The 288,358-nt window shown below is 35.2% G+C and overlaps 12 protein-coding genes, 2 long non-coding RNA genes, 1 other non-coding gene and 5 pseudogenes across 19 annotated transcripts; 7 read left to right on the top strand and 13 right to left on the bottom strand.

The window, feature by feature from the left end:
• Nucleotides 1–6,400: 6,400 nt before the first annotated feature.
• On the bottom strand, nucleotides 6,401–12,687 carry LOC140018023 (receptor-like protein 9DC3; annotated as a pseudogene).
• A 5,850-nt stretch (nucleotides 12,688–18,537) lies between these two features.
• LOC140018007 (receptor-like protein Cf-9) lies at nucleotides 18,538–22,756 on the bottom strand (annotated as a pseudogene).
• A 1,741-nt stretch (nucleotides 22,757–24,497) lies between these two features.
• On the top strand, nucleotides 24,498–27,433 carry LOC140010127 (alcohol dehydrogenase-like 7). The gene is made up of 10 exons (XM_072056476.1): nucleotides 24,498–24,658; nucleotides 25,097–25,233; nucleotides 25,327–25,373; nucleotides 25,473–25,795; nucleotides 25,962–26,044; nucleotides 26,151–26,226; nucleotides 26,344–26,408; nucleotides 26,546–26,644; nucleotides 26,746–26,910; nucleotides 27,044–27,433. The coding sequence occupies exons 1-10, from the start codon at nucleotides 24,604–24,606 to the stop codon at nucleotides 27,197–27,199; spliced, it is 1,206 nt and encodes a 401-aa protein (XP_071912577.1). The 5' UTR covers nucleotides 24,498–24,603; the 3' UTR covers nucleotides 27,200–27,433.
• Nucleotides 27,434–42,357: 14,924 nt separating this feature from the next.
• On the bottom strand, nucleotides 42,358–46,039 carry LOC140010122 (receptor-like protein Cf-9 homolog). Its single transcript, XM_072056473.1, has 2 exons — nucleotides 43,205–46,039; nucleotides 42,358–43,010 (listed from the first exon to the last, which is right to left on the bottom strand). Exon 1 carries the CDS (start codon nucleotides 45,910–45,912, stop codon nucleotides 43,234–43,236), a length of 2,679 nt encoding a protein of 892 aa, XP_071912574.1. The 5' UTR covers nucleotides 45,913–46,039; the 3' UTR covers nucleotides 42,358–43,010; nucleotides 43,205–43,233.
• Nucleotides 46,040–70,065: 24,026 nt separating this feature from the next.
• On the bottom strand, nucleotides 70,066–74,789 carry LOC140017992 (receptor-like protein 6; annotated as a pseudogene).
• Nucleotides 74,790–81,474: 6,685 nt separating this feature from the next.
• Nucleotides 81,475–87,340, top strand: LOC113704429 (uncharacterized). Its single transcript, XM_072071501.1, has 2 exons — nucleotides 81,475–83,184; nucleotides 83,453–87,340. The coding sequence occupies exons 1-2, from the start codon at nucleotides 81,475–81,477 to the stop codon at nucleotides 87,338–87,340; spliced, it is 5,598 nt and encodes a 1,865-aa protein (XP_071927602.1).
• Nucleotides 87,341–87,802: 462 nt separating this feature from the next.
• Nucleotides 87,803–90,776, top strand: LOC140021497 (uncharacterized). The gene is made up of 3 exons (XR_011825320.1): nucleotides 87,803–87,991; nucleotides 89,782–89,861; nucleotides 90,603–90,776. It is a non-coding gene; the product is annotated as an uncharacterized lncRNA (long non-coding RNA).
• Nucleotides 90,777–108,062: 17,286 nt separating this feature from the next.
• On the top strand, nucleotides 108,063–123,749 carry LOC140010119 (structural maintenance of chromosomes protein 3-like). Its single transcript, XM_072056470.1, has 30 exons — nucleotides 108,063–108,366; nucleotides 108,482–108,541; nucleotides 108,653–108,728; nucleotides 108,817–108,855; nucleotides 108,974–109,041; nucleotides 109,159–109,230; nucleotides 110,276–110,355; nucleotides 110,495–110,573; nucleotides 110,677–110,794; nucleotides 110,867–111,042; nucleotides 111,711–111,956; nucleotides 112,041–112,162; nucleotides 112,586–112,730; nucleotides 113,710–113,882; nucleotides 113,965–114,064; nucleotides 114,657–114,793; nucleotides 114,908–115,109; nucleotides 117,612–117,699; nucleotides 117,783–117,933; nucleotides 118,339–118,489; nucleotides 118,584–118,775; nucleotides 118,865–119,048; nucleotides 119,125–119,195; nucleotides 119,268–119,419; nucleotides 119,978–120,146; nucleotides 120,242–120,388; nucleotides 121,108–121,203; nucleotides 121,503–121,677; nucleotides 123,098–123,289; nucleotides 123,539–123,749. The coding sequence occupies exons 2-29, from the start codon at nucleotides 108,527–108,529 to the stop codon at nucleotides 123,286–123,288; spliced, it is 3,615 nt and encodes a 1,204-aa protein (XP_071912571.1). The 5' UTR covers nucleotides 108,063–108,366; nucleotides 108,482–108,526; the 3' UTR covers nucleotide 123,289; nucleotides 123,539–123,749.
• Nucleotides 123,750–128,246: 4,497 nt separating this feature from the next.
• Nucleotides 128,247–133,005, top strand: LOC140010117 (uncharacterized). Its single transcript, XM_072056465.1, has 9 exons — nucleotides 128,247–128,266; nucleotides 128,830–129,282; nucleotides 130,043–130,133; nucleotides 130,278–130,423; nucleotides 130,910–131,153; nucleotides 131,259–131,363; nucleotides 131,454–131,636; nucleotides 131,751–131,955; nucleotides 132,321–133,005. Exons 2-9 carry the CDS (start codon nucleotides 128,852–128,854, stop codon nucleotides 132,806–132,808), a joined length of 1,893 nt encoding a protein of 630 aa, XP_071912566.1. The 5' UTR covers nucleotides 128,247–128,266; nucleotides 128,830–128,851; the 3' UTR covers nucleotides 132,809–133,005.
• Nucleotides 133,006–134,094: 1,089 nt separating this feature from the next.
• On the bottom strand, nucleotides 134,095–137,175 carry LOC140021493 (uncharacterized). Of its 3 annotated transcripts, XM_072072479.1 has the most exons (9): nucleotides 136,705–137,175; nucleotides 136,311–136,401; nucleotides 136,006–136,151; nucleotides 135,667–135,910; nucleotides 135,463–135,567; nucleotides 135,177–135,359; nucleotides 134,860–135,064; nucleotides 134,624–134,758; nucleotides 134,095–134,509 (listed from the first exon to the last, which is right to left on the bottom strand). In XM_072072479.1, exons 1-9 carry the CDS (start codon nucleotides 137,145–137,147, stop codon nucleotides 134,265–134,267), a joined length of 1,797 nt encoding a protein of 598 aa, XP_071928580.1. In that variant the 5' UTR covers nucleotides 137,148–137,175; the 3' UTR covers nucleotides 134,095–134,264. The 3 variants fall into 3 exon arrangements, with proteins under 3 accessions (XP_071928580.1, XP_071928574.1, XP_071928571.1); XM_072072473.1 differs by having other exon boundaries at nucleotides 134,095–134,758; XM_072072470.1 differs by having other exon boundaries at nucleotides 134,095–134,793; nucleotides 134,850–135,064; nucleotides 135,667–135,908; nucleotides 136,028–136,151.
• Nucleotides 137,176–139,140: 1,965 nt separating this feature from the next.
• LOC140010109 (uncharacterized) lies at nucleotides 139,141–144,098 on the bottom strand. Its single transcript, XM_072056459.1, has 10 exons — nucleotides 143,888–144,098; nucleotides 143,500–143,770; nucleotides 142,976–143,180; nucleotides 142,083–142,173; nucleotides 141,863–142,008; nucleotides 141,033–141,276; nucleotides 140,843–140,947; nucleotides 140,445–140,627; nucleotides 140,137–140,338; nucleotides 139,141–140,026 (listed from the first exon to the last, which is right to left on the bottom strand). Exons 2-10 carry the CDS (start codon nucleotides 143,741–143,743, stop codon nucleotides 139,539–139,541), a joined length of 1,908 nt encoding a protein of 635 aa, XP_071912560.1. The 5' UTR covers nucleotides 143,744–143,770; nucleotides 143,888–144,098; the 3' UTR covers nucleotides 139,141–139,538.
• A 310-nt stretch (nucleotides 144,099–144,408) lies between these two features.
• LOC140021492 (uncharacterized) lies at nucleotides 144,409–146,130 on the top strand. Its single transcript, XR_011825318.1, has 2 exons — nucleotides 144,409–144,684; nucleotides 145,861–146,130. It is a non-coding gene; the product is annotated as an uncharacterized lncRNA (long non-coding RNA).
• A 2,694-nt stretch (nucleotides 146,131–148,824) lies between these two features.
• LOC140010107 (uncharacterized) lies at nucleotides 148,825–155,460 on the bottom strand (annotated as a pseudogene).
• Nucleotides 155,461–158,757: 3,297 nt separating this feature from the next.
• On the bottom strand, nucleotides 158,758–164,241 carry LOC113741255 (uncharacterized). The gene is made up of 10 exons (XM_072056445.1): nucleotides 164,113–164,241; nucleotides 163,328–163,548; nucleotides 161,968–162,172; nucleotides 161,412–161,502; nucleotides 161,189–161,334; nucleotides 160,605–160,848; nucleotides 160,394–160,498; nucleotides 160,087–160,269; nucleotides 159,789–159,990; nucleotides 158,758–159,453 (listed from the first exon to the last, which is right to left on the bottom strand). Exons 2-10 carry the CDS (start codon nucleotides 163,545–163,547, stop codon nucleotides 158,957–158,959), a joined length of 1,893 nt encoding a protein of 630 aa, XP_071912546.1. The 5' UTR covers nucleotide 163,548; nucleotides 164,113–164,241; the 3' UTR covers nucleotides 158,758–158,956.
• Nucleotides 164,242–167,614: 3,373 nt separating this feature from the next.
• Nucleotides 167,615–178,221, bottom strand: LOC113725345 (abscisic-aldehyde oxidase-like). 2 transcript variants are annotated; one of them, XM_027248473.2, is made up of 10 exons: nucleotides 177,615–178,221; nucleotides 174,675–176,360; nucleotides 173,557–173,816; nucleotides 173,235–173,444; nucleotides 172,866–173,084; nucleotides 170,887–171,852; nucleotides 170,270–170,365; nucleotides 170,016–170,114; nucleotides 169,173–169,362; nucleotides 167,615–167,964 (listed from the first exon to the last, which is right to left on the bottom strand). In XM_027248473.2, exons 1-10 carry the CDS (start codon nucleotides 177,772–177,774, stop codon nucleotides 167,750–167,752), a joined length of 4,101 nt encoding a protein of 1,366 aa, XP_027104274.2. In that variant the 5' UTR covers nucleotides 177,775–178,221; the 3' UTR covers nucleotides 167,615–167,749. The 2 variants fall into 2 exon arrangements, with proteins under 2 accessions (XP_027104274.2, XP_027104292.2); XM_027248491.2 differs by lacking the exon at nucleotides 170,887–171,852 and having other exon boundaries at nucleotides 177,615–177,908.
• Nucleotides 178,222–181,623: 3,402 nt separating this feature from the next.
• LOC113725583 (indole-3-acetaldehyde oxidase-like) lies at nucleotides 181,624–189,972 on the bottom strand. 2 transcript variants are annotated; one of them, XM_027248848.2, is made up of 10 exons: nucleotides 189,581–189,972; nucleotides 186,796–188,487; nucleotides 186,130–186,389; nucleotides 185,809–186,018; nucleotides 185,466–185,684; nucleotides 184,110–185,075; nucleotides 183,412–183,507; nucleotides 183,106–183,204; nucleotides 182,731–182,920; nucleotides 181,624–182,073 (listed from the first exon to the last, which is right to left on the bottom strand). In XM_027248848.2, the coding sequence occupies exons 1-10, from the start codon at nucleotides 189,750–189,752 to the stop codon at nucleotides 181,838–181,840; spliced, it is 4,140 nt and encodes a 1,379-aa protein (XP_027104649.1). In that variant the 5' UTR covers nucleotides 189,753–189,972; the 3' UTR covers nucleotides 181,624–181,837. The 2 variants fall into 2 exon arrangements, with proteins under 2 accessions (XP_027104649.1, XP_071912533.1); XM_072056432.1 differs by lacking the exon at nucleotides 181,624–182,073 and having other exon boundaries at nucleotides 182,839–182,976; nucleotides 189,581–189,895.
• Nucleotides 189,973–198,870: 8,898 nt separating this feature from the next.
• Nucleotides 198,871–214,362, bottom strand: LOC113741486 (indole-3-acetaldehyde oxidase-like; annotated as a pseudogene).
• Nucleotides 214,363–229,542: 15,180 nt separating this feature from the next.
• On the bottom strand, nucleotides 229,543–238,166 carry LOC113725576 (indole-3-acetaldehyde oxidase-like). The gene is made up of 10 exons (XM_027248829.2): nucleotides 237,790–238,166; nucleotides 235,395–237,089; nucleotides 234,556–234,815; nucleotides 234,232–234,441; nucleotides 233,894–234,112; nucleotides 232,158–233,123; nucleotides 231,320–231,415; nucleotides 231,030–231,128; nucleotides 230,670–230,859; nucleotides 229,543–230,015 (listed from the first exon to the last, which is right to left on the bottom strand). The coding sequence occupies exons 1-10, from the start codon at nucleotides 237,959–237,961 to the stop codon at nucleotides 229,804–229,806; spliced, it is 4,119 nt and encodes a 1,372-aa protein (XP_027104630.1). The 5' UTR covers nucleotides 237,962–238,166; the 3' UTR covers nucleotides 229,543–229,803.
• Nucleotides 238,167–272,737: 34,571 nt separating this feature from the next.
• On the top strand, nucleotides 272,738–272,844 carry LOC113743962 (small nucleolar RNA R71). Its single transcript, XR_003461246.2, has one exon. It is a non-coding gene; the product is annotated as a small nucleolar RNA R71 (small nucleolar RNA).
• A 321-nt stretch (nucleotides 272,845–273,165) lies between these two features.
• LOC113694523 (abscisic-aldehyde oxidase-like) lies at nucleotides 273,166–278,259 on the bottom strand. Its single transcript, XM_072071500.1, has 8 exons — nucleotides 278,109–278,259; nucleotides 277,600–277,796; nucleotides 276,777–276,872; nucleotides 276,233–276,299; nucleotides 276,110–276,144; nucleotides 275,926–275,994; nucleotides 274,998–275,235; nucleotides 273,166–273,335 (listed from the first exon to the last, which is right to left on the bottom strand). Exons 1-8 carry the CDS (start codon nucleotides 278,257–278,259, stop codon nucleotides 273,166–273,168), a joined length of 1,023 nt encoding a protein of 340 aa, XP_071927601.1.
• Between the last annotated feature and the right edge of the window lie 10,099 nt (nucleotides 278,260–288,358).

The raw sequence follows: 288,358 nt of genomic DNA, 5'->3' as shown, positions 1-288,358 counted from the left end.
AAATTTGATATATCTTTGTGCATCATTGTGAATTTGTTTGTACTCATTGGGTTGCACCGGGCTCTTACAGCGTGTAAAGAGAAGATTGGAGCAAGCAACTACAAAGTTTTCTTACTCTTTTCTTATCTTTCTAGCAACTCTTTGAATTCATGGTTTTAATTTCCAAATCATGTTGAACTAAATTGTTTCTAGGGTTAGGGATTTTATGAAGGAATTTGATTAATTTTTTAGTTTAATTTCTTGTTTTTTGTTGTGATTTATCTATCTTGATTTTAATTATGTGTTTATGCTTGGCCACCATAGACATGCTCTTAAAAATTGTATTGAACTAACAAGGGAGATACAACTGTGCACTAGATAGATAAATATTTTAGATTAATCACGAGAGTAGGTTAGGATTTGTATGATACACTTATATCACCGAAGTTTTTAAAGAGTTTAATTAAATACTTGCAATTTTGAAAGAGACGTAGGATTTAATTAGACACATTTTAGATGTATCGAGAGATAATTTAAAATATAATTGTACGATGCATTCATGGTTCGTTAAAAAATTAACTAGATAATTGATTCAAATTCTGAATTAAAACTTAAAACCCTAGACTCGTGTCATTTGTTTTCTCACTATTACTCTATTTGATTGATTATTCTTTTATTGCATATTTTGAAAGTACAAATTTTTGAATTTAAATTTTGTTATTTTATTGAAATAATTAAAATAGAAAATTAACTCGTCCTTGTGGATTCGACCCTAAAATATACCAGGTAAATTATTACTACGATCGATCCTGTGTGCTTGCAGGAATTCGTCGATGACCAAGTTCCTTCAAGACTTCCATGACACAATTGATGAAGACTTTCTACGAATATTCTTGTTGCTCTTGTCCATATCAGGACCATAATAAAGTAGCAATTGAGAAACGCAACTTAAAAGCTGAAAAGATTTATATGTTATGCATAGTGCCAAACCATTCTTTCATTTGTCTCCTAATTTCTGGAGACCTTTTCAAAGAACTACGGACATAAAAGCTTCTGAAATTGTACAAGAGCAGTGTGATGCTTAAATTGATTTTCACAGAAATTTTCATGGATCTATGAAATTTCTTAATCCAAAAATATACACGTAATTAATACAACATAGCAATTGTTTGAAATATTCTTAAATGGTACTCTAATTTTATATGCAAAATGTTAGATAGTTGCTAAAAAAGTTTGTAGCTAAGGATTTATTGGCATGATTGAGCAATAAAGGGGTTCATAAGAGGAAAAAATGAAGCAAACTAGATATTAAAATTTAGTATTGCGTATAACTCAAGAAGTAGTAAAATATCTAGTACAAAATCAATTAGATAACAAACATATAGTAGATTAAGCATAATTTTCATTGATGGCAAAGGATCCTACTTTTTTCCCCAACAATCTCTAATCCAAGTGAATGTAATTCATTAATAGTTAAATTCAGCTAGGGATACAGAGTAAAATTTTGGTTCAAAAGACCTTAAAGACGACATATCCTCTTTAGGCCGAAAAGACTTAAGTTCTTTCTTTCACCTTTATAATAAGTTAGTGTAGAAAATGATAGATCCTATTACATTTTTGTATACATGCAATTCCGTGCAAGACCTATCAGTCCAACTTCTAATCGACATTGTTAAATTTTTTTCAAGATTTGGCACATTAGCGAGTCTAAATTGGAATGCTTTGCATACAAAAAATTTGTGATATTCTCTATGATAAAGTAGTGTGTTGAAGAATTATTGGGAAATATAACCTCTAAAAATTAGGCCCGCAAGATGATCTGTGACAGAATTCTAAGCATCAAAGTGATGTAATTACAATATTACATTCAAATTGATATTGGCCTGGCCCGATTACGGCTTTTAAGCTGTTGAGAAGTAATGTAGGGACGATATCAATGAACTCATTGCTAGGGAGATCCATAAATCTTTCAAACGTAAGTTGATTCTTGAAAGTGCCAATAGGGTCCGAAAAACCCTTACTTTTCAGGACTTTAGAGACTTGGAACCTGAAAGATTTTCGAGTTAGCCATGTTGGAAATATATCTCCTCGGTAAGCATGTTCGGGACTTCCAATTTTCTTCAGAGTTGGCCAATCATTGTGTTAAGTAGTGAACCTTTCAAGAAATTGCAATTCAAATCAAGACTTCTCAATAGACCATTATTTTTCAAGTTCGGCGCCCAAAGTTGAGAACTTAAGTTACCAAAGCATTGTGGAATTGCAATTTCCATGGTCGATTTATTTTTAGACAAGTCAAGCATTGTCGGTCCTTCTCAATTGCACACAGAAATAGGCAATGGATGCTGGAGCTGTGATTAAATCCAAATTTTGTAACAACTAGTAGATTTTTTCTAATTAGTGAACTGAAAGAAGAAAATTAAGAAATTATCAAAAGATTTTTTTATCTGCATCTTCAGTTGAAAATTTTTATTTAAATTTGCATCAACATAGTACGGATTACTAGTTACGTGTTTGCAGGTAAACAACAGGACTTGTCATGGTGATGTCTTCACTCTTAAAAAAAAAAAAATTGAGTTAAGTCATAGAAAAAAAAAAGTGGTCCAAATCAATTTATCCTTACTTTTCTGAATTGTGAAAAATCACAATGACTTGAATCCTTCCACAAAGTCTTTGGGCCATCGTTCTTCCCAGACTTCCTTGATATAATTGACGAAGTCTTTCTAGGAACATTCTTGCTCCTCTTGTCCATTTTAGAGTAATTGGGAAACACTCTATTTAACGGCTGAAAAGATTTACTACATATTCATATAGTAGCCAAGCCGTTCTTTCATTTGTCTCCTGATTTCTGGGAAACTCTTCAAAGAATTATGTTGATAAATGCTTCGAAATTAAATAAAAATAGTGTAATGCTTGAATTGATTGTCATAAACACATTCAAGGAACAGTGAAAATATTTTCTTGTATAGAAATACATATATGCAATTAATACAAAGTAGCAATTGTTCGAAATGTTCCTTGAGTGGCCCTTTATTATGACTTGTAAATGTATTAGAAAAAACTATTAAAAGTTTTGTAAATAAAGTGTTATTGGCATAATTGAGCAATAAAAGGGTCCAAATTAATTGTTGTAAGTACGTTGACCTTGTGCCTAACTCATGACATAGCAAGATATCTAATACAGAAAACAACCATATGCATATATTAGATTATGAATAAATTTCTTTGATAGTAAATCAAAGGCTCTGTTGTTAAAATTGAAATGAAGCATCTTACTTTTCCTTCCTAACAATCTCCAATAGAAGTGAATGTTTACTACAATATCCACCCGAATTACTTTAAAGTGATCATTTCCTTTGAAGAACAACTTTGTGTTAACCTTTTTTTTTTTCATCTTTTCCAATTAGTTAGTCTAGAGGAAAAAGGTTAGTCTAGAAAGGATAGCTCCCAGATCTAGCTAGCATCATTTTCCTCTAAATGAAATAACCAAATTGATTCCATGGAAATTAGATTGCTCTTAACTAGGTCGTTTATCCACTGACTTCTTAAGTGTTTCTAATCTAATTGGGTGCGTGTGTTTCTATCTCTTGACAGAAACAAATTTATTCCATGGAAGACCTATGAATCCAACTTCAGCTCCACATTGTTAAAATTCTTGCAAGGCTTAACATAAGGCCCAACTAACAATTGTGTGATCGTTTGAACTGGAATCTGGTAGATAGCATTTATGAAAGGCCCAAGTCTTAAGGCCCGCCCAACTGGCATCAGAAAAAAAAAAACCATTTTCTAAGGAAAATGGTTTCTACATCCGTATAATATTAGTTAGGTAGAGAATGGCAATGTATTTTCTTTATCATGTACTCTTTGAAATTTTTTAATAAATAGCTCAGAGTTTAGGTCTAACCCCCTGTCACTTTTCAGTTATTTTTAAATTAAAGAAAAAAAAATGTAGAATGAGGGAGAAAACACAAACCATAGAAGATGATCGAATAATGGAAAATAAATAAATCATGAAATGAGCAGAATTTACATACCTAAAATCATTCAGAAGATAAACCAGTCCATAACCTACAAGCGAATAAAACCCGGGAAAGCTTAACTCTCGAAATGGTGTTAACTTTGATAGATATTAATATATCAGTCCTTTGATTATCTCACGTTTGGATTGCTATTTTTTTTTTTTGAGTTTTTTGTAGAAAAAATTACTATAGTAATTTGATATATGTGAAGTAAAAAGATATGATTGAAAAATGTGATCACAGAAAACGTACCAATTTTTTGAGGAAAAGCAGCAACCCAAACTTGGTGGATCGATAAAGAAAACATGTGTGTGTGTGACGCCAGGGGAGAAAAACTGATTATTCAACGTATAGAGAGTGATTGAATAGATGTAAACTGAAAATTAAAATATATATATATATATACACACACACAATCAGATAGACATTTGTGACTTACTAAGATCAAATGCTTCTTTGTAAAACTGTGAACTCTTATCTAATTAGGCATTTTGTAAAACATTCTTCCTTTCTTTACTTTTCTTTTTTGTGATTAAAAAGGCTGTAAGGATTTTTTTCCCCCTTTTTGGGTCAGAGGGAGGCTAAAGGCAGCAAGAGTTTGTGCAAAATGGAATAGTCATCTAAGGTCTGGCCGCATGGGCTACATATAGTGAACAATTTCTTGAATTGCATCAATTTCTTGAAAATAAATCATTGCAAGAATCTCGTTACAAAATACAAAGTAGTTGAGATCAACATTCTACTTACAAGGTGAACTTAATTTTAATGCTTAAATGGGGAAAGCGAACAATAAATTGTCCCAATAAATTTTACAATTTTTTTTTCTTACTTTTCATACCACATATGCACAACTTTTCCGGGTGGGGCAAAAGAAAGGGAACTTTCATCAGAAACTTTTGCCGCTGCACATTGCTTACGGTATCTGAAAAGCCAAACACTACGTCATTAATGAAGAATTTCTTTTTTTAGAGATGAACTTTATGTGGTCTAATAATGGTATTCAATTGTCAGTAGTACTTCATATTTGTTAAGGAACTTGGTTTTGGCTTACTTTGCCATTCTCATCTGTATAAGAGCTTGAAATATGTATTGCTTTACAAATATTATACTCTAGAAATAGAACAAATCCATTCAAAAGCATACAACACATGGGTTAAGGCGGATAATGAAAAAAGAAAAAGGATGGGCAACATTTTAAGACACAAATAATGAAGAAAGAAATGATATACAACTATTGATGACTAATTAAACATAATAATGTATCTTCGCGAAAATAAGCATTTGCTTCATGTCTCTCAAATTTACTCGAGATGTTGGTATGTCAGTCATAAGTAATTGTGATCACACGTTGAAGTCCAGTATTTTCTATGTCATTTTTCTTGAATTCAAAACTCCCGACTTATAATTCCTTTCACCTTATCACTCAACCCAACCCTCCATTGTCACACAATAAATACCTCCTTCCCAGTCCAAACTAGTGTTTGTTTTCGGATCAGTGTAAATATATATATCAACTTAGATAAGTTTGAATGCATGATCAACTTTAATTTACACGTGGAAAGGAAGTGGCGCATTCATGGCAATTAAAATTTTAAAATATCAAATAACTTAACTGACTTTAAGCTTGTAATAAAATTGTTGATGTAAAAATTGAGTAAACCAAGTTTATCAAGTCTCGTGCCATAGATGCACAACTTTTAGGGCAAAAATTCTCACGTCATAGTTAAAATCACGTAAGTATTAGTACTTAACGACAAGTATTAGTATATTTGATGATGTAATTTTTGTCATTGGTGCATATTTTAATGAAATTATGATATTTTATCTAAAAAATATATATATGTATATATATATATATATACACACGCGCACACACATAAAATATGCTTTATAGTAAGCAAAACACTCGCTACCTAACTTCGGAGAACCGTATTTAAACGCTCCGTTTGGCAAGAAATTGATTGCATGTTCAAAAGAAAGTGATCGAATATGTGTAGGTTACCGCTTTTAGTAATAATTAATTCGCTATGCTTCTTGGACAAACTTTTTGCCAAAGCATTTTTCAGATGTGGAATTATTGTACAATGAATTAGTTAAAACACCAGTATGATTTAATGTTTATTAGTGAATGCTGGTTCAGTATGGCTTGTGCATTGAAAGTTGTCCGGTGCAAATTAATAGTAATTATCCATTGAAATGTCTTCTTGCTTACAATTATAAACCTACAGATTCAGCCGCAAGGACCCACAAGGCTCTGAGACTTGAAAACCACGAGAAATGAACCAGCCTAAAATACACAGTATAAAATACACAGCCTGAGACTTGAAAACAAGGCTCTGAGACTTGTATTTTAGGAACCAGCCTAAAATAGACCTGGGCACGTACGACTGGAAATGAACCAAATCTTTTCCTTATTTCCACTCCATTGATAGACCTGGACATTACAAGTCAAGCTTTAATCCAACGAAAAACTTATCATCCAACGAAGTTCAGTAATCAGTTAATTTAATAGAATCACAATAGTTTAAAAGGTTTTTTTTTTGTCCAAACGATAAGATTTAAAAGCTATTATGATTGAGGAAAAAATAAATTATGCAAAGGAATAACATTAATTATTTCATAATAATAGGGGTAGAACAAGAATGCTTTGCTTACCAGTTATGTAAATTATTGCATTGCCCTTCTTAAGTTCGTATGTGGATCCATTTCATCGGTCGCCTTCGCGGTTTGAACCACTCTTCGACAATCAGTACAATCCATCTTGGTTTTCCAGTTGAGAAAATGAGACCTCCCATGACTAATCCGAGCACTAATCCACAGCCATATCCCAGGAGAACAGCTTTCCAAGTGAACCCATCAAAGAATTCAGAATCATCATATTGTTGTTCAGCTTCCCATGGCGTGGCTGGTGGTGGTGCCTCTGTATCTCCACAATGTTTGGCCAGCCGAAAACCACACAAGTCCAAATTCCCTCTGTATGAATCATCTCCAAATGTATCGATCTGGATTCCTCGTGGAATGGGTCCGCCTAGACGATTTTCCGAAAGGTTTAAGAAATCAAGAAAACCCAGATTCACTAGCTCCCTAGGAATGGTTCCTTCAAGTTGGTTCCACGAGAGGTCCAGAGATTCAAGCATACTCAAATTCCCTAATGCCTTAGGAATTGGGCCACTGAAGTTGTTATGAGAGAGATTGAGTGTTTGAAGAGAATGAAGGGATCCGATAATCTCGGGAATTTGTCCTTCGAATCTGTTGCTTGAGAAGTCAATCACTGTTCGAGTTGTTAGGACTCTTTCAAGACTAGTCTCCACCCCTTTGATAACCAAACTCACAGAATGGATGTAATAAGGAAGTCCAGAGGTATCTCCTACCATATACTGGTCAAAATCCTTTCGCTGATGCTTTGAACTTTTCATAGCGTTGAAATTGGTGAGAATGTCTTTAGTTAGAGCACCGGTGAGCTCGTTGTGGGATGCATCAATAATTCTCAGCTGAGGAAATGGACTTTTAGTTTGACAATTGCCAATTGCTCCGTGAAATCGATTAGATCTCAATATTAGGACCTCCAGATTAGAAAGAACTTCCAACCAAATTGGAAATTTATCTTCCATCTTATTGCTCCCTAAATCAAGGAGTTCCAGACCTTCACAATTGGCTAAAGATCGTGGCACTGGCCCTTGCAATTGATTGTCATTCAGCATAAGAAACCGCAGAGAGTTGCCTTTTGAAAATGTTGTGGGAATGGTTCCAAAAAGGCTATTATTTCCCAAATCCATAGCTTCTAGATTCCGGCTGAAGTTTCCCAAACATTGAGGAATTGGGCCGGACAAATTGTTATTTGACAAATCAAGAATACTAAGAATATTTGCGTTACAGATAGAAGAAGGCATTGGGCCCTGAAGTGAGTTGGAACTCACATCTAGATACTCCAAATTAAGATGGAGAAATAGGAAGTTGGTCTATGGTACCAATCAAAAAGTTATGCGAAAGGTTCAAGGAGCGCCACTTATCGAAAGGCTTAGACATCAACCAGCTTGGAATTTTGCCGTGAATCATGTTATTTGAGAGCTCCAAAAAATTTAAACTCTCTAAATTTCTAAGAAACTCTGGAAATTCCTTTATCTGGCAAGAAGACAATCCCAAGTACCAGAAATCTGGATAGGAAATGCTCATATTGTTTGTAGCGTTCCATGGGGCTTCATTGTCCACAAACACGTCTTGCCCAACCCCAGCAAAATGGTTTGAAGAAAGGTCAAGATAAGATAGAGTCGAAATAGTAAAAATTGATGGAGGAATTGAACCGCTCAGTTGATTACCATAGAGACTTAAAAGGTCAATGTGCGTAAGGCTGAGAAGTGAGTTTGGAATTTTACCTCGAAGATGGTTATCGTCCAGATACAATTTAGTAAGCCGTGAAAGGTTGCCAATTGATTCAGGAATGACACCAGAAATTTGACAAGAACCTAGATTCAAATAATCTAAGGACCCTATGCACCCAATTAAATCTGGCAACACAGCGGAGAAATTTGTACCCTGTAGGCTCAACTGCCTCAAAGAATTTGAAATGCTGCAGTTCAACTTCGGTAAACTAACAATAAGATTCTCATTGTTATCCAACCAGAGAACTCGCATATTCGGCAGATGAAAAGCATTACCTGGTAGGTTACCTCTTATTCCAGTATATCTGAGGTCTAGATACGTCAAAGATGAAGAAAAATTCACCCTCAACTCGGATGAGATGTTCACCAAGTAAAGCGACAGCTCTCTTAAATGGGTTAAGTTTCGAAGCATCGCTTCAAAATTGCTAGGTTCATATCTTAGAAGCCCATTGACGGAGAGATCAAGTGAAATTAGATTGGACAGGTGTGATATTTCTTAAGCAACTTCACCTTTGAAATCTGATTGTGAGAGATTGAGGTGGGTCAAACTTTTTAGCGACGCAAACCGGTGTGAAATTTGCGAACCGGTGAAATTGTTAGAAGCAAGGTTGAGGCGGCGGAGATGGGAGAGATGGAAAAGAGTAGAGTTCGGATGGATCTGTGAGGCCCCAGTTCGTACTACGTTGATATATTCATTAATTTGGCGGTAACGTTTGGTTTTGGGAGTATTTCGAAAACCCTAAGTAGGAATTACGATTTAAACCCTAAGTTCCGGTTAAGATTGAAAACCCGTTTTTTTCTATATTTTCTTTATTAGAAAATTCCCCAGATAATTTTTATGAGTAAATATAGTTTTTAGATGATTTTTCTAGTATTAGTTAGTTTTTGAGAAATTAAGAACGTATATCGGACGTGGGACCCACTAGTGCGAAAAGTTCGGAAAAATTCGGCCAATTAGGTTAAATTCCGGATACTGTGTAAAATTTATCGGGTGTTAAGAGATAAGTAGAGAGTGAGATATGATTGATGTGAGAGAGAAAAGAAAGGATAGGAATGCATTAATGGTGGTGACAAGTGTCACCATTTCATTGGAGAAGACTTAAGAATTACTATTCACTTTCTTGACTTTTTTTGACCAAAAGATTAAATATCCAAAAATTGCTCAAAAATCACCATTTTCTTCCTTGTGTTGGCCGGCCCTTTCTCTCTCAAAGAAGAAGGAAATTCTTCAACTTTCAAGCTTCCAATTGGACCAAAATCCACCAAATCAAGAGTTTAAGTTAGTTTTACTCCATACAATCTTTCCTTTTGGTGATATTGGTTGGTTTATTGAAGCTTTTTGGAAGAGCTAAGGTGTCCATCATCTTCCTCTCTCTTGTTATTAGGTGAGTGATGCTTCAACCTTTCCCCTACACCTAATGATGGTTATATTATGCTTAGAAGTGGCTTGAGTGTTGGAAAATGTGATTTATTTCTTGATTTGAAGAGTTTTGGTGAAGTTTTCCATTTTATGATGAATTTTCTGGTTTCATATGATTTTTATGTTTTGGACTAGTATGATGGTTGGTAATAAGGGGCTTTGGCTCTAGTAGGTGTGGATTGTTGTTAAATGCAACCAATTTTGGAATTGGAATGAAATGTGAAAAGTTAGGGTTCTTGAACCCCTATTCTGTCCGAAATTTTAGGTCATAGCTAGAGGCCGAATTGGACTTTGCTCAAAACATGAAAGTTGTAGGTATTGATGAGTTTAGTGTGCCTGCAAAATTTCAGGGCAATTGGACTAGTGTAGAGTGAGTTATGCCATTTTTACTGTTGCTGTTTTTGGTGCACAGAATGTCCGAACTGCGATAGTAATTGCCTGTTTTGACTGAAATTGGTTTGGATTTTGAAGTTGGTATCTTCTGAGGAAATGTAGCTGGATGTCTTAGCTAACTTATGCCTTTGGAATTTCGGCATTTGGACCTGTGTAGGCTGAGATTGACGTATTACAGTTTTGTGTGTTTTGCAAACCTGTTTTGGTAATTCTGGTTTCGTATTTTGCATATTTGACCTAGTTGTGCTAGGATTTGGACTGAGTGGCCTTCTACATTGTTGTAGCCCTGTTTCATAGCTTCGAAACGGTGGGTCTTACACCCCCATCCGATAACCGTAGTGAATTTGGTGCCATTACCGCATATTGAGGTCAAATACGGTTTGTGATTCTGGTACGTTTTTGGAAAGTTTATGGCTGGAACTGTGGCTTCACATTTGACTGAGTTACAAGCTGTTTGGGCTTCCGACCAAAACACCAAACTTATAGCCCTATATCAGAGCTTTCTAACGCCCTTGGAATTTCATGAATCGGATTTATAAAACTTGAGATATAGCCGAGCAAACAAGGCCTGCCTGTGAAAATGACCAGAAATCTGTTTTGGTCCTGATGACCAATTTCCGTTCCGAATTTGGATTGCCGACCTTCATGAAAGTTGTTCCATTTGGAATGAACTATCTAACTGCCAATTTTCAGCTCTTTTGACCATGTGTAGCATAGAAAACAGTTTGCACTCAAAACTGACCATTTGTGCATTGGCCAGATTTCGTAAGTGATTGTGTTTGGTTCATTTGGGACTAAAGCCTCCAGTTTCAGTTCTGGATGTCTTCATAACAGTTGTTGTTCATCCTTTAAGCTTCGATATGGCGTCTCATACGCCTTAATCCGATATTCGTAGCTCAACTTATGAGTAAACTAGAAACGAGTGTCAAATCTGCCGTTTCCGCTAACGGCCGTCTCCGTTTCCGTTCGTCATATTTACGTGCGCGCGTGCCGTTTTTTCCGTTTTGCTTGTTTTAGGCACGATAGTAGTCGTTTGCGATATTATGTGACACAATCTTCTATTTCAGACGGTGGTGAGCTGGGCGGAACTGGTGGGGCCCACTACTAGCTGTTCATTTCGATCCGACTTCGTACTTTTGCTATTTCAGTTTCTGGGTAAGTATTCAGGCCAGTTTGGTGTGTTTTCTTTGCTATGTGTTTGAGATATGTGAAAAGGGCACTTAGGCGAGGGTGTACTTTATCGCACTCGACCTAAACCCTAATTTGAATGTATAATTATACTTGGCATATGTATATGAACCTTTTGGAACCAAAACCCTTGAGCTTGTGGCTCGGGGCGACTTTCGAATAAAGTTTGTAAAGTTTGCAAAGTTTGTGATTTTGAATAATTTTGTGAAGTTTGTGAGTTTGGGGCGAACTCTTGACCTGGTTGGACTATTCGAGCCGGTAAGGGCTTGGTCGAAGGCAGTCCAACTTAGTCTGAGGTCACCAAGTTTGTAGGTTCATGTTATGAACCAATTTTGTGAATCCGGTTCACCGAGAAGGTGACCAAGTTTGTGATCCGAGCTTGTGACTCAAGCTCAAGTTTGTGATTTCGTTCGCCCGGGCAAGTTTGTGAGGTGACTGGCCAGTGAGGGTGATAAGGTGTCGGTGGGTGTACAAGTGAAGTTCTACGGACTATTATTTGCAGTCGACGGAGTGTCGGCAGGAGATCACGCATGGCATATGAGTTGGCTTTGGAGCCACCTGTATCCTTATTATGTGATGTTACTTTTCTGCTTTTGCTTTACTCTTATTGTGTAACTGTTATGTGAAATTTATGCTTTCGCCCCTGTTTACTTACTAAGCATATAGCTTACCCCATTCCTTTTGTTTTCCTTAGCAGGGGCCGACGCGGGGACTTTTGGCTCGTATACTAGTATAGTTAGATTGGCTTGTAATAGTTGAACAGTTAGGATGTTTGTTTTTGTTTTGGTGGTTTGACTCGATACTTTTGGAGAATGTAATTATAACTCTTTTGGGATTGTATATATTGTATTTAGTGCTCTTTCGAACTTTAGGTTTTGAGTCCTGGCGCGAGCTAGGCAGGCGGCCCGCCGATACCCTTGGGTTCGCCCTTGGGAGAAGTGGGGTCGTCACAGGATCACTCCCTGAAGCTGGCCGCAACTCAGATCCAGCCCAATCACACGACCGGTGAGGTTGTGGCATGTGACGCCGTCCCAATTGCAACAATCCGTATCTGCTTTCCAATGTGTTGTCTTTGGATATGGATGCTGACCCTCAAAATCACAAATTGAAGAAGCATAAACTGATACGCTAAACATTTCTTTGAATTGAAGCAGTGCAACAGCGTCATCATGACGGCACAAATGATCTCCCAAGAAAGTGTAACTGATCGCTTCTTGAGGATGCAATAGAAAGAAGAAAAGGAAAGCACTAAAAAATGTTATTTGTCTCTTCATTGTTGCTTGATAAATTTATGATCAGCATAACGGTTGTTTATATAAAGGTGCGGAGGAGGTCTTATTCAAAGAAAGTTGTAAGAGGTTTTTCTTATAGGTAGAGGCAGGTGACAGTTGAAGTATGTGAAAAAAGAATCCAAAGCTTGAAAAGTAAATATTTAATATTTAATTTTAATTCTACTGTCTATTATTACGCGTAGAACAACGTATGCAAATGATGAGCAACAAATTGCATCACATTTTAAACCCAATTAGTTAATGAGATGCTGCAATTATCTAATCAAATTGGACACAAATTAGGGGTGGAAATAATGTTAGAATCTTAAAGTGGGGCTTACTCCCTCTTTTTAGGTGTGCTTATGAACTTGTGTGAGATTTTAATGTTCTTTAGTCTCGTTCCACTGTCTTCAACTATTAAAAGATGAGTTTCATGCTTTTTGCTTAACAACCATTATTTTGTCCGCATCCTAAAAACAAGGTATGTAGTACATACCTAGACATGGAGTTTAAATGGATATTTTATATATTCCACATTTCGTACTCTTTTTGTTTTTTGAATTTATGAAAAGACTTCAAACCTTCTAAGAAGAGGGGCAAAAAACAAAAAGGAAAAAAAGACTTGAGAGTTAAACTAAAAGTCTCACGATCAAATGGTTACTATCCCTACAAACTAGAGTGTTGAGGATCATATTTTATACCTCACACGTACTTATGAAAATTTTCTACGTAAATATGTGTTTTGAATCTATTATTTTCAAGTGGATGTTATTGAATAATAAGGGGATAGTGTGATAAAATGCGACAACAATAGGGGGTTAAAATAGTAATTTAATTTTTTTTCTTTTATTGGTTAAACAAAATTTTTGTATCATGGTTACTATGTATTGGAAGGAATATCCATCGGAAAAAGAAGAATTTAGGAATTGAAATTCAGAGTTTGCCTCCACACCAGAGGAAGACTACAATTCGTCAAAGGCAATTCTTTTTCGTGCCCACGACTATGACTACGCGTCCAGTTCATCAAAGACCTGACACTTCACGTTTTCTCCAGTCAGAAAACAAGTAATCTTTCCGGGACGTAGTAATTTGTAGCCCTCTACCCGATCAAGATTAGAGCAGTGCATGAATCAGAGCTGTATAAGTTTGAATAACCTTACTAAGGAAAATCTTCTTGTTTGAAGATTTTAGTGTGAATTCTCAAAAGGGCCTCTCTTCTTTAACCTTCGACTCCAAGATTCTAATTACAAGACTCCACAGAACAGAGCTCTAGTGTGAATAACTATAAGGCTGTTGACTTCAACGCACGTTTAAAAAAATATGAAGTGGAATATGCAAGTAACTATTACAATGAAGTGGAATAAACTAATTATTTAAGCTTTACAATTAACATCAGTGCTACAATAAGCAGTTGATATGGTGTCTGATAGACCTCAAGCATGAGCCATTTCTGAGATAATTTCTAAATTACCTTTTTGCCTCAAATATGTCATTAGCATAAAACTTATTATAGTAATAAAATTTTCCAAAAAGTAAAATTGCAACGAAATCTGTATGTTCCTCTTTTACAGACTAGTAATGGAGTACGTGAATGTGATGCTTTTAGATTTTGTTCCTTTAAAATTTTTAGAAAATCAATTATTTTGAAGGAATAAATGTAATTGAGACAAAAAAATATATGATATATGATATTTATATTATTTTATATTTTTTCTGAACTTAGTTTGCCCCAACCAATACAAATGCGCAAGCAATAAACCATTCTTTGTTCTAAGAGCACTTTTATTTTGTAACAATATCAATATTTTTGTCTTTTGATTAAATTTAGATGACCTAAATTTTTTTATGCCATTTGAGTTTGAATAATTTGTTGCTCCCCTTTAAATCATTCTATGAATTGTTTATTAGTTTTAGTGAGATTTTCTAATTATTTTTTTTTTTTTGCTAAAGGTGGATTGTAAAATGATATATAGTGCTATTATAACAGTATCTAAATATATTGAAATTCCATTGTTCAAATTTAAATAGCTTAACTTTGAAGAGAAATATTTTGATTTGGTGAAACTTGTTTGTATTTCTTATTAATGATATGTTTTATGATTATAGAGTTTATATGATTAAAAATTGCAAGATGTTAAGATTATTTATTATGTAATAGTCAAACTCAACTTGGACATATTTTTATTCACCTTTCAAGTACTCATTGAAATTGATATTTTATATTTAAAAAATATTTCTTTGCTTAATTCACCATAACTCAAAGGGATGTTTCAACTTTTTAATTATTATTATGATTGGCATTGATGAATATAATATTCATTAATTGTAGCTTAATAATAATATTAGCTGTTATAAGAATATGATTGATAAAGTTCATTAAATTTAATCTTTATTGCAATCTAACTAAATAAATTCCCAACATAAAACTCTTTGCCTACCTTGGTACTCCATTTCCAATTACATTTTGTATTAAAGTTTTTTTTACTCAATACTAATATATGCATATTAGAAAGGTACTCTAAAGGTTTAATTCACTTGTATCCAAAAAATAAAAGATTCGTGGTACTTTTTAAGAGATTCATCGTACCAATTTGTTATGCTTTGTTTCATGGTTGAAGTACTTTTTAACTTGGATTTTGTAAATAAAATTTGTTCTTCTTTCTTTTGGTAAATAAAAAAGTAAGGAATCTGTCATTTTGTAACTGCTAGCATGTTTGATATTATTTATTAATGATAAAATGAAAGCAATTTGTCCATTTATTAGAGAGGAGTGTAATTTTGGCATCGCAAAAACTAATATCATTATTTGCTTACACTATTAACCACTAAGATTCACCATACTTTTTATAATTTATAAATCAAATTTGTTCTTCTTTTTTCGATTTAATTCACTATAACTCAAGGGAATGTTTTTCATTCTTGTAATTGTTGGCATAATTGATATTAATTATTCATGAAATGCAATGAATTGGTTATTCTTCTTCTGGTTTAATTCACCAAAATCACCATAATACAAGGAATGTTTATTTGTAACCATTAGCATAATTCTTATTAATTATTATTAAGGAAATGCAACGTAATCCATCCATTCATTTGTGTAAAGGAGAATATAGGTATCATAAAAACTATGATTAGTATTTACTTACACTCGTATTAAAGACTTATCGTGCTTTTTTATATGGTAATAATCAAATTCTGCAAACACAGCTAGTGCTCTCTCGTCTTCAAGAAAAAGACTGCTTTCACTTTCTACGAAGCTTGGTGAAGACCGGACCTTCAGATTATGAAGATTCCGCTTGAGTCATCCGACGTGTTCTTTTACAAAAGTATTGGCATGATTCATGAAAAGTCACTCCACTAATTTCTGTTCACAGCCATCAGCCATTCATTTTGGGATAAAAAGATCGAAGTGTGAACATTCATTTGTGGGTGGATCTCAAGAGCCAAAAAGTAGATAGGGATTTACAAACATTTACAAACATTTTAATTTTTTTTAAATAAGATTTCAAATTTCAAATATTATTGATTAAAAAGCTTAAAATTGGTAACATGAAATGGAGAAAATACTACTGTTCATTGTAATGTTTTCTTTTTTTAAAAAGATCCAATATGATATTGTTTGAAGGCGTGAATCTTGCAATAGCATAAATCTCAACCTTCAATTGTGAGGCATTTGAAGGCGCAACTAGTTTTCACTATTAAACATTTCCATAAGCTGGGGCAGTGCAAGAGCCTCATCACGAATGATGGGACAAATGAACTTCCGAGAAAGAGAGACAAGGCAGCGACGTCCTCCGCTAAAGTTTCTGGATTCAATTTTTTTTTTTTTTTTACTACTTTACACTATTCCTTAATAACCTCAGTCTCTATCAAATATAGAAAAAAGAGAAAGCAAGTTATTTTTTCTCCCCCATTTTCAAGCTCAAGTTCTTGCGATATCTCCTATTATGTAGGAAATTTCTGTACAAGTTTTTTTTTTTTTTTTTAAATCCTGGTCATTAGTTACTAAACTTATTTTTGTTCACCTGTAGGGATTGTATTGCAAGAAAACTTAAAAAGATCTCTTTCTGTTTCTATGTACAAGGGATACAATTATTTCTTTGTGCAGAGGGTTATCTTACTTTCTAAACTTCCTTTCTTACACTTTCACTAGAAAAGGTACAACAATACCACTGTACCACCCTACTATTAATTTTTTTTTAAAAAAAATTATGCTTTTTTTTTATTTGGGTAAGCAAAATCTATGATCATTTGTACCTACAACTGGCTCATTCTTAGATTTTTTTTTTCTCTTTATATTAGTATGTGCCAATATTTTTATGTTCCTGCCACTACTGTTAGTTGTTGTAAAATTTAATTGATTTCTAAAAAACAGCCAACACTGAAGATAACATCCATAACCGAGCGTACTTATGAATATGATCTTAAAATTTCAAATCAATGAAATTTGTAAAGCTTAAAATTGGTAACAAGAAAATTTTTTTTTTTAAAAAGAACTGTTTGATTGCAATCATATTTTCTCATTGCTGTAATGTCATAATTTGATTTTTTCTGCTTTTCAAAATTCAACATGATTTTTGTTTTCTTGAAGGCTCTACAGATCCTTGCAAAATTGAATGTCAACCTTCACTCGTGAAGGGAGGCATTTGAAGACGCAATGAGTTTGTAGCCTTTTGATGGATCATTCTCGTGACGTACATTGGACAAATTTCAATACACAAGCTACAGATAAAGTCGCAAGGAACCACAATCACTTGAGACTCTTCAGACTTGAAAACCACGAGAAACAAGCAACTATTACAGCCTGAAATACACAGCACTCCATGGAATGACCTGGGCATTACAAGTCAAGCTTTTCAGATTAGCCATACGAAAAGTTTATCATCCAACGAAGTTCAGGAATCAGTTAATTTAATAGAATCACACTAGATTAAAAGCTATTATGATTGAGGAAAAAATAAAGAAGGAGGATACTATTATAATTGGTAATTATGCATAGGCAATAACATTATTTGACAATGGGGGTAGAAAAAGAATACACTGCTTACCAGGTATGTAAATTATTGCATTGCCCTTGTTAAGTTCGCATGTGGATCCATTTCCTCGGTCGCCTTCGCGGTTTAAACTATAGGTGGCAAACCAACCCACTTAACTAAATTTACTCATACCCGTCCATGAATAGATGGGTATGGGTATCTTAAATTTTTGTATATGGGTATAAATGGGTTACCCAATAATACCCATTTAATAAATGGGTATTATTGGGTAACCCATCAAACCCAATTAACCCATTTAGAATTCTCTTCCCCACCCATTTTTTTTTTCAAAATTTTATTTTGTCATGATGTTAACTACTTTTGTTTCATCATTATTATTATTTGTTGGTTTTATCTTATTATTTTATTTTATTTTAGTTTGTTAACTTGCTCATTTTTCAGCATTACCAATTTATGATAAATTTTAGGCTCTTTTCTTATCTTTCTAAAATGAAATTTTAAATTTATATATGAAAATAATGTTAAGGATTCAAAATTTTTGGTTTAAGTTTTATATTAACTTTTATAGTACTTAGTTCAAATTTTTATATTCTTATTATTCAATTATTAAATAATATGTAATTTTACTTCATAAAGTATAAATGGAAAAAAATTGGTAATTAGGCTTATTGAGCATTACAAGTAAATATTTAAAACTAATGATGGATACAAAGAGCGGTATAAATTGATAACTTAGTTTGCAAAAATGAATTTAAATGAGTTTACAAAAAATTAAAATAAATGGGTTATAAATGGGTAATTGGGCTACCCAATTCATTTTTTGACTTACCCATTTATACCCATCTAATTAGATGAGTATAAATGGATTGACTCACTTATACCCATTATCCATTTTATCCAACCCAACCCCGTTCAAGTCACCCATTTTGACACCTCTAGTTTGAACGACTCTTCGACAATCAGTACAAACCATCTTGGTTTTCCAGTCAAGAAAATGAGACCTCCTATTACTAATCCGAGCACTAATCCACAGCCATATCCCAGGAGAACAGCTTTCCAAGTGAATCCATCAAAGAATTCAAAATCATCATATTGTTGTTCAGCTTCCCATGACGTGGCTGGTGGTGGTGCCTCTGCATCTCCACAATCTTTAGCCAGCGGAAATCCACACAAGTCCAAATTCCCTCTGTATGAATCATCTCCAAATGTATCAAAGTGCCTTCCTCGTGGAATGGGTCCAACTAGAAGATTTTCAGAAAACTTTAAGAATCCAAGAGAATCCAGATTCACTAGCTCCCTAGGAATGGTTCCTTCAAGTCGGTTCCAAGAGAGGTCCAGAGATTCAAGCATACTCAAATTCCCTAATGCCTTAGGAATTGGACCACTGAAGTTATTATGAGAGAGAGTGAGTAACTGAAAAGAATGAAGGGATCCAATAATCTCGGGAATTTGTCCTTCAAATCTGTTGCTTGAGAAGTCAATGGCTGTTTGAGCTATTAGGACTCTTTCAAGACTATACTCTCCCCCTTTGATAATTAATTCCACAGAATGGATGTAATAATAAACTCTAATGGCAAGTCTTCTCATATACCTGGCTTCCTTTAGGCGAGGCTTTGAACTTTTCATGGCTTTGAAATTGCTGAGAATGTCTTTAGGTAGTGCACCAGTGAGCTCGTTGTGGGATGCTTTGTTGGTTTTTTGGGACATAAACTAAGAAACAGCACTTTAGTGTTGCAAAAAAAACTTATAAGAGACTTGTATTGAAGGTAGAAAATGAGCTTATATTCTACATTCATTAACTCACTATTTATAGTGATTACATGAAACAAACTAGCAAAATATTCAACTAACAATTATTCTAAAAATCTCAACAAGATATAATCTTCTACTACTAGCAAATCTTATCTAAAATATTTGTTAACAAACCAACATGATCTTTGGTTAACAAATATCCTTATTTTCTAAAAACTAAATTATTTTGATATCAAACATAATCTAGCAAAATATGTAGAAAAAGTTGCATATCCCAACACTCCTCCTTGCCACTTTTGCTGCAGATTTTGAATTGTCTTCTCAAATCTTTGAATCTTGTTTAGGACGAGACTTTTGTAAGAAATTCTGCAATTGATGATTAGCTTTGCAATGAACTTCTTCCTTTGGATTTTTATGCAAGCTAAATATTAGTCTTGCAACAAACCACTTCTTTTGTCTTCTCATGCCAAACTCCACATAAAAGATGATTTTTTTTTAATGTTTCCAAATAACCTTCTCATAGGTTTAAAGTGGAACATTCTTTGATAATATTTGAACCTATACAGAAAATATGAAATTCTGCATGGTTTTTCATTTTGTCATCACCATCAAAATTTGTAGACTCAAAAACAGAAATGTTATAATCTTGATAAATATCAGGAATCAATTTGATACTTCCTGACTTATCAATGATCTCCTCCTGAATTTTTTCAGGATCTGAATTCTTGATTTCATCATCATGTTCCACTGTAGAATTGTCAAAATCTAACCAATTCATAGTGAAACTTCTCCTTTTTATTTTAATTGAGAATAATTTATTCTCAATCAAATCATTAGCCATTATCCTTGTGAAAACGGCATCAAAAAATGATATGTGAATGCTGGCCTTGGATCTTTGTCTAACTGCAACTTTGTGGTCTCTAATTTGTATATCCATCAGCTCTTCAAATGCTGGTGAAACAAAATTCGTCTCCACCATATCCTGTAGATCATTGACTACCAAATAAGTCCAAAATTTTATAGCCCAAATTTGGTAAGTTTCACCACCAAAAGTTGAAACATTTGACAAAAAGTTCTTTCCTGTCATGGCTTTGAACTTATAAAGGATCCTCACCAATGCATTCATTCTCAAAGAAACAGACCCTTAAGATTTAGGCTCTTGATACCACTTTGTTGGTTTTTTTGGACATAAACTAAGAAACAACACCTTAGTGTTGCAAAAAAAACTTATAAGAGACTTGTATTGAAGGTAGAAAATGAGTTTATGTTCTACATTCATTAACTCATTATTTATAGTGATTACATGAAACAAACTAGCAAAATATCCAACTAACAATTATCCTAAAAATCTCAACAAGATATAATCTTCTACTACTAGCAAATCTTATCTAAAATATTTGTTAACAAACCAACATGATCTTTGGTTAACAAATATCCTTATTTTCTAATAACTAAATTATTTTGATATCAAACATAATCTAGCAAAATATGTAGAAAAAGTTGCATATCCCAACATGCATCAATAATTCTCAGCTGAGGAAATGGACTTTTAGTTTGACAATTGCCAATTGCTCCGTGAAATTGATTAGATCTCAATATTAGGACCTCCAAATTAGAAAGAATTTCCAACCAAACTGGAAATTTATCATCTATCTCATTGTTGCCTAAATCAAGCAGTTCCAGATATTCACAATGAGCTAAAGATCGTGGCACTGGCCCTTGCAATTGATTGTCATTCAGCTTAAGAAACCGCAGAGAGAGTTGCCTTTTGAAAATGTTGTGGGAAAGGTGCCAGAAAGATACTGGCTGAAGTTTCCCAAGCATTGAGGAATTGGGCCGGACAAATTGTTAGTCGACAAATCAAGAATCTTAAGAAGACTTGCCTTACAGATAGAAGAAGGTATTGGGCCTTGAAGTGAGTTGGAACTCACATCTAGATATTCCAAAGATGGAGTAATAGGGAGTTGGTCTATGGTACCGGTCAAAAAGTTGTGTGAAAGGTTCAGGTAAGACAAATAATCTGGATACGAAATGTTCACGTTGTTTGAAGTGTTTCATGGTGCTTCATTTAGAAGAGGGCTCTTTTGAAATTGATTGAAGTCCACAAACAAGTCTTGCCCAACCCCAGTAAAATAATTTGATGAAAGGTCAAGGCTAGATAGGGTTGGAATAGTAAAAATTGATGGAGGAATTGAACCGTTTAGTTGATTATTTGCCAACCGAACTCGAAATAGTAACCTACTTTTGAAATCTCCTATTTCCCCCCGTCATTTGATTACTAGAGAGGTCTAAAAAGCTAAGATGTGTAAGGTTGAGAAGTGAGTTTGGACAATAAATTGTAACCAAGTAACAGCCTACTTATCTTTTGTGAATTGAAAAATTTATCTGGAATTTTCCCTAAAAGATAGTTACCATCCAGTTGCAATTCAGTAAGCTGTGTAAGGTTGCCAATTGATTCAGGAATGACACCAGAAATTTGACAAAATCCTAGATCCAAAGAATTTAAGGACCCTATGCACCCAATTAAATCCGGCAACGCAGCAGAGAAATTTGTATGCGAAAGGTTCAACTGCCTCAAAGAATCAGAAATACTGCAGTTCAATTTTGATAAACTAATAGTAAGCTTGTCATTGCCACCTAACCGGAGAACTCACATATTCGTTAGATGAAAAACATTACTCGGTAGATTACCTCTTATTTTAGTATATGAGAGATCTAGATACGTCAAAGATGAAGAAAAATTCACCCTCAACTCGGATGAGATGTTCACCAACCAAAGCGACAGCTCTCTTAAATGGGTTAAGTTTTGAAGCATCGCATCAAAATTGCTAGGTTCATATCTTAGAAGCTCATTGTCAGAGAGATCAAGTGAAATTAGGTTGGATAGGTGTGATATTTCTGAAACAACTTCACCTTCAAAATTTGAACATGAGAGATTGAGGTGGGTCAAACTTTTTAGCGAGCCAAACCGATGTGAAATCCGCAAACCGGTGAAATTGTTAAAAGTAAGGTTGAGGCAGCGTAAATGGGAGAGATGGAAAAGGCTAGAGTTTGGATGGATGACTCCCTGAAGTTGGCCGCAACTCAGATGCAGCCCAATTACACGACCGGTGAGGTTGCGGCATGTGACGCCGTCCCAATTGCAACAATCTGTATCTGCTTTCCAATGTGTTGTCTTTGGATATGAATGATCACAGGAAGCATAAGCGGATATGCTAAAAATTTCTTTGAATTGAAGCAGTGCAACAGCGTCATCATGACGGCACAAATGATCTCCCAAGAAAGTGAAACTGATCACTTCTTCAGGTTGCAATAGAAAGGAGAAAAGTAGAGCACTGAAAAATGTTATTTGTCTCTTCATTCTTGCTTGATAAAATTTATGATCAGCATAACGGTTTCTATAAAGGTTTTTCTTATAGGTAGAGCCAGGTGATAGTTGAAGTACGTGAAAAAAGAATCCAAAGCTTGAAAAGTAAACATTTAACATTTAACTTTAATTCTACTGTCTATTATTACGTGTGCAACGACGTATGCAAATGATGAGCAACAAATTGCATCACCTTTTAAACCCAATTAGTATTACAGAAAAAGTAATTGTTTCATGGGTATAAGTTCAATAATTAGTTAATGTTGTTGATACTTAGTAGCTTTACAACAAGATCCATGATTGATGGATTCTACAAACCTACAGCAGATTAAAAGTTAGTACAAAGCGAAAAAAATAAAGAACAACGATGGTTGTATATGTAGTTTGCAAATAATTCAAAGAAAGTTGTATGTTTTGCCTACGAATTTTGTATAAACTTGTCTACTCAAGAGTAAATTCTATCCAAGTTGCTTACAAGAGTTTCGCTGTCAAGTTTCAACATCCTTGGATTATGAGGATACCTCCAAGTTAGTTATCTAACGCTCATTCCACAGACCTCAGAAAGTCTTGGCATGCTCAAGAAAAATTATGCGTTCTAACGTGCAAATTGGCATGAAATGTTCAACCCCCAAACCCCACCCCACCACAAAAAAATAAAAGAGAGAAGTGACAAATTAGATGTGCTTCAAAAGGGATTGATGTTCTTTTTATATTTCCATGCTCAATGCGTCAGACTTTATATTTTCTTTTGCCAAGATAAGTTACTATTAACTATTCTAGTTTTCATTTTCATAGGGTAGCATAGTGAATATTCTTTCCAAATAGCAAATAATTTTGTTATGCTATTTATTAGAAGTTGTAAGTTGAAGGATGAAAACTCATTCTTTTACAATATAGCCTGTCGTATTAGTTAATAGCACAATTCTGCTATCTGTTAGTACATATAGTCATTTCCTCTAACTAAGAAAAAAATTAGCATGAATTATGTTAATTTTTAATACAATTAGTTAGTAAAGAAAGTTTAATTACAAAAAAAATTTCCTATTTTAGTAATAAAATTTGATATTGGGTTTGACCAAACATCAAATTACAAATTTAACAATCCATTTTGAAAACTAAATTAATTTTTCCATAATTACTTTTATATTTAGACTAGTGAAAATATTACAAATTTCTAATTAAGATAATAAATTTAGCTATTTCATGTCTTATGTGGGGAAACATAAGATATAATATTTTCAATGTAAATAATATCTTAGAATAGGACGAAATTTTCTATTATCAAATCTTAGTGTCATTTTTCTTTTAGAATTATTGGAGTTGAAAGAAAGAAAGAAAAAGGCCTAGGTGTTTCCATAGAAAAATTTTTAAAGAAAGACAAAAAAAAAAGTTTTTTTTTTTTGAAAGAACAACCAAGGTTGAGCAACATGGTTAAAAAAAAGCTAAAGTCAATTATTGAAATTAACTTTATAAATGTGTCTGTTATCCAAAGATATATTTATGAAAATTTGAGAGAAAGGACAATGGAGAGGAGGCTATGGCTACTCCTTTAGAATTAGAATGCTATCCAAATGCTATGCCAAACGGGTATAAGAAGGACGTTACTTTCAAGTTTCAACCTCATTTCCTTGTTTGAGACACAGGATAAAATATCTTCTGATGGCTTGCCCAGCCTCATTTCCCTATTCCCCGACCCCGGCCGCCGACCCCTATAAATACCTTAAGCTACACTGGCTTTCCTTCCATCGTACTTCGTCAAGTTCTCTTGCATTTGTATTACAGTTGTAATAGTCTTTTAGTTTTCTATTCGGTTTTCGTTGAGAGAATCTGTGTTCATTGCAATGGCACAGAACCAAGGAGTAAGCAACACTGTTGGGAAGCCCATCCATTGCAGAGGTAAATAATACAAAGATGCAATATGCCACTATGTTGGTAGAAGAATACTCTCCATTACTTAGTCGTTGTTGTTGAGTTATCTTCCTTGTTATTATTTACATGCTTGAATAAAATACTATTTTCATCCATTCCATGGCAACCTCGTACCTCATTTTCGTGCCCTCTTTGACAGTCATGGCAGTGAAGTATAATAATCTTGCCCTGTTTTTTGAGTTTCTTTAATAGCCCTCTTGCCATCAAGTAATTGCTGGTTTTTATGTTGAATTTCTCTGCTCAATCCATCTCCAATTCGGGAAATATAGTAATGTGGAGCGTGTGGAAATTATTATGATAATTATCCACAATCCTCTGTTACACGGATTCTATGCTGATTGCACATATGTACTTGTTCTTGAAATCTGCCAGAAGATGTGTAATTACTTTGTTTGTTGGATGCAGCTGCCGTTGCCAGGAAAGCAGGGGAGCCATTAGTGATAGAGGAAATCATAGTTGCCCCTCCAAAAGCCCGTGAGCTTCGCGTTCGAGTCTTATGCTCTGCCCTCTGTTTCAGTGACATCCATTTCTGGAGGCTCAAAGTATGCCCTTTAATCACACACAGATCAACATCACTTTGCTAATGAATCTGTACTTAGCTCATATTCTGACAAACTCTTTTGTTCTGTTTGAAGGAACCTCATGGATATTATCCAAGAATTTTTGGTCATGAAACTGTTGGGTGAGTTTTTCCAATCTCGCTGAGTACTAACAAGGTCATGACTTTGCTCAAAGCATTTGGTCGATTTCTGATCTTGCTTGATTTTTTTTTTCAACTCAGGGTTGTGGAGAGCGTTGGAGAGGGAGTCGAGGATGTAAAGGTGGGAGACACAGTCATTCCATCATTCTTGGCTTACTGCGGAGAATGTCCTGATTGCACATCCATCAAAAGCAACCAATGCTCCAAATTGAGATTCGAATTGTCTCCTTATATTAGAGATGGGACTAGCCGATTTTCTGATACCAAAGGAGAGACAATTTACCACTTTGGCTACACATCAGGTTTTAGTGAGTACACTGTGGTAGACATCACTCATGTTACAAAAGTAGATCCTGCACTTCCAGCCAGTAGAGCATGCTTGCTTGGCTGTGGAGTATCAACTGGTAATGCCATTCGCTTCGATTCTTCCTGGCACAATTCGATTCATTTTGAACTTGTTCGTAGGACCTATTTCACATTTTCTGTTGCAGATGAGCACAATATAGCTCACTGGCACATTTTTTTGTACGCCATGACTTACCATTTTGAAAACCTGAACTCTTCTTTCAGGTGTAGGTGCGGCATGGAAAACAGCCGATGTTGAAGAAGGCACAACTGTAGCTATTTTTGGATTGGGAGTAATTGGATTAGCGGTAAAGTCTTGCAGCATTCCTATTAGTATCAAGTTTCTTGATTCATACTGCATTAGATTTGTTATAGGCCATCAAAGTATTGATTCAGAAGTGGAAAATTTTATAGGTTGCTGAAGGAGCAAGACTTCGTGGAGCTAAGACAATTATCGGTGTGGATCTGAACCCGGACAAAGCTGAAATAGGTAAACAATGCATATTTGAGAAGTTTTCAGAGTTCCATAAAGCATAGGCCTCAAGTTCAGGCTGCAATCCCCCATATGATCTCTTTCTCAACTAGCAGGATTTTTGCTTTTCTTCAGGTAAAAAGTTTGGCATCACCCATTTTATCAACCCAAGGGAACTTGGCAGCAAACTTGCGAGCGAGGTATATACCTAATATTTCATACTGCAATGCAGTTTTACTTTGGAAAACAGTGTGTACTGTATTGAAGTTAAGCTTTTCACCGTTGGTATGTTGATAGTCCTAATTTTCAACTCCTGTTCTTTTTCTTGACAAATTAGGTGATTCTTGAGATGACTGATGGCCTTGGTGCTGATTACTGCTTTGAATGCGTGGGCTTGCCATCCCTATCACAAGAAGCATTTACTTCCTGCAGAAAGGTTCGTCTCTGAAATGGCACATCATTTTGATCTGTCCTAGAGCATTTGTTTTGCTGTGTTCAGCTACTAAATGTGATTTTATGCACAATCTGTAACTTCAGGGATGGGGAAAGACCATCATATTAGGAGTGGACAAGCCAGACTCGCAGTTTATCCTCAACTCCCTAGTGAATAATCATAGTGGGAAGACCATCACAGGAGTCCAATATGGTGGTCTCAAGCCTAATCTTGATATTGCCATTCTAGCAAAACGTTACTTGGAAAAGGTAACTGTTCCTTCACTACGCTTTCAATGGCAATTTTACCACACAATTGTTCTTCACCTGTTGCAAAATGAAGAAAAATGAATCAAATGCTACATCTCTTTCTGATCGTTTAAATCTTTGAACGCAAATGCAGGAGCTTCAGCTGGACTTGTTTGTGACGCATGAGATCAAACTTGAAGACATCAACAAGGCTTTCAAGTTGCTCATTGAGGGCAAGTGCCTCCGGACTGTCATTTGGTTCGATCAGGGGAGGGCAAGAGCCGATGGTGTGTCCTTTAATGAAATATAAAGGAGATTAGACTAACAAATACTAGACAAGTTCTGTTGTAATTTCCCGTTGAAGTGTGTTAAAATGGTCTCATTCAATTGAGAACCATCTCTCTAAATTTGCTCAAGTTTTGTATTCCACAAGTTAATGAGAGCCAAGCATGTTATTCTGTTTCCTTTGATGTGCCCAAGTGGCTTGAAATTTGATAAATCCGCCCTTCAATGGGTTGCCAAATCATATGAGCTCTTTCTTCAATTTGCTTTCTTGTGGATATTGCTTCTTGAATTCTTGGATATATAAGCTGACAATAAGAAAACCCTGATGATTCAACTATGTCTATCGTTGTGGTACTGGAAAATACCCATGGGCTATACTTGGCCTAAATTGAGGAGAAGAATGTGCATTGGAAGAAAACTGTCATTCAACATAGGCCTAAAAATTCTCATTCAACATGAAAACTCTCATTAAATAGGCTTTCACAACATGAAAACTCTCATTCAACAAGGCCTCAAAATTTATGTTTCAACTCAAGAAGATTTTTGTTTCAATACCAATGGACGGCCGAACTACAAATGGGCTATAGTTGGCAGGAATGGAGGAGAAGCACGTGGATTGGTACAGCATTGCCCAGCAACACACTCAATTCACATTTGAAGTAGGCTCAACGACTTGAGTTACACATATATATGGCCATAACTATACTGACCAAAAGATGATGGTGATGATGATGATGATCCAAAAATGAAAGTATAATCTCCATAACAGAATTCAAGCATTTGCTATGTCACAATTTTGTTTGAACAATTTGGCATTCTGTTTTTGAGGTTTTTAATTTGGGGATAAGTTAGCTCTATTCTCACATGGGATTGATACTTCATTTATCACAGAAAAGCCAAAATATAGGCATAAGATAAAAAAGGTATTGGCCAATTTTAGCTTTATTTTGTTTATGAACTTTTATTGTGTAATGGTAATTTAGACACAAATGATAACTTCGAGTGAGTGACATTTTCAAGAGATGGTTTTTATATTACGTTTAGGATTAATTTTTTATATACTGTGTATCGTTAGAGTTTTAGATGAACGATAATTATACATACGATTAGTGCTCGTTCTAGAATTGGTAACAGGATCCAAGTTTCATTTTCCTATTCACACTCAGGCATCGATTATGAGATGAAGATATAATGCACTTTTTGGCACCTTTGGCCGGTGCCCAAGAAAGGGTAAACAACCTTCAAAACCTCCAAAAAAAATTTTGCAGTAGCAAGAGATTGACTAAATTTCATCTATTTGTAACCGAAACTAAAAATTGAGCATCGAGAAGTCAATATTTTACTTTTCGTAATGCACAATGGCACATGTGCAACATGTAGTAATAAAATTTGATATTGGGTTTGACCAAACATCAAATTACGAATTTAACAATCCATTTTGAAAACTAAATTAATTTCGACACAATTACTTTTATATTTAGACTAGTGAAACTATTACAAATCTCTAATTAAGATAATAAATTTAACTATTTCATGTCTTATGTGGAAAGGAAAATCGTTCAAAATTTCCCTTACATTTTGCAAAATAACTTTTTCCATCTCCCACTTTTAAAAATGTAATTTTACGCCTCTTACAAATTCACATTGGTCAAGTTTGGCCCTACCTAGGTTTTCGACTAGTTTTTTTTTATCAAAATCCACCACGTGCCTTCCACGTAATCATTTTTGAAGGGCAAAAATCCACCATAGTGAAAATTTTATTTTGTGAAATGTGAGGGCATTTTGTAAAATGTAAGAGATTGTGGATCGGATTATGTAAATTTTAATTTGATAATTTTGCCTCTCAAAAATAATTACATGTTAAGCATGTGGTGAATTCAGATAAAAAAACTAGTCGGAAACCTAGTTAAGGATAAAATTTGACCAATGTAAATTTGTAAAATTACAAATTTTACACTTTTCAAAGTGTAAAAAACTAGTTACGCATAAAATTATACTTTTCAAAGTGAGAGACAAAAAAAGTTATTTTCTAAAATGTGAGGGATGTTTTGAACGATTTTCCCTATGTGAAAACATAAGATATAATATTTTCAATGTAAATAATATCTTAGAATAGGATGAAGTTTTCTATTATCAAATCTTAGTGTCATTTTTCTTTTAGAATTATTGAAGTTGAAAGAAAGAAAGAAAAAACCTAGGTGTTTCCATAGAAAAATTTGTAAAGAAAGACAAAAAAAGTTTTTTTTTTTAAAGAAAAACCAAGGTTGAGCAACATGGTTAAAAAAAGCTAAAGTCAATTATTGAAAATTACTTTATAAATGCGTCTGTTATCCAAAGATATATTTAGGAAAATTTGGGAGAATGGATAATGGTGAGGAGGCTACTCCTTTAGAATTAGAATGCTATCCAAATGCTGTGCCAAAAGGGCGTAAGAAGGATGCTACCTTCAAGTTTTAACCATGCAGGTTAGGGAGTTATAACCCATTAAACACGTCAACGCCAATAACACGCCGAAGACAATACAAATCGTATAGCCTTTTCTCCTTCTTCTTTTTTCTGGAAAATTGTATTGGTGAAGAAATTTCTATGTGTTTGGGGCTCAAAGACGTTGATTCAGTCTCAACTCACCTTTTTAACTCAAATGTTGGCCACAAAATGTGAAGTCACACTATGATATGGGATTTTATAAGTAGTCGTATTTTAGTTGGTAAAATTTTAGTTGGTAAAATTCAGTGTCAATTCACTATATTAGGACAACTTATAATTGTTTGATACTGTCCCATTTGCAACAATCCGTATTAATTTTCCAAGATATCATCTTCGCAAATTAATACAGGCCCGAAGATCATGAAATTTGGAAAGACCAATTGCTGCTTTTGTCCTAAAAATTTCTTTAAATTGAAACAAAAATGCTCTTCTAGGAAAGAAAAACTGAGGAGTTCGTGAGCCTCCAATAGAAGGAAGAAAAGTTAGATATTATCAAGAGATTTTTGTATGCATCTTTAGTTGATAAAATTTGTTCAAAGTTGTATCAACACGGTACCGAATACTAGTTGTCATACGTGAATAATTAGATTTGTCACGATGCTGTCTTGACTCAGTCTATGACAAAAAATATGGTCGAATTCAACTTATCCATACTTTTCTAGATAGTGAAAAAATAACAATGACTTGAATACTTTTGCAGAGCCTTTGGGCCATGCTCCTTCAAGACTTCCATGCCATAGTTGACGAAGACTTTCTACCAATATTCTTGTTCATCTTGTCCATATCAGGACCATATTTAAGCAGCAATTGAGAAACACAACTTAAAAGCTGAAAATATTTATATGTTATGCATAGTGCCAAATCATTCTTTTATTTGTCTCCAGATTTCTGGAGAACTTTCAAAGAATTACGGTGATAAAAGTTTCTGAAATTATACAAGAGCAATGTGATGCTTAAATTGATTTTCATAGAAACTTTCATGGGTCTATGACATTTCTTAATCTGGAAATATACACGTAATTAATACAAGATAGAATTGTTTGAAATATTTCTTGAATGGTACTCTAATTTTACATGCAAAGTGTTAGAAATTTAGTTGCTAAAAAAAGTTTGTAACTAAGGATTTATTGGCATGATTGAGCAATAGAAGGGTTCATAAGAGAAAAAAATGAAGCAAAATAGATATCAAAATATAGTGTGCATAACTTATGAAGTAGTAAGATATCTAGTACAAAATCAGTTAGATAACAAATATACAGAAGATTATGTGTAATTTTCTTTGATGGTATAGGATCCAACTTTTGTTTCCCAATAATTTCTAATCCAAGTGAATGTAATTCATTAACAGTTAAATTCAGTTAGGGATATAGATTACAATCTGGGTTCAAAAGTGTTTGAAGACGACATATTCTCTTTGAGTCGAAAAGACTTTAAGTTCTGACTTTTAACTTTTCTTTCACCTTTTACAATAAGTTAGTTTTGAAAAGTATAAATTGTACTACATTTTTGTCTACATGCAATTCCGTAGAAGACCCGTCAGTTCAACGTCTAATCAACATCGTTCAGTTTTCTATCAGATTCAACACATTAGCGTGTCTTAATTGGAATGCTTAGCATAGAAAAATATTGTGTGACAATATGTAATAGTCTCTATAGTAAGGTGATGTGTTGAAGAATTATTGGATAATATGTTGAATTGATGACCTCTAAAAATTAGTCCCACAAGATGATCTGTGATAGAATTCTAAGCAGGAAAGTCATGTAATTACAAAATTACATTCAAATTTATATTGGCCCGGCCTGATTAGAGATTTTAAACTGTTGAGAAGTGAAAACAGGTATTTTGGGAGGAAAACATCTAATCACCGTATTATGAGTAACCAACTAGTATTTATAGGAGTACAAACCTAACAAATTATTTACAAAAATACCCTTACTAATTTATTATCTACAAGAATACTTATGTTCTCTTAATACTCTCCCTCAAATTGGAGTATATATATCATAAGCACCCAACTTGTAACAAATGTATTTCACCCTAGAGCCTCCTAAACTCTTGGTAAACAAATCAGTCAATTGATCTACAGACGGTACATGAGATGTCTTGATGATTCCGTCAAGCAATTTCTCTCGAATGAAATGACAATCAACTTCAATATATATTATCCTTTCATGAAACACTGGATTAGATGCAATATGAACAGCCGCCTGATTATCACACACCAAATTCATAGGCTATTTATGTTCAAATCTAATTTCAAATAATATGCTCTTCAACCAAACCAACTCACACACAGTGTGAGCCATAGTACGGTATTCAGATTCTGCACTTGATTTGGAGACAACTGTTTGCTTCTTATTCTTCCACGACACTAAATTACCACTAACAAACATACAATATCCTGTGGTCGATCTTCGATTTGAGACAGAACCAACCCAATCTGCATCACTATATCCTTCAACATCAGTGCGTCTATGATTTTGATACAACAACCCTTTTCCAGGAGCACTCTTAAAATACCTGAGAATCCGTATAACAGCATCCCAATGACTAGTACGAGGAATATCAAGAAATTGACTCACAACACTCACTGCAAACGAAATATCAGGTCTCGTTACAGTGAGATAATTTAATTTACTCACAAGTTTTCGATATTGTTTAGAATCATCTAGTAATACACCTTGATTTCCTACTAATTTCACATTAGGATCCATAGGATTATCTACAGGTCGGCAACCTAACATCCCAACTTCACTCAGCATATCAAGTACATATTTTCTTTGACATAAATAAATCCCATATTTAGACCGAACTATCTCAATACCCAGAAAATACTGTAGATGACCTAAATCTTTTGTCTGAAAGTTTGCCTGCTGATTGGATTTAAGTTTCTGGATCCCCACAACATCATTACCTGTAATCACAATATCATTCACATAAACAACTAATAAAATTTTACCAGCATTAGAATGCCGATAAAATACAGAGTGATTTACTCCACATCTTGTCAGACCGAACTCCATGACAACACTACTAAACCGGTCGAACCAAGCCCTCGGAGACTGTTTCAATCCATATAAGGATTTTTTCAAACGACATACCAACCGCGAATTCTCCCCCTGAACAACAAAATCAGGAGATTGTTCCATATATATCTCTTCTTCCAAATCTCCATGCAGAAATGCATTTTTCACATCCAACTGATGCAATGGCCAATTATAAGTTGCTGCCAAAGAGATAAGATGATGAACCGAGGTAATCTTTGCAACATGATAAAATGTTTCTAAATAGTCTATTTCATACACCCGAGTAAATCCTCTAACTACCAGACGAGTCTTCAATCTATTAATAAAATCATTAGGCTGCACTTTTATAGTGTACACCCATTTACAACCAACAACAGGCTTACCAGAAGGAAGAGGGACAAGATCTCAAGTACCATTTTGTTCCAAAGCAGACATCTCTTCTTGCACAGCTAATCTCCAACCAGGATGATTAAGAGCATGAGTAATAGACTTAAGAATGGAGACAGAATCAAGGGAAGCAACAAAAGAAGAATATGACATAGAGAGACGAGAATAAAAAATAAAATTAGAAATAGGATGAGAAGTATACTGCCCATTACCTTTGCGTAAAGCAATAGGAAGATCTAATTCAGAAGAGGTCGTCATACCTGGATTTGAAGATTGAGAGTTAACTGGTGAAGTGCGTGGCATATCAGGAACTTTCTCAACCATGGAACGATGAGAATAAACTTGAAAATTAGGATGAGATAATCGAGCTATGGAATCTGATGAACTAGATGATTTAGGTAATAAAGAGGAAGGGACTGATAAAATAGGAGAGAAAAAAGAGGAATACTGGTCTAACTTACAAGGCAAACCGTGTTTCATAAAATATGAAATGGATTCAAAGAAAATAACATCAGCACAAGTAAAAAATCGATTTAAAACTAGACTGTAACATCTATACCTTTTTTGCGCTCGGGCGTATCCTAAGAAAATACATTTAAGAGCACGATGATCTAATTTATCCACTTCGGGAGCAAGCTGACGAACAAAACACACACATCCAAAAATGCGATGAGGTAATTTAAACACAGATTCATGAGAAAAAAGAATGGAGTGAGATAATTGACCTCCAAAAATACAAGATGACATGCGATTAATTAAATAACATGTAGTTAGAACTACATCACTCCAAAAGTGTTTGAGCACATTTATGTGCAACAAAAGTGTTCGAGAAATTTCGATTAAATGTCCAATTTTTCTTTCAGCAATTCCATTTTGTTGTGGAGTGTGAGGGCAAGAGAACTGATGAAGAATACCGGATTCAGTCATAAAGGTATCAAAAGGAGTGGAAAAATATTCTTTCGCATTATCACTGCGAAATATACGCACAGGCACATCAAATTAATTATTTATTTCTGTAACAAATACACAAAAAAATTGAATATAGTTCTGAACGATCTTTCATTAAATAAAATCATGTAACTCTTGAAAAATCATCAACAAAGATTACAAAATATTTAAAACCTAATTTTGAAGTGACTTGACTAGAACCCCAAACATCATAATGAACTAACAAAAAGGGTTCTGAAACCCGTTTATTGACTCTAGGGGCAAAAGAAACACGATGATGCTTTTCTAATTAACAAGACTCACATTCTAATGAAGACAACTGACTCAAGATAGGAACTAACTTCTTCAAATTTTGTAGAGACGGATGACCTAAACGACAGTGAATTTCAAGAGAAAAACAGTAGTAGGGCACGCAACCGGACCGTTAGAATTGAGAAAATAAAGACCATTATGCTCATGCTCTCCACCAATCATCATCTTTGTCTTCAAATCCTGAATGACAACAAAATCAGGATAAAAAGTAACTGAACACTGTAGAAATTTAGTACGCTTACTAACGGACATTAGATTAAAAGGAAAATTGGGTACGTAAAGAACAGAAGACAGCGGAAGAGATTGGTTAATTTTTACAGTGTCTAGTCCTTTAATTTTAGTTGTAGATCCATCAGCTAAAGTAACAGGAGGGAAGGAAGTAAACTCTTGAAAATTAAAAAAATTTCTAGAGGTACCTGACATATGATCAGTAATTCCGAAATCAATATCCATGAGTCAAAATTAGAGGATGTGGAGAGACAAGCCATAGCATTATCTTTTTGTGCTAAAAAAGCAGAGAGAAGAGATGCGTGATTTGTAGTTTGGTACTGCAAAAATTTGACATAATCTTTTTCGGATATAATAAAAGTCTTCTGGGACCCTTGTGCTGAAAAACTTGATTGAACTTAGTCAGTGGTAACCGCATTAACAAACCGAGATGATTTTTCATTTAAATCCCAACAAGTATCACGAGTGTGATTCTTCAAACCGCAATGAGTGCACTCACGGGTGCCTCGACCTCCACGACCCCTACGACCTCCCCTATTTCTTCCTCCACGAGAGCCACGCCCAAAATTAAGTAGCTCTATCCGATTGTTGTTAGCAACTAAAGCAGATTTGTCATTAGTTAGAGCACTATCACCCTGTGCATTGTTCTTGATGCAGAACGTAAGACCCGAGCATACGCCCTTCCAAAGGATGGTAATTGTTCACCTGCTAAAATTTGAGATTTGATTGGTTCAAATTCTGGCTTGAGACCAGCCAAGAATTTGAGCACAAGCATTTGTTCTCTTTGCCTCTGCATAACTGTAATATCACTTGAGAGAGGCATTACAGCATTTAATTCTTCTGAAACTCGCTTAAAATCAGCAAAGTATTCAGTTATTGTCTTGTTATCTTCTTGCAACTAAAAATACTCCAAAGAAATATCATACATCCGTGAAAGATTACTGCAGTATAATAACCTGACATAATCCCAAACTTCTTTTGTTGTCTCACAATGAGAACCCATATAAGCAATTCATGACTCCATAAAATTCCATATTGCTCCAAAAATTTGGGCATCCTCTTGAATCCACATTAGTCTCTTATTGTCTTCCATAGGAGAGTTATCTGTGAGATATCGCTGCTTTCCTAAACCTATCAGATAAATCTTAACAGCTTTTGACCATTGTTGATAATTAGTGTCATTCAACTTTCAATTTGTGATTTGAGACATCACCATTGGCATAATATCAGTTGACGTCACAATACCTTTTGATAAACTTTCAACCATAGCGAATAGCACTTCAAATCAAAGAAAGAGTCAAAACTCGAGATGAACAGTGCCTCGTGGATAGCGTCCGTGAACAGTATCGCGTGAACAGTGCGCGATGACCAGTATCGTGTGAACAAGACTTTTGCTAGATGTTTAACCCTAATTCTAAGACTTTTGCTCTGATACCATGAAAACAGATATTTTGGGAGAAAAACATCTAGTCACCGTATTATGAGTGACCAACTAGTATTTATAAGAGTACAAACCTAACAAACTATTTACAAGAATACCCTTACTAATTTATTATCTATAAGAATACTTATATTCTCTTAACAAGAAGTAATGTAGGGATGACATGAATGAATTCATTGTTGGAGATATCTATAAATCTTTGAACATAAGTTTTTTTTTAACGAAGTTGATTCTAGAAAGTGCTAATGGGTCCAAAAAACCATTAGCTTTCAGAACTTTAAAGTCTTGGAATCTTGAAGACTTTCGAGTTAGCCATATTGGAAACATGTCACTTTTATATACACATTCGGGACGTCAAGGACTTCCAATTTCCTTCAAAGTTGGCTAATTATCGTGTTAAGCAGTGAACGTTTCAAGAAATTGCAATTCAAACCAAGACTTCTCAATATACATTTTCAAGTTCAGTGCCCAAAATTCAGAACTTAAGTTTCCCAAGCATGGTGGAATTGCAATTTGTATGGTGGATTTGTTTTTAGACAAGTCAAGGACTGTCAGTCCTGCTCATTTGCACATAGAAAGTGGCAATGGACACTAGACCTGTGATTAAATCTGAATTTTAAAACAACAATTTTTTTCTAATTAGTGAACCGAAAGAAGAAAATTAAGACATTATCAAGAAAATTTTTGTTTAAATTTGTATCAGCATAGTACGGATTACTAGTTACGTGTTTGTAGATGAACAACAGGACTTGTCATAGTGAGATTGGCCTTATATACATGACCCAAACCATTATTCTTTTCTATTTATTTTACTAAATGAAATGGCCGAACTAAATCAAATAAAATAAGTAAAATAAGGTAATAAAAGAAATAAATCTCTTCTTATGAATCATTAAATCCTATAAAAGATTGTTCTGATGGATCATGGAATTTTTTAAAAAGGAAAGAATCAAAAAAATTTCTGTGATGAAACAAAATATCTCTCATTTCCCCCTCGAATAGATTCTTTTTTTTGGTTTCCAAGAGAGCCTTGTTATGTTGTTTTGAAGATTTCACTAATCCTTTGAATCCGGTCCTAACAGGTATCATTCCCCCCAAAACTACGTTCTTTTTCAGACCCTTCAACCAATCAATACGCCCACGAAGAGCGGCTTTTGCTAAAACCCGAGTAGTTTCTTGAAAAATCGCTTCAGATATGGAACTTTGAGTATTGATAAATGCTCTTGTTATTCCCAATAAGACGGCTTGGTAACAGATCGCTTCTTCTAAAGTGCGCCCCATTCGCTCTGCTCGCAACAATCCAATCAGTTCGCCGGGTGAAAAAACGTTAGACATTCCGTCTTTTGAAATCAACACTTTTGATGTTGTTTGACGTACAATGTCTCCGTTCTTGGAAAAAAAAATTCTAAATTGTGGAAAAAAATATTAAATCGAGTCAAGTTTTTGGAAAAAAAAATTGTGGTCCAAATCAACCTATCCTTACTTTTCTAAATTGTGAAATAATCACAATGACCTGAATCCTTCGACAGATTATTTGGGCCATCGTTCTTCCTTAACACAATTGACGAAGACTTTCTGGGAACATTCTTGTTCCTATTGTCCATTTTAGAGCAATTGAGAAACACAATTTAAAAATTGCCAAGACTTATTACATATTCATATAGTAGCCAAAACCATTTTTTCATTTGTCTCCTAATTTCTGGGAAATTTTCAAAGAATTATGTAGATAAATGCTTCTAAAGTATATGAAAATAGTGTAATGCTTGAATTGAGTGTCATAAAAACTTTCACGGAACTGTGAAATATTTTCTTGTATATGTATATATATACATACATACATACATACATACATACGTGCATGCATAATACAAAATAGCAATTATTTGAAATGTTCCTTGAATAGTCCCTTATTATGACTTGTAAATCTATTAGAAAAAGCTGTAAACGTTTTGTAAATAAAGATTTATTGGCATAATTGAGCAATAAATTAAGGGTTTCACAAGAGAGAAATGTTAAGTAATATCGACATCCAAATTAATCATTATGAGTTGACCTTGTGCCTAGCTCATGCCGTAGTAAGATATTTAATACAAAAGGCAATCATAAATATATATATTAGATTATGAATAATTTTCTTTGATAGCAAATAAAAGGCTCTGTTGTTAAAATTGAAAATGAAGCATCCTACTTTTCCTTCTTAACAATCTCCAATTGAAGGGAACGTAGATTTACAATTTTTGTCCGAATTACATTAAAGTGATCACTCTTTTTTTTTTTTTTTCCAAAAGTGGCAAAGGTTAAAGTGATCACTCTTTTGAAGGGCAACTTTGTGCTAACCATTTTTTTTCCACCTGTTACAATTAGTTAGTCTAGGAAAACAAGGATTAGTCTAGAAAGGGTATCCCCCGGATCCAGTATCATTTTCCTCCCAGTGTAATAACCGAAGGCATTCCATGGAAGACCCATGAGTCCAAGTTCACCTCAACGTTGTCGAAATTCCTGCATAAGGCCCAAGTGACAAAAGTATGATTTTGTAAATGAGAATATATAGGCAGCATTTGTGAAAGGCCCAAGTCTTAAGGCCCAACTGACACTCGTAATATTGCTTTGCATAGAAAATTTTCCTTAGGAAATGGTTCTACGTCCGTATAATATTGGTTAGGCAGAAAATGGAAATGTAATTTTGTATTTATTCAACATATTAGTTTCTACATATTATTCTAACATATGTTGATTTCGCAATCGATAGGAATTCACCCCATAGGATGATCTGTGATAGATTTCTGAGAATGCAACTGAAAGTGATGATATTAGCAAAGCAGTGGCGGAGCCAGAAAAAATTCTTAGTGGGGGCAAAAGTAACACTAAAATTTTTTACCTACTATTTTTCTAGTTTTTTAAGCAAAAAATATAATCACCAACAAGTGCAAATGATGCATATATTCCATGAAAAATATAAAAAGATAAATTCAAAATTATTAATGTAATAATAATTTTATTTCAAAAACAAACTAAACTATTTACAATTGTTCACTCCGAATTTTTATATTTTGATAACTAACTTAGTTGTGGAAGTAAGAATGACTCTCAGTTGTGGAGGGAAAATGGGGGACCAGTGGAGGGAAGGAAAATTGAGAAGTGGGGACAAAGGAAGTGAATGATATGATTGGATGAATTGATCAAGAGAAAGAGTAGCTAGCTGCTTGGTTGTGGAAGGTAGTGGCTCTCGGTTGTGGGGGAAAAATGGGGGACCAGAGGAGGGAAGGGAAATTGGGGAGTGGTGTCCAAAGAAAGTAAATGATATGATTGGTACTTGCTAATTGAAATGAAAACGGCTTTGTTTTTTATATTATTTCAAATGAAATTTGTGCCCCATATATCTGTTTAGAATTTTAGTTTATGAACTAACTTAAAAAATTACTTAATTCTTTCACATCTTTTTCTAAGAAAACTCTGGAGACACACTTAAAATTATATCAAAATTGTATAAGTGTTATAGGAATTTAAGGGAGACAATGGGGGCCCGTGCCCCTAGTGCCCCCACCTTAAATCCGCCCCTGTAGCAAAGCAAATTACCCTAAAATACTTCCCTCAATTTAATTGTGGAAGATACTTGACGATTCAATGAATTTAAATTCTACAATGTTAACAATTTGTTCAATTAAGCTTAAGCTCTTCTCTCCTCCTCCTCTCTATTTCTCTTTAGAAAAATCTCTTTAACTAAAACTCCCTTCAACCCTTCTATGGGAGAGAGATCAGATTTTTCTGATTTTTTCTCATGGGAGAAGCCCTCTCTATAGTTTCTTTTTATTTGTGTGAATAAAATCTCTTATAGGATTCTCTAGTGAGAGTTTCTTCTCAACATAAGATTGTCTAGTGAGAGTTTTCTTCTTTCCTAAATTTTTTTAGTGAGAGTTTTATTCTATCCTAGAGATTTCTGGTGAAAGTTTTTGATAATTTTTTTATTTTTCTTTTTTTAGATTTTGTTTATCAAATCTGAAATTTCTTGGATTTATTCGGCAAATCTCACTATAATATCTGGATTTGAAACAGTTAATTAGCAAATCTGACGATTGGAATCATGCACGGATGTTCGTGGATTTACAATTATTTTCTCATTTTTTAAATTTGGAGTTTTACAATGTAATTTTTATTGTTCTTCAGATTTGAAGTATCCTTTCTCCAAATCTGTTCTTTAATATCTGTATATATTTGATGATGTAATTTCTGGCATTAGTGCAGATTTAAATGAAATTATGATATTTTATCAAAAACATTCCACAATGTAAGGGAATAGAGACGAGAGAATCTGTTGAAATCAGTTTTCAACCCCAATACTAAACTCATAAAGTACTGATCATAATTGTTAGCCCGCACAAACATTAATTTCTGATTCATATTTGCCTAACCTAATCACAGTTCTGTAACTGTTGGAAACTATTGTAGGGACAACACTGCTGAATTCATTGTTGGAGAAAACAACAATGCACAATATTGTAAATCTAATTTGACTCTTGAACAATGAACATGCCAATGGCTCCTGAAATCCATTAGCTTTCAGACTTAAAGACTTAGAATGTTAAAGATGTTCTAGCCATGTTGGAACTTATATTTTTGTTCCTGACATCAAGGATTTCCAATTTTTCACGTTGGCCAGTGATCGTGATAGTGTAATATACCCAAAAAATAATAATAATAATTGTCCTTACTTTTTTGAGTAATTATGGTGGCCCCCCAAGTCGTTACTTTCACACTCCATAATGTAGGATTGAAGTGGAATATGTTCCAAATTTAATTGATTTCTAAATAATAGCCAACACCGAAGATAACATCCAGTTTCAAGCTTTACAAATTTCATTAATTTGAAATTTTAAGATAGTAATTCACAAGTACAACGCACGAGCCATACTGACATACTAACCCAACGAATAGTAACTAGCCATTGAAATGACTTTTGCTTTCAATTATAAAGCTACAAATAAAATGGCAAGGAACCACAATTACTTGAGACTCTTCAGACTTGAAAACTAGGGGCGTAAACGAGTCGAATCGAGTTTTAGCCTTATTAAACCGAGTCTCCAGTTAATTTCATGAAACTCGAACTCGAGTTCGAATTCGACGAGATCAAAAGGCTCGAGCTTAAAAAAATTTTTAAAAAATTATTTTATTTTTAAAAATGAATAAAATAATAATTTTTTTAACACATAAAAATATTAGGAATATATATGTAATTTTGCTATTAAAATAAAAAAAAAATATATATATATATATAATAGAGCTCGCGAGCCGCTCGCGAACCAACGAGCTTAATGTTTTCGAGTTCGAGCTCATATTCGATTGCGAGCGACTCGATTCGTGAACAGCCCTATTGAAAACCACGATAAACAAGTAACTACTACAGCCTAAAATACACAGCACGTACAACTGGAAATGAGCCGAATCTTTTCCTTATTTCCACTCCATGGATAGACCTGGGTATTACAAGTCAAGCTTTTCAGATTAGCCATACGAAAAGCTTGTCATCCAACGAAGTTCAGGAATCAGTTAATTTAATAGAATCACAATAGTTTAAAAGCTATTATGATTGAGGAAGAAATAAAGTAGAAGCATGACAGGTTGTCGAAGCCTGTGCAATAATAAAACCTGCTCAAACTAAAAGTAATTTCTGTAGATAGTGATAAGCAGGGTCGAATCCACAGAGACTAGGAGTAATTGTTTCTTTTCAAATTCACAATGACAAGGGGATGTTTTTATATCAGAGGTGACAATTTAAGCAATTCAACTAAAAGTAAAATAATAAAAATAAAAATAAAATAGCCAACTAGAAATTAAATAACAAATTACTAAAATCTAATGAGTGATAATTAAGGATCTAGCCAAGGAATAACTTCAGCAATGGTTCACCTAGTTGATCATCGATAAGCAAAGGCAATTCCAATTATTTACTAATAAATAGGTTATAACTGCCAAACAAGCGATGACAGTCAACCCCTCCTTACTGTGTCGATGATTAAGGTATGCCCGTTAATCACTGCTCTAATTGAGAAATAATCCTAGGTACGCCCATAGAATTTAATTCCCCAATTGCCTTACGTATTAGAGGAGCCCTATTCTAATCAAATAACGCACTACCAGGGTTATTTTAGATTAGCCCGCGTATTCCCCTGACACAAACCTAATCATGCCAGTTGCCACTATTTTGAGACAATTAAACAATTACGGATTTAATGTCCCAATTGACAATAGATTATCAAATTAACTAATTATCCGGATCCAAGACAATCAATTAATCAAACAATCATAAGCACTGCAACCAAGGAATATGCGAATACCAATAAATAAAAGAAAAGATAAAATTAAATCGATCTCATAATTTTTAGGCGATCCAAAGCATCCGTTGCTCCTTAACTAGAAAAAGGGAATTAGTTCATTTTGGTGAACAAATCCCACGCAAAATTGAAGAGGAAGCTGCAGCCATCAATTGGAAAATGCACAAATTCGATCCGATGGAATACTGACTGAAAAGAAAAGCTACCGGAAGTACTCCATTGTTTTTGCTTCTCCTAACATACGGAGAAAAGAAAACTACTCAAGGCTAAAAGCAAAAGTCAAAGCTAAAGCTACCAAAATTACTCAAGGCTAAAAGGAAAAGTCAAAGCTAAAGCTACCAAAATGCTTCCTGACATGCCAGGGAGACCAAAAGCTAAGCTAAGTTGTCTTTTGCTCCTGCCATGCCCGCAGGAGGTTTTTTCAAGCCAAAGGCCCCCCCAAGGGAAAAGTCCAGCCTCTCTCTTTTAAGCTACAGACGAGAGACTCAAGATAAAGCCAGCCGTCAGATGTGCGGCGGCTCTTAGGAGAAAGAAACCCTTCGTCCGTCATTCCTCTGCAGAAATTATCGAAATGGGCGTGACATCTTCTTTTCCAAAAATGTCCCTGGGGCAAGCTCTATCACTTGGGCTCCTTTTCTGCCAAATTGGTACTTATTACCATATTTTTGTTCTACTTCCTGAAATAAATGGCAAATACTAAAAGTGAGTAGAATCTAATAATTAATTCACATTGGGTTAAGTAATAGGGGAAATTAATTATAAAATAAATGATAAAATTACAACCTATCAAAGCATAATATTATAATTGGTAATTATGCAAACGCAATACCATTATTTGACAATAGGGCTAGAATAAGAATACACTGCTTACCAGGTATGCAAATTATTGCATTGCCCTGCTTAAGTTCGTATGTGGATCCATTTCCTCGATTGCCTTCGCGGTTTGAATGACTCTTCGACAATCAGTACAAACCATCTTGGTTTTCCAGTTAAGAATATGAGACCTCCCATAATTAATCCGAGCACTAATCCACAACCATATCCCAAGAGAACAGCTTTCCAAGTGAACCCATCAAAGAATTCAGAATCATCATATTGTTGTTCGGCTTCCCATGGCGTGGCTGGTGGTGTTGCCTCTATATCTCCACAATCTTTAGTCAGCGGAAATCCACACAAGTCCAAGTTCCCTCTGTATGAATCATCTCCAAATGTATCAAAATGCCTTCCTCGTGGAATGGGTCCAACTAGACGATTTTCAGAAAGGTTTAAGAATTCAAGAAAATCTAGATTCAATAGCTCCCTAGGAATGGTTCCTTCAAGTTGGTTCCACGAGAGGTCGAGAGATTCAAGCATATTCAAATTCCCTAATGCCTTAGGAATTGGACCACTGAAGTTATTACGAGAGAGAGTAAGTAATTGAAGAGAATGAAGGGATCCGATAATCTCTGGAATTTGTCCTTCGAATCTGTTGCTTGAGAAGTCAATGGCTATTCGAGTTATTAGAACTCTTTCAAGACTGTACTCTGTCCCTTTGATAAATAAACCCACAGAATGGATGTAATAATCATTAATGAAAGTTAACTTCATATACTGGAATTCCTTTTGTTGATGCTTTGAACTTTTCATAGCTTTGAAGTTGCTGAGAATTTCTTCAGGTAGAGCACCAGTGAGCTCATTGTGGGATGCATCAATAATTCTTAGCCGAGGAAATGGACTTTTCGTCTGACAATTGCCAATTGCTCCGTGAAATCGATTAGATGTCAATATTAGGACCTTCAGATAAGAAAGAGTTTCCAACCAAACTGGAAATTTATCATCTATCTTGTTGTTGCCTAAATCAAGGAGTTCCAGACCTTCACAATGAGCTAAAGATCGTGGCAATGGCCCTTGCAATTGATTGTCATTCAGCATAAGAAACCCCAGAGAGTTGCCTTTTGAAAATGTTGTGGGAATGGTGCCAAAAAGCCTATTATTTCCCAAATCCATAATTTCTAGAGATTGGCTGGAGTTTCCCAAGCATTGAGGAATTGGGCCAGACAAATTGTTATTTGATAAATCAAGAATAGTAAGAATACTTAATTCACAGAGAGAAGAAGGCATTCGGCCCTGAAGTGAGTTGGAACTCACATCTAGAAACTCCAAATGTGGAGTAACAGGTAGTGGGTCTATGGTACCAATCAAAAAGTTATGCGAAAGGTTCAAGTAGATCAACTTATCAAAAGTCTTAGACATGAACCAGCTTGGGATTTCGCCATGAATCATGTTATTTGAGAGGTCCAGAAAATCTAATCTCTCTGAATTTCTAAGAAACTCTGGAAATTCCTTTATCTGGCAAGAAGACAGTCCCAAGTGCACGAAATTTGAATAGGAAATGCTTACATTGATTGTAGTGTTCCATGGTGCTTCATTCTGAAGTGGGTTCTCTTGAAACTGATTAAAGTTCACAAATAAGTCTTGCCCAACCCCGGTAAAATGGTTTGATGAAAGCTCAAGGACAGATAGGGTCGGAATAGTAAAAATTGATGGAGGAATTGAACCACTTAATTGATTACTTTCCAACTGAATCTCTGATAGTAACCTACTTTTGAAATCTTCGATTTCCCCCGTCAGTTGATTACTAGAGAGATCTAAATGGTAAAGATGCGTAAGGTTGTGAAGTGAGTTTGGAAATTTCCCAGTCAAAAAATTGTGACCAAGTGACAGCCAACTTATTTTTTGTGAAATGGAAAATTTATCTGGAATTTTCCCTCGAAGATAGTTAGAATCCAGAGATAATTCAATAAGCTGGGTAAGGTTGCCAATTGATTCAGGAATGACACCAGAAATTTGACAATTACTTAGATCCAAAGAATTTAAGGACCCTATGCACCCAATCAAATCTGGCAACGCAGCAGAGAAATTTGTACTAAATAGGTCCAACTGCCTCAGAGAATTAGAAATGTTGCAGTTCAATTTCAATTTCGATAAACTAATAGCAAGATTCTCATTGCCACCTAACGAGACAACTTGCATATTCGGCAGATGAAAAATATTACTTGGTAAATTACCTCTTATTCCAGTATCCATGAGATCTAGATATGTCAAAGATGAAGAAAAATTCACCCTCAACTCGGATGAGATGTCTACTGTTGAAAGTGACAGCTCTCTTAAATGGGTTAAGTTTTGAAGCATCGCTTCAAAATTGCTAAGTTCATATCTTAGAAGCTCATTGGCAGATAGATCAAGTGAAATTAGGTTGGATAGGTGTGATATTTCTGAAGCAATTTCACCTTGGAAATTTGAATATGAGAGATTGAGGTGGGTTAAACTTTTCAGTGAGCCAAATCGGTGTGAAATCCGTGAATCGATGAAATGATTAAAACCAAGGTTGAGATGGCGGAGATGAGAAAGACGGAAAAGAGTGGAGTTTGGATGGATGACTCCCTGAAGCTGGGCGCAACTCAAATCCAGCCCAATTACACGACCAGTGAGGTTGTGGCATGTGACGCCGTCCCAACTACAACAGTCTGTATGTGCTGTCCAATGTGTTGTCTTTGGATATGAATGATCACAGGAAGCATAAGTTGAAATGCTAAACATTTCTTTGAATTGAAGCAGTGCAACAGCGTCATCATGACGGCACAAATGATCTCCCAAGAAAGTGAAACTGATCACTTCTTGAGGTTGCAATAGAAAGAAGAAAAGTAAAGCACTAAAAAATGTTATTTGTCTCTTCATTCTTGCTTGATAAATTTATGATCAGCATAACGGTTTATATAAAGGGGCCGGGTGTAATAGTGGAAGTATGTGAAAAAAAAAAACTTGACTTTTAGTGTTAATTCTAATCTTTATTATGTACGTATGAGAGCAAAAAGTTGAAAGTCGCATGTGGAATTAATCATTAGCCAACACTGTAATTTTAATGGACTATTCTTGAGAAAATAATTTTAATGTTCAGAACTCATAAAACTAGTTAACTTTTGTCATTAAAAAAAAAAATCTATTTTCGTAACCATAAATTGAGACAACTTGAAGACATTTTATAAGAAGCCATTTTAGACACTTTGCACTTTTAACTTTTCAAAAGTTTTCTCCCCAAATATTGTTTTTTATATCTTGTTTGTATTCTTAAATATCACTTCTTTGGTTCGCCCCGCCCCGGGGGGAGGGAATGAAGTGGATCACTGCCATAACTGCCATTTTTATAACTTTCAATAGCCAAACCAAACTCGGATACTTACCCTATTTCACATTTTCTGAACAATGTATTTTACAAATCTCTAATTAAGATAATAAATTTAGCTATTTTATGTCTTATGCGGTAACATAAGGTATAATATTTTCAATGTAAATATATCTTAGAATAGTACGAAATTTTCTATTATCAAATCTTAGTGTCATTTTTCTTCTAGTATTCTCAACTGGTAGAATTATTGGAGTTGAAAGAAAGAAAGACAAAAACCTGGGTGTTTCCATAGAAAAATTTTTAAAGAAAGACAAATAAAGATTTTTTTTTTTGAAAGCAAAACCAAGGTTACCCAACATGGTTAAAAATGCTAAAGTCAATTGTTGATCATTACTTTATAAATGTGTCTGTTATCCAAAGATGTATTTAGGAAAATTGGAGAGAAATGGTAATGGAGAGCAGGCTACGCCTTTAGAATTAGAATCCTATCGAAATGCTGTACCAAACGGGTGTAAGAAGGATGTCACTTTCAAATTTCAACCATGCAGGTTAGGGACTTATAACCCATTAAACAAGCCAACAACAATATAAACACGCCAACGACAATATAAATCGTATTGATCATGCCTTTCTCCTCCTTTTTTATTTTCCGAAAATTGTATTGGTGAGGAAATTTCTATGTTTTTGGGGCTTAGAGATGTTGATTCAAGTTCTAACTCGAATGTTGGCCATAAAATGTGAAGTCATACTATGAAATGGGATTTTATTAGTCGTCATATTGAATACTTTGTAAAATTCAGGGTCAATTCACTATATATTAAGACAACTTATAGTTGTTTGATATACGGGGCCTAGATGGGTGAGTAGGCACCCGCTGACAATATTTCTAGAAAAGCCTGGATTTAAAATATAGATAAGGGGATTTGATTCCTTGATCTACATCTAAATAAAGATTTAAAACTCTTTATGACCAACTGCTTTGTGAATAATTGGTTTGTCAGACTTGATAGCATTTAGTCACAGAAAAAGACAGCCCAGCAGACCTGGACACAAGTCCTTGAAGTTGGCTGCAACTCGGATTCCAGTTACGTGATCAGTATGCCAGTCAGTCCCATTTGCAATAATCTGTACTAATTTTCCAAGATATCATCTTCACAAAATAATACAAACCCGGAGATCGCAAAATTAGGAAAGACCAATTGCTGCCTTTATCTTAAAAATTTCTTTAAATTGAAGCAAACATGTTCTCCCAAGAAAGAAAAACTGAGGAGTTCATAAGCTTCCAACAGAAAGAAGAAGATGTAATCAAAAGATTTTTGTGTTTGTGTCTTTAGTTGCGTGATTGTAGCTGAATAACTGGATTTTTCATAGTGCTATTTTGACTCTTCAAAAAATGTAGTCAAGTCTCTAAGAAAAAATGTGTTCGAATTCAACCTATTACTTTTCTGAACAGTGAAAAAACAATGACTTGTATGCTTTTGTAGAGCCTTTGGGCCATGTTCCTTCAAGATTTCCATGACCCCGTTTGGATAGTCATTTTTTGCAGAAAAATTGTGTCATTTTTCGTGATCACATTTCTTTATTACTTTTTTTCCTCACATACATCAAATCGCTACAGTAATTTTTCTATAAAAAATTCAAGAAAATACAATCCAAACAGACGATCTCTTTCTATGAATACTCTTGTTCCTCTTGTCCATATTAGGACTATATTAAAGTAGCAATTGACAAACACAACTTAAAAGCTGAAAAGATTTATTGTCATGCATGGTGCCAAACCATTCTTTAGTTTGTCTCCAAAATTTCTGGAGAACTTTTCAAAGAATTATGGAGATAAAAGCTTTTGAAATTATACAAGAGCAGTATGATGCTTAAATCGATTGATTTTCATGGAGAATTTCATGGATCTATGAAATTTCTTATTCCTAAAATATACATGTAATTAATACAAGATAACAATTGTTTGAAATATTTCTCCGATGGTACTCTAATTTTACATGCAAAGTGTTAGAAATTTAGTTGCTAAAGAAGTTTGTAACTAAGGATTTATTGGCATGATTGAGCAATAAAAGGGTTCATAGGAGAAAAAAGTGAAGCACAATTGATATTAAAAGGGTAAAAAATCTCAGCGGCAATTAAACTATTGGTCAGACCATATTTTGGCCATCAAACTATTTTTCGTCAATAATTGGCCAACTCGTGACCATTTAGTCGATAATTGCTCTTAATCTGTAAAATTAGCAGTTAATCTGTGAAATAGGATTGCGTAATTATTGGACAAAATTACCCCGCACTTTGTCACGTGTACTGCTAATTTCACAAATTAATAGCAATTATCGACTAAATGGTCATGGATTTACTGATTAAGTTGTTTAGCGGCCAATAACTGACGAAAAATAATTTGATGGCCAAAACATGATCTTACCAATAGTTTAGTGGCCGCTGCGATTTTTTGCCCATATTAAAATTTAGTATTGTGCATAACTCATGAAGTAGTAAGATATCTAGTACAAAACAGTTAGATAACAAATATATAGTAGATTATGTATAATTTTCTTTGATGGCAAAGGATCCTACTTTTCTTTTCCCAATAATCTCTAATTCGAGTGAATGTAATTCATTAACAGTTAAATTTAGTTAGGGATATAGAGTAGAATTTGGGTTTAAAAGACCTTGAAGACGACCTATCCTCTTTGGGCTGGAAAAACTTTAAGTCATGATTTGTAACTTTTCTTTTACCTTTTACAATAAGTTAATCTAAAAAAGGATAGATTCTACCGCATTTTTGTCTGCATACAAATCCGTAGAAGACACATCAGTCAAACTTCTAATTGACATCGTTAAATTTTCTTCAAGACTTGACACATAAGCGTGGCTTTGTTTGGATTGCATTTTTCTGAATTTTTTGTAGAAAATTCTATAGCAATTTGATATATATAAAGTAAAAAGGTGATTGAAAAATATGTCTACAGAAAACATAGCAATTTTTCTTGAAAAATTGCAATCCAAATATACCTTTAGCATAGAAAAACATGACAATATGTAATATTCTTTTGTAGTAAAGTGATGTGTTGAAGAATTATTGGGGAATGTGTTGAATTGATGCCCTCTAGAAATTAGCCCCACAAGATGATCTGCGATAGAATTCTAAGCAAGAAAGTGATGTAATTACAATATTACATTCAAATTGATATTGGTCCGGCGTGATTGCAGCTTTTAAGCTATTAAGAAGTAATGTAGGGAATTCACTGCTGAAGAGATCTATAAATCTTCTCAACATAAGTTGATTCTTGAAAGTGCTGATGGATCCAAAAAAACCATTAGCTTTCAGGACTTTAGAGTCTTGGAATTTGGAAGGCTTTTGAGTTAGCCATGTTGGAAATACGTTACCTTTTATATGCGTGTTCAGGACGCCAAGGACTTTCAATTTTCTTCAGAATTAGCTAATTATCGTGTTAAGGAGTGAACCTTTCAAGAAATTGCAATTCAACCAAGACTTCTCAATAAACATTTTGTTCGTTTATTGTAAGACCATTATTTTTCTAGTTGAGTGCCCAAAATCGAGAACTTAAGTTTCCCAAGCATGGTGGAATTGCAATTTGCATGGTGGATTTGTTTTTAGACAAGTCAAGGACTGTCAGTCCTGCTCAATTGCGCATAGAAAGTGGCAATGGACGCTAGAACTGTGATTAAATTTGAACTTTATAACAACTAGATTTTTTTCTAATTAGTGAACCGAAAGAAGAAAATTAAGAGATTATCAAAAGATTTTTGCATCCGCATCTACAGTTGATAGTACGGATTACTAGTTATGTGTTTTGCAGTTAAACAACAAGACTTGTCATAGTGATGTTTTCACTCTTCAAAAAAAAAAAAAAATGGAGTCAAGTCTTTTAAAAAAAAAAATGCGGTCCAAATCAACCTATCCTTACTTTTTAAATTGTGAAAAAATCCCAATGACCTTAATCCTTCTAGAGATTCTTTGGGCCATCGTTCTTTCTAGACTTCCTTGACATAATTGACGAAGACTTTCTGGGAACATCCTTGTTCCTATTGTCCATTTTAGAGCAATTGAGAAACAAAATTTAAAAACTGAGAAGATTTACTACATATTCATACGGTTGCAAATTGTTCTTTCATTTGTCTCCTAATTTCTGGGAAATTTTAAAAAAATTAGGGCAAATTAGATTTTACCCCGCGTGGTTTAGCCTTTTTTTTTTTTACATAACTCCCCTGACTAAAAGAAATTTTTTAGAAAGATGCTTTTTCTTATCCGGTAAAATTGTTCATCCTAGTTCCTTATGTGGTAGTTTGTTCAAAGGCCATTCTCTTGAAATAATTCTCCCTACCCTTTTTCTCAAAATTGTCGTACCGTTTGGGGAGGAATATCTGAAGCCAATTGCTTACAAGAGTTTCACTTTCAAGTTTCAACATCATTAGATTATTTAGTTATCTAACACTTATTGCACGGGCCTCAGAAAGTCTTGGCATGCTTAAGAAAAATTATGCAAATTGGTTTGAAATGTTCAATCCCCAAACCCACCCACCCAAAATATATATATAGAAAAGAAAAAAGAGGTTTAAACTTTGAAGTATTGTTTATATCTTTGTCGTTCTGCATATTACCACATGATCCTCTAATGTTTCAAAATATCTATATAAGCCCCTTACAGTATTATGTAAAATAAAAAAACTAGATGTGCTTCAAAAAGATATATAAAAAAGACAGAAAAATATAAAGGGAATGTTGTTCTTTTACTATTTTCATGGTCAGTGCCTCACACTTATATTTTCTTTTGCCAAGTTAAACTAGTTTTCATTTTCATAGGGTGGCATAGTGTATATTCTTTCCAAATAGCAAATAGTTTTGTTATGCCATTTACTAAAAGTTGTAAGTTGAAAGATGAAAACTCATTCTTTTGCTATCTGTTATATTAACCCATTCTATGATAACCCATTGTATTATATTAATAGCACAATTTTGCTATCTGTTAGTACATATATTCATTTCCTCTTACTAAGAAAAAATTAGAATGAATTATGTTAATGTTTTAATACAATTTGTTAGTAAAGAAAGCTTAATTACAAAAAAATTCCTATTTTATGTTAACAACTATAAGCTTTCCTTATTTGGCTCATAATTTTTAGTTGAAGATTATTCTAATTTCAATTTAAATGCAGTTGATTAAAAAAAAATTTTTGCAGTAGCTAAAGATTGACTAAATTTCATGTATTTATAATAAAACTAAAAATTGAGCCTCAGGAAGTCAATATTTTACTTTTCAAGGTTGTATCAACACGGTACCGAATACTAGTTGTCATATATGAATAACCAGACTTGTCATAGTGCTTTCTTGACTCAGTCTATGAGAAAAAATATGGTCGAATTCAACTTATCCTTACTTTTGTGGATAGTGAAAAAATAACAATGACTTGAATAATGTTGCAGAGCCTTTGGGCCATGCTCCTTCAAGACTTCCATGACATAGATGACGAAGTCTTTCTACCAGTATTCTTGTTCCTCTTGTCTATATCAGGACCGTATTAAAGCGGCAATTGAGAAACACAACTTAAAAGCTGAAAAGATTTATATGTTATGCATAGCGCCAAACCATTCTTTCATTTGTCTCCAAATTTCTGGAGAACTTTTCAAAGAATTATGGAGATAAAAGCTTCTGAAATTATACAAGAGCAGTGTGATGCTTAATTTGATTTTCATAGAAACTTTCGTGGATCTATGAAATTTCTTAATCCGGAAATATACACGTAATTGATACAAGATAGCAATTGTTTGATATATTTCTTGAATGGTACTCTAATTTTACATGCAAAGTGTTAGAAATTTAGTTGCTAAAAAAGTTTTACAACTAAGGATTTATTAGCGTGGTTAAGCAATAAAAGGGTTCATAAGAGAAAAAAAGTGCAGCAAAAGAAATATTAAAATTTAGTATTTTGCATAACTCATGAAGTAGTAAGATATCCGGTACAAAATCAGTTAGATAGCAAATATATAGTAGATTATGTGTAATTTTCTTTGATGGCAAAGGATCCTACTTTTGTTTCCCAATAATCTCTAATCCAAGCGAATGCAATTCATTAACAGTTAAATTTAGTTAGGGATATAGAATACAATCTGGGTTCAGAAGACCTTGAATATAACCTATTCTCTTTGGGTCGGCAAGACTTTAAGTTCTAACTTTTTGACTTTTTTTCAACTTTTACAATAAGTGAGTCTAAAAAAGGATAGATCCTACTACATTTTTGTCTATATGCAATTTCGTAGAAGACCTGTCGGTCCAACTTCTAATCGACATTGTTAAATTTTCTACAAGACTTGGCACAGTAGTGTGTCTTAATTGGAATGCTTAGTATAGAAAACATTGTGACAATATGTAATATTCTTTTGTAGTAAAGTGATGTGTTGAGGAATTATTGGGAAATGTGTTGAACTGATGCCCTCTAGAAATTAGCCCCACAAGATGATGCGCGATAGAATTGAGAATTCTAAGCAAGGAAGTGATGTAATTCAATATTACATTCAAATTGATATTGGCCCGGCCGGCCTGATTGCAGCTTTTAAGCTATTGAGAAGTAATGTAGGGAATTCATTGCTGAAGAGATCTATAAATCTTCTCAACATAAGTTGATTCTTGAAAGTGCTAATGGATCCAAAAAAAACCATTAGCTTTCAGGACTTTAGGGTCTTGGAATTTGGAAGACTTTTGAGTTAGCCATGTTGGAAATACGTCACCTTTATATGCGTGTTCAGGACGTCGAGGACTTCCAATTTTCTTCAGAGTTGGTTAATTATCGTGTTAATGAGTGAACCTTTCAAGAAATTGCAATTCAACCAAGACTTCTCAATAAACATTTTGTTAGTTTATTGTAAGACCATTGTTTTTCTAGTTCAGTGCCCAAAATTGAGAACTTAAAGTTTCCCAAGCATGGTGGAATCGCAATTTGCATGGTGGATTTGTTTTTAGACAAGTCAAGGACGCTTGAACTGTGATTAAATTTGAACTTTGTAACAACTAGATTTTTTTCCAATTAGTGAACCGAAAGAAGAAAATTAAGAGATTATCAAAAGATTTTTGCATCTGCATCTACAGTTGATTGTACGGATTATTAGTTATGTGTTTTGCAGTTAAACAACAAGTCTTGTCATAGTGATGTTTTCACTCTTCAAAAAAAATGGAGTCAAGTCTTTGAAAAAATAATATGGTCCAAATCAACCTATCCTTACTTTTTAAATTGTGAAAAAATCCCAATGACCTGAATCCTTCTAGAGATTCTTTGGGCCATCTTTCTTTCTAGAATTCCTTGACATGATTGACGAAGACTTTCTGTGAACATCCTTGTTCCTATTGTCCATTTTTGAGCAATTGAGAAACAAAATTTAAAAACTGAGAAGACTTGCTACATATTCATACGGTAGCAAACTGTTCTTTCATTTGTCTCCTAATTTCTGGGAAATTTTCAAAAAATTATGTAGATAAATGCTTCTAAGTTATGTGAAAATAGTGTAATGCTTGAATTGAGTGTCACAAAAACTTTCATGGAACTGTGAAATATTTTCTTGTACACACACACACACACACACACATATATATATATATAATACAAAGTAGCAATTGTTTGAAATGTTCCTTAAATATTCCTTTATAATGACATGAAGCATCCTACTTTTCCTTCCTAACAATCTCCGGTTGAAGTGAATGTATACTACAATTTTTGTCTGAAATTACCTTAAAGTGATCGCTCCTTTGAAGGACAACTCTAGAAAAAAAAAAAGGCCCGAGTCCTAAGGCCCACCTGACATTTGTAATTTTGCTTTGCATAAAAAAACCATTCTCTACATCCGTATGATATTGGTTAGGCTGAGAATGGCAATGTATTTTTGCATTTATTCAACATATTATTCTAACATATGTTCAATTCGCGATCTATAGGAATTTGTCCCGTAGGATGATCTGTGACAGATTTCTAAGAATGCAACTGTATTGTTCCTGACATCAAGGATTTCCAATTTTTCACATTGTCCATTGAACGTGGTAGTGAGTACAAACCCTTCCAAAAAATTGCCATTCAAATCGAGGTTTGTAAATGTCTTGGTAATGCTTGCGAACTTAAGCTTACAAAACATCATGGAATCACACCATTGAATTTGTTGATAGACAAGTCGAGTATTGTAAGTCCTTATAAATTGCAAACAAAAAGTGGCAATGGACCCTAGACTGGAGATGATTGAATCAGAAATCTACAACAGGTAGAGTTTTCCAGTTCTTGGAAGTTAACCAGCTGGCAACAGGGATTAAAGAATATCATTATGTGAGAGAGATACAGAATCTAAATGGTTCGAGTGTCTAACAAAATCTGGCAATTCCTTCATCCCACAAGAGGATGATCTTAAATCTACAAGGTTGGGGAAGAGTACCATTGTTAAAGTTGTTCCCGGCTGTCCATAGTGACCTATGCTTGGGAAGTTTAAGGAATACAAGTTTTGTCAAATTGGAACACATATTATTTAATAAATTTCCTATGGATTCCTCTATTTGAAATCCTAGGATATGATTATGTTCTAGAACTAAGTGCAGTAAGTTCACATGATGCACAGAAATCAGAATCAATAGGAAGGAAGTGTGCCATTAAGTTCTTTGATAAAGGAAAAAGGTTGAGTTTTTGGAGCCCATTCATGTTAGATGGAAGCAGGCTTGCTATTAAATTTCACTGATATCTAATAGGTACAACCGGACCATTTATGTTCTAGCATTGCTGCTCATTGTAAAATTTGATTGAAATCAAGATTTTATTGTTACAACTATACAAAATTTGAAAAGCGTAAAACTGGTAACATGAAATCTAGAATGGGCTCTTGATTGTAGTTTTTATCTTTTTGGATTTCATAATTGTAATCTTATTTTGAGTGCGACAATTTGATTGTTTCTCTTGACAAGAATTGAGTATCATGTTGTTTGAAGGAGTGATCCTCGCCTAGCTCCAAATCTCGACCCTATTTTGTACCTTTAAAAGGTAAGGAGAACCTTGGAACAGAATAATAGGTACAACTAAAATTGAACCAAATTGAAGCCAATTTTATTGCTAATCTTTCCTTATTGCCACTTCATTCGGGAGGCCTGAGTTAGAGGTCCAATTTTCTATTCATTAGCCATACATAAAAAAGGTAATCCTATGAATAAGTATCATTCACTAATCAATTTTATAATGGGGAAGAAGCAAAGAACAAGATAGTTATATGAAAATGGTGATCATGCAAGCATAGAGGTAGAACAAAAGAAGAAAGGAAAAAAAAAAGGCAAATTGCATATAATCTTCTTGCGGTTTTCTCTATTGCCACGTGAGCTCTCTAACATTTTAAAATATCCACTTCACTCCCTTACGGTATTATGTATAGTGCAAACTTGATGAAAAATAGCATATATAACATTCTTAATCGAAATACTAATAGTGCCCTTACTTAAATGTTAAATCAATCGAAGGCTTAATTACCTTATATAAAAGTATAAAAGATTACGTAGATAACTACACAAATCATATGGGGTAAAGTGGATATGTTTACAAACTATAAGGGGGTTACATAGAGATTAAGATTTTATCCCACATGCTTTTAGAGAGCATTTGATATAAACACCAAAACTAATTGTATATTTCAACCATTTTTCACTTTACATAAAACTATAGGAGGATTATGTGACTATTTTGAAGCCTTAAGGGGGTTATCTGACATTATATAAAACTACAGGGGATTGTAAGTAATTTACCCCAAAAAAAGGCAAATTGCTTGCCAATTCTGTAAGCTGCCACTTCTCAAGTTCCTACGTGGATCCGTTTTCTTGATCTTTTCTGCAGTTTATATGACTCTTCAACAATCTGTATGAACAATCTTGGTTTTCTATTTGAGAATATGAGACTTCCTATTGCTTATCCGAGCACTAATCCGAAGCAATATCTCATAAGAACAGCTTTCCAAGTAATCCATCAAAGAACTCAGAATTATATTGTTGATGAAAAATCCCAATGATGATGGTGGTGGTTTTGCCCATGTATCTCCACAATCTTTGGTCATCGGTAATCCACCTAAGGCCAAGTTCCCTCCATATAAATCATTTCCAAATGCATCAAATTGCCTTCTTCGAGGAATGGGTCCAGCTAGCTAGATGATTTCTGAGAGGTTAAGAACTCAAGAAATGACAGATTCAGAAGCTCCACAGAAATGATTCCTTCAAGTTGATTGCAAGAGTGGTCTAGAGATTCAAGCATAGTCAGATTCCCAAATACCTGAGGAATCCTACCATTGAGGTTGTTATGAGAGAGATCGAGCTGTCAAAAAAAAATCCAGCCCTCCATGTTAAATGCTACTTCCATAATCCAATTATTCCAAAAAACAAAATCGGTCTTAATTTGATTTTTTAACAACTGAGCCATATTACAGGTTTAAATTTACGGGTCCCATGTCAATTGGATTCATGTTCAATTTTGACATCGTCATCCTCTTTTCACTCCCTCCTGAGTCTCATATTTGTAAAGCTCTGCTTAATAACATTTACTTGTATTTTTATAAGTAAATAGTAGTATGATTTTTATAGTTAAATCTATGGTATCTCCGTCCTTGACAGATGTCTTGAACTACGAACAACTTTTTTGAAATTGTCAATATATTGGAATGATACGTATGATTGGATTTTTTTTTTCCTTTTCTAGCTTTAAATAATTCTGTGATCTAAAACAATTTTTACTACTTAATTAAAAACTTGCATCCATCCAGAAGAACGAAAAAACCCAAGATGGACGAAACTTCTAGGGTTAGTTCTGCTTTGTGATTATATTTGCATTCTCACTTTGGTTTCAAAACTTCCAAACTGTTGTACTTCAGTCCCTCATTACAAGAGAAGTGACTATTTACTACGAAATTTTCAATTACAAGCCTTTTTTCGTAGCCTATAATGATGAATAGGCTACAAAGCAAGTTTCATAGCCAATAGTATAGTTTTTCACTACAAAGCCTTCAAATCGTCGCAATTTTTGTAACAAAATACTTCATTTACACAATTTAGATTGCAATTTTTTAGAGTTTTTTGTAGAAAAATATATTATAATGATTTGATATATGTAAGGTAAAAAAGTAATTGAACAATGTGTTTATGGAAAATATAACCATTTTTTGTTGGAAAATTGCTTTACAAACAAGGCTTTTTTCTACTTTTCCCAACGAGATAGAAATCTTGGCCATTCTTCTTGGGAATGGCTAGAAGATTTAATCTTTTATCTATGAAACAAATTTGTAGCCAATGCAAGTACTCATTTGGCTACGAATTAGTTTTTGTGGCCAATGCAATTAATCTTTTGCCTACGAAGTTTGTTCCTAGCCATTGCTAATAGTCATTTGGCCATTAATAAGTTATGTAGCCAACGCAGTTAGCCTTGGCGACGAAATGCTTCTTTTCGTGGCCTATTACAATTTGAGACAAGGATTCAGCTACGAAATTGGCGAAAATATTTTATTGTCGAAAATGGTTTTTGGCTATGCATTTATGAGTTTTTGCCATGACATTTTTCCTAGCTAAATGTCAATTTTCTTGCAGTAAAATTTGTCCTAGTTATATAGTATATGTCTAATTTATTTCTAAATTATAAGATTTTTTCCTCTTTATGGACTAAAGTATAAAATATTTCATATTTTGGAGAATAAAATGGGACAAATTTTACTTAAATGGAACATATTTTATACCTTACAAAAATTTTCCATTTTGAAATTTAGAGACCAAAGTGATTTTTTTTTTTTTTCAATTTGGTAGGAGGTCTTTAGGCTCATTACATGGAAACAAGTCGAGGCATGGTAACGCCCATCACATCATAAGCTAACAATCCTAGTAGCTGCTCTGGTGAGCTAACAAACTTTAATTTACAGAGCTTAACAGAAGTTTCTACAATGATAACAAAAATGTAAACATGAAATTAAAAAAAAAAAAAAAACTGAAGCTGGAAATCCATTGCAGTGAATTTTTTTTTCTTTCTGAGGACAGAATTGAGTTACCTTCCTATTAAGATGTATTACTTAAGTATCAGCAAAAGAAAATTATGTTAATTATTTTGATCATTTGATGTATAGTCTTCTGCCATCCATATCCAGTCTCAATGCTTTTTCCAAACTGCTATCGATCCATCAACAATATTATTATCACAAGGTGGTTGGAATGCATTCTCCGCACCACAACCATTATTGGAGTCGCATTCGTCCACAATGTTTTTGTTGTTATCCTGGTACTGCCCAACTCCGCCTTCACTGAAGCCACTTAGGGTAAGTATGGCCGATGTGGATCCCTTCACTCGAGGAGAGCAAATGTATTTTTGTTTAGTTTGCGCCAAACATCCCAGATGGTTGGCATCTCGGAAAAGAGGAGTACTTGGAAGTTGAGGTACAAATCTGGGTTCCAGTAAATATCTTCAACAAAGTCATAATCTGTCAACTTTTGTGGCCATATATTAATTTGTGTTTGATTATTTACTTTGACAGAGGTATATTTCAACTTTTGCAGCCATATGTTTCAAGGGCAAAGTGCCTAATTATGAGTGGAAATTCAGAATGTGATTTTTGTTGCAGCCAGTGAACAGAAATCAACCAGAGAATCTGTGTTTACTAAGTTGTATATAAGTTATCTTTTGAAGGTGAATGTCATGGATTTCACCGTGAAAATTGTTAGATGAAAAATCTAAGGAATTAACCTAGCTCAAGATTTGAAATTGTTGATGGAAAAATGCCAGTAAATTGGTGAAAGGCAAGTCCGTTTGAGAATCTGGTTGATTCAAGGACTTTGCATAACCAATCTAATCAGAATGGTCATCTAAGTAATTGTGTAAGAGAGATCCAAGTTCCCAAGGAACTAGAGCTGCTCCAAGTAGACATTGATGAAGTATCAAGGAGTTCCACGTTGTTTTCAACTATGGGTTTTCTAAATTTAGGTAAGGAAAGAATATAACTTGGAAACTTACCAATGAAATCAGTAATTTGAAGATCAAGGTTAAGTAAAGAAGTCAAGAAATTGAAATTCTTGGCTGACAATGATGTATAGCCTAGTTGGTAAGATGTTTCACTTATAATTGAAATATTACAATTCAACTTATTAAGGGTTGTAAGTGAAGAACCACTGATGAAGTAATAAAAGAACTCTTGAATTTTATTATGATAAACGAGAAAAAAAAAACCTCTGACATGATTTGACCAACAGGTTGAGAAATGTCAAGCTTGTTAACTCAGAAACATCATGAAAATTGATTTTTCCTGCAAGATGATTGTTACCAAAATTGAGTTTCTCTAGATGAGAATTTATTGAATACAACTAAATTCATTGCATGTAAAAATTATGTCATTTCAAGACATAATTTTGGGTGATGAAAAAATTTCAACCTTACATCACAGAAAGCCACATTTATGATTATTGAACATTCACAAAAGCTGACATATAGTTTCTTCTCTACTCATTTTTGTTTTCTTATAAATTCCTAAAACAAAAATTTCAACAATCCCAAATGTTACTATAATTAAAGCATAACTAAGCTTGTCATTTCAAACTTCTCAGTGCCAATTTGTAGTTTGTTCTTGGTTGTTTAATTACAAAGCTCTTTTGGTTTATGAGTTCAATCAATTTCTCAAGACAAAAACTTGAAAAAAGGAGAGTCTGGTGTTGGTCAAAGTTGAGGGGGAAAAAGTATGAAAAAGATAAAATTAGGGGAGAAACTGATAGTAGCACTAAACATTAGAGGGTAAAGTGATAATTACCCTAAATACTTGATATTAGGCTATTAGTCAGCCTAAACCAAAACATATAATTATAAACCGCGGTCTAATTTTCAGCTAATTAATTATTACTAATTTTACTTTGGAAAATGAAAAAGAAACTTATCATATAAGCTTTTAATACTTCGCTCCCAAATATTTATTCCCTCCAATTTCCCCCTTCTTCCTCACTCTCTCTTCTCTCAAATTCTGCCATTTTTTTGACTTCTCTCCAGCAGAAAAATGGCACCTCCTTAATTTAGTCTTCATTTTCTCAAATTCCTTCCAACTTCTTCTTCGTCTTCTTCAAATTCCTCCACTTCCCAAAAAACAAAAAAGAAAATAATAACAAAAATTTGCACTCAGTCTCACAGTAGTGTTAGGGTTCTACTTCGAAGTCAGTAAAGGTAATAATTCTTCCTTTCATTTTTTCCCTCTTTTTTTGTTAATTTTTTTTTGTCTTTCAAGCTATATATCAAAGTTCTACTGGTTGAATATTTCTGCAAAAGAAATTTCTAGTTGTGGACTCTTGTGAGAAAGAGTCATTATCATGTATATAAAGCAGGTAATTAAGTTCTTTTGAACTTTTTTGGGCGGTTTGTTAGTTTGATATGGGAAATGGATATGGTTAATTAGTGATTTGGTGAATTAATTGGACTAATTTTGTCATATTTAGGTTGTAATCGAAGGGTTTAAGAGTTACCGTGAGCAAATTGCTACCGAGCCCTTCAGTTCGAAAGTTAACTGCGTTGGTAATTTATTTTGTTATAGCATTCATTTGAGCGGATATTGGGCCGGTCTTCATTGAAAAAATGGGTGAAAACATAATTTTTCAACTCCAATAACGCATATTTCTACTCTGTTTAGGATATATTTTCAAGAAACTATAAATAGGGATTCTTTGGGTCGCTTTTAAGGGTGGAAAACATTAGTTTAGTCTAATTTTATATCTTTTTATAGTTTATTCTTGAGAGATCAAGACCAAACGGAGACGAATCAAGGAGCACGCAAGGAGAAGATTGGAGCAAGCAACTACAAAGTTTTCTTACTCTTTTTCTTATCTTTTTAGCAACTCTTTGAACTCATGGTTTTAATTTCCAAATCATGTTGAACTAAATTGTTTCAAGGGTTAGGGATTTTTAGCAACTCTTTGAACTCATGGTTTTAATTTCCAAATCATGTTGAACTAAATTGTTTCTAGGGTTAGGGATTTTATGAAGGAATTTGATTAATTTTTTTAGTTTAATCTTTTTTTTGTTATGATTTATCTATCTTGATTTTAATTACTGTTTATGCTTGGCCACCATAGACATGCTCTTCAAAATTGTATTGAACTAAAAAGAGAAGTACAATTGTGCACTAGATAGATATGTATTTTTAGATTAATCAAGAGAATATATTAGGATTTGTATGATACACTTATATCACCGAAGTTTTTAAAGAGTTTAATTGAATACTTGTAATCTTGAAAGAGACGTAGGATTTAATTAGACACATTTTAGATGTATCGAGAGATAATCTAAAATATAAATGTACGATGCATTCATGGTTCTTTAAAAAATTAACTAGATAATTGACTCAAATTCTGAATTAAAACTTAAACCCTAGACTCATGTCATTTGTTTTCTCACCACTACTCTATTTGAATTGATTATTCTTTTATTGCTTATTTTGAAAATACAAATTTTTGAATTTAAATTTTGTTATTTTATTGAAATAATTAAAATAGAAAATTAACTCGTCCTTGTGGATTCGACCTTGAAATACACTAGGCAAATTATTACTACGATCCATCCTGTGTGCTAGCAGGAATTCGTCGATGACCAAGTTCCTTCAAGACTTCCATGACACAATTGATGAAGACTTTCTACGAATATTCTTGTTGCTCTTGTCCATTTCAGGACCATAATAAAGTAGCAATTGAGAAACGCAACTTAAAAGCGGAAAAGATTTATATGTTATGCATAATGCCAAACCATTCTTTCATTTGTCTCCTAATTGTTAATGCGCAAATTAGGCAGTTTATTTATTAATATTTTCCCCTTTATTTTGACCAAATGTTGTGATTTCTAGGAACTTCAAGTCAATTGAGGCAGAAAAGGAGAAATTGAAGCCTAATTGAGGAAATTCCATTAAGAAAATCTTGATACAAGTTTCTTAGTTGATACTTGAAAACCGCTACATCAGGGATGATGGGGTGTTGATGATTGTTACTGCATCAAGTTAGCAAGCGTTTTGGACTTTTGCTTTTGGTTAGTTTACAGCAAAGAACAGTACAACTGATGCAGTAGAAAGCCCGCATCCCATTGAGCTTCAATTGCACACGAGGCCCATTTTTGAAAAAAAAGAAAGAAATGCTAAAGAAACCCTGGGGGGACGCTAGGTAAAACGAGACCTCTGGTTCAACTGAAGAGGATTAGAAAAAAGAAAAAGGAGAAAACGGCAGGGGAGAAGACTCTGAAAATCAACGCAGGCCATTTTGTTCCGTTCCGTTTTTCCTTCCTTTTCCCAATTTATTTTCCTTTTTCAATTAAGAACTCGAGTAGTACTTTTGGCTGCAATTCAACTATGAGGAGTGGGTAATTTCTTCATCTAGTCAGAGGTTAAATCGAAGCTTTGGTTCGACAAAACTGTGAGATCGAATTGATTTGCCTACGTTCTTTAATTTGCAAGTATTTATATATTTCCTGTTCACTTATGCATATGATTATTTCTTGCAATTAAATACTTGATCACTGTTTAATTGTGTGAGTAATTAACAGCCATCTAAGAGTGCTCAATCCGTAATTGTTGGGTAATTTTAGTGCATGTGGCAAGTGACATGATTCAATTGTAGTAGAAATTTTTGAATTGTTGTTGCGGAAATATATGATATAACCTAAATAAACCCAGCGTGTGTGTTTGTTGGTTATAATTGGTGGCCAGTCTAATGATTAATGCTGTCAATAGGTTAAATCCTAAGAGCGTGTTTAGAACTGCTTAATTGGCTAGGGCAATAACCACAGAGCTTGTTGTGGTTATCGAATCAGGAAGGTTAGGCAGGTTGTCAGAGCTTGTTGACAACCATAACCAGTTTATTTGTAAATGAAAGATTTTATCTCTGCATCTGTGATCAATGATTCGAACCATTAGTGGAGATTATACCTTTGACTAGAGATTTTCCTTCCGTTAATTTACTTTATATTTATTGTTATTTATTTTATCTGCGATTGTCTTATTTTTAATTTGAGCAATTAAATTAGGTAGTTTCATATCAATCCCCCCATTTTTATTTAATGTTATATTCATTCAAAATAAATTCCCAAATCCCTGTGGATTCGACCCTGCTCACTGCTATATTCGAATTTTATCTTTCACGTAATTAAGATACTTTGGTATATCGAATCAAGCAAACTCTGGCACCAGGGTGAAGCTAGTAACCCATTGCACAACCTAAGTCCCTGCTCCAGTACCATAGTGGACTTAATTCGTGACTTAAGAGTAGGAATTTTATTTTTGCTGGTTTGACACCCACCACTAATTTCTGGAGACCTTTTCAAAGAACTACGGACATAAAAGCTTCTGAAATTGTACAAGAGCAGTGTGATGCTTAAATTGATTTTCACAGAAATTTTCATGGATCTATGAAATTTCTTAATCCGAAAATATACACGTAATTAATACAACATAGCAATTGTTTGAAATATTCTTGAATGGTACTCTAATTTTATATGCAAAATGTTAGATAGTTGCTAAAAAAGTTTGTAACTAAGGATTTATTGGCATGATTGAGCAATAAAGGGGTTCATAAGAGAAAAAATGAAGCAAACTAGAAAATTTAGTATTGCGTATAACTCATGAAGTAGTAAAATATCTAGTACAAAATCAATTAGATAGCAAACATATAGTAGATTAAGCATAATTTTCGTTGATGGCAAAGGATCCTAATTTTTTTTCCCAACAATCTCTAATCCAAGTGAATGCAATTCATTAACAGTTAAATTCAGCTTGGGATACAGAGTAAAATTTTGGTTCAAAAGATCTTAAAGACAACATATCCTCTTTGGGCCAAAAAGACTGAAGTTCTGACCTCTAACTTTTCTTTCACCTTTTATAATAAGTTAGTGTAGAAAATGATAGATCCTATTACATTTTTGTCTACATGCAATTCCGTGCAAGGCCTGTCAGTCCAACTTCTAATCGACATTGTTAAATTTTCTGCAAGATTTGGCACATTGGCGAGTCTAAATTGAAATGCTTTGCATACAAAAACTTTGTGATATTCTCTGCGATAAAGTAGTGTGTTGAAGAATCATTGGGAAATATGACCTCTAAAAATTAGGCCCGCAAGATGATCTATGACAGAATTCTAAGCATCAAAGTGATGTAATTACAATATTACATTCAAATTGATATTGGCCTGGCCTGATTACTGCTTTTAAGCTATTGAGAAGTAATGTAGGGACGATGTCAATGAACTCATTGCTAGGGAGATCCATAAATCTTTCAAACGTAAGTTGATTCTTGAAAGTGCCAATAGGTCCGAAAAACCCTTACCTTTCAGGACTTTAGAGACTTGAAACCTGAAAGATTTTCGAGTTAGCCATGTTGGAAATATATCTCCTCGGTAAGCATGTTCGGAACGCCAGGGACTTCCAATTTTCTTCAAAGTTGGCCAATCATTGTGTTAAGCAGCAAACCTTTCAAGAAATTGCAATTCAAATCAAGCCTTCTCAATAGATATTTTATTTGTTTGTTATAAGACCATTATTTTTCAAGTTTAGCGCCAATGTTGAGAACTTAAGTTTCCAAAGCATTGTGGAATTGCAATTTCCATGGTCGATTTATTTTTAGACAAGTCAAGCATTGTCGGTCCTTCTCAATTGCACACAGAAATTGGCAATGGATGATGGAGCTGTGATTAAATCCAAATTTTGTAACAACTAGTAGATTTTTTCTAATTAGTGAACTGAAAGAAGAAAATTAAGAAATCATCAAAAGATTTTTTTATCTGCATCTTCAGTTGAAAAAATTTATTTAAATTTGCATCAACATAGTATGGATTACTAGTTACGTGTTTGCAGGTAAACAACAGGACTTGTCATAATGGTGTTTTCACTCTTAAAAAAACGGAGTCAAGTCTTTGGAAAAAAAAATAATGGTCCAAATCAACCTATCCTTACTTTTCTAAATTGTGAAATAATCACAATGACCTGAATCCTTCTAAAGATTCTTTGGGCCATCGTTCTTCCCAGACTTCCTTGACATAATTGACGAAGACTTTCGTGGAACTTTCTTGTTCCTCTTGTCCATTTTAGAGCAATTGAGAAACACAATTTAAAAACTGAAAAGACTTACTACATATTCATATAGTAGCCAAGCCGTTCTTTCATTTGTCTCCTTATTTCTGGGAAACTCTTCAAAGAATTATGTTGATAAATGCTTCTAAATTAGATGAAAATAGTGAATTGAGTGTCATAAACACATTCAAGGAACAGTGAAAATATTTTCTTGTATAGAAATACATATATGCAATTAATACAAAGTAGCAATTGTTCGAAATGTTCCTTGAGTGGCCATTTATTATGACTTGTCAATGTATTAGAAAAAATTATTAAAAGTTTTGTAAATAAAGTGTTATTGGCATAATTGAGCAATAAAAGGGTTCACAAGAGAAAAAGGATAAGTAATATCAACATCCAAATTAATTATTGTAAGTTGACCTTGTGTCTAACTCATGACATGGTAAGATATCTAATACAGAAAACAACCATATGTATATATTAGATTATGAATAAATTTCTTTGATAGCAAATCAAAGGCTCTGTTGTTAAAATTGAAAATGAAGCATCTTACTTTTCCTTCCTAACAATCTCCAATTGAAGGGAATGTATACTACAATTTCCACCCGAATTACTTTAAAGTGATCATTTCCTTTGAAGAACAACTTTGTGTTAACTTTTTTTTTTTCCATCTTTTCCAATTAGTTAGTCTAGAGGAAAAAGGTTGGTCTAGAAAGGATAGCTCCCAGATATTTTTTAAAATATTATTATGTATTTACCCTTTATCATGTACTCTTTGAAATTTTTTAATAAATAGCTCAGAGTTTAGGTCTAACCCCCTATCACTTTTCAGTTATGTTTAAATTAAAGCAAAAAAAAGTAGACAAGATACATAATCATTAGCACAGATTATGGAAAGCAAAAGATTAAAAAAATGTAGAATGAGGGAGAAAACATAAACCATAGAAGATGATCAAATAATGGAAAATAAATAAATCATGAAATGAGCAGAATTTACAAACCTAAAATCATTCAGAAGATAAACCAGTCCATAACCTACAAGCGAATAAAACCCGGGAAAGCTTAACTCTCGAAATGGTGTCAACTTTGATAGATATTAATATATTAATATATTACTCCTTTGATTATCTTGCGTTTGGATTGCTATTTTTTTGAGTTTTTTGTAGAAAAATTACTGTAGTGATTTGATGTATGTAAAGTAAAAATGTGATTGAAAAATATAGTTATAGAAAACGTACCAATTTTTTAGGGGAAAACAGCATTCCAAACTTGGTGGATCAATAAAGAAAACATGTACGTGTGTGTGTGTGTGACGCTAGTAGGGGGGAACTGATTATTCAACGTATAGAGAGAGATTGAATAGATATAGACTGAAAATATATATATACAATCAGATAGACATTTGTGACTTCCTAAGATCAAATGCTTCTTTGTTAAACTGTGAACTCTTTTCTAATTAGGCATTTTGTAAAACATTCTTCCTTTCTTTTCTTTTCTTTCTTGTGATTAAAAAGGCTGTAAGGATTTTGACAGGGTGTCGAGCCTGTGCAATAATAAATACCTGCTCAAATAAAATACAAATTCTGTATATAGCGGTAAGTATGGTCGAATCTACAGGGACTGGGGATAATTTAATTTCTTCTCAAGTTCCAGATATGGGGGGTTTTTGAAAATGAGAGTAACTAAATTACTTGGAATAAATTAAAATAAAATAAAATAACTACAATTCAAATAACTAATTATCACAATAAAAATAATAATGGACGAACTCTAGCCAAGAGACAACTTCGGAGATGGTTCACTTAATTCGATCACAGATGCAAGGATTATCCCAGTTACTATCTGATAAATTAGTTATAGTTGTCATACACGCGATAAACAACCAACTCTTCCTCAATTTGTCGATAGCCAAGGTACGACCGTTGACTATTTCCCTAATCAGGAAACAACCCTAGATACGACCATAGAAGTTCAATTCCCTAATTGCATGAATAATTAGAAGAGCCTAATTCTAACCAATCAACACGCTACGAGGGTCTCTTTAAGTTAGTCTGTCTATCTCCCTGACACAAACCCAATCATGCCAGTTGCCACCAGTTTAGAATATTGGCATCAGGTTATTGAATTAATCTAGAATCCGGGCCCTGGATAATCGAATAATAAAACAACCATATGAACATAAAGCAGAAGATAGACGAATACCAGAAAATAATAGGAAAGCTAAAATCGATTAGATCTCACAATTTAAGTCGAACCAAATCCTTCGTTGTTCTTGACTAGAAAAAGGGATTTAGTTCATCCCTATTGAGGAGAACCCATGCAAGATTGTCACCATGCTTCTGGCGTACATACGAACCAAAGAAGACGCATGAATAATCAAAAGAAAGAAAACTAAATTGTCTCTAAAAACTAAGCTCTCCACCCTTTGTACGTTTCTCCCTTTTTAAAGCCAAAAGAAAGTCTAATGCCTCTCTCCTTTTTCCGTGGTCCCCGCTGCATAAGTCAACAAAGGGTACCAAAAGGGCCAGGCCCTACTCAATGTTTCCAACTTTCCGTATGCAATTCTTGGTAGAACTCTTAGTACTAATCAATTCTTCATCAGCAAAGAAACGAAAAATTCGTTTCTTCCTTCCTTGTGGGCCAAGTCTGTTGAGCTTTTAGGAGTCTCAATCTTCTTCAAAAAGTCCCTCCTTTTTTGTACTTTTCTGTTCCACTCCCTGAAATTAAGTCCAGATACCAAATATAGGTAAATATTAATAATTTAAAACCACATTTGGCAAGAAAAAAGGGGAAATTAATAATAAAATAACCAACAATTAACACTCTATCAGATTTTTCCCCCCCTTTTTGGGTCAGAGGGAGGCTAAAGGTAGCAAGAGGTTTGTGCAAAATGGAATAGTCATCTAAGGTCTGGCCGCATGGGCTACGGATAGTGAACAATTTCTTGAATTTCATCAATTTCTTGAAAATAAATCATTACAAGAATCTCATTACAAAATACAAAGTAGTTGAGATCAACATTCGACTTACAAGGTGAACTTAATTTTAATGGTTAAATGGCGAAAGCGAACAATAAATTGTCCCAATTATGACCATTCTAAAGTTTACAATTATTTTTCTTACTTTTCATGCCACATATGCACAACTTTTCCGGGCGGGGCTAAAGAAAGGGAACTTTCATCAGAAACTTTTGCCGCTGCACATTGGTTACGATATCTGAAAGCCAAACATTACGCCATTAATGAAGAATTTCTTTTTTTTTTTTTAGAGATGAACTTTATGTGGTCTAATAATTGTATTCAATTGTCATTAGTACTTCATATTTGTTAAGGAACTTGGTTTTGGCTTACTTTATCATTCTCATTTGTATAAGAGCTTGGAATATGTATTGCTCTACAAATATTATATTCTAGGAATAGAACAAATCCATTCAAAATCATACAACACATGGGTTAAGGCGGATAATGAAAAAAGAAAAAGGATGGGCAACATTTTAAGACGCAAATAATGAAAAAATAAATGATATACAAGTTGTTTGAATTTAATATCATGTCACACAATAAATACCCCCTTCCCACTCCAAACTAGTGTCTGTTTTCGGATCAGTGTAAAATATATCAACTTAGCTAAGTTTGAATGCATGTCATATATGTAAAAAAAAAATGATCAACTTTAATTTACACGTGGAAAGGAAGTGGCACATTCATGGCAATTTAAAATTTAAAATATCAAATAACTTAACCGACTTTAAGCTTATAATAAAATTGTTGATGTAAAAATTGAGTAAACCAAGTTTATCAAGTCTCGTGCCATAGATGCACAACTTTCAGGGCAAAAATTCTCACGTCACAGTTAAAATCACGCAAGTATTATTACTTACGACAATGTAGGTGTGAATCATGAATGCCTGACTTCAAGAAAAAAAAAAAAACGGTTGAATGGAAGGTTGATGTAGCCCGGCAGCGGCCTTCCCATCCCAAATCGTGGTCCGGATGAGTAACAACCGCGTGCCCCCCACCACCAAGCGCCTTGTAATTTACAAACATTTCTCAGAACTTATTTCCACGTTTGTGTGTGTGTATATATATATAGATGTTCGTGGAGTTACAATTGTTTTGTTTCATTTTTTAAACATGAAATTTTATAATGTAATTTTTATTGTTCTTCACATCTGGATTATTCTTTTTTTAGATTTTTTTAGATTATATATATTTGATGATGTAATTTTTGTCATTAGTACATATTTTAATGAAATTATGATATTTTATCCAAAATATATATATATGTATATATATACACGCGCGCACACACATAAAATATGCTTTATAGTAAGCAAAACACTCGCTATCTAACTTCGGAGAACCGTACTTGGAAGCGACTGGAAGCGCACTACTGTGTGAGTGTGTGACCACTTTGGTTACCCAGAATGGATCAGTCGATTTAAACGCTCCGTTTGGCAAGAAATTGATGTGTGAAAGATAACTGGCAGGGAGTAGGACGAACTTTTAGGTATAAGAAAATTATGTCCCGTTGAGCTACATTGAAATGTCTTCTTGCTTACAATTATAAACCTACAGATTCAGCCGCAAGCAACCACAGTCACTTACAGCATAAAATACACAGCACGCACAACTGGAAATGAACCAAATCTTTCCTTATTTCCACTCCATGGGTAGACCTGGGCATGACAAGTCATGTTTTTCGAATTGGCCATACCAAAAACTTGTCATTCAAAAAGCTATTGTGATTGAGGAAAAAATAAAGAAGAAGGATAATAGGGGTAGAAAAAGAATGCTTTGCTTACCAGTTACTGTAAATTGTTGCATTGCCCTTCTTAAGTTCGTATGTGGATCCATTTCCTCGGTTGCCTTCGCGGTTTGAACGACTCTTCGACAATCAGTACAAACCATCTTGGTTTTCCAGTTGAGAAAATGAGACCTCCCATACCTAATCCGAGCACCAATCCACAGCCATATCCCAGCATAACAAGTTTCCAAGTGAACCCGTCAAAGAATTCAGAATCATCATATTGTTGTTTAGCTTCCCATGGCGTGGCTGGTGGTGGTGCCTCTGTCTCTCCACAATCTTTGGCCAGTGGAAATCCACACAAGTCCAAGTTCCCTCTGTATGAATCATCTCCAAATGTATCAAACTGCCTTCCTCGTGGAATGGGTCCAACTAGACGATTTTCAGAAAGGTTTAAGAATCCAAGAAAACCCAGATTCACTAGCTCCATAGGAATGGTTCCTTCAAGTCGGTTCCACGAGAGGTCCAGAGATTCAAGCATACTCAAATTCCCTAATGCCTTAGGAATTGGGCCACTGAAGTTGTTATGAGAGAGAGTGAGTGTTTGAAGAGAATGAAGGGATCCGATAGTCTCTGGAATTTGTCCTTCGAATCTGTTGCTTGAGAAGTCAATCATTGTTCGAGTTATTATGACTCTTTCAAGATTATACTCCACCCCTTTGATAACCAAACTCACAGAATGGGCGTAATAAGGTCCTCCTTCAGCAGCAAATGCGTGCCCTGTCATATACTCAACTTCCTTTTGGTCATGCTCTGAACTTTTCATAGCTGTGAAGTTGTTGAGGATTTCCTTAGGTAGAGCACCAGTGAGCTCGTTGTGGGATGCATCAATTATTCTCAACAGAGGAAATGGACTTTTCGTCTGACAATTGCCAATTGCTCCGTGGAATTGTTGGTTTTTTGGGGCATAAACTAAGAAACAACACCTTAGTGTTGCAAAAAAAGCTTATAAGAGACTTCTATTGAAGGTGGAAAACGAGCTTTTGTTCTACATTCATCAACTCACTATTTATAGTGATTACATGAAACAAACTAGCAAAATATCCCACTAACAATTATCCTAAAAATCTCAATAAAATATAATCTCCTTCTACTAGCAAATCTTATCTAAAATATCTGTTAACAAACCAACATGATCTTTGGTTAACAAATATCCTTATTTTTCTAATAACTAAATTATTTTGATATCAAACATAATCTAGCAAAATATGTAGAAAAAGTTGCATATCCCAACACTCCTCCTTGCCACTTTTGCTGCAGATTTTGAATTGTCTTCTCAAATCTTTGAATCTTGTTTTGGAGAGACTTTTGTAAGAAATTCTGCAATTGATGATTCACCTTGCAATGAACTTCTTCCTTTGGATTTTTTATGCAAGCTAAATATTAGCCTTGCAACCAGCCACTTCTTCTGTCTTCTCATGCCAAACTCCACATAAAAGATGATTTTTTTTTTTTATGTTTCCAAATAACCTTCTCATAGGTTTAAAATGGAACATCTTTTGACGATATTTGAACCTATACAGAAAATATGAAATTCTGCATGGTTCTTCATTTTGTCATCACCATCAAAATCTGTAGACTCAAAAACGGAAATGTTATAATCTTGATAAATATCAGGAATCAATTTGATATCTCCTGACTTATCAATGATCTCCTCCTGAATTTTTTTCAGGATCTGAATTCTTGATTTCATCATCATGTTCCACTTTAGAATTGTCAAAATCCGACAAATTCATAGTGAAACTTCTCCTTTTTATTTTAATTGAGAATAATTTATTCTCAATCAAATCATTAGCCATTATCTTTGTGAAAACGGCATCAAAAACTGATATGTGAATGCTGGCCTTGGATCTCTGTCTGACTGCAACTCTGTGGTCTCTAATTTGTGTGTCCATCAGCTCTTCAAATGCTGATAAAACAAAATTCGTCTCCACCATATCCCGTAGATCATTGACTACCAAATAAGTCCAAAATTTTATGGCCCAAATTTGGTAAGTTTCACCACTAAAAGTTGAAATATTTGACAAAAAGTTCTTTCCTGTCATGGCTTTGAACTTATAAAGGATCCTCACCAATGCATCACTCTAAAAAAAAAAGACTTAGGCCCTTAAGATATAGGCTCTGATACCACTTTGTTGGTTTTTTGGGGCATAAACTAAGAAACAACACCTTAGTGTTGCAAAAAAAGCTTATAAGAGACTTCTATTGAAGGTGGAAAACGAGCTTTTGTTCTACATTCATCAACTCACTATTTATAGTGATTACATGAAACAAACTAGCAAAATATCCCACTAACAATTATCCTAAAAATCTCAATAAAATATAATCTCCTTCTACTAGCAAATCTTATCTAAAATATCTGTTAACAAACCAACATGATCTTTGGTTAACAAATATCCTTATTTTTCTAATAACTAAATTATTTTGATATCAAACATAATCTAGCAAAATATGTAGAAAAAGTTGCATATCCCAACAGGAATCGATTAGATCTCAATATTAGGACCTCCAGATTAGAAAGAGTTTCCAACCAACTTGGAAATTTATCATCTATCTCGTTGTTCCCTAAATCAAGGAGTTCCAGACGTTCACAATTGGCTAAAGATCGTGGCAATGGCCCTTGCAATTGATTGTCATTCAGCACAAGGAACTGCAGAGAGTTTCCTTTTGAAAATGTTGTGGGAATGGTGCCAAAAAGCCTGTTATTTCCCAAATCCATAATTTCTAGATACCGGCTGGAGTTTCCCAAGCATTGAGGAATTGGGCCGGACAAATTGCTATTTGACAAATCAAGAATCCAAAGAAAACTTGCGTTACAGATAGAAGAAGGTATTGGGCCCTGAAGTGAGTTGGAACTCACATCTAGATACCCCAGATTTAGAGTAAAGGGTAGTTGGTCTATGGTACCAGTCAAAAAGTTATGTGAAAGGTTCAAGTAGAAAACTTATCGAAAGTCTTAGACATGAACCGGCTTGGGATTTCGCCATGAATCATGTTATTTGAGAGGTCCAGAAAATCTAAACTCTCTGAATTTCTAAGAAACTCTGGAAACTCCTTTATCTGGCAAGAAGACAATCCCAAGTGCATGAAATTTGAATAGGAAATGCTCACATTGTTTGTAGTGTTCCATGTTGCTTCACTGTTAAAAGCGTTGTTTTGAAACTTATTGGAGTCCACATACAAGTCTTGCCTTACCCCCGTAAAAAGGTTAGATGAAAGGTCAAGGTGAGATAGGGTCGGAATGGTAAAAATTGATGGAGGAATTGAACCGCTTAGTTGATTACTAGAGAGATCTAAAAGGCCAAGATGCGTAAGGTTGAGAAGTGAGATCGGAATGTTTCCGGACAATAAATTGCCACCAAGTGACAAACTACTTATCTTTTGTGAAATGAAAAATTTATCTGGAATTTTACCTCGAAGATGGTTATCGTCCAGATACAATTCAGTAAGCTGTGTAAGGTTGCCAATTGATTCAGGAATGACACCGAAAATTTGACAATAAATTAGATCCAAAGAATCTAAGGACCCTATGCACCCAATTAAATCTGGCAATGCAGCGGAGAAATTTGTTAATGATAGGTCCAACTGCCTCAGAGAATTTGAAATGCTGCAGTTCAACTTCGGTAAACTAACAATAAGATTCTCATTGACACCCAACGAGAGAACTTGCATATTCGGTAGATGAAAAACATTACTCGGCAGGTTGCCTCTTATTCCAGTATCGCTGAGGTCTAGATACGTCAAAGATGAAGAAAAATTCACCCTCAACTCAGATGAAATGTTCACATACAAAAGCGACAGCTCTCTTAAATGGGTTAAGTTTCGAAGCATCCCTTCAAAATTGCTAGGTTTATATCTTAGAAACATATTTCTAGAGAGATCAAGTGAAATTAGATTGGGCAGGTGTGATATTTCTGAAGCAACTTCACCTTCGAAATTTGAATACGAGAGATTGAGGTGGGTCAAACTTTTTAGCAAGCCAAATTGGTGTGAAATCCGTGAACCGATGAAATTATTGAAAGCAAGGTTGAGACGGCGGAGATGGGAGAGATGGAAAAGGGTAGAGTTTGGATGGATGACTCCCTGAAGCTGGCCGCAACTCAGATCCAGCCCAATTACACGACCAGTGAGGTTGTGGCATGTGACGCCGTCCCAACTGCAACAGTCCGTATCTGCTTTCCAATGTGTTGTCTTTGGATATGAATAATGACCCAATTCATCACAATATTGAGAGAAATAAGTTGATATGCTAAACATTTCTTTGAATTGAAGCAGTGCAACAGCGTCATCATGACGGCACAAATGATCTCCCAAGAAAGTGAAACAGATCGCTTCTTGAGGATGCAATAGAAAGAAGAAAAGTAAAGCACTAAAAAATGTTATTTGTCTCTTCATTCTTGCTTGATAAATTTATGATCAGCATAACGGTTTATATAAAGGTGTGGAGGAGGTCTTATTCAAAGAAAGTTGTAAGAGGTTTTTCTTATAGGTAGAGCCAGGTGATAGTTGAAGTACGTGAAAAAAGAATCCAAAGCTTGAAAAGTAAAAATTTAGCATTTAATTTTAATTCTACTGTCTATTATTACGTGTGCAACGACGTATGCAAATGATGAGCAACAAATTGCATCACTTTTTAAACCCAATTAGTATTACAGAAAAAGTTATTGTTACATGGGTATAAGTTCAATAATTAGTTAATGTTGTTGATACTTCGTAGCTTTACAACAAGATCCATGATTGATGGATTCTACAAACCTACAGCAGATTGAAAGTTAGTACAAAGCGAAAAAAAATAAAGAACAACGATGGTTGTATATGTAGTTTGCAAATAATTCAAAGAAAGTTGTATGTTTTGCCTACGAATTTTGTATATCCAAGTTGCTTACAATAGTTTCGCTGTCAAGTTTCAACATCCTTGGATTATGAGGATACCTCCAAGTCAGTTGTCTAAAGCTCATTCCACAGACCTCAGAAAGTCTTGGCATGCTCAAGAAAAATTATGCGCTCTAACGTGCAAATTGGCATGAAATGTTCAACCCCCAAACCCCAACCCACCACATAAAAATAAAAGAGAAAAGCAAAAAGAGGTTTAAATTATTAGTTATCTCTAGCTCTGTGGTTCCGCATATTACCACATAATCCTCTAGTATTTCAAAATATATACATAAGCCCCTTACAGTATTATGTAAAGTGACAAATTAGATGTGCTTCAAAAGGGATTGATGTTCTTTTTATATTTCCATGCCCAATGCGTCAGACTTTATATTTTCTTTTGCCAAGATAAGTTAGTATTAACTATTCTAGCTTTCATTTTCATAGGGCAGCATAGTGAATATTCTTTCCAAATAGCAAATAATTTTGTTATGCTATTTATTAGAAGTTGTAAGTTGAAGGATGAAAACTCATTCTTTTACAATATAGCCTGTCGTATTAGTTAATAGCACAATTCTGCTATCTGTTAGTACATATAGTCATTTCCTCTTACTAAGAAAAAAATTAGCATGAATTATGTTAATTTTTAGGGATAATTTCACAAACCTCCCCTGAGGTTTCTGACACTTGCACTGAGACCCCTCTAGGTTTTAAAAATTTCACCTAGCTCCCTTGCTTTTCAAATTTGGTAACAATTCAGTCCAATTAGGATTAAAATATTACTATCATGATAGAGATGACATTTATATTCCATGAATACCCTCTTCCTCCCTATATTAGTACAAGATTGCTTGTTAATAAAAATCTACTAGTTTCCCTTTCGAAATAATATTAGTGTAACACTTTTTGAATTTCACTTATAAACATTTATGTATTTAATATAAATTAAATGATTCAAAGTAAAATACTCATAAATAACTAGTACTTTATTCATATAATGGAAGAAACTCGTAAAGAACTGGTATGTTATGGACAATTTTTTTTTCAAATACTTCAATTATATTAAATACAAAACATACTAGTTTTCCTTTCGTAAAAATATTTGTGTAACTGGCTTTTGAATTTTATTTGCAAATATTTATGCATTTAACATAAATTAAATGATTCAGAATAAAATGCCCATAAAAATCTGGTACTTTGTTCATATAATAGACAAAGGCCATAAAGAGTTGGTACTTTATGGGATATTTCTTTTTGCTCAAAAATAGCTATTACTTTCTTCGTATAATAGAGGAAACCCATAAAGAGCTGATATGTTATGGGCAATTTCTTTTTCTTTTTTTACTTTTACATATTTAATTTATGTTAATACAAAACCTACTAGTTTTCTTTTCGTAAAAATATTAGTATATCACTTTTTAAATTTTACTTACAAACATTTATATATTTAACATAAATTATATGATTCAGAATAAAATGCCTATAAATAGCTAGTATTTTATTCATCTAATAGAAGAAACCCGTAAAGAGCTGGTAAAAAGTGGGTAATTTCTTTTTTTACTTTCACGTATTTAATTTTTGTTAAATACAAAACCTACTATTTTCCCTTTCGTAATAATATTAGTGTAACACTTTTTGAATTTCACTTATAAACATTTATATATTTAATATAAATTAAATGATTCAAAGTAAAATACTCATAAATAGCTAGTACTTTATTCATATAATGGAAGAAACTGGTAAAGAACTGGTATGTTATGGACATTTTTTTTTTTACTTTCAAATACTTCATTTATATTAAATACAAAATATGCTAGTTTTCCTTTCGTAAAAATATTTGTGTAACGGCTTTTGAATTTTATTTGCAAATATTTATGTATTTAACATAAATTAAATGATTCAGAATAAAATACCCATAATCATCTCTACCTTTTTATTAACAAGCAATCTAGTACTAATATAGGGAGGAAGAGGGTATTCATGGAATATAAATATCATCTCTATCATGATAGTAATATTTTAATCCTAATTGGACTGAATTGTTACCAAATTTGAAAAGCAAGGGAGCTAGGTAAAATTTTTAAAACCTGGAGAGGTCTCATTGCAAGTGTCAGAAACCTCAGGGGAGGTTTGTGAAATTATCCCTAATTTTTAATACAATTAGTTAGTAAAGAAAGTTTAATTACAAAAAAATTCCTATTTTAGGTTAAAAACTATAAGCTTTCCTTATTTGGCTCATAATTTTTAGTTGAAGATTATTCCAATTTCAATTTAAATGCAGTTGATCAATAAAAAAAATTTTTGCTGTAGCAAAAGATTGACTAAATTTCATGTATTTGTAACAGAAACTAAAAATTGAGCATCAGGAAGTCAATATTTTACTTTTCGTAATGCATGACGGCACATGTGCAACATGTGGTAATAAAATTTGATATTGGGTTTGACCAAACATCAAATTACAAATTTAACAATCCATTTTGAAAACTAAATTAATTTTGCCATAATTACTTTTATATTTAGACTAGTGAAAATATTACAAAATTTCTAATTAAGATAATAAATTTAGCTATTTCATGTCTTATGTGGAAACATAAGATATAATATTTTCAATGTACATAATATCTTAGAATAGGACGAAATTTTCTATTATCAAATCTTAGTGTCATTTTTCTTTTAGAATTATTGGAGTTGAAAGAAAGAAAGAAAAAGGCCTAGGTGTTTCCATAGAAAAATTTTTAAAGAAAGACAAAACAAAAAGTTTTTTTTTTGAAAGAAAAACCAAGGTTGAGCAACATGGTTAAAAAAAGCTAAAGTCAATTATTGAAAATAACTTTATAAATGTGTCTGTTATCCAAAGATATATTTATGAAAATTTGAGAGAAAGGACAATGGAGAGGAGGCTATGGCTACTCTTTTAGAATTAGAATGCTATCCAAATGCTATGCCAAACGGGTATAAGAAGGATGTTACTTTCAAGTTTCAACCATGCAGGTTAGGGACTTATAACCCATTAAACACGCCAACAACAATATAAACACGCTAACAACCCATTCAGCACGTCAACGCCAAAAACACACCAATGACAATACAAATCGTATTGATCAAGCCTTTTCTCCTCCTCCTTTTTTTTTTTCTAAAAAATTGTATTGGTGAAGAAATTTCTATGTTTTTGGGGCTCAGAGACGGCGATTCACGTCTCAACTCACCTATTTAACTCAAATATTGGCCACAAAATGTGAAGCCACACTATGATATAGGATTTTATAAGTAGTCATATTGAAAATTTTAGTTGGTAAAATTCAGGGCCAATTCACTATATTAGGACAACTTATAATTGTTTGATACTGTCCCATTTGCAACAATCTGTATTAATTTTCCAAGATATCATCTTCGCAAATTAATACAGGCCCGAAGATCATGAAATTTGGAAAGACCAATTGCTGCTTTTGTCCTAAAAATTTCTTTAAATTGAAACAAAAATGTTCTTCTAGGAAAGAAAAACTGAGGAGTTCGTGAGCCTCCAATAGAAGGAAGAAAAGTTAGATATTTTCAAACGATTTGTGTATGTATCTTTAATTGATAACATTTGTTCAAAGTTGTATCAACACGGTTCCGAATACTAGTTGTCATACGTGGATAATTAGATTTGTCACGATGCTGTCTTGACTCAGTCTATGATAAAAATATGGTCGAATTCAACTTATCCATACTTTTCTAAATAGTGAAAAAATAACAATGACTTGAATACTTTTGCAGAGCCTTTGGGCCATGCTCCTTCAAGACTTCCATGCCATAGTTGACGAAGACTTTCTACCAATATTCTTGTTCATCTTGTCCATATCAGGACCATATTAAAGCAGCAATTGAGAGACACAACTTAAAAGCTGAAAATATTTAGATGTTATGCATAGTGCCAAATCATTCTTTTATTTGTCTCCAGATTTCTGGAGAACTTTCAAAGAATTATGGTGATAAAAGTTTCTGAAATTATACAAGAGCAATGTGATGCTTAAATTGATTTTCATAGAAACTTTCATGGATCTATGAAATTTCTTAATCTGGGAATATACACGTAATTAATACAAGATAGAATTGTTTGAAATATTTCTTGAATGGTACTCTAATTTTACATGCAAAGTGTTAGAAATTTAGTTGCTAAAAAAAGTTTGTAACTAAGGATTTATTGGCATGATTGAGCAATAGAAGGGTTCATAAGAGAAAAAAATGAAACAAAATAGATATCAAAATATAGTGTGCATAACTTATGAAGAATTAAGATATCTAGTACAAAATCAGTTAGATAACAAATATATAGTAGATTATATGTAATTTTCTTTGATGGTATAGGATCCAACTGTTGTTTCCCAATAATTTCTAATCCAAGTAAATGTAATTCATTAACAGTTAAATTCAGCTAGGGATATAGAGTACAATCTAGGTTCAGAAGTGTTTGAAGACGACCTATTCTCTTTGGGTGGAAAGACTTTAAGTTCTGACTTTTAACTTTTCTTTCACCTTTTACAATAAGTTAGTTTAGAAAAGGATAGATCATACTACATTTTTGTCTACATGCAATTCCGTAGAAAACCCGTCAGTTCAACTTCTAATCAACATCATTAAATTTTCTGCCAGATTCGACACATTAGCGTGTCTTAATTGGAATGCTTAGCATAGAAAAACATTGTGTGACAATATGTAATATTCTCTATAGTAAGGTGATGTGTTGAAGAATTATTGGGAAATATGTTGAATTGATGACCTCTAAAAATTAGCCCCACAAGATGATCTGTGACAGAATTCTAAGCAAGAAAGTGATGTAATTACAAAATTACATTCAAATTGATATTGGCCTAGCTGATTACAGCTTTTAAACTGTTGAGAAGTAATGCAAGGACGACATCAGTGAATTTATTGCTAGAGATATCTATAAATCTTCTGAAAGTAATTTTTTTTTTTTAACGTAAGTTGATTCTTGAAAGTGCTAATGAGTCCAAAAAATCATTAGCTTTCAGGACTTTAAAGTCTTGGAATCTTGAAGACTTTCGAGTTAGCCATGTTGGAAACATGTCACTTTCTCATTTTTAGGTCTACTCAGGAGTAAATTCTATCCAAGTTGCTTACATGAGTTTCACTGTCAAGTTTCAACATCCTTAGATTAAGAAGATACCTCTTACTTAGTTATCTAACACTTATTCCACGGACCTCAGAAAAGTCTTGGCATGCTTAAGAAAAATTATGCATTCCAACGTGCAAATTGGTATGAAATGTTCAATCCCCAAACCCCACCCCACCCCAAAAAAAAAAATAGAAAAGAAAAAAGAGGTTTAAACTTTAAAGTATTGTTTATATCTTTGTCGTTCTGCATATTACCACATAATCCTCTAATGTTTGAAAATATCTATATAAGCCCCTTACAGTATTATGTAAAATAAAAAAAAAAACTAGATGTGCTTCAAAAAGATATATAAAAAAGACAAAAAAATATAAAGGGATTGTTGCTCTTTTTCTATTTTCATGGTCAGTGCCTCACACTTATATTTTCTTTTGCCAAGATAAATTAATATTAACTATTCTAGTTTTCATTTTCATAGGGTAGCATAGTGTATATTCTTTCCAAATAGCAAATAGTTTTGTTATGCCATTTATTAAAAGTTGAAAGTTGAAAGTTGTATTATTTGTGAGGACCCGAAAATTCTCTTATTTTTATCGTATTTTACTCGTTTATTTAATTATTTATTCACCTGTTTTCTCCAAATAATTTATTTCAACCATTTCAAGTCTATTTGTATGGAACAATGTCTCTCTTATGTTTTTAAAACGTTTCGTTAGAAAAATTTAATTTTTCGAAGGCTCGTTTAGTAAGGAATAACGAGTACATGCTTTTCAAGGCAAAATTCGATTCGAGAGTACAATAATTTTGGAGAATTAAGAATGATCAATAGTAGACTAAGAAAAGTTAATTGAGAGATTAGATATGAGTGAGTAAAAAATTAATCTTATACCGTGCGCGCGTCGAAAGTTTCCCAAAAGTCGCGTCGGTACAAACTAATTGGGAATTTGAGGAATTAATACTAGACTTGTGTGAGGACTTGTATTTTTATTTTAATTATGTATTTATAGGTTTACTCTGGTGGCAAATTTATGCGGTATTAGGGTTTTGAAAAACGCTCTCTAGGGTTTTGCCGCTCTGCTTCCCTTTGCTTGTGCCGGCGAGGGCTGTTTCCATGGCAGCCCTCCAGCCCCCCGCTGGGGGGCCTCCTTCTTCCTCGCCCCTAACCTTTTCTCGGAAATCGTTTGCGGACCTCTTCTCTAATAACTCTTCCACGCCGCAGCTTTCTATCCAAACATCTTTTACCACTCACAAGGGAGAACCAGCCGTTCTTTTTTCGCAGGATTCCCTGGAGAGACTTGCTGTCCCATATCGCTTTGCGTTGGTGGGGAAATTCTCACGCGGCAGGCCTAAGTTGGAGGAGATTCGGAGGTTCATCCTCAAGCTTGATTTGCGTGAGGCTGTTCCGGTGGGATTGCTTGATAGCCGCCATGTAATTTTTCAATTTCAGAATGAAGCAGATTTTCACAGATTTTGGTCCAGGGGGTTGTGGTACGTCCAGAGCTTCCCCATGAGAGTATTCAAATGGTCGCCAGCTTTTCATGTTGATCGTGAGCCTTCGGTGGTTCCGGTGTGGTTCCAATTGCCCAAGTTGCCTCTTCATTTTTTCCATAAGGAAGCTTTGTTCCAAATCGCAGGCTTGATGGGCGTTCCTTTGCTGGTCGACGCCGCTACCATGGCTGTCTCGCGACCGAATGTGGCTAGGGTCTGCGTGGAGGTGGACCTGCTGAAGCCTTTACCTCCTCGGGTTTGGATTGGGAATGGTGGTCATGAAGGGTTTTGGCAAGAGCTGCGGCCAGAAAATTTGCCTAGCTATTGTCTACACTGCTATCGACAGGGTCATCGGGTGGATGCATGTCACGTTTTACAGCCAGCCTTGAGGCCTGCAAAGAGGGTGCGGGATGCTCCTTCGGTCCAGGCTTTTGGGGAAGCAGAGGATAAGGCAGCAACGCAGGAGGCTCCTGGTGGGGGGAAGCTAGATCCTGGTGCGGCTGGGCTAACGGCAGGGTCTCCTGTCGCAAAGGGAACGTCCCTTGTCCTGCTGGGTGGGGCGTCTTCATCGTATGCTGAGGTTGGGCAGGGTGATGCCCAGGTCAAGTCTCCTCCTGGGGGGGGTCCCCGCGACAAGAGTTTTACGGCTGCGGCAGAGGAGGTTGTCGAGCCGACAAGACAGCAGGAACCCATGTCTCTCCAGGACGCTGCGCGGCTTGTGTCTTCCCCATTGCCTCTTGCTGCGCTTAGCCAGCAACGAGGTGAGGGAGCAGGGATGGCAGGTCTCCAAGGAGAGCTGGAGTCGCTAGTCGACGGTGCAATGCAGACCGCGGTTGCAGCAGAGCTGGAGCGAATTGCAGAGCTGGTGGTTACCGAACAAAGCAGTGAGGAGGGGGGCGATGGGCTTCGGACTGAAGTGGTGATTGTGGAGGGGGAGGGGGATGATGCTGTAGGCCGAGTTGTGCAGGATGGGGGTGATGTTGTGGATAACCAGGAGGTGGTGCCTGTTGCTGATAACCAGGAGGTGGTGCCTGTTGCTGGTCTCTCGGCTCAGCTAAATGGGACGTTAGAGGTTGTGCTGGAGGTGGAGCAGGGGCTGGTGCGTGGTGAGGAAGTGCAGGAAGGGTATGTGTCTGACGAACCTGATGTTCAGGGCTGCACGGCAGCAGGGAATTTGTCTCCAAGAGGAATAGGAGTGGCAGCTGAACGGCTTCACGTGGCCCAGCTAGTGGAGCACCCCTGTCAAGTAGTTGATGATAATTTTCAGACGGCCAAGACTAGAGCTAAAGGGCTGCGGGCCAAATTTCCTTCGGATAGGGAGCTTCGCTCTACGGTAAGATCTCATGAGCTGTGTCCATCCCGTTCTGATGATTAATACATTATTTTGGAATGTAAGGGGTCTTGCTAAGGCCTCTCATTTTAGGAGATTAAAATATTTGGTAGTCACAAATAAGCTCCAATTACTTGTGGTATGTGAGTCTCATGTGAATGTGTCTCGTGCTGAGGAGTTTCGTATTAGATTAGGTTTTGATTGTGTTCGAACTCATTCGTCGGGGTTGTTGTGGGTGTTTTTTAATTTACCTTTTGTGGGTTTTGTGAAGACTGAGGGGGATCAATTTTTATCACTGCAAATTAGTCATCCTCAATTGTCAGCTCCACTTACTGTTACTGTTGTTCATGCTGCATCTACGGGAGAGGAAAGGAGGGTTCTTTGGGACGGGGTGTTGCATTGTCAGCCGCATCAGAGGCCTTGGATTGTTGTTGGAGATTTCAATGTGGTCGTTGAACCGTGGGAAAAAAGAGGTGGGCGGCCTTTTAGGGTGGCGGAGGCTAGAGATTTTGTTGATTTTATGGCCTCTGCGGGTTTGTTTGATGGGGGTTTCTCAGGGTCGAACTTTACTTGGTGCAATAACCGTCACGGTAGAGCGCGAATTTGGAAGCGGTTGGATCGTGTCTTACTGAATGAGGCATGCATGGATTTACATGTTTCTGTCACAGTTGATCATTTGGCGCGGCACCCTTCGGATCATGCCCCGTTGCTCATGGCGGTATCTACTCGGTTGGATAGCAAACCTCGGTGTTTTAGGTTCATTAACGCCTGGGCTGCCCATAAGGAGTTCTTGGGGGTGGTGAAGCAGTCTTGGGAGCAGGAGTGTGAGGGACCTCCGTTGCACGTCCTGTGTTCAAAGTTACAACGTGTAAAGAGGAGTATTCAAGCGTGGAATAGGGACAAAGTTGGGAATTTTTCTGACAATGTTAGGAAGGCAGAGGCGGAAGTGGCTCGATTGGACCAATGTATGGTAGGCGGGGGTTCTGAGAACGATCAACTGCAGTTACACCAGGCCCAGGCTCGGCTTAGTCGTGCGCTGGCCATGGAGGAGGCCCTATGGAAGCAGAGGTCTAGAGTCAAATGGTTGCAGTTGGGGGATAGGAACACCAGCTTTTTCCATGCGGTGGTGAAGCAACGGCGCATGCAAGCAGTGATTCATGGGGTCCAGGATGCCAATCAAGAGTGGGTGACTGAGGACGTGCGTATCGGGGCTGAAGCAATTAAGTACTTCTCGTCTCTTTTTTCGATGGAAGAGGCTCCAGCAAGTTCAGAGGCACTTGGGGTCATCCCAAAGTTGTTGTCGGAGGATGACAATGAGCAGTTGCAGAATATGCCATCCTTTGAGGAAGTGCGGGACGTGGTTTTTGCGATGGACGGGGATAGTGCCGCCGGGCCGGATGGGTTCACTGGGAAATTCTTTACCTCTTCCTGGGATATTATTGGCAGAGATGTGTATAGGGCGGTGCTAAGCTTTTTCTGTGGTGAGGAGCTTCCACGACGGGTTACTGCTACCTCCATAATTCTTTTGGCCAAGGTAGCACGGCCGAAGAGTTTTTCTGAGTTTCGACCGATCAGTTTGTGTAACTTTGTGAACAAGATTTTGTCGAAGATTCTAGCAGCTCGACTTGCGCCTATCCTTCCCAAGATCATTTCTACGAATCAAAGTGGTTTCGTTCGGGGACGGTTAATTTCGGATAATTATCTGCTAGCTCAGGAACTATTGTCTAATATGGGTAGCAAGGTACGGGGAGGGAATGTGGCATTGAAGTTAGACATGATGAAAGCTTATGACCGGGTAGTATGGCCTTTTTTGATCAATGTGCTTAGGGCTTTTGGGTTTGGAGAGCAGTGGATTGATATGGTTTGGCGGCTCATTTCGAATGTCTGGTTTTCAGTGGTTGTCAATGGGGCGCTGTTTGGCTTCTTTAAGTCAGCTCGGGGGTTACGTCAAGGAGATCCGCTTTCCCCTGCTTTGTTTATCATTGGAGCCGAGGTGTTGTCGAGGTCGCTGAATAGTTTGCCGTGTTTCCGAGGGTTTCATTGGTTTTCCGTTCCAAGGGGGTGCCCTCTAGTGACTCACTTAGGATATGCGGATGATGTGCTGGTTTTCTCCAGTGCGTCTGCGGGATCTTTAAAGTTAGTAAAGCGGGTGTTGACAAACTATGAGGCTGTGTCTGGGCAACGGATTAATGCAGGGAAAAGTTGTTTCTTGGTGCACCCAAAGGTAGGCCTATCCAGGAGGATGGCCATTCAGAGGTTAACTGGTTTCATGTATAAGCCTTTCCCGATTAAATATCTAGGGTTCCCCCTCTATTGCGGGCGCCGGAAGAAAGAGTTTTTTGGGGGTTTGTGTCAAGCAGTCCTTCTTCGTATTCAGTCCTGGCAGAACAGGGTGTTGTCTCAGGGAGGGAAGATAGTGTTGTTGAAGCATGTCCTTTCATCTATGCCGATTCATCTGTTAATGGCGGCTTCTCCTCCCAAAGCTATTTTCCAAGAGCTTGAGGGCATGTTTACTAATTTCCTTTGGGGAGCTTCAGAGGGGGGTCCCAAGTATCATTGGATTCGCTGGCAGGACCTGTGTGTGCCACAAGACGCAGGGGGGGTTGGTCTGCGCCAATTGGAGGATGTCTACAAAGCTTTCTCAATCAAGTTGTGGTGGAATTTTCGGGCAAAAACATCCTTGTGGGCTCAGTTCATGCAAGCTAAGTTTTGTCGGGCGGTGCACCCTAATCTGGTGTTTGATGGCAAAGGGTCAGAGGTGTGGTCACGGATGGTGAAAGTGCGGAATATCGCTGAGAGGCATATCGGATGGATTGTTCGTTCCGGGAGTTCTAATTTTTGGTTTGACAATTGGCTTGGTTCAGGAGGTTTGTCAGACCGGCTGGAGAGCGTTTCCGACAATAAGATTGTGGATTTTGTGAAACAGGCTACCTGGGATGTCAGAAGTATTGCACAATGGGTGCCTTCGGAGATAGTTGCTGAGATTGTTCTAGTTGACCCACCTGCCGGCCACTTGCCTGACCTCATGGTTTGGAGACCAGAGCATTCGGGATGTTTCACAATAAAGTCAGCTTTCAACTTGGTCCGACGTCAGTCCTCCCCCTCGCCATTATTCAAACGTATTTGGCATCAAGGTGTGCCATTGAGAATTTCATTCTTCCTGTTACGCCTCCTGCGGGATCGTCTTCCCTTAGATGGTACCTTATGGAAGTTGGGGATTCATGGACCGTCGCGATGCGTGTGTTGTGCTTCACCTGAGGTCGAAACTACGGAGCATGTGTTTGCTACTGGGGATATGGCGCGACAAGTGTGGCACTTCTTTGGGGATTCGGTTGGAGTTGCCTGGACTGGGCTGGCCTTTCGAGTCTGTATGGCGGCCTGGTGGCAGGGGAAGCGCGGAAATAAGTTTCTGAAATTTATTCATCTTGTTACTCCCTTGTTGATTTGCTGGCACATATGGAAGGCTAGGAATGGCATGAAATATGATGGTCAGAAGATCGAGGGGGTTCGGATATGTCATGGTATTGTTGTCGAGCTTTTACAGTTGTTTAGGGTACAGTTTCCGGAGTGCAGGGTCTCGGCATTATCTTGGGTAGATTTTTATCTGGAGGTTTCTAGTTGGAATGCAGCCAGGTCTTACATGCTAGTTAGTTGGGTAAGGCCTTCTCATGGGGGCCTCAAGCTCAACACAGACGGGTGCTCCAAGGGTAACCCGGGGGAGAGTGGGGGTGGGGGTGTGCTTCGGGAGGCTAGTGGTAGGCTGATCCTGGCATTTTCGTGTAATTTTGGGTTGGCTTCGAGTGTGCAGGCTGAGGCCCGGGCTCTTCTTTTTGGGGTCAGGTTATGCCTCCAGCGGGGTTTTGTTTCATTTGAGGTTGAGCTGGATTCCTTGGTGCTAGTGCAGGTTTTAAATCGGACATCTCGGTGCCCTTGGAGTATTTATAAGGAGGTTTATCAGTTGTTTGGGCTGTTGCATCACGTTCCACGAGTTCGTCACTGTTATCGCCAGGCTAACCAGGTGGCAGATACATTGGCCAGTGAAGGGTGTCGGCTGGGCCGGGAGGAGATATACTTGGCAGCTTCAGCCTTACCCCAAATTGCGAGAGGAGCTTTCCACTTAGATAGGTTAGGAGTTGCGGCTCTTCGCCGGATGGAATGATATGATGTATTTGGTTAAAAAAAAAAAAAAAAAAAAAAAAGGTACTTTAACCTTCAAAAAAAAAAAAAAAAAAAATAGGTTTACTCTAAAATAGTTATTTTTATGATTAATTACCCAAGTATTAGATAATTATACTATCGTTACAAGAATCTCTTAGAAATTTCGCTTTATCGCGCGCGAGTCGTAAGTTCGCGTTTTCACGCACGCGACTAATTGAAGGACTTTAGAAAATTATTGTTAGACTATTAAGAGTGAATAATTATAGTGTTAAAGGAAGTGCATTAGAGGTTTAGTGCACAAGTGAAACGAACTCGAGAGGAAAACGGACACGAACCGCGCACGTATGCGTACTATTCAAAATTGACTTTTGTGCAAAATTTGAACCACAACTACCAAGCTTCTCCAAGAAGCTTCACTCATCAGATTTTTCCACTCTCTTCTCTCACCCCTTGCTGGCCGAAACTCCAAAGGAAGAAGAAGAGCAAAACTCTTCATCATCTCACCTTATTTCTTGCACAAATTTCTTCAACAAAACACCATCCAACTCCTAGCAACTTGGGGATTCATCTTGGCTTGGAGGAGGAGGTCTTCTAGCCGAGTTTCTTGGAGCTCTAAGTGACCAAAAATTTCTGGTTTCTCATCATCTAAGAGGTAGTAATCATCCAACCCTTGAAACTTGGTTTTAGTGAATTAAATTTGACCTTGAAGCTTGTAGCTTCATGTGGGTGTCTTTATTTGGTTGAAAATGAGTAGAGTGGGCTCTATGAAATCCCACAATGGACATGTTGGATTGATATGATGTTTATGGCTGTTATTTATGTTGATTAAGTGTTAAACAAGTGTATATAAGTTGGAAAAGTGGAAGGAAAACCAAAGGGAAGTAGCATGGGAAGAGGCCGAATTCTGCCCTGTTTTTGCTGAGCCCTTGGTTCAATTTTTTTATGATCAAATGACCTTGAATTTGATGTAGATATGTTGTATAAGATGTGTGGAAAGTTTCCATCCAAAATCACTTGATTTGGTTGGGTAAAAGTTGGAATTTCAAAAATCTTCAAATCTGAAAAACGGGTAACAGGGGCTCTCTGGCAGTAAACTTTGAACGACCATAATGCTTTGCTCAGACATCGAAATCAAGTGCCATTTGTGGCATTTGAAACTAGACATCTGTAGTTTTCTAATGGTATAAAATGAATCCCTTGATTCAAACTGAGTGAGCTGTAGTAGTTCTTCAAAGTTACCTGTTCTGCTTTACCGCTTTGCTCGAGGGCCAGTGATTTGTTGGGACTTGTTGCTCGAATTTGAACTAGTTATGAACTGGATTTCAAAATGATTTCTTCTGATGCAATATAGCCTTATAAATGCAGTTTCCACCGCCACAAACCATGCTCAATTTCAAGTTGAATTGAGTGAGATGTGGTTAAATTACCGAACTGCACCAGTGATAGAAAAACCCTAATTTTGGCTAGCCGAATGGCCTAGCTCGAATTGGGACTTGTTATTTTGAAAATTTTGGTGTCAATCACCTACCAAATGTATATTATATGTTTCTAAGACTTTTGTTTCATAAATGAGCCAGATTTGAATCGTTTTCATTGGGGCAAAATGTTCAAAAAGGAAGAAGAAAGCAAAAGACAGATTGGTCATGGGATTTTCTTGAAATTTGGTAGTTTTGTTCACTACCTTCCTGTGTGAATTTTCAAATGAAATTTGGTAGAGAAGTAGTCTTCATATGGAAGTTGAGTTGTACCAATTTTGGTGTCAATCCAAGACCATTTAGGTACATAAATGATGGACCAAAGTCGTTTTTCAAATCTGGAAAATGTGCAAACAATATCAACTTTTGGCCGACTTTGGACTGCTGTATCTTGATGCTCGAAACTCCGATTTTTGTTCCTCTTGTTGTGTTTTAAACCTTGATTGGAATCCTAATTGAGGTACAAATTTCTGATGCTAGTTCACTTTCTATGAATTTTGCCGAATTTTCAAACTTTACCGAAAACTAAGGCTGAAACTGTCTTGGAAGTCCAAGTTAGCCCTTTTAAGCCGAAATTTGAGTATCTTCCATTTAGAATCTTAGAAAAGCGTCTTCTATACTTTAGAACTAGTTTCCAACGGTACAAAATTTTCAATTTTGGACCTACAGAGTGTAATATATGATTTTTCAAAGATTGCTCCTTAAATCTGAAATTTTTGAACTTGAAGGGAATTGAGTTTTAGAAACTCTTCACTACCCTTCGATATTGAATGACTGTTTTAGACTTGATTTCTTGAGGGAAAACAGTTTTTCCTTGTAATATTAAACCCCACTTTAGAGTCTCGATTTACGAGTAATTAGGGCTCTTTTCACTATATTTTCTTATTTATTGTACAAGGGTACAATCTTCTCCAATGGCTAGGGGTTTTTAAGTGGTAGCGTGTAATAGCTAACTATTTTTGCTCAGGCACTCAAGGGGACCTTCAAGAGGACCTCACAACGGACGCTTAAACACTTGATTGTGCACCACTCTTTCATTTTAATTAGGTGAGTGTCAAGTGCATGTTTTGTTGCAATTATGTGAATTGCTCCCTATGAACTGAAAATTGATAACTGCTGAGTCGAGTGTGTACTTTATCGCACTCGTTCTCATTTAAATGAATTGAAACTAAATTGCCTGAATTTAATTGAATTACCTGAACTGAATTGAACTGAATTATATGCTACGGCTGCATATGTCGTTGGAGTGAATCTCCTCGACCTATAACTGAACTGTATACATATCATTGGAGTGAATCTCCTTGATACACAACTAAACTGGGGGATACCCAAACTCATCGGCCGACCTTGCGACTCGAGCCGGCAAGGGCTTGGTCGGGAAGTTTGGTGAGCCATGAGAAAAACTGTAAACTTGATCTATTGGAGAGATCTCGCTTGGCCTACTCGAGTAGTAACGCCTTTTATAGATGTTCAGGCCCGATTCGGTGTATGGTGGATGGAACTGTGAAGTAAGTGGAGATCTACGGATTTAAAATACCGACCCGATTGATGGAGAGTCATCGCGGGAAGGTATTCGATCGAGGTTGGCAAAGCAAGTGGAAATTAGCTCCTGAGAGCTACCATATTCTTGAATTGTTTCTGTTTACTTTTACCTGCTTGAAATGTTAATTACTTGAACGTTATGGTTTTACTTACCGATTATTACTGTTACTTGGACTATGTGCCTGCATGTGTATTTCTTGACCTCACTGAGTATTGGCTCACCCCATTAGTTGTTTTCCTTAACAGGGATCGGAATGGAAGTAATAAGGAACCGCCGACTTGAGGCATTTTTGTATTAGGGTTTCGATTGTAATCGACTAGACATCTTTTGGGGCAGTTGTATATTTTGGGTAATCAATGTATTTTGAATTTGTGGTGTAAGATCGGATATTTATATATGGAAGCGACTTCACTTTCTTACTTTGTCTTGTCACATTAGTTATTATCGTATTAAGCTATAACGGGAATTGTACCGAGTTCTTGCGAGAGTTGGGCAGGCGTCCCGTCGATTCCCTTTGGTTCGCCTTAGGGAGAAGTGAGGGCGTCACAATATTAATAGCACAATTTTCCTATCTGTTAGTACATATATTCATTTCCTCTTACTAAGAAAAAATTAGAATGAATTATGTTAATTTTTTAATACAATTTATTAGTGAAGAAAGCTTAATTACAAAAAAATTCCTATTTTATGATAACAACTATAACCTTTCCTTATTTGGCTCATAATTTTTAGTTGAAGATTATTCTAATTTCAATTTAAATGCAGTTGATCAATAAAAAAAATGTTTTGCAATAGCAAAAGATTGACTAAATTTCATGTATTTGTAACAGAAACTAAAAATTGAGTGTCAAGAAGTCAATATTTTACTTTTCGTAATGGACAATGGCACATGTGCAACATGTAGTAATAAAATTTGATATTGGGTTTAACCAAACATCAAATTACAAATTTAACAATCCATTTTGAAAACTAAATTAATTTTGACACATTTACTTTTATATTTATACCGGTGAAAATATTACAAATCTCCAATTAAGATAATAAATTTAGCTATTTCATGTCTTATGTGGAAACATAAGATATAATATTTTCAATGTAAATAATATCTTAGAATAGGATGAAATTTTCTATTATCAAATCTTAGTGTCACTTTTCTTTTAGAATTATTGGAGTTGAAAGAAAGAAAGAGAAATACCTAGGCGTTTCCATAGAAAATTTTTTAAAGAAAGACAAAAAAAAAGATTTTTTTGAAAGAAAAACCAAGGTTAAGCAACATGGTTAAAAAAGCTAAAGTCAATTGTTGAAAATTACTTTATAAATATGTCTGTTATCCAAAGATATATTTAGGAAAATTTGAGAGAAGGGATAATGGAGAGGACGCTACTCCTTTAGAATTAGAATGCTATCCAAATGCTGTGCCAAATGGGTGCAAGAAGGATGCTACTTTCAAGTTTCAAGTTTCAAGCTAAAGTTAAGGACTTATAACCCATTAAGAACTCTTCAAATACGCCAACAAGCCATTAAACACGCCAACGCCAATGACAGCACTATTGACTTATATCCCATTAAACGCGCCAATGACAACATAGATCGTATTGATCAAGCCTTTTCTCCTTCTTCTTTTTCTTCTAGAAAATTGTATTGGTCAAGAAATTTTTACTTCCTGTGTCCCATTTTGATAGTTCTAGTTTTTTTCACATAGTTTAAGAAAAAGTAATTAACTTTGTTGAAAAAATAAATTTAGATTACTATTTTCCTAAAATACCCTTACATTAAATAAAGTTGACTTTTCATATATCAATATGTTTTGGAAAATCTAAATGCATTAAATGGGTAGGTTATATTCAATACTCATAATCTATATTAAATAAATAAGGTAGTTTATAGTAATAACAACTTATATTGAATAAGAGTATTTTAGAAAAAATAAAAGACAACCACATTTTTCAATTGAAAAATGGACTACAATTTGGGACAGATGAAAAAGGAAAACAGATCTATCAAAACAGGACTATCAATTCAGGGTCAATTCACTATATTAAGACAACTTATAATTGTTTGATACTGTCCCATTTGCAACGATCTGTACTAATTTTCCAAGATATCATATTCGCAAATTAATACAGACCCGGAGATCACGAAATTAGGAAAGACCAATAGCTGCTTTTGCATTAAAAATTTCTTTAAATTGAAGCAAAAATGTTCTTCCAGGAAAGAAAAGCTGAGGAGTTCGTGAGCCTCCAATAGAAGGAAGAAAAGTTAGATACTATCAAAAGATTTTTGCATCTACATCTTTAGTTGATAAAATTTGTTCAAAGTTGTATTAACAGAATACCGAATGCTAGTTGCATGTTTATACGTGAATAACTGGACTTGTCATAGTGCTGTCTTGACTCAGTCTTTGAGAAAAAATATGGTCGAATTCCACTTATCCTTACTTTTATGGATAGTGAAAAAATAACAATGAGTTGAATACTTTTGCAGAGCCTTTGGGCCATGCTCCTTCAAGACTTCCATGGCATAGATGACGAAGACTTTCTACCAATATTCTTGTTCCTCTTGTCTATATCAGGACTATGTTAAAGCAGCAATTGAGAAACACAATTTAAAAGCTGAAAAGATTTATATGTTATGCATAGTGCCAAACCATTCTTTCATTTGTCTCCAATTTTCAGGAGAAATTTTCAAAGAATTATGGAGATAAAAGCTTCTGAAATTATACAACAGTAGCGTGATGCTTAATTTGATTTTCATAGAAACTTTCGTGGATCTATGAAATTTCTTAATCCGGAAACATACACGTAATTAATACAAGATAGCAATTGTTTGAAATATTTCTTGAATGGTGCTCTAATTTTACATGCAAAGTGCTAGAAATTTAGTTGCTAAAAAGGATTTATTGGTGTGATTGAGCAATGAAAGAGTTCATAAGAGAAAAAAAGTGAAGCAAGATAGCTATTAAAATTTAGTATTCTGCATAATTCATGAAGCAGTAAGACATCCAGTACAAAATCAGATAGATAACAAATATATAGTAGATTATGTGTATTTTTCTTTGATGGTATAGGATCCAACTTTTGTTTCCCAATAATTTCTAATCCAAGTGAATGTAATTCGTTAACAGTTAAATTAAGCTAGGGAAATAGAGTACAATCCGGGTTTAGAAGTGCTTGAAGACGATCTTTCTCTTTGGGCTGGAAAGACTTTAAGTTCTGACTTTTAACTTTTCTTCCACCTTTTACAATAAGTTAGTTTAGAAAAGGATAGATCGTACTACATTTTTGTCTACATTCAATTCCGTAGAAGACCCGTCGGTTCAACTTCTAATCAACATCGTTAAATTTTCTGCCAGATTCGACACATTAGCATGTCTTAATTGGAATGCTCAGCATAGAAAAAATATTGTGTGACAATATGTAATAGTCTCTATAGTAAAGTGATGTGTTGAAGAATTATTGGGAAATATGTTGAATTGATGGAGTCAAGTCTTTGGAAAAAAAAAATGGTCCAAATCAACCTATCTTTACTTTTCTAAATTGTGAAATAATCACAATGACCTGAATCCTTCTAAAGATTCTTTGGGCCATCCTTGACATAAACACAATTTTAGAGCAATTGAGAAACACGATTTAAAAACTGAAAAGACTTACTACATATTCATATAGTAGCCAAACCGTTCTTTCATTTGTCTCCTAATTTCTGGGAAATTTTCAAAGAATTATGTAGATAAATGCTCCTAAAGTATATGAAAATAGTGTAATGCTTGAATTGAGTGTCATAAAAACTTTCACAGAACTGTGAAATATTTTTTTGTATATGTATATATACATGCATACATACATACATACATACATACGTGCATACGTGCATGCATAATACAAAGTAGCAATTATTCGAAATGTTCCTTGAATAGTCCTTTATTATAACATGTAAATGTCTTAGAAAAAGCAGTAAAAGTTTTGTAAATAAAGATTTATTGGCATAATTGAGCAATAAATTAAGGGGTCACAAGAAAGAAATGTTAAGTAATATCGACATCCAAATTAATCATTATAAGCTGACCTTGTGCCTAGCTCATAATATATAAGATTGTAAATAATTTTCTCTGATAGCAAATCAAAGGCTTTGTTGTTAAAATTGAAAATGAAGCAGCATCCTACATTTCCGAAAGAAAGTGAATGTATATTACAATTTTGTCCGAATTACCTTAAAGTGATCACTCTTTTGAAGGGCAACTATGTGTTAACCACTTTTTTTTTTTTCTTCACCTAGTACAATTAGTTAGTCTAGGAAAAAAGAGATTAGTCTAGAAAGGGTAGCTCCCGGATCCAGTATCACTTTCCTCCTAAGGCATTCCATGGAAGAGCCGTGAGTTCAACTTCTACTATACATTGTTAAAATTCCTGCAAACCTTATCTTAAGGCCCAACTGACAAAAGTATGATTTTCTAAATTAGACTATGTTAGGCAGCATTTGTGAAAGGCCCGATTCTTAAGGCCCAACAGACATTCGTAATGCTGCTTTGCATAAAAAAACCATTTTCCTTGAAATATAAAATTTGAATTTGAAATTTAATTTTTACATACATGTCATGAATCAAACAGTGATGATATATATACTGTCAGTGTATATAAGATTTACTTTTCTACATTCGTATAACATTGGTTAGGCAGAGAATGACAATGCATTTTTGCATTTATTCAACATATTATTTTCTACATATTATTCTAACATATGTTGAATTCGCGATCTATAGGAATTTGCCCCATAGGATGATTTGTGACAGATTTCTAAGAATGCAACTAAAAGTGATGTAATTAGCAATGTAAATTACTCTAGGATATCTTCCTCAATTTGATTGCAAGAGATGCTTGACGATTCAATGAATTTAAATTCCCCCAATGTTGATAAACATTGGTTCTATCTAATTGATGTTTGCCTAATCATAGTTCTGAAGCTGTTGGAAAGTATTGTAGGGAAAACACCCCTGAATTCATTGTTGGAGAAATCAACAATGCACAACCTCTAAGTCTAATTTGATTCTTGAATGTGCCAAAGGATCCAAAAACCCATTAGCTTTCAGGCTTAAAGACTTGGAATGTGGAAGATTTTCTAGCCATGTTGGAAAAACGTCACTTATATTATTGTTCCTGACATCAAGGATTTCCAGTTTTTTTCACATTGGCCAGTGATCGTGATAGTGAGTACTGACCCTTCCAAAAAATTGCCATTCAAATCGAGGTTTGTAAATGTCCTGGCAACGCTTGAGAGCTTAAGCTTACAAAAAATTGTGGAATCCCACCATTGAATTTGTTTATAGACAAGTCGAGTATTGTAAGTCCTCATAAATTGCAGACCGAAAGTGGCAATGGACCCTGGACTGGAGATGATTGAATCCAACAGCTAGAGTTTTCCAGTTCTCGGAAGTTAACCAGCTGGCAACAGGGATTAAGGAATGTCATTACGTGAGAGTTATACAGAATCTAAATGGTTCGAGTGTCTAACTAAATCTGGCAATTCCTTCATCGGAGAAGAGGTTGGGGGAGAGTACCATTGTTAAAGTTGTTCCCGGCTGTCTATAGTGACCGACGCTTGGGAAGTTTAAGGAATACAAGTTTTGTCAAATTGGAACACGTATTATTTAATAAATTTCCTATGAATTCCTCTATTTGAAATCCTAGGATATGATTATGTTCTGGAACTAAGTGCAGTAAGTTCAGAAATCGGAATAACTAGGACGGAAGTGTACCATTGAATAGAGATGGCAATTGGGGCGGATGCCTGCGGGGCTAATAGGATGGGTGCGCAGGATATGATTATGTTCTAGCAAATAATATTTATTTTAATTAGTTACAAATTTATACTAATAATATTATTAGTTATAAGTATTATATAATGTATATTAGTTAATGTAATATAATTGATATTATCAATTATACTAATAATTATACATGTCTATAAATAGAAATTATTAATTATTTATATTAAATTTACTAATATATTCACACTTAATACAATAACACTTTTTTTCTCAAAAAAAATACAATAATGAATTAGTGATTGTATTTATTACAAAAGTGAAAATTTGATTACTTTAGTTATATTTGTTTCATCATGTTGGATTGTATTCAAATAGTTTTTGTTTGATTGTTTTTATGGGTTTCAATTGTGAAATTACAATGGATAATGATTTGGTTATATATTGATATTTTAGTATTTAATTATTTGCTAAATTTTGACTACAGTAAAATTATATGATAAATTTTTATTAATCCTCCCCCACCCCAAATCTGCCCCCGTTGCCATTCCTACCATTGAGTAAGTTCTTTGATAAAGGAAAAGGGTTGAGTTTTTGGAGCCCATTCATGTTAGATGGAAGCAGGCTTGCTAGTAAATTTTCACTGATATCTAATAGGTACAACTAGACCATTTATGTTCTAGCATTGCTGCTCATTGTAAAATTTGATTGAAATCAAGATTTTACCAAGAATAGGCTCTTGATTGTAGTTGTTATCTTTTTATATTTCATAATTGCAATCTTATTTTCAGTGAACCAATTTGATTGTTTCTCTTGACAAGAATTGAGCATCAAGTTGTTTGAAGGAGTGATCCTTGCCTAGCTCCAAATCTCGACTTTCAGTTGTGAGGCATTTGAAGGCGCAACTATTTTGTACCATTAAAAAGTCACGTCTTGGTTGGCGGGAGAACGATGTAAAGTATCCTTCTCGTAATTTTCTTCTGAAAACACAAACTAATCAGGGATATTTGTCCTATTTTCTTATTTTATATGGAACTGTCTTCTTGCTTTGAGCCTTGGAACAACAGATAAAGTGGCAGGGAACCAATATCACGATATAGATTTGATAACCGTATAAAAACTAAAAATCAAGAATAAGAGAACCAAAATGAAGCCAATTTTATTGCTAATCTTGCCTTATTGCCACTTCATTCCGGAGGCCTGGAGCTTGAGGTCCAATTTTCTATTGATTATCCATACATAAAAAAGGTAATCCTATGAATAAGCATCATTCACTAATCAATTTTATCATGGGGAAGAAGCAAAGAACAAGATAGTTATATGCAAATGGTTATCATGCAAGGACAGAGGTAGAACAAAAGAAGAAAGGAAAAAAAAAGGGTAAATTACATATAACCTTCTTGTGTTTTATCTATTGCCACATGACCTCCCTAACATTTCAAAATATCCACTTCATCTTCATCCTCCTATGGTATTATGTAAAGTGGAAACTTGATGGAAAATAACCTATGTAATGTTCTGAATTGAAATACCAATAATGTCCTTATTTAAATCCTAAATCAATCGGAGGCTTAACTACCCTGTATAAAAGTATAAGAGATTACGTGAATAACTACAAAAATCATATGGAATAAAGTGAATATTTATACAAACTATAAGAATGTTACATAGAGATTAAAATTTTATAGCACGTGCTTTTAGAGAGTGTTTGATATAAACACAGATAACTAATTGTATATTTCGACCATTTTTTACTTTACATAAAACCACAGAAGGATTATGTTACTATTTTGAAACCGTAGGGAGATTATTTGACGTTATATAAAACTATAGGGGGTTATAAGTAATTTACGCAAAAAAAAGCGCATATTGCTTGCCAATTTTGTAAGTTGCCACTTCTCTTTTCCACCGCTTATACGACTCTTCAACAATCCGTATGAACAGTCTTGGTTTTCTATTTGAGAATATGAGACTTCCTTTTGCTTATCCGAGCACTAATCTGAAGCAATATCTCAAAAGAACAGCTTTCCAAGTAATCCATCAAAGTACTCAGAATCATACCGTTGATGAAAAATCCCAATGATGATGGTGGTGGTTTTGCCCATGTATCTCCACAATCTTTGGTCATCGGTAATCCACCTAACACCAAGTTCCCTCCACACAAATCATTTCCAAATGTAACAAAATGCCTTCTTCGAGGAAAGGGTCAAACTAGATGATTTTCTGAAAGGTTACGAACTCAAGAAATGACAGATGCAGAAACTCCACAGAAATGATCAATCCTTCAAGTTGATTGCAAGAAAGGTCTAGGGATTCAAGCATATTCAGATTCCCTAAGTAATACCTAGGGGTGGCAATTCGGTCCAAATCAGGTTGGCGGGTCGGGTTCGGGTCAACCCGCCAGAAAATCTGTTGACCCGAACCCGACCCGTCAACCCGTGACGGGTCAGGTGTGCTGACCCGAAACCCAAAAATTTCAGATTGACGGGTTGGCGGGTCGATCTGAAATGACCCGAAACTTAATTTTAATTTATTAATTTATCACTGTAATTTCTAATAAAATCAATTTCTTACAAAACTAATTACATAATCAAGTAATAAAAATTTAAATAAATAATTCCAAACCAAATCTAAAATAAATTAAACACCGTAAAAGTGTTTTATCCCAAACAAAATATAAAATAAATTAAAACAATATAAAAGTAAAAAATAATATAATATATTATTTGTCCAAATATAATAATTTCAACTTCACACAAATTAAATAAATTCATTTAGGATTAAGTAATTAATGCCTTTGAAAAAAAGAATAACTTAGTTTAGTTAGATAAAATTATTTTTATGTTTATTAAATTATTTTTAATTCGTAAACGGGTCATATCGGGTCATATCAGGTCACCACGGGTTGACCCGAAATCGACCTGTTTTCTTTTCGGGTTCATCGGATCCAACCCGATTCTGACCCGAATTCCCGAAACCTCAACCCAAACCCATTAATTTCGTGTTAGGTTCGTGTCGTGTTTTCAGGTCGTGTCGAAAATTGCCACCCCTAGTAATACCTATGGAATACGACCATTGAGGTGGTTTTGAGAGAGATCGAGCTGTCAAAAAAGGGTCCAATACTCCATTTAAATGGTACTTTCATGATCCATTTATTCCCAAAAAAAAAAAGTCGGCCTTAGTTTGATTTTTTTAACAACTGAGCCATTTTACAGGTCCCATGTCAATTGGATTCATGTTCAATTTTGACCTCGTCACCCTCTTTTCAATCCCTCCTGAGTCTCATATTTGTAAAGCTCTCCTTAATAACATTTACTTGTATTTTTATAAGTAAATAGTAGTATGATTTTTATAGCTAAATCTATGGTATCTCCGTCCTTGACAGATGTCTTGAACTACTAATAGCGCTTGCTTATCCAATGGCTATCTTATTATGATAATGTTTCGAACAAGTTTTTTGAAATTGTCAATATACTAGAATGATACGTATGATTGGATTTTTTTCCCTTTTCTAGGTTTAAATAATTCTGTGATTTGAAACAATTTTTACTAGTTAATTGAAAAACTTGCGTCTATCCAGAAGAAAGAAAAAACCCAAGATGGACAAAACTTCTAGGGTTAGTTCCGCTTTGTACTTTCGGACTATATTTATATTTTCACTTTGGTCTCAAAACTGTTGTACTTCAGTCCCTCACTACAAGAGAAGTAACTATTTACTATGATATTTTCAATTACAAGCCTATTTTCATAGCCTATAATGATGAATAGGCTACAAGTTTCGTAGCCAGTAGTATAGTTTTTGGCTACAAAGCCTTCAAATCGTAGCAATTTTAGTCACAAAATACTTCATTCACACAATTTATATTGCAATTTTTTTAGAGTTTTTGTAAAAAAATGTATTGTAGCAATTTGATATATGTGAGGTAAAAAAATAATTAAAAAATACGTTCACGGAAAACGTAACCATTTTTTGTTGGAAAATTGCTTTCCAGACAAGGCTTTTTTCTACTTTTCCCGACGAGATAGAAATCTTGGACATTCTTCTTGGGCAATGGCTATGAAGATTTAATCTTTTATCTATGAAACAATTTTGTAGCCAATGCAAATACTCATTTGGATACAAATTAGTTTTGTAGCCAATGCAATTAATCTTTTGCCTACAAAGTTTGTTCCGAGCCATTGCTAATAGTCATTTGGCCATGAATAAGTTATGTAGCCAATGCAGTTGGCCTTGGCGACGAAAAACTTCTTTTCATGGCCTATTACAATTTGCTACCAGGATTCAGCTACGAAATTGGCGACAATATTTTATTGTCAAAAATGGTTTTTGGCTATAAATTTATGAGTTTTTGCCGCGACTTTTTTCCTAGCTAAATGTCAATTTTCTTGTAGTAAAATTTGTCCTAGTTATATAATAGAGAAAAATGCAGTTTTGATACCCAAATTTTGACACATGAGCAGTTTTAATCCCCAAACTTTTGATAAAAACAAATCTAGTACTCAAACTTTCAATATTTGAGCACATTGAATACTCTTAGTGGTTTTTTTTCTAAATTACTACTTGAAAAAGTCACGTGATAGCCATATATTCAGCAAATATTTGATAAAAAAATAGTCATATATTCGGCAAATATTGTATAAAAAAATGCCACAAAAATGTAAAATATCTTTTTGACAGTAAGGTGAAGATGAAATACAGCAAAAGAAGGAGAAAAGGAATAAGATGAGTAGAGTCGGGCAAGTGATTAAAGTTTTTAAAATATCTTTCTTGGTACTTAGTGTCAGAAAGATATTTTACGTTTCTTTGACATTTTTTTTATGCAATAATTATCAGACATGAGATTATCACGTGACTCTTTTCGGTCGCATTTTGGAAAAAAACTGTCAAGAGTACTAAATGTGCTTAAATATTGAAAGTTTGGGTACCAAATTTGTTTTTATCCAGAGGTTGGGTATTAAAACCGCTCATGTGTCAAAATTTGAGTACTAAAACTATATTTTTCTCTATATAATATATGTCTAATTTATTCCTAAATTATAAAATTTGTTCCTCTTTAAGGACTAAAGTATAAAATATTTCATATTTTGTAGAATAAAATGGGACAAAATTTACTTAAGTGGAACATATTTTTTGAAATTTAGAGGCTGAAGTGATTTTTTTTTTTTTTTTTTTGTTTTTGATTTGGTAGGAGGGCTTTAAGCTCATGACATGGAAACAAGTCGAGGCATGCGAACGCCCATTACATCATAAGCTAACAATCATCGCAGTTTCTCTGGCGGGCTGATGAGACATTGAGCTCCATGCTGCATTCCCAAGCTTTTCTTAGCTACACATCCTACACTTCTGGAGTGAAAATTTGGATGTGTTTGAAAAGCGCAAGTGTATTGAACACAAACTTCTAAGACCAAGTGACTCTCTATCAAGACATCAAATTGAACAATCTAATTAAACTACCACTTAAAATAGTCCATTACTCGTTCGGCTAAAATAACTAATAAAAACTAGCTTGTTTTATTTTTCTAACAAACTTTAATTTACAGAGCTCAGCAGAGGTTTCTACAATGATAACAAAAATGTAAACGTGAAATTAAAAAAAAAAAAAACTGAAGCAGGAAATCTGTTGCTGTGTAATTTTTTTTCTTTCTGAGGACAGAATTGAGTTACCTTCCTAATTAAGATGTATTACTTAAGTATCAGCAAAAGAAAATTATGTGAATTATTTTGATCATTTGATGTATAGTCTTGTTAGATTAATATCGACATCGAATTTTTTAAGTAATCTATACAGCAAGAAACATGTTACATGCAATACAAATGCTTTTAAACTAGTATGCATATAAAATGCTCTAGATGGCAAGTATTCCAATTCATTGTGAAATTTTTTTTTTAAAAAAAAGAGAAATCTTTTACTGTCTTCTTTAAAATTATCCTACTAAGTACTAATGGTCAAGTTGCTAAGAGCCAATCAATCTATCATCTAATCTATTGATTGATTTCTTTCTAGTCTCAGTCTCGTAATCTTGCTGATGTTTTTAAACAGCAGTATTGCACTTTCATTGAAAAAAAATAATAATAAAAGGATGCATATGTTGTTGGATATGTGATAGTAGCTTAACCAATAACCAATTATTTAGTGATTTAGTACCTTGATTTAGAAAAACTACAGAAGATAATTTATTTATTTTGGGGTCAAAAATTACTATTCCTTCAAATATTTAAGGCTGAAAATAACATCTCAGAAATGGAGGAAACCTACTCACAGAATATAATTCAAGTGAACAAAATTGGGTAAATATTTTGTAGCACTTCATTCTTGGTCATCAACTAAGGAACCCCATAGGTACACAAGGTTTCAACCTTACAAAAATAAAATACTACTTCTATTCTCATCAGACATATACCATCACAAAACATCACCTTTGTGATTAGAAGGCAAAAAGATCATTTTTTGTGATTAAGTAACACAAAATTACACTTTTTAATAATTTGGCAAGACCTTGAAATTCCTTAACTCGAGGAGAGCATGTGTATTTTTGTTTAGTTTGCCCCAATGACAGGTGCCGAACCTGTACAATAATAAATACCTACTCGAGAAAAATACAGATTTTGTATATAGCGGTGAGTAGGGTCGAATCCACAGGGACTGGGGATAATTTGTTTCTTCTAGAGTCCAAAGTATGGGGGGTTTTGGATTAAATGCTAACTAAATAAATTAACTGCAGAAAATAATTAATTAAAAGAAATGATTGGGAAAACTCTAGCCAAGGGTACACATCAGAAATGGTTCATGCACTGATCATTGATGCAGAAATAATTCCAACATTTAGCAATAGATTAGTTATAGTTGTCATGCACGCGATAAACAACCAACCCTTCCTTAATTTCTCGATAGCTAAGGTACGACCGTTAGCTATTTCTCTAACCCAAAAGTAACCCTAGGTACGACCGTAGGATTTAATTTCTAAATTGCATTAATAATTAGAAAGGCCCAATCCTAACCAACAAACACGCTACGAGGGTTTGTTTAAATTAGATCATATGCTCCCCTGACATAAACCCAATTACGCCAGTTGCTACTGAGGTAGAGATAACGAACAATTACGGATTCAATTACCCCTATTTAGCAAAAATAGCCTATATGAATAATTAATTATTGCGCACTAATCAATCATACACAAGGCCATAGCAATTAAAATCAAGGAACATATAAATACCAATAAATGAAGAAAATGATTAAAACAGATTCGATCTCACAGTAATTGTCGAACCAAATCGTCAGTTGTCCCCTTGACTAGAAAAGCTTAACCACGCCTCATGAGAAAATCTCCCCGTTGGGGAATATTGTCGAATACCTGGCGTGTGTCAGAGGCCAGTCCAAAGAAAGAAAACTAGAACTAAACTAAAAAAACTAAAACTAAAGCCCTCGATATCTTTTGCTTCTGTACGTTGTCCCCTTTTAAAGCAACAAAAGAAAGATGACTAAAAGCTATCTAGGTGGTCCCCACACATGTGGACAAAGCCTCCCAAGTACTTCTTGTTCCAAGTCTCTCTACGTTGCTTTCTTTAAAGCCCAAATGACCAAATGCCTTTCACTAGCTTGTGGTCCCCCACCAATTCAAGGGCCCAAGGATTGAAATCCTTAGAAGTCTCCATATTTTTCACAAAATCCCTCCTTTTTGGTAGTTTTCTGCTTCATTCCTGAAATTGATTCCAAATACCAAATATGAGTAAATATCAGCAATTAACACAATATTTGTCAGGGATAGAAGGGAAAATTAATAATAAAAATACTAACAAATTATACCCTATCAATTCCCCCCACACCTGAATCATGCTTGCCCTCAAGCATAAGAACAGCAATTGAACACCAAAATTTTGACAATGGCTATTGCTCTAACTATCATATTGCCAAGATACCCAGAAAAACATATATCAAGCATCATAGTTAAGATCCAAGAAAAATCACTCCGGTTAGCTTCCCAACCACCAACTTTTCCAATTTAAAGCAAACTAATCTAAGAAAAAGGAATGGTTGCTCACATTTATCAGCAAATGATCCAACTATTAACCAAAATCTCGACATTAAGATCACAAACTGGCAAGCTGACTTATTCACATACTAACACAATCTTTATTTTTTTCTTTTTGTTTTTTGTTTTGTTTTTTTTTTTTTTGAAGGAACAAAAGACTTAGTCTATAGCCCTTAGAACTTTTTGACGCGAACTCCAACATTTGACAGATGGAAGAGCCCGGTTACTCAGCTCTAATTGCTACGGGACCGCGCACTCATAGCAACTACTACCTTTTGACGCGAAAATCAACACTTTAGGTGAAGATTCCCGGTTACTCAGTAGTAATCACTAGCGAAGTACAGTCAGCTCTTATTTATAACCATATAGCACAATAACTAAAAATAACACAAAAATAACAGCAGCCAGCCTCAAATTTCCAAACATGGAGAACTAAAATTAATAATTGGACCAATTCACAAGAAAAATGCCAACAATCATTCCCTATGCCTAGAAAAGTTAATTAAAAATTAGAAAAGTCAAGCAATTATTGATATTCACCAAAAAGATGTTCCTGAACTCAACCACATCAACTCGATACCTTTTATTAATAAACTTGGCAACATCAGAATCAGAGACAACAATCCAACATCAAAACTTGGTATTCATATGAAGACTGACCACTAGAAAAAAGAAAAGAAAAGAAAATAAACGAAAGATGGACAAAAACAAACCAAAAAAAAATAAAGAAAAACAAAAAACTCTAGAAACTAAAAACAAAATTTCTAGCACCACAATGATTCCCCCCCACACCTAATTCACACATTGCCCTCAATGTGATAATGTAAAAGTAGAAGGAAGGAGAGGGGCAACGGTACTTCCCTGAAGTCATCAAAACAGGGGCAGTTCAGGTGGAAATTGGGGATCAAGACGTGCATGGTGACGTCAATGTGGGTCATCCGAGTCTCTAGTCTCTCAACTCGCATCTGGAGCTGGTGCCATTCGTGGCTTCACCATGAACTCTAAATATCACTCTAAGCAACAAGAGACTACCATTGCCAACAAATAATGGAAGCCGAAAATTCAAAGTAATAACAATTTTTAAAGCCATCCCAATGAGCAAAATGCACAATTCAACCTCCTATAGATTAAACCAGACCCCAACACTTATAGCAAATACAATCAATAAGTACTCATGGACCCCATGTAGTCAAATTCAGAATTAAGGCCGTCCAAAGTGCAACAACTGCTCCAAAGACCCCAAGCAAGTCAATAAGACACAACCAATAAGCAATAAACAAAGGAGGAGCATAGTAGCCGTCCAAAAACAAGCAATCAGTCACGAGAACCGCTTAGAACATGCAACCAATATCAATAAGCAAAAAGAAGCGTCACGGGCGCCCCCAATAAGCAATAGCAGCAATTCACCCACAATTGGACACAAATTTCAGCAAATGAGACACACTTGGACCCCAAAGTAGTAACAACTGCTTCCAACTGGACAGTCAATTACCCAATACAATTAACCAAATTTGCAATTTAGCCAAGCAATTGGCAATATCAGCAACCACAGGTCAAAGTGCGACCACAACTGAAGTACAAGGTTAGTAGCTCGCAAACAGTACAGGCGACCATAAAAAAAATCAACGAATGTAATCAAAACACTCCCACCAGTACCACTGGTGCACAGACAGTAAAGAATTAAATTCAACGGTAGCAACTCAATCCACCAGAACTGAAACTTGAAAATAAGCAAGTGTCTCCAAAAACAGCAACAATGATAGGCTAAAGTGCTCAACCAGTACCACTGGTGAGTCACAGTGAAAAAAAATTAAAGCAAATGGCCAGCAATTCAATAAATATCAGAGAATTTTCCCACATATGGCAGCCATTACCCCCAAATCTGTCCAAAATTTACCCTAGAAAATGCCCAAGTACCACCCTCCTGTATCTAACAAGAAATCCAACCACAAATTTCAGAGATGGAGACTAATTAGGGGAAGAAGTCACAAAAATAAAATACTCCTTCTATTCTCATCAGACATATACCATCACAAAACATCACCTTTGTGATTAGAAGGCAAAAAGATCATTTTTTGTGATTAAGTAACACAAAATTACACTTTTTAATAATTTGGCAAGACCTTGAAATTCCTTAACTCGAGGAGAGCATGTGTATTTTTGTTTAGTTTGCCCCAAACATCCCAGATGGTTGGCATCTCGGAAAAAGAGGAGGACTTGGAATTTAGAGGTACAAATATGGGTTCTAGTAAATATCTTCAACAAAGTCATATAATCTTTCAACTTTTGTGGCCATATGTTAATCATGGGTAGAGGGCCTAAATTTGAGTTTGATTATTTACTTTGACAGAGTCATATATTTCAACTTTTGCAGCCATATGTTATCAAGGGCAGAGTGCCTAAATATGAGTGGAAATTCAGAATGTGATTTTTGTTGCAGCCAGTGGACAGAAATCAACCAAGAATCTGTGTTCTCTAAGTTGTATATAAGTTAGCTTTTGAAGGTGAATGTCACCGTGAAAATTGTTAGATGAAATATCTAAGGAATTAAGCTAGCTCAAGATTTGAAATTGTTGATGGATCAGTGCTAGTAAAATTGGTAAAAGGCAAGTCTGTTTTAGAATCTGGTTGATTCAAGGACTTTGCATAACCAATCTAATCAGAATGGTCACCTGAGTAATTGTGTAAGTGAGAGATCCAAGTTCCCAAGGAAACTAAAGCTGCTCCAAGTAAACATTGATGAAGTATCAAGGAGTTCCACGTTGTTTTCAACTATGAGTTTTCTAAAAGGGTTAATTTTCTGTAGACTGATAATGTATACACTTTTATCATTAAATATATAACATATAATTTGAATTTGAATTTAAAATTCAAATTTTATATATGTGTCGCATATCCAACCATGATAGTGTATACACCATCAGTGTATATAAGATTTACTCTTTCTAAAATTGGGTAAGGAAAGAATAAAACTTGGAAACTTGCCAGTGAAATCAGTAATTTGGACATCAAGGTTGACTAAAGAAGTCAAGAAATTGAAATTATTGGCTGACAATGAGGTATAATCTAGTTGATAAGACACTTAACTTATAACTGAAAGATCACGATTCAAGTTATTAAGGGATGTAAGTGGAGAATCACTGTCGAAGTAACGAAAGAACTCTTAAAACTTTTGAATTTTGTTATGAAAAACCAGAGAAAAACCTCAAGCATGATTTGACCAACAGGTTGAAAATGCCAAGCTTGTTAATTCAAATACATCACGAAATTTGATTTTTCCTGCAAGATGATTGTTACCAAAATTGAGTTTCTCTAGATGAGAGAATTTATTGAATACAACTAAATTCATTGCATGAATACAACTAAATTCATTGCATGTAAAAATTATGTCATTTCAAGACATAATTTGGGGTGATGAAAAAATTTCAACATTACATCACAGAAAGCCCCATTTATGATTATTGAACATTCACAAAAGCTGACATACAGTTTCTTATCTACTAATTTTTGTTTTCTTATAAATTTCTAATTTCAAAATATGTTGAAATTAAAACAAAAATTTCAACAATCCCAAATGTTACTATAATTAAAGCATAACTAAACTTGTCATTTCAAACTTCTTAGTGCCAATAGTTTGTTCTTGGTTGTTTAGTCAAAAATAAATCTCTTTTGGTTTATGAGTTCAATCAATTTCTTAAGACAAAAACTTGAAAAAAGGAGAGTCTGACGTTGGTCAAAGTTGAGGGGGAAAAAGTATGAAAAAGATAAAATTAGGGGAGAAACTGATAGTAGCACTAAATATTAGAGGGTAAAGTGATAACAACCCTAAATACTTGATATTAGGCTATTAGTCAGCCTAAACCGCAGTCTAATTTTCAGCTAATTAATTATTACTAATTTTGCTTCGGAAAATGAAGAAGAAACTTATCATGTAAGCTTTTAATACTTCGCTCCTAAATATTTATTCCCTCCAATTTCCCCCTTCTTCCTCACTCTCTCCTCTCAAATTCCGCCATTTTTTTCATTTCTCTCCAGCGGAAAAATGGCACCTCCTTAATTTAGTCTTCATTTTCTCAAATTCCTTCCAACTTCTTCTTCTTCTTCTTCTTCTTCTTCAAATTCCTCTTCACTTCCAAAAAACAAAAAGAGAAGAAAATAATAACAAAAATTTGCACTCAGTCTCACAGCAGAGCTAGGGTTCTACTTCGAAGTCAGTAAAGGTAACAATTCTTCCTTTCCTTTTTTTCTTCTTTTTCTTGTTAATTTTTTTAGTCTTTCAAGCTGTATATCAAAGTTCTACTGTCGTAATTTCATGTTGGCTGAATATTTCTGCAGAAGAAATTTTTTAGTTGTGGACTCTTGTGAGAAAGAGTCGTCATCATGTATATAAAGCAGGTAATTAAGTTCTTTTGAACTTTTTTGGGCGGTTTGTTAGTTTGATATTGGAAATGGATATGGTTAATTAGTGAATTGGTGAATTAATTGGATTAATTTTGTCGTTTTTAGGTTGTAATCGAAGGGTTTAAGAGTTACCGTGAGCAAATTGCTACTGAGCCCTTCAGTCCGAAAGTTAACTGCGTTGGTAATTTATTTTCTTATAGCATTCCTCCGAGCGGATATTTTTTTTGAACAACTATTTACTTAGTTAATTAAGCTAAATTTGTCTGCAGTTGGTGCTAATGGCTCTGGCAAGTCTAATTTTTTCCACGGTAGGTAGCTGGAGTATTTTCATATATTTGTTGATTATAAAGCTTCGTTTTCATGCTAAATTGAGCTTAAGTGATTGATTCCTTCTGTTAATCCGTCAATTTGATTTTGCATTTGCAGCCATTCGATTTGTCATAAGCGATTTGTTCCATAACTTGCGGTCAGAAGAAAGGCAAGCTTTGCTTCATGTATGTGTTATGCTAAATTGTCGTGTTTTATTGTTGAGTTTTGGGAAACTTAGCATACTGGTCAAATTAATATGATTTTATTTGTGTAATGTAATTTTTGCCTTTTGAAATTCATAGGAAGGAGCTGGACACCAGGTGGTATCTGCTTTTGTGGAGATTGTGTTTGACAACTCTGACAATCGTTTTCCGGTAAAACGTTGATGGTCATTTTTTGTGTTCCTTGTACAGTCGTGTTTTCTTGGAGCTGTAGGGCTGTGGTGCTTGCTTTGTGCTAAATGAATTGATACCTAATTGTTGACTGTTTCATTTTTCTGGAGTAGTTCCCATAAAGTTTTCATAGTATGTTCGAGTTTACTGATGAGAAGGTGCTTGAGCAGAAAATAGTTTAACGGTATCAAGATGATATAACTTATTAACGGAGTTTGAATCTGTATTACATATGAGTTGATATGCCATATTGGTTTGCTTGTGAATTAAAAAAAAATTATAATGAGATCCATTATGTACATCCATTGCAACTGTCGCAATCATATTTATGAGAATGCTCAGACGATTGAATTACATATTGTGCTCGATGTAACTTGAACAGAAATGGCGATGAAACATCCCTTTATGAGTTATTGACTTTCTCTAAAACCCAAACAGAAGAATAATTATTGGGAATGATAAAAAATCATTGATTATCAACCAAATGAAGGGCAGTATCACTGTCTACTGTTGTTTGCCGACAATTCCTTAAATAATAACCAAGGAAGTATAGACTCCCAGGACCAAATAATGGACAATCATATCATCTACCTTTTAAGTTTAAAATAAAAAGTAGGATTGTTTCTTGCCAGGAAAGCAAATGCATATAGAGATGATTTTTCTTCTCTACAATATGATGAAGTTAAAATCTTATTACTGCAGGCCCAATTCATATTGTTGTGTATAGAATCGTAGATGATAAGAGAAAAACTGATTAAATCAGAATTTTCTTAGTTTTGTGCATTTACGAAGACTAACAGGAAATTGATTGAAGATATCCCCAATTTTAACATTTAATTGCAATTATTGTACTTAAATTCTGAAACATTCTAGCAAAACACGTCTAATTTTCTTTGTTTTGCTTATGTGTTGTACTTTTGTTTGTTTTATCATTTCCTGTTCTATTGGTAAAATAGTGAACTGTTAATCAACCTAACACTATGTCCCTTCTTGATGCTGCTATTTAAAAGTTCCTTTATTGAACCAGGTAGATAAAGAGGAGGTTCGGTTGAGGAGAACAATTGGCCTTAAGAAAGATGAATACTTCTTGGATGCAAAACATATCACGTGGGTAACCATTAGATTGACTGATACGTAAATCTGACAGAGTTTGTTGGTGGCCTTCTACTTTCTTTAATATGCACGATGTTGTAAAGTTAAATGAGAAAGATAGTTTCTTTCTTTTTTTTTCTCTCTTTTTTTTCAGAAAGACAGAAGTAATGAATTTGCTGGAAAGTGCTGGATTCTCTCGATCTAATCCTTACTATGTCGTGCAGCAGGGGAAAGTATGATGCTTTTCCAATAAGGAATAAATTTTTCTTTTCTTGATTTTGGTTATATTGGAGTGTATCTTACAAATACTGCTCTTGCTTCTGCACTTTTCTGCAGATTGCGTCATTGACGTTAATGAAAGATGCAGAACGACTTGATCTGCTGAAGGAAATTGGTGGGACACGGGTATATGAAGAGAGACGTCGTGAAAGTTTGAAAATCATGCAAGAAACTGGCAAGTTCTGTTCAGTTGCGTGCGTGTTGATTATCTTTTTCTATTGACCACTAACCTCTACCGATATATCAGGTAATAAGAGAAGGCAAATTATTCAAGTTGTCCAATACTTGGACGAAAGATTGAGAGAACTAGATGAAGAGAAAGAGGAATTGAAAAAATATCAGCAACTGGACAAGCAACGTAAATCTCTGGAGTACACTATATTCGACAAAGAACTTCATGATGCCCGGCAGAAGCTGATGGAGGTCTGTTCTGTTGCATGATATTTTAGTAGCTTGGGTGCAAATTCTTAGCATTCTATCTTTGATACATCCTCCATTTCTTTTCAATTTTAATTGCTATCTTGCGCTGGTCATGTGCTTCTTGATTTGGGCCAAATTGCAAACTGAGCACTTTGATACTATATTAATATAGAGTTCTAATGCATAAATAATAAGGATTAATTTTGGATACATTGACAGTGTATACAGTAGCACCCTTGGATGCATGCCAAATGTGCCAAAAATAAAGTTCAAATTCAAATTGGGATCAAGTGGCACGTATCCAAGGGTTCTAGTGTGTATACTGTCACATTATATGAAATTAATCGAAATAACAATGAGAAGTGTCTATAATACACAAAGAAAGTTCCTCATTTTCTTTTTTGAATCTCTCTTGTTTCTGTTTTGCTTCTTATTCTACTTTCATAACATTTTTATACTTGTTTTGTATCCTATTTTGGAGTCTACACTGCTTTTGGCCACAGGTGGCTATATTAGTTTAGTGGTCTATAGTCTTTTGTGGCACTTTTTGCTCAGGAACCTAGTTCTGGAATCATGGTTTCTTGGAGCTACAAATTTCTGGATCCTAACATCTTATGCATGTATTGTCTGTTGCATGTGGATTCATGTTGTGATACTCACCTGTTTGGCAGATAGAAGATGCTCGTAACCGGGGTTCTGAAGCATCAACTAAGTTGCATAACAGTTTGTCCGATGCCCATGAGAAGGCCAAGGAGTTAGACAGACTGTATAAAGATTTAACAAAGGAAGTTCAGATCTTAAGTAAAGAGAAAGAAGCAATAGACAAACAACGCACAGAAGCCATCCAAAAGCGTGCAAAACTCGAGCTTGATGACAATGATCTTCAAGAGAGAATATCTACTAATATAAAGGCAAAGGTAAGAAAACTAGATAATGTCCTATGCTACAACTGTCTAGAATTTAGCTTATTTATTCATCTTTTTCAACTCTTGGGAGTTCAGGAGGATGCAGCTAAGCAGCTTGAAATTCTGGAGAAAGAAATTCAGGAATCTACTAATGAGCTGAACAAGATGAAGCCTCTGTACGAAGGCCAAGTCAAAGAGGAGGAGGAAATAACCAGAGGGTATGATCACGGTTCTTTTCAAAAGACTCTATGATCTATTAGATGCTGATCTTGGCACGCTAATTTTGTCCAGCTAACAAGATCCTACTTAAATTTGTTTGGCTTACCAAACTAAATTTTCATTGTTTCTTGATTCTAATAAAATAGGAAAGGCTGTGGTGATACTTTTTCCTGTTTACAAGTCATACTTCAAGTAGAAAGGGAAAGATATTAAGATGGCACTTTTTCAGTTTTCTGGGCTTTTGCTATTTCAGAAAATCCTGAAGCTACTATGGGGCAACTACAGAAGAATCTTTTTCCCCACCTGAACTTTAGCTGTTGTGGTTTTGCTTTTTTCCAGGGTGACTTTTGAGTAGTATCACAATAGATATGGTTGTGATTATCTTTGCATTTTAATAGATATATTTGTTCCATGGTCTGCAGAATTATGGAACGTGAAAAGCAGCTTAGCATTCTTTACCAAAAACAAGGCCGTGCGACCCAGTTTGCTAGCAAAGCTGCTCGTGACAAGTGGCTTCAGAAGGAAATTGATGAGTATGAGAGAGTTCTTGCTTCAAACTTAACACAGGTGACTGTTTTTATTAATAAGTGAATACTGTTGAATTGTGTGTTCACTGAAGTGTAATTTCCTGGTGTTGGGAAATGGAAGAAAGGTGTGTGGCGCTGATGATGTAGTCCTTAAGGGTAATGAAACAAAATTCCCTTCTGATGCACCTGGCCTCAAGGGAAGTGCATTTCGTCATCTCACATGGCCTTCTTCCCTTGATCTTCTTGTATTGGTGCATACAAATAGAAGTGTGTTGTGGGGATTGATGCTGAAGATTTTTCATTCAGATGTCAAGCTTATGTTGTCTCCATTTGGTCTAAAACTTGTGCAGTAGCAGTCAATGATCATCAGCTGCACTGGAAGCAAGAAAGTTGAATCTATTGGACCAAGTCAATTAGTGGAAATTTTCTTTAACTTCCAGAACATCCTTATCAGATGTTTTATGTTGGATTTTTATTTGCCTCAACTTACTATATATAAAGCTTACTATTTTTATTACTCTCCCATAAGATAATATTGTGATTTGTGATTGCATTAGATGTTAATAAAGATACTTTTGTAAATCAATTACCTTCTTTCCTTTTTCTGACGACACTCAGGGCGTGCGCCTCAATTGCTACTTCAGGAGAGCAAGATATGCTCCCCTCTCTCTCTCTCTCTCACACACACACACCCACCCACCCACCCACACCACACTACCTCTGGGGATTTTGTTTAACTGTCGCCTGTTATATAAATATAAAATTTGAACTCTTTTTCCCTGCTGTGTTATGTGCAACTGAAGTACTCTATCTTGCAACAACTCTTTTCTTTTACTGATGTGCTGCATTTGCATTTGTCATTTCCTTGTGTGACTCTACCCCAACTCCCTCATCTCATGGAGAAAATGTTCTCGTGTGTTTTCATTCTTTCTTTAGCTCTTTGCATTACTGTTCCAATTTCAAGGGTAATTGCCTAATTGGTGTCTACATCTGATCCCTGCTGGCTTTCTTTCTTTCAGGAGAGAAAACTGAATGATGAAATCAATCAACTTAGAAAAGATTTGGAGGAACAGGATGCCTATGTACTTGGTCGAAAAAATGAAGCAGCTGCATTAGAAAATCTTGTGTCTGGATATCGAGAAGTTTGCAGCCGATACAAAGTGGAGAGGGATAAGTTGCATGCAGAGCGGAAGTACGAGTTGTGATTGCTTGTTAGGATCAGATGGTTGATAAAGTTTTGCAGATTAAAATTGATGCGTTGGTTTGATTTTCAGGTCTTTGTGGGAAAAAGAAAGTGAACTTTCTTCTGAGATAGAAAGGCTTCAATCTGAAGTTATGAAGGCAGAAAAAAGCCTAGATCATGCAACCCCTGGTGTTAGTACTCCTATCATGTTTAAATTCTGATGCAGAACTAAGAAATCATTGACACTAACTGATCGCGCTGTTATTCATTTCACCAAGAATTGCTAGTTCTGAGTTGGGGAGTGATATAACATTGTAGTCTCTGTTATAACCTTTACTGTAGGGAAAAATTACATGGACCTGGTCCATGTGGACCAAGATGCATAAAGTGTGGGTCCCACATGGTTCCCAAACGTGATTTTTCTCTTAAATACAAGTTCTAACATTGCACAACTGCTGCTGAGAATCATGTGCTTGTGTGGTACAATTATGAAAAGAGTTAAACAACACTTTCAGGCTTCAAACCTTTTATCAAAATTATTTAGCTCATAAAATCTCAACTCACAAACGTGAATATATCTATTTGGGTAGTGACTGACCATGAAGCTCCTTTTTTTTTTTTTTTTGCTTTTTCTGGTTAAGAAGATGTGATAAAGCTGAAACAATGCAAGTTTTAAAGATCTTTATGTGTACTGCTCTTTAAATCAGTAACATCAGAATTATTTTCATCTTTGTGTTTACAATATCATCATGATTCCCTTTTATCTTTGTCTGAACTTCTCAGGATATAAGAAGGGGTCTGAATTCTATTCGGGGAATAATCAGGGAACATAAAATATCTGGGGTACTTGGGCCCATTGTTGAGCTGGTTGAATGTGATGAAAAGTTCTTCACAGCTGTCGAAGTTACAGCTGGAAACAGGTAACCTTTTTACTTTTATTTTTATTTTTACCAGTGCGTGTTACATTGAATGACTGATCTTATTGATTAAGCTTCTTTATTGCTATTGTCTGACTGCTATTCTTCTTTGTATAGTTTATTTCACGTGGTGGTTGAAAATGACGATATATCAACCCAGATCATTAGACATCTTAATGCACGGAAAGGTGGACGGGTTACATTTATACCTTTAAACAGGGTGAAAGCTCCCCATATTACTTACCCTCAGAGCTCTGATGTTGTACCTCTCCTGAATAAACTGAAATTCTCTAGGGATCATGCCCCGGCATTTGCTCAGGTTAGATTTGCTGAAATCCTCCCTTGACCTGTTATGAATCTTTTTTTCCTATCAGCTTTGCTACCATGACCAAACTGGGTTCTGACCAGGGTACTTAAGTGCTTCCTGGTTGGCTATAATGACCTTACATCTGTAAAATGTTGATTTAGCTTCTCACTTGTCTGCTTATTCAATCTCGTAAGATACTTTGTATCTGCTTATTCAATCTTTTTTAAGTTAGCTGAAAACCCTTGTCTCTATCTGAGAGCGTTGTAAGAGTGACGGATTTGACATTCAGTCTTCATGTCCAATGTTGATTTTGACCTTGCTCCTGTGGATTCATGCTGGCTTCACATAATCTTTTAGCGGTGCACATATAATATTTGATGACTGCTGACGAGAAGCTACAGAGTATACTTGATAGATGGATGCGTAATACATTAAATGAGATTTACTTACCTTTAAGATAGTTGTTAGGGTCAAGCATCTGCTCCTCTTTGAAATTTGAGCTGTACTGTGGTTAATTCGAACAGATTAATTGCTTAGACCAGCAGTTATTAATTAGGAATGCATCTAATTTCCTTTGGAACTTGTTACATGACAGATTTATTTGCTCAGCGCATTTATGTACTTCTGATATTTTGAAAGGTTGTTTAACTTCAAGGTTATAGGATTGACCAAAGTGAACAAATGGTTGGTCAAGTATTATGTTGGCGTCCTATCTTAGAGTTAACCTATCATTTAATGATTTGGGCTCGTATTTGTAAGGGAATCTTTGCCTTATAGTAAAGATGAAGCCTATCTAGTTAGGAGTAGGAGCCTAGAATTAGTACAAGCAGAGTTTTAAGCTAATAAAGTTTCCAGTAGTTATTAACTTTTTGAGGTTCTTTGATGCAATCTTGCCTTATTTGTGATGCCTAAATATTTATAGGATTGGATTCTAAGGTTTCCTACTCCTTTTCTTCTCAGATTTATTGTGTTATCAGGTCATGATTACATGTGTCATTTTGGACTTGCGCGTCTTTCATGGGAAGTGTAAACTCTATTATCGAGTTGAAGTAAAATTTTTGGATACTGTAATTAAAACTAAATGTTGTTTCCAACCTTTTTTTTTGGGGGTGTCCTTCGAGATCCTAATCTTTTTATTGACAGAATATTGATGTCCTAATTCTACCAAATTCAAGCTTGAGCAAACCCCAGAAACAAGAGGACAAAGTATTTAACCTGCCACTAAATCTTTTGATGACATAAATTTGGCCACCAAATTCAGTTCTATCGTTTTCTTATTTCATATATATATATATATATATATATATATATATATATATATATATATATTAATTTTTAGCATGAAATGTGGGGGTATTTGTGTTCCTCTTTTCATTTTCTTTCCTCATTTTTACTTAATTACCAAGCTTAAGTATGAAACCACCACCTTTACAGCACCTTTACAGTGGCAATTAATGGCCAGACACCAGGAATGACTTTCAGACCTCCATCTTGCAATTAGTCTCTGTCAAAGTGTTCTTTGTCTGGCCTAGTTTTCAGCAACCATTTCCTAAAGAACCACCTAAGCTTACACACCACATTTGGTGGCCTCTCAGACTATCTTCGCCATGCCATCATTTCCTATGCACATTGAAGGGAAATCTACTCTACCAAAACAATAATTACAATGATTTTTAAGTAAATTTCATTCCAAAATTGACAAATAGAAACCTAGATGACACTACGAGGGCTTGCGCTTTTGGTCGAACTCCATATGATTATAGAAACGTTCCATGGCTCCTAAGAATGCTAACGCTTACAAGAGGATGTAGTTAAAAGGTCTCTTAAGTACAGTTTTTAATTAGCTACTACTAACTAATGCATGCCACCACTTATATTTTGGTACCAAATTTAAAGGCCGAGGTCCCTCCCTTTATTTTCTTATCTTAAAATTAATCGTGGTTCTGGGTGGGAAGCTGGTCCTCTTTTTCTGGGAGAGTATTGGATGAGGAGCTCATGGTCATGGGAATGGTTGGGAAAGGCAGCATAGAATGCAAAAGAAAAACGTTTGGTAATGTTATTCATACATTGAACTAAATATGCCTAAAGGTGATATACTAAAAGGGGGATTAATTGTAAAACCAACAGAATGACATTAAATTTGCACTTTCAAATACACAGTCATTTGGTATTGAAATAGTTTGATGGCTAAACTTTTTTTTTAAATATATTTATTTATTTTTGGAGAAGGGAACAACTTTACTTAGGGTTACCAAAACAGAAACAAGTACTTATCTTCTTATGCAATGACGAGCATATCTGAAAATGGAAATAGACAGCCAGTTGGGTAGCTTGGAGGTCCTCCTAGAATTGATTTTTAAGTTGGTCATGATCGTGGTATTTCCCCATCTTAGTATTCAAAAAGTGTGCCGCGGGGCAGAGTCCCAGATCTGAGTCTTGTTTCCTGCTTAACAGTACGTCCTTTACGTGTTGTGGAAATGTCCATTGTAACCACCTATGTATTTGCTTCTGAAGGTGTTTGCAAGGACCGTAATTTGCCGAGATCTGGACGTCGCCACAAGGGTTGCCCGCACTGATGGCCTGGACTGTATTACTCTGGAAGGTTTTAATCAAACTTACTTTGTTGTTTTACACTACTGTAGCCTGCCAGTCTGTTGCCTGATAACTTTACCCTCCTTGTCATAGGTGATCAAGTTAGCAAAAAAGGCGGCATGACTGGTGGATATTATGACTATAGACGCTCGAAACTGAAGTTCATGAATACCATCAGACAGAATGCATTCTCTATTACACTGAAGCAGGAAGAACTGGAAGGCTTAAAATTTAAACTTCAAGATATCCTTGATTGACTTCTATTAAATTATTATTCTGTTTGCTTCATTAACTTCTCTTTTGATACCTAGTCATTTCATCCTTTCTGTGACAGTTGCATGTTCTCATCCTCATGATAACCTCTAAAGAATGTTTAGATTGCTGCAAAAATGTGTCAGTAAGTACACCGCTTTAGTTCTAAAAATTGTGAAAAAGAGAAATCTGATACATTGTGGCTTATGTTGCTGTAGTGTTGTGAATGTACAAAGCTTGATTTCATAGTGTAAGTTTTAATAAGTTTACCCTACTGATCATACTCGGGCTAAATTTAATTATTCTGTGAGTTGTTAATGTTCATAAAATAGAGCATGGCTTTCTATTGTTGAGTTGTGAATGTTGGAACTTTAGTTTTCACTGAACCTTTCTTACAGATTGACCAGAAAATTAATGAACTTGTTTCTGAGCAGCAGAAAAATGATGCCAAGGTTGCTCATGATAAATCTGAATTAGAACAGTTGAGGCAGGATATTGGTATTGTTGATAAACAGAAACAATCCATTTTGAAATCTCTCGAGAAGAAGGTGCGTCAAGTGTCAACAACCTGAAATTTACTTCAACCATTCCCCTACAATGCTGATGTCTTCTAACTGCCGTGATTCTGAGTGGATTTTGCAGGAGAAGCTACTTTCAAATATTTTGACTCAAATAGATCAACTTAGGGGCAGTATTGCTGTGAAGCAAGATGAGATGGGAACTGAACTTGTTGATCACTTGACACCAGAGGAGAAAGATTCCCTGTCTAGGCTGAACCCTGAAATAACAAGTCTGAAGGAAAAGCTTATTGCCTGTAGATCCAATCGCATAGAGGTTTTCTACTTGATATTATAGCTGCACGATAATTAAATACAACTGCTTCTGTATTTATTTTCTCATACTATTATGTGCTGCATTGATAGACGGAAACTAGAAAAGCTGAGCTTGAGATGAATCTCTCTACAAACCTGGTGAGGCGGAAACAAGAGTTGGAGGCTGTAAAATTGTCTGCCGAGGCAGATATGTTGCATAATGAGGCTGAAATGAAGAGGCAGGATCTAGTGGAGGCCAGTATACTAGTTGAAAATTTAACACAACAGCAAAAAAGTGAGTTCTAAAGTTATCTTGAAACTTTGATCACAGTATTCTAGTCTTGTCATATCTGACACATCTTAACTTTTAGGAGTTTCTCAAAGTATCAATGAACGAAACAAGAAAATCAAGGACATTAAAGATGAAAAAGATAGCATAAAGGTAATTTACTAATTCCCATGTTTCATTTCTTGTCATTTTGTCTAAAACTAATAGGATAAATTGTTTTTGTAGGCTCTCGAAGATAAATATCAGAGCACCCTTCAAGATGAAGCTAAAGAACTAGAACAACTATTAAGTAAAAGAAATACTTATATTGCCAAACAAGAAGAATACTCGAAGAAAATCCGTGAATTGGGTCCTTTGTCTTCAGATGCTTTTGAGAGGTATTTTTCCCTTTTTTTCTTTTTTTTATCCCTTGTGTGGTGTTTAGTAACTTGTGATTTAGAAGTGCTATGTACTCTGTTTTACTGTTGGCTAATGATGACATCATGGGTAGGATAGTTTCTTTGTATCATCTACACATATATACTTCTGTATTTGTGTAGCCATGGAGTGAATTCATCCAGAAGATTTAATAGCATTAATTTGGCGTATTTTGTTATAGTTCAGCTGATTGGACACTTTCCTCCACAGCAAAGGAATCACTACATTAACAGCTGATCTTGGTTTTGTACTAGTTAGCTAAATTCCTCATTTGTGAGATGCGATAATAAGATCCCCTGCGCAATTCCTGTATCTCACCAGCTACCACTTGATTTATCTTTGAGTGATCTTATGCTTATTGTAATATTTGTTGTGTCCTGAATTTTTTGGGGAAACAAGTTGGTTGATTTTCATTGAAGAAAGAAAAACTAAGAGCAATGATGCACTTGGTAGAACCATATCTGCTAGCTTTGGTTAGTTGTTGAGTTGTTTTTTTTTCTGGTCCGTGCATATTGTAGGTATAAAAGGAAGAACATAAAAGAATTGTATAAGATGCTTCACAGTTGTAATGAGCAACTGCAACAGTTCAGCCATGTGAACAAAAAAGCACTTGACCAATATGTAAATTTCACAGAGCAACGAGAAGAGCTCCAAAAGCGGCAAGCTGAATTGGATGCTGGGGATGAGGTACTTTGGTTTCATATCAATTCTGTTTGACCAACTTTGATGATGCTCCGGATGGCAGATATTCATTTAGATTTATTTCTATTTGACTCCTGCAGAAAATTAAAGAACTTATAACCTCTCTGGACATGAGAAAGGATGAATCAATTGAGCGGACCTTTAAAGGTGTGGCAAAACATTTCCGAGAAGTGTTTTCTGAACTGGTCCAAGGAGGCCGTGGATTTTTGATCATGATGAAGAAGAAGGTAGGTTTGATTGAATGCTTTTGGCTTAGCACATGCAATTACCCGAACTTTTCGCCTGCAAAAATTTTTTGTGGTTTTCCTTGGCCCAGGAATATATCATATGATCACCAATATGCACGCACTTAAATAGCTTCCATTGACGGTCTTTTTTAACCTTTGGACCTCATTTTCTCTCCTTTAGAAGATTCTCTGTTCCATACTTGTATAATTACTACCACACTTTTTGTATCCAGAATTTTTCCACACTATTCTTTTGATGTTATCAGCCTGTTAGCAACTAGATTACTTGCTTTATTTTTTTATTCTCTACAAAGACTTGTAGAGATAGTTGTGCAAGTAATAAATACATGTAGCATATAATGCAAATGAATTGCCAATTTGTTATCTAAATTCCTGTTCTCAAATTAATAAGTATCTTTTGCTCATCTAGATTATTTCCCAACAAAAGCTTTTTTTCTGCATCCGGACACAGTCTTAATATCAAATGTTCCTTGCTCATTTGATATTCTGTTCCCCTTTCACTGCATACCATTTGGGACCCCTTCCTTTCTTTGCAAGTTCGGTTTATTTGATTCCTCTCCTTTCATGGAAGAATGATTTTACTCAACAAGGGATTAGGAGATTTTTTTAAAGGTGCTATTAACTGATCTGCTTTATCTAATTTTTTGGGTTAAAGGGTTACAGAGCATCTATGGATCTTTCTTAAATTGCATTTACAGGATGGAGATGAAGATGATAACGACAATGATGAGGATGGCCCTCGTGCAGCTGATATGGAGGGAAGAGTTGAGAAATATACAGGCGTTAAAGTCAAGGTTTCTACTTCAGCTTTTGCTTCCTTTTCTTGGTTCCCCCCGTCCCCCAGGGTTTTTTTAAAGCTTCTAAACTAGGTCAATAATAGTTTAGATATATCTATCAAAACATCCTTAAATGAATTATAGCAACATTTTTATGAGATTATACACTTACATAACGCCTGCAGGAAAGGTATCACCATAGCTTAGTTGCTGATTTGTCTGAACGAAATTGTTTGACTTTCGGTAAGCACCCACAGAAAGTGGGGTTGCAAAAGTTGTTGATGATTGTTTGTTACTGTCTACAATAATGGTGGCAGGTTTCCTTCACTGGGATTGGGGAGACGCAGTCGATGAAACAGTTATCCGGGGGTCAAAAAACTGTGGTTGCACTAGCACTTATATTTGCTATACAACGATGCGATCCTGCCCCGTTTTATCTCTTTGATGAGATAGATGCTGCACTGGATCCTCAGTACAGAACAGCTGTTGGAAGTATCCTACAGTTTAATCCATTTGATGCAATCCTGCATTGGATTTTGTGTCCATTTTCTTGTTTAGTGTAGATATTTTCTTCTTTATGGACGTTTTACTGGTTTGTGATTTACTTTAAATTGGGGGATGGGGGTGGGGGTTCTGAATCGAGTGCATGTTACAACTGAATTCATGCATTGCTTGCTTCAAAGAGTGTGTATAACCAAAAAATTGAAGTTGTTATTCCATAAAGAATGGTTATGTTAATGTTGAACAGCTGATCATATTCTTTTTTGAGGGATAGAATGACTTAATGAAGGTAGAATTGGTAGAATGTCTTAAGGTAGATATTTGGGCAGCGTTCTGCTGTTTTATTTTTTATTTGCAGCAAGTTTCCTTTCCTAATCAATTTGATTACAAGGAACTATTTTGATGAAACTCTCTCTAATTTTTTATGTTGTCCTTTTAAAAATTGTCAGGTTTGTTATTTGCATTCATGGTGCCTATTTAATTTCTCAGAGCATTCTTTTGAACACTTGGAAATTTTTTATTATGGATGCATGTTTTGGTGAACTCTTCCTAAATTTGCTCACCTGGTTGATTTTTTTTTTTTAATATTTCTCTGCTTGGACATGTTAGGACATCACATGTTAAAAGTATATTTGAGCTCTTCTATAATGCTTCTCTGGGTAATAACATCATTTCTCCCAAGTGAGACTCTCATAAACCAAGTGTGTAATCTCTCTGTAAAATTCTGGTCAGTGTTTTCTGTTGTTTGTAGATTCTTCATGACTCCCCTTTTATATGACTTTTTCAGATCAGATTGTTCACCCTCAGGAATCCTGGTCCCCAAGAATTTTTGGGTTTGCAGGAAAATGAATTTGCATGTCTATTCGTCTTTATTTTATTCACATCTTTCAAACTATTGTGCTACTGCTTCAGACTTATTTAAAAAAAAAAAAGGAAGAAGAAGAAGAAAAACAACCAAGTTTTACTTGGAGGATATTGCACCATCTGGAAAGCATGCATATTGGAAGTATTCTATGTGACATAAAATGCTTGTGGTGGTGGTGATTCGTTTGATTCACTGATAGGCTCTTGTTTCTGTTAAGGAAGTATCGCAGCAGTGCTTAGACATGTGATACATATTGTACTTGACATGATAGTTCTAGGAATTCTGTTGAATCTTGTACCTTTGATTTGCATCAGGGGTACCCTGCATTTGACTCGAGCACACTGCATCTATTGCACAATAAACTGTGTCTCGTATTAAGTAGATACTCTCAATGTTCTGCACATAATGTTATGTTTTGGAACTTCTCAGTTACAAAGGCAATTCTACTACAAAAAGCATCATTATAAATGCGTAGTTTTCATTCTTTTCTGCCTTATTCTTCCTTGTAAGCCTGCTCTGGTGATTCTTTAACCTGTACTCCCATAGATATGGTAAGGCGTATGGCAGACATGGCAAGTACGCAGTTCATTACCACAACGTTCCGTCCAGAGCTAGTGAAAGTTGCTGACAAAATATATGGTGTGACACACAAAAATAGAGTTAGTCGTGTTAATGTTGTGACCAAGGATGAAGCTTTAGATTTTATTGAGCATGATCAATCTCATAATGCTGAGTGAGGTTAGCCTTTTCTAACCTTGCATCTGTTTCGTTTGTTTGCTCGTAAATAGGATTGATTTGTTTGTAGTAATGGTTGTTCTATCTTTTAACCAAAATGGTCGAGCGTATTCAAGTCTCCGTACTTCAAGGATAGAAAAGCAATTGTGCTATAGGTTTTTCTCCTTTTTCCCCTTCTGTAGGGGTAAAAATTTGTTTTAAGATTGGATCCATGATGATATGATTACGTGTTACTCCATTTACTTTATGCAGTGGCCCGGTAGATGTGTTGTATTGATTTTGCAGTTGCAGTGTTCCTGGTAGATGGTTTGGAGTATAGGGCTGTTGTAACTTCTATCTAGTCAAAGTTTAGTCCATAGTATGGATTCGGCTGATGTACATGTTTGACTCCCAATTCTTCTCTGCTTGGGGTATTGTATCTGAATGCACTTGATTAGTATATTGCTTTGTCGTTGTCCGGATAGATTTTTCTCTCATCACCATTCTTTTAGCTGGTTTAATAGCTCCAAAAGTGGTGCCCTAATTTTCTTAGGTTGCCAATAATATCCTTTTCTCATGTGTCTACCACATACGGAAAAGGAGGATAGCTCTGGTATAAAATGATTCCAGTAAACATTTCAGGCTTTTCAGCATGTGGTAAGGTCAATTTCCGCACAGAACATGGTGGGAGCACTGATGATAATCGGTCATTGGATCCTTAAATTACTTTACATCTGCCTTGTGTCGCATTAGCTTAATGTCAGTCTCGTTAGCAACTAACGGAAGCTAGATTGCACATTGATGCTAACCTTCTTATTGACCTTATTAAAATGAAAGAAATGGAGTTTCCTAGTTTGGCTGATGGGGAAATAATGAACTATAAATATAACCCTCTACAATAATAATGCGCAAGAATCTCTAAATATATGATCTAAAATTAGCTTTATCTAGCTTTGAAGTGGCTCAGTTGTGAGGCTATATCCATGAGGGAAGAGTGGATCATAATGCTTATCACCATAGTTCATTGGCAGCTGGTCTTGAACCAAGTACGAGAAAGCTTTCCAGTGAACCCATAATCTCCAAAGAGCACATCAGCAACATCTTGGCCTTATGTTCCAGGTAGCCAGGCAGCAACCGAAGCATCAATGGATGAAAGGTAGGGCTCAATCACAAGGGACCTGTTGGATACAATGACAGCAGCACACTTTGAGCATACAGATGTTGGTGATTGCAGATAAACCTGGTTCAGGAATGGTAAAGTTGCGATTGTCGCCCGGGGTTCAGCATATGGAGGTTCACCTCCAACAACAATGGCATGATCGAAGATGTTCTCTGACAAAAAACAGAACTATCAACGCTTTCTTTGTAAACCACCTCGTGCCGCCGAAAGAATTGGAAATTTTGAGATGAAATTTGGATTGCAAAATAATTGGTGAAATATATACCTGCAGTATTATTGTTACCACCAAGTCCTTGCCATGCCATTGTCCAGCCTCCAAATTGGCATTCCAAATTGTTGGCATTTTTTTTTGGTTGCAACGGTAGAATTTCTACAACCTAATCTAGTCTAATCTAGGGGGAGGGGGAGGGAGATTCGAAGTGAGTAGAGATTCCATTGAAGAAAATCAATTAACTCAACCACATGTTCTGGCAAATGAACCCTTGACCTTCCACACTATCAGGACTTTATAGTCTTGGTGGTGACCACCAGGTCAAAGATACGAGTTTCTGTAATTAAGAGTTTTCCCCCCTTTTTGGGAAGTGGAACCACTTTTCAGTACGATGCCATGAATCCTGATTACCATTTGGTCTATATATATATATATCTATATATTTTCCTGAGTGTTAATTCTTGATATTAGCCCACGAATTCGTCTTAAGAGTGGGCTCCTTTGGGTCCCTGTTAAACACGTAGTATTCTCCTCCTTGTGCAACAACTGCCCATGCAAATAAGAAGAAAATTCCCACTTTGGATTATAAACCATTCGAACCCATTCCTCACAACATTCCTTTCGCCTTGAATTACCCATGCATAACAAAATAAATAAGAAACAATCACCATAAAAATAGAGATTGACGCCTCTGCTATGATGTACATTAAACAAGAATTGTGCGAGTCTATGTACAACCAAAAAATTAGTACATGATCAAGCAATCATCAATATTCAAACAAAGATGTAAGGAAAAATGAAACTCCCACAACTAATGTATGTCTAATATTGTAGACTTCCATCTACATATGAGCAATTAATTTTCCATTATACAGTCAAAACAAAGGGGGAAGAAAGAGAGAAAAGAATGGGATTAGCATGAAGAATAAAGGACGAAAAAAAGAAAGAAAACCCAACAAAGATTAAGGTTAAAAGGGAAAAAAAAAAAGAGCCTAACCTTGGAGGGGCAGATTTGCAAAACTTCTGAGAATAATTTAGATGCTTATACGTTGTTATAGGATATGAATTTGTGACGAGTTAGAAATTGGTGTGTTGTCATATTTTATGATCACAATTGTCAAGCGTGTTATTCTTATTTTATGATTTCTATCATGACAGTTTATCTTTTGGTAACTTATCCGGTGATCTAATATAATTGAATGAGGATAGATAAGAGGATAAGTGCCCTGCCTTTTCAGTCAAGTATGTTCCAAGTGCTAGTCTTTTGATTAGAAGAGTAGAATAAATAGGGAAATTGTAAAATCAATAGAAAAAAAGCCTATAAATGGAAGGTTGCGTTAGAAAACTACTTAGTAAATTATTTCTCAGCAAAGAAAAAAAAGTGGGTTAATTACAATTTGCACCCTCATACTATTATTAATTTGTGATTTACTCATTGAACTATCAATTGAAGCACTTAAATACCTTTGTTTAGTTTTAGTTTCCTTCTTTTTTAAAGCAGGAGAGTGGAGAGATTTAAGAAGCAGGTAGGGGATTCGAGGGATTTGAATACTTAAATGCCTTGTAGGTCAATATGTCAAATTGATTAAAAGTAGTAAATTTTTATGGCTATTTTTTTATTAGTAGGACTTTACTACCCTAAATGAAAAAAGAGTATTTTCCTAAATATATGCAAATTAGGGTACTAAAGATCTTTAATTCAAAAATGAGTAAGAAAATTCATTGACTTTCAAATGACTTGAACAATGTAGTGTAATTTGATAGTTTAAAGTGCTGAAGTGCTAATAATTCCTAGTTTAGTGTGCAAACCACTAACGACAGGTAGAGGGTGCAAATTGCAATTAAAGAAATTTCAAGAGAATACGAAAATCTAAGTGACACAGGACTAAATTTTCAATAACAGCATGAGTGTCCCTCTCGTTGTTTGATATAAGGAAGCAACTGTGCTTATTCTATCGCATAAAAAAGTAAAAAAAAAAAATTCTTGGATATCCCCACATGTTTGTTAATTATAAATGTTGACCTAACTAAGGAGATAGAATAAAAAACTTAGCATGATTATTGAAATATTACAATATAAGTGGATTAAGATATGTTTTATTCTGTTTTAGTCTCTTAATAGAATTTTAATTCAAGAGGACTGGAAGCTTATGCCACTTCTTCAGATTTACACTTACACCCAACTCAAATTAACTAGATTAGATAGAATGATTATGTTATTACTTGGTAGATTAGATAGAATAATTAACCATGATACAAGTCCAAAATAGTCATAAGGTTAAACTACGTGGCCAAGTTATTGAAGATTAGTGTTTAAAGCACACACTAATGTGTGTGCAACTCATTTAAAAAATTATTATTAAAATTTTTGAATATATTTGATCAATCATTTTCAAGAGAATTGGTTTTATATATTTGATAATATAAATAGTGAAAATTCACCAAAATAAAAGTGAATAAATAGATAGTTATCGGATAGTAATTCATAACCATAATTAGTAGTTGTCAATATAAATTAGGATTTACTAAATAAGTTCAAAATTAAAATAATAAAAAATGCATGGCACTTGGACGAGGAAATATGATGGTGGTTATCAAGGGCAGTTTAGAAAAAAAACATAAAGTGACATAAATTTGTTTACACTAAAGCCCCCTCCCTTTATATATAGTAAGTATAGATAAATAGATATAGATATAGATACATGCTTGTGGTGGGTCTGGGATAATGAGATAATAATTGGGGATCAAATATTGTCGGATATGATAAATCAGTCCAGACCTGACAAAGAAAAGAGCAATTATGTCCACTAATTGCCTACACAATTATGTGGTATATTTAATATTCCAAAAAGAAACGATGATTTCATTGTTAAAAACTCTCCAATTACCTCAATTTTTTTCACATTTCTTATAAAATAATTTACATTTACGCCATAAAAAAAGAAGAAAAAAGGGTAACACGAACCAATTAACCCTTACATAATAAAATCGGACTTGTATTCATGATGCATACAAAGAAGCATATCTATTTACACTTAAAAAATTTTAATATTACCAGAATTCTATACATTTTTCTGGAAAATATTTTTGCATTTATGCGGGAAAAAAATAATAGCATGAACCTACTTTTCATTCAGAATATATTAAATATTAATGCATATAGAGTTGCACGTTATAAAAGAAGAAATATATATATATATATCTATGTATATCTATGTGTGTGTGTGTGATACAAAACGGTAAGTATATCTTGTTACAACAGGTTATTAAGAAAGTTTATTACTATGTATTAAACGCTATCTTTACAAACGAAGTGGCAATAATGTATTGGATTTGTATTAAGGAAATGGTTTCCTAAAAATAATAAAGGGCATAGTACAAGAATTTCATCTTCGAAAAAATAGGTAAATCTGTTTCTATCCTCGTAACTATCCTTATCCGAAAAAGGCGGTATACTGGATTAGTTGCCAAAGATTTTATTTTATTTTTGATTGTGAAAGAATCTAAAGTCTCAACGTTAAAATTTCCTATCTATAAATATAAGCATCTACTCGTCTGCCCAGAGCACATTATAAGTTTCTTCAAGTCAAAAGTTCTCGGGCTCTTGAAGGTTAGTCTTCCTAATTTTACAGTTGTTTAATTATTTCATGCCAATCATATTATTTTCTTTTTCTTTCTTCATTATTTGACTGTCTTTTTAAGTAGAAATTTAATAGTTCATATCATAGTAGATGCAAGTCTATAAGATTAAAGGCATATGATTTCTCTCGATTTTAATTTTTTTAACCGCTTTTTTAAGTATTGATGATTGCTCTATTATCTAATTCTTTTGCCATACACGAACGTGCACAAAATTTCTTGTTCAATGTCTATTCTTTTTGTGTATTACAAATTTGCAATTTATTTCGTTTTTTTTCTATGTGTAATTATACGAATATCTAAAATTTAGGATCAAAACAAAGTTTTTAGCCATGGGTTCGAGTAGTTTGTTCCCCATAGTGGGAATTTTGTCCTTATTTGCATGAGCAGCTTTTGCACAATTCTTTTGCCAATATTGAATTGCATGATTCTTGTTCAATGTTTATTATCATATTGGTGTTTTACAAATTTGCAAGCTTGGTAATTTTTTTGTGATTTTTTAATATTAATAATTATGAAAATTTTAAAATTCAGGATCAAAAGAAAGCTGTGAGAAATGGGTTCGAGTGGTTTTTTCCCCACAGTGGGAATTTTGTTCCTATTTGCATGGGGAGCAGTTGGAGAACAAGGAGAATACATATTATACAAGGACCCAAAACAGCCAGCTTTTAGAAGAATTAATGACCTAATGTCAAGAATGACACTTGAGGAAAAAATTGGGCAAATGACACAGCTTGATAGAGTCTATACAACTCCTGAGATATTGAAGAATTACTCAATTGGAAGTTTGCTCAGTGGTGGAGGAAGTGTTCCTCTTCCAAATGCAACTCCTAAGGATTGGGTTGATATGATTAACAATTTCCAGAAGGGTTCTCTTTCTAGCAGACTTGGGATCCCTATGGTTTATGGGATTGATGCTGTCCATGGCCATAATAATGTCTACAAGGCTACCATATTCCCCCATAATATTGCTCTTGGATCCACCAGGTAAGAGTCAATAAATGCTATGAACTTTTATTTGCTTTTTTTTTTTTTTCTTTTCAAAAAATCCTATACTAAGCTGACATATACTATATCAGTATACCGCTTAAGCTATAAAAATAAATGGATAACTCACCTCCTTAATTCTAATGGATAACTCAACTCCTTGATTTTAAGGATTCAAATATTTGTGTCTTTTTTTTTGGAAGGTTAGAATAAAGATTGCATGTTTTGATGATAAAGATTTCATGATATTTTTTTTATATTTTACTATATAATAGAGGAAAAAAATTTTGCTACCATGGTCTAGTTTTGAAAAAATTATTTAGCTATTTTGGACAGTAGATTATTTGTCCAAATATATTTGCTGACATCACCATTACAATTTCCAATACAGCTTTTTATCTCATATACATCACATCACAAAAAGTGCTACAGTAAAAATATCTCAAATAATTTACAATCCAAACAAACCCGTCTCGTTAAAAGTCTAATCTTATTCGGTAACTAGTTTTAATCTCTCTGCCATTTAACAAATTGACAAACTAGCCTTCATATAAGAAAAGTTTCCAAAAAGTTTTGCCAATTAAATTCAAATCGAAACCTTTTAGGTAACTACTAAATTGTCATCCTTCTGGATGCAGTGGAAATTATGTTGTTTTTCTCATTCCAAGAAAGTGAAAAGTCTTTTTTTTGAGACTTTATTTTTTATTTTTGTTTTTGGTAGTGGATTTTAACCAGCCTGATATCTTGATTTATGTTGCAGAGATCCGGAGTTAGTGAGGAGGATTGGAGCTGCAACTGCTCTTGAAGTTAGAGCTACTGGAATTCAATATGCTTTCGCTCCATGCATTGCGGTATAAATTTTCCCAGTGCGATTATTTTTTCTTAATTTGACTCTGATTAATAACAATAATATACCATTAATTTTGTTGAGTCAATTAACTAACTATTTTTTTATTTGGTTTGATTTTCTTTTTCCAACTTTTACAATTTCATAGGTCTGTAGAGATCCAAGATGGGGTAGGTGTTACGAGAGTTACAGTGAAGATCCACAAATTGTAAAAGAGATGACTGAAATTATTAAGGGATTACAAGGAGAAATCCCTCCTGGAGGGCGTAAGGGTGTTCCTTATGTTGGTGGACCGTAAGTCTCTAGCAATTTTCTCTATATAGACATAACAATTGAGAGTCAAAATATGGTCTTATTATGACTCTGAAATTCTTCTATATTATTAAAATTAAAATGGTTTGGCTAATTGGTATTTAATGGACACTTGTTAAAATCGCCTCAAGTGTTAGTTTTTCTTTTTTCTTTTTTTTGAAAAAATATAGTTAATTTGAAAAAATATCTAAATGCAAGAAAGTGCAATAACGGTGATTGCGTATATTTATTTGATAAATTAGGTGTAATTTAGGTATGTTAAAACATGCCCAGATAAAAAAAAATCCTTCCTTGTTGAAATCATTCATGTTATTTACATAATTTTTTTATGCAATTAATAATTCCAGATAGAAAATAAGTCCTAGCCATTGAAAGAAAATTATTGGTTTTGTTCCTTTTCTAGGAGTGAAGTTGCATAACTGTATAGCTGTCTTTTTACACAGTTTTCCCTTGGTACCTCCTACACAGGGACAAAGTTGCAGCTTGTGCAAAACATTTTGTTGGTGATGGTGGAACGACAAAGGGAATCAATGAGAACAACACAGTGACTGATTGGCATCGATTGATGAGCATTCATATGCCTGGATATGATGCCTCCATCATCAAGGGAGTCTCAACTGTCATGGTTTCCTACTCCAGCTACAACGGACTAAAAATGCATGCCAACCGTAACCTTGTAACTGATTTCCTCAAAGGCAGGATGAGGTTCAGGGTATGATCAATGAATCCCAGAATGATATGATAATGAGAAAACAAAACTTATCTCTGAATTTACTAACGTCTTTTTCTGTAACATTTTTTTTGTAATGTTTTTCAGGGTTTTGTGATATCGGATTGGCAAGGAATTGACAAAATTACGACGCCAGCACACGCAAATTACACGTTGTCTGTTCTAGATGGGATTTCAGCTGGAATTGATATGGTCAGTAGTTCAGATTTTGTTGACATTTTGCAAGGACTGATAAATCGAAGGGAAGTGAATTTATGACATATGAGTTCTTGATTTTTGCAGATTATGGTTCCTGACAACCACACAGAATTCATTGATACTTTGACTTACTTGGTTAAAAACAACTACATCCCTGTAAGCAGAATTGATGATGCAGTCAGGAGGATTTTGAGAGTCAAGTTCACCTTGGGATTGTTTGAGAAACCTTATGCTGATTACACTTACATTGATCAACTTGGTAGCCAGGTGAACTATATTTAGAATAAACTAATAATCCGTGAAATCGTCAATAGTTTGTTGATCAGTTCAAAAACTTTGAAGTATTTTAATTATGTGACTGTGTTTTTCATGATTCAACAGGCTCATAGAGATTTGGCTAGGGAAGCTGTGAGGAAATCACTTGTGCTGTTGAAGAATGGGAATAATGCTGATGAACCATTAATTCCCCTCTCCAAGAAAGCAAGGAAAATCTTAGTTACAGGAACTCATGCCCACAATCTGGGATACCAATGCGGAGGCTGGACAATTGCATGGCAAGGACTCAGTGGCAACAACCATACCGCTGGTAAATATTTCACCGATCTTTTCCAATTTCAGCTCAAAATTTTCAATTCTTCTGTTTGGTCCTTAGTAACTCATAATTTTCTAGAGCAAATGGCAAAAATGGTCATCACACTTTTTATTTAGTCAAAATGTTATTCAACTGATACAAATGCACACTTTGGGGACTGGCAGATATATGTTTCAATTAGATGATTAACAAGAATAAATGTACGTTCTTAATTGTTGAGTGGCCAAAAATGTACGTTTTTATAAATTGATTGACTACAAAAAGTTTAGTGACCAAAACGTGAAATCCAGAATAATTTGGTTCTATCTGTTGCATTTATTCTATTTTCTAACCTTCGACATTTTCTTCCAATGGAACAGGAACCACAATCTTGAATGGTATTACAGCAGCAGTTGATCATGGCACTGAGGTTGTTTACAAAGAAAGCGTCGACGGTTCTGATTTTGTTACGGACAACAACTTCGACTATGCAATCGTTGTTGTTGGTGAGCCTCCATATGCAGAAACTGCAGGGGACAATGCCAACTTAACCATTCCTGAACCAGGTCCATCTACAATCACCAACGTTTGTAGCAGTGTCAAGTGTGCTGTCGTCATCGTATCCGGCAGGCCTCTTGTGGTTGAGCCCTACCTTTCATCCATTGATGCCTTGGTTGCTGCATGGCTCCCTGGAACTGAAAGCCAAGGAGTTGCTGATGTTCTCTTTGGAGACTATGGATTCACCGGAAAAACTTCTCGTACTTGGTTCAAGACTGTTGAGCAGCTGCCAATGAACTATGGTGATGAGCATTATGATCCACTCTTCCCTCTTGGACATGGCCTTACAACTGAGCCTGTTCAATGCTAGATAGAGATAGATAGTTATTGGTCATGAAAAATTTTAGATTTTTTTTTTTTCCCATTTCTATTTTAGAGTCATATTTAGAGTTTCATTACTTTGTAGGTATCAAATTACAAAGTAGATAGAGAGTTCTGTTTAAACAATCTCATCTTTCTAAGCTATTGGAGTAATGTTTATTGACACAATTCATTGCTATATCTGTTTCATTCTTGAGAATATTGTTGCTTTTTTTTTTTTGTCGTTGATTGTAGACCATTCACCCTTGTAGTGATTTTTTATCCTTCTAGGTATAATCTTTGTGCTTAATTTATTTCATTAGAGCTACAATGCATTCCATAATAATTTAATGTGCCGAATCTTATGTCAAATTTATATTTCTACCACAAGTTAGAAAGGAGAGGAAATAAAAAGTCAAAGTTTCTTTTTTCTTTTTTCATTTTTGGGATAGAAAAATCAAAGTGGTCTAACCGTTCCCTTGCATGTATCTTTTTGTCAAAATTTGTCAAGTAACAAGCAGGTGGTGTGTTTATTGCTGAGTAGTAATTTCAGGACGTGGGTATTTCTCCCCTTTTCTATCCAAAAAAAGGGAAAATTTGCACAAATTAAAAAAAAAGTGTGGTCATATGTTGTTTTTATTAATAAATATTCTAGATCTTACAAAGAGAAAGAGAGAAGAGAGGAAACTCGAGAATCGAGCTCTATAATATTTCTAATATACTTACGCTCCTTCCAAATTGTTGAGTTTTCAATATAGTTGAGCTCAAGTAATACAGTAATGAGTTTTAAGAATTTAGGAATTGGATCACATGTGCATTTCACCAAAATAAATATAACCAAATGAAAAGCATATATATATACTTAGGGCTTGATTAAGTTAAATAAACTTGTCTTGAAATCAGCTGAAGCCACGCTAATTCGAGTTAAACTTTAAGGAGATTCTCTTAATAGTGTAGTTTTATAAACTTATCAAGAAGAAATTAGTATCTTAGCCCTGATTTTGATCCCTTATGAGTTCAATCTTGGCCAAGTTGGTCCATAAAGTTTTTGAAAAGCTTGAGTTAAGAGCAAGGTGAGTTTGGTTCCTAAAGTACCCTATAAAAAGTTAAGTTTGGGTCTTGAATCCCAACTTTTGCAAATCCAAAGAGGATGATCATGGCTCAATTCTGCAATCAATTTGGCAAATTTCATTTTAGTGCTCTCAATTGGTGTAAAATTAATAGCATACCACAAGCATTGGTTTTTGTAACAATATAAAGGATCAAATTGGTCATGTAAGCTGATAGAACACTGAATTTGTAGTAAGAAAAAAAATAAGTACAAAGAGTTCCTTCCTGTAAGAAGTTGAAGTGGTACAAATGCTCAATGATTTACATTTCATCCTCTCTAATGCCCTCCAGCAGCAATTGGCTTTTTTTTTTCACTCCAAATCAAAATGGAAACAATGATTTGCATTTGATCCACTCTAATGATTACCAGCAACAATTGGCTTAGTTTCTAGTCCAAAACCAAATGGAAACAATGGATCATAGTGAGGATCTCCAACATTCATTGGTAGTTGGTCAACTCTCTTGAACCAAGTTCTTGCAAGCTTTCCTGTAAATCCAAAATCTCCAAAGAGAACATCAGACACCCCTTGGCCTTCAGAGCCTGGCAGCCATGCAGCAACCAAAGCATCAATCTTTGGAAGGTGAGGCTCAATCACAAGAGGTCTGCCTGAGATTAGCACCACAACACACTTGACATTGTTGCACACATTGTGGATTGTTCGTAGGCCTGTTTGAGGGATTGTCAAGTTGAGATTGTCTCCAAATGTCTCCACATAAGGAGGCTCTCCAACAACAACAATGGCATAATCGAATTGCATGGCTTTAACAAATCTGCTACTAGGTTTCTTCCTGTATTCCACTTTTGTGCTTGGATCAACTGCAGATTTGATGCCACTTAAGATTGTGGTTCCTGTCAAGAAGAGAGATATGATCATGGGAAATTCACTGATAATTTCACAAAAAGTAGAGCAAAATCAGTTAATGTAACCAAAAAAGTGTACTATATTATACCAATGGTATTGTTGTTGCCTGCCATTCCCCTCCATGTAATGGTCCAACCACCACATTGCAAACCTATATCATTGGCATGAGTTCCAGCAACCAGAATCTTGTGTGCTTTTTTAGGTAGAGGAAGCAAGGGATTATTTGGATGCTTTCCATTCTTCAATAACACTTGGCTCTTCCTCACAGCTTCTCTTGCCAAATCTCTGTGTTCCTGAATATACATATACAACTCATTTAATAATTCATATTGCTACTTGGGATCTAACGTGATAGGAGAAAGAGAAATGTTTATCGCATGTTAAGTAACCAACTACTTAATCTACCTGACTTCCTAATTGATCTGCAAAGCTAAGATCAGCAAAGGGTTTCTCAAAAAGTCCTGCTATAAATTTAACTCTTAAAATCCTCCGAACTGCATCATCAATTCGACTCATTGGAATGTAGTTTTTCTCTACTAGAAAGGTCACGGTATCAATGAATTCAGTGTAGTTGTAAGGAACCATGATCTGCACAAAAAATACAGTCAATATTCACCGGCATTGATGATTTCCTCACTATCATTTCAGTATGCATAAATGAAAATTAGTCCATTGTTATATAATCCCTAACCATGTCAAGTCCAGCATTGATTGAAACTTCAACGGAGTATGTATAGTTTGAATGGGCAGGATACGTGATTTTGTCGATCCCTTGCCAATCAGAGATGACAAAACCCTGTCAAGGCAAAAGTAAATAAGGTTGGAAACATGAACTGGAACATATTGAAGCTCTAAAGTTTTGGCAATCTAGAAATCATGGGATGATCATGTATACCTTGAAACCTAGGGTTCCCTTAAGGTAATTGGTAATAAGATCATGATTAGCATGCATTTTCACTCCATTCCAGCTGGAATAGGAAATCATGACTGTTCCAACACCCTTCCTGATGGCGTCAGGGTATGCAGGCATATGAATGTCAAGCAATCCCTTCCAATCAATGATGGTGTTATTCTCATTGATTCCTTTGACAGTACCCCCATCGCCCACATAATGTTTTGCACAACCAACCACCTTATCTCTACAATACAGATGAAATGACACTCTAGGTAAGATAATATGTTTTATTAGTACTTCTAGTAATGCTACTAGTGACAAAATATAGCAAGGACTTACTGTCCACCAAGATAGGGATAACCCTGAGGATGGCCTTCGGGGATATCACCTTGCAAACCAGCCACAATTTCAGTCATTTGCTGCACAATAGTGTGATCCTCACTGTAGCTTTCGTAGCATCTGCCCCATCTTGGATCTCTACAAACCTTTTATAGCAGCATTCAAGAAAACAACTTAACATAGTACTATTGGAACAAAATCTAGCTTGTGTGTAATACATCATAGATCTACTTGATGGGAAAGAATTCAAAGGTTCACTAAGACTTCAAGATGATGGAAAAAGGTTCATAGCACAGAATGTATACCGCAATGCATGGAGAAAAAGCATATTGAATCCCTGTTGCTCTGCACTCAAGAGCAGTTGCAGCTCCAATTCTTTTAACAAGCTCAGGATCCCTGAAATGCAACTTTTACATTAAAAGATGCAGGTACAGAATAAAATTTTGAAAGACTATGTGATCAAAATGAACTAATCCTTCAATCTTTAGTCTGAAATAAGACATTAAGAGTATCTCATCTAATTTCTTTACTAGCATTAGTTTATTGATCCGTTATTCTTTCAACAAAAGCTGATAATCAACCTGATTCTAAAATTGAGTAGTTTCTTTGTTAACCTTCATTAAGATTTTCAATAGCTTCTAAGAGGCAAGTCCAATCCAAATCTGTTTCCTAAGTTGTGGGATGATGTCAGTTGCCTACCTAGTCACTCCAAGGCCAACATTGTGGGGGAAAATTGTTGCCTTGTACACATTGTTGTTGCCATGGACAGCATCAATCCCATAAATGTAGGGAATGCCAAGCCTAGTAGATGTAGCACCTTTTTGAAAGTCATTTATCACATCAACCCAATCTTTGGCAGTAGCATTTTGTTTAGGCCAACTTCCTCCTCCACTAAGCACACTACCAATGTTGTAGTCTTTCATAATATCAGCAGTCATGTTTTCCCTTTCCATCTGTGCCATTTGACCAATTTTCTCTGCTAAAGTCATTCTTCGCAGAAGATCCTCAACTCGAGTTTCAACAGGCTGTTTTGGATCTCTGTACAACAGTGCATCTTGCGCGTGGGTTGGAGATATAGAAAAATAAAGAACCAGAACCCCCACTAGGACAACCATTGTTGGAATACAAATCTTCAAAGCCATTGCATAAGGACCTGTACAAGATAAACTCTTAAACCTGAAAGATCAACATACAAGAAACAGATCAAAAGTTAGCCTAAAATTGTATCAGAAAAGATATCCAACTAAAATTGTATCATAAATGATATCCAATTCTCCTTTCTTTCCCATTTTTCTTTCTGATGATTTGTTTCCATCACCCTAAGAAGATTAATTCCCTATTCAATGTGTATAATGTGGATAGAATGGAGACTCGAAGTATCAAACAAATCATAAAACAACAAGGAGATCTTTCATTTGCATGCTAATTAATCATGATCAAGATAGAACGTTTATCAAATAACATACATTGGCATTTTCAAGAAAATGGCCCTCTAGAGTCTATAGGCTATAGACTCCTTCAGGCCACGAAGACCAGAAATGTTGATCTTGTGCAATTACCTTAGGATATGTCCCAAATGGAGCTGGGACTGGGGTATATCAAATCCAAAATGCTAACAACCGCTGTACACAAGAGTTTAGACACAATGGCATAGCCTTTTCTTTTGAATCGGATACAACGGTATAGACTAAATGGCCTATTTATAGTCAGAAACTTGGATGGTACAAAAAAAAATTTGTCCTAAAATCTTGCTGTAATGTGTTTCTTGAATATCTCTTGTTCCTTGGTTTAAAGTTGGTGTCCCAAATGGGGAGAATCAGAAAAGTCGCTCCCTGAATTGACGTACCATTGAGCTTAGAGTACATGGCCAACTTTAGCCATCCAGTTTTGATAAAGATGTGCTTTTCAGTTTGACAAGGATATACGTTTGATTTGGATTAACTTTCCAAGTAGGATTATAATATCTGAACAAGTCTTGATTCCTTCTTGAGCAAATCTTCTTGGATTTCTGCTATAGAAAGTAGCCGGATTTTTGACATTCATCCACTCAAGGAAAGCAATTTCTCGAACAATAATAATATTTGATAAGATTTTTCTAAAGTTTACGATTAACTTATCATATGAATGCACACACTCACATTTATTGCATCTCCTGCATTTAGACACTTTCTCAAACCGTTCAAAAAAAAAGATACTTTCCCGAATTAATTACATTCTTGTCAAAACGCTAATACCTGAAATCCCCCTCTATCTTAATAGGTGTTTAGCCAAAATTGCATTAAAAAAAGGATATTTCTGTGCACGCACTTAGTTTGTACCAAAATTATAGTGTGAATGCACATGTATTCACTTACATTTCAATACTTTACTTTATTTAACTTCAATTTTACAACAAACAACACCTTAGGACTGGTATCCACCATTAGACAAACTCTTTTCTTTTCTTTTTTTTAAAGGGCTTATTAATCTGAGAAGAGAATGAGCATGCGAAGCCAACTATAGTACATGAATATTGACAGCTTAATTGCTTTTTTATTTACACAGATATTACTGGGAAGTGGGATATTAGTATTTAGCAAATTAAATATTCTGTGTTGAAAATGTTCATCAATTAGAGAATTGGACAATATTTGTCTGTTGAGAAGTCTTGAGATAATAAAAAGAAAATTTTGAAAAAAATAATGTTAGACTAATAAAGTTAGCGAGAAACTTAATAAGGTTAGACTAATAAATCAATGGTTAGATTAGTCCATTTGCTTTGTAGCAATACAACTAGTAATGTCGCAATGATAATTTTATCATGTACTGTGTGAGATTTGGATCAGTCGTGGAAATTTATGCTTCAGATGAGAGGCCATGGTCTTTATTTTAAGGTTCCTTTGGAAATTGATTTACAAACATTACAGTATAAGCATACTTTTTTTTCCAAGTTGGATAGCTTCTTTTTTCTTTTCTTTTCCCCCTTTTTTGTCTCTCTTGATTTTTCTGAGAAGGTTAGATGGCCCTGATTTACATGTTTCCTATGCATTGGTATAAGCACTCATATACATTCATCCACCATCAATCGGGCGATGATATTGAACTTTGCAGCTGACTGTCTCATGTTTCAGACATGTTCTTTCAGATTACCTATAGTTACCAACTAAATCTGTAAAGACTGCTGCATTACAAAAAGAACCAGAAATTACAATCATGCCTAATTCTCAAGGCCCTATAGAAAAGTTACAGATAATTGTTATTGCAGGATTGACCTCTTCCTGAAGAAACTTGCTGCACTCTATACAACGAATGCAGAATGCAACAGATACTTTAAGCTTAACATCTATAGCATAAACATTGCAATCACACCACATGATTTAGTGGTTAAATTAAGTGGTTGGTGATAACAACCACTCGTACCTGCAGATCTGGATTGGTTTCCTGTAACCAAACCAACTGTTGTAAATAGAATAGTTTTACTGCCTCTAAAAAATCGGAGCCACCTAGCCTAATTTAGGCTCAAGGAATATGTTGAATACACCAGTTGTTACATTTTAGTTGCCCTTTGTAGGTTTTGTTGTAAGACCAAATCCAAAAGGAAATAGAGGATCATAATGAGGATCACCAACATTCATGGGGAGCTGATCCACTGACTTGAACCAAGTTCTTGCAAGTTTGCCAGTGAAACCATAGTCACCGAACAAAACATCGGCTACTCCCTGTCCCTCAGTCCCTGGAAGCCAAGCAGCCACCAATGCAGATATACTTGAAAGATATGGCTCGACTACAACTGGGCGGCCTGAGATGATAACAACAACGCATTTGACAGAGCCACAGACATTTTTTATGGTGCTTGGACCAGGTTCAGGTATTGTCAGGTTCAGGCTATCACCAGCCCCCTCTGTATATGGTGTCTCACCAACAACAACAATAGCATGGGAGAAACTGTTGGACTTAACAAAGTTTGCGTCTGGATTTTCATTATAGATAACTTGCGTTGATGGATCAACTGTGCTCTTTATGGCAGTCAAGATTGTGGTTCCTAAAAAAGGTACATTCAATTTAAGTTTGACAATGGAGAGGTCAGATTAAAGCAGCATATGGGGCTCGCTTCATAGAACTTGATCACAAATTAAAAGCTGCAATCCATACCTACTGTGAGGTCATTGCCACCATGTCCCTGCCATTCTATGGTCCAGCCTCCACATTGATAACCCAAATTATTGGCATGACTTCCAGCAACAAGAATCTTTGGCGATTTCTTAGGAAGAGGAAGCAATGGCTGATTATCAATGCCATTCTTTAGAAGCACAAGTGACTTTCTTACTGCTTCCCTTGCCAGTTCTCTGTGTTCCTATAGAAGGAGCATCACTTGATGTAAAGAGTGAGCTCCAAACTGAAATAATATGAAGACCACCAGAAATCAAGCAATAATGGAAAAAAGAGATCATAATTTTCACCTGGCTCCCCAGTTGATTTACCAGGCTTAAATCAGCCAACGGGTTCTCAAAGAGACCCATCGTAAATTTAACCCTCAAGATTCGTCTAACAGCATCATCAATCCGGCTCATGGGAATGACGTTCTTTTTCACTAGAGAGGTTAGATCATCAATGAATTCTGTGAAATTCTCAGGAAGCATTACCTGTACAACAGAAAATCATCAAAAAAATTCAAACACCAAATGCAGCAGACAATTTTTTAATAGACTCCTCCAGCATTTTTCTTTCATTACTTCCCCCCCTCCCCCCCCCCCCCCCCTCCTCCTCCTCCTCCTCCTCAGAAATCTGTACATCAAATAGCTACTTAGATTTTGCTTCATGTGTCGTGATTTCTGCAACTTAAGACATTAGAACTAACCATGTCAATTCCTGCAAGAACTCCAGCTTGAACAGAATAAACATAATTAGAATGGGGTGGGTCTGTAATTTTGTCGATACCCTGCCAATCTGATATTACAAAACCCTGAAACACAAGCAGGAAAACAATCACGCTCCGAGCTCTCCTACTTCATTCAACTTTGTGGGATTGTATATCAGTCTAGCATTACCCGGAACTTGAGTTTGTCCTTGAGGAAGCCTGTCACAAGATCATGATTAGCATGCATTCTCTTTCCATTCCAGCTCGAGTAAGAAACCATCACAGTAGCTACACCCTTTCTGACAGCATCAAAATATGCCGGCATGTGAATGCTAAGCAACCCCTTATAGTCAATCACGGTGTTGTTCTCATCAATGCCCTTGACCGTGCCACCATCTCCCACAAAGTGCTTGGCACAAGCAGCAACTTTTGTCCTTTAATGTTAAAAAAAGCCAATTAGTAAGGAAGCCAAATGATTTGAAACTTGTTTACATGCTGAACCCTAGCTTTCAAGGGCAAGTTCCATATGCAAATCATTCTTATCATAATCCAGCAATGAGTCTTCCTAATTCCACCTGTAGCAATTAGAAGTACAAACTGAATATATGTGCAAGAGTAGGGCACATTGTGTCTTTTCGTTCCGAGTTACATGGGTGTGGCTTGCTAAGGGTGAGCTCCAAGAAAACAAAAAATTAATTGACTCTCACCACTCTATCAAAAAGTGATTTCCAGTCTTGGATGAAAACAAGAAATGTCATTCATACAGTCAAGAAACTAACAGGGGTTTAGGAACTTGTAAGTTTCAATAACCTAAATGAGGTAAACATTTATTAAAGGGAAAATTGTAATCCATGTGATGCTACTGATATTAAAAAAACATGAAGAAGAAGAAGAAGCTAAAATCCACGTGTCAGAGTACCCTTCATATTTTAATGATTTGGACACAACACATTTGTAAAATGCAGAGGGAAGATACAAAAAAAAGTTTCAATGAACTTCAAAGTATTTATAGGTTCATACTTTCCAGCAACAAAAGGAACACCTTTGGGTGTACCAGCAGGAGCATCTCCTTGTAACCCGGGGATGATCTCAGTCATTGCTTGAACAATTCTGTGATCTTCACTATAGCTTTCATAACAGCGACCCCATCTAGGATCCCTACACACCTAAAAGAACAGAACTTTTAGTCATCTAACTAACTCAAACAGCACAAGGTAAAATCGGTCTAATGCTTATTTACCGCAATGCAGGGAGCAAAAGTATAAGGAATCCCAGTTGCTCTAACTTCAAGTGCAGTTGCAGCGCCAATCCTCTTCAGGAGTTGTGGGTCTCTGAGGCAAAATTGAGAAGACTTCGGTAAGAGGTTATGACAAAAGAGATTTTTTTAAAAGGATACGTGGGATGAGAAAATCATCATTAGAAGACACAACCATATAGCCATATATACATTGAGGATGTTACTGACACAAGCAAGACTTTGGTAGTACATCCCAAGAATTTTTCAACTTAAGGGCCAGAAAAATTGCTATTAGTTGTGCGAATAAGAAATTTCTTTTAGTACAACAATGTAGCTTTTCTTATAGGACTACAAACTCATTTTAACCTCCTATCTTGGCTTGGAATTCAAACCAGAACTAGCTCTGCAAGAAAGTTTCATGTCCCCTTTAGATACCGAAATTCTATTATGGCTTTTAGTTCTTCAGTCGGGACTTGAGAAAACGCCATTTAAAAGTTACTTTGCCGTTAAGCGTTTAGCTTACTTAACCAAACACATTGAAAGAATGCAGCTATAGGTTTCAGGTTTTTTTTATCACTCTGGATAAAATGCGATATTTCTAAAATCACACAATAATTGTATTGCACCAGGTAGCTCTTCCAAAAGTCTACCAAGAAAAGAAGCTGTAGCTAAAATTTGAGCTAAGCAATCAATTGTCTGGGCATTTTAACTCGAACTGAAAGAATCACAATGCCAAAGAAAATAAGAATCATCAACCTCATGCCAAGTCCGCATAAATTTTGAACTTCACTCATGTCAAATTCTAAGAATTTAACCAACTAGTTCAACAACTGACAATAGAAGAACGAACATGGAAGCAGAAAAGGCTTTTTGTCCTGCAGCACAGAGATCCTTACCTAGTGACCCCAAGGCCAACATTGTGAGGAAAGATTGTAGCGTTATAGACGTTGTTGTGCCCATGAACGGCATCTATTCCATATATCATAGGAATTCCAAGGCGGGTAGAAAGGGAACCTTTTTGAAACTCATTTACCATATTGATCCAAGTTTCAGCAGAGGCCATAGGTGCTGGAACACTCCCTCCACCACTCAAAACACTCCCTGCCACAACCACCATAACCAAATCCCTCTAAGAACATAGTAAACACAAGAATCACAACAAAAATTTGGCAATCACTAAACATCAGTAACACCATAAACAAATCATACACCAATCTTCATTAACTTGGCATGGAATAACCTAAACAAGGAATCTCCCAACAAAGATTAACTTCAAAACTCAAATTAATCTAACAAAGTTCCTTCCTTTTCCTCTTCCACTGCATCTGAAAGTTTCTACACGAAAAGATTAAGTTTTGAATGTAAAGAAATTCAAGAAAGTGACATTTACACTAGAATTGGACAGAGTGCTCAAATGTACCTACGAAATACTTCTTCATGATATCAGATGAAGCTAGCTTTCTCTCAATCTGACTCATCTGTCCAATCTTTTCTTCAAGAGTCATTCTGCTCATCAAGTCCTTTATTCTTGCACCTATTGGCTGCTTTGGGTCTTTATACTTCAAGTAAACAGCTCCTTCTGCAACTCCAGCAGCCCACAAACACAAAAATACGACAAACCCCATCAGGGATATCAATCTTCCCCCCATTCTTCCCACCTTCATTAGCCCCCTTACCAGCAAAACCTGAAACTGCAAGACAAATGCACAAAACTTTTCAAAACTAGCATCCCTGCAAAAAAGGCTAAAAACCCAAGATTCAAGAAGTTAAGGTGAACCAGAATAGATAATGGGAGTAGACCAACTTACTCAGTATGGAATAGGGAACTTCAAAGAATGTGAGCTATTTTTGAGCAGTGTGTGTTCTGTGTGCTTTTGGGTGTCCCTGGTAAGCTATATATAGGACAATCTTGATGGGAATTTGAGCTACTTAGCTTTTCCATGAGGGACATTTCTGAGGAACGGACGAATAAAAATGGAAAAAGAAAAAGAAGGTGGGCGAAGGATGCTGTTGGGACATGATTGGAATCCGGACCAGCCAGCTGATATGGTACAAATTGCAACGGTTATTTTGGGGAAATGATTAGTTTAATGACGCTTTTTCGGCAGTAGAAATCACTCGGTTCAAATTCAAAATTGTACCCCTATACAGGGAACGTTGCATGTTTGTTCCCTAATCCCTTGACGTTTCTTCTCATTCTTCATTTTTCTTTGAATAATTTCAGATACCTCCCCTAACATTTTAACAGTTTTAGAAAGCTCCCCTCAATATTCTAAAACCACACATACATCCGTATTGGCGCAAAAGTACCCTATTACCCCTTAGAGAATAATTAAAGATATTTGTCAAGAAAAAGAAAATTGGAAATACAAAAATTGAAAACAAAATTCGATCTCTCTCTTTCGCTTCTTTTCTTTTACCCTGCTATCTCCTTTTACACAATTTCCCTACGCCACTTTTCTCCTCTCCTCCGCCCAATTTTCCTTCTTCACTTTGGGACTAAATTTCATCCATCAACTCTTGCCCTTTGGTGTTTATCCTCTTCCCTTCCCCTCTTATTTTTGTCTTCCCCTTACATTCATCCTTTTCGAAAACGTGATTTCAGGTCATCCTTTTATCTTTTTTTTTGGTGCAATAGGTTTGATTTTTTTTGCATATATTTTACGTTTTGATTTTATTGATTATGACAAAAATTGGTCATGTCAAAGACCAAAAGTTTGAGAGATAAATATTGGGTATACACTGCTGGAGGATATACATAGCCTCAAGTACCTGTTTCGCATGTGCTCCTTTTGCTTAGTTAACAGGGGTATTAACCATATTAGTCATAGAATTAGCGCTCATGCATTAGACTTTTTTGTTGATCAGGAATTTTGGATTCCTCAGTGATAGTTAGCACTGACTGTATAGTTCCCTCAAGTCTTTACTTGAAATTGTAAAGTGTTTGTTCATTTATAAAATCACTTGAGAGATAAATATTGGGCTCAGGAAATTGATCATTAAAACAAAAAAGCGGTTGTAAATAGAGGAAGAGGAAAGGCAATTTGAGGTGTCAAGTGGGTTGTTGATGGAGTGTTTTTTTGGGTAAAAATTGAGGTTGAGTTTTATTATGTTTAAATGGTTTTGTCAAAATCCAATGTTGAGTTTTGTCAAGTATGGGAGGTGCGTTCACTTGTGGTAGAAGTGTTAAGACTAGGTAAAGAGAGAGATTAGGGGGCTGTAGAAGCGTTTTGGGTGCCGGAATTGTTGGAGTTGATGGCGGTCTTATTTGGAAGAACTTAAAAGGAAATAAAAAAAGGAGTGCAAAAAGATTTGACAAAAAAAATGTGGTGCAAAGTAGTTTTGCTTACTATTTAGCAATTGATTTCTATTCGGAAAAGGGATTGGGATGTTTGCTTGGCTTTGGTGATAGCCATGGAAGAACTAAGAAGCAATCAAAAACCTTTTTTTTCCTTTTTTTTTTTTTTGGTAGAAATGGTTGCTTAAGCCTTGGCAGCAAAATTCTTTTTAAAATTTTTTTTGTGCGAAAAGGGTAGTTTAGGTCATTGCAAGGAAAGTGTAGCCTTCTGGGCCTATTTTGAAGTATAAACAGTGAAAGTCAGGAAGGTGAGTGTAATTTTTAAAATTTAAGAAAAACTCCTTAAAATTATTAAAAATCTCAAAGGAGGTTTCTAAAATTATCCCTTTTTCTTTTTAATTCTCCCAAAATAATATACTTAAGTCTAGTCTAGCTACATAATTGTTTGATTGAATATACTAACTTCATTTTTTTTTTGTATAGGTGAAGGTCTCGAATCCGAAATCTCTTACTTACACTCCCTTCCTTATATCATCCAATCCATCCATCCCCTGGTTGAATATGCTAACTTGATATACTATCAACACTCGACATATTATTTTGATTATGTGACTCAAGTTCAAGTAATAGATTATTATGTGAACTGAAAATATTAGATACACGTGAGATGATGTACAAATTTTTATTATGCATTGCAAACTATGTAACCCTATTTGAAGACCTATATTGTATATAGATATTGGATAACTACAATGGCAATTCGATGCTGAGAACAATTGGCACTCAGTCATATGAGCTACTCATCATCTGGAAAAATTAATTTTATCCTTAAAAGATACGAAATTTGCACTTTTGAACACTCATTTTTTGATTTTTCAGTAATATTTGTAGTGCCAAAAAACCTTTTTCGACACTTAAGAATTAATAGGAATAAAATATTGAATACATGTGTGTTTGTTAATGTAATGTTTCATGTTTTGTTAGGAACTGTAAAATAAAATATTGAATATATCTCTCATATGATCCTCTGAATTTAAAAACTTAAATAAAAATGCATATCATTTCACTTTCGTCATAAACACACAAAAAAAAAAAACCAAAAACAAATAAAATAAATAAAGGCATCTAGTTGGTCAAGGAAATTGTGACATAAAATGCCTCTTGGAAGAGGATACCATAATTTGGACCGAAAATTTAAATATTATTCTGCTTGTATTATAAACATAATTTCGAATCACATTTTGTTTCATATACATTACATCATAAAAAATGCTACAATATTATTTTAAATAATTTTTTTCAAATAATCTCCTATCGAAACAAACACGTTTCAAAATTTAGAGGTTCAAGTGTTCTAGAAATAGAACATCCACAACTGGCTTGACATTTTGGAAATTGTGTTGTAATTCTAATTACGGAACCGTTCATGTTTCCAGTAACTGATGCTGACCTGAATCAATAAAATCCTATCAGCTTCAAGAACAAGACAAACGAGCTATGGAAAAGAGTAGAGTAGATAAGCCTTTGAAAAGGATGGTTCAATGAATTAGGAAAAGTAAAGGAAGATTTGTTCAACATTTTTTGTTAGCACGTCATCAGAGACCAAAGAGATGGTTCTTTATATTGTGAACGTAAATGAAATTTTGCTGAAGTCACACAACTTGTGTTTTATTATCCAAACACACAACAAAATTTAGTGAATGGTAATTACCTTTCTTGCAATTCTTTTACCACTATGATTTGCTCAAAAATTTCTATTTAGTGAAAGAAATTTAAATTTGAGCTTGGATGATCGAGACCTTCGGGTTGAATACTACTCATATCAAACATAGTTCCTTGAAAATTTATTAAATTTTTTTATCCTTACATCCAAGTGAAAAAAGGAGGAAAAAAAAACTTAGCTTGAAAACTCTCTCTCTCTCTCTCTCTCACACACACACACACACAGCTTGGCTTTGTTTCTATTAAAAATTTGGGATAATTTTAGATACCTCCCTAGGTGTTTCGGACAATTGCACTTAAATACCCTCTAAAATTAAAAATTACAATCACCTCCCTTTGATGGACATATTTGATAAATATTGCAGCCACCGTCACTAAAAAAAAGTGGGAAAAGGTACTGACGTACAAATTTTTGCCAACTTTGCCCTCTTTATATTCTGAACCAAACATTTGCCACTTTTGTTTATAAAAATTAATTAAAAAAGAGAAAAAAGATATGAAACCAATAGGGATCCGTTCAGTACAACAAAGAGTACATGTACAATTTTGCACTTTTGATCATTAGAAGCAAGAAGAGCTGGACAAGTTGCAACAGTTATATATTGGCAGCATATAAGTTGGATAAAATGTAAAAAATGAATGCTATTTTCAACTCTTGGCATTCTTCCTCTCTATGGCATTTGAGGAATGACAAAATCAAATTTTCTTTTGCAGATGCTCGTGCCAAGAAGCAAATAAAAAAATATTATTGTTGTAGGCAATTTTTTCTCACATTTTTGCAATAATATTAGCCACAACATTTTGAGGGCAAGTTGGTCATTAGGAGGCTTTTGATGCTGACATATTGTCGCATCCATCACAAAGGGGAGGTGAGTGTAATTTTTAATTTAGGGATATTTAAGTGTGATTGTTAGAAACCTTGAGGGAGGTATCTGAAATTATCCCTAAAAATTTAGACAATTAGTTAATAGCAAAATATTTCCTATTACTTGCAAGGGGCAATTTTTTGTTGTTTCAAATGTGTTTCTTTTGTTCAGTAAGTAAATATAAAAATCATGTAAACAACAAAATTAGCTCGCAATTGTATAACTTTTGAAATCAATAGAATCAAGTTACCGTTTCGAGAAAAATAAAAGGGAAAAGCCACAGGGGACAGACTCATATGGGCATAGGGAGGCACACATTTTGTAGGATTCCACTTTCCTAGTCCTTGTGTTGCAGGGCAAAATGTTGATAAAAAAGTGGACAAGGAATGCATACTTTCTTTGTCCACACAACCAGAGTGGAAAGTCTGAGCAATCATAGCAATTTGAAAGAGTCTTGGCAATAAGACCACTATCCCAATTTTCTTTCTTTTGTTCTTGCCCTCATCAAATTCTAATGGCTTATGGTGAAGCTTTTATGTTGACTCGTTGTTGCCATTTGATTTTGGAATGGAACATTTTTCTGCCATTATTTTCAGCCATGATAGCTATATTTGAATTTCGTTGGACATCAATTCATTTTCTTTCTTTATTTTTTTCATCTTATGTCACTTTAGGTTGATGCAAATCCTATACTTTAAGACTCATTTCCTCTTATTTCTAAATTTGGGTGAGTAAGAATTTTATTAATACTCAAGACATTACATGCCCAGAAATCTCAAAAAAATTCCCAAGATTGTGGTAAAATTTAAAAACACTCTACAAAACATGTATAATAGAGCATGATGAACCTATAGTCATATTACAATTGCCAATTTGGTTGGATACTCATAAAAGCTCCCTAGTGTAAAAAGATTTCCAAAGTTTCTCAGTACTCAATAATATTCTTCAATCATTCCTAAAACATCACCTTACACATCTTTTCTATATATGCTCACTGGCAATTTTGTACATTCTCCCTGAAACGTTGTAATCTAGGAAAAAGATGCAGCCTATGACTAATCCAGGGTAGACAAGACTTGAAATTGAAGGTACAGTCCATAAGAATGAGGTTGAATACTGTAACATTAACTCAGATGACCTTAGTTCTGTTGATAAAGTTGTGAGGCCATATCCAAATGGAAATAGAGGATCATAATGTTCATCACCAACATTCATGGGAAGCTGATCAACTGTCTTGAACCAAGTTCTTGCAAGCTTGCCAGTAAAACCATAGTCGCCAAGTAGAACATCAGCAACACCTTGGCCTTCAGTTCTCGGAAGCCAAGCAGCCACCAGTGCATCAATTTTAGGAAGATATGGTCGATGACCAAGGGGCGGACTGATACGATTATGGCTACACATTGTACAGCTTCACAGACATTAGTGATGGTCTTGATGCCAGATTCTGATAGCGTCAACTTCTTGTCATCTCCAAATGATTCGCAATATGGCGGTTCACCAACAACAACTATGGCATATGAGAATTTGTTGGACTTCAGAAACTGTGTTTCGGGATATTCACTGTGTACAACTTCAGTATGTGGATCCAGGGACGGAGCCAGAAATTTATTTTTGGGGGGGCTGAAGTGTATTAAAAAATTTTTTTTGTGACGAAATAAATATATTTAATAAGTAAAATTTAGAATCAATAATTATAAAAATAATAAAAACATATAATTATACATACCCAAAAATTTGTTATTGATTAACACTTGAAGTATTGGTAGTTGTTGCACTCGAATAACGAAGATGAGGCAATTGCATTCTGCGAGTCTTCATCCGTTGAAAACGCTGCAATATTTGCTCATTTTCAATTGTTGCAAAAATATCCTTCTCGATGTATACAACCAGACAGTCATTCATCCACTCGTCTCCCATTTTGTTGCGCAAATCAGTCTTGACAATATTCATTGCAGAAAATACTCTTTCAACAGAAGCAGTTGAAAAAATTCTGTCGTAGGGATGGCAATAGGGCAGGAGATGCCTCTCCCGTCCCGTGCTTTTAAAATTCTTTTTATTTATAATAGCATCGAATTGGGAAAATTCTGCCATTTGATGGCAATGGGGGTGTGGGATCCCTCTTCGATCCGATGTTCTAAAATCTCCCTGGCCCAGTTCCCCGCTTTTTCTATCCATATACCCTGCCTATACATCTACGGGTGCCCTCACTATTGTGCAATTATACTTTTTATGTATATAAAACATTAATAACAACATTATAAATTATTTTTTAAAATTCTTAACTGAATATTCAATGTAAAATCAAGGTTAAAAATCACTTTGATCTTTTTTTAATTCATTTCTCTACTTTTAATAGGAAATCTAAACTTACAATCATTATGTTTAAACAATGTAAAAAAATTGAAGTAAACTAAAAAATAATTAAATAATAATGTGTTTATGTATGAATGTATATATATGTATAAAACAATATATAGATCATTGTATTTTTGTTCAATTTTTATATTGATAACCTGCTCCGTTGAAATGAGGGGAGAAAAATCTATCCGGCCCTGCATTCCTAATCTACCGCTAGTTATGCACTTGACATCAAAAGTAGAAAGAAACTAACGACCAATAGAGCAAAGGAATTGATTCATACAGAGACATGTCCAAGTCATTATGTTTGTCCGGCATTATCATTATCTCCTTTCACCGTGGGGGGGCTGGGCTGGCCGCCGGAATCCCCTATATATAGGGGGTTTTCCGGCGGCTTGGGGGGGGCTTAAGCCCCCACCAGCCCCCCCTTAAATCCGTGGCTGTGTGGATCTACAGTATTCTCGACAGCTGTTAGGATTGTGGTACCTGTCAAGCCACATGAATCACTGGTAGTTTAGTATCAAAAAGTACATGACCACATATTCTCTCTTCTCTGATTCTACCACTATAATATGCTGAATTCTGATTAATAGCTTGGAATTTGAGGCTAGAACCATTGAACAACAACTATTAAGTAGTGCTGCTAATTTTCCATTAGAGAAACCAAGTTCAGATGCATCCTGGAATCAAATTCAATAGGTATATTTACCACAAAAGGCTGTAAGTTCGAAGTCTCGGCCGAGACTGAGACGACTCGGCCGAGTCGTCACCGTCTCGGCCCCTACCGATACGATACCGTGACGAAACGATACCTAGATACTTGACTCGCCGAGAAATCGGTCGAGACGTCACCGCGACAGATTAACTCAGCCGAGTCACACCGAGTCACTTCGAGTTATCTCGAGTCAAGACGAGAAATCAGTCGAGTTACACCGTGACGGATTGACTCGGCCATTTCTTTTGCTATTTTTTATTATTTTTGTTTAGCATACTATTTTTATATTATTAACAATTTTTAGAATATTAAATACTTTAAAATTTGTGTCTCACCGAGACCGCGACCAATATGCCTAAACCGATGTGGAACGTTCCGGGCCGCGACCGTGACCGCGACCGCGACTTTGAACCATGGCTGTAACTGGAACAAGTTGCAAGATATTCCAATTGTAATATTTCCAGGAAGACCTCGCCATTCAATTGTAAACCCTCCACATTGTTTACCAATATTGTGAGCATGGCTTCCTGCAACAAGTATCTTTGATGCTCTTTTTGGCAGAGGAAGAAGTGGCTCATCAATATTTTTGCCATTTTTCAGAAGCACGAGAGATTCCTCACAGCTTCCCTGGCCAATTCTCTATGCTCCTGTATTGATTGATTAGTTCTCCAAAGTTAGAAACAATACATATATGAGAAAGTAAAATCAGAAAGGAGACTTCATGTTGAACCTGGCTTCCCAGTTCATGAACCATGCTGTAGTCAGCCATTGGATTCTCAAAGAGGCCCATGATGAACTTGACCCTCAAAATTCTTCTCACTGCGTCATCAATTCTGCTCATATGGATCACATTTTTCTTTACGAGTAAAGTCGGAACATCAATACACTAGTTAAATTTTTGTGGGAGCAGGACCTGCAATAAGACAAAGATTAACAATAAACTTGGTAGTTTTCTCCCCAAAAAAAATGACTCGAAGCAGCAACCTGCACTATGATTTTTCCAATGCACTTTGAACTTGAAAACTATATCCTGAATTAAGCCTCTAAAACAAACACTTCATCACTTCAAAAGCAATTAAAGTCACTATATGATGCTGGTTCTTTTTGCTTACCATGTCTATTCCAGCAAGAATTCCAGCTTGGACTGAATAAGTATAATTGACACGAGGAGGAGAGGCAATGTTGTCGAGACCCCCCAAATCTGACATGACAATGCCCTTAAATGCAGCAACATGCATGGAAATATGTACGGTTGTCACTTATGATTCAAATATACCAAATTGACTAATGAGTCCAAAAAAATCCAATTTGGGAACTTTACTTTAAAATTTAGCTGTTTCTTGAGGTATCTAGTGATGAGTTCATGGTTCGTATGCATCTTTTCTCCATTCCAGCTAGAGTGGGATATCATCACAGAAGCAACACCCTTTCTGATAGAGTCAAGATACGCAGGCATGTGGATGCTGAGCATCCCATTCCAGTCAATTATAGTGTTGTTCTCGTTAATTCCATTCATCGTCCCACCATCTCCCACAAAGTGCTTAGCACATCCTGCAACCTTGTTCCTTGATTGAAAATTAATGATGTATTAGGATATCTTTTAGATACCTAGCAAGTATTGAATCCCAAGGAGACAGAGAATACTATATCAGAAGAACCACAAGAGCAGACTGAAGAGATTTGCAATTTCTGTACAAGTATCAGATGGAAATCTTCAAAAGCTCTAAGTACAGTTGATTTTTGTGGTTCGTTATGCTTAATCCAGACAAAGATCGATCTTTGCTACACTCCTGCTTAACTACAAGAACTATAACTCATAAATATTTGGCTCCCACTACTCGATTGTAATCCATTTATGCAAAATTTTTCAGTAAGGCCATCTAGAGGCGTATTACTCATCATCAAAGAAACATAACCAGGAGAGTGAAGGTCATTAGACAATACCTTCCTCCCACATATGGAAAATTTTTAGGATAATCATCTGGAACGTCACCTTGTAAGCCAGGGATAAATTCAGTCATTGCTTCAACAATCTTGTGATCTTCACTGTAGCTTTCATAGCAGCGACCCCATCTTGGATCCCTACAAACCTAAGAAGACATAATTAGTCAACAAATGTAGTTAAATTGCAACAATGAAGGATCAGGCACATGCCCAATGGCGAACTTACTGCAACACGGTGCAAAATCGTATTGGATCCCTGTAGCTCTCACTTCAAATGCAGTTGCTACTCCCATCTTCTTCACAAGTTCTGGATCCCAAATGATAGTTGATATGAACATTTTCAGTAAATTATAACAACATCAATGCAGTAAATCAAGTTCAAAGACAAATATAACTCCAGCTGATTTGCTAGACTTGCTACAAGTAGGTATTTTCTTAACCACCTGCGCTCACCCTTGCGTGAAGTTACTCGTATCATCCCAAAGAATTCAAGCAACCTTCTACAAAATGTACTCCCAAATTCACTTCCAAAAACATCCCACACTCTGCATAACTCACTTGCACTGAATAAAAGAATGCCATTAATTTTTTTAAAAAATATCTAATACTTACATAATATTCCAAAAATTCATGCAAACTAAAGATGGCAATTCCTTAAAAGGTATATAAATAAGGAGGTTTAAATGCCAAGAACAAAAAGATCTGCTATAGCTTGTAATGTTTCTTGGAAACATAATCTTGTAAGGCATTTTAAGTAGTACATCAAAGTGATGGAGCACAAAATCACCTGGTAACACCAAGACCAATGTTGTGAGGGAAAATGGTAGCATTATGGACACTGTTGTGGCCATGGATGGCATCAATACCATAAATCATAGGAATCCCAAGAAGAGTTGAAAGTGCACCCTCTTGAAACTCATTAACCATTTTGATCCATGCTTCAGCTGAAGCTCTAGGAGCTGGAGAACTGGCAGTCCCGGCAGCACTCAATACCCCTCCTGCCAATTCAAGTCCTCAAATTAGTGTCACAACAATTCATTACTTCAAATATTTTTTATTTGTTTTTGTTTGCTTTTTTTTGGGAGGTTTCCAAGTAGGAAATAAAATAAAAGCATATTGAATTAGAACAAAAGAAAAAGGGTTTTAGGACATTTTGATTTTTTTCCTTCTATTTTTTTGAAAATGTTTAGTGTATTTTAAATGGATTAAATGGTTTTAAACAGAGAAGAAACGTGTATGAGATTCTAAACCAAATCAACATGAAACCATTTTAACTGCTAACTATAGCCAATTTCCCATTAGTGATGTTATGTGATGATTTTGAGTATTTATACCTATTCTGTCTTTCCATAGTTGCTTGCTTTGCTTTTTCTATTTTACTAGAAATTTATTACTTTTAGGATCAGAAAATTTGTCCAAATGCAAAGAGATAATAAGTGTGAGTATATATTGTTCAAATAATAAATTGAGTATAAATTAAATATATTAACTGAAAATTCGAAAAATTTGTATTCATTTAATTCTTTTTTGGTTCTTTATTACTAGCTCATGGTACTACACAAATCTAATCATGAGTAAAGCAATAGAAATAGTGCAGGTTGAAATTGCAGCCTCTACATCCTCCCGGGCCGCCTCATGGATCTAGCCCACATATTTGCGGCTGCCAGCAGGCCGCAGCCCATATTTCTTCACCGCCCTTAAGTTGTAAAGTGGGCCAATTAGTTTTTTTTTTAAAATTATTTTCTTAACTCTATTAAAGTGTGCGTGTATGTATATATATGTATATATATATATATATATACATAATATGCGTGTTTGTTTTTGTGTGTACATATACATAAACACATACATATATACATACGGACATATATTTTCATTTCACATTTTAAAAACCAATTCAACTTAGTGCTAGAAGAAAAGAGTATACAATTGAGAACGAAACTAGTCTTACATAGCAAACAAGTATTGATATTGCCAATAAAAAAAGGTAAAAAAATAAATCCATGTATAGAATTAGCATCTCATGAAAAGATAATATGTATACAAGTGCACTGTATACATGAAGCAACCTAAGATCATCTTCAAATACATTTTCATTTTATTTTCCAACATTTGCTCCTTGATGATATTATCATTTTCAAGAAAAAAAATCAGTTATCAAGTACCTTTATTATCCCGCAGAAAATGCAAGTCATCAAGTCATGATACTAAAAATTTCACATACTCATAATAGTGTAGAAACCAAAACGTACCTATAAAGTACTTCTTCACAATTTCTTTGCTTGCAATCTTTTTCTCAACTTGGGACATCTGCCCAATCTTTTCTTCAAGTGTCATTCGGCTCAGCAAGTCTTTTATCCTAACATTCAAGGGCTGTTTTTGGTCTTTATGCTTCATATATTCTGCTTCTGTAACAGCTGCCCAGCAGAATTACATGAAAAGCACTATTCCCAAAATGCTGATTGCAAATCTCTCCATCTCAAAATCTAATTCAACAATTGAAGCTTAAGATCAGTGAATTCATATACCTAATTAATCTATATGCCATATTTGAACCAAAAGAGAAGCAACTTGAAAATTATATAGTAAAACTAGTAGTATTATCTTTCCATGCAAGCCACCATTATGATATTTAGACTTCATTCTTGTGTGTGTGTATATATATATATATATATTTAGACTTCATTCTTGTGTGTGTATATATATATATATATATACACGACAAACAAGGTAATGCATGAACTTACTGAGTCTATTTTGTCGGAGTTAGGCTTAGGCAATATCAGGACTACTGCCTTGGAAGAGGGAAAATTGAAGGCATTACACTATCTTTGGCTCTAGCTTAATTTGCTGCAAGAGATTGTAGTGTTCAGTTAGGGAGAAAACACATAATGGAGCTACTTTTATAGGGTCAATGATAACTAATGGCTGACTTAATTGGCGTCTAATTTCTACTGTTTTTGTTACTTTACTTGCCGCCTTACAATGTTGTGTAATGACTTGGAAAGTCAGTGAAGTTTTAAACAAATATTCTTACATGTAAATCCTATCTTGAGTTGTTGTAACCAATTTGCTGGCCACTTGAGATTTGGTTTCCTAAGGCGAAGGGAGAATTTGATGTGATTGCTAAGCTCTCCACAATTTTTAAAACAATTATGCTCTTTTCAACCGTAAGGTTTGGCAAATTTAATGTAGGCTCCATATGACTTAGGTATTTTTGGGGATATTTTTTAAAAAATTACACTATAGTATTGTATGTAAAAAACTAGTCACGATAGTTGTTTATTGGGATGTTTTTAAAATTTAAAATTTTATTGAGATATTTTTAAAAATTTCCTACCACAATCACCTATCACCATCCAGCACCACCTCCACCCACTATTGTAACCATCGCCCCTCCTTCTCCTCCCCTTCCCCCTCCTCTTTCCCTTCCTTTTTTCTCCTTCCTCTTCCTCTCTTTTCCTTTCCCCTCCCTTGTAACCCTCTTCCCATCTCTACAATCAAGGAAGAGGAGGAGGAGGAAGGAGGGGGGAGAAGGGGGAAGGGAAAGAGAAAGGAGAGAGGAGGGGAGAGGGGGACGGTGGTGGCAGTAGTAGGTTGGTAGTGGTGGTGTGTGGGGGTAATGGGTTGTGGTGGGTGATGGGCGGAATAGGGTTTGGGTTTTTTTTTTTAATTACTTTGCCTTTTAACATTTAAAAGTTTTGGGCTTTTAACTATTTTGACCATATTGTCTTTCCTTAATTAGCTAACTTCTACATGAATCTTGAGCACTTTAGGATCATGTTAATCTTAATATTGTTAGGTTGTTGCTCCATTAATTTTTAAGAGTAAAGTTTTAGGTTAAGAATTAAATCTCAACTGAGATCAAAGTGATTAAAGGCAAAGAAGGTTGGGTTGGGTGGTACGGTGGAAAAGATTATAAGTAGAAGATTTTGAATTCAAAACCTCTCATTTACGAAAAATGAAAATAAAAAAGTAATTAAAGGCAAAAGTTCAAACACATAAAAAACATAAATGTTCAAGTAAATAAAAAAAAATATATAAGTGCAATGTGCAAGTGTCACACCACACATAACAATTTGAAGGTGCCAAGTAAAGTTCGTGAACTAGTCAACTTTAATGCTAATTGAAGTCCTTGAAGGAAAAATGCTGATTAAATACGTAGATAATCAGAATTTGATCTTGCTTGCTTGCTTTTAATTAATACTAAACATGTAATTAATTTATCTTACTTACAGCAAATGCACTACGTAACATTTGATGACTAGTCAAATACGCGACCTTTTTTCTTACAATTACAGCCTAAGCAAAGTCTGGAGTCTTATTAGTCCAAATACAGCACTTATGGACCTTATCCAAATCTCTAATTGCTTACTCATTCGTTTACCTAACACTTGTTTTTTTTTTTCAAGCAAATACATGTCTTTTTCTTCTTCCTGTATCTGTTAATGGATTTGTCTTAGATATATATATATATATATATATATTTGTGCTATCTTTTGCATACTCATTACCCTAGTTAACATTTCAACAATGTTGACAAGCCTAATTAAGTCTAGAAGATGATGTGAATTAAAATTGCTACTTAATTGTTTATCAAATCTCCTAAAAAGAGAAGAAAAAAAATGGCATGATGCCATAAGTTTTAAACCACCATAAATTCATGTAAAAATCATAAGAAATTGACTATTAAGGTTGAGACTCCAGGAATTAGAGATCTTGAGTTCTAATTCTCTAGCCTCTTCTCTCTTTCCCGCTTTTTAAATTCCACCCCTCCGTTGCTAGGGAAAAATATTTGAAACAAAAGGGGCTGTTGTCTTGACCTTATGACATTCTTTTCTAAAAAAAAAAATCATCTTGTGACAAAATATCCACATTTTGAAGCAAATTTTCTTCAAATTAATTGATTAAGTATTTGAAGCTAAGATATGGCAGCTACTGTAATGTTGCAAATATAAGTATATAAATGTTTATTGAAAAGAAACAGAGAATTTTCCTATACTGATAATTATAATTTTTGATGTTGCGAAAATGACACAGTGCGCTTTTGCTAAAAGTAGGGCTGTCAACAATTGCTAATTGATTATGCTTGCCGCAAGAAAGTGGATTCCAATACCGTAATTGAAAATAGAAGGCCAAAATGGAGTTTAATTTTGTGAACCCTAAAACTTATTAATTAGACATTTTCTAGGTTCATGTTATTGGTGAATTTAAATGAGCCCACAAAAAAGAATGAACACTAGTGGAAGCCTAATAAGATAAAGTCCAAGTCACATCAGAGTTTCCAAAATACATGGAAATTTCATTATCCAAACTTTAAATCAATCAAAAGTAGGTATAAACATGTTTGTTTATTATAACGAACTTGTAATTGTGTTCAAGTTTTTGCTTGTTTATTGATTGAGTTAAACCAAAACAACCTTTTTATCGTGCCTAACTCAAGTTGAGTTCAAATGATTTGAATATATACATGTTTATTTCATACATTATATTAATCGAGTCAAGTTCGAGCCAATATTGAAATTTTACCCAATACAAAATGTTAATATTTGTTTTGATTAATAGGTGAACAAGCTCAAATGAGCTCTAATCGAGTCAAGCTGAATTCGAATATCAAGCTTGGCTTTCTTTCAGCCATAATCAAAACTACTTCTTTGGCCATCTATCATACTATATATTTTTTTTTTCTTGTTCTTTTCTTGGGACATGTAACAGCAACTGAAAGTATATAAACGCAGACACCAGAAGGACACTTCCTGTAGAAAATGTTCAAAATTTCCCAACAAAATCTTCACCCATGTCATAAATATAACCTTGTAATTATTTATGTGTAGAATAAATAGTTTCAAATCCACAAGCAACTGTCATTGACAATTCTAATACAATCTGCTATAGCTCTATTTCAGTATATATACAGCTATAAATTGTGTACCAGCTATAACGACTAGAAGAATAAGGTTGAATCCTGTAATATTTACTGAGATGCTCTGAGTTCTGTAGGTGAAGTTGTGAGGCCATATCCAAATGGAAACAAAGGATCATAATGTGGATCACCAACATTCATTGGAAGCTGATCAACTGTCTTGAACCAAGTTCTTGCAAGCTTGCCTGTAAAACCATAGCCACCAAATAGAACATCTGCAACACCCTGGCCTTCAGTTCCTGGCAGCCAAGCAGCCACTAATGCCTCGATTTTAGCAAGATATGGCTCGATCACCACAGGGCGACCTGATATGATTACCACCACACATTTTATCGCTTCACAGACATTAGTGATTGTCCTAATGCCAGATTCTGGGATGGTCAAATTCATGTTATCACCAAAGGTTTCGCTGTAAGGTGGTTCACCGACAACCACAATGGCATATGAGAATTTGTTGGATTTCAGAAGTTCTGTTTCAGGATTTTCTCTGTACACAACTTCAGTTAGTGGATCAACAGTGTTCTTCACAGCTGTTAAGATAGTGGTACCTGTGAAAAACCCAATTTTCCACTGTGAGCTTATTATGCAATAGTCCATGAATATGCTCACTTCATCCAAGTGATTGAATCCGATTACAGTGGCCTGAAATTGAGGTACAAAAATAAGTATGCCCTATGCAGACTAAATTTCTCTGAAATTTATAACTGGATTTTCTTACCATTTTTATACAGTATTACTCAAACAAAAAGTTCTGAGAAGCTTTAGAACATTTCTAAAATCCATCATCCCTTCTTTACTCAAGAAATTCAGTTTAGTAGCCTATAATGAAACTGCTAGCTATATCTGCTTAAAATGCTCTATTTGAAGAACTTGTGAAACATACCAACTGTGATGTTTCCGGCTAGTCCTCGCCACTCAATAGTCCACCCTCCGCATTGATTACCAATGTTGTGAGCATGGCTTCCTGCAACAAGTATCTTTGATGCTCTTTTTGGAAGAGGAAGCAGTGGCTCATCAATATTCTTACCGTTTTTCAAAAGCACAAGAGATTTCCTCACAGCTTCCCTGGCCAATTCTCTATGCTCCTGTGCAACAGAATTGATTGAGCAGACAAAGAAATTCGCTCCAAAGTAAAAAGCATAGATACAAGAGAGTGTAATTTCAAATAAAAGTATTTGAACCTGGCTTCCCAATTCATGGACCAAGCTATAATCAGCCATTGGGTTCTCAAAGAGACCTAAGACAAACTTCACCCTCAATATTCTCCTTACAGCATCATCAATTCTGCTCATAGGGATCACATTCTTTTTCACAAGTGAAGTCAGGTCATCTATAAACTCAGTAAATTTCTCTGGGACCATTATCTGCAATAATCAAGGAAAGAGTATCAGTACATACATTTTATGTAGAAATCAATAAATTCCCTGGCAACATCTTTTGGATGTAACAAAATGATATTAACTATGTTATGCTGGTTCTTTCACTTACCATGTCTATTCCAGCGAGAATTCCAGCTTCAACAGAGTAAGTATAATTAGCATGAGGAGGAGAGGTAATCCTGTCAATACCCTGCGAATCTGATATGACAAAACCCTGAAACATGGCAACATACAGAGCATTAAGCTTAGCACTAGCTAATAATTCAGACTAGCCCAAATTGACAAATGAGTTTGATAGTTTTCAAGCTAGGAAAGTTTACTTTGAATTGGAGCTGTTTCTTGAGATATCCAGTTATGAGTTTCTTGTTAGCATGCATCTTTTCTCCATTCCAGCTTGAGTATGATACCATCACTGTTGCAACACCCTTTTTAATGGAGTCAAGATATGCAGGCATGTGGATGCTGAGCAGCCCATTCCAGTCAATCACTGTGTTGTTCTCATTAATCCCATTGGTTGTGCCACCATCTCCCACAAAGTGCTTAGCACATCCTGCAACCTTGTTTCTTTTGTCAAAAAGTAACAAATTTGTTAGGATGCTGACAATAAAAAAATTTCCAATCTAACGCCCTTACAAAGAGCTGATTTTAGCATGGTAACAGCTTATTGCATTCAATGGAAATCAAGGTTTATACAATGTAGAATCCCTCATAAAAATGCTTTTCCCACCTCACAAATCAGTTTCATGAAACCTCCACTAGGTTAATGCTTTCAAATTAACCAGCAAGCAAGAATTCCCTGACATGTTAAAGTACAAATTCCTTGCTTTATCCACGAGAGTTCGTTGGGTTCTTTTGTGATAAAAGGCCAAAACAAGAATGAGGCTAATAAGTACACAGTTTATACCTTCCTGCTATGTAGGGAATGCCCTTTGGAAAATTAGCAGGAACATCCCCCTGTAAACCAGGGATAATCTCAGTCATTGCCTGAACAATTTTATGATCTTCGCTATAGCTTTCATAGCAGCGACCCCATCTTGGATCCCTGCAAACCTGTGAACACCAAATCAGTAAATTGTTATGCCAACTCGAACAGAAAATGATCAATCACATGCCTACGCTTTACTTACTGCAATACAAGGTGCAAAAGTATATGGGATTCCAGTAGCTCTAGTTTCAAGTGCAGTTGCGGCTCCTATCCTCTTCACAAGTTCTGGATCCCTGATGATAGTTCATAACATTCCAGTCATTAGCTACGACATACGTACATTCAGCAAAGCAAATTACTCCAAAAATGAAAATCAAGCAATGCTGTTACAAATTCATTTGTTTTCTTGTATGATTTGGCAAGCAGAGACTATGCTAACCCTTGCCTCAATGTTCTACTTATATCACAAAAAATTATTACAATCACCGAAGAGTCTAGTTTCTCAGTTCAATATAACAACATTTCTTGTGCTAAATAGCCTAATTCTCAAGTGTAAACACAGCAAAAAGGGCCCTGGTTTTAATTGTCATGTAAACCAACATAATATAACAAAAGAAAGAAATCAATAAGAACCCTTTTACCCTTAATTTTCAAAGATCAGAAGAGATGAATAATAGTCACTTGAACTTCCATGGTACCATAATCTTGTATAGCATTCTACACTAGATAATATAGCACCAGCAGGTTAAAGTAACTACCTGGTAACTCCAAGGCCAATATTATGAGGAAAAATTGTAGCATTGTAGACATTATTGTTGCCGTGAATTGCATCAATCCCATAAATCATAGGAATCCCAAGACGGGTTGAGAGGGCACCCTCTTGAAATTCATTAATCATATTGATCCATGTCTCCGCAGAAGCAGTTGGAGATGGATAACTCCCTCCACCACTCAATACACTTCCTGCCATTGTCATTCATCCAAGTGTCACAAGATTTCATTTTACTTAACAAATTTTCCAGAAAGACTTTAGCTGAAATCAAATGTTTTTTTTTCTCCATTTTTCTACCTCTAGCTATACACTAGAAGAGTATATGGAAAATCTTTAATCAAAATTCTTCTAGCTCCTTTTTTTTTTTTGTCTTTTGTTAATTTGCATTGGGCACAATCCTTGCCAATTTGCATAGAACTGAAAATTTTTCGCAGAATCTCCCAAAGGATGCAGGATATTTTAGCTTTTTAAATGTGCCATCTGCAATGATATTACACCCATTTTTTGAGAGCTTACTGATATTATACCTCGAAAACCATTTGTAGGATTTTTTTTCCCTGTCATCAAATTTTAAGTAAATTAATACTTCATTGTGTTTGACAAGCTGGTACTAGTTTTATCAAGCTAATTCTGCAAAAAAAAACAAAAATTGTTTTTCACACAGAAAAAAAGAAAAGAAAAGAGTTGATCTTATAAAAGGGGAAATTATTTATGCAATTGAAAACAAATTCATTCAACATGTATTTTTTGGTCTAAGGAGGCTTACGACTTATGCCTTTCTTACAAGGGAAGCATAGTGACATAATCTGTGAGAGAGATGTATTTGAAACTATTAAGTGCAAGACCTTTCTTCAGATGTCACACTCAAATTCTCAAATCATCAAAAAGACAAAGCTACTTCGTTTAAGAAAATTTTATATATGTTTAATTACTTCAACTAAAACATAATTTGATAAATAACAATTATTATCATCTTATTATATACATGAAAAAGAAGAAAATACACACAAAAGAGTGCAAGACAATCCTAAAGAAAATCTTGTTATACAAAAATTGAAAATTTTTAATTCTTTAGGTTGCTTTTACTTAGCAACTTCCGAAATGCTCTCCCTGTTTTCTTGCACGAATACGCAAGTCATCTGCCTAATCCCTGTAATGCACATTTTACACTTGCCAAAACAATCTAAGTTTTTGTCCAGATAAACATGCCCATAATCCACTCGTAATTTATGCCAAATCTGCATTCTAACTCGTAATTCTTCAAGTGATCAACCTAAACTTGCTCGTGTTAAAAAAAAAAAAAAAATTTATGTACTGGACGGAAAATATTAATGTAAAGAACATACCTATAAAGTATTTCTTCATGATCTCTTTGCTTGAAATCTTTCTGTCAATTTGGGTCATCTGCCCAATCTTTTCTTCGAGTGTCATTAGACTCAACAAGTCTCGGACCCTAACATTCACTGGCTGATTTGGATCCTTATACTTCATGTACTCTGCTTCTGTAACAGCCATCCACAAGTGTAATACCATCCCCACAGTGCACAGTATTGTAAATCTATCCATCCTGAGACAATATTGTAATGTCAAGATCAGTGATTTTTGTGTTGTGTATTACACACACATGTTGGAACCTAAAGAAGCAACTTCAGAATAATAGGCAACTTTTTCCTTCTAAAAATGTTACCAAAAAAAGAATGAGAGGTTTAATAGAGTCTTAACAAAATTAATTCGTTGATTTAAAATCTTATCCCCCAAGTTTAAAGATGATCTCTTCATATACTTCGATACACATTTTAGGAAACTAAACACGTAGCGATGAGTAAGGATTGATTCATGTACTAAAATCGCCCTTTCTTCAAATGATATATCAAGATTCGAATTTTCAATTACTAATACTATAGCACGACCATTGCGTTACACGAGAATGTAGTTAACATCTATAAAAATGACATGAATCACGTAGATTAAACTCATTCCTATTAAATCTGTACCTATATAAGTGACATGACCATAATAATATTTTTTAGTCTATCGCTAATCAAGAAAATCAAAAAGGCGATAAATAGCCTTGAGGATTCAAGAAATAAAAAAACAAATGTTAAAAAAATAGTGCAATGCATGGACTTACTTATAATGGAAATCTAACTGTAGGAATGATGGAGAAGGCAAGAATTGTAAATTATAACAAAATGAGAAACTGAGGAATGAAAGGAGAGTTCTATGAGTGCATGAGCTTTGGTTTTCAAAGAATGAAAGGATGGAGACGGTTGGATCAGTAGATGGATCCCTTTTATAGGGGTGGGTGATAACTGCCGACTGACTCGGCTTCCAAATCTCTTGATTGTATAAATTTTACTTGCCGTTTTAAAATGTTATTCTGAAGACACAAAAGTCAGTCAAATTCTGATATGTGAAATCCTACCTACGCTTCATTCTAGCCAAATTCGCGGCTGTCATTCTGTTTCCATGTTGGAAATTTATTTGTCAGCTAACTCTTTTTCATGAATTTTTTTTTTTCACATTTCATGAATTTCTTTACCCACTTCAGTTCTAAGCATTGGAAATTTTTGATATAGATCTCCAATAGAGAGAAGTTATATGCTTTTTTGGCCTGTTATAAACAGTAAGATGATGAATTAAAAATTTGTAAATTTTACGACATGATATCCAATAGTATCGAACGGAGTAATTTTAAGATGTTCTGTTATCAAGATTGAGAATTTGAATTACAATTTTGTCAATTAGGTAAAGTCGCGTGATATATTCTAACTCCATATTAGTGGGGTGGTATTTTGCAATTTAAGCTTGTAGCACGATTCTTAAAAATCGGTCTCGAAATTTCAAATCCTTAAAGTTATTTTGATTGGTAGTTCATAATTAATTCTAAGATGACAACTTATAACCTTAAAGTCAATATTTGATCACGAAAGATTATATTTAATTAATGTAAAACTCCAAGAATAATTTCAACAACTCAATTTCAGCTGAAAATCTAAACCCAGATTATCAAATATATATATATATATACATATATATATAGGCCAAAAATATTGATTATCTATTTACCCAAGTTGAATAAGTTGAAAGTTAAGATGCAAAAAGCTTTACAACCATGATCTTCTCTTGGCCGGCAACAAAGTAAATCACTAAATTAGTCCATTTTGAAAGCCAGAGAATGTCCTAATTAATGAGAAGTGGATTAACCTAAACCTTATGCTTTGTCCGTAATTAGAAGGAAATAAATAATAGTTATCCAATTTTTAATGATAATTGAGGAAGGGGGCCCACTTGCCCTGCTTGCTCTAGATAAGTATAAGAAATGTATAGCGTCATATGCGTATGCCAAAAGTAATACGTATCGTTCTTCATTTGGTAAATGCACAATCTTTGACATTTACCAAACAAATCTCACGTGGAATTTGGTCTTAATTGCCTTTCTAAATCTTCGGTTATGTCCTTATCCAGGCCTCTAATCGCTTACTCATTCACTTGTCAGATTTTTTTTTTCTTCTAGTAACTATGTACCTGATATATATATATAGATGAATCAATTTTTTTCTTTTAAATTTGTCTTTTTATTTGGAAAAAAAATACTTTAAGACTTTGATAATATTCAAAATTTGGATAAAAACATGGATATAAGAAAGATTCATCTATTTGGTAATTTAAAGTCACACAATAAGAAGTAGGATTGGTACTAATTTTTTTTTTTGGGGTAAAAAGGCAAACTTCTTCCTCGAAATTTCGCAATTCAGGGAATGGATGATAATTTTAATGCATTAATAGTATATGCAACTTTCTTTTATAGTGTTTTTATTGTGTGTTCTTACATCACCAAATGGAGAAAAACATATAAGAAAACTAAAAAAGTCTGCATGCCTAGGTGTAGTTTATTGTATTGCAGGAAAGGAGATGGAAACCATTGCTTTCAAGATTAGGTGTAAACCTGGCTTATTGTTGGGTAGAAGTTTTGTAGGAGCTTAATCAAAAGAAGCTAGATGTATATTGTCAAAACAATAAATGTATTATGGAAATTAGAATATTCATCAACTTGCAATTGAGTGGACTTCTCTCATTCTACAAGGACATAGAAACTTGCATTGGATAAAAAGGAGAAAAGAGAGTATATTTTGGACATTTAGTTTCACAAGCAAGTATATGAAGGTTGCATTCTTTTTTTTTTTTTTGGGTAGATTAAGAAAATGCATTCATGAAAAAGTAAAAAAGTATGAGAAATTGTAAAATATTTTAAGTTATATTTAAAATGTATGATCCCATGTGGACTTGAACGAATTAAAATGTATGAAAGTTATATTTAAAATGTATGAAAGTTGTTTCTTTAAGTTATCAATGAATTAATTTGGATTATCTTCTTCCATTTTAAAATTGAGTGACATGAATAGTAAGTAGGTGGAAGTATGAATTGCAAAATTTTATTTTATTTTATTTTTGTATTTTTATTTGTAAATACATGTTAGTCTTTTATCTCATCTTTATTGATTAGCTGTAATTTAAACATACAAATAGCTAATCTAGAAATGGGGAAACCATTCTTGGATCAACAAAAGTTTACTAGTATAACATTTCCTTACACTAATTACATGTAGAGAAAAATAAAGAATTCATTATCCACAACAGAAAGAACCAAAGATCTATTGTAGCATTTCTAGGTGCATGCATTGGTTAAACCAAAACAGCCCAGAAACTATAGAGCACCACCAAACGTTGTGACGTATTGGATCAACTGCAAAAGCCTAAGGAAAGGCTAATACATAGGAATCTGAAATGCAAGAAATGCAAAATCTGAAATAAAATGCATCAGGCAGAAATAAAGGGCTGGAGGATCTGAGACCAACTACAACAAAAGAGAGATTGTCTGCATGCAATCTAGGCCAACTTGACTTAGCATAGGAACTTGGTTCTGTGCTGATATTGGGAATTGGATGTTATTGATTTAGTATTATTGTAATCAAACAGAATTGAAAACCTTTTCTGGTTGGTTGGTTGCTGATGTAAAATTAATGCTGACAGATCCAACTTGGATTTCTGGTTTTGAACCCTTTATCCAGATTGATGCAGTCATCACTATTCATTGACAAACTAGTGATGTTTGCAAGTCCTTTAACAATTAATCTTTGATCTTCAAATCAAGAAAGAAAAAACCATAACAATGCAAAATCCATTGTTTTCCTTAAATTAGATTAATTATTGTAGGGCTGAAATGAAGGTCTTCTTCAGCTGATTGATCTATCTTGGCAAAATCCATGATCGGACTTAGACTATTTGTAACAAGGCTACGATTACAAAGGACAGCTTTCTCAAAATATCAATACAATCTAACCTTCAAAAACATGGAAAAATAGGCAGTTAAGAATCTCACTGAATAAAGAAAATTAGACATTTAAAAAGGACTCATTTTTTTTTAGTGACAGTGTATATACAACTTAGATGAACGTCACACGTGTAAAACTTATATTCTAATTCGAATTAAACTTAGTTGGCATACAATTAAATCCTATAGTATATAAAAAATTAATCCAATTAAGAAAATGGTAATCAAATCAATAAAGCAAAAGTCACACTGGTTTATTTGGTTAACAATGAGCTACTAATAAAAGAAAACACGTCCCTTGTTCAAGAAGAGTAACATTTTATGAAATTTTCATAGGAAACTGAAACTGTGATTATTACAGACACTAACTAATTATTACAATATTTACAGTTTTTTACAGACAAAAGCAAGATTGACCGCTTATGGCATATTATTAATCGGTGAGCAAACTCTCCAAGTACCTCTCTACAATGTCCAAGCCACAGAGGTTCTTCACAACAGGCATGATAGCTGGGACATCCAACTGGAATGCTGAATCAGGTCCATCAATTCTGCTCCAAGATTTTAGTTGCTTTCTGGCTTCTTTAATCGCAGCTCTTGTTGCACAGTGTACTGAAACCGCCAGAAGCAGTGGTGGTTCGCCAGAGGCTATATAGCACCATTTGATTCCACATGTCAAGGTCAATATAATTTCATTCCTTGAATGGAAATAGAAATGTCTTCATGCACATGAGTCGGCTCAAGCTCTATCTAGGTGTGAAAGAGTGTCGTGCGTTTGCAGCAGTAATAGATACCTAAGCTAAATTCTCTGTTTTCCACCTTTCAGCTTTCTTCCCTTTGGACAAATTCATAGTGAACTACTGCTGTTGCTAATTATGATCAGTAAGTCTTACTCTTCAATACAATTCTTCTTGATTTTATCAATCAATTTCCTTTATCTTGTGATAAGTTGCTTGCCACACTAGGAATTACATGTATATCATACTCTCACTATCCTCGTTTATCCAAAGAGTTTAGGAGACTCTCTTTAGTCAGGCATATCTCTACAAGTACCCTTCAACCGAAGAAATCATATATGGATTGTTAAGTGCTCCTAATGACATTAACTTAAGCAGTTCTCTAGGGGATTAGTAGAATTAAAAAGTTGCTCATAATATTCAGGATAGATATTTCTTTCCCAAGTAAGCAGTACATCGTAGTTTTTAGAACAAAAGAGAACAATGCATCTTGAAGCCACCATTAGTAAGGAACTACATCTTGAGGGTTCCATTGACATGTCAATTTAAATGCTGAAACATTATTATTTCTTCCCAAGCAGAGTTTGCTTTCAAAGAGTTCTAAGTTCTAACTACCAAAATTGATCATGTTCTAGGCCTCTGCTTCACTATCTTATCTTTTTCTTTATTTTGTATAGGAGAAGCCTCTAGCTCGGAATAGCTGAAGTCTGGTGACTAATCCATTTAGCCGTCCACAGCTGAGTCTCTTAAGCTGTTCTTTTTCTTACCACTTTGTTGTCTTTTATCCTCCAAAAGATTGCATGGCAACAAGTAGCTCATTATTCATTAGTTAAGATCACCAGAAAATTTCAAACAAAACACAGGTTACCTAAGTATTGTTGTGGCAATGGAGACAGTTAATGGAAATTCTCTTTTTCTCATTCAGGAAAAAGAAACTCATTACAATATTAGAGATTTATTCTGTAATCTTTCAGTTTTCCTTTCCAAACTCTATTTTCTATAATTCAAACAGATTGAATCAGTGCCTGCAACTTGAAAACAGCAAGCCAACAACGGAAGTAGAAGTTCAATTGACGGTAATGTTCCTCAAGAGACAGTAGAGAAACTTAAAACAAATACCTTTAGATGATAGAACACGTTTTTTGTTATGTCCACTGTTCCAAACTTCAACATTGAGCTGCTTCGGAATGGTGTCAATTGTTGGGATCTTGTATGTCCATGTGCTGTCTGAAATGGTCAATCCATCTGCATCTGTAAGGTACTCTTCGAGCATGAAGAACCCAATCCCTTGAACAAAAGCTCCTTCAATCTGTAAGAAGAAATTTCAGGCATAGTAATTGAGGGCTATTCACCAAAATATCATGGTTTTAATCGAAATAATAATAATATAGTTGTTTTTATATGTTTTCCATAAGAACAGAAATCAATTTTCCCAAAATCGGACTTTGGAGTGGATTTTAAAGAAATCGACTTCTGCTTACTTATTCCCTTAGACCAGACTTCTCCATTCTTTACTTCCAAATTCTCTGTTCTTCCTCCTCGATAGTTGGCCTATCTCTCGTCAATCCTCTCATTGTCTCTTAATACTCATCAAACCAACAGACTCTTTGTAAAGACAGATGAATTGAAAAAGGTTGAACTATTGTGTAACGCTTGCATCAATAGGTGCAGTTTTTACTTGCAATTTTTTTTCTTCTTCCTTTTTTCTTTTAATTTTAATTTCAATTTAATGCCAGAAAACTGTGGTAAATAACCCTAGTGAATGAGCTCAGCTTATTTAATACATCCAGATGTATATTGAGATCATGAGGTACAACAATAAATATTCTCATAAAAGTTAAACAATAGATCAAACATTAGATATGAGGTGCAACAATTAATATTCTCATAAAAGTTAAACAATAGACCACAAATTAGACGTGGATAACTTCCATACAGCAGTGAGAAAAGCAACTATCTAACCTGTCCCAAATCCACTGCAGGATTCATGCTCTGTCCACAATCATACATGATATCTGATTGCATAATTTTAGTTTCTCCAGTCAGTATGTCTATCTCTACCTGCAAGAACAACAGCTTATTCATTGATACCATCATTTCAAGACCCCAGAAAACACCTATTTTATGCTGTATCTGGCTTGATCAAGAAAGGTGCATACTGGAAGATTACATAACTTCTGTTGTCTCAAAGATGAAGTTGATAGGAGCACATTTACCTCACTAACAGCAGCACCATAGTTCAAATACTGCATGGAATTCAAATCAGGAACATAATAAGAATTCACTGCCAAGTTCACAGCTTCAAAATGTGCCTGCAGTCACGGAAACCACAAAATCAACACTTAACCACACATACAATTTATGCACCTGCTAGAGTGACCAAAAACCCTGGACAGGTTTGAAAGTGGCAATGTAATATGAAAAGGGTATCTTTAACATGTTTACCAAGCTCGTAAACAACACAAGAGCCTGTTGATACATCCTTGTTGAATAGCTATGATTTCTATCCAATATTTGTATTGATTAATCCATGATCAAAATACGCATTGTTGCCTTTGTGATATTTTGTGGTTCATCATACTGACCTAATTTTTAAACCAAATCTTTTCTAAGAAAAACTTCATCGAGAGAACTTAATTTGGGTTTTTATGGTTGTTTCAAATATACCATGACAGACTCTCTGTCTCTGAAGTAATGCTACCAAATGACATATTGGAGGAAGACGAGAAGCTCATTTGACTAATGGAACACGAGGGTGCTTCAGTCAAATTTATAATTTAAAGTTACATCATGGTGGCGCTAAGAAAAGCAAGTCACATACAGATGAAGATACCTGAAGTATCAGGGCATTCCAGTTAACTGCACCCATTTGCTCCTGCAACTTACTTTTGAGCGGGCCTAGTCTTTCAACTAAGATGTTGCAGCATAATCTGACAGCTTCACAGCTTGATTCAGACGTTGTGCTTCCAGAAGTGAAACCTCCTTGTACTAAGCTTAAGCTGTCTGACTGTATAACTCGTACTTTTTCCAAAAGGTTTTCAGTTCCATCACATCCAATTGAACTGAGAGCATATGCAGTCATCTGTTTCACCTTAGTCCAGAGCCCCTGTCCCAACTCAATTCCTCCAACTTCTACAACAATAGATCCATCCCAAAGTATGCTAACTCTGCCTGGGGTTGGTCTTACTATAAGTTGATGAACAATTGGAACCCGTGAAATACCTCTTTTATGCCACCTGTTGCGCTGATTAAATTGCTCTATCGTTTTTATTCTCTGGACCATACATGAAGATGCACCCAATTTATCCCATATTTCACCCAAAGTATACTCTGGCGCTTCACCTGCTGATCCCCCATAGAACACATTAAGGCTTTCAAATGTGTGAAGATTTATATTCCTAACAGAATCTACCTCCATTAAGAGTATGGATGCAACATTTTCTACTATAGTTTCAGCAATAAAAGATCCTTGCACCTCCCCAGGGCCTCTCATTGCTGTTTTGCTAGAACGGTTAGTCTTGCAAACTTTTATGTCAAAAGACAATGCACCCCAATTATACTTTTTAAGGGAACCAAGCACGTTTAATGGCATCACAGGGCTTATATCCGCCCCTATCCCTGCATCAATTAGTATGTCAAGGTGCAAGGCTGTGACCTTTCCATTTGATTTGAATCCAACACTATAGGTTATTTTCATGGGATGTCTTCCTCCAGTTATTATCATGTCAGTTTTGCGATTGAGATATGTCCTCACTGGGCGGCGTAATTTATGTGCTGCAAGTGCACATGCTGTAGCAACCTAAACAACACAGTTTTAAGTTCATGCATCAATAATAATAGGCTACGGAAACAGAAGAAACCATAAGTCAGATGACAAGTAGAACAAAAGACCAGGATACACAGAAGAACAATGGTAAGTTTTGGCACAACAATGATAGAGATATGGAAACAGAAGAAGCCATAATTCAGGCAACAAATAGAACAACATATCAGAAAATATTGAAGTCTGAGCATGCAAATGCAGAATTGGAGATGCATGTTTTTATGCACTAGATCCACACAGGCAAACAAACAGGATACTATTATTAACACTAAACTGTGTCAGGCTTTCCTCAAATCCAATAATCTTGGACCATTTCTCGTTTTGATGACTACCAGCCACCAAATGAAAAATAAAAGGAAAAAGGAAAAAAGATGCAAATTTATGAGATTTCATTCTTAGATCAGGATAGAGACCTTTTCTTTATATTTTCATAATAATAAACAAAGACATTACACCATATTTGCATTTCTTTATCCCTAACTTCAGAAGTCCATATGTCCTTCATCAGGAATCAAAAAGAAACTGCGAGGAACATGAAAAGAAGAATATCATGGTCCACTGGAGTCAAGATATGGCAGCCACCCAAGTATCCAGCATAGTGGAAAATGTATCTTGTTTGCTTTGCTAATCAAATATAAAATATATTGTACGTATCAGATTGCAGTAGCAATTTGAGAGATTTGAGACGTACCATTGATTACCTAGGAAGAGCTTAATTGCAGATGCAGACAATGAAAATTACTGTATGTAACTTCAAATATTGATAACAAAAAAGTCTTTCTCAATTTCTTTAAACAGAATTAGCTGTGACAGTAGCAGTATTCTGCTTTTGTTCTTTCCTTAACGACGTGAATTCAGGTTAACATCTATGCATGCATAAGATTTGTTCATCCTCAAGTTATATTTGCCTTCCACTTTCCGTAGCAATCATCTACATTTGCATAAAACATATTAAGAAAAAACTAAACATTCTTACTAATGATACTCACAGGCATTGCTCTTATTGCCTTGCCACCAAAGCCTCCACCAACCCTTCTTGTAATTACACGAACATTATGCTGTGGAAGACCAAGACATTTTGCGATCACAATCTGAGCATACTCTGGAACCTGAATTGAACTATAAACCACCATACAATTGTCTTCATCTGGGACTGCTAGAGCCGTTTGTGTCTCCATATAAAAATGGTTTTGTGATCCAAGTTTGATCTGGAAATCATAGCCAGCAGATAAAATTGGTAATAAGCATGGGTTGCCCACTATCTAATACTGCAATAATATTCTTGAAAATATGAAGACCACTACCACTATAGGAGAATATTGCGAAACAATTGAAGTCTGAGAAATTGTTTAGAGTACCTCAGAACAGAGGATTTTGTGATCAGCTTCAGCCATTCCTTTTGAGAAATCACCAACCTTTTCTGGGTACAGGAAAGGAGGGACCTCAAAAAAACTTGACCTCTTAACAGCTTCTTCAACAGTTAAAATTGGTGGATCCAAATTCTCTGTGTCATAGTTGATGACAGCTGAGTTGGCTGCAATATTGGCAGACTTTTGTGTTTCTGCTACCTAAAAAGTTGTTCCATTTAGAGTCATTAACAGGATATAGTGACAAATAAATGGATTCATGGGGAAGGAATACCTTGAATCAACAGAGAAGATATTGAAAGTATGGATTTACCACCAATGCAATCGGCTCGCCTGCACATCTGGTTAGATCATCAGCAAACAAAGGTTCAACACCAAATATTGTCTTAGATCCGACATTTTCCCCTCCTTCTGGAATATCTTTGTATGATATAACAGCAGCAACTCCATTAAGTTGAGTGTATGACTTTATTTCAACACCTCTTACGTGTGCTAATGGTTTTGTACTATAGATAAATGCTCCATGCAGACAGTTTGGAGGTGAAGGAATGTCATCAACATACACTGCTTCCCCTGAAAAATGAACTGACTTAGATTCAAAGACATGAGAAACTATCCTGTCTCTTAGTTACAGAGTAGATCTAGGTAACATAAAAACCTTGAGGACCTATTCATGCTTTATTTCAGCAGAGAAGAGAGGAGGAAAAGTAGGCAAGAGGGAAGTTGGAGAACAGCTTAGATTAGGAGGACAAAGGAGAAGAAATATGATCATGATGGATAAAGATGAGGAAAAGAACATAACACAAGGTACACATCTAAAATTTTGATGTGATTTACAATTTTAACGTCCAATCTGTAAACAACTTCGGCCATGTCCAGACCCCTGAAATTCAAAATCTAGAAGAACAGAGCAAGAGAACAGCCATAAACGAGATTTCCTTTGAAAAATATGGAATACATGCTAAAGTTTAGATCCAATTCTGGATTTCCAAGATTGAAGTTAAGAGTTATAAATATAGTCACTGTGCAAGAGAGAAGCACGTGCTAACACATTCTTTGAACACATTCAGATTGTGGAGATCTGCTTAAAGTCAATTTTAAAGAAACTGCTGTAGATGAAACAAGACATAAAAAGTACTATGCAAGTTCTAACTGAAGCTCTCATAGATCCTGTTCCAAAACCAGGTTAGCCATTAAAAAAAGATTACCATGATCCGAAGCTAGGCTGCAGAAAACTAAACCAGGAATCCAAAAACCAAAAAATAAAAGAGCTAGGGCCTCGAAGGGCCCTTACCACTAACCAATTGAAGAACTTCAATAACTAGAACTGAAGGAACCAGAGACATTGGAACTCTAACTGTCTGACATATTATTAAACTAGACATGTCTGGGACAAACTAAATATCCAAGAAAACTAAAAGAGAAATAAACCTGAAGCTTGAATGGCAGAACCAGACTTAGTCGTTGGTTCTCCGACTGGATAGTATTCTCTACCGGATTGCACCTCCTGCTTTGCAGATGACAACACTGCTGAATTCACCAATTGACCAGTAGAAATTTCATTACAGTTTGTGGAAGAATCCTTTGGCAGATGGCCGACAAGTTCATCAGATAAACCACCACAAATAGCAGAACCAAAATTGACAAATGGGGAAAGAAACTGAAAAAGGAAACTAACAGCCAAACTACTCCGATAAGCAGCATATGAAGTGCCAAATTCAGGTATTACAGCTCCTTTGACTAATTTTACTGCTTCATAAAGAACATTAGCACTTAGCCTTTTTCCTGAAAGGTAATCTTCAACCTTCCTTGCTCGTATTGAATGTTTTGTCCCATAAGCACCAAAAACCAGACGGATATCATTTACGATAACTCCATTTGCATGAGACACATTAACCAGGAAAGCAGCATTCAAATAAGGCAAAGCATTTCCGAGGGGTCTTGGTGAAGCACGATAGGTCTCAAAAGCCAATTTGGAACCAGATCCACCGTTACCATTTATTTTTCGATCCAATAATGGTACCTGGATACTGAGAAGCACACTTCTCGTGTGTATTGGTGGTCTTGCCAAGAATTCTTCCAGTGTGAGAGTTTCATGCTTATGACCAGTCATTATACTAACAGTTGAACTAACAGCAATAAGAATAGTAGTTATATCTGAAGGAAAATGTTTCCTTTGTGCCATCACCAAGTTCCCCCCAATACTTCCTGAGTTCCTAATGAATCCTGAGGCAATTTTCTCCATGTGATTGGCAATTTTTAGAAAGACTTGCTTGCCATCAGAAGAAGAATTTCCTGTATCATTTTCCTTCAGAAATACAATAACTCTAGAAATTGTCACAGCAGCCCCAATGATAATCTCCTTCTCATTTCTTCTAATCATCGAAAGCTCAGGTACATATCTCAGATCAATGTATCTGTCATAGTGCTCTAGTTCCTTGTAGTAACCCATCCCAGTGCTGCCAACTACTAGCTTAATCTGCACATCATCAGCAACATTGGAGTTGAACAAGCTTCTAAGCTCCTCAAGATTTGTAGGAATGTACCAAGAAAAGTTTTCTAAATTTATCTTCATTTTTAACGTGGACCTACCTTTCAAAAACTCTGGAAATTTAGTAACCCTATCTTTCGGATAATATGAAGGCAATCTCTTCAATTTAACCTCCTTTGGCTCTCCTTTTCTCCAAAAAGAATTGATTCCCAAATCCTCCAAATCAACATCTGCAGCAAAACTTTTGCAGGCATCAGCTATGGGTCTATAACCAGTACAGCGACAAAGATTTCCAGCTATAGCCCTTTCAGCTTCAGAAACAGTAAGCTTGGAGAATCCTGTTAGAGGTTCGGGCCCATGTGTTTTTTCAGCATTGGTGAGTGCTGAGAAAAGTGACATGCACATTCCAGGAGTGCAAAAACCACACTGAGATGCGTGGAAGCCAGCAAACCTTTCATGAATTGGATGGAAACCATCTTTACTATTTCCTAGTCCTTCACTTGTAGTGATTGAGCAGCCATTTAGACTGCAAAGAAGTGTAAGACATGAACTTACAGTAAAATCCTCGACTTGATCAAGAATAGGGTCATGCTTTGACAACAATACAACACAAGCACCACAACCACCTGTCTTGGCAGAGCAATGGAAAGCTTTAGTTGAATAAACATCATTAATAAGTAATGTGTGCACACGGTGAACTAATTTTGAAACAAAACATAAAGGCACTATAACTCAGTTAAGTTTTGCAGAATATTCCTGATCTAGAGAAATTTCTTGGCACCTCAAGATGCTTGCTAAGTACAAGGTGAAAAGCAAAATAATAGTGTCAAAATATTTGTTAGAGAAGTTCTCCAGTAAAGCAGTTAACAGGTAAGGAAAGCTCGCAACTAGATCAGCCATATGGTAATTCAGGATAACTTTCTTGAAATCTATATTCCACATCAAATGCAACATAAATAAGCTTATAAACCTAGTGTACCAAATTTATTGAGAAGAAGACAGTTCCAGTTCAGTAACAGAACTTCGATTCAAGTTAGAAATTATGTCAAACTTCAATTTAGTACAGAATTTCTATTCCTCCATAATTGAAACATCAAACACTATGATTTCATTTTTAATAATAAGTTGGTTGTAACCATTTAAACATGACAACGTAAACCAATTCCTATCCTTGAAACATTCTCCAATTACAACCATGTCAATCTGTGAGACATGTGGAGACTTAAATTCCAATAGCAATTCAGATTATGAAAATCATGCCATTCATTTTGGTGATATATTGAGCGAAAAAAATACTCTGGGCACAATATAAGAATCCATTGGCCCCTGCAGTGAGGCCAACTGCCAGAGAATGTAAGCACCAAAGCATTCCACCGCCACCCCTCACCCCCACCCCAACCAAAAAAAAAAAAGAAAGCATTTTCAGCCAAAGCAGTTGCTTATTTTATTTGAACTCAAAAAGTCGGATCCTAGAGAATCTGATATCTTGTTAATTATACATTCTCAACCTTAATGCTTTTGAATTTCAACCTATTTCTATAATTCGTTCCACTTCCTAATTCTAGGCTCCAACAAACTTTCCCCCCACCCCACTCCAAGAAAACAATGAAGCATTAAATTAAATCAACAAATATATGAAAGCAATCTGCAAAATCGTCATTACTTATCAACCTTAACAAGAAGTTCAACTCATTCTGCATTTGGGGCCAAATGGACAATCTCTCTGTCTGTCAAACAGAAACAACAGATACAAAAAGACCAATCCATCTTAAAAACACTTCAAGAACTCCTAGCAGCATACGCAAAACTGAATTTACAAACTGCAACATTAATAAAAGATGCAAAAACAACGCAGTTGGATAAAAGAGAAATAGCCTGACCTTCACCACAGCCAAGCTTTGGACTCTTGAAACGAGTATGAGAGCGCAAGAACTCAAGCAAAGTAGTTGAAGGGTCGATATTTGTCAGCTCAAACTTCTCTCCGTTGATTGCAAACACAAGATTTCCATTCCTAGGACCCTTTTTCTCAGTTTCCTCCATTTTTGAGCAACCTGAGCTGTTCCTTAGAGGGAATAGAAGCTCAGGGACGGACTCAGAAGCTTGTATATATCAGGAAAAAAGAACAGAAGAAAGTAGCCATCTTTGTCCTTTTGCAGTTAAAGTCTACAAGAGAATAACAGTTAAAGTGTTGCTGACCCCCAGTGAAACCATTCAGTAGTTTAATGCGTCCTAGATTTTACACACATGCACACATTGGTGTCACATGTCAGCTCTTGTCTTAAAGTTAGCGTTAATTTCAACTCCAACCTCTTCAAATTTCAACAAATCAGACAATTGCCCTTCATACTTAGGGATGGCAATTGGAGCATGTGCACCGTGCACACAAGGGGGCTAATGGAGCGGGAGGTGGGGCGGGACGGGGGGAAATTTTCTTTCCCCCTTAAAAATGGGGCGGGGACTGAGGAAGTATACCTCCGCCCCATTCTCGTCCCCGCCACCTGTTAAAAATAATTATATATATAATTAATTACAAACTTATAAAAATAATATTATTAATTATAAATATTATATAATATATATTAGTATATATAATATAATTAATATTATAAATTATATTAATAATTATATATTTCTACTAATAAAAATTATTAATTATATATGCTAAACTTATTAATATATTTATATTATATTCTTAATTACACTTAATACAATAACAATTATTTTCTTTAAAAAAATACAATAATAATTTAGTGATTGTATTTGTCTCAAAAATGAAAACTTGACTACTTTAGTTGTACTTGTCTCATTATATTAGATTGTATTTAAATAACTTTTGTTTGATTATTTTTATAGGTTTCAATTGTAAAATTATAGTGGATAATTACTTGGTGATGTATTGATATTTAAGTATTTGATTTTTTACTAAAATTTAGTTACAATGCAATTATACAACAAAAATTTTTTAACCCTTGGGGGAGAAGCAAGGGGGAGGAGGGTAGATAGGACTAGTGAGCGGTAAGACCTCACTCCTGCCTCGTTGTCATTCCTATTTATAGTTGATGTCATATACTTTTTTCTACCTGTCCCATGCCCCTCCTTCCTCCGCCCGCCCCGGCCCCCCGGCGCCACGGCTGCCAACACTCAACCAAAATGTCATGTACAGCAATCCTCAATAGGGATTTTTACATACTTTATCTAGGGAATTGGGAAGGACAAGAGCTCATCTATTTTTGGAGTGCAAGATCACATTTATTTACGTCCATATTGTATATTGTTTTCACGTTCATTATATCAGGCTATCATTAAAATTCTTATTATTAGCGGGTATCTATAGGCAAATATTATTATTTTTTACTAATATACAAAATCTTCTATACTTTTTTCTATGATTAGAAAAATGTTTTAACAAAATTAAAATTTTGTCAATATGTGTGAGTACGATTGAACTATATAAGAATGAATAATTTTTATATGTACTGTTACTGTATACATTATTACGGTTGGATGCATGACACATGAACAAATTTTAAATTTTAAATTTAAATTTTGCACATATGTCATATATCTAATGGTGATAGTATATACACTGACAGTACATATAAGATTAATCCCATAAGAATTATATAGTGCCCTAAGACGAACCTTCCTTTCATCCTAAATTTGTCTTTTTACATTTCTTAGACATTCGACCAAAACTCACTAGTGTCAACAACTATCATGCTTTTGTACGGTGGAAGTATATGCACCAACACAACAATTGCGTGCAATCAACTCAAAAAATATGTGAACTACCAAATAACACAAAGAAAGAATAGAACTGTTTTGGCACATTCGTTGACAGGTTTGAATCAAATTCAATCCCACCCACTCAGTATGAAACTGTATGATCTTGACATGTGCCGTTTTGCACAATTGCAAAAATTGCACCATTTTGATGTCTTGGTTTAATGCTGTGCAGAAAACGGATCACAAATAGGAATGAAGCCAAACTTCTATGAATAGTTTTGCTTTCTTTTGCTTCTTGAATTATTTAAGTTGTTTTCTTTATTCATTTATTTTATTTATGCGTCAAATTTTTAAGGGGGCTAAATAAATTGCAGAAGTTCTGAAAAAGAGCATTGATGGGAAAAAAAAAGAAAGAGTTAGAAGATGAAGTGGGATATGTAGCACGCATGAATGATGTTGTCGTCCACGGAAAGAAAGACTAGTTTTAGTGGCTACAGAACTCTAGTGCAGAGAGAGAGAGAGGGAGGGTATAGAGATGTTGAGTCAAAAATAGAGAATGGCAAATTGGATATACAGTAGGAGGTGCTGCCAATTTCCTAGTTAGAAACTAGTGATGATTATTTGTCCGTAACTTTGTGGTAAATTAGGGATTATTACCATCCTATTTTTCATCATTTGTATAATGCGTTGACGAGTGTGAAATCTATTCATACTTTACTTGTTTATTTGTGGAGCTCAATTTTAGACAAGTTTAACTGAGCTAAATCTGAGTCGAGCTAAAATGCTGTGAATTATTTTACACGTGAATTTGATAATTTTTATGCTAATTGAGTCAAGTTCGAGCCGTACTTACAACATTTGCAAATATAAATGCTATTCAAAATTTTTTAAATTTCCAAGGACGAGCTCTTACTGATTCGGACTTGATTCGAGTGTCCGAGTAATTAGTTTGCCATTTAATCATATTGAAGATAATCATTTCTAATTGTAAATTTGATCACACTTATGCTTTATTCCACAAATAATTAAAGTTAATCACAAACATCATTCTTTAAATCTGTCATATTAAACATTCAGTTCGTGATTTCAGTGTGATTACTTAAAATCAAATGCAAATCAAAAACGAAAAATAAATGCCAGAATTTTAGGTTAAGGAGATCTTAGTTTAGTGCTCACCCCAAACAAAAGGAGAAAGCAACCAAACAAAATTTTAAGTGAATTATAAATAATTTGCTAAATTCATTGAAAAAGAAATCTACTGTAGCATTATTTATACACAATTATACAACATCATTTATCTTCTTTTTCGGGACCAAGGGAAAATAAAAAGAAGAGTAGCTGAAGAAGAAGACCGGATCCCATTTCCCTAAATACACAGGCCTCGACTCAGCGGCCTTAGGATTTGGGCTACGACAGGCTGAAACCCATTATAGAATTGGACTTATATGGGATGATGCTGAGCCCATAAGTTTTTTTCATTTTTTTTCTCCTGGTTTTTCTTTTCTCCTACTTTTTCTTCTTCTTTCTTTTTAATTTTTCTTGTTTGAAATTTGTCTCTAGTTGAAATTATGAACTGAGGATTTACCAATCAATCTATGAAGAATAGAAACATTTAATCCAAATTAAGGAACTACATGGTTGTTCAACTTTTTTTTTTTTCATGCTAAAAAGCAAACTCTCAAAATTCAAAATCTCTAGATTTATATACAATACATGTATATCAACAATGCCCTTCTTTTAATTAGTCGTAATTGCATTCTATTCTTTTGCTACAGTCATTTGTAATTAAAATTCAATTTCATGTTAATTTATACTACATATGTTGAGAATATTGGCACTTCCATATTGGACATTGGCAATCCAATTAACTGCATTAGTTTACTATTGATGTGTTAGTACCATTTTCATTGCCTTGAGATAAAAGAATGAACTTAGAAATTTTCTAAGTTAATATTGAATTGATTGCCTGCAAGCTAATGTAGATAGCCATTTCTTGGAATCCCAATTGAGTTAAGCAAGAATTTAAGATGGTAGCCTCTTCATTCTTCAAGCTGGTTTTCTGAACATTTACATGATCATAATAAGTTTGTGGGAGATTTTCTTTGCAAGTTGATAGATTGTAGTTTGTTTGCATCATTGCATGAATGTAAATCAACATGAACATGCACAATAGATCAGTCCTTTACCACGGCACAGGCTCAGGGTTATATGATACAGAAAATCACAAGATCAATAACATAGGAAAATGTGGCACTTTAATAAGGTAATGATATTGATCAAAGGAGATTTCCCTATTTATTTTGCCTTATGATGATTTGCTATCATTCAAGGAGAGTAGCAACATGCATTTGCCCTATGATTGTTGCATACACTGAGGTTAAGTGTCTGTGGGATCATCAAATCCATGGAGCAAGCATTCCAAGTACCTTTCCACAGTATCCAAGCCACAGGCTTTCTTCACAACAGGCATAATAGCTGGGACATCCAACTGGAATGCTGAATCAGGTCCATCAAGTATGTTCCAACTACTTAGCTGTTTCCAGGCTTCTCTAATTGCCGCCCTAGTTGCACAATGTACTGAGGCCGCCAGAAGCAATGGTGGTTCTCCAGAGGCTACAAAATGGTCCAGTTCCAGCTTAAAAATCCATACAAATTTATTGCTTGCATGTGCAGATTTGTTCATGTGCCCCAGCCAGTTGGTTTATCTTAAATTTCTTGGACTGATTGTTTCACATTTCAATTCCAATGCTGAGAAGTTTACATCTATTATCCCATTACATTTTTTTCCTCAAACAGTTCCAGTTATTGATATTAGCAAATACATCATCAATTGTACACCTAGATTAGCAGTGGTGGTAGGTCTCTTTTGTAGATAGAAGGTTAGCTATTCATAACAGTCTAATAGCTCAAGTCTGGTGGATCATACATTTTGCCACCTTCATTTGGATGTTAGGACAGCTACGTATGTTTTCAGCACTAGGAACTTTGATACTTGCAATTTACTAGTTAATATCATTCAATGATTACTGAATGAAAGATTACACATATTCTGTAGTGCAGTGGGGTGTTCTAAGATGCATTATGAAAACTTTTTAGTTTGAAGTAGGAAAAGAAGAGTCACCATTATTCTTCATTCTGTTTCCTTTGTCATTTCCAGACTTACGATATGAACAGATTTAGACAGCATGTGATGCCAGAAAACAGCAATGACCATAATGCTTGTAGAAAGTCAATTGTCTTGTAACGTAGTTGAGAAACTTGCAGAGATACCTTTAGATGATAGAATGTGCTTTTGGTGATGTCCACTATTTAGCACTTCGACATTCAACTGCATCGGTATGGTATCAATAGTTGGGATTTTGTACGTCCATGTGCCATCTGAAATTGTCAATCCATCTTCATTGATAAGGTATTCTTCGTGCATAAAGAATCCAATTCCTTGAACAAAAGCTCCTTCGATCTGTAAGAAGAATATTGCAGGACATAGTGATCTCTTTGGCTATGAACTCAGTTTGCCTAGAAAATTAAAATGTGGATCGAGTAACAGACAACAAGAGATATACTCCAAATAAATTTAATCAATAGAGCACATGTACATGGATATTTTCTGTATATTGGATAGATATTAAGAAGAAGCTCACTAACCTGTCCCAAATCCACTGCAGGGTTCATGCTTTGTCCAGAATCATAGAGAATGTCTGCTTGCACAATTTTAGCTTCTCCTGTCAGTATATTTATCTCTACCTGCAATACAAACAAAAAACATCATTTCAGACCATTCATTCTGAGACCAAAGCAGATTAGTATTCCATGATTTCTCCAATGTAATAGTATCTTGCTCAATTAAAATGGTCCATCACTGAATATCCATCATTTGAAGTTATATGAATAGATTAAGAGACAAACATGTCATCATTGTCTCACAGAGAAAGCAGAGGAAAACAAATTTACCTCGCTAACAGCAACACCATAGTTCAGGTAACGCATGAAACTGGAATCAGGCACATAGTAAGAATTTGCAGCCAAGTTCACAGATTGATAATGTGCCTACAGTCAGAGAAATCCCAAATGAAATATGTGAAAAGAGGCCACAGCAATTTATTCAACATTTAGTCTGACCAACAATCCTAGACAGGTTGAAGAAGCAGCAAAGGAAGATTTTTTGCTCCCCCAACCTTTTCCTTCTGTTTGAAAAGAAGGGGAAGACAAGGGAAGAAGTGGGATGGGAATAGGGTGACCATAAGAATCAAACCCTCATATTTGTACCTAAAATATGGAAGTTATTAATCTGTAATCTTACTAGAAAATACTTTGTCCAGTCTTGCTAGGTTTATGATGGCTCATAGTTCCGGAAGCCATATCGAATATTGTGGTTAATCACTTGAGAATCATGCAAAAACAGATCTCTTTGTTCAACCCTAAATTTGGAAAAATTTCATGGGGAGAACTAGATTGACAGAACTGAGCTAGTTATTGACTATGCTATCTATTTGTTTCTGAAAAAAGAATATCAAAATAACAGCAGATATTAAAGGAAGACAAGAATCTTGTCTTACAAATCAAACATGAGGAAGCGTAGATCAGATTATCACCTAGAGTTATAACATGAAGAAGTTAGGAAAAGCATCCAACAGGGTGATGAAAGATACCTGAAGTATCAGGACATCCCAATTAACAGGACCCACTTGTTCCTCCAACTTACTTTTGAGTGGGGCTAGTCTTTCAACTAAGACATTGCAGCATAATCTGACTGCTTCACAGCTTGATTCAGATGTTGTGCTTCCAGCAGTGAAACCCCCTTGCACCAAGCTTAAGGTATCTGCTTGTACAACTCGTACTTTTTCCACCAGGTTCTCAGTCCCACTACATCCAATTGAACTGAGAGCAAATGCAGTCATCTGTTTTACCTTAGTCCAGAGCCCCTGGCCTATTTCTATTCCTCCTACTTCTACAACAATGGATCCATCCGAGAGTATGCTAACTTTTCCAGGGGTTGGTCTTAGAGTTACTTCATATATAATTGGAACCCGCGAAATACCTCTTTTTTTCCATCTGTTGATCTGATTAAACTGCTCTATCATTTCCTTTCTCTGGAGTAAGCATGAAGATGCACCCAATTTTTCCCACATGTCGGTCAACGTATATTCTAGTGCTTCACCTGCAGACTCCCCATAGAACACATTAAGGGTTTGAAATGTATGAAGATTCAAGTTCCTAACAGAGTCTACCTCCATGGAAAGTATGGATGCTACATGTTCTATAACAGCTTCAGCAATAAAAGATCCTTGAGCGTCCCCAGGAGCTCTCATTGCAGATTTGCTAGAATGATTTGTCTTGCAAACTTTTATGTCAAATGACAGAGCACCCCAATTATACTTTTTAAGGGCTCCAATTATGTTTGCTGGCATGAGGGGGCTTATATCTGCAGATATCCCTGCATTGATTAATATGTCAAGGTGCAAGGCTGTGACCTTTCCATTTGATTTGAATCCGACACTGTAAGTTATTTTCATTGGATGTCTTCCTCCACTCAATATAGTGTCAGTCTTGCGATTGAGATATGTCCTGACAGGGCGGCGTAATTTATGTGCTGCAAGTGCACATGCTGTAGCAACCTAACAACACAACTGTTGTTAGTTCTTGCACCAAACAAAATAGGGCTATGGAAACATGAGACACCATAAAAGACATAAGAGCAAATCAGAAAGTGGATTGAATTCTGAGCTGTATATGCACATGCATGTTTCTATGCATCAAACACATCATAAGCTCATCTTGAGTCTCCACTTATCTCCCCTCGTGCAGAGCATGCCCGGAGACTCCCATCCACCAAAAAGCAAAATAAAACAATGAGGGAAAGAGTGATGCAAAATTGATGGGATTTTTCTATAATTTCAGGGTAGCATCTTTGATTTATGATACTAAAGATGGCAACATAATCTCCAATGGAAGCAAATAGACTGTTAATGAGAGAAAAACTTAATTTTGATGTTATTAATACTCACAGGCATTGCTTTAATTGCCTTGCCTCCAAAGCCTCCACCAACTCTTCTTGTAATTACACGAATATTATGCTCGGGAACTCCAAGACATGTTGCAATTACACTGTGAGTGAGCTCTGGACATTGAATTGAGCTATAAACCACCATGCAATTGTCTTCATCCGGGACAGCAAGGGCAGTTTGTGTCTCCATATAAAAGTAGTACTGTGAAGGAAGTTTGATCTGGAAATTACAACAGCAGATGAATTTGGTTATCAGCATGGCTTTCCAGCATCTAATCCTGGAATGCTGATCTTGACAATATCAAGACAGTTTCAGAAAATGTTTCAAAACTATTTGACAATACCTCAGCAGAAAGAATTTTGTGATCAGCTTCAGCCATTCCTTTTGAGAAATCACCAACCTGTTTTGGGTACAAGAAAGGAGGGACCTGAAAAAAGCTTGACCTCTCAACAGCTTCTTCAATGGTTAAAATTGGTGGATCCAGATTTGCGGTGTCATACTTGACCAGAGCTGAGTTTGCTGCAATATCAGCAAACTTTTGTGTGTTTGCTACCTATAGATGTTCCATTTACAGATATTAACGGGCATATGATGAGACTCGTTAGCTTGAATTGTTAAGGAGTATCTACAATAGAAAGAGTGGACTGTGGAAGTATGGACTAACCACGAATGCTATTTGCTGTCCTGCACACCTGGTGAGGTCATCAGCAAATAAAGGTTCAGAACCAAACATAGCCTTAGATCCTACATTTTCCCCTTGTTCTGGAATATCTTTATAAGATATAAGAGCAGCAACTCCACTTAGTTGATTATTTGATTCCAAGTCCACACCTTTTACCCTTGCTAAAGGTTTTGTACTATAGATAAAGGCTCCATGGAGACAGTTTGGAGGTGATGGAATGTCATCAACATACACCGCTTCTCCTGTGAAATCGATCATGCTAAACTAAAATGTGAAGAAAGATGATGATCATGATGGAAAAAAGTGATTCAAGAAAATAGTACAATGTACAAGTGGACAAAACTAGTATATTTGACATAAATAGAGATCAATCTTGCTTCAGTTTTGACATCAATTTACCACTATCATACCACCCCATCCCATTAAAACCAAAAAATAAAGGAATGGTGCAAGTAGCTATCCACAAATGAAGTTTAGATAGGGTTGAAGGCAACCTAATCCAGGTTTTCAAGTAAGTTCAAGACCTATGCCCCTAAAAGGCCCTTAACAATAACGAATTGAACCTGGTACAACAATTGGAACTAAAGATATCTGACAAACCATGTCTAAGACAAACTATTCCCACAAAACTTTAGAATAAAAGTATACCTGAAGCTTGGATGGCAGCACCAGACTTAGTAATTGGTTCTCCAACTGGATGGTACTCTTTACTTGATTTCAACTCCTGCTTTGCTGATAACAACAATTTTGAATATTCCCATTGACATAGAGAAGTATCTCTATGGTTTTCCAAAGAATCCTTCAGCAAATCACCAGTCAACCCATTGGATAGACCACCACAAGCCACAGAACCAACTCTCAAAAATGGAGAAAGAAACTGGAAAAGAAAACCAATTGCCAAGCTCGTCCTGTAAGCAGCATGTGAAGTGCCAACTGCAGGCATTACATCGACTTTAACTAACTTTACTGCTTCATATAGAACACTAGCACTTAGCATCCTCCCTGAAAGGTACTCCTCAACCTTTCTTGCTCTTGTTGCATGTTTAGTCCCATAAGCACCAAAAACCAATTGGATATTATTTACTAGAACTCCACTTACTTGATGAGACACATCAGCCAGGAATGCTGCATTCAAATAAGGCAAAGCATTTCCCAGTGGTCGTGGTGCAGCACGATAGGTCTCAAAAACCAATTTGGAATTGGATCCACTGTTGTTACCATTTCCTTTTGGCTCCAAATGCGGAATCTGGACACTGAGTAGCACACTTCTTGAATCCATGGGTGGTCTTGTCAAAAATTCCTCTAATGTGATACTTTCATGCTTGTGACCGGTTGTTATACTAACAATAGAACCTACAGCAAGAAGTATAGTAGCTATATCTGAAGGAAAACTTTTTCTTTGTGCCATTACCAAATTTCCACCAATACTTGCTGAGTTTCTAATGAACCCTGAAGCAATTTTCTCCATATGGTTAGCCAACTTTTCAAAGACCTGCTTGCCATCGGTGGAATAATTTAAGGTATCAGCATCCTTCAAACATGCAATAACTTTAGAGATTGTCACTGCAGCCCCAATTTCGATTCCATGGTGATTTCTTCTAATCGTTTGAAGCTCAGACAAATATCTCAAATCAATGTATCTGTCGTAATTATCTAGTTCTTTGTAATAACCCATCCCAGTGTTACCAACTACTAGCCTAAGCTTATCATTCTCAATCAAGTTGGAGTTCAACAAGCTTCTAAGCTCCTCAAGAGTAGTAGGAGTGTACCAAGAACTGTTTTCTAAATGCAAGCTCTTTGGTGACTTGGACCTACCTTTCAAAAATTCTGGAAATCTACTGAACCTACCATCGGGAGTATACAAAGGCAATCTACTCAACTTAACCTCCTTTGGCTCTCCTTTTCTCCAAAAGGAGTTCAGTCCCAAATCCTCCAAATCAACATCAGCAGCAAAACTTTTGCAGGCATCAGCAATGGGTCGATATCCAGTACAGCGACACAGGTTTCCTGCTATAGCCTTTTCAGCTTCAGAAACAGTCAGCTTGGAAAATCCTGGTGGTGGTTCTGGCCTATTTGTTTTTTCAGCTTTTGCGAGTGCTGAAAAAAATGACATGCACATTCCAGGGGTGCAATATCCACACTGAGAAGCATGGAATCCAGCAAATCTTTGATGAATTGGATGGAAACCATCTTTACTGTTTCCAAGTCCTTCACTGGTAGTAATTGAGCAACCATTTACACTGCAAAGAAGTGTTAGACACGAACTCACAGAAAAATCTTCAACTTGATCAAGCACAGGGTTGTATTTAGACAGCATAACAACACAAGCACCACAACCACCTGTGCCATTAAAAGAATAAAAAGTCTATTAGTTGGATGGACAGCTTCAACAAGTGCAGAATGCACCCACTATTAGCCATCTTTAACACAATAGTCAAGTGAAGAAACTATACACTGATTTAAATTCTGTTGAATTTATCTATCTAGAGGCATAACTGATTTTTTTTAACCTGCTACCAGTATCATAACAAAAGATGTGAAATAAATTGTGTCAAAATATTTCTAAAGCAAATCTACTAATGCAGTAACTGGGTTATAATGAAGAAATGCCAGTGATTAGATGGCAAAGTTCTTCGAATTCTGTCTTCTCACATTCACTGCAATGTAGCAGAATGTCTCCTACGTTGAACGTCATATGACGGTAATCCTAATTAAATCATAAGAGCTTTTAGACTAAAGTAAGACAACTATGTCAGAGGACCAGAAATTTTAATGTATTTGGTCTGAAATAGTGCACCAAAAATAATTATGCAATTCCATGACAGTGAAGATTATATCCAGTGAATTAAAATTGGTTTGTTTAGACGTTTGAACTTGTTAAAAAAATATCATACCATTTGCCTTTGACAACGTGGTAAATGAAAAAATTCTTAAAAAGTAAGAAACTATTTAGCACTCAACCTGAAGTCAACTTTCAGAAGGGAAAGCAATAACATCTCATTCTGTTACACATTGGCTTATTAAAAAAAAAAAAAAGAAGCAATTTGAACTCCAAAAATCGAATTCTAGAGAATATGTTTTATTGGTAATTAGATGTTATCAAGATCATTCCCCCTGAATTGTAACTGATTCCTCAATGGAACCAACCTCTGAATCCTATGCTAACACCAGCATCCCCAATAAAAGAAATCTCGAAAACTTGGCAGAAACAAAGAGATTAATAAAGAGCAAGAAAACATTGCAAGATGGTCACCAGTCAACCTGCACAAGAAGTTCACTCATTCATTCTCATTTTGGATCAATATGGCCATGCTTTCTGTATCCATCTTAAACTAGTTCAACAAATCACAACAGCAAATATAAACTGATAAACAGAAACTTAAAACATTAAGTATTCAAAAGCCAGAAAACAAATCAAAGGATAGAAGCAGACCTTCACCACAACCAAGCTTGACACTCTTGAAACGAGTATGATAACGCAAGAACTGAAGCAAAGTAGTTGAAGGGTCAAGAGTTGCCAGCTCAAACTTCTCTCCATTCACTGCAAACACAAGACTACCATTGCCAGCTTCTGAAGGCGGACATTTTGTCCCATTTTCCTCCATTTTTGTGTCAAATGAGCTGATCCCAGGTGGAAATCGAAGCTCAATGACTGATTGAGAACTCAGAAGCTACGTATATAGTCTGAAAAATTCTCAACAAGCAGGTATATTTCTGCAGTCTAACAGGACTAACTGCTATATATCCGATGCCAAGACAATAAAATAACTAGTTCGTTGGTCCTTAGGTAGTAGCTTTACTCTGCGGAGACGTCGTGCCTTGTGCATTTTTCGAGAGTCAGAGACACGTTACATTAATTATACTTGCTTGCACCTAAGAGTTAGTCTTAATTGCATTCCCACATCCTTAAATTTTGATCAGATTAACTTCAAATCCCTCATTTTTTGAGAAACTGATTTTAACCCGTTTGCCATGTTCTCACTTGTGAATTATCCCTACATGCGGCGTATATCCAACCAACTAGTATAAGAAAAATCTTTATATTATAAGTATAAAAGCGAAAGAATCATTAATCTTTTAAATATTCCTATAACCGCAAAAATTATACTTAAGTGGGATGGCTCAAAACCCCCCATTCTCCCATTTTCTCACCCCTTGTGTTTTAGACCTATATTGAAACGATAAGAGCACAAGCGTTAAGTTAATCTAATTATGCTATTTCTTAATGGATAATTTTTTTACACACTATTTAACAAGATGAAGGGGTAAGCAAAATTGGACCAAAAAAAATTAAATGTTTTGTTAAATATTTTTTATATATACCTACTTTCATATTACAAATTTAAATACTTATAGCCTAAAAATATCTTGTTGTTTCTTTTTTTTTTCCATTTAATATCTATATAGCTAAACAGAATGACCAAATATGGAATGCCTATTAATAGTAAAACCTTGGTGTTACTGCTGGGCTATTTAAGCAATAATAGTACTTTTACTACAGCAGCTGCTGCTACTACTACAATTATAACTACTAATAGTAAGCTGCCATACTCTACCTCAATTTGCTAATATTATCATTACTACTACTAATAGTACTATTACTACTAGTAGGTTTCTTGAGTTATATTAGGTTTCTTCAGTTGTCCAACAGTAGGTTTAACAATATCAGCAAAATTAGATATAAAAAATGACATACAACAGTAATTATTTGTAATTACAGATAACTAATTGTGAATTTATTTTAATTAACACTCATTTATAATTATTAGGATACACATATATACATTTATACATACATGTATGTATATACATACATACATATATGTATATACACATATGTATACATATATGTGTATATGTGTGTATATATACATACACACACATGTGCGTGTGCACGCATATATATATATATATATATATATAGATGTGTATGTATGTGTGTGTATATCTGTGTGCACGCTCACTCACTGCAGATTAGAAATTTATTTTCCTTGCTATCCCTACATAAGAATCTAAAAATTGACCATTTCATCCTCTTTTCCTAGATTATTATCTTTTTACAAGATTAACAATCATGAAATATTGCTGTGAAAGAGACAAACTAAAAGACAAAAAATGTTATACATATAACGTGCGTTTTTCTTACAAACTAAAACTTTCTTGTGTAGTTCCTAAATACTAAGGGAAATGCGAAGAATAAAGGTTTTAAGCTTGTAAAATTTGATAAAAGGATTGAACAGTCAGGACCATCAAACCCTCTCCTCCGTACCTTGATTGAAGTTGAGGAGCATGTGTATAGAAACAAATTTGTAATATGTAAAAGATGTCCATAATGAAAATGTATACAAATTAAGTTGTGATTTGATACCTTGGGTGGAACCAGAGATTAAAGTTTTTTTTTTTTTGGGGGGGGGGGGGGAGATGGGTGCAAAATTATTAAAGATATGCATTTAAAAGATACCCTCATATATTTTCAAAATTTTTGGGGACAAGCTCTAATAGTTACATGGAAATTTTAAAGTTTTTAAGGGATTGTTAAAAGATTTATAAAAATTTTTGGGGACAAAATCTTTTGTATCAAGATATAAGTAAAAAGTTCGATTATTTTAAAGGGTTACAAAATGAATTTTAAAATAGATTTGCCAGTAATTAATACTACAGGATAGGCCAAGCACTATAATATAAATTATATCTCAAAAATTATGTTTCTAATGGTTGTACAAAAATTAGGGTTGTACATAATTTTTAATCCTTGATGATCACATGCTCCTATATGAAAAAATTAACATAATAAAAAATAAAAAAGGCTTTTTAGCATTGAATTTCGTCATATTGTCCACATTACAATCTTTGCCTTTTCAATTAACTTGAGTAACACCGCATTCATATTTCGGTTAAATATGAGAAATGAAAAGGGGTTCGTGTGTGATTAATGCTTTGTGTGACACCAAAAACCTTTAGGGATTAAACAACTTCTGTTGAAAACATGAGGATCAAAGTACAATTTGATGAAATCTTAACTATCATTTGCACGTTTGAGAAAATATGGTTGTGTTTGGCTTTATTAACATCGAACGAGAAGCTACTTATAAAACTTTGCCCCTTTCTGCTTGCTACAAAATCTGTCTTTCCCTCTTTAGGGATCTTTTTTAATTTAACTTTTATCAAACAAGAAAAGAGTGGAATTCAAGAGGAAAAATGGGAATTAAAATCCAGGATCCCTAATTCACTCCTTAAGGATCTCAAACCGTATGTCTTGATTTTTTTTTTCTTTTCTGGTTTTTGGCCTGTTAAACCTATTTTAGTTCGATTGTGGTTTCTTTGTTTTTTTTTTTTATGAGATATTACGTAATATTGTTTTTAGCATTCTTGACCAAATGAATAATTTGGGGGGTGTTCTCATTACAAACATCTTTGCTGTAGCTAATGTATACACTAAATTCAAACTAATTATTAAGGTAGTCACTGGTAAATCCATATTTTGGTAAGGACACCATAAATCGATATTACAGATACCCTCATCCCAAGAAAAAAAAAAGAAAAAAAAGAAAAGAGGGTAATCACTTATAGTGGCAATTTTCTTGAGTGCAAGGCAACCATGAATTCCAACTCCTGATCCTGCTGAGCAAAAGCATAGTACATCTAACAAGAGAAAAGTCACCCCTCTCTCTCTCTCTCTCCTTGAAATAGATTATTAAGCGCTAGTAAAAAGTCTTGAAAAAGATCCAAGACCAAGATAAGAGGAATGGACCATATCACATAAGCAATGATGTCAACATCTAAGAATGGTCCTTAAGTCTTGAAATCAAGATGAGTTCTAAATTTCTGCATAAACATTTAAGAGTGATTGAGAGTAGAGATATGGTTTTCAAACATAGCCCACACGTAAAAAATTGTTCTTGCACATCGAGAACTCTGCTGAAGTATAGAAAACATAGGAATATTATACCAAGTGGTGACTGCTAAAGAAGGTTGACTCTTTTCCTACTTGCTAAAATTTAGAACGAAAAGCTGCTAAACTAAAATATTTCTCATCATTGATGTCGATGATTGATTTTTTATAGCATTGTCCCATGAGCCTCGTTCGGCAATTGCAATAACAGGCCTTTTATTCTTTTAGAGTTTAGTCTATACTGGCACAAATCTTTTGGTTCTGAAAAGAAAGAGCTATTTCAATTAATTTGCAAAAGGAGTTTCTAGGCTTACAATTAATTTGCAGCAATTGTTATAATTTCAGCCAAATCCTTTTTAACTTTTCAAAAAATCCTTTTTAACTTTTCAAAACATCTAATATAGACTATTTGCCTCAGATTTTTTTTTTAATCAGACTTTTCAACGATTAACCTGAGACTATTATTTTCAGCTGGAAGCAAGTCCAATTACGATATTGAATTTAAAAAGAGTAGTCCAAATTCCTTTTCCTCCTTTGGTCCCTCCCCCTCGGTATGATTTTCTACTAAAAATTTGGATATATTACTGTAGCTGTTTCAACATCAGAAAATTTGGATATGTTACAACAAATAATCTAGGTAGTACTATCAATAGGATTGAATCATCCTGATCTTGACCTGCTCAACTCGAGAAAAAATCCGATGAATCTAACATTTCATTGAGATGGTCCGATTGACTGACCTAAATTGGGATGTCTTTGGATTGGATATTTGATGTAATCATAGCCAAAGGGGTTAACTAAAGCCATCTTGCACTCCTAAACATTTATGCTATGTTTCTCTTGACATGCATTAAGTCTGAATTTTATTTTGGATGTCTCAATATAGTAATGGTAAGAGCAGTTCAATTGGTGATATATTAGAAGAATAAGATTAAAAGTGCTAGAGAACTGGAATAGAAAGATTTTAGTATTTTTTCAGTAACCATTTGATTTTTTGAAGTATGCAGATCTCGAAGATCAACTTTTATATTTTTACATATCTTTTCATTTTAGTATAGTTATTTATATTATTTTCCTTTCTTCTCTTTCCTTCACAATTTTTTTTTTATTTTTCCTCGAATAATTATCAAACCAATAATATTAAAGTACAAAAATTCAAGATCTGAAGGGGCAGTGTTGGGGTTTTGATAGGGTGCGTAATTGACATTAATAACCTGTTTGGATTGTTATTTTCTGCCGAAAAATTACGTCGTTTTCTGTGATTACATTTCCCTATTACCTTTTTTCCTCACATACATCACATCGCTACAATAATTTTCCATGAAAAATCATGGAAAATGCAATCCAAACGGGCTATTAAATTTGTGTATATTTTTCCCTTGATATTTGCCAAAGATTGCATTATTGGGTAGATTTTATTTATATTTGGTTAATGGTGCTAATTGTAGGGAGGTGGAGTAAAAAGTAATAAAAGAGGTGATTTTTCAAGAATTGCTATCAAGACTTGAAGATTCGAAATTTACGCGCACGCAGGGTGGTTTCCCAGTTCAAGTCAAAGTCCTAAGGAACATGTTTCCAAATTGTATTGGGAGACAATTTAGATTATTAGGAATATCTTCTTCTTAGGGAAATTAGGAAGTTTTATTTTATTTGGAAAGCTAAAAAGTAGGAAAAGATGGAAATTGAGGCAGTGGCTGGTTTATTCGCTTGATTAATACTGCGTAAGCAGGAACCATTGGAAGAGGTCGTGACTCTTTTTACTTTGGAGAACGACCAAGCCGCCTGGTTCTTTTTCTCTCTTAGTTATTTTCTTTGTCAAACACTTTTGAAAAGGCCTTCAATGAAATCGTGTGGATTGTCCCTGACGATGAGCAATTAATTTCTCTTTTCTAGTCAAGGAGTGATGAAGGATTTGGTTCATCTACATCTGTGAGATCTAATTATTTTTATTAATTTCTTTTATTCGTTAGTAGTCGTATATTTTTTGATTCAATTTCTCATGGTTGTTTTGTTATTTAAATATCATGGGCGCCCGATATTTAATTCAACTTGACAAACTAATACCAGTTAGGACAGTTAAATTCGTAACTATTTAATTGTCTTAAATTAGTGATGACTAATGTGATTGGTTTCATGTTAGGGAGACATACGATCTAATTTAAAAAAAATACCCTGATAGTGTGTTTATTGATTAGAACAGAGTTTTTCTAATTTCTAATACAATCAAGAAAATTAAATTCTATAGGCGTGCCTAGGGTTGTTTCTTAGAAAAGTAATTAACGGATGCACCTTAACTATTGAGACAGTAAGGAAAAGTTGGTTGTCATCACGTGTTTGACAGCTATAATCTGTTTATTAGTGAATAAATGAAATAATTATTGCATGAATGAAGAGTTGTATGAACTACTCCCGAAGTTATATCCTTGCCTAGAGCTTCATTTTCTTGATTTGAATTTAATTTATTTCTATTTACGCATTATTTTATTTCTGTTGAGTAGTTATTTTTAATCTTAATTTTAATTCTTCCAAAACCCCCTTTTTAGTTCTTATTTGGAAAGAAACAGATTTTTCCTAATTCCTGTGGAGACGACCCTACTTATCATTATACTCGAATAAATACTTTTGTGAGTAGTGTTTTATTATTGTACAGGCTCGACATCTGTCAGGTTTTATACTACTTTTTAAGTGATTGGTGTTAATCGTTGTTAATAAACTACTAGAAGGGAGTTATTTGTTATATTATTGTGATATAAAGAAGGTGAGTGTTATTTTCCAAAGTTCAGGACATCGAATGATAGTTTAGCCAAACAACAAGGCAGATGGAATTGGCCCTTATTCATATCCATTGCTAGAGGAATCTAGGAGCTGCAAACATAACATATAAGTATTAACAAGTCCCTCACATGGTGATTATATTTATTTTTTGCCCATCATTTGTGGAAATCTGAGATCTACTTATATAATTTTCTTGTCACATGGTTTTTTATTTACACTTTTTTTTCCATTACTTGAGTCAATTAATTTGCACAAATTTTTTTTTTCCAATCATCATCTAAGCAGCTAAGTTATAAATGTATAGTTTCAGTTAGAACATTATTGTCAAGAGATGACCACCCTTCATCAAACTAAGTATAATCCATTAAAGAATACATAACAATTTAAAACAATATCTTTTTTTTTTTTGGGTTAAAATATCTAGTTGATTGTGATTGTCGTGTTTAAATAGAATACTTCACTTTTGCTTGACAAGACCCTCTTTCTTGGCATAGAAAAGCTATTCGTCGTTTGAAACCCTTGACATTGGAGTTGTCAAAATTAGTAACAAATATTAAATCCCTTTTTTTTTCATCATGGATATAAAAAATAAAAGAAACTTGATTGGATTGCTACTGGCCATCAACACAATTTTTTTATACGTTTATTGACGCTCTATTCTTTTGTCAACTTGATAACAACTATTACCTACTACACAACAATTAATCAGTAAGCTATTAAATAATAGCCACTTCTACCCAAAAAAAAAAAAAGTAATCAAGATGTTGATTTTTTTTTTTTATTGGCAAATTCTATGAATAGGATAGGGATGCTACATAGTCCTTATTTTTATTAATAATTAAACATGGAGGGGACCATAAGCCAAACCTCCAATATAATGATGTAAAGCAAAAGTTATAAATAAGAAATACTTTTCAAATTATTTGTGTATTAGGTAAACTAATACTATCTAAAGAAATAGTAGCCCTAGGATCTCTTGGAAGAGGGTTAGATTGGGTGGTAAAATTGGATGGATTATAAATAGGAGCCTAATAGGCGGTTGATTGGGTGAAGTGAGAAATGGGCAGCAGCATTTGCTTGGGGAAAAACATGTTGAATGGATTCTCCGACAAGAGCCAGAAAGAAAGTGATAATTTTGTTGCAAGACATGGCATAAAGGCCATTTAGATGATACCTTAATATAAATACGTAAGATGAACAAGTAGCTGGGAATGAACCTCAATCAAAATGTCTCTAAAGCCCTGAGTGTGACACAATTGCAGCCCCCAAAAAAGAGTCAGAGATTCTGCTAAAAACCTATTTTGGGGAAGGATTGGATTGGATAGCACGAAGCAGGGATTGTAAGTAGTAGAAGATTTCGGATTCATAACCTTTCACTTACCCAAAAAAACCATTTCTCCGAATTTCTTGTAAAAAGCAAAGACTACATGCCCATTATGATCTCTAGGCAGGCCCCCTCCTGAGGCAAATGAATTGTTTAAGCTCGATGAAATCAGAATTTTTCCATTCTCATGATCGAACGATAAAACCATGAACTCAGAATTTTTCTCGAGTGAAATATTGAATTAATCACCGGCAAACTAATGCAGAAAGCCATTGCCAGGAACCCCAATGGAGTTAATCAAGACGGTAAATCAAATTCAGCCTTATTTACTTATGATTTAGTGTACTACCATTGGAATATAGGGTGGCGATATTGGCACTTCCATATTTGTGTCATTGGCAATCCACACATGACCAATGTTTTAAAAGACAAAAGCGTTGGGCACAGTATTTAGTATCCGCCCCAATGGGGTGATGAAAGTCCAGAGACATGAGGTATAAGCCCTGCGAGTTTTTATTTTTTAAATATATATAAATATGATATATATTATAAAAAAAGTCATTTGAAGATATAAATAAACATAATAAAATTAGATAAAATTAAGCAAATTTATACAGATAAAGAATTATTATTGTATAACTCTAACTAATAATTTAAGAAACATACATATTAATATTAGTTGCACAAAAAAGCGGAATAATTAACATTACAAAATGTTCAATCTTAGAAGCAAACTAGTCACAACTAAGAAGTCACCACATTATCAAGCACTTAAATTACAAACACATAAATTCAAGTAGACACAAACTTCAAAGGTTAATTGTTTCAATAAACACACTTAACTCATATCAAAAATAAAATACCAAATTAGCAACCAAATTGCTTATAATACATAACAAGGAATAACACCAACAATTAGAAACAAACTGACAAATAAAATGATACTATTCATCAAAGTCAATATCATCCATGTCATTATCTTCATCTAGTGTATATGCGCTAGGTAATTTTTTTTCAATAATTGATGGTGGCTCCGGAATTTCCACCACATCATAGGATCCAATCTACACATAACAATCTCTTTTCCTTTATCTTTCTTGCCTAACCATATATTATATTTCAAAAAAATTATATCAAATTCACTCAATGTCTCAATATAATAGATAGTAAATTAGTAATAAACTAAAGTTAAATATTGAAAAGTAAAAAACTTAATTGATGAAGTTAAATCTTTTGCTTTTTTAAGACAATTTGTAGGGTGTACGCTTTAAACGCCTCACTTCAGAGGTGTCCCAGAGCACTTTCGCTTTAGGCAATTGCCCACAGGTAGTACTGAAACGCTCCGCACCGGAACTCGCCCCACGAACGCCTTTTAAAACATTGCACATGATTGCCTTAATTTTCTATTGATGTAATGATTCCATTCCCATGACCGTATGATAAAACGATGAACTCAGAATTTTTCTTGAGTGAAATATTGAATTAATCGCCTGCAAGCTAATGTAGAAAACGATTGCCATGCCAGGACCCCCCAGTGGAGTTAATCAAGATGGTAGCTCATCATCCTTCAAGCTTTTTCTTTGTTCTTTTTTTTTTTCCTCACCAGAAGTGCACAAGAGAAGTCATTTACCAAGGAACAGGCTCAGAGTTTGGACCAAGAAACAACTTAAAATATAGAGAATAACAAGATCAAGAACATAGGAAAATTTGACACTATACGAAGGTAATGATATTTGATCAAACAAGAGTCCTTATTATCATTCTTTATTTATGATGAATAACAATCATTCAAGGAGAGTAACAACATGTATAATTCCATACACAACTATAACTATGATTGTTACAACTTATATACAGTAAGATTAAGTGCCTGTGGATGATCAAATCAATGAAGCAAGCTTTCCAAGTACCTTTCAACATTATCCAAGCCACAGGCATTCTTCACAACAGGCATAATAGCTGGGACATCCAACTCGAATGCTGGATCAGGTCCATCAAGTCTGCTCCAAGCATTTAGCTGTTTCCTGGCTTCTTTAATTGCTGCCCTCGTTGCACAATGTACTGAGGCTGCAAGAACTAATGGCGGTTCTCCAGAGGCTACACAATGGTCAATTCCAGATTAAAAATCAAATACAGATATATCTTGCTTGCTTGTGCAGGTTCGTTCATGTGCACCAGTCAGATGATCGTTTCATGTGTCAATTGCAAATGTGAGAAGTTTACATCTATATTCCCATTACATTCTTTTCCTCAAAAAGTTCTAGTTCTTGATATTAACAAATAAATCATTCATTTGTATGCCTGGATGAGCAATGTGGTAGCTCCGCTTTTGTACAAAGAAGTTCAACCAAACCAGAACAGTCTAATAGCTCAAATCTGGTGGATCATACATTGAGCCACCTTCAGTTGAAAGTTGAAACTGCAAGGTATGGTTTCAGAACCAGGAGCTTTGTTGTCTAAGATTTACTTGTTCAGATGTTGAATCATTACTTAAAGAAAAGTAGATTACAGATATTCTGCAGCGCAGTGGGGTGTCCAAAGATGATATATGCAAAAAAAAATTTTTTGTATTAGGAAAAGAACATTTACAATGATTCCTCATCCTTTTTCCTCATTTCCAGAGTTGTGATTCCAACAGATTAGCCAGCATGTGATACCGGAAAGCACCAAAGACCACAATACTTGTAAAAGTCAATTATATTACTTCTGAGTTCGGACGTAGTTGAGAAATTTGAAGAAATACCTTTAGATGATAGAACACGCTTGTCGTGATGTCCACTATTTACCACTTCGACATTCAACTGCATCGGTATGTTATCAATTGCAGGGATCTTGTATGTCCATGTGCCATCTGAAATTGCCAATCCATCTGCGTTGATAAGGAACTCTTCGAGCATAAAGAATCCAACTCCTTGAACAAAAGCTCCTTCAATCTGAAAGAAGAAAACAGGACATAGTCTGTCATTCTTCATGAGCTCAGCTTGCTCAATAAATTTTAAGGTATATTGAATCACGCTAACAAGAAATGTAATCCAAAATAATATCAAGCATTAGCAATCACAGTAGATATGGATAAGTATTAAGAAACAAGTAACTAACCTGTCCCAAATCCACTGCAGGGTTCAAGCTTTGTCCACAATCATATATAATATCTGCTTGCAAAATTTTAGTTTCTCCAGTCAGTATATTTATTTCTACCTGCAATACAAATACAAACAGCTTCATCATTTCATACCATCCATTATAAGGCCACAGCAGACAACTACTCCATGATTTCTCCAATGTAAGAGTCCCTTGCTCAATCAAAATGGTGCACTGCTGAATATCCATCATCTAAGGATCTATGAACAGATTATAAGATAAATTTTTTTCATGGTCCCACAGAGAAAGCTGGAGAAGACAAATTTACCTCGCCAACCGCAGCACCGTAGTTCAGGTAACGCACGAAATTGGACGTAGGCACATAGTAAGAATGTGCAGCCAAGTTTAAAGATTGAGAATATGCCTACAGTCAAAGAAGTCCCAAATGAGAAATGTGAAAAAACTCGCAACAATTTTTGAAACATTAAGTGTGACCAGTAATCCTAGACAAGTTCCAGAAAGTAGCAAAGAAGGAATTTTCCTTTCCCTTTTTGTTGTTTTAAAAGGAGGGGAAGGCCCGGAACGAAGAGGTGGGAAGGGAATGGGGAGGCTGTAAGGATTGGATCCTCATCCTAAGAAGAAAAAGAAAGCCCCTTAACTATTGGACTATGTTCGATCCTCAAGCAACGGAAGATTAAAGTAGGTCTTCAAAAACGTTGTTGATCATCTCTTGAAACATGCTAGAACAAAAGAACAAAATAGCCTGCTAATTCAATGTTTTTAAGATTAACTACAATTTCTGTCTGATATATGAAGTGTTTAATCTGTTATCATTTAACTGGAAAATACCTTTTCCAGTCTTGGTAATTCTTTACAGCTTATATTTCCAGATACTATTTTGGTTTTTTTTTTGGCTAATGACCTGATACTAGTGCAAATATAGACCACATTGTTCAATCCCAAATTTAAAAAAAAAAAAAAAAAACTTCATTTGAACTTGATTAATAAATCTAGCTATGGATTGTGCAATCTATAGGTTTCTGAAGAAAGAATTCTACATGAAAGCAGATATTGGATGTGGACAAGAAGTTTGTTTCAGAAATGAAACACGAAAAGCTTTGATCAGATTAACATCTAAAGTTATACCACGGAGAAGCTGGGAAGAGCATCTTACTTGAAGTATCAGAACATCCCAGTTAATATGGTGTCTGCCTGTACTGTTAAAGTCAAGCCACAGCAGCAACTCTTGACTTCTTGCTGCAGCCGCAATTCTTGATTCTTGACTGTGGCAGAATTTTGTAATCCCACATCGCCAGAAGCTGAGGGAATAGCCTCCATTGTTTCCTATAAATAGAGAAGGCCTTTGAGAAGTTTAAGTGCACCACTTAAGAGAGTTATATGGGCTATTAGCTTCTTGAGTCATTTAGCCCATTTAGTCAAATATTTTAGGCTCTCTTATTTTGAGTTTAGGAATATTTTCTAAACTCTTTTGTAAGTGCCTATTGGCCTAAGAACCACTTTCCTACGGTCTTTTGTATTTCTTCTTCATAATAGAAATATTGCTCCTCCCTCGCCCGTGGACGTAGGTCAATTTGACCGAACCACGTAAATCTTCTGTGTCTTTTATTTGCTTTGTTATCCGTCTTTATATGGTCGGTTTTACCGCCTAATTATTATATGGCTGGTATCTACCGCCTATCTATTATATGGTCGGTTATACCGCCTACTTTGTGCTAACTTGAGTTTGTCTATTCCTGGCCCGGTCCTAACAAACTGGTATCAGAGCTGGTTGTTATATTTTGCAAGACAGGTTCATCTGGTGGGGTCCGTCCATCCTGTGGGGCCCACTCATCCTGTGGGGTCCGTTTATCCGTGGGGCCCGCTCACCTTGTGGGGTCCTTTCATCCCGTGGGGCCCGCTTATCTCGTGGGGTCCGCTCACCCTGTGGGGCCCGCTCACGAGCCTTGCATATTTGTTTGGCCAGTTTTTTGAGACAAACTTCACGTTACAGATTTTGTGGCAACAATGACGATAACAAAGACGGTTGTCGAGAAATTCGACAGGAATGTCAACTTCGGAATGTGGCAGCTCAAGATGGAGGCCATTCTTGTTCAAGACGGAGTTGATCTAGCGATTCACGGAATCGAGAACAAACCAGAAGAAGTCAAGGATGCGGATTTCGCCGATATGGATAAGAAGGCCAGATCCAGCATAATCTTAAACCTCTCCGATGAGGTATTGCGTGAGGTAGCAACGGAGACTTCGGCCAAGGCTATGTGGGATAAATTGAAAGCCTTGTATATGAAGAAGACAGTCGAAAATCGGCTATATTTGAAGCAGAGTTTGTACATGCTTCGGATGTCTGAAGGTACATCTATACTCTCCCATCTTGATAAATTTGATTCCATTATTATGGATTTGGGGAATATAGATTCGAAAATTGATGATGAAGATCAAGCCCTATTACTTTTGTGTTCCCTTCCCCAGTCTTTTAAGCATTTTCGCGATACTATGATTTATGGAAAGGAGACAATTTCGTATCGGGAAATTAAATCTGCATTAAAATCTAAAGAGCAGATAGATAGGGACATTACTGGGGAAACTAGTGGGAGTCAAGCCGATGGCTTGTTTGTTCGGGGTAGATCTGAAAAGAGAAACACAGAAAATAGAACTAGATCCAAATCCAGACATAAAAATGTGGTGTGCAATTATTGTAAAAAGAAGGGCCATGTTATCTCTGATTGCTTTAAATTGAAAAATAAAGAAAAGCAAAAAGGGAAATTTGTTGAGAAAAATACTGAATCCGCTGAGGCTAGTATAGCAGCTGATGAGAATGATGGAACTATTTTCTGTGCAACGGAAAATAATTTTAGGTCTAACAATGAGTGGATTTTAGATTCGGGTTGTTCATATCATATGTGTCCCAATAGGGACTGGTTTTCAACATATGAATCAACTGAAGGTGGAGTTGTCTTAATGGGCAACAACGCTGTTTGTAAAGTTGTTGGCAAAGGCACAATCCGGATTAAAATGTACGATGGTATTGTGAGGACGCTCACAGATGTTAGACATGTTCCAGATTTGAAGAAAAATCTCATCTCTTTGGGCACTCTTGAGTCTATCGGGTGCAGGTATTCAGGTGGAGACGGAGTTCTCAAAATCACTCGAGGAGCTCTTGTTGTTATGAAGGCACACAGATCTGGTACTTTGTATATTTTGCAGGGATCTACTGTTACAGGTGCTGCTGCTGTTTCTACATCAACTTTGTCTGATTCTGATTTTACCAAATTATGGCACATGAGATTGGGGCACATGAGCGAGAAGGGCTTATCTATTTTATGCAAACGAGGTCTTCTTGGTAGTCAAAGTATTGGAAAGATGGGACTCTGTGAACATTGCATTTTTGGAAAGCAGAAGAAAGTTAGCTTCCAGTTGCCGGCAGTTCACAGGACAAAAGGAACTTTGGACTACATTCATTCAGACCTCTGGGGGCCTTCTCGTGCTTCTTCTAAAGGAGGTGCCAAGTACATGTTGACTTTCATTGATGATTATTCAAGGAAAGTTTGGGTATATTTTCTTAAGCATAAAAATGATGTTTTCCTAACTTTCAAGCAATGGAAAGTTTTGATTGAGAAGCAAACAGGAAAACACATTAAGCGGTTGAGAACAGATAATGGCATGGAATTTTGTGGAGGTGAATTTAATGAATTCTGCAAGAATGAAGGAATTGTTCGGCATCACACCGTCAGGATGACGCCTCAACAAAATGGTGTGGCTGAACGTATGAACAGAACGCTTTTGGAGAGAGCAAGATGTATGATCTCCAATGCAGGGTTGACAAACGACTTTTGGGCAGAGGCGATCAATATGGCCTGTTATATTGTCAACCGTTCTCCTTCTGCATCTCTTGATTTCAAAACTCCTGAGGAAGTTTGGTCAGGTACTCCTGCTGATTACTCCAATTTAAAAGTTTTTGGGTGTCTAGCATACATGCACGTGAATGATGGAAAATTGGAGCCTAGGGCTAAAAAGTGCATTTTTCTTGGGTATGCTTCTGGGGTGAAAGGATACAGATTATGGTGTCCTGATCCCAAATCTCCAAAATTTGTGATCAGTAGAGATGTTACTTTTGATGAATTGTCTATGTTATCTTCCAAGAAGGAGTCTTCCAATCCTTGTACTACTGATAGTACACAGAAGCAGGTGGAGCTTGATATTGGCAGTTCTGGTCCTTCTCAGACCAAATCTTCTATTCAACAAATGCCAGTAGATGCACCTGAGTCTACTGTGGAAGATAGTTCAGAAGAAGAGGAATATTCCATAGCCAGAGATAGACAAAGGAGAGACATTCGACCACCACAAAGATATGCAAATTTAGTTGCATATGCTTTGTCTATTGCAGAAGAAACTGATGCAGTTGGTGAGCCTTCCACCTATTCAGAAGCAGTTTCTTGTGATGATTCTGCAAAGTGGTTGATTGCGATGAATGAAGAAATTGAATCTCTTCATCGTAATGAAACTTGGGTTCTTGTAAAGCCGCCGTCAGCTAAGAAAATTGTCGGTTGCAAGTGGGTCTTCAAGAAGAAGGAAGGTATTCCAGGGGTTGAAGATGCAAGGTATAAAGCACGATTAGTTGCAAAGGGCTATAGTCAGGTACAAGGTGTTGATTTTAATGATGTGTTTTCACCTGTTGTTAAACATAGCTCTATTCGTGTTTTACTTGCTTTAGTTGCCATGTATGATTTGGAGTTAGAGCAGCTTGATGTTAAGACAGCTTTCTTACATGGCGAACTTGAAGAACAAATTTATATGAAACAACCCCAGGGTTTTGAAATTGAAGGTAAGGAAGACCATGTTTGCTTATTGAAGAAATCCTTATATGGATTGAAGCAGTCTCCAAGACAATGGTATAAAAGGTTTGATTCCTTTATGTTGGGTCATGGTTATTTGAGGAGCATGTATGATAGTTGTGTTTACTTCCGGAAGTTAAATGATGGTTCTTTCATTTATTTGCTGCTTTATGTTGATGATATGCTCATTGCTGCCAAGAATTTGTCAGAAATTCACACTTTGAAACTGCAGTTAAATAGTGAATTTGAAATGAAAGATTTGGGAGCAGCTAAGAAAATTCTTGGCATGGATATCAAGCGAGATCGAGGAGTAGGGAAGTTGTTCTTGACCCAGAAAAATTATCTTGAGAAAGTTTTGGAGCGTTTTGGCATGAAAGATGCTAAACCAGTATCTACTCCTCTTGCTAGCCATTTTCGGCTATCTGCTGCTCAATCACCAAAATCAGATGAAGAGGAAGATTATATGGCACGTGTACCTTATTCCAGTGCAGTCGGCAGTATTATGTATGCAATGGTTTGTACTCGTCCAGATATTGCACAAGCAGTCAGTGTTGTTAGCAGATATATGTCTTGCCCTGGTAAAACACATTGGCAGGCTGTGAAGTGGATTCTCAGATACTTGCGAGGTACTTCAAATGCATGTTTGGAGTTTGGAAGAAATAATAACACTTTGGTTGGTTTTGTAGACTCAGACTACGCTGGAGATCTTGACAGGAGAAGATCACTTTCAGGCTATGTATTTTGCATTGGCGGTTGTGCTGTTAGTTGGAAAGCTACTCTACAACCTGTCGTAGCTTTGTCTACTACTGAAGCAGAATATATGGCTGTGACCGAGGCAATCAAAGAAGCCTTGTGGTTGAAGAGTTTATTTAGCGAGCTAAGTCTATATCAAGGTGTTACTGATATTCACTGTGATAGTCAAAGTGCCATACACTTGACTAAAGATCAGATGTATCATGAGAGGACGAAACACATTGATGTGAAGTATCACTTCATTCGGGATATCATTGCTGAGGGAAAAGTCCTTATTCAGAAAATCAATACTAAGGACAATCCAACTGATATGTTTACGAAACCTCTTCCAATTTACAAGTTCAAACAGTGCTTGAACTTGATTGGTATTCATTGTTGGTGATTTATGCCCATTGGGGCTTATGTGGAGAAGGTGGAGCAATTTTACTATTGTCGATAGTGGTACTCAAAATTATGCCAAGGTGGAGATTTGTTAAAGTCAAGCCACAGCAGCAACTCTTGACTTCTTGCTGCAGCCGCAATTCTTGATTCTTGACTGTGGCAGAATTTTGTAATCCCACATCGCCAGAAGCTGAGGGAATAGCCTCCATTGTTTCCTATAAATAGAGAAGGCCTTTGAGAAGTTTAAGTGCACCACTTAAGAGAGTTATATGGGCTATTAGCTTCTTGAGTCATTTAGCCCATTTAGTCAAATATTTTAGGCTCTCTTATTTTGAGTTTAGGAATATTTTCTAAACTCTTTTGTAAGTGCCTATTGGCCTAGGAACCACTTTCCTACGGTCTTTTGTATTTCTTCTTCATAGTAGAAATATTGCTCCTCCCTCGCCCGTGGACGTAGGTCAATTTGACCGAACCACGTAAATCTTCTGTGTCTTTTATTTGCTTTGTTATCCGTCTTTATATGGTCGGTTTTACCGCCTAATTATTATATGGCTGGTATCTACCGCCTATCTATTATATGGTCGGTTATACCGCCTACTTTGTGCTAACTTGAGTTTGTCTATTCCTGGCCCGGTCCTAACATGTACAACTCGCACCTTTTCCGCTAGGTTCTCTGTCCCATTGCATCCAATTGAACTGAGAGCATATGCAGTTATCTGTTTTACCTTAGTCCAGAGACCCTGGCCTATTTCTATTCCTCCTACTTCTACAACAATAGATGCATCCCGAAGGATGCTAACTTTGCCAGCGGTTGGTATTACTGTCACTTCATAGACAATTGGAACCCGTGATACACCTCTTTTTCTCCATGTATTGACCCGATTATACTGCTCTATCATTTCTTTTCTCTGGACTAAGCATGAAGATGCACCCAATTTTTCCCACATGTCAGTCAAAGTATACTCTAGTGCTTCACCTGCAGCCTCCCCATAGAACACCTTAAGGCTTTCAAATGTATGAAGATTTATTTTTCTAACAGAATCTACCTCCATAGAAAGCACTGATGCAATTTGTTCCATAACAACATCAGCTATATAAGATCCTTGAACCTCCCCAGGGGCTCTCATTGTAGATTTGGTAGAATGGTTTGTCTTACAAACTTTTATGTCAAATGAGAAAGCACCCCAATTATACTTTTTAAGGGTACCAATCAAGGTAAGCGGCATGACGGGACTAACTTCTGCAGATAACCCAGCATTAATCAGTATGTCAAGGTGCAAAGCTGTGACCTTTCCATTTGATTTGAATCCGACATTGTAAGTTATTTTCATGGGATGTCTTCCACCAATCATTATCATGTCAGTCTTCCTATTGAGATATGTCCTGACAGGGCGGCGTAATTTATGTGCTGCAAGTGCACATGCTGTAGCAACCTGAAAGACACTGTTGTAAGCTTTTGTACCAATAAAAGTAGGACTAGGAAAGCATAAGAAACCATAATTTAAACAAGGCCTAACAAACAATCACGAAATATTGTTGTCTGAGCGTTTATATGCATATGCACATTTCTCTGCAGCACACCATTGTGACACACACACAGAGGCAAAATTGTTAGAATATGATTGTGTTTCAGGATAAAGCTCTTTTCTTCACAATATTATGAATGCTAAAAATATGCTATGGAACTGACTAAACTGTCACCCAAAAAAAAAGAGAGGCTATTATACAACTCTTGCAAATGTTAAATCCAAATTCAAGAAGTGCACATATTCTTTATTCCATCACAGTCCTGATATCAATTCCTTGTGATGTTCCACCAGAACTAAAAGATGAACTAATTTAGTTTGCTAATCTAATAAGTTATAAGATGATTGCTAGGCGTCACTTTGCAGCAGCAACTGGAGGAACTGCTGTCAAGTTGTTGATGATGGAGGAAAAGACTTAATTGTGGAAAAGCTACAATCAGGACAACATCAATGCATGCAGAAGCTCCTTTCAGCAAGAATCATCTTTGTTTTCCCTGTAAAAATTTCACCTTATCTGACAGACCAGGCCACTTTGAATGGCAGCAAAATAACTCAAAGATAAGGCATATGCTATGAAAACATTAACAAAAAACTTAATCTGCATGTTAATGATACTCACAGGCATTGATCTCATTAACTTGCCCCCAAAGGCTCCCCCAACCCTTCTTGTAACTACACGGACATTATGATCGGGAATGCCAAGGCATTTTCCGATTGTATGGTGCATATGCTCTGCGGACTGAGTTGAACTATAAACTAATATGCAATTGTCTTCATCTGGCACTGCTAGTGCGATTTGTGTCTCCATATAAAAATAGTATTGAGACCCAAGTTTGATCTGTAAAACAAATAAGCAGATAAACTTGGAACTGAGCATGGCTTTTCAGTATTCTTGAGAATATGAAGAACACTTCAGAAAAATGTGGCAAAACAATTGAGATGAGAAACTACAACTACCTCAGCAGAAAGAATCTGATGATCAGCCTCAGCCATTCCTTTGGAGAAATCACCAACCTGTGTTGGATACAAGAAAGAAGGGACCTCAAAAAAACTCGACCTCTCCACGGCTTCTTCAACAGTTAAAATCGGTGGATCCAAATTTTCAGTGTCATACTCGACCAGAGCTGATTTTGCTGCAAGATCGGCAGACTTTTGCGTTTCTGCTACCTATAAATGTTTATTCCAATTAAAGACATAAACAGGATATGGCATCCTACTTGAGGAGTATCTGCGATTAAAGGAGAGGATCTGGAAGCATAAAATTACCACAAATGCAATTGGCTCTCCGGCACACCTGGTAAGTTCATCAGCAAATAAAGGTTCAAAACCAAGCGTTGTCATAGATCCTACATTTTCCCCTCCTTCTGGAATATCTTTATAAGATATGAGAGCAGCAACTCCACTTTGTAGATTGTTTGATTCCAATTCCACACCTTTTACCTTCGCTAAAGGTTTTGTACTGTAAATAAATGCTCTATACAGACAATTTGGAGGTGATGGAATGTCATCAACATACACAGCTTCTCCTGTGGAATTGATCTTGATACATTCAAATGTGGGGAAAGATGATGATCATGATGGGAAAAAGTGAAATTAAGAGAATAGTACAAGGTCCAAGTGGAAAAAACTGGTGGAATTGAGATTTTTAAAAACCAATCTTGCAACAGTTTTGACACGAGACTACCGCCTCCGTAACACCCCATCCCCCCAAAACCAAAAAATAAAGGAATCAAACAAGTATGAAACTGAAAATGAGGTTTCTCTAAGCCACAGGAAAATTTACCAAGGACAAGTTGAATACATACTTGTAAGTTCAATGCCAGTGGAATTAAAAACATCGATCCAAAATTTTGGTCTGAAGGCCAAAAAACAAAGTGAAGACGATAAGTACACATAATTTGCATGGAAGTAATGGAATTGATAAGGTATTCTTTAAAAATGTCCACCAATTCTAATATTATGGAGACAATTGCCTAAGGTAAATTTTGGTAAAGTTTCACTAAAGAAGAACTAGTAAGACATTTGGAGTAATGTGGAATTTAAAGTTTCACAAGTTTATAACATAAAAATGTTACGATAATTTGATGCATGTTTGGAGATGAGCTAAGCCAGGTTTTCAAATGAGTTTTGAGAAGTAGGCCTGTAAGAGGCCATTAACTGTAGCGACTTGAGTCTGTAAAACAACTAGAACTAAAGCAATCAGAGATTGTGGTGAATTATGTCTAAGAAAAATTATCCCAACAAAATTGAGAAACAAATGAACCTGAAGCTTGGAGGGCAGCACCAGACTTTGTCATTGGTTCTCCTACTGGATAGTATTCTTTACTTGATTTCACCTCCTGCTTCGCAGAGGACAACAATTTTGGACTAGCCCATTGACGCAGAGAATTATCTTTATGATTTTCAGAAGAATCCTCCAGTGAATTGCCAGTAAATCCATTGGACACACCACCAAAAATAGAAGAACCTACATTGACAAATGGAAAAAGAAACTGGAAAAGAAAACTAACAGCCAAGCTCGTCCTGTAAGCAGCATGTGAAGTGCCAGCTTCAGGTATTACGGCTACTTTAACTAATTTTACTGCTTCATATAGAACACTAGCAGTTAGTATCTTCCCTGAAAGGTATTCCTCAACCTTTCTTGCTCGTGTTGCATGTTTAGTCCCATAAACACCAAAAGCCAATTGGATATCATTTACTATAAGTCCATTTACTTGAGGTAACACATCAGCCAGGAATGCAGCATTCAAATAAGGCAAAGCATTTCCCAGGGGTCGTGGTGCAGCACGGTAGGTCTCAAAAATCAACTTGGAACTAGATTCGTTGCTGTTACCACTTCCTTTTGGCTTTAAAGAAGGAATATGGACACTGAGTAGCACACTTCTCGAGTCCATAGGTGGTCTTGCCAAAAATTCTTCCAATGTAAGGCTTTCAAGCTTGTGGCCGGTTGTTATGCTAACAACAGAACCTACAGCAAGAAGTATAGTAGCTATATCTGAAGGAAAACTTTTCCTTTGTGCCATTACTAAATTCCCACCAATACTGGCGGAATTTCTAATGAACCCTGAAGCAATTTTTTCCATATGGTCAGCCAGTTTTTCAAGGACCTGCTTTCCATCAGAGGAATAATTTACGTTACCTTCCTCCTTCAGACATGATATAACTTTGGAGATTGTCATAGCAGCCCCAATTTCAATTCCCTGGTGGTTTTTCCTTATCGTTGAAAGCTCAGGTACATATTTGAGATCAATGTATCTATCGTAGTTATCTAGTTCCTTATAGTAACCCATCCCAGTGTTACCAACTACTAGCCTAGTCCGCATATCATCCTCAATCATGTTAGAGTCCAAAAAGCTTTTAAGCTCCTCAAGAGTAGTAGGACTATACAAGACTTGCTTTCTAAGTGCAAGATCTTTGCTGACTTCGACCTGAGTCTCAAAAATTCTGGAAATCTACTGAACCTACCATCGGGAGTATACAAAGGCAATCTCCTTAATTTAACTTCCTTTGGCTCTCCTTTTCTCCAAAAGGAATTCAGTCCCAAATCCTCCAAATCAACATCAGCAGCAAAACTTTTGCAGGCATCAGCAATGGGTCGATATCCAGTACATCGACAGAGATTTCCAGCTATGGCCTTTTCAGCCTCAACAACAGTCAGCTTGGAAAATCCTGGTGGAGGTTCTGGCCTGTTTGCTTTTTCAGCTTGCGTAAGTGCTGCAAAAAATGACATACACATTCCAGGTGTGCAATATCCACATTGAGAAGCATGGAATCCAGCAAATCGTTGATGAATTGGATGGAAACCATCTTTACTATTTCCAAGTCCATCGCTGGTAGTAATTGAGCAACCATTCACACTGCAAAGAAGTGTTAGGCATGAGCTCACAGAGAAATCTTCGACTTGATCAAGCACAGGGTTATATTTAGAGAGCATAACAACACAAGCACCACAGCCACCTGTGCCATTAAAAAAAATGAACAGGCTATCAGTTTGATGAACAGCTTTAACAAGTAATGCATGTGCCCACATTAGCAATCTTTAACACAATAGTCAAGTGAAGCAACTAGAAACTAAGTCAAATTCTGTTGAATATATCTATCTAGGTGAAAAACTGAACATGTCAAGCTGCTACCAATTCTGTAGCAGAAAATGAGCAATAAATTATGTCAAAATATTTTAACGCAAATGTGCTAAAGCAGTACAAACAGTTGAAGCAAAGTCAGCGATAAGATAGCAAAGTTCTCCTGGATTCTGTCGTTTCAGATTCAGTGCAATGACTATGCATACAAATCCAGAGTACTTTTCGTTGTTGAATATCTCCTGCATTGAACGTCATATGAAGGCAAATCTACTTTACTCACTAAAAACTTACATTGAAGTAAGACAATTATATCAGAGGACCAGAATTTAAAGTACTTCATGTGAAACAATGCACCAAAAATGAATTATGTAATTCCATGAGAGTGAAGATCATATCCAGTGAATTAGAATTGGTATGTCTAGAATCTTTGAACTTAACAAAGTAAAGCAGCTGATGCAACCAAGACTTTCTGAAGTTAAAGATGCTGTAAAGCCGATAACTTGAATCTGAACCATAATTTAGAGTCAGAATATCGTAACATTTGCCTTTGATAACACGTTGAATGAAAGACAATAATCTAAGTCTTTGTGAATGGCGGTTAACGGTGTGAGCAAGGGTTGATGTTAGTTTTTGTGTTATCCTCCTCACCAATAAATCGAATAAATTGCATTGCATATCCTTAATAATTAATATGAATTATGCTAATAGATACAAAAATGAAACATTCCCTTATGGTGAAATAAACAAAAAAAAAAGAAGAGGGAAGAACACATTTTATTTACAAAATATTCAAGTTTAAAGAATATTTCAAACATGAAATAAAATATAACAAATTGGTACCATTAATCTCCTATAAGCTCCACAAGTCTTTTTGCTTTTTGGATATAAGTACAATAAGTCTAGTACGTATGGATTGGTATTGAATAAGAACTTTTAACACAAAATATAATAAGAGATGAAGTGCAAAGATAGGCAAAAAGTATAATGTTAGGGATATTTTTATTCAATCACCACAAAAAATAAATTGAACAAACTTTACTATGCATATTCTTGACAGCATTAAACTACAATCAATGAATATAACATACATCAATGTCAATTATAGTAACAGTGACAATGGTGAAACATCTCTTTGAGTTACAGTGATCTAAACAAAAAAAAAAAAAAATCATATAAAATATCCAATTTCAAAGAGTATTTCAAAAGTGAATTAAAATATATCCAAATTCCTCATTAGTTTGGCTATTATATAATAACTAATCCTAGCAGTTTACAATTAATTGTCAATCGTATAAACTTTATAATCATAAACCATGTCATCAATGAGAAACATAAACAAGCTTTACTAAATCAAAAGAGTTCTCTTCAAATTTAAGCTATTAAAATTTGAGGAATGGAATTTCAATAAAATTTAAATAGTGTCATAATTGCAATGACACTGCAAATCATTTTACAATCCACCATTAACAAAACAAAAAACTAAAAAATAACTCACTAAAACTAATAAAAAGTTCATATAATGATGAGAACAACAAATTACTCAAAAAGGTGAAATTTTAATCTGAAATGGCATCAAAAAGAACATTTAGATCACTCAAATTTAACAGAAAGACAAAAACATTGGTACTGTTATAAAACAAAAGTGCTCTTGAAACGAAGAATTTTTTTTACTTGTGTGTTTGTGTTGGTTGCAACATACCAAATTCACATGAAATATAAAACAGTATAAACACTAAATATCACTCTTTTTTGTCCCAATAACATGTATTTCTTCAAATCAATTGATTTTCTCAAAATTTTAAGGGGAAAGAAAAAGAAAATTCAAAAGCATCACGTTCAAGTGCACAACATGCGTCTATTACTATTCATGAAAAAAAAAAAAAAAAGAAACTTTTGGCACTCACCCTATGTTAACCATCAGAAGAGGATCCAATAAGATATCATTCTGTTCGACATTGGCTTATGCAATCTGAACTCCAAAAATTGAATTCTGGTGAATCTGTTTTATTGATAATTATGTGTTATCAAGATCATTGCTTATGAAAATAACTGATTCCTGCAATGGAACCAACCTCTGAATCCTAAGCCTTCAACAATACCACCACCCTCAACAAAAGAAACCTCAACAACATATTAGAAGGCAGAAACTTATAAGAGATTAATAAAGAGCCAGAAAAAAAATCCTGCAACATAATCATTAGTCAACTTGCACTGGTTTTGGATCAATATGTTTCATGCTCTCTGTATCCGCCTTATAACAGTTCAACAAATCACAACAGCAAATAGGAACTGATAAATAAAAACCCAAAACATTCATCAAGAATTCAAGAAACAGTAAACAAATCAACGGATAGAAGTAGACACCTTCACCACAGCTGAGCTTGACACTCTTCAAACGAGTATGATTACGCAAGAACTGAAGCAAAGTAGTTGAAGGGTCAATAGTTGCCACCTCAAACTTCTCTCCATTCACTGCAAACACAAGACTGCTATTGCCAGCTTCTGGACGTGGGGTTGTAGTCCCATTTTGCTCCATTTCTGAGTCAGACGAACTGATCCCAGGTGGAAATTGAAGCTCAGTGACTGACAGAGAACTCAAAAGCTTACATATATAGGCTCAAGAATTCTTAACGAGTAGGGTCTAGGACTATCGGCCATACACGTGAGGCCAACAGACACAATGACTCAATTGTTGGAATGTATGATGTATACATTTCCTTTTGCCAACAATGTTAAGCAAGAAGCAACTAAATTCACCCCACGAGGGAATACCAAAAGGCTAGCTGACTTTTGGCACCCCTCGTGGAACTTAACTACAACTCACACACACCACTCACAAACAATGTGGGACTGGGACGGGGAACAAAGGGACTAACCCACTCACTCTGTTTTTACGCCTTGCCACTGGCCAATTTTCTTTTGCCATGATGTATACATTTCCTAGGTATGTTACATAATCTATTGTTGCATTCTCATATCCATAAATTTTAGGGTAAATTACTTATTATCCCGCTATAATTTTACATAATGACAAATGACTCCCCGAAGGTTTTATAATAGCTACATAACTCCTTGTGATTTTATATAAAGTTAAAAATGGACAGAATGCACAATCAATTAAAGCATTTATATCAAACCGCTTTTAAAATTTATGTGATAAAATCTTAATATTCATGGAACTCCTTTATGGTTTATTTAAATACCCACTTTATCCCCTTTGAGTTTTGCATTTATCCGCGTAATCTCCCTATACTGCTTTTACACAAGGTGATTAGGTCACCGATTGATGTAACATTTAAGTAAAGGCACTATTGGTATTTCAACTAACGACATTACATAGACTATTTTTGGTCAAGTATTCACTTTACATAAAACCATAGGGGGTGAAATGGACATTTTGAAACGTTAGGAGATCATGTGACAATAGATAAAACCGCAAGAAGATTGCATATAATTTACCCTAAATTTTACTCAAATTAACTTTAATTTCCTTCTTTTCTCAGAAACTGAATTCAGACCCCGTAAAAAAACTGAATTTAAGCCTTTTGCTACGATCTCACTTAAGAATTTTCGGCATAATCATGCAGCATGCATCATCCAAATACACTAGCTAGCATAAGAAAATTTTTACACTAACATCAAAATCATTAATCCATTAACTATTGCTATAGCCTTAAAAGCTATGCGCCTCCGCTAAATTATCGTGAGGCAGTTTGAATGCCCTTTCTCCTATATTTATCGGTCCCTAAAGTTTGTTACATATATCAAAACGATAAGAGTTAAGTGTTACAATAATAAGGCTATTCAAATTTAAAATAAATTCGGATTTATAAGAACACGGTCGAGTTCAATTTGTATAGAAGTTGGCACAAGTTTACCAAACTTGATGAAAAAGCAAACCAAACGTGAACGCATTTGACTAAAAAAATGAAATAAAGAAAATAAAAAGCTAAAAAATCTATCTCAAAAATCATAAATTCCTATAGTTTCGCAAATTAAAATGAAGGAATTAAAATAAAAAAAATGTTTCATCTTCCTTCTCTTGTTCATCCCAATATGCATAGGAAAATAAATAAAACATTTGAAACTTATGAATGGTAGGGACGGAACTAAGGGGGCGGGCCCCTCCCCCAAGTTTTGAAAAATTAAGTCTTTTTCTTTTAAAAAATTAAAAATTTCAAAGAAAAAATCTTTATAAATTTAACTTTTGCCCTCATAAAAAATTAAAATTTTTTTGAAGTTAAATACTTAAGATTTAATTGAATCGAAATTCGCCTCCTCAACAGAAAATTTCTGATTCCATCTATGATGAACGGTCCTATAAAAATTGAAAGCTTAAAAACCTGAAAAGGTCCAACTTCTAAACATTTTCTCCTTATTTCCCGTAACAGAACCCAAAAATATTTCATCCTTCGAAATTGCCCTGGAAGGAGGTTAAAGTAGGAGAGATATGAGTCGCGGATTCCCATAGATATTAAATTGTCGAGCCTTGGCATTAATAGTGATTTACTTAAGCGAACGTGCAACACGAGGCTTAGAAGACTCAATGAACATCGAATCTATATTAAATTGTAAAGCCTTGGTGTTAATGGTGGACCACGTAAGCAAACGTGCCACACGAGGCTTAGAAGAATCAATGAATACCGAATGCATATTGAATTGTAAAGCCTTGGTGTTAAGCTGTTAACATTGGATAATTGAAGCTAGCAACCGTGCCGCTCGAGGTTGAGAAAGTTTTGCATATATACTTGCTTGTTAGACAAATTAGAAAACCTAGTGGTAGAAACTATACATGTACACTTCAAATTATTTTCCTGCCTACTTTAATACGAAAAATTAACTTAAAGAGAAACAAAAAGAGGCTTATTGGGCATTGAATTTCATCATATTATTCAAATTACAATCTTTGCCTTTTCAGTTAATTTGAGTAACACCGAATACATATTTCGTTTAGATATGAGAAAACAAAATTGGATTGGGTGCGATTACTACTATATAGCAAAGTAAACCAACAGACGATTAGGGACTAAATAATTTTAGTTGAAACTTTGAGGACCACATTACAATTTACTTAAAATCTTAAGGACCATTCCACCAATTTGCACGTTCAAGAGTGTGGGGTTGTGTTCGGATTTATTAACTTTAAACCGGAAACTCGTCCCATTCTCCTCACTGTATGATCGCTCTGTTCCCTCTTTAGGAAACTCCAAAGTCAAATCATTCATTTACACGTTGAACTAGAAAATCTAAGCAATTGACACGTTAGGAAAGAGGATTAACATCCAGAGAGGGATACAATAGAGGGTGTAATACATCTATTACACCCAACCATCATACCCCACCTTTAACAGTGGGAATATAGTGAGTGGGTAATAACCACGATAAGTAACATGGTTATTACACACATAATAGATTGGTTGGAGGTCCATTTGACAATTTTAATAGCTTTAAATTTTATGGGATATATATTATGAATTATTAAAATAAATATATGATTTGATTGTGAATCCATGTTATTATACTATGGATATGTTGTATCTTTGTTATTAAATTTATAATTATTTTTCCCTTAATTTTAGCCAAATATTACATTAATTGATAGATTCTACTTATATTTGAAAATTGATGTTAGTTGTAGGGTTCCGGAGTGAAAAGGAGTTAAAGATGTGATTTTTTTAATGAACTTCTCTGCAATTCAGTGTGGATGCATCAAAGTCTTACCCTGTACATCGGGGAGGCTCGGGAATTTTCATGTGCGTGGAGGTCTCATAGTTTGAGTCGAAGATTTAGAAGATATCTTTATTAGTTATAGTATTTGATTAGGAAACATGAGACATTGTCTTTTGTAGTTTCCTTTTTCCAATTAGGAGATATGCTTTATTATTGATAGTTATTAAGTAGGAGAGAAAATAGGAAAAAGAGTCGGTTGGCCCTATTAGTAATTAGTACTTCTGAAGCCATAAACAATTGGGATCGTACCTATTACGCAGATGCAAGAAACAAGAGCTTCATTCTTTTTTCTCTTTTAGAAAAAAGAACGACTTTTGTTCTTCTTGGCCACGTGTTGTGCGATGTTCCATACTTTTGCATTGGCATTTTTCTCAAGGATGAGCCACTAAATCCTCTTTTCTAGTCAAGAGTTTATTTGAATACGCAGTTTTAGACATATGTGAGATCGAATTGTCTTGTGTTGTTTCTTTTAATTCATTAGTATTCGTACATTTTCTGGTTTAACTTCTTGTGATTATTTTGTTATTTGAATATCACGGACCCGATATTTAAATTAATCTAATAATCTGTTACCATATTAATCAATTAAATCCGTAATTATTTGATTGGTTGATATTAGTGGTGACTAGCGTGATTGGGTCCCATGTTAGAGAAGCGTATGATCTAACTTAAACAAAACCTTGTAGTGTATTAGTTGGTTAGAGTTGAGTTTTTCTAGTTTTTAATGCAATCAAGAAATTAAATCTTACAGTCGTACTTATAATTATTTCTTGGTTAAGGAAATAATTAGCGGTCATACCTTGACTACTGATAAAATAAGGAAAAGTTGGCTGTTAGAGCTTATTGATGGCTATAACCAATCTATTAATGAATAATTAAACTATCTTTGCATCGATGATTAGTTGTGTGAACCCTATCTGAAAAGTTGCACCTTTGGTTAGAGTTATGTTTATTATTGATTAATTCCTATTTGTTTTCGTGAATTGCTTTTGTAGTTAGTTAATTAGATATTTTTGAATTTTCCAAAAATTCTCATTTTATTTAGTGCTTTGGAAGGAAATAAATCATTCAGTCACTGAGGAGACGACCCTACTCATTGCTATACTTGAATTTAAGTTTTTAGAGTAGGAATTTTAATTTTGGTGGTTTGACACCTGTCAACTATATAGAGTGTAACCTAAAGTTAGTGTAAAGTGTAAACTATAATGAGAGATAGTGTAATGAATGATGCGATAATAAAGTGATGATCTATCATATAGATGATAACCAAGCCTTTAACAAAGAAGGTATGCATATAAGGCTTACTCTTGAATAGATCCGATCTTCAAAAATGAAATAATCCATATTGTGCCATACTATCTCACTAATTGATGGGGTACAATTTGAGCCATTGTGTGTTTAAAAATCAAGTCTACTCAAGTTTTGGCCAACATGTTAAAGGCTAATGAGGAAATCAAGATGTTGAATCAAAGATTAAGGAAATAAACTATCATAATCAAACCGAACACTTTGTGTTCAAATTTATTTATTTATTTATATTAGTGAGTATATAATTGTGTTTACATTTGACTTGTTTATTAGTCAAGTTGAATTTAAATGAGCTTACTAAACCAAATTCTAGTCGACCTCAAGTAACATGAATTTTTTAACATGTTAAATTTTATACTAAAAGAGTCAAGTTAGAGCGAGTTCGAAATATTTCCAAATATAAATACTTTTCATATTGGCTTCACTAAATTGGCAAAACCAAACTTGAGCGAGATCTTATCAAACTAGACTGAATTCAAGTTTTTTTTTTTTTTTTTTAGTGTAAGTAGGAGGATTCGAATCCGAGACCTCTCACTTACACTCTCTCCCCTGTACCACCCAACCCAATCCTCCCCCGACTTAATTCAAGTATTAAGTAGTTATGTTCATCTTTTAAGTTCAAATCCCTCTACTCCTTCCCACTTTTTAAGTCTCACCCTTCTTCTACTAAAAATTTTTTTAAAAAAAGTTCATCTTTTAGGCATATATATATTGAACATAATACTTTTCAATACTAATATTATCAAACTTCTGCTTTCTTCCACAAATAATTAAAGTTAATGATGAATGCCACTCATTAAATCTGTAGTAGTTAATGGTTAAGTTCTTCAATTTCAGTGGTATTACTCAAATCAAATGCAGATAAAGAAAAAAGAAAAATAAATACCAAATTTTTTGATTAAGGAGATATTTATTTGGGCTTTTAGTGCTCAACTCAAAAATTAAAAGACAAAGTAGCGACGAGAAATTAGTTTACAAAATAAGACTTCTATGTATAATTATAAATAATCTCTTCCAAATAGAAATGACAAAGAGATACACTGTAGCACTGTCGAAATCCTAGGACTTAAATCTAGGGGTTTTGGATTCAAATCCTGATAGTGGAAAATTTTAACTAAATTTTTTTTGGTCTATAAATAAAATCGTACAACATTATTTGCCTTATCTTTTTTAATGAGTTAATTACATTTACCTCTCTTGAGGTTTAACCAAAATACAAATCCAACCCTTGGATAAATTTTTACTATTTTTTTGTCTATAAATACAATTGTACAATATTATTTGTCTTATCTTTTTTGAATGAGTTAGTTACATTTACCTCTCTTGAGGTTTAACCAAAATACAAATCAAACCCTTGGATAAATTTTTAAAATTTTTTTGTCTATAAATACAATTGTATAATATTATTTGTCTTATCATTTTTTAATGAGTTAATTTTATTTACCTCTCTTGAGGTTTAGTCAAAATACAAATCAAACCCTCAGATTTGACCAAATAACATCTACCCTTTGTTAGTAACATCGTCCATACTAGGGGTGCAAACGAATCAAACTTAATTGAGTAGCTCATGAGTTTGCTCGATCAAAACTCGAGGTCGAACTCGCAATGACCGAGTTCGAATAGTTCAAGCTACTCGACGAGTCGAGTTCGAGTTTAATAGATAGCTTCACACACACACATATATGTTATTTAAAAATTGTTTTATTTATTAGTATAAAATGTCTATTTTGTCCCTTATTTAAAATTATATAAAATATAAATTTATATTTCTTAAACTTGATTAGGCTTCATTGGGCTCAATAAGCATAAGTTCGAGCTCGAGCTTGACTAATGCAAAATAAAATTGAGCTTGAGGTTGAGCTTAATTTTCAAGAGTTTGAGCTTGAGTTCGAGTCCAAGTTTTTTAACTCGAGTTGAGCTCTACTCGGGCTCAACTTGATTTGATTACACCCCTAGATAGTAGGAGATTGGGCAGTTTCAAGAATTTCTCTTACCAAATCCTAATTTGCATATTTAAATCTTTTACCAAACGCTATAGGTAACCCTATGGGTTTTCACTCTTATTACTGAATTCTCTCATTTCAGTTTTGGAATCACTCATTGGGTACCCTCTACCCGCTAATTTGAATAATTAAAAAAAAGAATTAGTTTTCATCAAACTAAAATTAGTACACATCATGTTAAATCAACACATTGCGTTAAATTTTAAACTTCGGTAGAGCCATATTGAAATTCAACATTTTATGAAGGGTAAATTTAACAATCTTCTAAAAGAATATTCAAATAATTATCCCACATTTTCCAACAAAGAGTTATGCAAAATGCATGACGAATATAGCCTATAAGACAAACATAGGTGCCAATTGAATACAAACTAAAGAGAATAAACATATTTTATAGATGTATTAATTCCTCAATATATATCTGTGTCAATGTCTGTGTTGAGTATTATTTTTCAGAATTCTCTTACTAAACCTATCAAATTATCTATCAGTAGCTCCTCATCAATATCAAACCCTAACATATTTCCTATCAATCGTCTAATCATATTAATCATCGGATTAAGTACTCATAGGTATTGTTTTTAACCTACCCACTGCTGTTCCTACTTGATACTTCTCTAATTAGATTTTAGGGGATTAGAGTTGCAAATTTAGATTATAATAGTCAAAATAATATTAGTTATGGAGTTGGTAATGATAGAAGGAAGACGGCAAAAAAATAACTAGGGTCCCAAATGGAATGACAAGAACAAAGAATGATTATATTTATAAGAACAAGAAAACCAATAAAAGAATTAGAACAAGTGATCATAATATCAATCAAAGATAAAAAAAATGAATTTAAACAAAAGAAAAGAGGTTTGTATAGCACCTCCACCCTGGTAGAATTTATGTGATTTAGACATATTTTCATATAATCAAATACTTGAAATAAATTTAGAAAGCTACTATAAATTTAGATATATACTATAGGCAAGAACTTAACTATAAGGCAAGGTGTCACATTTGATATTTCAAAGGCATTGTTACAACTTTTCCTTTCGTATATTAGCAAATTATGATTCCCTAATTAAATTCATAGATATAATGAATATGTTGTTAAGTGAAATACCATGACAATTCATTAGATGAATTATTATACATGGTATACATTTGACTCCAAGCACAATTAATCTTTGTTTTCTACCATTTTTCTTAATAAATATTAAAATATACTTTTAATATGCCAACATAGGTAAGATATTTTGCTAGGAAACAATCTAAAAAGCTAATATTAGAAGACATATATATTATGATTGGTGTAGAACTACATGAGACTCTTAAAATAGTTAACAAAAAAATGATATCATAATTAGGCATATCAATGGGTAGGGTTTGAATTGGATCTCTTTAATTCAGATTCAAACCTATTAAATTTAGTTAGACTCAATACTAGAACCTTAGGAGTCTGAAAAAGTAAATCCAAATCCAAATCCGAACCTCATAGGTTTGGATATCCGTGGGTATTTTCCTATACATAGAGTGAAGAACTAAAGTAAAAATATTTTTAAAATATATTGAGCTCAAAAATAATATAAATACCATTTGATTTTTGTTTTCAACTAATAAAATTAACATTCAAGAAGTTGAATGCAATATTAGGCTGGATTAGGTAGTGTTTTCTTAAATTAAAAGTGTATCCTTTAATCTAACAATCATGAAATTTTACTATATTCAATCTAAATGTCATTCTGGATAGGTTCTAATTTGGATATGGATTTAGGTATGGATCATAGAAAATCGGACTTTACCCAAACCCATGACTCTATTATAGGGTTTGGATTTGGGTTTGATGAATTAAACTTAAATCCTATCTAAGTATATTGAGCCAGGGATGGATTTGAGTACGGCCCGACCCATTGACATGCTTAATCATAATTATTTGGTTTTACCACTTAACTTAATCATACTTTTAAACTTTTCACTAATTAAAATTGATATTATGCAAATTTTTACTCTTGTATAAATCATCATATGCACCTAAAAATTACTAAGGCTAAAACATTTCTGACAAGAAAATTAACTTTGAAAATAAAAGCAAAAAACCTGATTGGTTCTCTTTCCATTACACATATAAAGCGATTTGAAGTGTCATAAGTTTTTTGTCGTTATAACTTTAATCGTTAAAATCGGTGTATTTGAGAAGAAACAAGTTGCAGTGGCTTTTCAATTCATATAATTAGACTGAATGGTATATTCACCTATTGGTTCAATCAAATTCTAAATCTATATATATACTTAATTAGGGTAAAATCTAATATCTTCTCCACTCAGTCAATTGCTGTCTCTTGAGCCGCTCTCTCTTTATCTCATAATTTCATACTTGTTTAGGTCAGCTTAAACTTACAAAAAATTAATTTTGCATTTCAAAATTAATGATAGAAGATTCGGTTGAAATCTTCTTTAATTCTATGCTCTATTTTGCAGGATTTTCATTTTTATATACTATTTATTTCGAGATCAAAAGTTGTGATAACATTTTTCTCTGATTAGCCAACCGTTGTCTTTGAACAACGAAGAAATTTAGGTAATCCAGTTTTACTCTTGATTTGTAGTTTTAAATGATTTTTGGGTTTGATTTCTATTTAATTTGCAAGATTTGCCTATTTGGGTCTGATCTGCTAAGCATTGTCTTTGAACAACGAAGAAGTTTAGGTAATCTAGTCTTATTCTTGATTTGTAGTTTTAAATCATTTTTGGGTTTGATTTCTATTTACTTTGCAAAATTTGCCTATTTGGATCTGATCAGCCAAGCGTTGTCTTTAAACAACGAAGAAGTTTAGGTAATCCAGTCTTACTCTTGATTTGTAGTTTTAAATGATTTTTGGATTTGATTTCTATTTAATTTGCAAGATTTGCCTATTTGACTATAGGAAAATGCATATAAAGGCAAATCTATAAGTTACATAGAGAAAAGTCTAACTTTGATTTAGTTTATTATATTTTCATTTATTAGATCTATCATCTTGGCTATTTTTGGACATAGAGATTTTTTTTAAATGTTAGATGACTATTAGTTAGGTGTAATATGTTACATATTTATGGATCTAATAAGAAATTTGAAAGCATTTATTTAATAAAAATTATTAAAAAATTTTTAAATTTGTGATCAAAAGAATTTCATCAAATAAATTATTTAAATATGATTTGCTATGTAATTTTCAATCTTTAAATGGAGCACAAGTATACACAACACGTGCGTGCACGCACGCACACTTACTTGTATAATGATGTATGTATGCATTTTTACGGATATATAAGTGTGTAAATCTTATTTTTATATAAACACTTGTATGTTTGAAAAATTTTGATCAATTATATATTCTTAATTGATTTATTACTAGTGCTAGTCTTCATGTTAACTCGATTAGGTTTAAAAATTAAGAAATAAAAAGGAGTTTTTTTCTTTATATTTTCTCAAGAGTAATGAATAGGCAAATGTCATGATTATTCTTATTATCATCATTATATTTATTATTGGTATTATTTTAAATTGAGGTATTCTTTAACTTTGTATTAACTTTTATGTGAAGAATTTCTCTTAAAACTATTTGTTAACTAACTTTGGTCTAATAACTTTGATTATTTATTAAATATCGAATGAATATAAGGAAATTAGCTTATTCCTTTTTCATGAGAACAATTGTTTATTTAATATTAAAAAAATTTAAAGTTGAGAAATATAATTATATGCATGTCTTATGTCTCAAATTAATATAATAGTATCTCTCTTAGAACTTATGAAGCTACTGGATTTTCAAGTGATACTTGTCCTATATTTGATTCATTGATACTTGTTACCATTGATATAGACACAAACATTTTTTTTTGGCTCCACGACACAAATATGTTTGGAATCTCCAAAAAATGGTACAAGAACCCTAGAAAAACAAATATTAAAATCCATTGTCAAAAGAAGAAAAACAAACTTAGACCCACTTCCGTCATTAACCAAAAATAAGGGACTGTATGTCAAATTCTCCAAGAATTTTCCCACAGGGGTATTTGTGGATTATCACAAAACCAAAAGTTATTTGTGTGTGGATGACTAGGGATTCAAACAAGTTGACTTTAATTAGGGGTGGCAATGGGGCGGGGGTGGGGCGGGACATCCTTCCCTCGTCCCCTGCCCCATTGTCAAATAACTCCCCCCGTCCCCCACCTCTTGCCCCCCACCCCCCGTCCCACCCCCGCCCCGTTTCCCCCACGGTCCCCGCGAGGAAAGATTAGAAACTTTCGGCTACTAATTCCAAGCTAAGATTAGAAACATGAGCTTACAATATCCATGATCATACCAATGTAACATGATTTATTGTCCAGGTATCAATGAGTATCCAGTAACATAATGCACACTAAAGCATGTAACAAGGAAGAAATATTACCTGTAACTCACCCTGTCCAAGTGATGGCTTCAATAAATTGGCAATATCAAGACCAGATCCCTTATTGCCTCGTCCTACTATCCCAGAACCAATAAGTGTGTGGACCTCATCAATAAAACAATGACATTGTCTGCTATGCTGTCACAACAAGTTAAGCCACAGTAGACGACTTACTTCAAATGCACCAAAAAGAAATGGGCACACCTGACTTTTTGATGTCCTTAAATAATGTAGTCACGCGTCCTTCCAGTTCACCTCTCTCCTTTGCTCCTGCGATTAATTGAGTAGTGATTAGAACTGAGGGGAATGGGAGGTTACGGCGGTGGCTGCGAAGGAGGGAACGAAGGAGGAACTGAGGGAGATAATAAGGGGTTTTGTTTCTTTTGTATATATATATACATATATTTATGTGTATATATTTTTTTTTATGCGGGGGATGGGGCGGGTGTATGTTGCCCCATCCCCCGCCCTGTTTTAAGGCGGGGGTAAATATTTTGCCTCCGCCCCGCCCCCGCCCAGCCCCCGCCCAGCCCCATTTCTACCCCCGCGGGGCGGTTGCCCGAGGGCACCGGCCCCCATTGCCATCGCTAACTTTAATCGAGTAACTCATGAGCTTGCTGGTCAAAATTTGAGTTCGAACTCGCATTGATTGAGTTCGAGCTACTTGACAAGTCGAGTTTGAGGTTGATATGTGAAGTTCGAAAGCTCGTCAAGTTTAATCAAACTCAATCGAGCTTCACATATACATATTTTTAAAATTTTTTATTTATTAGTATGAAATGTCTATTTTATCCCTTATTTAAAATTATGTAAAATATAAATTTATATTTCTTAAGCTCGATTAGGCTTGATTGGGCTCGATAAGCATGAGTTCAAGGTCAAACTCGGGTAATGCAAAATAAAATCGAGTTTGAGCTCGATCTTAACTTTTAAGAACTCGACGAGTTCGAGTTCGAGGTTGAATTTGAGTCCAAGTTTTTTAACTCAAGTAATATTGACAAATCACAAAAATGACAATAGTGCCCTCCATCAAGAAGCACTAGAATACAAACCCAATGGCATTCTTTTCATTTTCCTGAAGGTAATAAAATACTTTTTCTATTTTGAGCAATATTGACATAATTTTTTAAGAAATATTCTACAAGAATTATCAACTTATAAAGAGAAAATCAGACAAATAATCAGTATAGTTGTTTACACCAACGACTAAAGAGTAGTATGAACCCAGTTAAAAAGTTTAAAGCAAGAGATAGAAAGGAGAAAAAATTGAGGAAAATATTAGCAACAAAAAACCATTGCTGAAAACTCCTCCTTCCTCCCCATTCCATCTACTTTGCCAAAGTGCTCTTTCACTCCCACCAGACAATTTCTCAACAAACTCATTTTCACATCCTTTGCTTGTGCCTTACCAGATTGTCTACCATCTTTTTCTCGTAAACATGAAAAACACATTATATAGTATGCGTCAATTCCGGGGTCATTCTATGCTTATGGTCAAGTCATGATCTGACGGGGGAACTTTGTTTTGATATATGATTACGTGTTTTGTTATGGATATATCATGAGGTTTTGACGCTGGAATGGTGGAGTTCATTGTGGAGCGCCACTTTTTAACTTGGATTTTGGATTTTTTTTTTTAGAAATGTTATTTGCACTCAATTTTTTTACGGGTAAAATCCAATAAACCCAATAATCCAAGTAGCTGTTGGTCACTACCAAAACTTTAAGTCTCGCTGGTCCTCCCAACAACCACTATATGTGGCTTGCCACTTTCAGTGACTTCCTCCAAATCTTTTCTATTATTCAAAAATGTCTACATAACTCTCCACTGTGATTCATGCTAGAATGGAATAATGCTTTTTAACCTATTGTGGTATTGGTAGCTAATCTTTTGTTAATTTTTTTCAATTTTCCTTTCCTTCTCCTTTTTCCTTTTCTTTTTTTTTCTTCCTTCTTCCTCCATTGCCACCATCCTCCTGCGCCACCAGCCACCACCCCTTTATTTTCTCTCATCCTCTCCTCACTTTCCCATTTCCCCCTCAATTTCCCATTTCCCCCTCCTTTATCATGAGGTTTTGACGCTGGTATGGTGGAGTTCATTGAGGAGCGCCACTTTTTAGCTTCGATTTTGGATTTTTTTTTTTCGAAATGTTATTTGCACTCAATTTTTTTTAAAATGTATTTGCAATAAATCCAACAGCCAAGTGACTACTGGTCACCACCAAAAATTTAAGATTCGGTAATCCTCTCACCAGTCACTATATGTGGCTTGCCACTTTCAGTGATTTCCTCCAAAACTCTTCTATTATTCAATAATGTCCACATAACTCCCCGCTGTGATTCATACTAAAATGGAATAACACTTTTTGACCTATTGTGGTATCGGTAACTAATCTTTTGTTAATTTTTTTTTCAATTTTCCTTTCCTTTTCCTTTTTCTTTTTCTTTTTTTTTCTTCCTTCTTCCTCCATTGCCACACATACACCACCTTCCTCCTGCGCCACCAGCCACCACCCCTTTATTTTCTCTCATCCCCTCCTCACTTTCCCATTACCCCCTCCTTCCTCTTCCCCCTCCTCTCCCCTCTTTCCCATCCCTACCCCTCTCTCCCTCCCCCTGTGACCAGATCTAGTTGCCAAGGAAAGATCTGGTCGCAACCAGATTTGATACACTTTTGTAGACTCACAAAATTAGAGGCACACTTTTATGATTTTAACCAAGTAATTTCATGAGCCCTATCGAATTTATAACTAGTTTCATGACCATGAAAGTAGGCATAGATCAATTATGGGTATAGCAAATATAATGGTGAAAGTAAGTATCACATATATTAAAAAATTACATCATTATTTAGTTAAAAAGATAGAACTCAATTAATCGGGTTATTTAACTAGAAAAGGTAGTGAGAAAACCTAAACCCTAGGAGCTTTAGCTTGTGATTTTCATTTTGTTTATTATATGTAGTATATATTTATTTGCCTGCATTTGCAATAATCTAAATAGCAGAGTAGGTCGATAAATGTTGATATGTTAATTAAACTTGCATGTGGGATCAACACTTGAAATCTTTCCTATATTTGTATACGACTTATACACTTGCAGTAATGGAATTTTAGGTAGTCTAGGAACAAGGTACAAAGTTAATGCTGACTTTTATGAATTTGGAACTGTTGACATTAGTTGACTAACGTGAGGGCTCATGCGTTACAAACTTAAGCGTTTGAGGGGGCTTTATATATTTTGTTCAAGCATAAGGGTTTGATTTGTAATTTGCTCTAACTTTAGGGGAGGCAAATGTAATTGACCCTTTTTATTTTCGGGGATACTCCAATTGTTGCAAGAGAGAAAGGGAAACGAAGAACAGTTATGCCTCTGCTAGCTATCTTGGAGAACGAGAATGGAAGAAAAATCCAAATAAAAGAAATACGTGATTATTCACTTTTTCGTTTTTCATGTCAAAAGAGTAAATTTTTGAAAATCTTAATCACTGGATTGATATAAAATCATTGCTATATCAACAATTTCCTTCTTTTAACTTCTTGTAATGTAATTAATTTATTTTTTTAACTTTGCTACAGTTATTTGCGATTAAAATTCAAATTCAGCCTTATTTACTACTGATTTTTTTTTTGTTTTTAATGTAGTAACCATAGGCATATAGGTCAGGATATTGGCACTTCCACATATAAATGCGTCATTGGCGATCCACTCATGACTATCTCGATTTTCTATTGATGTAATGATTCCATTCTCATCACAATGTGATAAAACCATGAACTTAGAATTTTTCTTGAGTGAAATATTGAATTAATCGCCTGCAAGCTAACAAGATGGTAGCTCTTCATCCTTCAAGTTTTTTTTTTTTAATAAAATTTACATGATCTTAATAAGTTTGTGGGAGATGTTATCGCTCGTCGCATAGATGACAGTTTTTTTTTTTTTTTGGTTGGAGCTGCATAGATGACAGTTTGTTTGCATTATTGCATGAATTCAAAGTACACGAGAACAGTCATTTTTTTGTTTAAAACCCTCTCATTCTGCTTAACATCCATCTTTTTTTTTTGGTTGGAGCTGCATAGATGACAGTTTGTTTGCATTATTGCATGAATTCAAAGTACACGAGAACAGTCATTTTTTTGTTTAAAACCCTCTCATTCTGCTTAACATCCATCTCATCCTCAACTCAGGCATACGATTCAAACTTTGAACCTGATAGTGAAAAAGATTCTAATAGCCCTTCCGTAACCATTTGGATTCCAACCTCAGCGGTTCACAGACAACAGTCATTTACCAAGGAACAGGCTCAGCGTTTGTACCAATAGCCAACTTAAAAATACAGAGAATAACAAGATCTGAACATATGAAAATTGGGCACTATAATAAGGCAATGATATTTGATCGAACAGGAGTCCATAACTATTATTCTTTATGATGAATAAACTATCGTTTAAGGAGAGTAACAACATGTATATTTCCATACGACTATAACTATGATTGTCATATCCGCCAAAGTGCCTGTGGACCATCAAATCAATGAAGCAAGCTTTCCAGGTACTTTTCGACATTATCCAAGCCGCAGGCTTTCTTCACAACAGGCATAATAGCTGGGACATCCAAGTCGAATGCTGAATCAGGTCCATCGAGTCTGCTCCAAGTATTTAGCTGTTTCCTGGCTTCTTTAATTGCCGCCCTCGTTGCACAATGTACTGAGGCCGCAAGAACCAATGGTGGTTCTCCAGAGGCTACACAATGGTCAATTCCAGGTTAAAGATCGATACAAATTTATCTTGCTTGCATGTGCAGATTTGTTCATGTGCACCAGTCAAATTATCCACCTCAATTTGCTAGGACTGCTCATTTCATACATCAATTGCAAGGGTGAGAAGTTTACGTCTATTTTCCCATTACATTTTTTTTTCTAAAACAGTTATAGTTCTTGATATTAACAAATAAATCATCCATTTGTATACCTGGATTAGCAATGTGGTAGCTCTGCTTCTGAACAAAGAAGTTCAACTAAACCAGAACAGTCAAATAGCTCAAGTCTGGTGGATCATACATTTAGCCACATTCAATTGAACGCTGAAACAACTAGGTATGGTTTCAGCACCACGAGCTTTGTTGTCTAAGATTTCCTTGTTTGGATCATTGAATGATTACTTAAAGAAAAGTAGATTACAAATATTCTGTAGTGCAGTGGGGCGTTCTAAGACAGTCTGTATATATTCTTTTAGTTTGGATTAGGAAAATAATTCTCCATCCTGTTCCCTTTGGCATTTCTGAAGTTGTGATTCCAACAGATTTAGCCAGCATGTGATACCAGAAAGCACCAAAGACCACAATACTTGTTAAAAGTCAAAAATTACTTCTGACAGTTGACAAACTTGAAGAAATACCTTTTGATGATAGAACACGCTTTTCGTGATGTCCACTATTTACCACTTCAACATTCAACTGCATCGGTATGTTATCAATTGCTGGGATCTTGTATGTCCATGTGCCATCTGAAATTGTCAATCCATCTGCGTTGATAACGAATTCTTCGAGCATAAAGAATCCAACTCCTTGAGCAAAAGCTCCTTCAATCTGAAAGAAGAGAATCTCAGTACAAGGTCTGTCATTCTTCATGAGCTCAGCTTGCTCAATAAATTTTAAGGTACATTGAATCACGCTAACAAGAAATGTAATCCAAAAGTAAAGTTGAGCATTAGCAATCACAGTAGATATGGATAAGTATTAAGAAACAAATAACTAACTTGTCCCAAATCCACTGCAGGGTTCATGCTCTTTCCACAATCATAGATAATATCTGCTTGCAAAATTTTAGTTTCTCCTGTCAGGATATTTATCTCTACCTGCAATTCAAACAGCTTCATCATTTCATGCCATTCATTATAAGGCCCCAGCAGACAACTATTCCATGATTTCTCCAATGTAAGAGTATCTTGCTCAATCAAAATGGTGCATTACTGAATATCCATCATTTAAAGTACTACGAATATCTTGTAAGATAATTTTTCGTCATGGTCTCACAGAGAAAATTTACCTCGCCAACCGCAGCGCCGTAGTTCAGGTAATGAATGGAATTGGATGCAGGCACATAGTAAGAATGTGCAGCCAAGTTCACAGATTGAGAATATGCCTACAGTCAGAGAAGTCCCAAATGAGAAATGTGTAAAAAGTCACAACAATTTATGAAACATTTAGTGTGACCAGTAATCCTGGACAGGTTCCAGAAAGTAACAAAGAAAGAATTTTCTTTTGCTTTTTGGTTGTTTTAAAAGAAGGGGAAGGCCGGGAAATAATAAGTGGGAAGGGGATTAGGGAGACTGTAAGGATTAGATCCTCATCCTAAGAAGAAAAAGAAAGACCCTTAACCATTGGACTATGTTCAATTCTCTAGCAACGGAAGATTAAATTAGGTTTCCAAAAATGTTGTTCAGCAGCTCTCAAAACATACTTGAACAAAATAGCCTATTAATTCATTTTTTAAAGATTAGCAATGATTTGTATCTGATATATGAAGTGTTTATTCTGTAATCATTTAATTGGAAAATTCCTTTTCCAGACTTGGAAATTCTATTAGAGCTTATAGTTCCAGATACTTTATTAGATTTTTTGGTTAATCACTTGATACTAATGCAAATATAGGCCTCATTGTTCAATCCCAGATATCGGGAAAAAAAAGCTTCATTAGAACTTGATTGATAGAACTGATGTAGCTACTGGTTATGGAATCTATAAGTTTCTGAAGTAAGAATTCTACATGACAAGCAGATATTGGATGAAGACAAGAAGCTTGTTTCACAAATGAAACACAACAGAGCTTTGATCAAATTAACATCTAGAGTTATACCATCGAGAAGCTGGGAAAAGCATCTTACTTGAACTATCAGGACTTCCCAGTTAACTGAACCCATTTGTTCCTGCAACTTACTTTTGAGCGGGGCAAGACGTTCAACTAAGAGATTGCAGCATAATCTGACTGCTTCACAGCTTGATTCAGATTTTGTGCTTCTACCAGTATAACCCCCTTGCACTAAGCTTAAAGTGTCTGACTGTACAACTCGTACCTTTTCCACTAGGTTCTCAGTCCCATTACAACCAATTAAACTGAGAGCATATGCAGTCACCTGTTTTACCTTAGTCCAGAGACCCTGGCCTATTTCTATTCCTCCTACTTCTACAACAATAGATCCATCTGAAAGGATGCTAACTTTGCCAGGCGTTGACACTACCGCCACTCCATACACAATTGGAACCCGTGATATACCTCTTTTTTTCCATGTGTTGATCCGATTAAACTGCTCTATCATTTCCGTTCTTTGGACTAAACGTGAAGATGCACCCAATTTTTCCCACATGTCTGTCAAAGTATACTCTAGTGCTTCACCTGCAGCCTCCCCATAGAACACTTTAAGGCTTTCAAATGTATGAAGATTTATATTTCTAACAGAATCTACCTCCATAGAAAGCATTGATGCAATTTGTTCCATTATAGCATCAGCTATATAAGATCCTTGAACCTCCCCAGGGGCTCTCATTATAGATTTGGTAGAGTGGTTCGTCTTACAAACTTTTATGTCAAATGACAAAGCACCCCAATTATACTTTTTAAGGGTACCAATCAAGGTAAGCGGCAAGATGGGACTAATTTCTGCAGATAACCCAGCATTAATCAATATGTCAAGGTGCAAGGCTGTGACCTTTCCACTTGATTTGAATCCGACATTGTAAGTTATTTTCATGGGATGTCTTCCACCAATCATTATCATGTCGGTCTTCCTATTGAGATATGTCCTGACAGGACAGCGTAATTTATATGCTGCAAGTGCACATGCTGTAGCAACCTGAAAGACACAGTTGTAAGCTTTTGTACCAACAAAAGTAGGACTAGGAAGACATAAGAATCCACATTTAAACAAGGTCTAACAAACAATCACAAAATGTCCGAGCGTTTATATGCATATGCAAATTTCTGTGCAGCACACCTATGTGACACACACACACACACACACAACAGAGAGAGAGAGAGAGAGAGAGAGAGAATGAGGCAAAATTGTTAGAATATGATAGTATTTCAGGATAGAGATCTTTTCTACACAATATTATAGATGCCAAAATATGCCAAGGATCTGACTAAACTGTCACCCCCAAAAAAAGGCCATTATGCAACAGTTGCAAATGTTAAATTCAAATTCAAGAAGTGCACATATTCAAGAAATGCATTTGAAAGGTGAGCATATTTATTCCATCACAGTCCTGATATGGATTCCTTATGAAGTACCACCAGAATAAAAGATGGTTTGCTAACCTAGTAAGCTATAAAATGATTGCTAGACGTCAGTTTGCAGCAGCAAATGGAGGAACTGCTGTCATGTTGTTGATGACAGAGGAAAACACTTAATTGTGGAAAAGCTACAATCAAAATAAAATCAACAAGGATAGCATCAATGCAAGCAGAAGCTCCTTTCAGCAAGAATCATCTTTGGTTTCCCTGTAAAATTACACCTCATTTGACAGACCAGACCATTTTGAATGACACCAAAATTACTCAAAGATAAGGCATATACTATGGAAACATTGAGAAAAACTTAATCTACGGGTTAATGATACTCACAGGCATTGATCTCATTAACTTGCCCCCGAAGCCTCCGCCAACCCTTCTTGTAATTACACGGACATTATGATCGGGAATGCCAAGACATTTTGCAATTGTAACGTGCATTTGCTCCGCAGACTGAGTTGAACTATAAACTAATACGCAATTGTCTTCATCTGGCACTGCTAGTGCAGTTTGTGTCTCCATATAGAAATAGTATTGAGACCCAAGTTTGATCTGTAAATTAAATAAGCAGATAAACTTGGAACTTAGCATGGCTTTTCAGTATTCTTGACAATATGAAGAACACTTCAAGAAAATGCGGCAAAACAATTGATATGAGAAACTGCTACTACCTCAGCAGAAAGAATCCGATGATCAGCTTCAGCCATTCCTTTGGAGAAATCACCAACCTGTGCTGGATACAAGAAAGAAGGGACCTCAAAAAAACTTGACCTCTCAACAGCTTCTTCAACAGTTAAAATTGGTGGATCCAAGTTTTCAGTGTCATACTTGACCAGAGCTGATCTCGCTGCTAGATCGGCAGACTTTTGTGACTCTGCTACCTATAAAAAGTTTGTTCCAAACACAGACATAAACAGGATATGATGAGACTCATTAGCATCATATGAGAGGGCTATCTGCAATTAACTGAGGGGATTCTGGATGCATAGAATTACCACAAATGCAATTGGCTCTCCGGCACACCTGGTAAATTCATCAGCAAATAAAGGTTCAAAACCACGCTTTGTCATAGATCCTACATTTTCCCCTCTTTCTGGAATGTCTTTATAAGATATAAGAGCAGCAACCCCGGTTATTCGATTGTTTGGTATCAATTCCACACCTTTTATCCTTGCTAAAGGTTTAGTACTATAGATAAACGCGCCATACAGACAGTTTGGAGGTGACGGAATGTCATCAACAAATACAGCTTCTCCTGCAAATCAATCTCCAGAAATTCAAATTTGAAGACTGATGATGATATATAATGGAAAAAGGGGAAGCTAAGAACAAGAATATAAGGTCCGAGAGCATAAAATTGATAAATTGAAAGTTAAGAGCCTATTTAGAAACAACTTGGCATGAGACCATCAAAATCTTGAACACCAGACCCTTAAACCCCAAGAAGCAGCAAGAAAGAAGCAAAAATGTGATTTCCCAATAACACACTAGTATGCATACTTGTAGATGGACTACAATTAGCTATCTCAAGAAAGGTTTTGTTTTGAAGGCTTTTAAAAACCAAATTTTAGTCCGAGCATCAAATAACAAGATTGAAAATCATAGGCATAACTACTGTGAAAAGAAAGGACACGTTAAAACATTTATTTGACACAGCCAGTGTATTCTGCTATTAGGGAGACATATACCTAAAGTAAATTTTGTAAAACGTTTGAAATGAAAAGAAAAACTAACACATTTCCAGCATATTATAACTCTAAAATCTGACAAATCAGTAAACCTACCAATTCAAAGATGTACCAAGTATCCCAGTAAAATTAAAAGAAAATCAAACCAGAAGCTTGGATGGCAGCACCAGACTTTGTCGTTGGTTCTCCGACTGGATAGTGCTCTTTACTTGATTTCACCTCCTGTTTCCCAGAGGACAACAATTTTGAGCTTGCCGATTGATGCAGAGAATTCTCTTTATGGTTTTCAGAAGAGTCCTTCAGCAAATTGCCAGCAAATCCATTGGATAGACCATCACAAATAGCAGAACCAACATTGACAAATGGAAAAAGAAACTGGAAAAGGAGACCAACAGCCAAGCTCGTCCTGTAAGCAGCATGTGAAGTGCCAGCTTCAGGTATTACACCTGCTTTAACTAATTTTACTGCTTCATATAGAATGCTGGCAGTTAGTATCTTCCCTGAAAGGTATTCCTCAACCTTTCTTGCTCGTGTTGGATGTTTAGTCCCATAAACACCAAAAGCTAATTGGATATCATTTACTATAAGTCCATTTACTTGAGGAGATACGTCAGCCAGGAATGCAGCATTCAAATAAGGCAAAGCATTACCCAGGGGTCGTGGTGCAGCACGATAGGTCTCGAAAATCAACTTGGAATTAGATTCATTGCTGTAACCACTTCCGTTTGGTTTTAAAGATGGAATGTGGACACTGAGTAGCACACTTCTCGAGTCCATAGGCGGTCTTGAAAAAAATTCTTCCAATGTAAGGCTTTCATGCTTGTGGCCGCTTGTTATGCTAACAAGAGAACCTACAGCAAGAAGTATAGTAGCTATATCTGAAGGAAAACTTTTCCTTTGTGCCATCACTAAATTCCCACCAATACTCGCTGAGTTTCTAATGAACCCTGAAGCAATTTTCTCCATATGGTCAGCAAGTTTTTCAAAGACCTGCTTGCTATCAGAGGAATAATATACATTACCTTCCTCCTTCAGACACGATATAACTTTGGAGATTGTCACAGCAGCCCCAATCTCAATTCCCCGGTGGTTTTTTCTTATTGTCGAAAGCTCCGGTACATATCTGAGATCAATGTATCTGTCGTAGTTATCTAGTTCCTTATAGTAACCCATCCCAGTGTTACCAACTACTAGCCTTATCTGCATATTATCCTCAATCATGTTAGAGTTCAACAAGCTTTTAACGTCCTCAATAGTAGTAGGACTGTACCAGGACTTGCCTTTTAAGTGCAAGATCATTGCTGACTTCGACCTGCCTCTCAAAAATTCTGGAAATCTACTGAACTTACCATCTGGAGTATACAAAGGCATTCTCCTTAATTTAACTTCCTTTGGCTCTCCTTTTCTCCAAAAGGAATTCAGTCCCAAATCCTCCAAATCAACATCAGCAGCAAAACTTTTGCAGGCATCAGCAATGGGTCGATATCCAGTACAGCGACAGAGATTTCCAGCTATGGCCTTTTCAGCCTCAACAACAGTCAGCTTGGAAAATCCTGGTGGAGGTTCTGGCCTGTTTGCTTTTTCAGCTTGCATAAGTGCTGCAAAAAATGACATACACATTCCAGGTGTGCAATATCCACATTGAGAAGCATGGAATCCAGCAAATCGTTGATGAATTGGATGGAAACCATCTTTACTATTTCCAAGTCCATCGCTGGTAGTAATTGAGCAATTATCTACGCTGCAAAGAAGTGTTAGGCATGAACTCACAGAGAAATCTTCAACTTGACCAAGCTCAGGGTTATATTTAGACAGCATAACAACACAAGCACCACAGCCACCTGTGCCATTAAAAAAATGAACAGACTATCAGTTTGATGAACAGCTTTAACAAGCAATGCATGTGACCACATTAGCTATCTTCTAACACGATAGTCACGTAAAGCAACTAAAAACTAAGTTAAATTCTGTTGAATATATCTATCTAGAGGAAAAACTGAACATGTTAAGCTGCTACCAATTCCGTAGCAGAAAATACGAAATAAATTATGTCAAAATATTTCTAAAGCAAATGCACAAAAGCACTATAAACAGTTGAAGAAAAGTCAGCCATAAGATAGCAGAGTTCTCTCGGATTCTGTCTTTTCAGATTAAATGTTATGAAGATCATTGCTTCTGAAGTATAATTGATTAGTGATTCCTACAATGGAACCAACCTCTGAATCCTAGCCATCAACAACACCAGCCTCAACAAAAGAAACCTCAAAAACTTATCAGAAGCTGAAACTAAGAGATTAATAAAAAGGAAGGAAAAACTGCAACATAATGATTAGTCAGCCTGAACAAGAAGTTCACTCATCATATGAAGGGGAACAAAAATGTTCAATCATTCATTCTGATTTTGGATCTTTTTTTTTAATGCTTTCTGTATCCACCTTAAAACAGTTCAACAAATCACCGCAGCAAATAGAAACTGATAAACAGGGACTTAAAAAACTCATTAAGAACTCAAGAAACGGATCCATGGATAGAAGTAGATACCTTCACCACAGCTAAGCTTGACACTCTTGAAACGAGTATGATAACGCAAGAACTGAAGTAAAGTTGTTGAAGGGTCAATATTTGCCACCTCAAACTTCTCTCCATTCACTGCAAAAACAAGATTGCTATTGCCAGCTTTTGATGGTGGAGTTGTAGTCCCATTTTCCTCCATTTCTGAGTCAAACGAACCGATCCCAAGTGGAAATGGGAGCTAAGTGAATGACAGAGAACTCAAAAGCTTACATGTATAGGCTAAAGAACCCTCAACAAGCACGTAGCCTTCTGCATTCTAGTAGGACTAACTGCTAGACATGTGAGGCCAACGAAAATAATGACTCATTGGTCAGACGCATGTTGGCTCAATCAGTGATAATGACTTATTTTCTTACGAAAGTTTATGTGTTTGAATTCTACACAAGTTGGTTCAATTCATAATAATGGATTATTTTCTTATAAAAAAATTATATGTTTGAATCCTACTTCCAACATGAGAATCATGTTGATAATCGGGGTTGAATCCACTGTACTCTTTCCTACAAAGAGACATAAAAGACTCAAATGGTGGAACCTATGATGCATATATCTTCTAGACACATGGACGCCTTAGACTTAGTAATAATTGCATTCTCGTATCCTTAAATTTTGTTCAAATTAACTTCAATGTCCTTCTTTTTTGAGAAACTGAATTCAACCCAAAAAAAAAAAAGAATTTAACCCTTTTGCTGATATTTCATTTAGGAATGAGAGTCACTGTGTGATAAAAATATGCAGTGTAAATACCCTTAATTATAAGGACAAATTTTTCTGAGTTCATTTCCAAAAAATAATTCTCCACCATGAGCAGATAGCCCACTAATTACAATTTCCTCACACCAATTTCTACATATCCCCTCAACTTCCATCATCTTTCTATACAATTATTTAGATTATAATAAAATTTGACCAATAAAATTTTTTTTGTAAAATGATAATTTTGATAAATATATTTCTAGTCAACTACACACACATTAGGGTGTGCCTTAAATACTGGTCCACGTAATATGCCATGCATGCATTCAAACACATTAGTATGAGAACATTTTTTTCCACTAACAATTTCAAATCATTAACCCATTAACTGCTGCCAATTTGCCATAGCCGTGAAAGCTATGCGCCTCTGCTAAATGGTTGTGAAGCTGTTTGAATCCCAGTTCTCCCATTTCTCCATTCCTCAAGTCTCTTAATTACTTATATAAAAAGTGATAAAGAGTTCAACTGTTACGAATAAGGCTATTCGAATTCAACATAAACTCAGATTTATAAAAACACGGTCGAGTTCAACTTGTACAAAAATTGGAACAAGTTTACCAAGCTCAGAGAAAAAGTGATAGGCTGATAATTGAATGTTATTACATTGATGTTTAGTCTTAATTTTGGCTAATTATGGTCCAGAGTAATGGATTTTTGCTCATAATTGGTATTTGCGTCTGTTGCAGGCAATTGGTGTCAAAAGTGGCAAAAAAAAAAGCAAATTCCAGAAGACTAGGCATTCTTTGGCGTGCCCACGCCAGATAACGCAAAGCTACATGAAAAAGACGGACCGCAGGTCCTATCCCTGGAGCTACTTCCTTTCTTTGGAGATACATTCTGAACCTACGTGGGATTAGGAAACATTTGCAGAAAAAACTTTTGGCAACAATTCAATGAGGGAAATAAGGAAGTAATCCTTTTGAGAAACAAACTCTAAGTCGGAAAGCAAGTGTGCGGCAGAAACACTTTAAATAGGACAGCAGTAGACTAGGGTCTTTCATCTTTCATCTTTGTCATTTACTTCTCAACGCAAGTCTTAGACTGGCGGCGACACCTTTTTACTTTTCATCAACAAAAACTCCATGAAAACTTTGAATTGCTTTGTTGTCATGACTATGTGGCAAGGCTAGATCGTTTATCTAGTTGAGGAGTAATCAAGGCCTGGAGCACGAGTAATTGTGAGATCGTTTTGTTCATTCTAAATTCTACATTTGTGAGTATTTAATTATTCTTTGTTTGAACAGTCTATTATTGTTTGGATTTATTGGATCAATATGGCCAGTTGTTCAATTGTCTAAATAATATATTGCCAATTAGGACAGGGGTGTGTATCACTTGAATGTCTTAAATTAGTGGCAAACGGTACCAATTTCATTGCCTTGCAAGCAGTCTAATTTGGGTCGTAGGAATAATTAATCTAGTTTAAATGAACCCGCATGTGTGTTTGTTAACTAGAATTGGGTCTCTCTAATTCTTAAAACTGTAATTAGATTAAATCTTTCGAGCGTCTCTGGGGTTATCTATTTTACAAGAGAGTAGTTTAAGAGCGTCTTTGGACTACCGTAAAATTAAGGAGAGATTAGTGGTTCGGCGGTTGTTGAATTGCTTTAACCAATTTATTTGCAAACGTGTGAATTGATTCAGATATCTATGATCAATTGCATGAACCGGTGCCGAGATTATCTCCTTGACTAGGATGTGTCAATTTATTGTTTATTACATTTCTTAGTTATTGCCTTTCTTTCAACTGTTTATTTAGTGACTTTATGCCTTTAATTTGTTCGTTTATCTCTCTTCCAAAAACCCCCCCAATTATCTGTTTGTGATAAATCTACCAGTTCCCTGTGGAAACGACCCTACTCACTACTATACTCATTCAGTTTTGGGAGTAGGTATCATTATAAATTTTATCTTTTGTAGTTTGACAGCCACCAAATTTTGACGCCGTTGCCGGGGAACTGGTGCTTAAAGTGATTTTTTGCACAGGCTTGTTTTGTTTAGTTCGTTCCACTCTTTTTACTAGTTGTGGCTACTAATCTTCCGTATTTTGGTGATGGACTGGATTTTATTTCTAGAAGGAGTTATGAGACTCATGTTTTTTCTAATGATCAATTGGCTGTTGTAAATTGTGGAAGTTATTTTGCCTCGGATCATTCAACCAACATATACCCTACATTTCAAGATGGCTTGAATGCTCCAATCGACACTTTTGGAGATTTTTCACCTCAATATCAAATGTGGTATGACCCTTATTCCAACGGGTATGATCAAGGATGGTGGGACAACTCCAACTTCAATTATACACCAGAGCCAATCGATTTTCAATATCAATATCAACAGCAACAACCATCACCCGTGTCAGGTATGTCTGTTGAAGAAATGGTTAAATTAATTGCTACTGACACATATCAATTTCAACAGGAGACACAAAAGATGATTAAAGAGATGGAAGATGGAAGACGTGAATTGGCATCTACAATGAGTAAATTGATTTCTCCAATTTATGAAGAATTGCCCTTACAGACCATCAACAATCTTAAAGAAGATGAGAGTACAATTATCCTGACAAATGACATGGAACTGCAAGAATCTCAAGAAGAAGAATCTAAAGATGCAGTTGAAAAGGGAATTGAAGTACAAGAAATAGAACCCCAATATCAAATTGTCCAAGTGAATGAATCCAGTGAACAATCTCCAAATGCGGTGATATTTCCTCCATTCATTAATCAATATTCTCCTGACTCTTATTCTTTAATTCCTGTTAGTGAGATTGACTTTATTATACCAGAAGATTTTGAATTTCATGACAGGAATAAGTTAAGAGTCATGATGGCAAAATATCTTGAACCAATAAGTGCTCGTGATGGAGGAGTGAGTGAAGAAATAAGGTCATTACTTGTTTGTTTGGCACCATTTTGCAAATCCATGGAAAACCGTACCTCGTGTGCTCAATGATTACTCTATTTACAAGGGTTATCGGGACTATACAGAGGATGAAACATTGAAACGAGTCACAAGATTTTATCTTCCGTGAATAAATAGGGCAATGTCTAGCCAAAGATGTTAAAGAGAGGCGCTGCTTGGGAGGCAACCCAAGGACTAGACTCTTCGTTATTGTTATCTTTCATTTTTCTCTTTAATTCTATGTTTTTATTATTTTTATGTCTTATTCCCAGTGCTTTATTGGTGTTAGGCAGAAGACTGTGGCTTCCTAGGTGTGCCCACGTTTCATAGAAAATTTCATGGGTACTGTTACAAAGAATAGGCAGCCGACTTACGCTTCTTAAATGTGGTAATGCCTCTCAACCACGGACCGCTGCCGCTACCACGCGACGCGACACAACCCACGACCATCCGCTGCCACCAAGCCCAGGCTGCTGCTGCTCGCCATTGCTGCCCCACACTCCCTCGACGTCCATCCCCTCTGCATCCTGTGTACTTGGGAATTTTTAGTTCCGTGCCTTGGCGGATGCCCTTCGCGAGTTGGGTGAACAAGTTGATTATCTAGATGACCGTCTCACAGCCTTACAACTCCATTCTTCTATTCAGACACAAAATTTGGCAGCCTTCTTTGCTCATGTTGGATTTCAGCCGCCTTATCCTCCTCCCCCATAGTGCGATCGTGCCCCCATTTGGCCTTCAGGGAAGCTCCAATTCCTTTCTTTTTGATTTATGTTTTTCTTTGCTCCATTGAGGACAATGTAGATTTCTGGTGTGGGGGGGGTAGTTCTAGCTCTTTTTGTTTGTTAGCTCTTTTTGTTTGTTAGCTCTTTAGTTCTAGCTCTTTTTGATTTGATAAAAAAAAAAAAGGAAAAGAGGAAACAGAAAATTCAAAAAATATGTATTTGATGAGTTCGGTTGGCTTCAATTGAAAATGTCTGGAACTTGATGCTGTGATGATGATTGCAATTACCTTACAAGCATGAGCAGTGTTATTATGTGGTTAAGTGTCTTGTCTTCTTGATCATGAAATTGAATGAGAAAATTTGCAAGACTTGACAATTAATATCCTGTTGTGAGCTGTTGAGCCAACGAGCATTGCATTGATAACTGCTCCATTTTCTTTCATTGATTGATATTACACATGATTTGATTGTTCTAGAACTTGCTTTGTTATGCATGTCAAGATTACATTCCTGAGTTTGATGCATTAAAATGACAATGGCACTTAGGTTAACCCTTTTTGGCTTTCTAAAAGACCAACTCTAATTAGATCTCTCCTAGTTGACCATGGTTGAGCCTGGACCCTTTGCTTTGTTTAAAAACTCATTTTGTCACCCCTAAACCTCTTGTGTCGACCCTCTTTTGTTTCTACCCCATGTCAAAGGAATACCTTGATTTCAGTGCATGATGATTTCGAAGTGTGTTGAAAGGGGATGATTGAAGTTAGCGAGTGTGCTTTTATCCCCATGTGGTTGTGCGTATTTAAAAAAAAAACAAAGGAAAGAAGGGGGAGAAAGAGAAGAAAAGGAGCACACCAAGAAAGAAAAAAAAAGAAGAAGAAAAGGAAAAAATAAAAAAAAATCTAAAGAAGAAAAAAAAAGAGTTATGAAGTGCGATGTTGAGATAGTGGGGTGAAGCCCTTGGTTGTGTTTGCACTTACTAATTTTTGGAAAATTTATTGGTATACTTTGGAAAGATCATTGGAATGAAGAAGAAAATTGGAATTCATGCAGTGAGGTCGACGGTGTTTCCTTTGACTTAATGAGCCTAAATTACCTGTTTGATCCAACTCGTGCCTGAGCCCCATTACAACCTGCATTAAATTTGGTTTCAGTGGTGGCGATGTGATATATTAGCAAGTATATGGTAACATCATATTATTGTGTGGTGAGAGTGACCCTTTGTGTTTCATGTCGGAGTGGTGAGTAATCATATTCCATTCTATGAGAGAGGATTAAGTCTTGCAATTCCTGAATTTGATAACATTTCGCATGGTGGGCTGCTACATGTGTGTAACTGTGGTTGTATCTTTGAGTTTTGAAATGCTTGAGAACAAGCATTGTCTTGGTGTGGGGGGATTTGATAGGCCGATAATTGAGTGTTATTACATTGATGTTTAGTCTTAATTTTGGCTAATTATGGTCCAGAGTAATGGGTTTTTGCTCAAAATTGGTATTTGCGTTTGTTGCAGGTAATTGGTGTCAAAAGTGGCAAAAAAAAATTAATTCCAGAAGACCAGGCATTCTCTGGCGTGCCCACGCCAGATAACGCAGAGCTACACGAAAAAGACAGACCGCAGGTCCTATCCCTGGAGCTACTTCCTTTCTTTGGAGATACATTCTGAACCTATGTGGGATTAGGAAACCTTTGCAGAAAAAACTTTTGGCAACAATTCAATGAGGGAAATAAGGAAGCAATCCTTTTGAGAAACAAACTCTAAGTCAGAAAGCAAGTGTGCGGTAGAAATACTTTAAATAGGACAGCAGTAGACTAGGGTCTTTCATCTTTCATCTTTGTCTTTTACTTCTCAATGCAAGACTTAGACTGGCGGCGATACCCTTTTACTTTTCATCAACAAAAACTCCATGAAAACTTTGAATTGCTTTGTTGTCATGACTATGCGGCAAGGCTAGATCGTTTATCTAGCTGAGGAGTAATCAAGGCCCGGAACACAAATAATTGTGAGATCGTTTTGTTTATTCTAAATTCTGCGTTTGTGAGTATTTAATTATTCTTTGTTTGAACAATCTATTATTGTTTGGATTTATTGGATCAATATGGCTAGTTGTTCAATTGTCTAAATAATATATTGTCAATTAGGACAGGGGTGCGTATCACTTGAATGTCTTAAATTAGTGGCAAACGGTACCAATTTCATTGCTTCGCAAGCAGTCTAATCTGGGTCGTAGGAATAATTAATCTAGTTTAAATGAACCCGCATGTGTGTTTGTTAACTAGAATTGGGTCTCTCTAATTCTTAAAACTGTAATTAGATTAAATCCTTCGAACGTCTCTAGGGTTATCTATTTTACAAGAGGGTAGTTTAAGAGCGTCTCTGGACTACCGTAAAATTAAGGAGAGATTGGTGGTTCGGCGGCTGTTGAATTGCTTTAATCAATTTATTTGTGAACGTGTGAATTAATTCAGATATCTATGATCAATTGCGTGAATCGGTGCCGAGATTATCTCCTTGACTAGGATGTGTCAATTCATTGTTTATTACATTCCTTAGTTATTGCCTTTCTTGCGATTGTTTATTTAGTGACTTTACGCCTTTAATTTGTTCGTTTATCTCTCTTCCAAAAACCCCCCAATTATCTGTTTGTGATAAATCTACCAGTTCCCTGTGCAGATGACCCTACTCACTACTATACTCATTCAATTTTGGGAGTAGGTATCATTATAAATTTTATTTTTGGTAGTTTGACAGCCACCAAAAAGTAAACCAAACTTCAGCACGTTTGACTAACAAAAAATGAAATAAAGAAAATCAAAAGCGAAAATATCTCTCTCAAAAGGGTAAAAAACAAAAAAAATCTCCTGTAATAAACGTAATACACAGAAAAGCCCCCCATGGTTTCAAATATACAACACGACACCTCATACTTTGAACTAAATTGTAAAGGTGACGGAATCCGTTAAACTTAACAGAAATGGACGAAATAACCAAAATGCCCTGATATAATTAAGAAAAAGACAGCTCAAAAAATCATTTTTTTTATTCTCTAAATAGAGAGAATTGAGGGTTAAGGGTTATAATAGGTATATTTGATAAAAATTAGGTATAAAAATTTTTTTTAGGTTCCAATAAATCATTTCCGTTAAATTTAACGGATTCCGTCACCTTTACAATTTAGTTCAAAGCAGGAGGTGTCGTATTGTACATTTTGAAACTATATGGGGTTTTTCTGTGTATTAGGCTTACCACAGAGGATTTTTTTGTTTTTTACTCCTCTCAAAAATCATAAATCCCTATAGTTTTGTAAAATAAAATGAAGGAATTAAAATTGAAATAAATGCTTAAACTTCCTTCTCTTGCTCCTCCCAATAGGCATAGCAAAATAAAACATTTGAAATTTATGAACGGTAAGTTGGAAAAAGGTCCAACTTCTTAACATTTTCTCCAACTTCTTAACATTTTCTCCTTGTTTCCTGCAACAGAACCCAAAAATATTTCGTCGCACAATTCGTATTACCCAGGATGGAGGTTGAAGTTGGAGGGAATGAATTGCGGATTCCCATAGCGGCTGCTTGATTTCGAGATAAGGTTCATAACTAATTTTTAAACATAATGTGCAATTAAATGCTTATTAAAAAAAGGATAATTTTCTATACACTGATAATGTATATACTTTTATCATTGAATGCATGATATATAATATGAATCTGAATTTGCATACGTGTCATGCATCCAACTGTGATAATATATATACTGTCAGTATATATAAGATTAACTTACTAAAAAATGTCTATTAACTTATATCTGGCTCCTTAAGAGCGTACAATAAGGACATTCTAAAGGAAGTAAGATAGGTTCATCACTAAATTTTTAAAACTGTCACTTACCCCTTGAATCGTAATACTTTTGCAGGTTGAATTTGCCCTCTCAGCAAATAAAAAAAAAAGAAAAAGAAAAGTGGATTCACTTTTTATTGTATGTCCTTAGAACACCAAATATATGAACCCTAGTCACAAAGGTAAGCATAAATGTTCTTTGCTTCCCTTTAAAACCAAGAGTTTGGTCATTGCTAATTGGTTAACCCTATTTTAGTTTATTTTATTGGTAAACGACAAACCTAATACAGGATTAAACTGATTTTCCAAAGCGTTACAATAAAATTACAAAAATTGTGATTTTAAAATTCACTGCCATTTACACAAATTTAATTCTTATTCTATAGGATGAGATGGATTTATATGAGTATCCAAGGATAGGAGAAATGCATGTACTCAATGAATATCGAGTGTACGTGAAATTGTAAAGCGTTGGTGTTAGTAATGGATTACTTGAGCAATCGTGCCACACGAGGTTTAGAAACTCTTGCATGTATACTTGCTTGTTAGACAACTTAAGAAAACCTAGTGGAAGACAGTATACTAGTATACTTGCTCGTTAGACAACTTATAATAGATTATGATCTCTCTTGAAGATTAACAATACTGGAATATTGCTGTTAAACAGAAACATTTAAAAAACAAAAGTTATATCAATGTGCTTTTTCTTACCAACTAAAACTTTCTTGCCTAGTTGCCAATACTAGGGGGAAATGAGTAGATTAAAGGTTTTAGGGTTGTATAATTTGATCAAAGGATTCAACAATATGAGCTATCAAGTCCTTTCATCTGTAACTTGTGAAATTTTTGTATGGACACAAATTTGTAATTTCTAAAAGAAACGATGTCCACAATGAAACATGTATAAAATAATACAAATTAAGTTATGATTTGACACTACTGATGGAACCAGAGGCAAAAGTTTGGGAAAGGGGTGAGGGACAACATTATCGAAGATGTGCATTTAAGAAGGAACCCTCATGTATTATGAAAGCTGTAGGGTCCCCACCGGCAAATTCTAATATATATATATATATATATATATATATATATATATATATATATATATATATATATATATATATATATATATGTGTGTGTGTGTATGTATATGTATATGGGTATATGGAAAATTTTAAAGTTTTAAAGGAACGTTGAAAGATTTATAAAAGTTTGAAGGGAAAATCTAATTTTTATTAGGACGTAAGTAAAAAGTTTGATTATTTTGAAGGGTTATAAAAGGATATTTAGAATCTTGGGTCCGCTAGATATGCTAATAACCAACACTATACGGACATGCCAACCACTACAATCGTATCCTATTAATATTTTATACCAAAGCAAAGCAAGCCAAAACAAACGTTTAGAGATTAAACAATTTTAGTCGAAAAATTAAAGGACTAATTTACAATTTAATGAAAATATTAAGGACCATTCCAACAATTTGCACGCTCGAGAAAGTGAGGCTGTGTTTGTTTAACAATTTAAGCTACAATCCACTAGAACTAGTCCCTTTCTCCTTTTTGATCGCCATTTTCCGTCTCTAGGGACCACATCGAATCATTCATTTATTACTTCTTCTAAGGAATTGACACGTTACCCGAAAGACTGACTAAGCCCTTTTTTAGATTGTTATTTTTTGTGAATTTTTTTTTTCTCTATTTATTAATTATATTTTTTTCTCTAATATATTATATCGTTATAATATATTTTTCTATAAATATTTAATAAAATAAGAATCCAATTTGATACTTAATTTGCTAGAGATTAGTTAACCAACCTTTTTGTACAATCCTTTGTCAATGGTTTCATAACTTAATTAAGACTTATTTCTAAGATATTCCTCTCTGGTAAGGGATGAGTTTAGATTTGGTAAGAAAGAGTATTGTAATAAGGATTTTTTTTTGTCCCTCATATCTCTTTCCACACCTTTTCTAGCTTTTACTGTCAAGTTCAGAGTAATTCGAATCCTAAATTAGGACAGTAAAAAAAAACTACAAGAACGCTCTTCGAATGAATAGGCAATACTAATTCATCAATGATTGAGGGCATGTTTGATCTCTCTCTCTCTCTTTCACTCTGGGTTTTGGACCTTCGAAGCATATGGTACGTCAGGAGATTAGTGCAATCTTAAAATTTAGTGAGAGGTCACGTGATATCATTGGAATTTGTAGCATTCTTGACCAATTGAATAAGTTGGTCGGTATTCTATATTAGTATATCTTCTGCTGTAGCATATATTCAATTTAGTCCAGTTATTAAGACAGTGGCTCGTAAATCCATATGTTGTTGGTGGGTGGGTTTGGATTACAAGAATCGCAAATATATATATATATATATATATTTTATTTTGTTTATATTATATACATAATTTTTAATTTTTTTTTTATTTCACATCACATCACAAAAAATATTTGAGCAATTATTTTAAATAAATATTTCAAATAACAAATAACCTCCTATCCAAATTTATTTGAGATTATTCTCTGTGTGTGTGGGTTGTTATTTGACCATCCAATTTTTCTTAGACGTAATTCATTTGTGTTCCTCACCATTGGGTTGAATATTACAATAAATTATCTCAAGAATATTACAATAAATTATTGTGGTCTTGCACTCTTACCCACAAAATAAAAATAAAAAATGGTAACGCATAAGGAAAAAAACTTTAAAAAAAAGGCAACAAGATAAGAGGAATAGACGTATGCAAGCATATCCTCTGACACTACTTCTGTGTCTTAAAATCAAGTTGAGGCTTGAAATTCAACATACAGCTTTGCTTTGAGACAAAATCCACACGAAAAAAATTTTCCTTGCACCCTTTTTTTGGGATAATTTCAGAAACATCCCCTGAAGTTTATAAAATTACACAAACCTCCCCGAATCTAAGGTTTTGGTAACAAAATTAGTCCAAGTCAGAAAAAATAACATTAAAAAAAGTATTTTAAGAAGAGAGTTGAAAGTTTTATTCCATACATATCTCTTATGCATGTATATAAGTTATAATAGTAAAAAAATGAAAATAATTAAAAGTTAGAAACAATTAACATACATTTCACTATTCAAAAAGTTTACATTCAATATATTAAACAATATAAATAAGTAACAAAACTACACTAATGATCACAAAATTCAGTAAAATAGATCAGTCATCTCTCTTTTCAAGAGGTTTGCTATGATTCCTTTGGTTTTGAATAGAAAATTTTTGAATTTTGCCTTTCTTTTCCTTCCTTTCTCCTTTTCTTCCACGAATTACTTTACAACTATCATAGTTTTAAGAGTTTCAAAGAAAATTTCCTCATCAACAACCTTCTTTTGTCCAGTGTTTTCTTCTTCTAACAAAACCCTTCTTTTTACATTGTGTACAACTGATTTCTAGTCATTGTAAAATTCTATCAATAACAAAATAGCTTTATTTGGTATATCAATTGGCGTTATTTTGTAATTGCAAGTCATCGGTCATCATTAAAGAATATTAGTGTCTAATAAGACCTAATGTCTTAGGGTATATGAGTAATTTCTCCCCATGTGATGTAAATAATTGGTCCATAATTCTATCAAGGGAGGTAAGTGTAATTGTATAAACCTCAGGGGAGGTCAATGAAATTGTTAGAAATCTCAAAGGAAGTTTCTGAAATTATCTCCATTTTTTTTAACTTTTAGCAGGAGACAAATGGAATCAAGAAACGGAAAAAGGGGAAAAGGGTTAGAATTAAGAATTTCTAAATCTTTAGAATCTCTCCTCGATGATTACGGACGTGAAGCTAAACTAAAAGATCTCTCATTATTGACGTTGATGATAGATTTTTCATAGAAGTCTCACAAGCCTCATTCAGTAATTGCAGTAACAGGCCTTTTATTCTTTTAGCATTTAGTATATATTGGCACAAATCATGTTGGTTTTGAAAAACAAAGAGATATTTCAATTAGCAAAATTTCTAGGCTTACAAATTTTTTTTATGTTTGACATTTTATACCATTTTTTTTTTTTTTTGGAGACTCTAAGCCTTACAAAAGTTAAAGGGGAGAAAGGAAAGGGTTTGAAACTCATCTTGGGGACCTTAATGTTACTTGACTAATGTCACTACCAGCTAAGTTGAACTATGGAAACTTTTTCTAATTAATTTCTATTAGATACTGGAATTCCTTGACCATTCACTTGTTCTCAATCCTTAACATTTTATGTTCTTAACTAATATTGACTTCTGATTAAGAACATTTATGCTCGTAACTAATTTTATTTTCAGTTGAAAGCAAGTCCAAATAGGATGCTGATTTTTAAAAGAATATTCCAAATTTCTTTTCCTCCCTTGTTCTCACCCCCTCCATGTGTGGTATGCTGACAAAAATTTCGATATTAACATAGCCATTTGGATGTGTTACAACAGATAATTTTGAACGCAATTGGATAAGATATATGATACAATCACAACCAACAGGATTAACTAAAACCATATCACACTCCTGAACAAAGATGTTATGTTTCTCTTAACATGCAGTAAGCTTGAATTTTATTTTGGAAGTCTCAATATTGTAATACTAAAAGTTTTTTTCTTTAATGAGACTGGTAATGCTAGAGAACTCAAAAAGAAAGATTTTTGTACATTTTTTAATAACCATTGCTTTTTTGAAGTTCGCATGTCTCAAAGATCAACCTCTTTCTTTATTTTCGTATATCTATTTATTTTAGAATAGTTATTTATCTTTTTGTCATTTTTTCTTTTCCCTCACGAGTTTTTTTTGTCTTTCTACGGATAATTTTCAAACTAATAAATATTCAAGTATTGAAGACATTCTAAGCCAACCTTATGAATAAGTAAATGACTTGGTATATAAGAGGATCTTGTTTGTTCAAATGATGAGATGCATGACTAGTTGGGTTAACGTTTATTGCAAGGGCTTCCAGAATTTCCCACTGAATTCTCTGTACGCTTTTATGATTCTTCCTCTAATTGAATGTTAGGTTTGAGTGGCATCACTCTTTGTTTGGGGCAATGACTCATCGCCATACCAATCCCAAATAAAAAAAAAATCTGCCGACAGCGGCAAGTTACCCCGATTCCATCATTGCTGGTTTTCATCGTGTTCTAGAGGTTAATTTGCGAGGATTCTTTTGTGCACCAACATGGTAGGGACAAATTAAACATTAAAAAAAAAGCGACATTTGTAACACGCCTTGAAACGATCTCTCTTGATTGAAATTGAGGCATAAAGATATGTTCTAAATTATTGTTCCACCTCTGTGATATAGTAATATATAAATTTCTGTAGCAAAGTAAATCAGTAAGCAAATAGCTTTGGCTATCCTCTTTGTTTTATCTGTAATTTTTAACTCGTCTAACTTGTAATCCAGTCTAGTCTTGTTGGACAGGCACAGCTTTTAATTTACGAGTAAATCTTATATACACTGACAGTGTATACATAAATACTGTTGGTTCTATAACATATGCGCAAAAGTTGATTTTTAAATTTAAATTTTACATATTTATCATTTATTCAACGTTAATAGTGTATACACTGTCAATGTCAGTATAAAAAAGATTAATCTTTAATTTAGAGTGATTCCACTGCTCTTCTTTTGCAATTTTATATTAAGAGCAAGTTGTATTTATCAACTGTATTGCTTTTATCAATCTTTACGTATGTAAAGTAGTATATATAATTTAATGATATCCAGTTCTTGTTGATTTATCATGGCATGTCTTTGGTCAAGTTCGTTATTGCCCGCATGCTTTTTAATTATTAAATGGAAACTATAGTATATCCTACCAACTATTCATGCCTTTCATGGTGGGATATCTTTAAAATCCTCCACTCTACTCAATAATTTTGTCCATTGGAATTTTTGATAGAGAACTCCTTGGGATGCCACTTCATTTGTTCGAGTAGGTTTGCAATCATTTCTTGTTATTTCTTTTGAACGTTCTCAAGTTACAACCTAGTTTATAGATTTCAACATCTCTTCTAGTCCTGTCATTCTCGTTTTGGTAGTAAAAAGAACCCTCGAGATTTCTAACAATTTCACTCCGCTTCCTTGAGGTTTACATAATTACGGGAACCTCTCTTAATGCGATGAAAAGACAATAATGCCCTTCATTAATTGTCAATTCATTGAAAAACTCTATTAAATATTAAAGTTTTCTCATCTATTATCAACCAATAAGTCAAATTACAATTTTTCTCATTTAACTCTCTATTCTCTTTCTCCTATATCCATTTTCCTTCCAAACTCATTTATTTATTGTTATCAACTAAATATGTATTGTCGACACCAACAAAATCACTATACATACCAAACCACCAATGCGTACCTATCTTGGTGTCTATTCCTAATTCTCTCTTTTTCATTATTATTAAATAGTTTCTTTGAGCCCATTTTGTTTCCAATTTTTTATAGACATTAGCAAATTAAAATTGTCAAATGATAAATTGAATAATAATTTCATTATGAAACTAATGATGATGAAGATAGTGGCAGTGATAAAAGAATAAAAAATTAAGGATAGGAAGCGGATTAGAGACTAAATATAGGTTATATTGGTATGGTAGTTATGAAAAACAGTGTTCTTGGTATATTTATAACTGTATTGTGTTTCTATTTTTTATTTACAATTATTGATATTATTCCTATTGAGAGAATTTGATTGGTTTTGAACTCTGTACCAACAGAATATATTGGATATTGATATTGGTAGTGATGACTTAGATTATTTTGTATTAAAAACGTGGTAACCATGGAATTGAAATTTAGGGATATTCATGAATATTGTTGTGTATTAAGCAAAATCTGATATTGATATGAGATTGAAGGTAAACTTTTCGGATATCTGATGTAGCATTTATATTTGATACAATGGTTTGCGTTGGAAACTTTTAGGTAAAACAGAAACATTAAAATAAAGATAAGTGTTTATTTAATGGTGATTTGGATTTTGATGGATAGGCAATAGTAATAGCATGTAAGGATGAATGAAATAGAGACTGTGACCCATTTTTTTTCCTTTTTATTTTTATTGTAAATTATAGTTGAGGGGCATTATAGGATTTTTAGGAAAAAGTCTAACCTTTTAGGCCTATAATGTTACTTAAACAATGAAAATAGGGGAGGTATGTGTAATTTTTATAACTTGAGAAGGGAGATAGGTCTACTATTAAATCTTTAAAATTGTCACATATCCCCTGAACTGCAATACTTTGCAGATTGTATTTGCCTCTCGCAAAAAAAAAAAAAACACTGAGTCCAGTTTTTATTATTTGTTCTCAAGGCACAAAATAGACGAACCTTAGTTATAAAGGTAACCATAGATATGTTGTTTGCTTCCATTTACTTCCCTTTGAAACCAAGAGTTTGGTCATTGCTAATTGGTTAACCCCATTTTAGTCTATTTTATTGGTAAACTACTAACCTAAAGGGTACGTTAAACTTATTTTCCAAAGCATTATAATAAGATTATGAAAGCTGCGATTTTTAAAATTCATAGCCATTTATATAAACTCAATTTTCTTATTCTATAGGATGATGATATGATTATATGAGTGTCCAAAAGATAGAAGAAATGGATATACCTAAAGCTTGGAGGGAAGGAAGGAGAATGGTGTTTGATTTGCGAGATTAAGCAAAGTTTCAACACTTTTAGCTATCGTATCCACTTATGTTGGCAAAAAAAAAAAAAGCATGTTAATATTATTTTGCTAAACCACTTAAAGTGTCCTGCTTTCATATTACAAATTCCAATAATTATTTCCCAAAATGTCTTGTACTTTTCTTTTCTTTTTTCTGTTTAATATCTATATATCCAATGAATACCCAATGCACACTAATAGTGAAGCTTTGGTGTTAATAGTGAACTATTTAAGCGAACATGCCACACAAGGTTTAGAAATTCTTGCATATATACTGTTCTTGTTAAACAAATTAGAGAACCTACTGGTAGAGACCATACCTCCTACAGACAGAAATCTAAAAATTGACCACTTCATCCTCATTTTCCTAGATTATTATCTCTCTAGAAGATTAACAATTATGGAATATTGCTGTCAAATGGAAATACTAAAAACAAAAATTATGTCAATGTACTTTTTCTTACAAGCTAAAAAATTCTTGTCTAGTTGCTAATACTAAGGGAAAATGAGAAGAGTAAAGGTTTTTGGCTTGTATAATTTGATCAAAGCATTCAACCATAAGAGCTGTCGAGTCCTTGCTTCCTTAACTTGTGGAATTTGTGTATAAACACAAATTTGTGATTTCTGAAAGAAATGATGCCCACAATAAAAACATATACCCATTGAGTTATGACTTAATGCTACTAATGGAACCAAGCCTAAAGTTTGGGAAGAGGGAGTAGGGGCAAGATTATTAAAGATGTGCATTTATGAAAGTACCCTCATATATTTCAAAAGCTTAGGGGGACAAACTCTGGCTCTGTTTGACAAGTGAGTTTTTTGGGTGTTTGTTTAAAATTTTACTATAGCTTATTGTAGAAGTTTTTTAAAAAAATTTTTAAATGTGTTTTTTTTTTTAATATTTTGAAGTGTATAGTCTAAAAACTTTAAAAAGTTTTTTAAGATTACTGTAGCTAAAGTTTTTAAAAAACTTGTAGCAGACAAATTTGACAAAAAACTTGTCTGCCAAACAAGGCCTCTATTATATATATGAAATTTTTAAAGTTTTTAAGGGAATGTTGAAAATTTTATAATATTTGGGGGGGGGGGGGAATCTAATTTTTACTAGGACATAAGTAAAAAGTTTGATTATTTAAAGAGTAAATCTTATATACACTGACGGTGTATACAGTATCACGGTTGGATATATGACACATATGCAAAATTTGAGTTTCAAATTCAAATTCGAATTATGTGTCATGCATCTAATGGTGAAAGTATATACACTGTCAGTGTGTAGAAGATTAATTCTTATTTAAATGGCAAATCTTTTATGCACTAATAGTGTATATACTAGTGAATGTCATATATACAAAACTTGATATTCAAATTCAAATTTAAATGATGTAACATTAATCCAACCTTTTCAGAGTATACATTAATAGTGTTGAAAAGATTAATTCTTATTTAAAAGAGTTACAAAAGGATTTTTAGAATCTTGGATCCACTATAAGGACATGCCAACCACTGCAATTATTTCCAAGACGATCTGTCTTTTCTAATGGCAGGTACAGAATTTTTTTAATCCTTGATGATTTTGCAGCGTGCTTTTATACAAAAAATTAACATAAAAAGGAACCCAAAAAAAGCTTATTTGTTATTGAATTCATCATATTGTTCAAATTACTATTTTTGGCCTTTCAGGTAACTTGAGTAGCATCTAATGCATATATTGGTTAAATATGAGAAGAGAAAATCAGATTTGGTGCAAATAACACTATATAGCAAAGCAAACCGACAAACCTTTATTCTTTAGGGATTAAACAATTTTACGTGAAATGTTGAGGACCAAATTACAATTTAAGGAAAATCTTAAGGACTATACCACCAATTTGCACGTTCGAGAAAGTAGGGTTGTGTTTGGCTTATTAACGTCAAACAAGAAATGATCACTCTTTCCCTCTTTTGGGCCCTCAAAAACCTTCAGAAACCTCACTCTGTCCCTCTTTTGGCTTTATTACTGTTTCCAAGGAATTGACAAGTTAGGACTTAGGGAGACTTTTGGCTCAAATATTAAAATATTAAAAGAATTATAAGCATTGCTCAAATTCAATTTATTTATTTATATAAATATTTGAATTCGAGTTCGATCTCAATTCATTCAATTAAATGTGTAGGATTTGAGCCTAAGGTCGAGTTTAAATTTGATTTTGGATATGATTTAATTATATTTCTAATAAATATTACGTTATTTAGAATAAGTTTAATTGTATTTCTTGGTTTTACAAAATAAATAATACTAATTTATGTAAAATTACTTTTAGGTAAAATATAATATATTTTTAATAATATTAAATATATTTATATTAGTATTTATTTACTTTTATGGTTATATATGTACTCACGAATTATTTGAATAATTCGTAAATAGGTTCGCACTCAACTCAGCTATTAAATGAGTCCGATATTATATTCAAACTCAATTTATTTATTAAATGATCGAATACTTTTCAAATTTGAATAAACCGAACATATTTGCGAATAGCTAGATTCGTTAAAAATTCTAACATTAGGTGAAGAGATAAGTGTTGGTTTGGTTAACCACCATCTTCTGCAATCCTTTTGTCTATGGCAAGCATATGGTGACATGTGCAATGATGGTGCAACACGTAGCGTTGAAGTTTCAATCAAAGGGTTCCTCGAAAAAAACAAAAAGGTTGCAATCAAAGGGCAAAATCCCACAAAAAAAGGAGAGAATTCTCCTTACACCTAGGCAACTCTACCAAATTATAGACAACTAAGATAATATACTTAAGAAAATGTCAGAAAAAAAAGTGGTGACTGCTATAAAAGGTTCACACTTTGCCTAGTAGTTAGAATTTAAAATTAAAAGCTCCCATGCTTGTCTCCAAATCCTCCGCTGTCATGGTAGTGACTGAACAGAGAAGTTGAAAGTGATAGATGGAGAATTATAGAATTAGATGAAGGAAATTGAATGCATGATACAGAATTCAATTCAATGTGTCAAAAAGATTTATTATGATTATACAGTTTATTGTATTATTGTGTATATTTATTACTTCTTTTGTTCCATTTTGATAGTTTTAATTTTTCATATAGTTTAAAAAAATTTAGTTAACTTTCTTAAAAAGTAAATCTAGTTTACTATTTTTCTAAAATATTCTTATGTTAATATTAGGAGTATAATTAATTATTATATTTTTATATTAATTATAACAACAATACTAATGAAAAATTAGGAAAATTGAAACTCGAGATATAGCTTTCAAACAAAGGCCACACGTAAAATAATTCTCCTTACACCTATGCAACTCTACCAAATTATAGACAGCTTAGGTTATTATATTTTAAGTAGTGACTTTGCGTAGTAGCTAGAATTTAAAATTTAAAATTTAGTGCTTATAATATGCCAAAAAATTTGTTGTATTTTTGCATGTTATTGTATTAGTGTCTAAATTATGTTAGTGGTTTACATACACGTGGATAGAGTATTATTTGAAATATTATTTAGAATAATTACCGTAACACTTATTGTGATGTGATGTATGTGAAATAAAAAGGTAATTGAAAATATAAAAAAATGGATTAAAAAATATGTTTATAATACAAGTAAAATATTATTTGAGATAATTGTGCTATCCGAACACTCCCGATGTTGTCACCGCTAATGACAGCAAAAGCCCCAAATCCCTTTTCCTCCACATTAGTTAGTTAGTCTCACTGTTTAAGTGGGCACCAGTATGCACGTGCTAACTTACAGTATATTGCAAAGTACATTGATCTTAGGGATAATTTCAAAAACCTCCCCTGAGGTTTCTAATAATATTACTAGCCTCCCTTAAAGTTTACAAAATTACACAAACCTCCCCTGAGATTAAGGTTTGATAACAAATTAGTCTAATTAGAAAAAGTAACATTAAAAAAGTACTTTAAGAATAGAGATGAAACTTTGAGTCTATAAATATCCCTTATGCATATATATAAGTTGTATTAGTAAAAAAAATAAAAATAATTAAAAGTTAGAAATAATTAATACACATATTTTATCACTCAAAAAATTCACATTTAATAAATTAGACAACACAAATAAGTAACAAAACTATACTAATGATCACAAGATTCAATAAAATAGACTAATCATCTTTTTTAACATGATATTTGCTATGATTTTTATAATTTTGAATAGAAAAATTTTTGAAATTTGTCTTTCTTTTCCCTCTATTCTCCTTTACTAATATCTAACGATTAAATAATTAGAGCACTACTTAACAAAAATAACTATTAAACATTTCTTTAATGATAAATGATGACTTGTATTTACAAAATAACATTAATTGAGATACCTAATGAAGGAAGGAAGGAAAAGAAAGGCAAAACTTAAAAATTTTTCTATTCAAAATCACAAGAATCATAGTAAATATCATGTTAAAAGAGATGACTAGTCCATTTTGTTGAATCTTACGATCATTAGTGTAGTTTTGTTGCTTATTTGTATTATCTAATTTATCAAATGTGAATTTTTTGAGTGGTGAAATGCGTGTATTATTTATTTTTAACTTTTATATATTTTTATTTTTTTTTATGAATACAACTTATATTCATGCATAAGGGATATTTATGAAATCAAAGTTTCATCTCTCTCCATAAAGTATTTTTTTAATGTTACATTTTCTAAGTGGACTAATTTGTTATCAAAACCTTAATCTCAGGAGAGATTTGTGTAATTTTACAAATTTTAAGGGAGGTTAGTGATATTGTCAGAAACCTCAGGCGAGGTTTCTGAAATTATCCCTTGATCTTACCATTAACTACAGGTAAAGAATACAACGTATTATTTAAGTAGTTGCAAGACATGGGCCGTTATTTTTTGAAATTTTTGTAAGAAAATATCATGTAACAATTTGATATAGATGAATTAAAAAATATAATTAAAAAATATGTTTACAAAAAGTGTAAAAATTTTCGTTAGGAACTGCAATCCAAAATTTTTCTTTCTCCTCACCCGAGCTCTTTTACCAATTAATACGTACAATACTATTTCATGCAATAGATTATCTTTTCTTTTGCGAGCATCTTTTCAACAAATTTTTTGGGCGAAATTGCTACATTTCGACGCACTACTTTATGATACATATTTAATCACATAACAATGTAAGAAAATATTTGTGCACGTGTAATGGGAAAAAAAGCCATTTTGTATAAAAGTTTACAGGAGAGTGCATAAAATAGGTGAATTTATTTATTTTTATTTCTTAGGTACAATTGTCTAAGTGAAAATTTATTAATACTCATCGATTATTGATTTAAAAGTTAAGAATATTACCATCCATGAAGTCTAGATTATGAAATCACTAAGCAAAAACAAAGTCCTGCAATCCCTTGAGTGTGGAAATTTTATTTAAAATCTTATTTTTGATGAAAAGTAATAATAAAAACATCTCCAATCCTATAAAAAAAAAACTAAGTAATAATATAGTTTAAGGAAAAGAGGCAAAACATATGAACTCAAACTATATCCACTTAATTTTATATATCTAACTTTAATTTGGCCTTGATTAAGTCTAAGTAAAAGCGTAAAAATATTAACACTAAGAATAGCCTTAGGTATCACCAGTTATTTTGTGAATTCTTATTCATCTTTTCATCGGTAGATTATCTTTTATTTTTATATTTTATGACAATCGTTTGGATCCCTGGTCTATCTCGAAACTTTTTATTTGCTTTTTTAATTGCTACAAGATCCTCTTCAAAGTCACTTTTACGAAAGAAGTGATGGGTTTATTGATACGAAAAAAGAAAAATGTACGTGAGAGATTTCGGATTCAAGATATACCTCCCACTTACACTATTCGATTTGTTTTAAAAATTACACTTTACAGCCTTGTTTTCAAAAAATAAAGTCACCTTTATGACCTTGTTTTGCAATCAGCAATAATTTCCTATCACTTGACTACGAAACTTCCGTTTAATTAGTAGCATGATTTGCACAAAACAATCATATATTATTCAACTTATATTATAAATATAATTTTTAATTATTTTTATTTTACATATATCACGTCACAAAAGTGATACAATGTTATTTTAAAAATAATCTCCCATCCAAACCATCTCTACCACTTTCTCTATAAAATTTAGACAAAGCGGTGGCAATCCAAAATTGATTGGCAAAAGTTTGGCTTTTGGAAACGTCAAAGAACACACAGGTCATCCCTCCATTTGTCAAGGTGCAAGTGGTGTGAGCCTTAGTCTAATCAGGTCACATGGGCAAAGCAATCTTAGGAAGCGAGTCTCATTTAGTTATTACTGTATCAAGATGCTTTGGTCACTGCATTTTGCAATATCTCTTTTGTTTATTATTCATGAACAATTCACTATTCCCTACTTATGAATTGTGGATAACTTGATTCCTTATCTTGAATTTTAAAAGTTCCATTTTCCATGCATATATTGCTATTTTCTAGAATTTTTATAGAAAAATGTCCTATAATAATTTGATATATGTAAAATAAAAAGTGATTAAAAAATATATTGACGAAAAATATAAAAATTTTTAGGAAAAAACGACAATCCAAACAGGTTTAAATTTTCTCAGAAGAAGAAAAAGCACGTTAATATTATTTTGCTAAACCACCTAATGTGTCCTGCTTTCATATTACAAATTCCAATACTTATTTCCCAAAATGTCTTGTTTTTTACTTTTTTGTTCTGTTTGGTATCTACATATCCAAACAAAATCAATGAATATCAAATGCATATTAATAGTAAAGCCTTGGTGTTAATAGTGGACTATTTAAGCAAATATGCCACACAAGGTTTAGAAAGTCTTGCATATATACTAAGCTTGTTAGACAAATTAGAAAAAACTAGTGGTAGACACTATACCGCCTACACATAGGAATCGAAAAATTGATCTCTTCATCCTCATTTTGTAGATTATTATCTTTCCAGAAGATTAAAAGCCATGGAATATTACTATTAAAGAGAGAACAATTAATTTTTTGGTTGACCTCCTGCTGTATATATATATATATATATATATATATATATATATATATTTGGTTGTTTTGTCTACTGTTAATAATGGCTTGTCTTCAATTATACAACTATCTTTTGTAGCTGTTACCATGAATTATATTCATTGATGTTGATTGTTATTAACATGCAGTAAATGTATCTAGTTATTGGAGAGGAACCTAGTTTTGGCCCTAGAAGTTAAAGATACTGAGTTTAAATTCTCTTTTTTTTTCTTTCTACTACTTAAATCCCACCTTTCTTCTCTTAGAACAAAAAAGTTAAAAACAAGCAATTTCGACATCCGAAAAACTAAAACCAAATCTTACTTACACACTTAATTAACTGAGACTCACTGTACTTACAAATAAGTAATAAAATAAGATAGATTTAAACTAAATGACAATTTTAAACAATATTTTTTTTTTGGATCAAAAGTAACGGTTGATTGTGATTTATGATTGTCTATGTTTAATAATTAATTAGAATTCTTATACTTTTGCTTGACAGGAATCCCTTTCTTGGCATACAACACTCTTGGTCATATGTGAAACTTTTGAAATTGAAGTTGTTAAAAATTTAAAACAACTCTTTACTGATAAATCACTTCTACCCAAAAGAAAAAAACAATCTGACCTTACTCACTTTGATGAATAGTTCAACTACAATGTTGTCATTATCGAAGATGTAATCACCCCTCATTCATATAACTAATCCATATGACTATTTAATAAAATTGGTTTTTTGCTACTTACAAATGATTTTTTTAAAAAAAAAAACTGGACAACCATTGTCATAACTTTGATTAAATCCTGCAATTTTGTTTGACAAACGCCTCTTTCTTAGCACAAAAAACTCCCAATGTATAAGAAGTAGAAAAAAGTTGGCACTATATATAAAATCCGGTGATGAAATTGATCAAGCACAAGCAAGATACCATTTTAATTTTGTTTCAGATTGAAAATTTTAAGTGATTAGGGATCATTATGTTGTCTTCAAGGAGATTAACAACATTTATATTTCTGCAAAAAACCAGAAATAGCTATTGCTACATAAATGACAGGTGTCAAGCATGTGTAATAATAATAATGTTAATCCTAATTGCCAACAAAAGCAGTTCCGAGTCAATTCTAGTACTGAAGCAAGGACTCTGAATGTGCAATGGATTACTAGATTCACCCTAGTTCCGAAGAGTTTGTTAGATCCGATATACCAGAATTTATTCACGAGAACTTGTTAATTTGTATATAGGGCAAATAGGGTCGTATTCTCAGGAATTGGGAAAAATTTGCTCCTTTTCAAGTTAGGGATAAACAGGGGTTTTGAGAATTAAAAGCTAATGAATTATTAACTAAACTAATCGACTGCGAAAAATAATTAAGAGAGAGAGAGATAATGAGAAAAACTCTAGCCAAGGATACACTTCAGAGATAGTTCATGCAACTGATCATTGATGCAATTATAATTCCAACATTCATTAATAAGTAGATTTTTAACTGCCGATACGATCTGACAGTCAGTCTCTCTTTACTGTTTCGATAGTTAAAGTACGACCATTGACTGTTTCCCTAATTTAGGAATAACCCTAAGTACGACCATAGGGTTTAATTCCCTAATTGCATTAGAAACTAGAGAAACCCTATTCTAATCATTAAACATACTATGAGAGTTTATTTAAATTAGATTGTACGTTGCCCTGATATAAATCCAATTATATTAGTTGCTACCAGGATTGGCGTAGTCAAACAATTACGAATTCAACTACTCTAATTAGCAAATAAATTACGTGAATAATTAAATATTGCGTACCTATTCAATCACACACAATAATCATAGTCACGAAAAGCAGAAAACATACAAATACCAATGACTGAAGGAAGGAATTAAAATAATTTCGATCTCACAGTTATCGTTGAACCAAATCTTCAGTTGTCCCCTTGATTAGAAGTATGAAATTAGTTCTCCATTAATGGAGAACAAGCCATGCAAAAATCTGTTCGAAACTTTCCAGTTGTTTTTCTCCCAAAATTGGCCAAAAAGGAAAAGTAAAGACAAGAGTACTATGCTACTTTTCGTCTCTAGCAAAAAGATGATGAATTGATGTCTCCAAATTTCCATACGTCTTGACTTCTAAATAGATTGGTCTCCTAATACCAATCAAATTCCTCAAGCTTTCCTTTCCTTTAGAAGGACCCCACTAGATTTTTAATTTGTAGCAACTAATTGATTCCTAATTGAAGGAGTCGTTCCCAACATTTTAGGAAATCAGCCTTGATGCATTTTTAGAAGTTTTTCACCTGCACTAAATCTCGAGAATCTGGACTTGAAGGCTGGAATTAGGCGCGCCCTCATTTAACAAGTAAAAATCTTCAACAATTATCTCTTTAAATATTCTTTTGTCTTTAAGCCCCACGATAACCACTGATTATCAAAATTCCTACAAAAACAATGAATTAGTGAAATATCTAATCCCGTGAGAGAGAAAATATTAATAAAATTACCATATATTTTAAACCCAATCAATCTCCCCCACACCTAAGTTATGCTTGTTCTCAAGCATATCCCAACTCAGAAGGGCAATCAAGATACCAAGCAATTCATAGCAGTTCATATCAATAAAGGTATCCCACATTCCCCAACAACTTCATCAAACTCAAAATATGTCAAACTGACATTTTTCACATTTAATATGTATTCATTCACTCCAAAGTATATAGAGTATAAGACTACTTTCAAATCGACACAAAGGAATTACATTACCATAAGGTTGCTCATATATCATATCTCCACCACTCAACCATGAGTCAAATGTAAAAATCAAAAGGACTTTCACACGGTTGTAATGGGCTCGGGTGAAAGTAGGATAGAAGAATAATTCAAGGTGTAAATATGCTAGAGAAAATGCCAAAAGTCCAATGCACAACTTCTTGTGAGTTCATACTTCCCAGGCATTTTGCACTTCCATCAACCAAACAAGTGAAAGCAATAGCTGGTACTTCCCATAATCACAATTCAAGAAATATGCACGAGAGCACGCTGCAACACGTTTTTCACTCTCTTTTTCGTTTGTTGCTTTGCTTCTCACTCTTTGTTATTTATTTATTTTTGACACAAACATCCTAGAAAACACATGAACTTGCTACACTTGCTCTTCTCGTTCTTTGCCTTGCAAATATTACACCAAATTTTTATGCAATGAAATTTGAGTGTTTCTCTAGCATAACATAAAGGTACAAAGAGAAAGTCTAAAAAAAGGTCTTAGACTAACAATTGGGGTATCAAACAAAGAAAATGGTTAAAGGTTCAATTTGGTTCACTAAAGGTAAATAAAATAAAGATAAGTTTTTGAGCAAGTTAAAAATGGTTCAATCCTAGGTGCCATCATCATTTTAATGCATCTAATTCAACAAAATTGTGATCTCGACATGCATAACAAAGCAAGTTCTAGAATGACTAAACCATGTGTACTACCATTCGACAAACAAAAAGCAAAAAATAGAGCAAATATAGAGTATAATGCTCACAATCAGGTCCAACAATCTCACAAATGGTCAGGAATTAATATCAAATCCAGCATATTTATCAATTAATTTCATCATCAAGAAAAGTAGAAAACCCCATGGCATGAACTCACTATTCATACTCGTATCTCATTTGCATTCATCATTGTTTAAACAAAGAATTAATAAGGAAAAGAAAATGCAAAACAAACACCTAAAATCATAGCTAAACCTCCCCCACACCGAAACCTTACATTGTCCCCAATGTAAGTGTGAGGACCCGTAAAATTCTTTATATTTTTCTTAAAATTCCCTTTTATTTGAAAATTATTACTTTAGAATAGCCTTACTATTCATTTACCCCACAATAAGTGCAAATAAACATAGAATCAAGGGTTTTTCCTTTCGTTTCCAAGTTATCGTAAATTAGGATTTTCACGTCTTCTCGTAGTATGATTAACCGGTACGGAGTGTGTACTACATTTGGTGATTAAGAGTGAGTTTTAGATGATATTAAGTGTGTGATTGGAAGTGAGAATAATAAATGAGAGAATTATAAGTGAAAACCCTAATACGCGCGATTTAAGAAAAATCGGGTTGAATTGACGGGTACCGTTTGTTACCGATTGAGTACACCACTTGACCACCATTTTCTTACCATAAAATAACCTTGATATTAGTGCAAAATATCTCCCTCAATCTCAGCATGGAGTGGCCGAAATTTTTGACCAAAACAACAAGAGAAAAGGACAAAATTTGAGATTGAATCTTGTGGTGACACTTGGCGGTCATCCACCTAACTTTGACCCAAACCAATTACCATCTTATAAACCTTCTTGAAGCTTCATTTTCTCCTCCATTCCAGCCTCTTGGTCATGAGTTTGAGAGAAAAAAAGGAGAGGAAGACAAGCTAGCAACTTCACCTTGAATCCAACTTAGTTGAGTGAAAATCCAAAATCCAAACCGATTAAACTTTCATTTTAGTGCTTAGATAGTTGTATGTGCTAAAAGTTTGAAAAGAAAGTGTTTGGTTTCTCACCTACAAGGAGCTTTTGGAAGGTACCATGGCTGCCTATCCCTTTACTCTACATTAATCTTGTTTAAGTTTGAATAGAAACTCATATTCTTGGTTTATGACGGTAAATTTGCTAGTTTGGAATGATATGTGGAGTATGGAGTTAGGGTTTACATTTTTAGCCTTGCTTATGGTTATTCATCTAGTAATGGATGTTATAGAGCTAGTAATTGTTGGCTTTGATGCTTGAATGCTTACTAGATATGAAATTCTAGAGGAAAAGCTCAAATTCCAGGTTTAAGTTTTTATATTCCCCTGTTCTACCCGGTTCTAGTTCACCATGATAGAGACCGAATCAGACTTGGTACAAAACATGAAAGTTGTATAGAATAATATTTCACAATCGCCTATAAAATTTCAGCTTAATCGGAGCAACGTAACCTATGAAAAGACCAAAATACCCCTGACTACCATAGGTTTAGTCCAATGGACAATTTTGACATTTCAGCAATCTGATCGTGTCTTTTTATCTTGATACATACTGAACTAGCATTTAGCCAAAACACAAAAGTTGTAGTGATATGTCTTAACTTTCCAACACCCCTGGAATCACCTCGTTTGGACTTCGGTAGCCTAAGTTATGGTTGTTTATGCATAGTGCAGTTAACTAGCCTGAGTGTGAGATTCTGGTTCTGTAATTTGACATTTTGACTTAGATACACTACAAACTGGACTGAGTGGTCTCCATCAAAGTTGTAGCTCTTTGTCTTAACTTCGAAACGATATAAATTGCACCTCAATCCGATAAGCGTAACCTCAGTTGTGTCCGTTACGCAAAATAACATCAAATCTGTCTTTTGTTTTTCAACTTACACTTCATTTCCTCACATGCTCCTAGTTTGATTTTGTACTTGTATGACTTGGAGCCTATGGAATGGCTAGTGAAATGAGATGATTTTGTATATGACTTTGGGTTTGATTGAGGAAAAGAATGAAACCATAAATGGCTGGAAAATAGGTAAATACAAAGGGCGTGCTGCCCAAATTTACGCTCGAGAATTAGGTCGATATATTTCGACTCAAATAGCGATTTTAAAGTTTTACAAGTAAGCCAAAGTTTTACAAATATTTTACTTGTGTTCTTTGGTTTAAATGTACTATTTTCACTACCAAAACCATATTTATACTTTGTACTAGTACGTATTCGAATTTTCTTTAAATTACTTAAATCTTTGATGGTTGAAGCATAATGTGTTCTTTTGATTATATTAGGGTTCCTTGGTGATTGAGGGTATTATCCGAAAGGATACTTTGGAGGTTATTATGCGTAAATAGGTGAGTGTTCCTTGTTTGTTATATTTTCATTAACTATGTGGCTCGTTCTTGATTATATGATTTGTTATGAACGAATGATAACATGTTAAATATTTTCAATGATTGCTTCAAATGAGTTTTCTAGGCGAGTGTGTACTTTATCGTACTCGACCTAAATGAATGTGAAATTTTCAATGATTAAATGATTAAATGCTAGTTGCGCATGATGTAAGCCTTTTGGCTGAACTGGGCCCTGCCCTTCGTTACCGATCGATTCGAGTCAAAAGCAGACTTGGTCGGGCGATATGGTGACCCTGGGTGTGAACGTTTGGTATACTCGAGTATTACCTTGTTGTCGGGTGGAGTTTGGCCAATGTCCAGGAGGGGGTTAATGAAATGAACGAACGAATGTCAATGCAAACGAGGGTTTTACTTACAAAAATGTATTTTTAAATAATTGGAGGAATAAGAGGAATGACAGGAGAATGAACGAACGAACGAATAGCTCCATGTGAGCCTGTATCCTTTTAATGAATGTGTTGTTATCGCTTTCCCTTGTAAATGTTTCTTGAATTGGATTGATTATTTGATTATGTGTTCAGAACCTCACTGAACTTTTAGCTCATCCCTTTAGTTTTGTTTTCCTTAGCAGGGGAATGCGAGTAAGGACGAGAGTTCGGTAGAAACTAGCCTAGACTAGTTTCTTGGATTTTGTATTGGTTCTCGCCCTAGTGCTCGGCACGGGTTGGATTTATGGTGAATTGAGAATCTTTGTATATTCGATAGTTGTACTCCCTTTTGAGATAGAAATGTATATAAGTTTCACTTTAAGTTTTGGATTGTTGATATATTTATTCCTGTGATTTATTCCGTTTTTAAGTGCGGACTGAAGTGAACGACTGAGTCGCGGTGAGAGTTGGGCAGACGACCCGCCGAACCCTCGGGTACGCCCTTGGGGGAGGTGGGGCCATCACAGTTGGTATCAGAGCCTGCTTCGCGTGGTCTCTGCGCGGAGTGAGCCTGGGCTAAGTGGTGAATGAGTATGAAGGACTAAGTGCTCGTTCGAGTATAAGCTATGAATTGTGAATGTTGTAGGCTTTAAATTTTCTTGTGGTATCTGAGGATCATAGATCGGTACGTCAGGCAGGAATCTCGATTGTAGATAGTTTACTCTCGGGACTGGCCAACTCGAGATGTGAATTGTCTTATTTCGGATTCTCGTGCCCGAGTACTCTAGAGTTGAGGCGATGCTAAGTATGTGAGAGTTGCATTTTGGGAACATGAACAGGCTTTGTTTGGCTACAATGAGTACAAGAGGTCAACGGATGTTAGTATGGATAGAAAGTGACGTGAGAGACCGGACGGGACTATGACGACATCGTCTTTTCTTTTGATTCGCCCTTATATTGTTACTACATGACGTTAGTTTGTGTATTTGTGTATATGATTACTTGTCTAACTTGATATGTATGTGTGTATTTGATCATCTGTCTCCTTGATATATGGTGTGTTAGGTGTGTATATATGTCTATTGATGTAGTGGTGTGCTAGAAATTAGTTACTTTAGTTAACTTACTACGTTTATTCACTAAATTACCTATTTGGGAAAAGAAACGAAAAGAGAGGGGAAAAATAATATGGAGGGAAGACGTAGTCGCGGGCGTGATCGTGGCCGTGGGATCAAGCGAGCCCAAGAGTCAAGAGAAGAAAGGGAAACAACAGCTGAACAAGAGCAAGGACCGACGGTTGAAGCCAGGGACCAAATGGCGACGGCAATTCAACAAATGACAAACATTTTAGCAAGGTTGGTGGACCAACAAGGTCAAATTCCTGTGAATCAACCTCCGAACCCTGAGATAAGAGAAGATCGGACTCTTGAGAGGTTTCAGAAGTTTGCTCCCCCGAAATTCCTTGGAGGACCTGATCCGGACATAACTGAACAGTGGCTGGAGGCCATGATAGACATCTTTGCAGCTTTAAACTATACCGAACAAAGACGAGTGAATTTTACGGTATTTCAGTTTGAAGGACCGGCCCGAGCGTGGTGGAACGTGATTAAGGCAAAGTGGGAAAGAGAACAAACCGTATGGACATGGGCTAACTTTCTAAGGGAATTTAACGAAAAGTATCTCCCACCTTTAGTCCAAGAAAGGAGGGAGGATGAGTTTATTGGATTACGCCAGAAAATCCAAAGTGCGGCTGAATATGAAACGAAATTTACCAAATTGTCTAAGTTTGCTTCCGAATTAGTGGCCACGGAACAGAGAAGGGTGAGACGGTTTATACAGGGATTGAATTTAGAAATTCAAGAAACTCTAGCGGCGGTTCAAGTTAATACTTTCACGGAAGCCCTTGAGAAAGCCCAAAGAATTGAGGTTGCGAAAGCACAGATAAAAGCCTCCCAAACTAGGAAAATGGGTGCACCTGGTAGTGTGACTGAGGAACCAAGGGAATCGATAGCACCTTTCAAAGTGCAGAAAGTGAACCCTTTACCCCGGCCACCATGGACATTAGAGGCATTAGAAGAAAGATCCACAAAAGGAAGTCAAGTAGGCCATGGGGAGATTTCGCAAACAAGCCAACAAGTGGCTTTTTCCTTGACTTGTGGATACTGTGGAAAGGCCAATCATACTGAGAGTGATTGTTGGAGGAAAGGGCGAAAGTGTTTGATTTGCGGAAGTGGTGACCACCAGGTTAGTAACTGTCCGAGAAAACAGTCACATGAAAGTAGTACTCAACCATTGGAGGGCACTAAATCAAAACAAGCGAATGAAAGAGGGAACCGAACAAAAGTACCGGCAAGGGTATATGCCTTAAACAACCAACAAGCTCCTGAGCCATCTGAAGGTAAAAATTTCGAGGACGAAATTTCTTAAGGGGGAGAAAGTGTGAGGACCCGTAAAATTCTTTATATTTTTCTTAAAATTCCCTTTTATTTGGAAATTATTACTTTAGAACAGCCTTACTATTCATTTACCCCACAATAAGTGCAAATAAACATAGAATCAAGGGTTTTTTCTTTCGTTTCCAAGTTATCGTAAATTAGAATTTTCACGTAAATTAGGGTTTTTAAATGATTGGAGGAATAAGGGGAATGACAGGAGAATGAACGAACGAACGAACGAACGAATAGCTCCATGTGAGCCTATATCCTTTTAATGAATGTGTTGTTATCGCTTTCCCTTGTAAATGTTTCTTGAATTGGATTGATTATTTGATTATGTTTTCGGAACCTCACTGAACTTTTAGCTCATCCCTTTAGTTTTGTTTTCCTTAGCAGGGGAAGGCGAGTAAGGACGAGAGTTCGGTAGAAACTAGTCTAGACTAGTTTCTTGGATTTTGTAATGGTTCTCGCCCTAGTGCTCGGCACGGGTTGGATGTATGATGAATTGAGAACCTTTGTATATTCGATGGTTGTACTCCCTTTTGAGATAGAAATGTATATAAGTTTCACTTTAAGTTTTGGATTGTTGATATATTTATTCCTGTGGTTTATTCCGATTTTAAGTGAGGACTGAAGTGAACGACTGAGTCCCCGCGAGAGTTGGGCAGGCGATCCACCGAACCCTGGGGTACGCCCTAGGTGGAGGTGGGGCCGTTACAGTAAGCAATTGAGAACAAGGTAATGAAGTAAACGGGACAACGATACTTCCCTGAACACGGTGGAGGGTACCAATGGACTAAAACTCGGAAGGAAAGGGTGGACGGAAACCCACGTGGTGAAAATAGTAAGCGAAGTTTGAGGCCACGCGGAGGTGGAGGAGAGGGAGCGTGCCGGCGTTGGACAGCAATGGCGGCAGCAACAGCGTCAGCCGACAGGACGTGGGCAGGCAGCGGCGGTTACGGTGACGGCAACGTGGCAGTGCGAAAGTGACAGGTGGCTCACGAGCGGCGATTTTGAAGAGGGGAAGGCAGCAGCGAGAAATGGAGAAAAAGAGAAGAAAGAAAGAAAAAGAATAGGGCAACTGTGGGTTTTTTTTATTGTTGAAGGAACTACTGTGTTAGGCGTGAGCACGCCCAACTGCTCTCGAGTTTTTTGACAAACTCTCGAAATTTAAGTTTTTTAAGCATAACCACATGGCGTGGGCACGCCTAACTCATGCCGAGTCTTCTGCCGAAGCGACGAAAATTCATGCCTTAGGCGTGACAACCTTACGTGGGCACGTTTAACTAGTGAAGAGTCTTCTGCCCGTCAAATTAAAAATTTCTTCCTTAGGCGTGATCACTAGATACGGGCACACCCAACTACCAGTTTCCTACCACAAAATCAACAAATCACTAAATGCAACTAACACTTAACAAAAACTTCAGAAACATAAGAAAACTAAAAACAAAGGGCCTTGGGTTGTCTCCCAAGCAGCGTCTTTCTTTAACGTTTTTAGTTAGATATTAAATACCACTCCTCAACGTCGATGTAATTCAAATTTTCTTGCATTCAGTGACATTCCTCCGAGATCCCAATAGCTATTGAGTGTAACCATCTTCTTTAATTTTCTACTCATTTTCACCTCATACATTACTTTCATCCCGGGATACTTGTTCGCAGTAATTTTGAATTTACCCCTACAATCAAATTCAGAAAATTCTTGTGTAGAGAGATTAGTAGCATGAATGACAAACACAGAATAAGAGTTAATAGGATGTTTCATTGTATCAAAAATATTAAAGTGGACTATTTCTCCATCAAATTCCATTATGCGAGCACTTTTACTAACATCAATCTTAGTTTGGGCAGTACTCAAGAATGACCTTCCTAATATACTGGGTGATGGATTTGAAACACTTCTATCATCTATGTAAAGCACATAAAAATTAGTATGAAAAATTAATTCATCTACTTGCACTAAAACATCCTCAATTACCCTATTTGGATAAGCAAATGTACGATCAATCAATTGAATTATTATCCCTGTTTCTTTCAAAGGTCCTAAATTTAGGGAATCATAAATTGATTTAGGCATCACGTTAATAGAAACCCCTAAATCTAGCATTGCATCTCTAATCTTAGTATTCCCTGTTCCACATGAGATTGAAAACATACCTGGGTCTGCACATTTTGGAGGCAACTTCCTTTGTAACACTACTGATACGTTCTCCTTCACCACAACTCGTTCATCTCCCCTCAGCTTTCTTTTATTAACACACAAGTCCTTCAAGAATTTGGCGTACTTGGGCACCTGTTTGACTGCATCCAATAAAAGAATGTTGACTTGCACCTTTCGAAACACCTCTAAGATCTTTTTTTCCTTCTCTTACTTCCTTGGTTTCTCCAACCTATTAGTTAGACTTATGATTCACAAGAGAGTCAGAGATTACCTTGGGATTTGAATTTTCGGCTCCTTCTTTCTCAAGTTTCTTTTTTATTTGTTCCTCACTCTTATCTTTAGGGAATACTGGTCGGGGTCCTTCAATTTCTTTACCGCTTCTCAAGACTATGGCACTCACGCTTTTTGGGTTTACTTCGGGTTGAGATGGTAACTTCCCAAAAATATGAGACTCTAAATGGTTGATTGCAGTTGCCATGTGACTTATCTGATTTTTCAGATTTTTCATGTCAGACCTTGTCTCCTATTGAAACTGAGCAGTACTTTGCTAGAGTTGGGTGGTACTTTCGGCCAAACTCTTGACCAGATCTTCCAAGGAGTTTCCTCCATTAGTGGATAGGGGATGGGCCTTCGATTGATATTGAGACTGGAACCCTGGCAGCCTATTCGGACCAAAATTTTATTGGCGGTTTCCTCCGTAGCTAAAGTTCGGATGATCCCTCCAATCCGGATTGTAGGTATTGGAGTATGGATCATATTATCTCCTTGGCGCGGGCACGTTGCTAGTCATGTTGACTTGTTCAGGGCTCTTCTCTTGAAGCATTGGGCACATATCAGTAGCATGTCCCGTGTTGGTACAGATCCTACAAATCTTAACTTGTTGTATATTTCCTACAGCCAATTGTCGGACAATTGAAGTCAGCTCCCACAATTATTGCTGAATAGACGAACTTTCCACCTCGTTCACTCAATGAGTGGAGACATTATCTCTGGGGCCAAATTATTGTGAGTTCTGCGCCATTTTCGCAATCAACTCCCGTGCCTCTCTAGGAATTTTATTCACCAGTACTCCATCACTTGCGGCGTTAATGATGTTCCTGTCAGACTAAGTAAGAGCCTCGTAAAAATATTGAATTAACAACTTGTCACTTATCTGATGCTGGGGACATCTAAAGTACAATTTGTTGAACCGTTTCCAGTACTCATATAAGGTCTCCCATGGCTGCTGCTTAATGCCACATATCTCTTTTCTTAAGCTAGCAGCTCAGGAGGCAGGAAAGTATTTCTCCAAAAACTTCTTGTTCAGTTGCACCCAGGTGGTTATACTACTTGCCAGCAGGTAGTACAACCAATTCTTGGCCGAGTCCTTGAGAGAGAAAGAAAATGCTCTCAATTTAATCTGATCTTCAGTCACCCCCGGAGGTTTCGTACTTGAGCACACTACTTCAAATTCTTGTAGATACTTATGGGGTTTTTCACCTGAAAGACCATGAAAAGAAGGTAAGAGGTGAATTAATCCAAATTTTAACTCAAAAGAGGTATTTTCATTCAGATTAGGGAAGATAATGCAAAGTGGCTGCTAAGTTAAGCCAGGAGTAGCCAACTCCCTTAGTGTCCTGTTGTTTGTCATCATATACTCTTCTTGTTCTAAATCGCTTGCAGTAGATGACTGTTCTTCCTTGCATTTCTTGGTCTCTTGTATTTGCTTATGTGCTGTCTTCTCAGTTTTAGAGTCGTATATTAATTCACCTGTGCTCGAAGAACGAAGCATAAACTAGCAAAAATATCAAAAATAAAATGAACTCAAAAACAAATAAATAATTCAAGCACCAGTTCCCGACAACGGTGCCAAAAATTGACAGGTATCGAACATGTGTAATAATAATAATGTTAATCCTAGTTGCTAACAAAAGCAGTTCTGAGTCAATTCTAATACTGGAGTAGGGATTCTGGACGTGCAATGAGTTACTAGATTCACCCTGGTTTCGAAGAGTTTGCTAGATCCGATATATCAAAATTTATTCACGAGAACTTGTTAATTTGTATATAAGGCAAGTATGGTCGTATTTTCAGGGATTGGGAAAATTTGCTGCTTTTCAAGTCAGGGATAAACGGGGGTTTTGAGAATTAAAAACTAATGAATTATTAACTAAACTAATCGACTGCAAAAAATAATTAAGAGAGAGAGAGAGATAATGAGAAAAACTTTAGTCAAGGATACACTTCAGAGATAGTTCATGCAACTGATCATTGATGCAATTATAATTCCAACATTCATTAATAAGTAGGTTTTTAACTGCCGATACGATCTGACAGTCAGTCTCTCCTTACTGTTTCAATAGTTAAAGTACGACCATTGACTGTTTTCCTAATTTAGGAATAACCCTAGGTACGACCATAGGATTTAATTTCCCAATTGCATTAGAAACTAGAGAAACCCTACTCTAATCAATAAACATGCTACGAGAGTTTATTTAAATTAGATTGTATGTTGCCCTAATACAAACCCAATTATATCAGTTGCTATCGGGATTGGAGTAGTCAAACAATTACAGATTCAATTACTTTAATTAGCAAATAGATTACGTGAGTAATTAAATATTGTGCACCTATTTAACCACACACAATAATCATAGCCACGAAAAGCAAAAAACATACAAATACCAATGATTGAAGGAAGCAATTAAAATAATTTAGATCTCATAGTTATCGTTGAACCAAATCTTCAGTTGTCCCCTTGACTAGAAGTATGAAATTAGTTCTCCATTAATGGAGAACAAGCCATGCAAAAATCTGTTCGAAGCTTTCCAGTTGTTTTTCTCCCAAAATCGGCAAAAAAAAAAAGTAAAGACAAGAGTACTATGCTACTTTTCATCTCTAGCAAAAAGATGATAAATTGATGTCTTCGAATTTCCACACGTCTTGACTTCGAAATGGATTGGTCTTCTAATACCAATCAAATTCCTCAAGCTTTTCTTTTCTTTAGAATGACCCCATTAGATTCTTAATTTGTAGCCAACTAATTGATTTCCAATTGAATGAGTCAATCCCAAAATTTTAGGAAATCAAACTTAATGCATTTTTGGAAGCTTCTCACGTGCACTAAATCTCGAGAATTTGGACATAAAGGCTGGAATTAGGTGAGCCCTCATCTAACAGGTAAAAATCTTCAACAATTATCTTTTTAAACCTTCTTTTGTCTTTAAGCCCCACGATAACCACCGATTATCAAAATTCCTGCAAAAATAATGAATTAGTGAAATATCTAATCCCGTGAGAGAGAAAATATTAATAAAATTAACATATATTTTAAACCCAATCAATAAACTAGCCGATTCTTCACTATCTTTTACAGACATAAACATAGTTTATTGCCTTTTCCAAATGCAACTGCAGATTAGTGAAGCAAACTTTCCAAGTACCTCTCCACATTGTCCAAGCCACAGAGGCTTATCACAATGGGCATAATAGCTAGGACATCCAACTGGAATGCTGAATCAGTTCCATCAACTCCACTATAGGTATTTAGTTGTTTCTTGGCTTCTTTAATTGCTGTCTTTGTTGCACAATGTACTGAGACAACCAGAAGCAATGGTGGTTCCATTCTTAGCAAATTCTTTGATTCATTTTTGTCTATTTTGTCAAATAGCTAGACAAGGATTACAAATTAAGTTTACTCTCAACCATAGTTATTAAACCTGACCTGACCCGGCGGTTCAACCGGATTAAACCGGAAACCCGGCCGATTTTGTGGGCAAAACGGTTTTGAGGAAAGAAAGCTTTTCCGAGCCTCTGCTTGGATTCGAACCCAAGACCAAAGGTCTTGTTTGTGCGTTGCTCACCACCAGGCCACTTTGTCACTTGTTAAGTAATAGCCATTCTTATGCTATATGAATCTTTTGTTAATTTTATCTTTATTTTTTTGTAATTCTCCAAAACAAATTTATTAGGAATCTTTTAATAAAACTTATGACCCCTATATTCTATAAATTATAAAATAGATTTCAAAAATAACATGTTACATAATTTATTTTAAAGACAAATATTGTTTTAATATTTTTTTGCACTTAAACATTGTAAATAACCTAGATAATTATAGTAAACATATACACTTGAAGTTTGGTAGATTACTAATTAAATTTATGTTTTGTTGATTCTTATTTGAATTAAATATTCTATAGCAAATTAAATTAAATGAATATTTGTTATGACATTATTTATTACAATTTATATCATTTATCCTATATCAAAATTTATAAGATATAATATTTAAATATATTTAGTGACCCACTGGTTCAACCACTCACCCACCGGTTGAACCAGTGACCCGTTGACCCACCTCCTTCGCCGGTCTCCTCTCCGAGCCGAGTTTAATAACTATGCTCTCAACATCTTTAGAATCAACAAACTAGGATTCAAACAGATTTAGCCAGCATGCACTACCAGAAAACAGCAAAGGCCATCCTGTTTGTAGAAAGTTAATTGCATTACTTATGACATATTGGTGAAACTTGAAGACATACCTTTAGACGAAAGGACGCGCTATTTATGATGCCCACTATTTAGCATTTCAATATTCAGCTGCATTGGTATGGTGTCTATTGTTGGGATTTTGTATGTCCATGTGCTATCTGTAATTGTCAAACCGTCTGCATTGATGAGGAACTTCTCGAGCATAAAATATCTAATTCCTTGAACAAAGGATCCTTTTATCTGTAAGAACAAAATTGCAGTACACAATGATATCACTATCTATAAGCTCACCTTGCTTCATAGACTTGCAGCTACTTTAAATTTGCTATAAAATTAAACATTAGAAACAGATACTTTCTGTAGAATTTGACAACTATGATGGAATAAATCACTATCCTGTCCCAAATCCACTGCAGGGTTCATGCTCTGTCCAGAATCATAGATAATATCGGATTGTAAAATTTTAGTTTCTCATGTCAGTATACTCACCTCTACTTGCAATAAAAACAGCTTCATTATTTCATACCCTTATTATGAGAATGAGACCACATAAGGTGCCTATTTCATGATTTTGCCAAGGTCGTAGTATGTCACTCAATCAAAACGATGCATCACTAAAATTCCCATCACTTAAGCAATTCAATGAAAACATTATAAGGTAACATCACACTTCTTCTCATGGTCTCATAGAGATAAGGCAAAAAGGAGCAAATTTACCTCACTAACTGCAGCGCTATAGTTCAAATAATGCACGACATCGGATTCGGGAACAAAGTAAGAACTCGTAGCCATATTCACAGATTGAGAATGTGCCTACAATCAAACGAAACCCCACACAAGAAATGTAAGGATGAAGTTACAACCATTTATGCAACAATAGTGCATCCAATTATTGTAGACAGGTTGAATAAAGAAGCTAAAAAAGTTGTTTTTCTATCCTTTTTTATTTTTAATTTCAAAGAATGAGCAGGTTGGAAAAGAAGAGGCCAGAAAGGGAATGAAGACAGAAAGAAAATACCTTCATTCTATGGCAAGTAACAAAGACCATTAAGACACTAGATTATAATGGATTGTCTGACTAGGGAAGATTAAATTATCTTTGAACGTATTTAACAACCTTTAAACATAAGGAAATATAGCATATCAATACAAATTTTGTGAATTAACTATGATTTATCTGCAATATGAAGTATTAATCTTTGACAAGCAAACACTTAAGCCTATCTTGGTGTCTCAAACGTAACATAATTTCAGAAAGTAGACCAATTTTTTTTGGCTGATAACTTGACAAATAAAGAACTTATTATTAAATCCCAAAATGAAAAATTTTTGTTAGAAGAACGTGATTGGTAGGATTGAACTAGTTATTACGCTAAACACAAGGCAAAACATATATCTTCAAAGAAAGAAGATCAAAATAGCAAACGGATATTGGGAAAGACACCAAACTTGACTAACAAAGAAGCTTTGGTCAGCTACACATCTCGAGTTATAAAATAGTTAGGCCAGGAAAAGCATGTGACAGAGTGAGGAAAGATACCTGGAGAATCAGGACATCCCAGTTAATAGAACCCATTTGCTCTTGCAACTTACTTTTGAGTTGGGCTAGTCGTTCAACTAAGATGTTGCAGCATAATCTGACAACTTCACAGCTCGATTCTGATGTCATGCTGCCAGCAGTCAGACCCCCCTGAACTAAGCTTAAAGTGTCTGACTGTATAACCCGTACCTTTTCCACTAGGTTTTCAATCCCATTACATCCAATTGAACTGAGAGCATACGCAGTTATCTGTCTTACCCTAGTCTAGAGCCTCTGGCCTAATTCTATTCCTCCTACTTCTACAACAATAGTTACATCCCAAAGTATGCTAACTTTGCCAGGGGTTGGTCTTACCATCACTTCATAAACAATTGGGACCCGTGAAATGCCTCTTTTTCTCCATTTGTTGACCTGATTAAACTGCTCTATCATTTCTTTCCTTTGGACAAATCATGAAGATACACCCAACTTATTCCACGTGTCAGTCAACGTATACTCTACTGCTTCACCTGCAGCCTTCCCATAGAACACATTAAGGCTTTCAAATGTGTGAAGGTTTATGTTTCTGACAGAATCTACCTCCATCAAAAGAACAGATGCAATTTCTTCTATTATAGCTTCAGCAATATAAGATCCTTGAACCTCTCCAGGACCTCTCATTACAGATTTGCTAGAATGGTTTGTCTTACAAACTTTTATATCAAATGACAAAGCACCCCAATTATACTTTTTAAGGGTACTAATTACGGTTTTTTTTTTTAAACATACTTACATTCTTTTTTTTTTTTTTTTAAACTACGATTTTATTAGAATCAAGAAAATCAAAATATACAGGCTTCAGTGAGAAATAGCTCGAGTACGAATCGCAGGAATCTGCGACCTATCTAAACCTAAGGCCCCCCTTGCCACCCTTGGCAACTCAGACTGTGTCGTATACAAAATAATACCCTCAGAATGTGCCCCAACCTTGGCTATGGCATCCGCCACTTGATTCATTTCCCGATAACAATGCCCCACCGTCCACTCCAACCCTTGGACAGCCCGTAACGATTCCAGATCCGACCGAACTGACCACGGACACCTGACTTGTCTTACCAGGAGGTTGACTAACACAAGAGAATCCACCTCCACCCGAATCCGCGAGAAACCCCGAAGACGGCATTGTTGCACCCCAAACACCAAAGCCTTTATCTCCGCTTGCAGACATGTAAGTTCCCCAAACGGAACAGAAAAGCCAAACAACAAAGCACCAGACGAGTCCCTAAGCACACCACCCCCGCCACCAACGCCCGGGTTGCCAAGCGAGCACCCATCCGTATTTAACTTGAAGGCTCCCTGGACTGGAAATTCCCAACAAACCACTCTATGGGAATACCGAGGCCTCCACCCAGAGAAGATGGAGAGGACCGTCGACCAGGAGCCAACCCCAAAAAACTCACCTGCAAACTTCTTGGAAAATAGTCCTACGACATCTGCCAAGATACGGTCACAAATGGTCTGTCGACGCAGGAGCTGCCCTTCAAAAATTGCAAGATTCCGTGCCAACCAAATATGCCAACAAATAATGCAAGGCAAAACCGAATGTAATGATTCCAGACGAGAGTACCGAACCGGTTGGCACCACCAAGCCGCCAAACGCGACCGCACCCCCATACCTCTATAACTCACTCCAGCGCTATTCCCAAAAAAGGTCCACAGAAAAAGAGCTAACTCACCTTCCGCAAAGACATGATCCAACGACTCAGATTGCGAGGCCAAGCAGCAAAAACACTTGGAAGGGCCATAGACTTGCAACCTTCCTAGGGACGATGCCAACGGTAAACGATCCCGCAGCAATCTTACCATGAAGAATGATATCTTGATTGGAATTACAGGGTGCCAAACCCTATCAAACATGAAAGATGAGGGGGTCTGACTACCAAGCAGCACGTATGTGGAAGCAATGGAGAAATCTCCTGACTCTGTCAAGGCCCACACCGCACGATCATCCGCGGATCCCACTGGGGCAACTTTAGTAATTATCTCTGATACTATGTCATCAGGAACCCAAAGCCGTAGCAAACGTTGATTCCACCTTCCATTCAATACGAAATCCCTAACTAAGTGATCAGAAACACTTTGTAACCATTGACACAGAGGACCAGAACCCATCCAATTGTCGAACCAGAAATTACACTGTCCCGACCGCATCTCCCACCAAAGATTTTGCTCCGCCACCTCACGAATCTGAAGCAAACGCCTCCACATATATGAACTGCCCTGACCCGCCGCTACCATGCATGGATGACTCTGCCGACAATACTTGGCTCTCATAAATGTCGCCCATAAACACTCTCCCGTACGGAAACGCCACCACAATTTGAATGAGAATGCTGTATGAACATCCAGAAGCGATCGAACACCAACCCCGCCCTGTGACGGGTCGGCACACAGGTCTGCCCACTTAATCCAATGATGTCGGAGGCCACCTTCCCGCTCCCCCCAGAGAAAATTTGCCATAGCCCGTTCAACTAAAGCTAGAACTCCCTTTGGAGGGCATGAAGCTACCAATAAATGAGTTGGGATTGCTGAAAGCACGTGTTTGATGAGTACAATCCGACCCCCATTGGATAGAAATCTGGACCGCCATGAAGAAACTTTTGAAATAACTGACTGTACCAGCTCCATGAAGTATAGACACTTCCGGCACCCCACAAAAAGCGGACACCCCAAGTAACGCACGGGAAACGACTTCAGACCAAAACCAGTTACCCGTTGAATCCTTGCCACACACTGACTAGGCAGTTTAGCATGCACAATGAACCCGCTCTTTTGAACATTAATCTCCTGCCCCGAAACTGCTTCATATTTTCCAATAATCTGCATAACACATCTCAGCGAAGCGGATGAAGCACCTGAAAAAACCAGGACGTCATCTGCATAACTGAGATGCGTGATCATAGGACAGCCCCGCGGAACTGAAAAGCACTTGAACTCCCGATGCTCCACTAACTGGTTCAAAGAGCGGGACAGCACCTCAGCGCCAATAATAAACAAACCTGGGGATAACGGGTCCCCTTGACGAAGCCCTCGCGTAGACTTAAAGAAACCCACACTGGCCCCGTTGATTAGGACCGAAAACCAAACATTCGAGACCAATCTCCAAATCCTATCAATCCATTGCTCCCTAAAACCAAATCTCCTCAAAACCATTGTCAAAAAAATCCAGGAAACACGGTCATAAGCCTTTGACATATCTAATTTCAGAGCTACATCGGCATTTCTGGAGGTCCTCCCTATATTAGAGAGCAACTCTTGTGCCAGCAAGAAATTATCCGATATAAGCCGCCCCCGAACAAAACCACTATGCTGTGGGGAAATAATCCTTGGAAGGATTCGGGCCAAGCGATCCGCCAAAATTCGCGAAATCAACTTGTTAACAAAGTTACACAAGCTAATCGGGCGAAACTGAGAAAAATCCTGTGGGTGCCCAACCTTAGGAATGAGTGCAATGGAGGTCGCTGTAATAGCCCGAGGCAACTCCGCCCCACAGAAAAAACTACACACTGCGCTAACAACATCCGCACCGACAACTGACCAAGCAACCGTAAAGAACTTACCCGTATATCCATCCGGCCCCGGTGCACTCTCCCCATCCATCGCAAAAACCGCATTTCGAATCTCCACCGCAGAGGGAAACTGCTCCAACAAATCATTCTCCTCATCAGTCAAAATTGTTGGGATATGCTGAAGCAACTCAGAAGAAGATGCTGGACGCTGATCCGTAAACAACCCCTCGAAATACCGTATCGCCTCTGCTCTAATCCCATCATCCGACTCCACCCACTCCCCTTGCCCATTTCTAATCCTGTGAATGATCGAACGTACTCTTCTATTTTTGACGACAGAATGAAAGAACCTTGTATTTCGATCTCCCTCCTGAAGCCACCTAACCCGAGCCTTCTGCTTCCAAAACAACTCCTCCACTCTCAAGGCCGCTCGCAACTGGCCTTTGGCAAGATGTAAATGCACCCTAGCAGCATCTGAATCATCGCTTTCTACACGGACCTCTGCCAACCGCACCTCCTCTTCCTTTTACCTAACTGTCTGAAAAATATCCCCAAAAACCCTCCTACTCCAATCCCGTATAGTACCCCTCAACCGCTTTAATTTGCAACAGAGAACTTGCAAAGGGGGTCCAACGCACGGTTGCTCCCAAGAATCCTGAACCATAGGCAAGAAGTCCTCGTGCCTCGTCCAGACATTAAGGAACCTGAACGACCTCGGCTTAGTATCCAATCTGGTTGACACTGAAAGAAGGAGCGGAGCATGGTCTGATGACTCCCGGGCTAGGTGCGACACCGCCAATGACATCCCCGTGTCAGAATAACCTTCATTCACCAAAACCCGATCCAATCTTTTCCAGATTCTTGCCCTGCCATGTCTATTGTTACACCAGGTAAACTGAGCCCCAGAAAAACCGGCATCCATGAGATTAGCCTCATTAATAAACTGTCTAAACTCCATAGCTTCACCAGGATTAAAAGCCCGACCCCCTTTCTTCTCCTCAGCATCTAAAATTACATTGAAATCCCCACCCACAAGCCATGCAGCGGAACCTGGGTTATCCCGCATTAAACCCTCCCATAGCTCACACCTCTCCACAGGTGTACATCGCGCATGCACAAAGGAGACAACAAGGTGGGAGCCCGGCACATGATCGTGAGAAAATCGCACTGACACATGCTGGGGGCTCTCTCCAACCACCAAGCCAGAAAAAGGCTCTTGGAAGAAAACCCAGATCGAACCCACCACATTATGCACCACTCCATGAAAACCTAATTTGTGTCTATACTGTTCAACTTTATCAACCTCCAACCAAGGTTCACAAAAAGCCAAAAATTGGAGATTGTTCATTCGAATCAATTTTTTAATCCTTCTCAATTTCGGAGCTTTAGAAATGCCCCGAACATTCCAAAATAGACCTTTAATCATTGGACAAAGTAGGAAGGGAATTCTGTGAATTTATCAATTTAGAACGTAATTGCCTGTCAGAGGGAAAATGTGCACGATTACCTTTTTGTTTGTTCCTCAAAGCCGCCACCGAATTGTCAATAACTCCAGCTGTTGACACTATGGTTGCATCCTGGATTCGCACCAGCTCCATAGAAAATCGTGGGGATAAGGAGCCCACTGAAAGGGCCTCCTCGTCACTGCTGGACATCACCGTCTGATCTCCCACAAGGGCAACAGATCGCGCCTCAACATCATCTGGTTTGCTCCCATCCACACCATCCCCTCGCACCTCAGCAGCATGCGGGAGGATAATCTCCAAACTATCACCCAGTTCTACATCACCCTGCTGCTCCTGCTGCATCCCCACGTCCTGCACTCCTCCACAACCGACATCTTGATGCGCATCATCCACAACTGTGGGCGCCTGCCCCATATCCTGCTCCATCCCCTCATCCTCCAAAACCTTCACAGGGTCAGAAGTAGTATCAACCTCCACTTCGACCTCCCCAAACTGCTGCCCAGCCGCTGCTTCCACCGGCACCTCCAATACCGCTCCCTGGAGCAGCAGCTGCTTCTGGACTGGAGCCAACAGCCCAGCTACCTCTTCCCCAACACTACCTGACGACGCTGCAGGTATACCAGGCTCACCCTGCTTAGCTTTACCCTTATCCAAACTCGTGACAGGCGCAGAAACCTCTTGAAGTTTCAAGGAAGCCCGCCCCACCTTCACAGGCCGCAGGGAAGGATCCCTCCGAAAACAACTGTCCTGCTGATGACCGAACTTGGAACAGAAAGAGCAGTAAGGAGGAATGTTTTCAAAGTCCACGGGCTGCCAAAATCCATATTCCTCATCTCCTATCCAAACGCGTTTAGCAAGAGGCAAAGAGATATCTACCTCTACCAACACTCGCGCTGCAGAGGGCCGACGAAGATCACCGGTTGCCGCATCCAACTTGAGGGGGTGCCCCAACGTAGAGGCTAACTGCATCAACTGATTCCTTTGGAAAAAGGGAATAGGCAGACCTGGGAAACTTACCCAAACTGGAGCAATTGAAAGCTCTTGGCCAGACCTGAAGTCCATGCTCCACTTCGAAATCGACATTGGTGACTTACCTATGAACCAGACCCTGCGAGCAAACAAGCGAGTATAATCATCGTCCACCACTGGTCTAATCAGAACGTGCTTCTCGTCCAGGAGGCCCACTGAGCAATGTCCTTTGAGCCCCAGCGTCACAAAGAATTTTTGTATGGCCTCCATGGAGGGCCTGCCCGCACTGAATCTCCCTACCAGAGCCTGGTGGAAGGGAGCAGCCAAACTCTCAATCTCCTGGCGAGAGATACGAAGAGAAGGCTCACCTCTGAATGTTGAGACAACACCCAGCGTTACCCCAATCTCATCATTGGAACGGCCAACTACTGCCGCAAACGAAGGGGCCACAATCTGGCCGCCACGCTCCGGCGGCTTCGCCGCCGCAGCCGTCATCAGGATCAAAACAAAACCTAGCCGCAAGGGTTTCCTAGTATGTCGGAGAAAAACCTAGAAATCAATTGAATCCAACATACTTACATTCGTTAACTACCTTCATTCAAAACAAAATTAGGCAAACGTATTTTCACTAATTACGGTTAACGGCATGTTGGGACTAAATTCTGCGGAGAGTTCAGCATTAATTAGCATGTCAAGGTGCAAGGCTGTGACCTTTCCATTTGATTTGAATCTGACATCGTAAGTGATTTTCATGGGATGTCTTCCTCCAATCATTATCATGTCAGTTTTTCGATTGAGATATGTCCTGACTAGAGGTGTCAAAATGGATATATGGATTATAATTGGTTTCACATAAATAGATTATGGATTAAATGGTCTAATCCACTTAAATCCATTTAGTAAATGATTGTATGTGGATTGGATCCAAATGGATGATGGATATCCAATTATCCATTTAACTATCAAATAGGAAATTCCTTCCTTTATCTTTTTGGTTTATTTTCCACTTCTGTTTTCTTCTTTCTATTTCTTATTTGTCTTCTTCTCCGTTTGCTGAAGAAAATGGATTAAAGCTCGCAAAGTATCTAATCCTCAAATCTTAACAAAATTCTACAATCTCGCACTAGTTGTAGAATGTCCGGGTCGTACATCTTCATACATGTCGACCCATTGGCCAACATTTCCATACTACCTTTAACATCATCAAAAACTAAGGGTTGCTTTCGTTTATGGTATACTAATAACCAGCATCTCAAAACTCTGGCTAAATCAAGTGCTCTAATTGAAGAATTAAATAGAACGTCGCTTAGACAATTTAGGGCTTCATCTTACCAGTTACCAAAAATTTAGAAAAAAAAAAAGAGAAATTAGGGCATCATTACTGGGGTATTATGGAATATTCAAATACGATGCAGATGGAGGTGGGATTAAACGGCTTAGAGATAAGAAGAGTCACGATCACCGGTCCATGAGCGGAGATTGGAAGAAGAACAACAATTAAAAGCACTGGCTTTATTGTCTTAAGGGGCTTGTGGAGGAAGAATATCCACAATTGGCTTTATTGGCTGAGGAATCGATTTATAATTTTATATCGAAGAAAATGATGCCTTCAAGGACATTGCTTCAATTCTGAATGGGTATTCACTTCGATTAATCTCTGATAGTCTAAACAGTCTCATTCTCTCACCTCATTTTTGTCTCTGTGGCTTTCCCTTGTTTGAATCTCGAAAGGACTAAGGAGGTGAGAAACTTCAGAACTTGTTGGTTTGGATCTTCAGAGTTAGAGGGTTTGACGTTTTTTTTAAGTAATTGGTTTTATATGGTTTATATGGATAATCCATTTAAAACCATTAAGTTAAGTGAATTTAAGTGGTCAAACCATTTAAAGCCACCACTGGAAATCGGCAATCCAAATCCATTTAATTAAGGGTCAAATGGATGGATAAATGGATTTTGATCCAAATTGCCGCCTCTAGTCTTGACTACATGCCATAATGATCTCTAGGCAGGCCCATCCTGAGGCAAATGAATTCTTTAAGCTCGATGAAATATTCCATTCTCATGACCGAATGACAAAGCCATGAATTCAGAATTTTTCTTGAGTGAACTATTGAATTAATCGCCGGCAAACTAATGTAGAAAGCCATTGCCAGGAACCCCCAATGGAGTTAATGAAGATGGTAATTCAAGTTCAGCTTTATTTACTTGTGATTTACTACATTTGATGTACTACCATTGGAATATAGGGTGGGGATACTGGTGCTTCCATAATTGTGTCATTGGCAATCCACTCATGAGTGCCTTAATTTTCTATTGATGTAATAATTTCATTCCCATGATCGTATGATAAAATGATTAAATGATAAAATGAAATGGTAGCTCATCATCCTTCAAACCTTTTTTTTTTCCTTTCTTTCTTTTCCCCTCCAGAAGTGCACTATAGAATAGTCATTTACCAAGGAACAGGCTTAGAGTTTGAACCAAGAAACAACTTAAAATATAGAGAATAACAAGATCAAGAACATAGGAAAATTTGACACTATAAGAAGGTAGTGATATTTGATCAAACAAGAGACCTTATTATCATTCTTTATGATGAATAATTATCATTCAAGGAGAGTAACAACATGTGTAATTCCATACACAACTATACCTATGATTGTTATAGCTTATATACAGAGATTAATTGCCTGTGGATGATCAAATCAATGAAGCCAGCTTTCCAAGTACCTTTCAACATTATCCAAGCCACAAGCATTCTCACAATAGGCATAATAGCTGGGACATCCAACTCGAATGCTGGATCAGGTCCCTTAAGTCTGCTTCAAGCATTTAGCTGTTTTCTGGCTTCTTTAATTGCTGCCCTCGTTGCACAATGTACACAAGCAGAAAAAATTCAACCCGTACCACTAGGAAAAGAAGACAGAAATAGACGATGCAGTCCAAGACAGAAGAGCGTTTGATTCTGAGGATCTAATGCAGTAAATTCAGCATTAAAATGCCAATTTGATTGATGAACATCCCCAGTGTCCCACCCATTACTCGAAGTAATACCTAGATTACTAAGAGAGTCCGGCAAAGTTCGAATTGACTGGCCATAATCTCTACCATCGCCATGTCGAGAAGGACCACTAGGAATAACACAACCAAGACAGGTTTGACCAATATGTCGGCTACTCTCTTCCTCATTAGGAGGCGATCCATTTTCATGACCAATATCAGGAACTGAAAGCCTTTTTTTCTTTGCAGCATTAGCATCACGACGATGGCGCAAAAGATCGGCCTTTTCATGCTCTGGCATTTCCGCATAGCGTTTACGATGCCTTGCATTCTTATCCATGTTCTTAGATTGGAAGACTCAAGAACATAAACTAAGACCAACAACCAAAAACAAAATGACTCAACAATATCCAAAGCACAAGACAATCAGGAGAAAAAACGGAATAGATACAATTAAACAGTAACTGACCTAAAAGACGCAACAAAGCTATACAACACAGGCTAGAGCAATTTTTCCAAGAAGAAGTTCCAACACAGCAAGACAACAATAAAAGAATGCAGAACAGCACGAAAAAGGACAAGGCAGAACAAATCTATTTAAAGGAAAAAATAGGAGTTCAAAATAGTTTAAAAACCTGAACTAGTTCAAATAAGCATCGACTGGAAGCACACCTCTCCAAAGCAAAAGGAAGACAAAGGGAAATAAGACCGGCGCAACCAACCACTATAGGATCCAAAAAAACAAGCAAACCTTTAGCATGCACAGAACAACAGAAGCAAGAAAGAAGAACATGGAAAAGAAGGTAAAAAAAGGGAAAACAGGCTACAAATGGCACGAACAAGCATTACATCAAACAAATAAAGTGCAAAAAGAAAGAAGGTTAAAGAAAATTGACAAACGAACAAAAACAGAAGGCACAAGGCAAGGTTGGAATGATGGAAATGACTAAGAAATAGGTGAAAAGAGTTTAAAAACGAGAGAAAAGGCAGAAAACCTGCGGAAGTAAAAGAAACATAAACATGCACAACATCAACACAGGCAACACTACCTTTCCTCACCATAAAAAATAGAAAAAAGAGCAAGAACCTGTACCTGTGTTTATGGAAGATGGAAATGCAACAGTAACCACCTAAAAGCAAAAAAACAGGACAAGATACAAAACAAAAAGAATATAAGACAAACAGAGCTGCAAGAACGAGGACAGAGCACACTCACCATAAACACAGCAAACAAGTGATAGCAAAAACCAGCGAGCAGAAGGTGGAATGAAGAGAAACAACCTAAACGGAACCCAAAAAGAAGAAACGTCCAATAGAAAACCGAAGGATTTGTCCAATGGTTACGAGATATCCTACCATGGCCGTACAAAGATGAGCTGTCAGATTGTTAAGAGTGAAAGCAAGCCTTCAAAACAATTGTTCTCGGACAATGAAAATTTGGCGGTAGAAGGCATTTGACAAAGATGGACACACACGCACAGAGTATTACCAACAAATACAAAAGCAGCAAAAGAAGTAAAAAAAATAAAGCCTTCAGGGGAAAAGCGTAATTTCACCATTGACCAAGAAGTAACTCTGACAAAAATTGACTAATGACTAATGACTAATGACTAACGACTAACGGGAAAAGAAACAATGATGGCATCAGCATATCTATTTTTGAGGAAAAAAGAATTAAGGTCCATGCAAAAAAAAAGGATGAGAAAAAGTATCTGGCCTGAAGTCCCACATCATCACCACCAACCAATCCCCATGCCGCACATGGGCGGACGACCA

Source organism: Coffea arabica, chromosome 1e, assembly GCF_036785885.1.
Source record: "Coffea arabica cultivar ET-39 chromosome 1e, Coffea Arabica ET-39 HiFi, whole genome shotgun sequence".
Lineage (NCBI taxonomy): Eukaryota > Viridiplantae > Streptophyta > Magnoliopsida > Gentianales > Rubiaceae > Coffea > Coffea arabica.
This window is presented reverse-complemented; position numbering and strand designations above follow the sequence as displayed.

What these genes read in the sequence shown, in the direction of transcription:
- LOC140010127 (XM_072056476.1), top strand. Translation starts at nt 24,604, where the DNA reads ATGGCACAGAACCAAGGAGTAAGCAACACTGTTGGGAAGCCCATCCAT. An exon ending in CCCGGACAAAGCTGAAATAG is followed by an intron (nt 26,227 to 26,343) that starts GTAAACAATGCA and finishes GCTTTTCTTCAG; the next exon opens with GTAAAAAGTTTGGCATCACC. An exon ending in CAAAACGTTACTTGGAAAAG is followed by an intron (nt 26,911 to 27,043) that starts GTAACTGTTCCT and finishes ACGCAAATGCAG; the next exon opens with GAGCTTCAGCTGGACTTGTT.
- LOC140010122 (XM_072056473.1), bottom strand. Translation starts at nt 45,912, where the DNA reads ATGTTTAGCATTTCAACTTATGCTTCCTGTGATCATTCATATCCAAAG.
- LOC113704429 (XM_072071501.1), top strand. Translation starts at nt 81,475, where the DNA reads ATGGCAGCCCTCCAGCCCCCCGCTGGGGGGCCTCCTTCTTCCTCGCCC. An exon ending in ATAGGGAGCTTCGCTCTACG is followed by an intron (nt 83,185 to 83,452) that starts GTAAGATCTCAT and finishes GGTTTTGTGAAG; the next exon opens with ACTGAGGGGGATCAATTTTT.
- LOC140010119 (XM_072056470.1), top strand. An exon ending in TCCGAAAGTTAACTGCGTTG is followed by an intron (nt 108,729 to 108,816) that starts GTAATTTATTTT and finishes ATTTGTCTGCAG; the next exon opens with TTGGTGCTAATGGCTCTGGC. An exon ending in CAAGTCTAATTTTTTCCACG is followed by an intron (nt 108,856 to 108,973) that starts GTAGGTAGCTGG and finishes TTGCATTTGCAG; the next exon opens with CCATTCGATTTGTCATAAGC.
- LOC140010117 (XM_072056465.1), top strand. Translation starts at nt 128,852, where the DNA reads ATGGGTTCGAGTGGTTTTTTCCCCACAGTGGGAATTTTGTTCCTATTT. An exon ending in ATTGCTCTTGGATCCACCAG is followed by an intron (nt 129,283 to 130,042) that starts GTAAGAGTCAAT and finishes TTTATGTTGCAG; the next exon opens with AGATCCGGAGTTAGTGAGGA. An exon ending in GTTCCTTATGTTGGTGGACC is followed by an intron (nt 130,424 to 130,909) that starts GTAAGTCTCTAG and finishes CCTCCTACACAG; the next exon opens with GGACAAAGTTGCAGCTTGTG.
- LOC140021493 (XM_072072470.1), bottom strand. Translation starts at nt 137,147, where the DNA reads ATGGCTTTGAAGATTTGTATTCCAACAATGGTTGTCCTAGTGGGGGTT. An exon ending in CTTTTTCTCCATGCATTGCG is followed by an intron (nt 136,152 to 136,310) that starts GTATACATTCTG and finishes CTGCTATAAAAG; the next exon opens with GTTTGTAGAGATCCAAGATG. An exon ending in AATACCATTGGTATAATATA is followed by an intron (nt 134,794 to 134,849) that starts GTACACTTTTTT and finishes TGAAATTATCAG; the next exon opens with TGAATTTCCCATGATCATAT.
- LOC140010109 (XM_072056459.1), bottom strand. Translation starts at nt 143,743, where the DNA reads ATGAAGGTGGGAAGAATGGGGGGAAGATTGATATCCCTGATGGGGTTT. An exon ending in GTTCCTTTTGTTGCTGGAAA is followed by an intron (nt 141,277 to 141,862) that starts GTATGAACCTAT and finishes TTAACATTAAAG; the next exon opens with GACAAAAGTTGCTGCTTGTG. An exon ending in AGGACAAACTCAAGTTCCGG is followed by an intron (nt 140,948 to 141,032) that starts GTAATGCTAGAC and finishes CTTGTGTTTCAG; the next exon opens with GGTTTTGTAATATCAGATTG.
- LOC113741255 (XM_072056445.1), bottom strand. Translation starts at nt 163,547, where the DNA reads ATGGATAGATTTACAATACTGTGCACTGTGGGGATGGTATTACACTTG. An exon ending in ATTGGCCTTGGAGTTACCAG is followed by an intron (nt 161,503 to 161,967) that starts GTAGTTACTTTA and finishes AACTATCATCAG; the next exon opens with GGATCCAGAACTTGTGAAGA. An exon ending in AGAAACAGCTCCAATTCAAA is followed by an intron (nt 160,499 to 160,604) that starts GTAAACTTTCCT and finishes GCCATGTTTCAG; the next exon opens with GGTTTTGTCATATCAGATTC.
- LOC113725345 (XM_027248473.2), bottom strand. Translation starts at nt 177,774, where the DNA reads ATGGAGGAAACTGAGAAAAAGGGTCCTAGGAATGGAAATCTTGTGTTT. An exon ending in TTCTGCCATTCAAGCTTCAG is followed by an intron (nt 173,817 to 174,674) that starts GTTTATTTCTCT and finishes TTCATTTTTCAG; the next exon opens with GGGAAGCAGTGTATGTTGAT. An exon ending in ACAAAATCCTCTGTTCTGAG is followed by an intron (nt 173,085 to 173,234) that starts GTACTCTAAACA and finishes TATGATTTCCAG; the next exon opens with ATCAAACTTGGATCACAAAA.
- LOC113725583 (XM_027248848.2), bottom strand. Translation starts at nt 189,752, where the DNA reads ATGGAGGAAAATGGGACAAAATGTCCGCCTTCAGAAGCTGGCAATGGT. An exon ending in CAAGCTTGGTTGTGGTGAAG is followed by an intron (nt 188,488 to 189,580) that starts GTCTGCTTCTAT and finishes TTAATGGCACAG; the next exon opens with GTGGTTGTGGTGCTTGTGTT. An exon ending in GACAGCAAATAGCATTCGTG is followed by an intron (nt 186,019 to 186,129) that starts GTTAGTCCATAC and finishes GAACATCTATAG; the next exon opens with GTAGCAAACACACAAAAGTT.
- LOC113725576 (XM_027248829.2), bottom strand. Translation starts at nt 237,961, where the DNA reads ATGGAGGAAAATGGGACTACAACTCCACCATCAAAAGCTGGCAATAGC. An exon ending in TGCTGCCATCCAAGCTTCTG is followed by an intron (nt 234,816 to 235,394) that starts GTTTGATTTTCT and finishes ATTGATTTGCAG; the next exon opens with GAGAAGCTGTATTTGTTGAT. An exon ending in ATCGGATTCTTTCTGCTGAG is followed by an intron (nt 234,113 to 234,231) that starts GTAGTAGCAGTT and finishes TTTAATTTACAG; the next exon opens with ATCAAACTTGGGTCTCAATA.
- LOC113694523 (XM_072071500.1), bottom strand. Translation starts at nt 278,259, where the DNA reads ATGAGAGGTCCTGGAGAGGTTCAAGGATCTTATATTGCTGAAGCTATA. An exon ending in ATAGCGCTGCAGTTAGTGAG is followed by an intron (nt 276,300 to 276,776) that starts GTAAATTTGCTC and finishes TTGTTCTTACAG; the next exon opens with ATAAAAGGATCCTTTGTTCA. An exon ending in TGTGGAGAGGTACTTGGAAA is followed by an intron (nt 273,336 to 274,997) that starts GTTTGCTTCACT and finishes CTTCGAGCACAG; the next exon opens with GTGAATTAATATACGACTCT.